This window comes from Carcharodon carcharias, chromosome 22 (genome assembly GCF_017639515.1).
Source record: "Carcharodon carcharias isolate sCarCar2 chromosome 22, sCarCar2.pri, whole genome shotgun sequence".
NCBI lineage: Eukaryota > Metazoa > Chordata > Chondrichthyes > Lamniformes > Lamnidae > Carcharodon > Carcharodon carcharias.
Window position 1 is genome coordinate 37,247,864 of NC_054488.1, and position 288,358 is coordinate 37,536,221.

At 40.9% G+C, this 288,358-nt stretch overlaps 6 protein-coding genes across 16 annotated transcripts; 3 read left to right on the forward strand and 3 right to left on the reverse strand.

The window, feature by feature from the left end:
- Positions 1–1,062: 1,062 nt before the first annotated feature.
- Positions 1,063–36,126, reverse strand: mfsd11 (major facilitator superfamily domain containing 11). Of its 3 annotated transcripts, none has more exons than XM_041216575.1 (13): positions 35,989–36,126; positions 29,865–29,920; positions 29,470–29,577; positions 15,621–15,700; positions 10,893–10,989; positions 9,227–9,285; positions 7,848–7,992; positions 6,859–6,896; positions 4,317–4,382; positions 3,571–3,696; positions 3,287–3,473; positions 1,877–2,012; positions 1,063–1,686 (listed from the first exon to the last, which is right to left on the reverse strand). In XM_041216575.1, the coding sequence occupies exons 3-13, from the start codon at positions 29,493–29,495 to the stop codon at positions 1,525–1,527; spliced, it is 1,122 nt and encodes a 373-aa protein (XP_041072509.1). In that variant the 5' UTR covers positions 29,496–29,577; positions 29,865–29,920; positions 35,989–36,126; the 3' UTR covers positions 1,063–1,524. The 3 variants fall into 3 exon arrangements, with proteins under 3 accessions (XP_041072509.1, XP_041072506.1, XP_041072507.1); XM_041216572.1 differs by lacking the exon at positions 35,989–36,126 and adding an exon at positions 34,605–34,909; XM_041216573.1 differs by lacking the exon at positions 35,989–36,126 and adding an exon at positions 34,605–34,909 and having other exon boundaries at positions 1,521–1,686; positions 1,821–2,012.
- Positions 36,127–36,339: 213 nt separating this feature from the next.
- On the forward strand, positions 36,340–44,066 carry LOC121293835 (serine/arginine-rich splicing factor 2-like). 2 transcript variants are annotated; one of them, XM_041217215.1, is made up of 5 exons: positions 36,340–36,846; positions 38,417–38,733; positions 39,382–39,606; positions 43,236–43,352; positions 43,680–44,066. In XM_041217215.1, exons 1-2 carry the CDS (start codon positions 36,494–36,496, stop codon positions 38,709–38,711), a joined length of 648 nt encoding a protein of 215 aa, XP_041073149.1. In that variant the 5' UTR covers positions 36,340–36,493; the 3' UTR covers positions 38,712–38,733; positions 39,382–39,606; positions 43,236–43,352; positions 43,680–44,066. The 2 variants fall into 2 exon arrangements, with proteins under 2 accessions (XP_041073149.1, XP_041073148.1); XM_041217214.1 differs by lacking the exon at positions 39,382–39,606 and having other exon boundaries at positions 36,352–36,846.
- Positions 44,067–48,857: 4,791 nt separating this feature from the next.
- On the reverse strand, positions 48,858–62,001 carry LOC121293718 (methyltransferase-like protein 23). Of its 4 annotated transcripts, none has more exons than XM_041216930.1 (5): positions 61,635–62,001; positions 55,869–55,973; positions 55,027–55,264; positions 51,548–51,632; positions 48,858–49,863 (listed from the first exon to the last, which is right to left on the reverse strand). In XM_041216930.1, the coding sequence occupies exons 1-5, from the start codon at positions 61,722–61,724 to the stop codon at positions 49,665–49,667; spliced, it is 717 nt and encodes a 238-aa protein (XP_041072864.1). In that variant the 5' UTR covers positions 61,725–62,001; the 3' UTR covers positions 48,858–49,664. The 4 variants fall into 4 exon arrangements, with proteins under 4 accessions (XP_041072864.1, XP_041072862.1, XP_041072863.1 ...); XM_041216928.1 differs by having other exon boundaries at positions 55,955–55,973; positions 61,635–61,786; XM_041216929.1 differs by lacking the exon at positions 61,635–62,001 and adding an exon at positions 61,594–61,619 and having other exon boundaries at positions 55,955–55,973.
- A 119-nt stretch (positions 62,002–62,120) lies between these two features.
- Positions 62,121–102,135, forward strand: jmjd6 (jumonji domain containing 6, arginine demethylase and lysine hydroxylase). 3 transcript variants are annotated; one of them, XM_041216923.1, is made up of 7 exons: positions 62,121–62,350; positions 71,090–71,296; positions 73,083–73,471; positions 75,289–75,575; positions 81,601–81,736; positions 87,028–87,166; positions 101,585–102,135. In XM_041216923.1, the coding sequence occupies exons 1-7, from the start codon at positions 62,222–62,224 to the stop codon at positions 101,714–101,716; spliced, it is 1,419 nt and encodes a 472-aa protein (XP_041072857.1). In that variant the 5' UTR covers positions 62,121–62,221; the 3' UTR covers positions 101,717–102,135. The 3 variants fall into 3 exon arrangements, with proteins under 3 accessions (XP_041072857.1, XP_041072859.1, XP_041072860.1); XM_041216925.1 differs by lacking the exon at positions 71,090–71,296; XM_041216926.1 differs by lacking the exons at positions 62,121–62,350; positions 71,090–71,296 and adding an exon at positions 70,574–70,609.
- Positions 102,136–112,282: 10,147 nt separating this feature from the next.
- On the forward strand, positions 112,283–242,642 carry LOC121293918 (matrix-remodeling-associated protein 7-like). 3 transcript variants are annotated; one of them, XM_041217389.1, is made up of 5 exons: positions 112,283–112,820; positions 181,637–181,691; positions 206,626–206,716; positions 226,709–226,782; positions 240,877–242,642. In XM_041217389.1, the coding sequence occupies exons 1-4, from the start codon at positions 112,410–112,412 to the stop codon at positions 226,740–226,742; spliced, it is 591 nt and encodes a 196-aa protein (XP_041073323.1). In that variant the 5' UTR covers positions 112,283–112,409; the 3' UTR covers positions 226,743–226,782; positions 240,877–242,642. The 3 variants fall into 3 exon arrangements, with proteins under 3 accessions (XP_041073323.1, XP_041073322.1, XP_041073324.1); XM_041217388.1 differs by lacking the exon at positions 240,877–242,642 and adding an exon at positions 237,748–238,269 and having other exon boundaries at positions 112,284–112,820; XM_041217390.1 differs by lacking the exons at positions 226,709–226,782; positions 240,877–242,642 and adding an exon at positions 237,748–238,269 and having other exon boundaries at positions 112,285–112,820.
- A 3,601-nt stretch (positions 242,643–246,243) lies between these two features.
- On the reverse strand, positions 246,244–272,594 carry LOC121293661 (ectonucleotide pyrophosphatase/phosphodiesterase family member 7-like). Its single transcript, XM_041216829.1, has 6 exons — positions 272,345–272,594; positions 268,145–268,290; positions 265,331–265,960; positions 250,732–250,972; positions 248,981–249,116; positions 246,244–246,334 (listed from the first exon to the last, which is right to left on the reverse strand). Exons 1-6 carry the CDS (start codon positions 272,592–272,594, stop codon positions 246,244–246,246), a joined length of 1,494 nt encoding a protein of 497 aa, XP_041072763.1.
- Between the last annotated feature and the right edge of the window lie 15,764 nt (positions 272,595–288,358).

Below are 288,358 nucleotides of genomic sequence, written 5' to 3' on the forward strand. Positions count from 1 at the left end.
CCATCAATTCAATAAGAGTGCTTAAAAAGTAAACAGCAGGAAAACTCAAAATTTAAACTCTTGTTCACTTCCTGATTCAACCTTAGTTCAAAGCAAAGCTTCTTTGTTGATCTCTACCTAACTATTCAGCAGTATGTAATCAGGAAAAAGAAACATTCCTTCCAGACGGATAAAATAACTGGGGGTTGCTGACAACTTGCGCCTACGTCAAATCCTGAACATTTGAACATCATCACAAACGCACTAGAACATTGATCATTTTGTTGTTAAATCATTTCAGTTCTAGTCACAATTATTACTAACCATGAAATGGTTATATTACCACTTAAGCCCATCACAGTGGAATTACTCATGCAAAACATGCTTTTACATGAGAGAACATAATAATCACAATTGGAAATAATTGCCATAAAAATATTTAGTCTTACAGAATGTAAAATATTAACAATACAAAGAAGAATGTCTAGTCAACAAATTTTACAGTAGCTGTCATTAGTGTTGCAATGATTTGAAACATTATGCTTCAGTTAGTTAGTTGGTAATTCTGATGTAGTACCAACTGTTAAAAAAGAGAAACTATAAGGTCACCAACTTGAAGCAGGGCAAAATAAGAACTTCCTAACAACGATTCTCTTCCATTTCATAAATAAGTCTCATCCAAAAGCATGAGAAGTTTCTTAAAGTCTGTGAGTCACAAACAAAATTGGGGGAGGCGGTGGCATTGTCACTAGATCAGTATTCCAGGGTAATGCTCTGGGGGCCCAGGTTCGAAGCCCACCACGGCAGATGGTGAAATTTGAATTCAATAAAAATCTGGAATTAAAAGTCTAATGATGACCATGAAACCATTGCCAATTGTTGTAAAAACCCATCTGGTTCACTAACGTCCTTTAGGGAAGGAAATCTGCTGTCCTTACCTGGTCTAGCCTACATATGACTCCAGACCTACAGCAATGTGGTTGACTCTTAAAAAGTGCCCTCTGAACAAGGGCAATTAGGGATGGGCAATAAATGCTGACCTAGCCAGCATTGCCCAGTTCCCATGAATGAATGAATAAAAAATAGCATGTTCTACTTTAATGAAATCTAATTGTAATGGGTCAATAAGATTTGGCAATTAATGATAACTTGGATCTGAAATAACACTCTGCAATATTACCAGGAAAATGCTGAAAACAGTATTTCAATTCCGAGTAGTTCAATATTTTAGAGCATTCAGATTTAGTTGGTGCAGCAGATTTCTAGAAGTTCAGAATTTTAATGTTGTGCAGCAAAAATATTCAGCAAAAAATTCCACTAGCCCTCCAGTGGCTGGCTTCAGGTTAGCTTATTTTATTGGCTCCATTACAATCCCTCCAGCTATAACTTTCTGCTACATTATTCTGTCTGAACAATGTTTTTCGGAAAATTTTCACACAGCAAAATTAAAATTCTCAAAAAATGTTAGCAAAATTGGTATTTAAGAATAAATCTAAGATTTAAAAAATTACATTCAATTGCATCTTATAAAAGCTGGTTTCTTGATTAAATGCGTTCATAACTGAAACCACGAGAATGCAGTTCTGCCTTCCACTCCACTAGGACGAAAGAGATTGCGCCAAAGAATCCAGCCACACCAAGGATAAGCAGCTGCCACTCGAGCAGTAGATAATTACTGTAGCCAAATGCTATTGCTGCACTGATAGACTGGTGGAGGGGGAAAAATAACATTCAGTGACTGAATTGCTAAATAGATTCTTCAATGTATAGAATAAACAAAATTTTTAAAAACATTGAATATGAAATCATTCTTTATACTACTAAAATTCATATTACATAACTGTTTATGAGTTGCCTTTGCGTCATGCACATGCACGAGAAAGCTCTTCATTCTTACTTGCACAAACTTGAAGACAGCAAATGCAGGGGCACTTTCTTCAGAATGCATAAATCCCACAATACTGAGGAGCTGCGTGTTAAAACAGCTGTCACCTAGTCCCAGAAGGAAACTACAAACCATAGCGATGATTTTGCTGTGGAACAAAATGACAAATTATGAGCTGGGAAATTCATGAATGAAACACAAAAACTTTAGTATATATCTATCACTTTAATTCTGTAGAAATTTTAACTGCTGTTTGGTCAATGAGAGAAATAAGATAAAACTAATTGTTTTTCAACTAGTTTAGTCCCATGCATACAAGCAAGCTTTGAAAAAGGTAAAAAGCCAACCTATTTCTGGTAAACAGTCAGGAAAAGGAAGCCAAAAAGCAGGTTCTCAGCATATTCTTTATATTAGAACAGGAGACCTGTTCCAAAGAGTAGTCAGTGAAAATCACATCCAACTGGTTATATTCTGGCCAGATTCAGTTTAATGTTTATCTCTGGTCATGAAGAGATATTAATGTGTATAATGTTATTGGAAATTATTTTTAAATTGGACTTGTAGTAGGGTCTGTGTCTATGTGTGGTAATTGGATCAAAGCCAGCTAGTCTGGGTGCTTTGATGTATAGTAATTTGAGATGTTAATTAGATAAACAGAAGGCTAGAAAAAGTACACTTGCATTTGTTGAATAAACCATTCAAAAGAAGGGAGTAAAACCTTGCACCCAGCTAAGAGATGCCAAGCAATGCGTTTATATTACTAATAAAATTGGTGCTATGCAAGGGGTTTTATTGTTAAAAGAGGTAGGGTTCAAGACCTAGTGATACAATGAGAATTTACATTCAAAGGGAAGGCTAGGTCTAAGCAGAAAGGAGTTTTGTATATGCAGGTCAGAGGCATCCAAGATCTAATCAGCCTGTAAGCCAACAACTGTCTGCAAAGGAACCAAATTGCAAGGGACCTCATTTTGAATTCATAAGGTTAAATGTGCTTTGCCTGGTGTCTGTTTAAAGTCTATGGGTTATTGTTGCCTTAATGAAGCTTTGTCTGGGAGTGATTAATTCGGGGACTAGTTTAAAAGTTATTGTGGTAGTAATTTTTAGACATATGTATGTGTTTAATTTCTTGTTAAATTAATAAATGTTTAATTTAGTTTATATAAAAAAAACCTCTTGAGGCTTGGTGATTTCATTCCTGAATTCAGAGCTGCATCTCAAAAATGCCAATTGAAAATATAGGTTAAGGCATTTGTTCAAGTTTCCCTCTGGGATTTAAACAACTCAGCCTTTACCAACCGCTGTGTCATAACAATCCATGTTCTCTTAATTGTAGGTTTAGTAGCATTTCTCAAATAATCAGTTCCCTAAACAAATTAATTCCCTAGTGACAAGCAGAAGCACAAATCAAAATATATGACTAACCTTGGAATTAAATAAGAAACTCTATTTGTCCCTTCATCAGGAACAATTGGTGCATCCCCTGGTACATTTAAGAATATCAGATAGAAGGCTATCATGTGAGTTAATAAACCCAGAAGAACTACAGGGTTCCTGCCAATGCCGAGATACTTGCTGAGGAATTTGTTCAATAAACCAAAAGTTGCACCACCTAGAAATAAAAATTTACAAACCAAAGTCAATGTAATTGTTTAATATAAGCAGATTTCAATATTTAATAATTAATGCAACTGCAAATGATCACAAACCTATGATTTCTCCAACACCAATGAAGATGCCAGATAAACCAATCAGGCTTTTGGCTTCATTCCCAAAGCGATTTGTTGCCCCCAAACAGGTTCCATAGACCCCACTGAAAAAGGTTAGCTCAAAACCTAGAAAAGAAACAATTCAACATTTTCACTGACTCAATCTCTGCCTTAGCTCTTGCTTAAACTCTGAAGCATAAGTAATTTTATCATTTAGCTTCCTCGCATTAACTAACTAGTCTTTTTGCTGTACCACCAGTCAACCAGCTAGCAAATTAACAACACTTGTATGGTGCAGGATAGATCCACGTCATTTCACATCATAGCATTACCAAGCATTAGAAGTGCACAGCTGAGCACATGCATCCTCCAGAGGTTGGTTATGCAACACGATTGTAGGCCCAAGATGTTTGCTCTAGCCTCCCTCTTGCTGGGAATACGGTGATGTTTTAAATTGAACAGGAACTAAACGTTTGTAATCGATAAAATTGTAACAGAATCATCCTTAAAGTCTTTATTTTTAATGGATATAACTTCTTCACAATATTAATGATTGAAAAAATGTTGTTCACTCTGTATAAAAGAACATTTTGAAAAATGTAACTAGGGAATTAATTTGATTTACAACATGCAAAAATAATTGAACTGAAGCAATCAAAACTTAAAAAAAGAATTTTTGACAAGCAAAATCTCATATCTACACAAACTCCTTTATTAGATTTATCTGACTTCTGGGAGTATCTTACCAGTGTAAGCAATAGTAATACTTAGTAGCAGCATATCTTTGGTGAAGAATATACGGATTGCACTTCCTATTATAGAAAGAAAATTCTCATTAACACAATAAAAGATTTTAAGAAAGTTCTAGTAATTTACTAAAAAACTGGCTACTTACACATGTACATCTAGGGCAGAATTGTAATGAAACTGACCAACTTGCAATGGGGAGGCCTGAAGCAGGTCAGGTACTCGTTTCTCAAAGAAGTGGGCTTTGCCTTGGTTGTTAAACCCAGCTATATATTCCATTTTTCACATACATGAATTTCTGCTTTCTCTCCTTGCAGGAGAAGAGAGCCCACAACTCCAGGGAGAGGCAGAGGACTGGGGGTGGTCAATCATGGCCACATTAGCCACTGCAGTGCAACAGGCCTTGGAGATCAAATGGTGGGCTTCATAGCTGTTGGTGATAGAGACAGGAGTCTCACAGACATAGGGTGACAAAATTAAATATCACACGGTCACTTAGCGCACAATGGGGAGGCGGTGGCATAGTGTAATGTCACTGAATGAGTGATCCAGAGGTCCAAGTTAGTGCTCTGGGGAACAGGATTTCAAATCCCACAATGGCAGCTGGTGGAATTTAGATTCAATTAGTAAATCTGGAATTACCACCTGCCTTCACCACCCTGCCTCAACTGATGAATCAATACCCCTCCATGTTGAACAATAATTGGAAGAAGCACTAAGGTCAAGTGCACAGAATGTACTTTGGGTGGGGGACTTCAATGTCCGTCATCAAGAGTGGTTCAGTTGCAACAATAGTGACCAAGCTAGCTGGGTCCTGAAACTGATAGCCGCTAGACTAGGTCTGTGGCAGGTGGTGAGGGAACCAGAGGGAAATCCTACTTGGCCTTGTCCTCAGCCTTCTACCTGTCATAGATGCATCTGTCCACGACAATACTAGTAGGAATGACCACCTCACAGTCCTTGCGGAAATGAAGTCTCATCTTCATATTGAAGATACTCTTCATGTTGTATGGCACTTCCGCCATGCAAAAAGGAATAGGTTTAGAACAGATTTAGCAATTCAAAACTGGGCATCCATGAGACACTGTAGGCCATCAGCAGCAGAATGGTACTCACCCACAACCTATAACCTCATGGCCCATCATATCCCGCACTCTACCTTTGGCATCAAGCCAGGGGATCAATGAAAAGTGCAGGAGGGCATGGCAGGAGTAGCACCAGGCATACCTAAAAATGAGGTGTCAACTTGGTGAAGTTACAACACAGGACTATCTGCACGCCAAACAGAGTGAGCAGCAAGTGATAAACAGGGCTAAGCAATCCCACAACCAATGGATCCAATCTAAGCTCTTCAGCCCTGCCATATCTAGTTGTGAACGGTGGTGATCAATTAAACAATTAGCTGAAGAAGGTGATTCCACAAACATTGCCATCTTCAATGATGAGAGAGCCCAGCACATCGCTGCAAAAGACAGGGCTAAAGCATTTACAATCATTTTTGGCCAGATGTGCTGAGTAGATGATCCAGCTCAGCCACCTCCTTCAGCTAGTTTGATTCACTCCATGCACTATCAAGGAACAGCTGAAAGCACTGGGCTACTAAAAAGGCTATGGGCATTGACAACATTTCAGCAATAACGCTGAAGACTTGTGCTTCAGAATGAGCGGTGACTCTATCCAAGCTGTTCCAGTACAGCTACAACACTGGCATCTATCCAGCAACATGGAAAATTTCCCAGGTTTGTCCTGTCCACAAAAAGCAGGATAAATTCAACCTGGTCAATTACCAGGATCTGAGTGGCCCTGGCAAAACCCAAAATGTGCAGCAGTAAGCAGGTTATTGCTGAGCAAGTGCTGCTTGATAGCACTGTTGAATTTCTCTTCCAAGTACCTTGAAGCATACTAATTGATAGCAGGGATATTGGCTGATAGCTTGATGGCAATTTTGGATCTTTGCCTGGTTTGGGGAGACCGATGATTTTAGACATGTGCCAGGATTTTGGCAGTCTTCCCTCACATATGACCCTTGTAAACAATTGGGCCAACCAGCAGCAGGTTCGTGGACCCAGGCTTTTTAGGAAATCAGTGCAGAACTAAGTCATAAAGTCCAAGATGGATGAAATGACTTCCAAAAAGCTGGAAATCACCTTTAGAGCAGTGAAACACAGTCTTGGAAAAGCAGCTATACAGTTTTGCTCTTTAAAGTCTTTCCAGCCTGTCATTTTCAGAAAACAATCATTTTCTATGATCCTACCTTCTTGACCCTGGCAAGTTTCACACAGCTTGGGGGACCTGTGCACACACTGTTAAAGCCAGAATGTTAGGTAGCAGAATTAACTGGCTCCTAATATATTACAGAGTCGACATCTCCACAGGGTGATTTCAGTGCCCCTCCAAATGCACCACAGTGAAAGCCAGAAGTGAGTGAAGCATGTTAGGTTTCTGATAAGCCAGCATATTTTTTGGATTTAACTGCCCGCCTGTACCTGTGACCACACCGCCCCTTGCCAGTTAAAAATTTGTCCATAAAAACATGCTTACGAAATGCATCTATTGCTTGTGATCGTTGTTCTTGAGGTCTGTAAACAATGCGAAACAATTTGTTAATCACCAGAGAAATCTAACTACTACTGAGCCCCACAGAATTAGTTAAATGGTTAATATTTAATATTCAGATTGATAGGCATTTCCAATTGGATCGGTTCAACTTAAGCAGGACTCTCATCTTGTGCATAGCACAAGGCTGCATTGGTTACAAAATGTCACCCTTACTTGCTGTTTAATATGGATAAATTATCAAGAGGTGAAAGTTATTGAATTTCTTTTAATCTACTTTTGACACAAATTCAAGCTAACCCAACCTTAACCTATAACATGCCACACAAATTGAAATGTTGGTGAATGCGGAAAAAGAAATTAAAACTAGAGATTAGTTCATTGCTATGCAAGAAGAAATTAGTTTCAACAAATACATTAATTTGTGTTCATGAATGTGCTGAAGCTAAATAAATTTTTGTGAAGGAATTAAACTCCTTTGCTCATGCATAAAGTAACCAACTTGGCTTATCCTGAACTGTTACTTAAATGACAAACCGATTCAGATAAAGATAACGTCAGAAGCACTGAACAACAATATTGGATCGGTGATAGAAAGGGAGGTGGTGATTTACTGCAGGGGTGCTGAAAGGCCAGTAAATGTCATTCTGGTTCTTATGCCCTGGCAATCCAGCTCTACACATGAGTGCTTTTCTTGCCCACCTGAAGTTTTGGAAAGGTTTGTATGTATATTAAGGGGAATGTGGTGGTTTTCAACATTGCATCATATGCACTTGATGCCTATTAAGTAAATAAATTAAAATAAACTTGCACATTCCCAATTTACAGCCTCAAGTTCAATGCATCTCTACAGAATCTCTCCAGTACATGCACACACAAATAAAAAGGAAAAATTAAACCTATGAATTTCCCAATATAACAAATAGTAGAATTGCTCATCATAGCCTCTATTTAAAAAACAAAAACAAACTCACTGAAGTACAGTATCAGACTCATCATCACATCTGTCTTCTTCTGCAGCCAAAACCTCTGAAGCAGGTTTCCTTATAAGTAAAAATAGGACACTTCCCACTCCACTAATTACAGTTAGTGCAGTAAAAACGGTCCTCCGGTTATGATCTGAAAAGACCAAAAAAGAAAGATTAGTATGAAATTATTAAACTGCTAAAACAGAGAAATAGGGGAAGAGTGCATTTATGAACTTAGGGGAAACGAACAAGACAACAAGATGGCTCTACAAAGTAGGGAGGGATGGGTGAAGATGGGATACAGTAATTCCATAAAGAGACACGGGGGAAGAATATTGCACGATTGTGGGAGGAGGATGGCAAAGGCAAATAAAGTGCAGCTAAGAAAGAAGAGGGAGAAGATAGATAGACTGCCTCTGTGAAGGAGGAATGGAACTAGGAAGGGGGAGAACTCAGTGCTAACATAGTTATAGAGACAAAGTTAAGATCATAGAATTTAATAATTTTACAAAAGGAAATATGAATATTAAAAAGGTTGAAAATCACCACGCATTGTACTAGAGGGCATTGTGTAAAAGATTAATAGATACTAAGCAAACAGTACTGCAAACCTTTAGAAGATATTTGCTAACCAATAGCCACCAGCTGGTGAGATAATGGATTTGATGCATTAAAGATTATAAATACAGAAGCAGTGTCAATCTGCACAGCCCGCAGCCATTTGGCCCATCTAGTCCATGCCTACATAGTATATGCAGCACCATTTTGAAGCAGCACTACATTTATAAATTTTTAGCCCCATATTACTTAAAACATCCCCAAACAGTTACTGCATTCTGGTTGCATCCCATACTCCAATAATGTCATGCTCCTGTAAGGATGTACAAAAACTTGTGCTTCAACATAAAAATGGGGTTAATCCATTAGTATGTGTCAGGGTCAACACTGGAGAAGCTAATAGTGCCAGTGTCCGGGCAAAAATATATTTTTAAAAAAGTAAGCACAGCAAGTACCGAGAATTGTGGAGAGTAGACAGTGCGACATAGCACAATGCTAACAAAAATTCAGTTTTACATCAATGTGATAGATGAAGATAGTCAATAATGAATGGATGACCTTTCATTAGTTCCCAAGAGTGTTCCTTTAATATCTATTGTGAAATGTTACAGGTGGTGCATGGAACAGCATTTGTGCAATGAAGTTTGTCTCTCGTTATTAATTGAGAAAGTAATTTTTAATATTCATAATCAATAAAAAGGCAAAGCACCAAAACAAGCAAAACTCTAAATCTGTTGGTTATTAAGTACCAATACTCTGCAATAAGATACTTTCTTTGGCTCAGTTCTACTTGCATATGCTCAGTAGAGGTTTTGGATGAAACTGACCTGAGATATGCTTTTCTCCTTTCCAGGCAAGATATATATAAAGATTTCCAAACAAAAGACTAGAGAAAGAAAAGGGATGATTATATTTCCACTGAATAAAAACAGGCCACTTATTGTAACTGAACTAATGATTATTATAATAATAGTTAAAATAGATGAATTAATTGAAACTAGATGTGACTAAAACACAGGCAAATTCAAATAACATTTTAGGTAATTTTATTGTACCAGAAGCAGCATTATTTTACCGTTCTAACTTAGAGGGTACAGTTCCAAATGCAGCAACTGCTCTCTAGAACTTCACCCAAAGGACAAAACTTAGGAACAAAAAAAGAAATTAGCTTGCTGAGCAAGACATCGGTGTGTGTGTGTGTGTGTGTGTGTGTCAGAGATTTGTTTGCGTCACGCTGTTCCGTTGATTTCCTGAGGGCAGGCAGCACCATGGGTTGCTCCCTGCCTGGCATACTTCAATTATATCAAGGGAGAACATAGCGCTCACTGTGCCACTGCTTGCCTGGGGAATCAATATAAGTCACACAAACATTTCTTCCCCCACTGTATAAGACAAGGTTTGATAATAAACCTTGAAACTTTATTATTTAGTATTGAAACATTAGGAAAGGAAAACAGAACTGATTTAGAAATATATTTTAAACTACACAAGAATGCATATCCCAGTGTTTGATCAGATCACAATATGGATATGCTAGCATCTATTTGAACATATTGCATCTAGCTAAGTCCAACACTGTATATGGGTACAAGTAGTCTGCAAAATAGTTCACCATTTGAATTGTTTAGGTCAAACTCAGTTTTATGAAATATATCAAGATGACAACAAAAGGCATCACAGTTGAGCATCAAGTGTATGCCATGAGAAGCTGAATTTAGAAGGATACCAAATCACAAGTATTTTAAGATTAAGAAATTATCTAAAAAGCTTATTCTGTAAGGTTTGCTGGGTCATCATTAGCAAATATAGATACAAATTACAATAGGAATCTACAATTCTGTTGAGTTCAGATTTTGGAATTCTATAATCATCTTTCCCCATACCATCAACTTCATATACCCGCTCCCAAAAAAATCTTGTTTTACAAAACAACATGAGGAACATTTTTAAAAGAAAGGACACTGCGTTTTAAATGCTTCAGTTTCTGTAACTTTTAAATACTTATGAGCTATTTGAACTTAAACATTCAACTTTCAGTATGGAAATGTAATGGCTGTCAATGTTTGTTGGAAAATACTATTCCCAAGTCTGTACAGCCCATTAAAAACATTACAAATCTCACTAATTAGCAAAGATCAGTCAGAAAGCAAATTGGAGTGCTATGTTCATATAATATATTCAAGTTTTAAAACTTAAAAATGGTTGAAACAGGGAAGGAGGGCTGGGGGAAAAAATGTCCAAAAAGAGCAGCAAGAAGTATTAGTAAGTTCACAGATTTATATGTATTACAACATAAACCAATAAGTATACATTAAAAGTTTCACCTCCACATGATTGGCACTTGGATGCATAATCCCATATTTAAATAGAAAACATGAGGAGAAGTGAAAAGCTCCCAGCCTTGAAATATCTCTACAATGCACACATTTATTCCTCTAAGTAGAGTTCAGAAATGCTGTGCTCTAGTTTGTAAAGTTAATTTTTAGTAAATACCTAAATTGTAAGAGAGCCCAAAATATACCACTGTTTCTTCCAATAGTGTTTTCATCGGAGTTCACTGTCAAACAGTTGCCTTGTGCCGTCCATATCACTGAAAAGAAATAAGGATCAGAAATGTTCAAGCATTGGAACAATCATCTCTATCACACAATACCCCTTTCCCCTTCTTGAGCAAGCAAAGGAGATGCTACATCTTCACTTTTACCTCCTTCCTTCTCACTGACCTAGGCCTCAATCACTGCTTCCAGGTGAAACAGCAATTTATTTGTACTCCTTTCAATTTAATATACTGTATTCTCTGCTCATGATGCAATCTTCTCTACGTTAGAGACACTAAACACAGATTGGGTGATCACTTTACGAAGCATGCCCATTCAGTTCGCAAGCGTGGCCCTGAGCTTCCAGTCACCTATCATTTTGATTCTCAGCTCCATTCCCACTCTGACCTTGCTGTCGTTGGCCTTGGCCTCCTAGATTGCTCCAAGCTCAATGTAACAGTGAGGAACAGTGTTTCGATTAGGCACTTTACAATCTGCTAGACATAATACAGAGTTGAACAAGTTGAGATCATAACTTCTGCTCCCTTTTTTTGTGTTTCTTTTTCATCCCCATCATGGATCAGAAGTCCCCTCTGTGCATGGGCATGGTTTACAGGGCAGCAGGGATCCCCGTGCTTCGAGATGCTTTGGAGACTTGGACAAGCTATAGCAGACACCTCAAAGCACTGGAGAATAACCATCAGTGGTGCCTTTGCAAGATCCTCCAAATTCAGGGGCAAGAAAGACGGTCTAAAAATAGTGCCCTCTCCCAAGCCAACTTGTCCAGCAGCGAGGCACTAATCACTTAAGACCATTTCCAATGGACAGATATGTTGGCCACATGCCTGCCACCAAACTTCCAAATCAACTGCTCTACTCGGAACTTGGTCACGGCAGGAGACTCCCAGGAAGACAGTGAAAACGCTTTAGGGATGTCCTCAAAGCATCCCTAAAGAGGTCAAAGATACCCATTGACTCATGGCTTGTGAGCAACCAAAATGGAGAAGACATGTTCAGGAAGGCATCAAATGCATTGAGGTTCTTTGTTGGGAACGTGAAGTGAAGATGAGGGGTTGGAGAGAGCGCACAAACCTCCAAACAACCTATCTACCCAACACTTCAAGTACTACCTGTCCTATGGCAGAATCTGCAGATTGCATGTTGGACCTATAAGCCATCTCAGAATCCATCAAATATGAGTTTGAGCAAGTCATCCCTGATCCCAAGGGACTGCCTAAGAAAGAGAAGAATAGCCATGGGGAGAGTTTAACAATATCAAAACAGCAATTACACACTGTGCCACTGAAGCCAAACAGTCACTGGCTTCGATGTCACAGACACTAACTGTCCATGGGCGGGAAGTTCACTCCCTGCAGCTGCAGCATCAACAAGTGTAGCCTTGTTTGTTTTGGGATGGCAGCTGTTGGTAATGATCCTGCATTTCTCCATTAACAACTTCTGCAGACATCTTTTGTTTCTATATTTGTCTCAGTACTATCCCACTTCTATCATGCACTCTCTCTTGTCATTTAATTTCTGTCCTCACAGACCTTTCTCTTTTCTTCTTTGCCTCTCCTCCCCACAACCAGTGCCTCCTTTCCCTACCTCTGTACTTGCTTAATACAGAAAAGACTGGAAGCACCCTATGGGCAGAGAAACAGAGTTAACATTTCAGGTCAATGACCTTTCATCAGAACTGGGGAAAGTTAGAAATGTAGTAGATTTTAAGCAGATGAAATGGCAGGGGGGTGCGCAAAGAACAAAAGGGAAGGTCTGTGATAGGATGAAGGACAGAAAAGATTAAATGACAAAGGAGTTGGTGGGTCAGGGCCAAAGTAAGTGATAATGGGACAAACAAAGAAACAAATTATGTGTCTAGAGGAGGTATGAATGGCAGAATGAAGAATGGCTGCTGTTGAAGAGCAAAAACAGGGGAAAAACAAGAGTAAAACCAAAACGTGCAAAGAAAATGGGGGCCAGGGGTTAGACTGAAATTGTTGAACTTGTTGAGCTTGGAAAGCTGTAAAGTGTCTAATCTAGAAAATGAGGTGCTGTTCCTCGAACTTATATTGAACTTCATTTGAAATTTGCATTAAGCCGAGGACAGAGGTCAGAGTGACAGCAAGGTAGGGACTTAAAATGACAGGTGACCTGAAGCTCGGGGTTATGCTTGCTGACTGAAAAAAGGCGCTCCACAAAGCGGTCACCCAATCTGTATTTAGCTTACCCAATGAAATAGAAATGGGTTGGCAGAAATACACATGCTGACTCCAAAGTACACTTTTCTTTGTATGTTTTGGTTTTGCTCGTATTTTCCTGCTATTCTGCAGCTGTTCACCATTCACATCTCCTCAAGACACTTCTCCCATTAACATTCCCTTTGGAACTGTACCATCAACTCTTTTGACATTTAATCTCTCCTGTCACCCAAACCTTCCCTTTTGTTCGTGAAAACCCTTCCCCATTTCACCTGCTTAAAAACCGAATACATTTCGAACTATTTCCAGTTCTGATGAAAGGTAATCAACTGCAATGCCAATTCTGTTTCTCTGTTCACAGATGCTGCCAGACTTGCTGTGTATTTTCAGGATATTGTTTTTATCATTGTAACAAACATCTTAGGCCAGTTTAGTAAAATATTCCAGTGATCATAGTTTATGGGTTACTGAAATGTATGTATTAACTAATTGTTGAAGATCTTAAGAGGAAATCTTACAAAATGTTGTTCAGGTATTTCTGCAAATTAACATAGAGCACTTTCAGATTGACATACATGTGGAACACTCATGGGTTAGGGGGTCAAGATTCAGCAATCTGCGTTTATAATTAGCTTTATATTGCAACAGTTGACATTTATTAATCAGGACTGAGTGTCTGCAATCTGAACATTTAAGAGAATTAGGTGGTGGGAGTCCAGTACAGGGGTACATGTCAATGCACTCAGAGTAACTTTGAATTTTTTTTTTTAATTCATTCAAGATTTGAATTACAAATATATTTCATACAAACTTCAGATCAATATTGTAGTAATTGTGGGGAAGATTTCCTCTGTGACCGACAGAGCAAACTCTTAACCCAGTAATGAAGAGCTGGTTGACAATTATTCCATTGGTACAGAGAGGAAATCTTCCACTTCTGCATTTAGTTTCCTTTTATCAAAGAAAAACATTGCACTTTTTTTTTCAGGCCACATGGGTCAGGCAAATCAAGATCCACTGCTTCAAGGCTCTAAAGTATATGGCTCAAGTCAACTGCTGGAAGCTGAGAGAGAACAGTCCAGTAACCACTCCCTCAGAATTTCCTTCGCTTTCAAAAACTGCTCAACCTTTGTGGGGAAATTAAACCAACGTCCAACCAAATCAATTGTACCAAACATAGATTCCATGTATTGTACCACTGATATGTTTTGAAATATTACATTTGGTTTTACTTTCATCATCTTTGTTATGATTACCATTTCTCAGTTGAAAAGTCAAATGCACGTGACATCTTCATCCTTGGACAATTAAGTTTTCCAGAGTCACCCGAGTAATCCATTTTGTCCTCCCCAAAAGTAGGGCTGCAATAGGAACTTTGATACTGGGGCATTCAGCAATTCAACAGCAAAAGTACAGTTGCAAGCAATGAAGTCTCCAGATATCCACGAATTAAGTTGTAAGGAAAGAATAAGAAAACTGGTAAAATTTGCTGTTGAATTAAAAACTAACTACAAAAAGTGAGTGATCCAACTAAGGTTAAGGTTACAAATGGAACTGACCAGGCAAATTGCTCTTAATGGTGAAGACTTCAAATACCAAGGGACACAAATAAAAATTTGGAAGTTAAGGAGTTCAAAAAAGAAATAGGTGAAACGTTTCACCCAACAGACTTAATTTGAGGAAGCTGCCAAAAATATGAAAGCAAAATGAACAATTTGTTCAGGAATAAAATATCAAAATTCACAGGAAAGACAACTGTCAATCAAAGGGGATCAAAGGTTACGGGGAGAAGGCGGGAGAATGGGGTTGAGAAACTTATCAGCCATGATTGAATGGCGGAGCAGACTTAATGAGCCGAATGGCCTAATTTCTGCTCCTATGTCTTATGGTCAATGAAGGAAGAGAAAATAACAGATTTACCTGTAGCTGCAGTAACTTCAAAGTGTGAGAACAGGGAGGATCATGTGGCTTTAATGAGGATACTTAGAACAAAGCATTTAAAACAAAAACAAAATTTGATTGTTTTGCCCCTCTGAAAGATGATCAATGAGCACTGTGGATAGATACCTGAAGCTTGTTACTGCCTATTGAACCATGAATCACCATCTCTAGAGTGAAAGGAAAAAATAACTCAACAGAAGGAGGAAAAATGTCACATCCACATCAGTTGAAAACAACTACTAAGATGATTGTCAAATCAACCCAATCCAAACGGAATCTCTACTTAGCTTTCGTCCATCATGAGGCAAAATGCTCATGCCCGACTTAGTTCACAGTTTGGATGAAACTAATTTAAGAATGTAATACAAATACTATGACTAGAAAACTTCTCATATGTTATGGAATTTTAATCATCATTTTCTCATCCTAAAAAGAAAACATTTGGTTAACAAGTCAAATTTCATTAGTATAGATCAGAACCTCACTAAAAGCTTTTCTCCTCAGGTCTTATGCATGTTGCTTAGCACAGCAGAACGAAAACTCACCTGCAGCTGCTATTCCAATGACGACAGAAGACAAGTAAAATGACCAAGTGAATGGCTCAATGAAAACTGCAGCATAGGCGCTGAAAAAAAAAGACAATTTTGACTAAATATAAATGTACCCCAATTTAACTCAGTAAATTATAATCCCTCTATTATAGTCAAGATTTTGTGAAAAATACAAGGACTCCTCCATGGAGCATTGAAATAGGAAACTATCCTTTCACTGAGTACTCATGAACTCAGTGTATTTCATACAAAAACTGAAAATAAGCTGTTTTTTAAAAAAAATTATATTTATCATTTTCTGTTAAATTATGCAAAGGAATGAAATGCATTTAATTTCTTGGTGAATAATGCCAAGTAATCTGGACAATATTCAGTTTGGGGAAACTTCTCATACCACAAGTGTTCACATACAGATACTGCAAATGATAGAAACAGAAAATGCTCGACATACAATGTAACATCTTGCTAATCTTCATAGATTTCTTTTCCCTTTGATCAGTTTTGTTACAATCCCCACAGAGACAGATAACTTTTTAAAAGAGATGAATTTCCAAAATGACCATCGGAAATAACCAAAGGACAAGATTTCATGCTTTAAGACTTCTATTGCAACAAATAAACCTAAATCAAACTTACTTAACAGGCAACTAATACATTGAACAAAAGAAGAGGTGCTTTTGCATTAACTATCTAAAGCAATTGAGATGAGTCTTACAACCCCTTTCTGTGCAATGAACTTCTAGCAGATGAGTAACTTTACAAGAAGAAGTCTAATGTTACTCCCAACTCTCCAGCTGGCTCACTTCTCCCTGCCACGCTAGGCTGCAATTCCAGTATTCTTTTAACATCAGCCCGAGATTTCCGGGCCCAATTTCTACCAGCAATGCCCATCTCAGGGACTCCTTGTTCCTAAATCTCCAAAAGTCCCCTCTGTTCTGTTCCCTTCCTTTCAAACAGGAAATGGATTCTTACAAGTATTCTGCTCCTCTATAGTGGGTAGTTGCTTTCTCTCTCTCTCACCAAGCAGCTATCCCTTTGTACTGTGAGCCACTGCAGAAACATGTGAAGACTGTTTCCTGATTTTGACAGATTTCTACATACAAACATAGGAACATACGAATTAGGAGCAGGGGTAGGCCACTTGGCCCTTCAAGCCTGCTCCACCATTCAATAAGATCATGGCTGATATGATTTTAACTTCAACTACGCATACTTGCCTACCCCCGATAACCTTTCATCCCCGTGCTCATTAAGAATCTATCTACCTCTGCCTTTAAATTATTCAGATTCTGCCTCCACTACCTTTTTAGGAAGAGAATTCCAAAGACTTACAAACCTCATAATTTTTTTTCCCATCTGTCTTAAATGAGCAACCCTCTATTTTTAAACAGTGAGCCCTAGTTCTAGATTTTCCCACAAGAGGAAACATCCTATCCACATCTACCCTGTCAAGACCCCTCAAGATCTTGTATGTTTCAATCAAGTCTTACTCTTTTAACCTGCAGCATATACAAATCCTAGCCTGTCCAACGTTTCCTCATAAGACAATCTGCCCATTCCTGGTATTAGTCTAGCAAACCTTCTTTGAACTGTTTCTAACACATTCACATCCTTCCTTAAATAAAGGAGGCCAATACTGCACATAGTACTCTAGATGTGGTCTCACCAATGCCCCGTGTAACTGAAGCATAACCGGCTACTCTTGTATTCAATTTCCCTCACAATAAACAATAACATTCTATTAGCTTTCCTAATTACTTGCTGTACCCGCATTCTATGCATCTGTTCGAGTTCATCCCCATAACAACCAGACCACGTAGGTGTGTCTTGGAGTGGAGGTCTTTAGTAAAATTCAATTGCCCTTTTCAGAATATTGTTTCACCTTAAATTAAAGGAGACATTTTAAAACATAACCATCTTGTAAAGTCCAGTGTTCGTAACAGTGAATACCAAACTAATTTTCCCTTTTGTTCTTTCCTCCCACATTTCCCTGCCTTAGTTATAAACCGTTATACCGCTAAGTACTTCCGCTCTGACAAAGGATCATTAAACCGAAACACTAACTCCACTTTTCTCTCCGCAGATGCTGCCAGACCTGCTGTGCATTTCCATCATTTTCCATTTCTCTCTTAGATTTCCAGTATTCACAGTATGGTGTTGACCTAATAAGTTTTAAAATTGTTCTTATGTTGTACAATGCAGGTTTTAGGTTTATCATTCCCTTACTGGAAACAGTCATTTCCCAGACAACTACACTATGCCTGCCATCCAAAAAGTCCTCTTAGGAGAACGTAAGAAATAGGAGCAGGAGTAGAGAAGGTCATATGACCCCTTGAGCCTGCTCTGCCTTTCGATAAGATAATGGCTTAAGTTCCACATCAACTGCATTTTCAGACTACCACTCTTGGTGCCAAAAAACAATCAATCAGTCTCAAATGTACTCATCTACTGAGCATCCACAGCCCTCTGCGGCAGAGAATTCCAAAGGTTCATAAACCTCTGAGTGAAGAATTTTTTCATCTCAGGCCTAAATGGACAACGCCTCACCCTGAGGCTATGTCCCAATTCTAGTCTCTGCAGCCAAGGGAAGCAGCCTCTGAGTACCTGTGCTGTAATGCTCTCAATGTTGCCGGAGATGCTATATTTTGGTTGAGACTTTAAACTGAGGCCCCATCTGTTAACTCAGCTGAATGAAAAAGATCCCATGGCACCAGTTGAAGAAGAGCAAGGGAGTAGTCACCAATGTCCTGTCCTGGCCAACATTTATCCCTCAATCAACATCACAAAAAAAAAGACCCTCTGTTCATTATCATATTGCTGTTTGTGGGCACTGTGATTCATGTACAATATTTAGTAACCCTTTGAAAAAATTTTTGCTTTTCCATTCTTCCTACCAAAGTGGATAATTTTACACTTCCCACCTCCTTATCCAAATCATTCAACCAGTCTTTATCCTCTTGCTGTCTCTTTGTGCCCTCCTCATAGCTTACATTCCCTTGTGGCTTTGTTGTGGTGTACCTAAAGGACACTCAACAAAGAGTCAACTGTAGGTAGTTCTTCATTTAGTACAAGCGTGTACACATGGCCCTTTCAGAATGCTCTAAAAGGCAATTCGAAGTTACAAAATTTCTGTTGGTTAGATATACCATCTTTGGGATAACCCATTATTAATTCACAATGTTCTCATCTTGTATGTCGAATCGTTAGATCCTTAATTACAAATGAGTTTACAACATAAACAGGCGGAATGACCTGTTCATCACCTCCGCAATTCCGGAGGAATTCATAAAACAGTCACGGAATGACCTGACCTTTAGCACAAATGACGTTCACAGTTCATTCCAAAACAAACTTTGCTTATCTATCCAGATATTTTGCTGCTGTGCCAAGTCATCTGCATATCTCAACTTGACCCCGAGGTTAAGCAATCCAGTTTATTGCAGTAAAATTCGTGACCATTCATCAACTTACTTTATCCTGATCCAAAGGTCATATTCCTTTAGCTTTATCATGAACTGACCCCATAGGTTGGCATTAGTTTCCGGGCGTGGCCAAAAGGCAATATTCATTCTATTTTTTTTAAACTGCAGACACTTTTAAGATTTATCCAAGCAACTTGTCCAAGCCTAGGTAATCCCATGATGCATCCTGATATGCCTCTTCAGCTTTATATTGGCAATAAACTTGGATGTGTTACACTTGGTTCCCTCATCTAAGTCATTGACATAGATGGCAAATAGTTGAGGTCTAAGCAATGATCTCCCTTAGTTACACCCTGCCAACCTGAAAATTACTTTTTTATTCTTGCGTTGCATTCTGTCCATTCGCCAATCTTCAGTCACTGCTGATATATGATAGTTTTTCACATAGATAACACTGTAGTAACTCGCCAAGCCTCCTTCAACAGGACTTTCCAGCATGGGAGTGTTTTAGAAATCAAAGGGCTCCCAAAAAGTTAATAAAAAAGGGAAAACATAGAATATAAGAGCAAACTAGCCAGAAATATAAAAGCTCTTACAATCTGTTTTCATAAGTTATTAAAAAGGAAGAGAGTAGCTAAAATAAATGTCGGTCCCTTAGAAGCAGAGACTGGAGAAATTATCATGGGGAATGAGGAAATGGCCTAGGTGTTGAACAAATAATTTGTCTGTCTTCACAGTAGAAGAGACAAGTTCCATACCAGAAATAAACGGTAACCTTGGGGCAAAAAACGAGTGAGTAAATTAGGGAAGTTCATATCAGCAGAGATAAATTACTCAAGAAACTTGAAGGGCTAAAATCCAACCTGATGGCCTATACCCTGGGGTTCTAAAAGGGAGTTGCAGAGATAGTGAATGTACTAGCTATGATTTTCCAAAATTCCTTAGATTCGGCAATGGTTTCCCTAGATTGTAAGTTGGCAAACGTCACATCACTTTTCAAGGAAGGAGGGTGAGAGAAAACAGTGAACTGCAGGCCAGTTAGTCGAACATCAGTTGTTGGGAAAATGCTGAAATTTATCGGTAAGGAAGTCTTAACAATGCACTTAGAAAAGCATAGTATAATTAGAACAAGTCAACGTGGTTTTACTTAAGGGAAATCCTGTTTGACAGATTTAAGAGTTTTTTGAGGATGTAACTTGTAGAATAGATAAGTAGTATACCTGGATTTCCAAAAGGCATTCAATAAGGTGCCATACAAAAGATTAATAGGCAAAATGAGGGCTCATGGAGTTGGGGATAATATATTAGCATGGGTAGAGGACTGGTTAAAGGACGGAAAACAGAGAGTGGGCATAAATGGGGCTTTTTCAAGTTGGTAGGCAGTGAATAGTGGAGTGCCGCAAGGATCAGTGCTGGGGCCTCAGCTATTTATAATCTATATTACTGAATTAGATGAAGACACAGAGAGTAAAGTACCTAAGTCTGCTGATGATACCAAGCTAGGTAGAAAGGTAAGCTGTGTGACAGAGAAACTGCAAAGAGATATAGACAGGTTAAGTGAGTGAGCAACAAGATGGCAGATATAGGGAAGTGTGAAGATATTCACTTGGTACTAGGAATAGAATAAAAAAACCAGAATATTTGGTGGTGGTGTTCCCATGTGTCTGCTGCCCCTGTCCCTCTATTGATAGAGGTCCTGGGTTTGGAGCAAAAGATCACAAGAAATAGGAGCAGGAGTAAATGAATGATGCAGCAGGCTCAATGGGTCATGTGGTTTACTCCTATTCCTATTTCTTGTGTTCTTTTGCTCCAAACCCAGGACCTCTACCAATAGAAGGACAGGGGCAGCAGACACATGGGAACACCACCATCATTTCTTTTACAAGATGTGGGCATCGGGGTAGTCCAGCATTTATTGCCCATCCCTAATTCCCCTTGAGGTGGTGGTGAACCTATTGCTGCAGTCCATTTGGTATAGGTACAGCTACAGTGCCGTTGGGAAGGGAGTTCCAGGATTTTGAAGTTCAGCAACAGTGAAGTTCTTGGGAGATAGATCAATGATGCACTTAAGCTATAGCAGGACAGAAAGCCAATATCTCCTTCTAACAGATGACCTGACAATGAACAATGAAAATAGCACACCAAGGGAAGAATGAATGCTAACACCAAGCAAGACTGGCAAGCCTCAATTCCATAAATTAGAAGCTGTTTTATTATTAGGCTGGAACTGCTGCAGTGGATGTGGTGTAGGTACACCCACAGTGCTTTTGGGAAGGGGGTTCCCGGATTTTGACCCAGTGAGTGAAGGAACGACAATATAGTTCCAGGTCAGGATGGCGTGTGGCTTGGGTGGGGAGCTTGCAGGTGGTGATGTTCCCATGTGTCTGCTGCCCTTGTCCTTCTAGGTGGTAGAGGTTGTGGGTTTGGAATGTGTTGTCAAAGCCGCTTTGGTGAGTTGCTCCAGTGCATCTTGTAGATGGCACACACTGCTGACACTGTGCGTCAGTGGTGGAGGGAGTGAATATTTAAGGTGGTGGATGGGGTGCTAATCAAGCAAGCTTCTTAAGTGTTGTTGGAGCTGCCCTCATCCATTCGTGGCTTGTCAGATACTGAAGCAGTCTGTACACTCATCCAGGCAAGTGGAGAGTATTTCATCCTGACTTGTGCCTTGTAGACGTTGCAGTCTTTGGGGAGTCAGGAGGCAAGTTACTCACTGCAGAATTCCCAATCTCTGACCTGCTCTTGTAGCCATAGTATTTATATGGCTGGACCAGTTTCTGGTCAATGGTAACCCCCAGGATGTTGATAAAGGGGAATTCAGTGATGATAATGCCATTGGATGTCATGGGAAGATGGTGAGATTCTCCCATGTTGGAGATGATCATTGCCTGGTACTTGTGTGGCATGAATGTCACTTGCCACTTATCAGCCCAAGCCTGAATGTTGTCCAGGTCTTGCTGCATATTGACAGACTGCTTCAGTATCTGAGGAGTCACGAATGGTGCTGAACATGGTGCAATCACCATCAAACATCCCCACTTTTGGACCTTATGATGAACGAAAGGTCATTACTGAAGCAGATGATGATGATTGGGTCAAAAATACTACACTGAAGAACTTCTGCAGCAATTCCCTGGGACTGAGAGGACTGACCTCCAACAATCACAACCATCTTCCTTTGTGCTTGGTATAACTCCAACCAGTAGGAGCTTTTCCCTCCAATTTCCATTGACTTCAGTATTGCTAGGGCTCTTTGATGCCACGCTCAGTCAAATGCTGCCTTGATATCACATCCCCACATCCCATGAAACAATATATATAAAAAAAACTACCCCCAATTTTATAAGGAAAGATTTCCTGGCATTGGAGGTAGTCCAGAGAAAGTTGATTCCGGGTATGGAGGGATTTTCTTATGAGGAGAGGTTGAGTAGGTTGGGCTTGTACTCATTGGAGTTTAGAAGAATGAGAAGCGACCTTATTGAAACATATAAGATTCTTAGGGGGCTTGACAGAGTAGATGCTGAGTGGTTGTTTCTCCTTGTGGGACAGTCTAGGTCCAGAGGGCATAATCTCAGAGTAAGGGGGCACCCATTTAAAACAGAGATAAGGAGGAATTTCTTCTCTCAGAGGATGGTCAATCTGTGGAATTCTTTACTGCAGAGGGCTGTGGAACCTTGGTCATTGAGTATATTCAAGACAGAGATAGACAGATTTTTAATCAGTAAGGGAATCAAGGGTTATGGGGAAAAGGCAGGAAAGTGCAGTTGAGGATTATCAGATCAGCCATGATCTCATTGAATGGCAGAGCAGACTCGATGGGCCAAATGGCCTACTTTTGCTCTTACGTTTTATGGTCTTAATCCCATGAGTCCTAATCTTGTGTAACAATCGTGTGGCACTTAGAATCACTTCTGCAAATCCAAGTATACTACATTCACTGGCTCTCCCTTAATCATCCTGCTAGTTACATCCACAAAAATACTAACATATTTGTCCCACTTTAGCTTTCATAAATCCACATTGATTCCGTTTAATCATTTTGTGACTCTGCTTAATCATAGAAGCAATATTTTATAATATGAAGTTTGGAAATCTGCAAACTGTGTTTAGGTTCTTTCAGTTACAGGGGAATGGTATTATACTCCTGGGCTAAACCAGCAGCAAATGCCTGCTTTAGAACCAGTGCAGCTTGAAAAAAACATATATGCACTTGGATTGTGCATGAAATAGAAAATTGTTGTAACTTTATATACAAATACACATTAAGAACAAAATAAATTCCTCCACTTAACTGATTGTGGCAAGTGCTGATCAACAAATCCAATGTTTGTTTTGCCAATATTCAAGATTAAAAATGGGGAAATAAAAACAGCAAATAGAAATATAGGAAGACTAAGTAGATCTGTGTCTTAGTTGATCAAACTCATGAGCAATATTAATGGTGCAGAGCTCCTATCTAAAAGAGGAAGCAAGAAACCTTAATTTCTCTTGAATATTCTGCCCTCCAAAATCCCTTCCCAAACCCGGAGTCTACTACTGTACAGAGGTCTAACTGCAATTGCACAGGATTTTGCTGAGACGTTCAGTAGTAAGAATAGAAAAGCAGAATGTTTTTCAATAAAACATGAAACTTCAACACACTGATGTTCCGAGAAACCTGGGTGTACTCATACAAGGAACACAAAGTTAGCATGCAGTGTAGCAAGCAATTAGGGAGACAAATAGCAAGTTGGCCTTTATTGCAAGACGACTGAAGTGCAAGGATAAAGGAGTCTTGCTATAATTTCATAGTGCTTTAGCGAGGCTTGAACTGGAGTACTGTGTGCAGTTTTGGTCTCATTATCTAAGGAAGGGGATGCTTGCTTTAGAGATGGTACAATGAAGGTTCATTAGATTGGTTCCTGGGATGAAAGGGTTGTCCTTTGAAGAGAGGCTAAGTGGAATGGGCTTAAACTCTCAGGAGTCTAGATCCCATTGAAACATACAAGATTCTGAAGGGCTCAATAAGGTAAACACTCAGATTATTTCAGAGATAAAAACAAAAAAACTGCGGATGCTGGAAGTCCAAAACAAAAACAGAATTACCTGGAAAAACTCAGCAGGTCTGGCAGCATCGGCGGAGAAGAAAAGAGTTGACGTTTCGAGTCCTCATGACCCTTCGACAGAACTTGAGTTCGAGTCCAGGAAAGAGCTGAAATATAAGCTGGTTTAAGGTGTGTGTGTGGGGGGCGGAGAGATAGAGAGACAGAGAGGTGGAGGGGGTTGGTGTGGTTGTAGGGACAAACAAGCAGTGATAGAAGCAGATCATCAAAAGATGTCAACCACAATAGTACAATAGAACACAAAGGTGTTAAAGTTAAAGTGGGTGATATTATCTAAACGAATGTGCTAATTAAGAATGGATGGTAGGGCACTCAAGGTATAGCTCTAGTGGGTTTTTTTTTTTATTTTTTTTTATATTTTTTTTTTATATAATGGAAATAGGTGGGAAAAGGAAAATCTTTATAATTTATTGGGAAAAAAAAAGAGGAAGGGGGAAACAGAAAGGGGGTGGGGATGGGGGAGGGAGCTCACGACCTAAAGTTGTTGAATTCAATATTCAGTCCGGAAGGCTGTAAAGTCCCTAGTCGGAAGATGAGGTGTTGTTCCTCCAGTTTGCGTTGGGCTTCACTGGAACAATGCAGCAAGCCAAGGACAGACATGTGGGCAAGAGAGCAGGGTGGAGTGTTAAAATGGCAAGCGACAGGGAGGTTTGGGTCATTCTTGCGGACAGACCGCAGGTGTTCTGCAAAGCGGTCGCCCAGTTTACGTTTGGTCTCTCCAATGTAGAGGAGACCACATTGGGAGCAACGAATGCAGTAGACTAAGTTGGGGGAAATGCAAGTGAAATGCTGCTTCACTTGAAAGGAGTGTTTGGGTCCTTGGACGGTGAGGAGAGAGGAAGTGAAGGGGCAGGTGTTGCATCTTTTGCGTGGGCAAGGGGTTGTGCCATAGGAGGGGGTTGAGGAGTAGGGGGTGATGGAGGAGTGGACCAGGTGTCCCGGAGGGAGCGATCCCTACGGAATGCCGATAAGGGGGGTGAAGGGAAGATGTGTTTGGTAGTGGCATCATGCTGAAGTTGGCGGAAATGGCGGAGGATGATCCTTTGAATGCGGAGGCTGGTGGGGTGATAAGTGAGGACAAGGGGGACCCTATCATTTATATAAAAAAAAAATAAAAAAAAAATAAAAAAAATAACCCACTAGAGCTATACCTTGAGTGCCCTACCATCCATTCTTAATTAGCACATTCGTTTAGATAATATCACCAACTTTAACTTTAACACCTATGTGTTCTATTGTACTATTGTGGTTGACATCTTTTGATGATCTGCTTCTATCACTGCTTGTTTGTCCCTACAACCACACCAACCCCCTCCACCTCTCTGTCTCTCTATCTCTCCGCCCCCCACACACACACCTTAAACCAGCTTATATTTCAGCTCTTTCCTGGACTCGAACTCAAGTTCTGTCGAAGGGTCATGAGGACTCGAAACGTCAACTCTTTTCTTCTCCGCCGATGCTGCCAGACCTGCTGAGTTTTTCCAGGTAATTCTGTTTTTGTTTTGGACTTCCAGCATCCGCAGTTTTTTTGTTTTTATCTCTGTGTTTAATTGACTGCCACTGCTCTTCAAGAAATGCCTACCTCCTTGAAGAAATTCTGTTCCTCTCTGCGACAAGATTTCCGGATCTCTCTGTTGCCTTGTTCACCTTCATTGCTTTCCATTTCTCTCCTAGTGTTTGACAAGGTGTTTACTAAAACCCGCTTTCACAGCCATATCTCCTTTCTCAGTGACTGTCTCCGTCTCCGACTTACCCCACATGGATTTCAACTGAAATTCCACCCCTCATGTTTCGAACCCACCCAGGATTACAGGTATCTCCGGGACATAAAACGTTTCTCGGACTGCTGTTCCCGTCACATTCTGAAATCCACTCTCAGTGCCATGCGCCGCCATATGAACACACTCGACCTCTCCCTCCAGCAGCACCGCCGTACCCTTTTTCAAAGCTGCGCGTGCCCCCAGTTTCATTTTATCCTTCGGCTCATCCGACGCCTCAACAAGAAACTTTTTCTCTTTCTCTCAAGTGCTAAGGAACGCAAGCTCCAACAACTCATCGACACCAACACCCATCTAGGACCCTCCACCCCTGCCTGTCCCTCCGTCCCCACCCTTTCTTCCAGTCCCAACCCCAGCCGCGTATTCACTATACCCCCTGACCTTCCCCTCTCCGATGCTGAACGTTCAGTGCTCAGCAAAGGACTTAGTTTCATACCCTTACGCCCTCACCTCAATGAATTTCGGGCTCGGCATGATACTGAACTCTTCTTCCGCCGTCTTCGTCTCCGGGCTCACTTCTTTGGGCAGGAGTCCTCTCCCAGTTCAACGGATCCTTTTACCCATCTTCAATATTCTCCCTCCACCTGGACCCCTCCCTCTGGATTCTTACCTTCTCTCGATCTTTTCATTGAGAACTGTCGGCGCGACATTAGTCGTCTCAATTTCTCTGCTCCTCTCACCCATTCTAACCTGTCTCTCTCTGAACTTACTGCACTCCATTCTCTCAGGTCCAACCCTGACATTGTCATCAAACCCGCTGACAAGGGTGGTGCTGTTGTTGTCTGGCGCACTGACCTCTACCACGCGGAGGCTGAGCGTCAACTCGCAGACACTTCCTCCTACCTCTCCCTGGACCATGACCCCACCACTGAACATCAAGCCACTGTTTCCAGGACTGTCACTGACCTCATCTCCTCTGGGGATCTCCCTCCCACAGCTTCCAACCTGATAGTCGCCCAACCTCGGACGGCCCGCTTCTATCTCCTACCCAAAATCCACAAACAGAACAGCCCCGGTAGACCGATCGTCTCAGCTTGCTCCTGCCCCACAGAACTCATTTCTCGTTATCTTGACTCCCTTCTCTCTCCCCTTGTCCAGTCCCTTCCCACCTACATCCGTGATTCCTCTGACACCTTACGTCACATCAACAATTTCCAGTTCCCTGGCCCCTACCGCTTCCTCTTCACCATGGACGTACAATCCCTCTACACCTCCATCCCCCACCAGGATGGTCTGAGGGCCCTTAGCTTCTTCCTCGAACAGAGGCCCGAACAATCCCCATCCACCACTACTCTCCTCCGTCTGGCTGAACTTGTTCTCACGCTGAACAATTTCTCCTTCAACTCCTCTCACTTCCTCCAAATAAAAGGTGTGGCTATGGGTACCCGCATGGGCCCCAGCTATGCCTGTCTCTTTATGGGGTATGTGGAACATTCCTTGTTGCAGTCCTACTCCGGCCCCCTTCCACAACTCTTTCTCCGGTACATCGATGATTACTTTGGTGCTGCTTCATGCTCTCGTCAGGACTTGGGAAAATTTATTAATTTTGCTTCCAATCTCCACCCCTCCATCATTTTCACGTGGTCCATCTCTGACACTTCCCTTCCCTTCCTTGACCTCTCTGTCTCAATCTCTGGTGATAGACTGTCCACCAATATCCATTACAAACCCACCGACTCCCACAGCTATCTCGACTACAGCTCCTCACACCCCACTTCCTGTAAGGACTCCATCCCATTCTCTCAGTTCCTTCGCCTCCGTCGCATCTGTTCCGATGATGCTACATTCAAAAACAGTTCCTCTGACATGTCCTCCTTCTTCCTTAACCGAGGTTTTCCACCCACGGTCGTTGACAGGGCCCTCAACCGTGTCCGGCCCATCTCCCGCGCATCCGCCCTCACTCCTTCTCCTCCCTCCCAGAAACATGATAGGGTCCCCCTTGTCCTCACTTATCACCCCACCAGCCTCCGCATTCAAAGGATCATCCTCCGCCATTTCCGCCAACTTCAGCATGATGCCACTACCAAACACATCTTCCCTTCACCCCCCTTATCGGCATTCCGTAGGGATCGCTCCCTCCGGGACACCCTGGTCCACTCCTCCATCACCCCCTACTCCTCAACCCCCTCCTATGGCACAACCCCTTGCCCACGCAAAAGATGCAACACCTGCCCCTTCACTTCCTCTCTCCTCACCGTCCAAGGACCCAAACACTCCTTTCAAGTGAAGCAGCATTTCACTTGCATTTCCCCCAACTTAGTCTACTGCATTCGTTGCTCCCAATGTGGTCTCCTCTACATTGGAGAGACCAAACGTAAACTGGGCGACCGCTTTGCAGAACACCTGCGGTCTGTCCGCAAGAATGACCCAAACCTCCCTGTCGCTTGCCATTTTAACACTCCACCCTGCTCTCTTGCCCACATGTCTGTCCTTGGCTTGCTGCATTGTTCCAGTGAAGCCCAACGCAAACTGGAGGAACAACACCTCATCTTCCGACTAGGGACTTTACAGCCTTCCGGACTGAATATTGAATTCAACAACTTTAGGTCGTGAGCTCCCTCCCCCATCCCCACCCCCTTTCTGTTTCCCCCTTCCTCTTTTTTTTTCCCAATAAATTATAAAGATTTTCCTTTTCCCACCTATTTCCATTATATAAAAAAAATATAAAAAAAAAATAAAAAAAAAAACCCACTAGAGCTATACCTTGAGTGCCCTACCATCCATTCTTAATTAGCACATTCGTTTAGATAATATCACCAACTTTAACTTTAACACCTATGTGTTCTATTGTACTATTGTGGTTGACATCTTTTGATGATCTGCAAGGGTCATGAGGACTCGAAACGTCAACTCTTTTCTTCTCCGCCGATGCTGCCAGACCTGCTGAGTTTTTCCAGGTAATTCTGTTTTTGTTTTGGATTTCCAGCATCCGCAGTTTTTTTGTTTTTTTTTTTGTTTTTTTTTTGCTTCTATCACTGCTTGTTTGTCCCTACAACCACACCAACCCCCTCCACCTCTCTGTCTCTCTATCTCTCCGCCCCCCACACACACACCTTAAACCAGCTTATATTTCAGCTCTTTCCTGGACTCGAACTCAAGTTCTGTCGAAGGGTCATGAGGACTCGAAACGTCAACTCAGATTATTTCACCTGGTTGGGAAAGCTAGAACATGGGGTCACAGTCTGAGAATGAAGGGTCAACCATTTAGGCCTGAAATGGGCTTTACTCAGTGAGCTGTGAATCTTTGGGATTTTCTACCCCAGAGGACAGTGAGATAGATAACTTTGGGTTCTAGGGGATTAAGGGATATGGAAAGCAGATGGGAAAATGGAGCTGAGGTAGAAAATCAACCATGGTTTTACTGAATGGCAGAACAAGCTCAAAGAGCTGTATGGTCAATTCATGTTCTTATTTCTAAGATGAAAATATTCTTAACTTGTTTACTTGTGTTAGATACAAATGGTACATAGGAAAATAATTTCTGAAAATGCAGGAGAAAATAACAATACAAGAAAGTGAACTTGTTACTTGTTTATCTTACCTGTAAACTAATCCAGAAATGAACATAGAAAGTCGAGCTCCCAAAAGAGCAACAATTGATGGAGTCAAAAGATTCGAGGCAGAAAATACAGTATAGATTATAGCCAAGCTACAAGAGAAATAAAAGCAGTGTTAGCACAACAAAATGCTGGATATAACTATATCCTAATCTACATCAGTTGGAATAATAATATGTATAAAAAAATTTAAATTATACACAAATTATGAACTTTTTCTGGCCTCTTAACTGCAGATAAATGGTTATGTGTAAACATATTGTGTTATATTACAAAACTGTGTAGCTCTATTAAGGCATTTGCAAGACATGACATTTCAGCATAATATTGCAGTCTCCATACAATATCATTACACAGAGGAAGATAAACAAAGAAACACCTGGTATATCCACTTCCTTGAAACCGGGTACTGTTGATGCTCTTGATGACTGTTTGCTGTCAAATAAAAATCAATGTTACTTTAATAGAAGAACAAGATATTCTACACAATCAATCTTCAGCATATGCTCATCTTTTACAAGTTACTGCGGTGACTCAGAGCAACCGTGTTAGAGATGAACATGACAAAGCAGAGACTTTGAGGACTTAAGCTTCTCAAACAAGGACAGTGGCCAATGTAACCATGGATAAACACTTTGGTGACATAATGATACCTGAAGTTGGCTGGTTACATCAGTCTACACATAATTAGATGTATTTTTCAAGTTGTTCTGTTGGAGATTGGTTATTTGCTTGAAATGGGATTTTACCCAGCCTCATTTGACCAGTTGCTGAAATCAGTCTCAAATTGCAAATAATGACCTCCATGGCCATGCATTAATTCATTCAGTTCAGGGGTATAACCTGACATATACCAATGCAGGTTTGAATTTAGTCTCGACACTCAGAGTTTTCAATCAAATTACAAGTTCAATCCACTCAATAAATTCAAAAGTCATGAATTAAAAGTGTTTTTCAAATCTATAAGACCATAAGGCGTAGGAGCATAAGTAGGCTGACCTGATAATCCTCAACTCCACTTTCCTGCCTTTTCCCCAGAACCCTCAATTCCCTTATTGATTAGAAATTTCAGCCTTGAATATACTTAACAACCCAGCCTCTACAGCCCTCTGCAGTAAAGAATTCCACAGATTCATTCACCCTCAGAGAAGAAATTCCTCCTCATTGGTCTTAAATGGATGATACCTTACTCTGAGATTATGCCCTCTGGTCCTAAACTCTCCCACAAGGGTAAACAAACTCTCAGCATCTACCCTGTCAAGCCCCCTAAGAATCTTATATGTTTCAATAAGGTCGCCTCTCATTCTTCTAAACTCCAATGAGAACAGGCCCAACTGACTCAACTCTCCTCATAATAAAATCCCTCTATACCTGGGATCAACCTAGTGAACCTTCTCTGGACTACCTCCAGTGCCAGTATATCTTTCCTTAGATAAGGAGACCAAAACTGCTTACAGTATTCTCAGTGCAGTCTAACTAATGCCTTGTATAGTTTTAGCAAGAATTCACTATTTTCATACTCCATTCCATTTGCCATCCCTATTACCTGAACTTGTATGTTAGCTTTTTGGGATTCATGCATGAGAACTCCCAATCCCTCTGTGCTGCAGCCTTCTCCAGTCTTTCTCCATTGAAATAATATCCAGCTCCTCTATTCTTCCTACCAAAGTGCATAACCTCTCATTTTCCCACATTATATTCCATCAGCCAAGTTTTTGTCTACTCACTTAACCTGTCTATATCCCTCTATAGACTCTTTGTGTCATCCTCACCACTTGCCTTCCCATCTATTTTTGTGTCACCCGCAAACTTGACAATAGTACATTCACTTCCCTCATCCAAGTCATTAATATATATTATAAATAATTGTGGCCCGAGCACTGATCCCTGTGGCACTCCACTAATTACAGGCTGCCATCCTGAAAATGCCTACGTTACCCCAACGCTCTGTCTTCTATTAGTTAGCCAAACCTCTATCCATGCTAATATACTACCCCCAACACCATAAGGCTACTTAATAAGATAAGAGCCCATGTGCAATACCTTATCAAACGCCTTTTGGAAATCCAAATATATTACATCCACGGGTTCCCCTTTATCTATCCTGCTTATTACCTCCTCAAACAATTCTAATAAATTTGCCAGGCATGATTTCCCATTCATGAAGCCATATCTTTGTTGTGAGTCATGAACTATTTTCTTAAACGTCTGCCATCGTCCACCACCGTCTTTTCTGCTAAACTCCTTTCCCAGTAGGTGAAGGGTGCCAGTGCTCAACTGGTGAACACTTCATTTTTGGCACACAAAGAAGCACTTACAAGTCAGATACACTATAAGACATATAATCAGACCAGTTTTTCCTATTTCTCAAACCAGCTGCCCTTACGGTCAAACTTGATAAGCATCATGGTATGGACTTGCACGAGAGCCTGAATTGAGACGATCAAGTTTATTTCATACAGGGTCCTCACAACATACACACACCTATACATATTTTTTAAAATGTCACTTCTATTGCTTAATTTTGCCAACAACTTTGTGAAAGTTAACACAACTGTATGATCCAGCCCATGTTTATCACGAATTTTATCCCTCAACAATCTTAATGATGCTTAACCTTCACTTTCCAGTAACAGAAACTTATCACATACTTTAAATTTGAGAAGAATCACTGATACAATTTACATTTATATGGTACCTTTAAAGTTGGAAAAAGTTCCCAGGCACTTCACAAGACCATAAATTAGACAAAAATTGACACCAAGTCAAAGGAGGATACACCAATGAGTGACTAAAACCTTGGGTAAAGGGGAAAGTTTCAATGAACACCCTTATAAGGAGAGAAAAGTAGAAAGGTTGAGGGATGGAATTCGAGAACTTGGTCTCATATAGCTGAAGGCACAGCTACAAATGTTGGTGTGAATGGAGTTGGCGGATGCAGAAGAGGCTAGAGTTGGAGTTCTTGAAAGGTTGTAAGGCTGGAGGAGGTCACAAAGAGTGAGAAGGGCAAGGTCATGGAGGAATTTGAACACATGGCTAAGGTTTTAAAAATCAAGGCATTGGTGGAGCGAAAGTCACTGCAGACCAGAGAGGATACAGTAATGAAGTTGTGGGTTAGGATATAGGCAGTAGTTTTGGATGAGCTTTGAACAGCAGGGGCACATTAGCTATCATGCGGAACAGAGACGGGAGCTAGGTGTTTGGCAATTTAGTGGGGGTAGGATCACGAGAACAGGAGGTGGACTTCAAGATGCTGAAGAGCTTGGAGAGGGTATGAGGAGAGATATGAAGAAGATGCAAATTCAGAGCTAGATCGGTGGGGGAGAAACCTTGGCTTGGTAAGCAAGATTACAGCTGAAAGGTTGGTCTCAATTTTAGTGGCAATGAAATCTATGAGCTCCTCACAGTTGTTGTTAGAAGGCATGTTGGAAGAAGAGGGGTTTAAGGAGACAGACAGTGGCGGAGAAAAGAAGCCCAGGGGTTCTCTTTGAATTCCAGGATAGTCATAGAGTAGTGAGCAGTTTGGCAGAAATGCATAGGGCCAAATAGTGCTTAATGTGGTCCAGCCAGGTCTAGTGTCTGCCATATGCTTTCAAGTGTGCACCTATAAGGTTCTTGGATTTGACACTAATTTTTGGTTGCAAATAATCTTCATCAAGTTTGACCAAGTCTTGACACATACAAAGTCTAAAGCAATAGTCAAACAGAGAAATCAACATTATTATCTGCTTCTGCTCTGGGTAGAGAATGTAATCTTTGTCGAATTTTTCCACTTACGTTGCTCTCTAAGAATTGTGAAAGAAGGCTCAAGATCTTTACGAACCTCTAGTCACTCACAGACATCCCTTAAAATTGTGTTGCATTTCAGTTTTCTAACTTAACTGTAATCGGCTTCATCATTGACTTGTTTATTTGTGACATAGGCTACCCTATCATCTAGAACACCATTGACACCTTGTTAACCATTCCATGCTGACAAAAAAACTCTCCTTGCTGACAAAGCTTGATTGTTAAATGTCACCCATAACTTGAAGAATGCTGGGAATGAACAATTTCAACCATTTAATTTCTAGCTTTAATACAAGTCTGCAAGCTATTTATAAATGAAAACCTATCATACAACATTAATCAAATCCTATGTTTAAATGCATACAAAGTATTTTACATACTGCTTGGATTTAGTGAAACAAAGGATGGGAGAGAGTAAAGGTTTTACTGGGGTTAATGGTATCACAGGCCAAGGTGAGGAGTGACTGAGTATGTCAGCTGCTGCATAAGTATAGTAGTGATCAGAGCGTTAAAGGCAGGACAATAGGGAGTTTGAAAGTACTGTTGTAAATAACTTAAAGCAGTTCTTTTCCGGGGACGGACACTGGGTTTGAGCTTATCTGGGGGGAACCACAAGCTCTGAGGGATATAAACACACACACTTTCCATTCAACTGCAGTGCCTTTACTGGTTAACTTATTAAAATATATTTCTGAAACTATACTTGAACCATTCATTGTACAAGGACAGAATGAAGACTCCACAATTGCCCTCAACATGTCTGTAGTGACGAGGAGGAAATGAGTGGTTTTGTTTCTGATCACAATCTAGTCACCCCTGCTGGAACCTGCTGATGTGTGGATATCAGCTTGATAAGCTGAGCAATCTACTAATAGTGTGTCAAAGTTCACACAAGAACATGGACTTTGATGGAATCATGTGCTAAATTGGGTAAACTCAGATGTAATTAGAAGGCTTCATTTTTAAAAAAAACTTGAATTACAATTTTACTCTTAACTCTTCCCAACCTGAAAATACAACAGATAATTTTACACAAAGAAAATACTGATCTTACAAACTTCAGATTGGGGCCACACAATCTGCATTTAGCCTACTTTCTCAGTTCTAAACCTACAGAGGAATTTTCACTGTTGAACTCATTTAAACATCGTATAAACTACCTATTTCCACACAAAGATTTTTAAGGACAATGAGATATTAAGTTTGTATTGAAAGTTTCTATCATATTACAACAAAATACTTTCAGAAAATGTAAAGTCTACTAATCCCTTCCACCATTAAATAAAATTATGGAAGCACCCTGGATTCAGGCACAGGAACAAGCACTTACTTCAATGTTGCCACAGGTTTGAAAGGCGCTGAAAACTAACATAAAGCTGAAGCCCAAAATTATGACATTCATGAGTTTTGTTCCTTTTGCCATCATTGTTCAATGTCCAGCTTGTCAGGCTGCTTTTCTAGGTAATAATGTATCTTAAGTCTCACTTTTGTCACTAACAATCTTCAAAACAATACTCATCCTAATTCCAGGCGTTGGATTGCTATAAGGACTCTCCCTCCCTCTTTCTCTCACCCCTCTCCCCACACTCACTCTCTCAACCCCCTCCTCCTCCTCGCACTCTCTCTCACCCCCTCCTCCTCGCACTCTCTCTCACCCCCTCCTCCTCTCACTCTCTCTCACCCCCTCCTCCTCTCACTCTCTCACCCCCTCCTCCTCTCACTCTCTCTCACCCCCTCCTCCTCTCACTCTCTCTCACCCCCTCCTCCTCTCACTCTCTCTCACCCCCTCCTCCTCTCACTCTCTCTCACCCCCTCCTCCTCTCACTCTCTCTCACCCCCTCCTCCTCTCACTCTCTCTCACCCCCTCCTCCTCTCACTCTCTCTCACCCCCTCCTCCTCTCACTCTCTCTCACCCCCTCCTCCTCTCACTCTCTCTCACCCCCTCCTCCTCTCACTCTCTCTCACCCCCTCCTCCTCTCACTCTCTCTCTCACTCACCCCCTCCTCTCACTCTCTCTCTCACTCACCCCCTCCTCTCACTCTCTCTCTCACTCACTCACCCCCTCCTCTCACTCTCTCTCTCACTCACTCACCCCCTCCTCTCACTCTCTCTCTCACTCACTCACCCCCTCCTCTCACTCTCTCTCTCTCTCACTCACTCACCCCCTCCTCTCACTCTCTCTCTCACTCACTCAACCCCCTCCTCTCTCTCTCTCTCACTCACTCACCCCCTCCTCTCACTCTCTCTCTCACCCCACTCCTCTCAATCTCTCTCTCACTCACTCACCCCCTCCTCTCACTCTCTCTCTCACTCACTCACCCCTCTCCTCACTCTCTCTCACTCACTCACCCCCTCCTCTCACTCTCTCTCTCACTCACTCACCCCCCTCCTCTCACTCTCTCTCTCACTCACTCACCCCCCTCCTCTCACTCTCTCTCACTCACTCACTCCCTCCTCTCACTCTCTCTCACTCACTCACCCCCTCCTCTTACTCTCTCTCACTCACTCACCCCCCTCCTCTCACTCTCACTCACTCACCCCCCTCCTCTCACTCTCTCTCAACTCTCACTCTCTCTCATCCCCCTCCTCACTCACTCACACTGTCTCCAGTCACTCTCCCCCTCAGCCTCTCCCTCCCCTCACTCTATGTTCTGACATAGGTTCACAACCACAAACAGCCGCCTCCCACCGGAAAGGGCATAATTCAAATGAACCTTAGCATTCGAAATTTTCCGGTCAAGCCGATTTCGATCAGTGTGCAAAAGTCGTATGTAACGCTATGGCGAGCGATTTCCCGCTCGACAATGAACGCCATGTTTTACGTGGTTGACACGAAGAAACGTGTTTTCGAGAATAACTAGCAGTTTGACCTGAAGATAAAGACAAAATACTGTTTTAGTTTGCCCTGAAGCGGGGAGAACTACAATTCCCAGGAGGCGCCGCGGCTTGAAGGATTTATTTCCTGAGTCGACTATGAAAAAATATTTACAGAAATTAAGGGGGTGGATAGTAAAATGAGGGGTGTACGGTACAGATTCTTTATAGTTGATATAAATGTAATTTGTTCAGTTTTTTCTCCAAGTGAGGGTGTGTTTCCGGGTCAGGCGGGCGCCATCTTGTGATTGTCACTGGATTAGGCGGTGGTTTGTGGCGGGTTTCACACCGATCCAGTGTCGACATATTTCCCCTTTAACCTGCCGAAACCAAGGCCGATTAGCGATGAGTTACGGTCGAATGCCGCCCGATATCGAGGGGATGACTTCGCTGAAGGTGGACAACCTGACTTACCGCACGTCGCCTGAGACGCTGAAGCGCGTGTTTGAGAAGTACGGCAAAGTGGGCGACGTTTACATCCCCCGGGACCGCTTCACCCGGGAGAGCCGCGGCTTCGCCTTCGTCCGCTTCCACGACAAGCGGGACGCCGAGGATGCCATCGACGCCATGGACGGCGCAGTGCTGGACGGCAGGGAACTGAGGGTGCAGATGGCGCGCTACGGCCGCCCGGCCGAATCCCACCGGAGAGGAGGCTCGTCCCGCCGGTATGGCGGCGCTTACGGCAGGAGAAGCCGCAGGTTAGTGAAGGGGAGGAAGAGGGGGGAAGCACCTTTATTTTCCCGAATTTTCTGAGACAAACTGAATATTTACTAAAGCCCCTGCATCGGCTTTCACTCCTCAATAAAGTTTTTTTAAGGTCGGCCATTAGCTAAAAATCTAGGGGTGGTCAGTGTTTGCTTCAGGCTGAGGGCAGAGATCGACTTCAACTTAGTGCACATTCAGCGAGTCCAAATAAATTTACCTACAAAAGACAATCATTTTGGTTTAACTTGAAACCAAAAGGCTGGTAGGGTTTTTTTTTTACGTAACTATAGTTTTTTTTTCTCTCTTGTCTCTAGTAAATACACATTTTCCTTTTAACCTTTTTTTTTGTAGTGCCAGCTAATAGATATCGCACTGAGGGAGGCTCTGTTTTCACAGGCTCTAGACGGTTATTAGAAGTTGACTCTTTTGTTGCAGTTCTCACGATAAGGATGTGCTCATTGAGCCTGGCCGTAAAAGGATTTTGTGGTATCTGTGAACGAACAGTGCATTTGGACTTCGTGGTTAAAAGTGTTTTTTCGTTTACTCATGGTTTAGCAATTACAACATTTGAAAAGAGGAGTTATGGCAGACAGCAGGTGGCACTTTTTTTTGTCTTTATTGAATATTATAGAGACAATTGAGGTTAATTGCAAATAGATGTAATGGATATTTTTCGGAGATTGAGCTTGACCCTTAAAAAACCTATGATACAATAATGGCGATTTCTTTTGAGTTTCTAATGGGATTTATAGACATGTTTTCTGAAGCATATCTTGTGTTTTTGCTGTAATTCCGTTTGTTTGGTTACATAAAATTTTTTTGGAAAAATGCTCATCACGTTTCCACAGAACAATGTACTTCTTCAATCTGTGCAAGTCCCTGGTGCAGGGGTGGTTTATTTCCAGGCCATTTCAGCCCTTGTTTAGTGTATGAATGACCGTGTTTGTCTGAGTGTGCTATATTCTTTTCCTTTTTGGGAGATTATTTGGCTTGACTATTCAGTTTGCTGGCATCTGCGAATTACAGGCATGATGTTGCATTCAATAATTAAATCGTAGTCAAATGGGAAAAGTCTATGACTAGACTACCTGATTGCGACTTATTAGCTTTCCTGTCTCAATTTCCTTGTGTGCCTTGATTTACTGGTCAGGTGGAGTGGAAAGCTTTGTATTATGTTGAGTTTCATGAGTTCAGCTGAAGTCAAGCTGGAAAGATGCTGATAAATAACTTGCAGTGGCTGTTGGAAAGTGCGCACATGTGGATTTCAGTCGAAGGTTTGTCCTCATCTGCATTGCCCCATGGTTACGTTTCTTAACCAATACTTGTGAACCATGTACACAAGTTAAAGATGACAGTTTAAGGCAACTGTTCCCTTTGGAAATAGAGCTCCAAAGGGAACAGTTGCCTTAAACTGTCATCTTTAACTTGTGTACAATGTAAGCGGCGTAAGGAGAGTGAAATTTGCAAAACAATAGTTTTGTGCCTACTTATCAGTGGGTTTTATATGCCTTTTGCTTGTTTTTTCCACTTAATTGGCTCGTTAAAAGTATCTTTTTCTCTTAGTCCTAGAAGACGACGTCGATCTCGTACAAGATCCAGAAGCCGAACTAGATCAAGATCTCGCTACAGCAGGTCCAGGTCTCGATCATATTCTCGATCTAGAACCCGTTCAAAATCTAGATCTGTTGAAAGATCAAGGTCCAAGTCAAAGTCTAAATCAAAGTCAAGATCTCGGTCCAGATCGAGGACAAGGTCTAGAAGCGGATCTCAGATGTCTCAAGGGTCAAAGTCGAAATCCAGGTCTAGAACCCCCATTTATTCAAGATCTCCACAGAAAGATGGAATTGAATCACCATAAAAAAGCGGTAAATTGCACCAAAGTAAGTAAATACACAAAAGTGGTGGAATTATTTTTAGTATCTTTTATATTGGATAATAAAACACACTTATGGTTTTTTGGAAAACATAGAACTGGCATATCTAGATAATTTGTTTTAAGAGTTGCATTAAACTACTGTGTAACCGATGGGAAAAGTCTCAATGCAGACTCCTTTAGTCCTTAACTTGCAGTGGAATTTGTCATTGGAAGACATTTTCCCCCAACTACCAGTTTTATGCGGTTAAAACCTTTGCATTGTTTATCTGTTTGCTACTGTTCATGCAACTAAAACTTTCATCCCTGAATGCCAATTCAACACGGGCAGTTAGTAAATAATACTGCAAATTGACTAGTCCTGTGTATGCCATCATTTGAGAGTTGATGACTTCACTTTGGATCAGCAACCAGGAACAAAAATTGTGTAATTGCCTCTTGAGACTGGAGGTATTGACTGAATTTGCAAGGAGCTCCAGCTGGAAAATATTGGGTCCAGAGGCAGTGTGATGCTGGTAATTGCCTCATTATTCAAACCTCCCCTCCCTCAATGTGCATCAATAAGAAAGAAAAAAATCTCGAGAGAAAATCCTTGCTTTTATGAAAATTGTTTACGAGGAATTGTTTACCTTAACTTGCATTTTTTCCTATTTAGCAGGGGTACTGGCCTGGAGGAGTTGCTGTGCCCAGCAGTGTGAGAGCTGAATGAACAAACAGTTGAAATTGCAGAGTTGCTGAAGTCATGATGCCAAGATGCTGCCTCTTCTGATAATTTGGCTCCTTCACACTTCAGGCACAGTAACTTTTTCAAACCATTTCCTTAGTTTATCATCCACATTCGTGTTTGCACAGCAGCAGAAATAGGAAGTCAGGAAATATGGTAATTAATTCTATTTCTTTAAAGAGGTAATGATATAAACACTGAGAATGTGGTGGTTGAACCAAAAAACGATATATGCTGCTGGTTCCTCTATGCTTTAGGGACTTTGGAGAATTTGAGAGTCCTGTGCACTCAATTTCATCTCGCGAAGAGCCTTGCTGTTTGAAGCTTAATGGTTGGTAAATGCTGTTCCGGAGATAAGTATGATTCTCAAAAAAGCTCAAGCAAAGCCAGAAAATATTAGAATTGCATAGCAAAGCTGTTAGCATCTGAAGAGAGAAAACAATGGTTCATGTTTGAGACTGAGGTCATTAGTTGCATTGAACAGAATGAGAATTTGACCACTTCCTCCAATTTTTTTAACCTGTGCTATCCAATTTGTTGAAGCCACTATAAAACGGACACTTCAAGTGATTCAAGTAGATCTTGATCATGTGGGAGTTTTATTTTTCTAATTGCAGTATTATTTTCAAATTATGCATCTGGCCTTGGGGGAAAAATAACTTGATGTAATATTACAATGGATTGTTTTTTTGGCACCCATCTGCAGAGTAAAACTAGGCTATGCCAGTATGTGCCTTGTCTTCAACTTTGCTTTTCCACCCGTTTCCTTTTTCCAAGAGTCGTCGTTAACTTCTATGAATAAGACTTCTCTGCTGCCTACTAACTTAGTTGTACCTGCATAAGTACAGAGGGCAGCAAGCAAAGATCAATTTCGTTAGAATGATGTGTCCTCCAGTCTCCGTTAAGTTTAACTTTTTGCCTATTACATCGTGTATGTCTTTGAACCCTTCATTCTTGTACATTATTGTCCTGAGTTTCCATAACTGGATAGGTATGAAAACAATCGTTGTAAGTGGACCTTTCCATCCTTCTAACTTAAAAATATCTCTTGTTTTGCATTTTTAAAATTAGCTTGTCTTCATTTGTAGAAATCTGATTGGCCTTGTTAAAGTGATTACTGTGTCACTGGGCCTAGTCTCTTAATGCTAGGGATAGCAAATATGGCGATGTCATTTCATTGAATGCAACTCCTGTGCTCCAGCGGCATATTTGATCTCACAGTCGGGCGACAGCTGCTCTGAGCACCTTGTGTATTTTTTTACCCCTCCACTCTTTCTTTGCTCCATTTCTTGCACTGTCAGACCTTCACTTACAGTCTGCACTTTCTCCTCATGTTCTCCACCCCCACCCATCCTTTTTTTGCATCTAGCTTCAGCCTGCAACCACGATCCAATCGATCCTCAAATACTCTAATCCAGCAGTGGAACTTTAGTGCATATTGCCAACAAAGTTCTCTGATAGTTGAATGCTAAGCAAGAGTAATCTGCAGTTTAATGACACTCATGAAGCCCCAAAATCACGAGATGAGATATTTCCATGCACATTTTCTTGATCTATCAGTTTTCAGTTCATTTGTTTGGTCCAATATACCCATCAATATTTTGCAAATTTAAACGCTGCTTTTAATGACCAAATGGTAAAGTTCAAGCTTTCTCAATCTTTCATGATAAAGTAGACTATCTTATTTCAGTTACATAATTCCTTTTGGAAATAAAATGCCCAGGGTTGAAAAATGAGCCTCTTTCAGAAGTGAAGTAGTTTGGTTCTCATTTTTAACTAACATTTTTGTTTGCAGTTCATCTATTCAAATTTTAAATGTTTGGAAAATGGAAAATTTGTTGGTTGACGTTGCAAGTTTTTTTTTGTTGTTGCATTTCTACATTGCCGGCTGCTTCAGATGTCATAAAATTAATGGTAAAGTTGCATCTTGCTACCGTGATAACAACAGATTCCACATCATTATGATCATCTAAACATTTTCTATCCAAAATAAGATTTGAAATTGTCATTAGATGTGAGTTAATTTCTCAGAACAATTTTATGTAAGGTGGGACGTAAAATTTTTCTTTGGGCAGAGTCAGCTAATTTCCATCACCTGTAATGGTTTCAAAGCTTGCCATATAGTGTGTGGCATAAAGATTTTGATATCTAAAATTTGAGAATCAAAGATTTAATATACCCTTGCGTTAATTTTGGCAAGGCTGCAATTATTTACCCCCAAGTTGCACTGAGAAAGTGGCGGTGAACCACCTTCAGCTGCTACAGTCCTTGTTGAATGACAGAATAGTAGCAGTGATGCTCCAGTGATGTTGGGTGGGGAATTCAGACTTTCACCCAACAGTGATGAAGGAACAGCTATTTTTAGTTCCAGTTCAGAATCCATTTGTGTCTTGGGGATCATGATGATGTATCCATGATTTTGCTTCTCGTGTTCTTCAGGGTGGTAGAGGTCATGTGGCAGGTAGGTGCTGTTGGAGTAAGCTTGGTGAGTTGATGTACTGCATCCTGTGGATTATATGTACTGCAGTCGCAATACACTGATGGTGGAGGGATGGATATTGAGTTCACTGGCAAGGGTGCTGAGCAAGAGGATTGCTTTGTCTTGGATAGTGCCACTTTTCTTCAGTTTTGTTGTGGCTGCATCCATCCAGGCAACTGGTGAGTATTTCGTCAAGCTCCTGAATTTCAAGTGTGGGATTAATATAAATGTTGAGGTCTTGGATTAATATTACTATTAAAATGCAGTCAAGTATAGATTATATAAAATCAACTCTGCTTTATATAGCATTTAAATGTTAGCAGCTACAATTGTAAAATTTTGTCCTGAAAGTAAAATAACCAGGAACTACACCTGCACTACAGACTAACATTTCATTGAACCTGGTGATAAAACCATTGGGGCATTCCAAGATTTGGACCAGCATCCATTTCATTTTCTCTGCTTGAGAAAGTACGTTGATGTGATTTAACTTCAAGATTTGTTTTGAGATTTAACATTAATCTTGTGATCTGTGTAAAATAAAACAAATTATTTGCAGTGAAATATTACTGAAATTGCAGTAAAATATCTAACTCCCTGTGTTGTCTTTTAGAATTTTAGGCTTCATAGGTAATACTGTAGCACTTTGATAGTGAAGGTGGGGCTATGAAGAATTGTTTTCTGGCACTTATTTGGGAGGTGCACAGAACCAAAATTGAAAAATGTACTTTCTGAAGAATTCATGTTGGATTGTGTTCTTAAATTGCATTGTGCTCCAGAAATGAGAACTAAAATATTTATATTTTTATGTAGAATTTTATTCATGTTGAATCCCAAACTTTCTAGTACTGTTTTAATCTGTTTTCCATTTAGCATTTGCAAAATTTTTAGCACCAGCTGCTTTTCTGTTTCTTGTCCTAACATCTTGACATTAAGGCAAATTTAATTTCTGTTTTAGAGGTGACCTTGTATCTTCAGTCAGGTATACAATCAAGCTTTGAGAGTTTAAATGGTGTGGGATCTTTTAATATTTTTTCATTAACTATTCAGATCCAATACCATGTGACCCCAAAATTCTATAAACATCAATTTAATGGAATGTGCTCTTTGGGGAAAGTGCACTTTCATTATTTAATTATCCTGTTTTTAAAAGCAGAGGGAAAGGTTGTGGTGTTTATCAGGTGAGCCACCTATGTGGACTAAATGTACCTTTTACAGTTCTAGTAAACAAGGTTATTTTGGATACTTTCTACAGTTGTCAAATAGAATATACATTTTTAACTTTTAACTTCTCTTTTTGTTCCAGATATTCTGGATGGCTGGAAGATTTACGTGGTAGATGCCTTGCAAGAAATATCATCTCTTGCCTTCTGTTTAGGTGATGGAGACACCTTCCTAAAATAAGCAGTGATCTACTTAAAAGGTTATTATAACATCATTGTTTATAATAGGTTTTGTCAGTTTAAGTCTTCAATTAAAATTAGTGTCTGAGAAGGCTCATTATATGTTATGTGCCATCTGTGTTGCTATTACTTAAACTTCTTACAATTTAGTGAAATGTTCGACTTCAGATGCATTTTGGCTTGGATTTGTACATAAGGTAAAAAGCATGGAACGTATTTCCAGGTTTTGTAATTTTTTTTCTGTACGCTGAAGTAATTATCTTTTAAATTTCAACTTTGCATATGTCTTTTTGTTTTTTTTTCAGTCCAATACTAATCTTATTGTCTCATGTATTTTTGTGCACTAGGCGCAGTTGTGTAGCAGTTCTGTAAAGCGGGTTAGCTGTAAGGTGGCGTGTTGCAGTGCAGTGCAGAGTGCTTGGCTGTGTCCTGTATTCTCCTGATTGCTCCTGTAATGATGCCTTGACGTGCAGAAAATATGGCTGTCCAGTAAAATGCCTGTCAGCTGCACCTCCAGAGACGTGGCTGCGTGTAAATTATGGAGCAGGCAGTAAGCACCTTTAGCTACCTTGTTTTTGTACTTGGTAATGTGGTTTATCCATTTACACTTGGAATACACTGTTTAGAATGCTGTTAATTTTGAAATTGATTGTAATTAACAGTTTTATTTGTTTCAGTACATAAAATCCTGTACAACTTGTATTTCTGTAATTAATTAAAGATTTTTTTCTTGGTGTTAATTGTTCTATTTATGACTATTGATACTCCATATAGAAAGCATTTTTTAAGCATGATCATGGGATATTGACATGATATGGTGGTTGCTTTATTGAACCACTGTAGATCTTTAGTGTGGGTGTATTCTTAAGTTTTATACGTTCCGTAACTAATAGCTTAATCTGTGCTTTATCTTAAGATCTCTAAATTTAAAAAATATCTGTTTGCCTGCCCTGAAAATAATTAGATCTCTGGTAAAGCTTAAGTTTACATAAGATTGTCAAATTTATCTTGTAGTAGCTGTATGAATGGATCCAGTGTTCGTGTGCTGGAAACTTGGTCCAAAGCCCTCCCATTAATAATTCTTTTCCATTTATAAAAACACAGCTTTATCTCTTGCATAATTGTTTGTTGTTGATTTTTGCTGCACTGGGAAATTCTGTTTTATTTTAATTTAAAAAATATATATATATCTAGTTTTCCTTGGAATTGTGCTTGGACCACAAAATACAGGTGTCTGAAGTAGATCCCTTCCCGATTTCAGTCAGAAATCAAAATTTGCCACCTTGCTCAGCAGATCATTTAATGCATTCTGGAAATGTAGCTTTGTCTAGAGCCTGGATCAATTATATTTGATTCTGTTTCCCACAGAAGGAAAAATGCAGATCGAGTGATGCTGCATTGCAAATGATGCATAGGGTTCTTTGTGCTGTGGATCTCATAGTGCTTGTATTGCCAAGTGACTGCCATAGCACAACTGGGAATAAAACAATTGGCAAAAATAGCACCATCAGAGGTGTGAAAATATCTTGCAACCCTGGAATTCATGCCAGCTGAAGGTGTTAAACAAACCACCTCTTTAGGCCTTGCTACTTTTGGAGATAACAACAGTAGCTCATTGACCTTGTAATATTGGACATTCGTAATTTTTTTAAAAGTATGATTACATAGAAAATGCTCCACATTCTGGATGGGGCTGGCAACCACTTTGTACATTTTATAATGGAATTAGATGTTTTTATCATTGTCTTTTGGACACAATTGCTTTAAGGATTTTACAATAACAGCGGTGCACTGTGTTGGCAATACCTCTGGACAAAAAGAATATTAAAACCAGGAGTTTTAAGAGTTTAAAGAATAGTGCATAGGTTGGAATTTTTCACTTGGTTAGGTGGAAATTGGTGATTCATGCTTCCCACACCATGGTAGGTATTTTAGCAGGGGTCCTAATATGTACGATCTCATTGATTAGTGTTATCAGATATACTGAATGATAATTCAGGGTGATATTCTTGTTTGTGACTGAGAAATGATTGGCCTGAAAATTACTCATAATTTCTAATTGTCTTATTTGTTCAAGTTGTGACTGTTGTGCTTATAGCACGTTTGTTAGAAATTGAGTACATACATGTATAGTTTCATTGAAATGTCATATGTATTGTGCAGTAATATTTACATCTTAACATTGTAAAAGCTGAAACCCAAGTCTTCTAGTTCTGCTTCTTAACTGGGAAAAGTGTTTATAATCTCCTTCAACTTGCTACTGTGATAACAGTATATTGATATTAAAGTCCTGATTTTAACTAGGAGTGCAAATCAAGGAGTGGGTGGAGTTTCACAAAAACATCAAACCCTCTTTCCAGACATTAGCAGTGTGAGGTCCAGGGACTGTTATACCTGGGGCCTCACCTGCCTGCAACTAGCTGGAAGTGTCAAATGGGCAGGAGCAGAAATTTGGGTTGATGCAGACAGATGTATGTCATGGGGATTGGATTTCGGGACAGAATGTAGAGCCTTGAGCAGAGATAGTTTGTGGGGTCTGGGGAACATTGCTGCTAGTCTTGGCTCCACAATGAAAACATTAAACCGAAATTGTTTCTCTACTGGCCTCAGGTATTCTTGCTGTCTTAAATTGGTGGGAAAAGCACAATGGCTTCCCTTCTTGGGCTATAGTTAAATTTGGAGTTGTAGGCCTGTGATATTGGGCATATATAGAGGGGCATCCAGTTGGCTTCAGGTGGGCTTCATGGCAGTTAAAATGGTAGGTGGCAGGATCAGTGTAGTATGTTGACATGTAAATCATTTAATTGCCCACTCATCTGTTTTCCATTTAAATGGACAGGCTTAAAATCATTCTTAACATTGTTAGAGCAGTTGAAGCATTAGGGATTGCATGTGTTTTGTTTAGCCTGAGTCAGTTCCAAATAAAATGCTTCATTTTTGATAATTGAATCCTGCATTTTTACAGCTGCATTGTAACTTCAAATATCATTACTCAGTAGTGGTTCATATTGGGAATAGTGTAGGACAGAGTAGTTGAGGTAGAAGATTAGCTGAATGATAGAGTAGGCTTGAATGGCCTACTCCTATTCATTATGAATCTTAAAAGAGGAAAGTAAGTTCTTTGAACAATAGAATAATTTGTCTTTGACCACCTTGGACATTGTTAAATCCAAAGTATATTGTACTTGTTACTTATGTTGGGTGACAAGCAAAATTGCCTGTGCACAGTAGCAGCCTGTAGCTTTGTAGCACTTCAAACCTGCATGAGCTTACGTATGTAGTCTGAATTTCATGCAAAGTTTATTTAGTAATTGATGGCTGTAGAACTCTATAAAGCTGAGACATCTTAGCTCATTCATAAAGGGGCCACACTTAATGCAGCCAGAGGATATCTCCATAAATTGTTCTGTGAACTACTTAGATTGACAGGAGAATGCTGTTCCAGCCAAATTATTGCTAAGCAGATTGCAAAGACTGGACTTAATTGAGGCTGTGATTCAGTGACATAAATAAATTGAGTGACTTATAACCTGGGTGGAAGAAGCAACTAAAGTATCCAGTTGAAGGAAGAGTATAAATTTTCTGCATAGAACATTGTGTTTTGAATGCAAACTAATTTTTTTCAATCTGTACTGTTGTTGTGACTATTTAATATTGTGAAACATTGTTAAAACTTAGTACTATAGGGAAGGTTGCCGGGGGTGGGGGGGACAACGACACGTTAAGAGGTTGTATATGCTTTTTTTTCTGCAGTTAAAGTATAGTCTAACTTTTTTGTTTGAGCAGTGGTTTCCATTTTGAGCAAATATTTTGACATGCCCTAACAATGTGAAACTTAACTGTCAAAATAAAGTTGCACAAGACAAACAGAATAAAAACAGAAACTGCTGGAAATGCAGTCTGGCAGCATCTGTGGAGAGAGATACAGTTAATGTTTCAGGTCTGTGACAGTTCATCAGAACTGAAAAAAGTTAGACATGTACATTTTTGAGCAAGTGAAAGTGCTATTCCAGGATGCATTGTATAAATTTGGGTACTGGAAGATTAACAAAAGAAATGGGGGGGAAATTACTGAGTTTCCAAGTTTATCCAAGATTCTTATTAATTTTGACTACTTTTTAATGATGATTACTGGATCAGAGTACGAAAGCCTCTCCAAAAACTCCCAAAGTGGAGTTTGGAATGACTGAAGTTCAATTATAGCTACATTTAGTACTGTAAAAAGGATGCTTCTAAAATTCTTAGTGCATTGTTAAATGTCTGGACATTAACTAGCTACTTTTAAATTGTATTTGTTAAAAGCGTTCATGAAACAATCTTCAGACAAGAAATTATCAAATTGATAATTGCAATCACAATGCAATGATCCATAATTCACTTCTACTGATCATCACTAGACCAGGGACAAGCTGATCCTTGAAGAAGTATTGTTCTTCTCTCCGACAGGATTTCCGTACCTCTCTTTTGCCTTGTTCACCTTCATTGCTTTCCATTTCTCTTCTGGTGTTTGACAAGGTGTTTACTCCTTAGATAATATCAACACCTTTGTCCTTTTGTCTATGACATCTTTTGGCTATCTCCATCTGTCACTGGCCCTCTATCCAGGTCTACCTGTCCCACCACCACCCCCAAAACCAGGTATATTTCACCTCTTTTCTATTTTTACTTAGTTCTGTTGAAGAGTCATACAGACTTGAAACGTTGACTGTGTTCCTCTTCGCAGATGCTGCCAGACACCCTGAGTTTTTCCAGGTATTTTTATTTTTGTTTTGGATTTCCAGCATCCGCAGTTCTTTTGCTTTTATCTTGATTCTTATGCCCTTGTTCAAAGAGCCTGTATTAATCCTTGTTTCCCCTGGTGAACTGGGCACTCTGTCCACTTTCAGGGGAAGTTATTTTTACTTTGGCTGTGTTTTCAATTGATACTGTGCATTGACAATACACTTGCAGTAATTTCCTTACAACACAGAAGATGAGGCGGTGTCCAACAGAGTAATGAAAGCACAATCGTGAGATAAGGAATTACACATCAAATGTGCACAGTTCCTCGTAAGTCTAGATAATGTTAGAAAGAGTGGAAGTACCAGCATAACCAATATAAACCTTGAATCCGTGTCCATGGTTAATGCTTTTCTGTCTCCTAACCGGCATTGAGGTAAACTACACTTTACAATCAATTAAGTAAAATTTTTTTTAATCAAAACAAGGTACCTAATATCTAGGTGCTTCAGAAACAGTTGTCCAGAAATGCAAAATTTGCAGCACTTTTGGAAACGGTTACTTACGTGTTAACTCATTATGCATGATGTGTGCCGTGGTGTTATCTAATGCACTGATTCCTAGGCAACTTTCCTGGGAATGTGTTTAGAACAATGTGTAACTGATTCCATACTGACCTCAGAACTCCCAAGCTGCAGAAGTTACTCTTTCGAATGGAACAAGTGACAAGACTGATGACAAACTGCAACCAATTCAAAATGAGCACCTATTGGCCACTTTTGTTAAATATAGGGAGAAGCACATTGTACTTTGGGAATATGTCCGTTTATTTCAATGAGACACTGTAGTTGCATAATTTAAGCATTTAGCATGCTCTCTTTTAAGAACCGAGAATACGTGGGGAAATGCTTTTTACATGCATTATTTTGTTGTCTTCAAGTGAAAATTTCATTGTTCCTAATTTGAGGGTAATAAAGTATCTCAGTTAAAGCACACACTGAGTAGGTAGACCTTTAAATCAATCAAAGATAAATAAGATTGTTTCTTGTAACTGGACATTGAGATTACAGTCTGTTGCATCAGGAAAAAAGAGCACTTCATATGCTTGAATTCAGAGATAAGGTAGGAAAGGAGCAGGGATTTGGAAGCCGCTACCATCCTATAAAGGCATTTTTTTTAATTGTTTATGATCTTTAAACTGAGTTAAGACTAGGCTGTAGTATCAATACCCAATAGCACTAGTCATCAAGAAATAAATATGAAGCACTTGTTTTGGATCATATCCTCTCCACTGGTTTGACAGGAGAATAATAGGGATAATCAGGAAATATTGGTTTAAAAGCTAATTAATGTATTTTATAAAAGATTTTAAGCCAAACAATTCTACATTTTTATTCCTATATCTTCCATGCCCCCCACACTTTCAACAGCAGAGCTATACTTCAACTAAATGTTTCTACAGTAGATTTTCTACATATGGTGTCTAACTGGAATATTTACAAGGTTTCCTTCGGTATAACCCTGTGCATGTAATTAATTCTGAATGGAAAAATGATAGCACCAACGGAGATTGCAGTCTTTCTAAAATGGTACTTCCAATGAGAAAAACATTGTTATATTTTGCCACTGAACTGGCTGTAGGTTACTGAAGGAATACCAGTCCTTCTGGTGATAATCATCATGTGAACAGTGTGACTTCCAGGCAAACTGGATCCAGCAAGGCATTCTTCATCTGCATTAAATGTTTCTAGTTGAATGTGAACACACTCCATATTCCACTTGTATAGCAATGCTTCGATTGACCAGTCAGCACTGGAAGAGAAATTTAGAAGTTACACTAAAGGAAAATTCTTACAGCAAGGCAATACATATTTCTTATAAACCCAAGTTTTTTTTTTCCACACTTGTTTGAATATAATTAAGTTAAAAGGGATAGTAAAAGTTTGTGTAATATATTGGATAGAGTTCACGATCAGAATAGTGAAGATCAGGCATAATATCCAATTGGTCTGTGTTATGATAGGAATAGTGGAAGTTGATCCTGATAAGAGTTTAGGGTATGGTCCTTGGGCAATAGACCAAGTGCAATAAAAGATATTTAAGATTTGAGTGCAGTTCTAATACAGCTAAAAATTGTTTTATCAGCAAAAATGAGCATTTAAAGTGTTGTGTATTCCACATGAGTAACCGGTTACTAGCTTAAATACAAGTTTTTTAGTAAATAAAATTAAGAAAAACTTTCTGGCATGTCAACAAGCAATTCACCCTATTCTCCAATTCAATACCTCAGCTGAAAAAGCACTGCCTTGACTGAGCAGTACCATGGTAGATTCAACTAGTTCTGTTAAAATATAAATGCAGTCATCTATGAAAAATTTCAGCCTGTTGTGACAAACCATTTATTGTCTTACATTTACAATATCATCTAGGAGTTCAACATAATTAATCAGCATCTAACACAATTGTCTTACTGAATCTTGTTATTTGTTTTAGATGGACAAATTGAGAATTACAAATAAATAGATCTAAGGGGGGAATATCACAAAATTACAATATTTTGGTTTGGTCACACATCTGTAATAAAAACACTTATTTGTGCAAACTGGCTACTATTATTGCCTACCTTACTACAGTGAGCAAGTACCATACTTAAAAAGTACTTGATTTCTTGTTAAATGTTATGATGATATGGAAAGCAGCGTAAAAATAAAAGTTCAGATCTCCAATAGAGTTGATGAGTGATAAGTTATGAAGCTTATTGCATTTAAGCCACAGCTAGACAGCCAATATTTCCTTATAACAGATGAGCTGACAATGAATGTTGGAATTAGCACATGAAGGGAAGAATGAATGCTGATGCCAGGCAAGACTGGCAGGCCTCAATTCCATAAATCTTGAAGCTGCTTTATTAGGTTGGAATAATCAACTCAAAATTATACTTGGCAATAGTGTTTCAGTCAAACATACAGAAAGTTCCTTTTAATTTATTCATTCACGAGATGTGGGTATCGCTGGTGATTGCCCATCCCTAATTGCCCTTGAGTGGGTGATGGGAAGCCACCTTGAACCACTGCAGTCCATGTGGTGTAGATATACCCACAGTGCTGTTAGGGAGTTCCAGGACTGACCAAGCAATAGTGAAGCAACAGCGATATAGTTCCAAGTCCGGATGATGTGCGGCTTGGAGGGGAACTTCAAGGTGGTGGTGTTCCAGTGCATCTGCTGCCCTTGTCCTTCTAGGTGGTAGAGGTCACGGGTTTGGAAGATGCTGTCAAGAGGAGCCTTGGTGACTTGCTGCAGTGCATTTTGTAGATGGTATGTACTGCTACCGCTGCATGTTGGTGGTGGAAGGAGTGACAGTTTAAGGAGGCTGATGGGGTACCAATCAAGCAGGCTGCTTTATCCTGGATGGTGTTGAACTTTGAGTGTTGTTGGAGTTGCACTCATCCAGGCATTAAAAATATTGTTCAGGTGCTTACAGTAATTAAAAACTCACCTGCGTTCCTGATAAGTGGTCCAGAAAAGCATATGTGGATTTTTTTGCATGAGGTAAAAAACAGTTGTTAATATATCCTCGAAGTCTATAAAAAAAATTAATTAAAGACACTTAAAAGGGGTGCTGAATGACATACAGTAATAAGTCATCACAAGGTGCAGTTTCACATTGGATTTTATGGCAAATTTAATTACATTTCAGGAAAAAAAAAGACACAAAAGCAAAAATACTAAAGGTAATAATGCTCATCACTCAAATCTACTCATTATTCAGCCGGTCTGGCAGCATCTATGGAAAGTTTCAGGTCGATGATCTTTCATCTGATATACACAGATGCTGCCAAACCTACTGAGTATTACCAGCATTTTCAGTTTTTATATCAGATTTGAAGTATCCACAGTATTTTAATTTTGTGCTCCAGCTATTCAGCTTGTTGACATGAGTATCTGTGCCTTGGAGGCTAAGAATGTCACTGGTTCAATCACCAGTTTCTGCTGAATGAGCTTATTCCAATTTTCACATCTTTAGGACAAAAAAGCATTGATACTATATTATGAGAGTTTTGTATGTCTATTTGTAAGGACTCAAATGCCCTCTTAGTGTCCATGACCTGCATCCAATTAAACACTTCTATATAATTAACACAGATTTGGTCCTCTTTGAATTTCATTGGTTCATTAAATATTTCTCCTCTTAATTTATATCATTTCTAATCTCATCTTCCATTCTCATGCGAACCAGATCCACCTTCCTGATAAATACTGAAGCAAAATAACTTGAATATTTCTGCCATTTCATTATTGCTGTCTGTGATTTTCATTGAGCATGCTTTAGTGACCTAATTCTCATCCCAACATACTTTTTAGTTGTGTGCCTGTAGAATATTTTTACTATTTTGTTTTGTAATTCTTGATAATTGAATTTCATTGTTCCTCTACCTTACTAACTGTATTTTTTTTATTTCTCTGCTTGTCTCTTCATATTCTCCCTGTCTCCCTTTCCATACCATCATTTTTTCCCTCATATCTTTATTAACTTATGGTGACTCATTAGTGTTTATTTATTGCTTTTTGGAAAAATATATTGTGCAAGACTCTTGGACACCATTTTAAATGTCTCCTATTACTGTATTGAACGATGGTTTGCCAATATGGTCCATTTTGAGAGAGGTTAGAAAACAAACTCCTTTTCAATGTTCAAATCTCGCAATGGCTGTTTCCTTGCCACCTTTTCCTTCAAACACCTTCAGTCATCTCTCCTAACTGTCCTAACGTAACTTGGCATGTTTCTTTTCATCCTTCCCTCGGTAAAGCACAAGGAATGTTTTTGCGTGTTAAAGGCACAGCATAAATGCACATTATTCTTTGTCTTTGTAGGGACTCATTTGAGATGAGGATGACTGACTTCCATTCTGGTTCAATGGGTTCTGAAATGGCTGATAAGTCCAATGTGCCATCTGCAGACTCTACCATGTGTGGGGCAGGTGGTGCTTGGGTAGCTGAGGTTGTGCACGCCGCCATCACAGCTTCCCAGCATGTGCTCCTCTTACCAAATGAGGGATATGAGGTTGTGAAGAACCTGCCAGGAATGTATCTGTGTTTCAGAATTTCAGCAGGAATTCCATCTGTTCCAGGGACTTTGCTGTTTTTCAGTTTTCTAATGGCTTTTTCAACTTCGCTCCAGATGCACGTTCCCAACCAAATCTCTCACTGTGTTTGGTGCCTTCCCAAATGAGCAATGGTCACAAGCTGGGGTCTCCCATGAGTTGACGGGTATGATTGACCTCTTCATGGAGGATTTGAGAACATTCTTAAAATGTTTCTGCTGTTCTCAGGGAATCTCTTGCTACGATCAAGTTCCGAGAAGAGCAGTTGCTTCAGGATTCTGGTGTAAGGCATATGAATGACATGTCTTGCCCAGCAGAATTGGTTTTGAGTAATTAATGCCTTGATGCTGGGCAAGTTGGCTTTGGAGAGAGCTACTGTCCACCTTTCTTGGATGATCTTGCGAAGACACAACCAGTGATAGTTTTCTGGTGCTTTGAGGTGCCTGCTGTAGGTTGTCCATGTCTCCAAAGCATAAAGGAGCTTAGGGATCATTGCTGCCCGATAAACCATGACCTTAACCTCGGGTTTGAGATACTAGTCCTCAAATACTCTCTTCCTCAATTAGCTGAAAACTGAGCTGACCATTGGAGGCAATGACAAATTTTGTCTGCCTTTGTTGATAGGAGGCTCCCAAGATATGGAAAATGGTTCAACTTTACCAGGATCTTGCCATTGAACTTAATCGATGGGATGGGGGAGAAGTGTTTTGCTGTGGGTGCTGGTTGGAAGAGGATCTTAGTTTTCCAAGCATTATGCTTCGAAAAAAGAGTCAATAATGACCTGGAGCTCAGTTTCTGAGTGAGCACCAATACCAGCACCATCTGCATATTGAAGTTCTATGACTGAGGTTGGAGTGATTTTGGTTTTTGATTGATGGCAACGTAGGTCGAAACAGTTTCCTGTCCTGTAGATTATCTTCACAGCTATGGATAATTTGCTGGAGGTGGGATGCAGTGTTTCAGTAAGAAAAATGGAGGAGAAAGTTGGTGTAATGATACAGCCTTGTTTGACCCCAGTTTTCTATAGGCTATGGGCCTAGTGCTGGAAAATGGGATTAGAATAGTTAGGTACTTGTTTGACCGGCACTGACTCAATGGGCCAAAGGGCCTTTTTCTGTGTTGTAGATCTCTTTGACTCTACACAGGGTTTGTGGCGGTTTCATTGGTGATGATCATAGCTTGTACGTCATGGCAGCGTAGACGGAGAATAGTGACAAATTTCAGAGGGCAGGCAAATTTGAGGAGGATACTCCTTAAGCCTTCGTGGTTGACACAGTCGAAGGCTTTTGTGAGATCAAAAAAATTGGTGCTTTTTCTTGCATTTTTCTTGAATTTGCCATGCAGTGAGGATCTTGTCCATCATGTCTTTCAAAGCACAAAAAATTATACTGTGACTTTGGAAGGAGTTCCTTGGCACTGGGAGGAGGCATTTAAGCAGGATGCTTGCAGGTTGACCGAGATGGTACATTGGATAAAGCGGTGATTGGTCCAGCAGTCATCAGTACCTGTCATGGTGCAGGTGCATGTTGTTAAAGTCAATGCAGTTATAAGGGGCAGACAGGAAAGTGGAGTTGAGACCACAACCATATATATCAGCCGTGATCTTACTGAATGTTGGAGCAGGCTCGAAGGGTCAAATGGCCTACTCCTGCTCCTAAGAATATGTTCCAGTTAACCATGAAGAGAAGCGTAACTTCCTATTGAAATTAATAATGCTCCTTCATCTTACTGAACACCCAAGTTATAGACAGTGAAATCCTTTGTGTCTTTTGCCTCCAGGACAAATATATCAGTAGTTAAAATTATTCAGTCAGTAGAAAATATAAAGACAAGCAGAAATACAGGACTGGTTTTGCAAAATTTAAATCTTTACCTTTAGGCTCATAAAACACATCAGAACCCAGAATGATGTCTATCTGTGGTAACAGCACTAGATCAGGAGATATTTGCCCCCAGGTTAAACCGATGACAGACACATCCTCAAGGTTATTAATCTGGCAACTCAGGCGGCAGTTATCCAAGCAATTCTGAATCTCCGCACCATCCGATAAAATCACTCTCCCACCACATTTTGCTGCCACTATCCCAGGTAGGCTTGCACCAGCACCAATCTGAAAACAGAAAATTAATTCCTGCACCATTCCTTATTGATATATATGTAATGATTTGAAAACAATAAGATTCAATTTTCTGTGATTTAAAAGTATTGCAGCTTTTTATTTACAACTGAATCAAATCTTTCGCAAATGTCAATTAACCTAACGGTGCGCAAGAGTTGACAAAAAACGCAAGAGTAATAGGACTAATCTTTACACAATATCAATACTTCAATAAAAGGTAAAATTGTACTTTCAATTTTAAAAATTCTGATGTAATCTTGCTTGAATGTTGGATAAAGATGTTTCAAAAATTCAACTGGCACACTTTTAAAAAAAATGCCAACAGGTTATACTTATTTTTATTCTTTTTGCGAGACTGGCTTAGAATTTGTCAGGTTTGATAACTTTTTAGTAGAAACTTAATTTTTCTTCTGTAGTTGTCAATTTTAAAAGGGATTTCAGTCTTGATCAGCAGCGAGCACACTTATCCTCTTATGAAGCAAAATGACATGGAATTCTCTAACAAAAGTATCTTAATTTATCCCAGATGTTTCCACCTATTTTCTATCTGTTTTTGAAATACTTTTATTATCAAAATCAAATTAATTTATTTTACCTCTAAAATGGCCTTTCCTCTTACTGTATTTCTGTAAAACCATATGTATTGTGCTAGAACCACAGCACATGGCCAAATGTACATACCATATTGGGGATCCAGTACCTGAGGAAGCAACAACAACTTGCATTTAAATAGCACCTTCAACATGGTAAAACATCCCAAGACACTTCACAGGAACTTAATCAGACAAAAATTGATGAACCATAAAGAAAAACATTTGATGACAGGTTATCAACTTGAAATGCTAACTCTCTCTCTTCACAGGTACTGCCTAACTTGCTGAATATTTGCAGGTTGGAGACCAGATGTACCCCGGAAAATGCACTACAAGACCCCTTGGAAGTTTCATTGCTAGGACTTTGTGGGAATTGCCCAGGAAGTTTGAACTCCCTGCTCTCTGGGACACTCCGAAAAACTGGGTTAGAGTTGGGAACTTCAGACAGTTCCGACTTACTTATCTGGGTCGTTGCCCAAGAAATGTTAGACAGAATAAAACCTAGTCTCAATCACCTGGGTAACATACAACTGACCCTCCCCAGTCACTCACACTGAAGCCCCTGATCAGGCCTGGGTAGACCCACCCCCCTTGACCCCTCCTGACCCAACTCCACAGTCACCCACCTGCCATCCTACCCCCAACCCAACTACCACCCTACCTAGTTGCCCACCTGCTACCCTATCACCTTTGCCATCCTACCTATCTGCACCTTATCACCCCTGTCATCCTACCCCCTAATTTACCTTCTCTCCTTAGCTTTTCAAAGAAGCTTTGGGACATTTAAACACTTTACTTACAGAATATGACAGCTAGTGCCATAAAAAGGGTGCGTGGTTTCTGCACTGATTCTCAAAGGTGACTGTATTTTTTTGTCTGATCTGGGTCAGAAATAGGGGTTCAGACCCTAGACGCAAGATTCAGGCCTAGGACTGGTGATCAAACATTTGGTCAAAGACCTAGTATTTAAACAGCATCTTAGAGAGGTGGTGAGGTACAGATGTTTGTATAGGGAGCTCCAGAGCTTAGGGCCTGGACAGTTGAAGCAACAGCTGCCAACGGGGGCCAGAAAATTGGGGATGCATGAGGCCAGATTTGGAGAAGGGAGTTTTTGGAGAATTTTGGGAAGTTACAGAAATACTGATGGAATCGATGGCTAGGCAATGGAGTCAGTGATCTCCAGAAATAACTGTAGGGACACGAAATAAAGCCATTGCAGGAGATTCTCTGGATAGGTAAGCTCCAACTAGACTGGTAAGCTAGGAACCAGGCGAGAGTAGTTCCACTTCACTGGGCAATGAAGGAGAGACATTAAAGGAGAAACAGTGTGGTCAACCATGTCAAAGACTGAAGATAGGTCAAGAGAAATTGTGCATCAGTTGCTGTGGATGTAATTTGTGGCTTTAGTTAGAGACATTTCAGTAGAGAATCAGGTGATGGGGTCTACTCGGGCTTCAGTGAGAGTGATTGGGGAATGTCAGCTGTATAGTTACCCAAGTGATATAGAGTAGGTTTTATTCTGTTTAACATTTCCTGGGCAGCCATTAGAGCTGTGGCAATGTCAGAAACTAGATTGGAGAGATTCAAACATGACGTTATGGGAGGTGCCATCATGTTCAAGAGCTTTGAAAAGAGAGGTTGGAGATAGGGAAGAAGACAAAGGATCATTCTTCTCAATTCTGTTTATGGGATCTTGTATGAAAATTGTCTTTACTTACACAAACAGTGCTTACGCTTCAAAACAAATGAACTATCTTGATCAGCCGTGATTTAATATTAACATTCTCACCTGAGTCAGAAAATTATTGGATTCAAACCCAACTCCAGAAACTTGACAATATTGACAGTACTGAGGAGGTGCTGCATTATCTCTGACGCAGTCTTTCAGGTGAGATGTTAAAACCAAATCCCCATCTACCCTCTCAGGGCATAGAAGATCCCACAGCACTCTTTAACGAGGAGGGGAGAGGACAGAATATTAAGTTCAAGCAGGTTGGTTCAGAAAGTCACGTTACTGTATCCTTCACTTGTTTTTCTTCATTGATCTATATTGCACATGTAGCAACAAGTTTTATAGTACGTCCATCAATGAATAGCAGCAATTCATAATTATTCCAGGATTCAGTGGTGACTTTCAAAAGGAAATTGGATAAAATCTTGAAGGAAGAAAAATTGCAGGAACATGGGGAAAGAGCAAGGGAGTGGGACTAACTGAAATGCTCTTCAAAAGAGTTGGTGCAGATCCAATGGGTTGAATGACCTTCTGTGGGGTAGTATTCCATGATTCATTCCCCAGTTCTTGTTTATTATACAGATTGCTTAACTTTAAAAAAAAAATTCATGGAATTAATTATACAAAATCACAAAATGTAGATGATATCTAGGTGGGATTGTATTACCTTTTTGGAACAATATGTAACCTAAATTAGGAATTAACACATTTTAAATAATAATACAGGAATGCTAAATGATTCAATAAGCAATACAGTACAATTTTATTTTCATTTGTGAAGCTGACTGGAATGTACTTAAGGAAACGAAAATCAGATTACATGGCCAGACATTTGGTTTCCTTCGTATGTATTGCTGATAGAAATGACGTGGGAATAGCCTCATGATTTGATCTGTTGCAGGACTATGTTATTCAGTAACGTTATAACATTGCATCTTTCAGGAAATTCTGTTGTCAAAATAAAATTATTTTATTTATCCAATTGCCAGTTTTGATGTTGCACTCACATAAATCAACAAAAAAAACAGCATTCACTCAGAGGAACAATATGTCGTACAATGATTCTAAAATGGGAAAGCTACGTAATGGGCTCCTTTGATGGATCAGTGGTAACTGCATCCTATGATACAAAACCAGTAAAATATGTTCAGGTACAGTGCTGAAGCTTCCTCAGCACAAGCAAAAATACTTCATTGGGGTGCATATTATCAGCAGCTGCTCCTTTTGTTAGGGTCATTGGAAATTGCAGATTATAGCAAAAACTGACTTTTCATAATTTCACAAAATTGGAATATTAATGTGAATATTGTATTAGCAATCTCCATTGCTAAATTTCATTAACAGCCAACTTTATCAATTCACACAGTAACATTCTTCTCCTTCAACCTTCTCCGCTAACAGACATTTACCTCTCCTCCTTCCCTACAGTATAAGCCTCCCTATCCCCCGAATTTGTACACAGTAACTAGTCAGTGCTGCTCTGGGGGTCTGCTGCAAAAACTGCTGGGATTAAGAATTCTCACTTTCAGCACTGCTGTCTCAGGGAAATGCAATGCAACATGTTCATCACCAAGTCCCATCCGACTTACACGACATCCTGATTTGGAAATATATAATGGTTCCTTCATTACACTGAGTCAAAACCCTGAAACTTCTTACCTAATGGTATTATGGGAACACTTACACCATATAGACTACAGCACTTAAGGGGGTAGCTCACCGACCACCTTCTCAGTGGCAATAAATGCCAACCTTGCCAGAACCCAAGAATTATTAAGGAAATGGCGGAAGCCAGAAATAGCAGTAGTGAATAAGTCCAGAAGCAAAGCAAGAACTCAACAGCAATTAAGTTGCAATATTGAACTGAATTGCATTATTGGTCATAGGAATATACTTTAAACGAATTTGAAACTTTTATTTACAAGGAGGAAACAACTTGTATTTATATATCACCTTTCATAACTTCAAGATGTTCCAAAGTACTTCACAGCCGGAGAAGTATATTTGAACATACGAATTAGGAGCACAAGTAGACCACTTGGCACTTTGAAACTGTTCTGCCATTCAATAAGATCATAGCTGATTCGATTGTAACCTCAACACCACATTCCCGCCATCCCCGATAACTTTTCACCTCCTGCTCATTAACAATCTATCTAGTTCTAGGTATCTAGCTTAGATACCATGCTAGTCAAAATTCAGGCAGCAAGGTGTCACAAACAGCAATGAAATAAATGGCTGAAAATCTATTTAACTGAGTTGGTTGAGAGATAAATTTTGGCCAGAACTCCCTTGCTCTTCTTCAAATAGTGCTATACAATCTTTCACCTCCTCCTGAGAGGGCAAATAGGGCTTTGACTTATTATTGCATACCAAAAATTAGATCTCTGGCAATGCAGCTTTTGCTCAGTTTGAAATGCAGCCTAGATTAGGTGTTCAAATCTAGAATCGGGCTTGAACTTATGCCTTCCAATTTTTAAAAATTACTTTTGTGGCACGTGGGTGCCACTGGCTAGGCCAGAATTTTTATTGCCCATGCCTTAGATTTAAAGGTAATAGTGCTAACACTCAGCCAAGATTAATATCTTGTCACATCTAAAAATATCAAACATGCAAGTGCAGCAAACAATTAAGGTGGGAAATGGTATTTTGGCCTTTATTAGAAGAGAATTTGAGTATTGGAGTAAAGATATCTTACTGCAATCTTATAGAGACTTGGTGAGACAACACTTGAGTAATGAGTGGAGTTTTGTTCTCCTTACCAAAGGAAAGATATACTTGCGATAGTAGTAATAGAACAAAGATTCACCAGACTAATTCCTTAGATGGATGGACATTCCTATGAGGAAAAATTAAATAGGCTGGGCTTTTATTGTTGAGAGTTTAGAAGAATGGGAGGCGATTTCATTCGAACATACAAAATTCTTACAGGGCTCGATAGGGTAGATGAAAGAAGGATGTTTCCCCTGGCTAAGGGCTTTACAGCCAGGGGGCCACAGTCTCAGAATAAGGGGCAGGCCATTTAGGACTGAGAAGAGGAGAAAGTTCTTCACTCAGAGGATGGTGAATCTTTGGAATACTGTCTCAAAGGGCTGTGGAGGTTCAATTGTTGAGTATGTTCAAGACTGGTTTTGATAGATTTCTCCAAATTAAAAACATCAAGGGATGTGGGGATTGTGTGAGAAAATGGTTTTGAAGTAGAAAAATCGCGATCTCATTGAATGGTAGAGCAGGCTCAAAGGTCTACTCCTGCCCCTATTTCTTATGTAAAACATTCAATGTAACAAAACACCGATGGCAGTGACAGTTCAGGGAGGAAAATCTACTTTTGTATAGTATCTTTCACAGGACATTCTAAAGCATTTTATAACCAACGAATTGTTTTTCTAACACGAGTAGAATGTCAGTTCTTTCTGTTGACAAGTGCAGACGTCAAATTGCACCAAGTTACACAAACGGCATGAGATATATGTCCAATTGGCCCGTTTTGGGGGAACTTAAACTAGGAGACCACGCCTGTCTTCAAAAATGGATCATTTTACATCCATTAAAACAGGAGGGGACACCGTGGTGCCTTGGCTTAACATCTCATCTGAGAGAGTCTCAACGATGCAGCAACTTCCCCGGGACAACATTGAAGTGTGAGACTTATAGCAGCTTCACAGAGAAGGGGAGAGAATTCACCCTCGGTCCCTCGACTGTGTCTACACACACTGCAGCTCTCAACACTCTCCCTGCTCAACCAGAAAGGTCAGTGCCAACATTTCCCAGCTCCAAAACAAGCCCAGTCCCACTGGAGGGGTTTGGGGGAAACACAGGTGGTGAACGGCACATGCCGAGAGGTAGCTTGAATTGGCGCTGACAGCAGCGGGCAGCCCTTCCATTGGCTTATTCTCCCAAAGGCTGGCTCAAGGCCTCCAATGAGGGGAAAAGGCACTCAATTAACCGATAAAACCACGATTTGAACTCGTCTTTCTCTTATCTAAGCTACCGACACAGCGCTCTAATCTCCTTCTACAAGAAGTCAGTCAGCCACCTCGGGGACGGAGACCTCCAGCCGCTCAGCACCATCGCTGGGCCGCTCGTCCACAAACACGAAACGTTTCACCGGCGGCAGGCCGCTCATGACGTCGGCGGCATGAACTCTGACCTCACAGACGTCGGCTGACAAGGGGAGGGGGCGTGGCCGCGGCGCTGTAAAAAGTGACTCGGACCCAGATTCACCACATAAAGATTTAAAAAAAGCAAAACACTGCGGATACCGGGAATCTGAAAACGAAAACAAAAGCTGCTGCAAAAACTCAAGCAGGTCGGTGGAGGGGAAAGACAAGAGCCCAAAGCTCTCCGAGTCCGCATGACTCTTCTTCAGAGCATTCAGATTCACCAATCGGGCGCAGCTTCCGCCGCGGGCGGGCCGGACTTCCCCCTCTGCGGTTTGATTGACAGGTCGGTGCGGGGAGAGGGTGAAGATTCTGGAAAGCTTTCCCTCCTCCCCCCAACCCCCCTCCCACCCCCCCACCTCCCGACTCCTCGACAGCCTGTACCTAGACCCCGGGGTGGGGGCAGCGGCTGGCGGAGCCGGCTTTTTAGTAGCGTAGGAGTCAGTGGTTCCGAGTTTAGGAAATGAATCACAAAGCTAAGAAACGAATAAAAGAAGCAAAGCGCAGTGCTCGCCCCGAGTTAAGGGATTCTTACGACTGGACTAAACACAACTACCATGAAAGTTTCTCTTTATCCTTGAGCACTGTCAAGGTAAGGAGCGGCAGGGACCGGGGCCGCCTCACAGCCCCGGGGTCCCGCACACACACACTCTCACCCAGCACGTCCCGCACGTACACACTCTCGGCACGGCGCCATCGAGCTGTCCCTCAGCCCCGAGGAGGTGGCTGCCCTAGTCAGAGAGCGGGATGGGTCACTCCAGTGGAGTGGGGACCTACACAAGGTGGCCTGCTGGTAGCTTTGACTCTCCAATCCCTCCCCTCCCGGCATTGGGAAGAGGTGTTGCTTTGTAGGGAACGGCCGGGTTGGGATCACTTGGTGAGGGAGTGGGGAGAAGGCAGTCCTGTAAGAGAGATTTGATCTGGCGGGCACTGAGGGTGTAAATCTGGGGCTGGAAGCAGGCCTGTGGGGAGGAGGGGGAGAGGATGTGAGGGAGGGAGAGGTGGGGGTGTGGGGGTCACTTTGGACAGGGCAGTTCTGGAGGATGAGATGGGCTGCGGTTACTCGGCAGTCGGTCCAACGCAGAATTCCCGTTGTGGTCAGCAGGGAGCCGCAGTGGTTATTATTGAAGACAGCCCTTGTGGAGAAAGAGTTTTTGAGATGTGGGACTTAGGCTGTATCACCTGGGAAGAAACATAAAATAAGAGCAAAATGCTACGGTTGTTAGAAATCTGAAATCGAGTGCTGGAAATACCCAGCGGGTCTTGAGTCATATTGGACTCAAAACGTGGACTCATTTCTCCACACACGCTGCCAGACCTGCTGAGTATTTCCAGCACTTTCTGTTGTTCTTAGAGAAGAAATAAAGTTTGGGTTCTTTCTGGGGTAACAAAGGAAAAACTGGAGTTGGTTGGGCCCAGGTCTTGTAGAGAAAATGAGTCTAGAAAAATAACCTTAAATGGAAGGCAGTTTCAGTAGAGAAGCAAAGGAATCAGGGTTGTGGCCTCACCAGGGATACAGTAGCATCCAATCCCTAGTGACAAACTTGAGTGTTCAATTACAACATGATTACTTTTGTGAGTGAGTTTATGATTTTTACATTAATGGCTGCAGACTACGTGGGTTAACCCTCCATTTTCAAAATCAGTGATTTCTCTTGTAGCACTGAGTCTGATACTACCTTATAATTTGTTACATAGATGTAGACATTTGCTGTAAGGGAGCATTGTTTGTTTGTGTTACTGCAAGTCAAAAGTCAACACACTGAACTGCCTTGTGTGTAATATGGCAGCAGTAATAACCTGCTTATTCAGTGTCTATTTTGATGCTTATTTTAATCTATCCAATAAAAGAGCTGACTTATTGGCTAGTGTCGTTTTACACCATGTGACTTTTCAGCCATACTTAAAAATAGTCATGACTGACAAGAACCTTGGGATGGATGGAATTAATTCAGTATCACAGAGTCATGCTTTCTAAACTGTCAGGTTGTCCAAATGTACACAAAATCTTTAAACTGGAGAACTAGTTTGGCAATGAGTATTAGAATAAAGCTCAACAGTGTTCAGTTCAAATTCCATTCTTAAGACTCGAGACTGTTACTTCTGCCTTCTGCGATTACAGCCCCCTTCTTGCCTTGTTCGTGCTTCCCAATGTTGACTGCTTCAGCTTTGCTGATTATAACCACTCTCCACACCTCTGTTCACTTGCGAACAAGGCCCTTGCTAGCTGTGACCATACTGTGAATAATGGCCTTGAAAGGAACTTGATGTCAATGCCTTGTCCCTTACTGAAGCCTTCCCAGGTCGCTATGCCTTCCACCACCACCCCTGCTGAAATTGTCATCATTCTGATCAATTTCCTCTTTGCTCTGTCCCATTATTCCCTTGGCACCTTCTCTTCCTTTTGAGCACTTTACTTTATTCTGTCTTTCTTGCCGGTGTTTTTAAATCTTCATTAGCTGCTGCCCACCAAAGCCTCCTTGTGAGTTTCACACTCACACTCCCTTTTCCTTGATCCTTGCATTGAACAACTTCTCAGTCTTTGTGATTTGAACATCCATCTAAACTCACCTTGCCCTCTCTTCTCTGACCTCAGTGCCATCCTGCACTCCTTAAATATCTCAACTCAAATTTGAATCTTCAGATTTGTTAGAGGGATTCATCAGATTTTCTGAGATTGACTTCAGAATTGTTCTGAACGTAGCGGATCTCACTGTCCTACCCGTGGCCCCCCTCATACTTGCCATTTCACATGTCTACTTTTCCCATTGGCTTGATCACAAGTAGGGTCATCTTTGAACTCTTCCTTGTGTCCTGCACCACTCACGTCCCCCTTCCAGTCCCACTTTCTTCTGCATGCATACCTGGAAAAATCTCCCCCCAACTCACTTTTTACAGAACTTTCAAATAATTCTACAAAGGCTATAGATCTCTAAGATTCAGAGGAATCTGGGTGTCCTAGTTCATGAATTGCAAAAATTTAGTATGCAGGTACATCAAATTAGGAAAGCTGATAGAATGTTGTCATTTATTGTGAGAGGGTTGAATACAAAAGAAGGGAGGTTATGCTTCAGTTGTACAAGGCATAGGTGAGACCACATCTGGAGTACTGTGTATAGTATTGGTCTCTTATTTAAGGAAGGATGTAAATGAGTCAGAAGTAGTTCAGAGAAGGTTTGCTAGACTAATATCAGGAATGGGCAGGTTGTCTTATGAGGAAAGGTTGAACAGTCTAGGTTCAAATCCACTGCAGTTCAGAAGAGTAAGAGGCAACTCGATTGAAACATACAAGATCCTGAGGGTCATACGAATTAGGAGTAGGAGTAGGCCCCGGAGCCTGCTCTGCTGTTCAATAAGATCATGGCTGATCCGAATGTAACCTCAACCCCACATTCCTGCCTACTCCAATAACCTTTCACCCCCTTGTTAATCAAGAATCTATCTAGCTCTGCCTCAAAACTATTCAAAGATTCTGCTTCCACCGCCTTTTGAGGGAGAGTGTTCCAAAGATACTCAGCCCTCAGAGAAAAGATTTCTCCTCATCTCTGTCTTAAATGAGCGACCCCTTATTTTTAAACAGTGGCCCCTAGTTCTAGATTCTCCCACAGGAGAAAACATCCTCTCCACATCCACTCTGTCAAGACCCCTCAGGATGGCAGATAATTTAAACCAATATTTTGCATCGGTCTTCATGGTGGAGGACACAATAAACATCCCAAAGATATCAGATAAGCAAGGAGTTAATGGGAGGAAAGATCTTGTAACAGTCTGTATCACGAGGGACAAAGTAATTGACAAACTAATAGGACTAAAGGCAAACGAGTCGTCAGGACCTGATGGCCTGCATCCAAGGGTTTTAAAGGAAGTGGCTGCAGAGATAGTAGAGGCCATGGTCGAAATATTTTAGAACTCATTGGATTCTAGGAGAGTCGAGGCGGATTTGAAAACCGCTAATGTGACGTCCTTGTTCAAGAAGGGAGGGAAACAAAAAGCAGGAAACTAAAGGCCAGTCAGCCTAACATCTGTCATTGGGAAAATGCTAGAGTCCATTATTAAGGAAGAAATAGCAGGACATTTAGAAAAGCTTGACACAATCAAACAGAGTCAACATGGTTTTGTGAAAGGGAAATCATGTTTGACAAATTTGCAAGAGTTCTTCGAGGATATAACAAGCAGAGTTGATAAAGGGGAACTGGTAGATGTAGTGTATTTGGATTTCTAGAAGGGACTCAATAAGGTGCCACATAAAAGGTTATTGCACAAAATAGGAGCTTACAGCATGGGGGTAATGTATCAGCATGGATTGAGGATTGGTTAACATACAGAAGACAGAGAGTCGAGATTAATGGGTCTTTTTCAGGTTGGAAAAATGTAACTAATGGAATGCCACAAGGATCAGTCCTAGGGCCTCAATTAATTACTATCTATATTAATGACTTGGACAAGGGGGCAGTGTAATGTATCCAAATTTGCTGATGATATAAAAATAGGTGGGTGGGCATGTTGTGATGAGGACATGAGGAATTTGCAAGGGGATATAGATAGGTTGATTGAGTGGGCAAAAACTTAGCAGATGCAGTTTAATGTAGGAAAGTGTGAGTCATGCACTTTGGTAGGAAGAATCAAAAGGCAGACTATTATTTAAATGGAGAGAGACTCCAAAAAAGTGCAGCACAGAGGGATCTGGGTGTTCTTGTGCATGAAACACAAAAAGTTAGTATGCAGGTGCAGCAAGTAATTAAGAAGGCAAATGGAATTTTGGCCTGTATTGCTAGGAGGTTGGAGTTTAAAAATAGGGAAGTCTTGTTACAACTGTTTTGGTGAGGCCACACCTGGAGTACTGTTAACAGTTGTGGTCCCCTTATTTAATAAAGGACATACTGGCATTGGACGCAGTTCAAAAGAGATTCACTAGGCTGATTCCTGGGATGAAGGGGTTGACTTATCAAGAATGGCTAAACAGGTTAGGTCTTTATTCATTAGAGTTTAGAAGAATGAGGGGTGATCTTATTGAAACGTATAAGGTTCTGAGGAGGCTTAACAAGGTAGATGTTGAGAAGGTGTTTCCTCTAGGAGGGAAATTTCGAGCTAGGGGACATAGTTACAGAATAAGGCGACACTCATTTAAAACAGATGCGAAGGAATTTCCTCTCTGAAGGTAGTGAATGTCTAGAATTCTCTACCCCAGAGAGTTGTGGAGGTTAGATCACTGAAAGTATTTAAAGAGGAGGTACATAGATCTTTGAAATATTGGGGAGTTGAGGGCTTTGAGGAGCTGACACGAAAGAGGAGTTGAGGCCTGGGGTAGATCAGCCACGATCTTATTGAATGGTCGGGCAGGCTTGAGGGGCCAAATGGTCTACTCCTATTTCTTCTGTTCTTATATTCTAAGGTTTCAATTAAGTCACCCCTTACTCTTCTAAATTCCTGTGGATACAAGCCTGACCTGTCCAGCCTTTCCTGGTATTAGACTAGTAAACCTTCTCTGAACTGCCTCTAATGCATTTACATTTTTTCTTAAATAAGGAGACTGTACACAATACTCCAAATGTGGTCTCACCAATGCCCTGTACAACTGAAGCATAACCTCCCTACGTTTGTAATCAATTCCCCTGTCAATAAATGATAACATTCTGTTAGCTTTCCTAAGTACCTGCTGTAACTACATACTAACCTTTTGTGATTCATGTACTGGGACACCCAGACCCCACAGAGCACTGCAATCTCTCACCATTTAGATAATAAGCTTCCTTTTTATTCTTCTTGCCAAAACGAACAATTTCACATTTGCCCACCTTATACTCCATTTGCCAGATCTTTGCCAATCACTTAACCTATCGATGACACTTTGTAGCCTCCATATGTTTTCTTCTCAATTTCCTTTCCTACCTATCTTTGTGTCATCAGCAAGTTTAGCAACCATTCCTTCCGTCCCTTCATCCAAGTCATTTATATAAATTGTAAAAACTTGAGTCCTCAGCACTGATCCCTTTTGGGACACCACTCGTCACATCCTGCCAACCAGAAAAAAAAACATTTATGCTAACTCTTTGCTTCCTGTGATCTAGCCAATCTTCTACCCATGCCAATATGTTATCCCTTTCAATTTCTGTGATAATCTTTGATGTGGCACTTTATCAAATGCCTTCTAGAAATCTAAATACAGTGCATCCACTGGTTCCCCTTTTATCCACAGCACATGTGATTCCTTCAAAGAACTCCAATAAATTGCTTAAACATGATTTCCCTTTTACAAAACCATGTTGACTCTGTCTGATTGCCTTGAATTTTTCTAGGTGCCCTGCTATAACATCTTTAACAAAAGCTTCTAACATTCTTCCCTATGACAATCTAATGGAACCTTCCCTGAATCTAGGAAATTGTGGAAAATTAAAACCAGTGCATCAACTATCTCACTTGCCACTTATTTTAAGACCTTAGGGTGAAGTCCATTGCAGCCCCAACAATTTGCTCAATACCCCATCCCTTGTGATTGTAATTTTCCTGAGTTTCTCCCTCCCTTCTGTTTCCTAATTTACGGCTAATTTCGGTATGTTACTTGTGTCCTCTATAGTGAAGACCGAAGTAAAATACCTGTTTAATTCGTCCGCTGTCTCCCTGCTTTCCATTATCAATTCCCCAGATGCACTCTGTGGGACCAACGCTCACTTTGCTAACTCTTTTCTTATTTAAATATCTATAGAAAATCTTGCTATCTGCCTTTATGTTACTAGTTAGCTTTCTCTCATGCTCTAATTTTTCTCTCCTTATTAATCTTTTTGTCATTCTTTGCTGTCCTTTATATTCTTTACAATCTTCTGACCTGCCACCCATCTTTGTGTAATTATATGCTTTTTCTTTAAGTTTGATACCTTCTTTAACTTTTTTAGTTAATCAAGGATGGCGGGCCCTCCCCCTGGAATTTCGCTTTCTCATTGGAATGTATATATTCTGTGTATTCTGAAATGTCTCTAAATGTCTGCCACTGAACATATCCCTTGACATATTCCTCAATCTCATCTGCCAGTTCATGTTAGCTAGCTCTACTCTCATGCCCTCATAATTGCCCTTATTTAAGTTTAAAATACCAGTCTTGGATGCACTCGTTTTTCCCTCAAAATGGCTGTAAAATTCAATCATATTATGACCTTCACAGAATAGATGTGGAAAGGATGTTTCCTTTTATGGGGGAATCCCAAACTAGGGATCACTGTTTAAAAATAAAGGGTTGCCCATTTAAGACAGATAAGAAAATGTTTCTCTCAGAGGGTCATGAGTCTTTGGAGCTCTTTTCCTCGAAAGACAATGGAAGCAGGGTTTTTGAATATTTTTAAGGCAGAGGTAGATAGATTCTTGATAATCAAGGGGCTGAAAGGTAATCGGAGGCAGGTAGGAATGTGGAGTTGTGGTTACAAGCAGATCAGCCATGATCTTATTGAATGGCGGAGTAGGCTTATGGGGCCGAGTGGCCTACTCTTGCTCCTAATTCGTATGTTCATATGATCTGATTGAAAGTGCTATAACACCACTACTACCAGGAGGCGGTAATTATGCCTGAATCAATATCTCTGTAGTTTCTCATCCATTGCCCTTCAAATGCTGTGTGAACTTCAATTGTCAATGGACTCTTTGTGCTGAGGACCCTATTTCCACTAATTTCCTTTACTAGCCCCCAAGCTACAATACCTCTCTTCCAGCTAAGTGGGGTGTCCCTTGTATGGTTCTACTCTTTCCTATCCAGCTGTAGCCAGGGAATCTTCAGCAATGTCTCCTCTTCCTGCTTATGCATTGTTGGCTCTGGAGCCCCACAGGGATCTATCTTTGGCCTATTCTTATCCATCATCTACATCCTTCCGCTTGGGAACAACATTCAAAGACTTGATGTCCAGTTCCACTAGTATGCTGATGACACCCAGCTCTATCTCACCACCACTTCTCTCGACCCTGCCACTGCCTCTGTTGCCAGCCTTCTTGTTTGACATCCAGTCCTAAATGAGCCGCAATTTCAAACCATAAACTCCATTTCTTTGCCATTGATTCCATTGCCTTCCCAGGCCATTGTCTTGTGTTGAACCAGACTGTTTGTCACCTCAATGTCCATTTTAACCCTAACCTGAGCTCCAAACCTATATATTCTTCATAAAGACTAGCTAGTTACATGCTCATTCCATTGCCTGTTTCCGCCCTACCATAGCCTGTCAGCTGCTTAATACTTCATCCTGACGATTATTCACATCCTCCACCCTTCATAAACTTGAATTCATCAAAAATTCTGCTGCCAATACCTCAAGCAACATCAAATCCCATTCACCCATCACATTTGCTGACCTGCATGGTTCTCTGTCCAGCAACACCACCAATTTAAAGTTCTCATTCTTTCATTCATATCCTTCCATGGCCTTCCTATCTCTGATCTCCAACCATCTGAGAACTGCATGTTTCTCCAACTCTGGTCTGTTATTCATCCCCTACTACTTTTGTAACATCATTCTCAACTGTGCACTCCCCTGCCTCGGCCCTAATCTCTGAATTTCCCCTCCGTACACATCTCTCTCATCATTTAAGACCCTCCTTAAACCTGTCTCTTGGTCCAAGGTTTTAGTCACCATTCCTAATATCTTCTATGACTCTGCAAATTTTGACTCGGTTGAAACACTGTACATTAAAGTTGCTATATAAATGCAAATTGTTGTGAAGTTGGATGATGGATAGAAATGGGTTCTAAATGTGGGAGCCTCATTTGGACAACTAACATTTTACATCTTGCCCCATCTGTGCCCTCCCTCTTTCCTTGGTTCAGTGACACAAGTTGATAAGCCTTCTCGGAACAATGAATTCCTTTGGGAATCTGGTATGTTTGTATTTGGGTGGGGTGATACAACTTTAGTTTCCTCTGTTGCAGTGATCTCCATGATAGGGCCCAGCTGGGTGTGTCCAACTGCTGTCGATTTCAAAATTCATATTTTCTTAGTCTTTAGCAACTCTATCACCATTCTTTAGCTTAGAGATCACTTGCATTAGAAAATTATAATAGTTAAATTTCTGTATCTTTCTTTTTCCTCACCAATGTTTCATTCCATTATTTTCCGTTTGAGGGGTTTCACTGCTTTCTGGAGTACACCTTGATAAGCATTAGTTGTCCTCAAGAATTTTACAGCTCAGCAATTGGCCATTCAGCCAAACAGCTTAATGCCAGTGTTGATGCTGTATACCAATCTCCCAGGTAAAGCTTATTATCATGAACCAGCCCCTGCCCCAGCAAAAAATGGCTAATCCGGCACTGACTGGGGCTTAGTCCTGGCATGAACTTCTATACTTCTCATTGAACCAGGGTTGGTCATCAGGCTTGCTGGAGATGTGGAGGATATGCTGGGCCTTGAGGTTACAGATTGTGGTGTATGCAATTATAGTTATTGAGGTCCATGACACAATGGAGGGTGTTCTCAGTGTAAAGATAGTTGGCCTTCCAAAGGAATTGTGCAGTGGTCTCTCCTCCAAAGCTGCTATGGACAAATCTGCAACAGATAGACTAGTAAAGGTGAGGCCATGTAGGTTATTCCCATATGTAGGTTCTCTAACCACTTTTTGCAATCCTAATCTGGCAGCTACGTACTTCAAGATCCAGTCAGTGTTGATACTATGGAGCCACTCTTCTTGATGGACATTCAATTTAATCACCCAGAGTATGTGATGTGCCCTTGCCAACCTTTTTTAAATAGGGAGGAGTAGCGATTCATCAAGTGAAAGAGGATGGTAGCTGGTAATTTGCAGGAGGTTTCCTTCCCCCGTTTGATCTAAAATGTTGAGGACTCCCACGGACACTCCCCTGACTGCATATCACTGCCACCATTTCTATGGGTCTGTCCTGCCGGTGGGAAAGAACCATTGTTTCCTCTAAGCTGCATGGCCATGCCGTGGTCCCTTTATGATGTGTGGCCACATGGCAGTCTTAAAGCGACTGTGCAGTGGAACAAACTGGCTACGCACAGCAAAGGAAAATTAGAGGGAATATTGGACAGTGTATATTTCCAAATTTTTGTAATCTGAATTTAAATTCTCAAACTTCTATAATTTGAACTATCATTCTCTGAATTATTTGTCTAGGCCTCTGGTTTACTAGCTTAGTAGCATAATCACTTCACTACTTTATCCAATTGATTAAGCATTTTCCATAAATTAACTGGAAACTTTTTAAAAGCTCACCTGTTATAATGTGCAAAAACAAATGCGGTAAACTCAAAATATAATAATTTTTATTCACTGCTTTCATTTGGTAGTAACCCAGTAGACAAGCTAACGAACCTGGGATCTTCCTTATCTATATGACTCACCATATCTGGTAGTGTACTTACCTGCCATGCCATTAAAAGAGACATGAATTTCAATCTTAATTTTACATTACCAATTATGCACAGTGTCACAAACTATTAGAGCAGTTAATACAAACGAAAGCATTTAACTTAGGTTCTATGACTATCTGTAGGTTGAAAAAGATTCTTTAATCTATTGATCTATTTTAATACAGATTTGCACATTAATATATTCTAGTGAGTAGTTTTAATAAATTGGTAACAATCTATACTGGTGATTGTTGAAAACAATGTTGCAGTGTCTTTATACTTTTAATTAGATCCCCTAGCTTTTGCATGATTTGAAAACTGAATTAACAAGCTGGTGATTTGTAATGTCATTAAAGGCCAGCTAAAAGGGTTTTTGTGCAAAGTTAAAATCAACAAAACAGTTGGTTGGAAAGAGGATGCTGCAGTTGGGTGTTTTGGTGTAATTGCGCCCACTCTCCATGCAGAGCAAGATTGGAAGAGGCTTTGGCAACTCAATCCCTGTCTTAGGAGATATCAAGTGGAAAAATTATGTATCTTAAAAAATTAAACTCATGCAAGATAATTTTTGAACAATAGCCAAATTGTATATTAACCTATGAGCGGTAATAAATTGATCACAAGCACTGCAATCCAATATTATTAGCTTGGTGCAGTAATGAATTGCAGGAGATGGGAGGAAAATATATGCATTAAAATATGCATATAAAAATTGCATGGAAATTGCAGGAAACAATATAACAACATTTTTTTAAATGCTTGGAGGATAAATGATAATTCCAAGGTCCCTGTTGTTTTCATTGAGAGATATATATCAAAAGTGTAAGAAATCCATCATTTCCAACTAGAAATCAGTATTGTACTTTTAAACAAGTGGAAGATATTTTTATGTTGCCTGAGCTACCTCACTGCAATGGCTCAATCTGGATTTCCAAGTTGCCAAAGTCAACCTGATTTATGTTGAATATATTTTTCCTGTTGTTGCAGGACAATGTAGAAAGGATAGATGCCCTCCATACATCGGTTGAAGAATTCATTGAGAAATATGAAAAACCATATAAGCCTGTGGTGGTGTTAAATGCTGAACATGGGTGGGCAGCACATGAAAAGTGGACGCTGGAGCGATTAAAGCGCAAGTATAGAAATCAGAAATTTAAATGTGGGGAAGACAATGATGGCTACTCTGTTAAAATGAAAATGAAGTATTATGCCGACTACATGGAAACGACGAAAGATGATAGCCCTCTTTACATTTTTGATAGCAGCTACGGGGAACACCCTAAAAGGAAGAAACTGTTAGAGGATTATGAAGTGCCAAAATATTTTAAGGATGATTTATTCCAGTTTGCAGGGGAAAAGCGGAGACCTCCATACAGGTAACAGCACTTAAAATGATTAATTGTTGGAAAGCTATAATGTAGATCAGTGTGTACAGAGTGATTCCTCTTGTATCCCACAGCTTTCATGGTGAATTTCTAGTATGACAGAGCGAGCCTTAGTTGGAGAGTTCGTTTGGAGCCCTGGAGATCGACATTGCATTCAACCAAAAGTAAAATAATGAGCTGTGTTAAATGTAGGACAGTAGATGCTTGTGTAGCACGTCATCCACCCAGCTGAGTAGTTAATAAATCTTCCCTTTTATCAGACAAATCAGAAAACTGTCTCTTTCTTTTTAGCACTATCCTTAGCGAGTTATGCAACATGTGCTGGATTGTGCCAGAAATGTTTTAAAAAACGGTCACGATGATGGAACTATTCAAAAGAATGCCATTCTAGTATCTTGATCAAAGTAATCAATAAAATTGATGCATTTAGAAAACGTACAAAGAATCAAGCTGATTTTAGTAAAGGGGTCAAGAATTTGTAGATCATCTTCCAAATCTCTTTTTTCAAGCGTCCCATTATATTTCTGTTCATCCCACTTGAATCAGCTTAGCGGCCCTGATACAACAGTATAAAACATATTGGATCATTCATTGTGATCTTATAAACAGGTTTGTCTTAAGAAATGTTTTCTTGCTGGGGTTGTTTTTTTGTAAATTTTGTGTTCAGCAAGCTGAGAGATGCTAGAGAAAGGAATTCTTCAATTTCAAACATGCCATGCCAATATCAAGAGTTTCAAGGCTAGGTTATCATGTGGTTAAATGCAGAGAACCTTTCCTCTACTCTGTCCCAAAAATATGCCTAAAACCTCAGCCCAAGAAGATCATCTTTTTCTGAATCTTTGCGACAATTTCATTTCCCTCACCAGCTATTCTGTTGTGCGTTGGCGCTTGTTTTGAAATTTGATCAAGAGTAGTCTAACCCATTTCACAAAGGATCCTTATAGTAGTTAAGTCTTTTTTTGAACCGAGGTTGCAAAAGAATGTAACGTACTGCCACCCAGTCCCGGATAATTCACGTGATTGAACTCTAAGTACTTTATGGAATTGTTCAGAATTATTTTCATAAGAACAGAAAACAACTTGGATTTACATAGAACCTTCAGGAAAGAATCCCAGAGCATTTCACATAAGAGAGAACGTGAGTTTAGAGAGATCTGAATGAACCAATTGTTTGAAAGCCTCCTCAAAACTTATCTTTTTGAGAAAGAGAGAAAAGTAGGAGCAAATGGATTTAAAGAGTGAGCTCCAGAGAGAAAGGTAGTGAAATTTGAAGGCTTTAGTACTGAAAGCAGAATGACAGGCAAATGTGGAAGGAATGAGTTAAAAAACTGTAGGACACAGAGTGGTGAGGTAGAGGAGTACAAGGCCATTCTGGGATTTATGAACAGGACAAGCAATTTGGGCTTCATGTATAAGGACAAGGAGCATGTGGATGTTGACAGGGTTGATGAGCAAGTGGGATTTAGTGCAGGATGGGATGTGAACAGTAAAGGTTCAAATACTTAAGATGTCCTGGTTAAGATGAGTTAATTTTCTCTCCACATTCTTATATGATTTTAAAATTTTCAGCAATTTTCACAGTGGGGATGCATATGTTTGATTGGGTGCAGAGAGTAAAGGGATTTAAATTATTTTCTGAATCACTGCTTAGGTTTTTATTTGAAGCGGAAAACAAGGGCATTGTGCCTGAATAGGAAGCATATTACTAACAAGTGTGTTGTATATAGCAGATCAGCACTGAAGAAAGTTTAGTATTTAATTGGGAATTATTTTCACATTTATTCTTCTACAATGTTTTATCTTTTTAGATGGTTTGTCATGGGCCCACCAAGATCTGGGACTGGAGTCCATATTGATCCTTTAGGAACAAGTGCGTGGAATGCTCTAGTTCAAGGCCACAAGCGTTGGTGTTTGTTTCCTACAAATACACCTCGTGAACTTATCAAGATTACCAGGGAAGAAGGTGGAAATCAACAAGATGAGGCCATCACATGGTTTGTCATTGTCTACCCTCGCACACAACATCCAACCTGGCCTCAGGAGTTTAAACCCTTAGAAATCCTTCAGAAGCCCGGAGAGACTGTCTTTGTGCCAGGTGATTTTTTAAAAAGTAGAAAAAGTTTACTTACACAGGACTTTGTTAAAGGGGATCATTGCTGTTGGAAAGTCATTGACAATATTCTAGTATTGCTCAGCATTTGACACGAAGGTATAATTTCTGTTTGAAAACTGATATCGTTGCTTATAGATGACACAAAATGACAAACCTCTGCACTTCTCTAATCCAAAGGTGACAATTTTCTCATTTTTAAAAATTACCTCAGAGTTCTACATTTATTAAATCATTCTGATGGTCGGCTTCTCGCTGTATATACTGTCACCCAAAATCTGCAAGGCTCTACATATTTTGATCGCGCTTCCTATTGAAGGATTTAGGCTAATTTGTTTACAGTTAGAAGCCTCTGATATTGTTCTTTGATGGGTTGTCAGCAGTCATCTGTCTTTTAATAGGGGTCAGAGGAACCCTTATATTTCAAAAAATGGGTCTCAACACTCATTCATTACACAGTTTTTTTTCCTTGCAAATATTCCTTCTACTCCATTGGAGCCAGTTGCCTTCTGGTATCTGACTCAAATGCTTATTGTTAAATGTGATCTTTGTGCAAGAACGGACAAGTCTCATCCAATTTTTGCCTGCTACCCAAATACAGCCAGTTTTTCTGTAAGTAATCTAGAGCTATAGGCCAGAATTTTTCCATTGGTGAGTTGGGGGCGGGGCCCGCTCGCTGACGCGGGATGACGTTGGGGGGTTCCCCCTGACGTCATCCCGCCCTATTTAAATATTCAGGAAGGCGTTCGGACAGCAAAATCAGCTGTCCGCCTGCCGGCCTGTCAATGGTCAATTGAGGCCATTGACAGGGTAATTCACCCAATTAAAGGCCCTGCCCATCCAGTCTTAAGGTTGGCGGGCAGACCAGGAGCCCCAGTGGGCTTCTGAAAAAACATGAAACCTCATCCACTGGCGAGTCGAGGTTTCATGTCTGTTTTTAAAAAGTTTAATAAAGTTTTAGTCATATTTGTTAACATGTCCCATCTCGTGTGTCATTGTCACATGAGGGGGACATGTTAATAATTTTTTTATTTTTCTATTTTTAATGTTTATAAAGCTTTCACTGATCTCCCTGAGACAGCACTTAGTCGCAGGGAGATGTGTGCTCTTTTGCGCAAAAAAGCACACTTTGACAGTTGGGGAATCCCTCCCCCCTTCTGCACAGGAAGCGCATAGTGCTTCCTGTCAGGCAGCCTGCCATTGAGATTCTGCCGTAGGCAGAACTGATAGACGCTGGATGTGTTGTTGCAACTGAGATTACTCATGGGTCTCATATGGTTGAAAGTGGGGGATTCGTCAGAATGTGCATAAAAGTGTACAATTATGGCCACAGGGGAACACATGGCGCAAATACTAGTGTGGGAGACGTGGGTTCGGTTTGTGGGGCACTGGCACCAATACTGGGGAAAGTGGGAGTTGTACCATTGGGACAGTCTACAACTGAACTGTGCTAGGACCAGTGTTCTTGCAAAACCACATAACTAGAGAAGTTGAAAGGGTTTTAAACTAAATAGTGGGGGCAACGGATCAAATGCGGAAAGATGTAATATATCACAGAGTCGAGACAAGGTAAGAGAGGAAAATAGTAATATTGGAAATGAGGGCTGGAGAATGGTGGGAAAGGCTAGAGAGAAAGAAACCTAAGAATGCACCAAGAATCAAGACTAGATGTCACAAAGATAATAAAAAGACAAAACCAAAGGCTCTGTATCTGAATGCACATAGCATTCATAACAAAGTAAGTGAATTGATAGCGCACATTCAAGTAAATAACCATGATCTGATAGCCGTTACTGAGACCTGGCTGCAGGATGACAAGGATTGAGTCCTGAATATTGAAGGGTATATGACCTTCAAGAAGGGTAGGAAGCTAGGTAAAGGTGGAGGGGTAGCATTGTTAATCAAGGATGGCATTTGTGCAATAGTTAGAGATTACCCTGATTCAGGACATCAGGATGTAGAATCGGTTTGACTGGAGATGAGATGTAGTAGAGGAAAGAAGTCACTGATGGGAGTGGTCTACAGGCCCCCTAACAGTAACCACAATGTAGGACAAAGTATACAAGAAGAAATATTTGGTGCTTGTGATAAAGGGATGGCAATAATCATGGGTGACTTTAATCTACATATAAACTGGAAAAATCAGATTGGCAGTCGTAGCCTGGATGAGGAGTTAACATAAGAACTAGGAACAGGAGTAGGCAATTCAGCCCCTCAAGCCTGCCCCGCCATTCAATACGATCATGGCTGATCTCATTTCGTCCTCAACTCCAATTTCCCGCCCTCTCGCCATAGCCTTTCAGCCCATTACTAATTAAAAATCTGCCTATCGCCTCCTTAAATTTACTCAGCGTCCCGGCATCCACTGCATTCTGAGGTAGTGAATTCCACAGATTCACGACCCTTTGAGAAAAGTAATTCCTCCTCATCTCTGATTTAAATCTACCACCCCTTAGCTTAAAACTATGGCCTCTTGTTCTAGAATGCCCCACAAAGGGAAATATCCGCTCCACGTTTACTTTGTCTATCCCCTTTAGCATCTTCTATACTTCAATTAGATCTCCTCTCATCCTTCTAAACTCTAGCGAGTATAGGCCTAAACTGTTCAATCTCTCCTCATAAGACAAGCCCCGCATCTCTGGAATCAATCTACAGTTCATAGAATGATTTCAAGATGGTTTCTGAGAGCTAGTTATATTAGACTTGGGATTGTGCAATGTGACAAGATTAATTAAAGGCACTCCTAGGTAGCAGTGACTACAATATGATTGAATTTTACATCCGGTATGAAAGGGAGAAGAGTAGTATTGGGTCTAAGACTAGTATTTTAAACTTAAAGGCAACTAAGTGGGCATGAAAGCTGAGCTAGCTGATTTTAACTGGGATACTAGGCTAAGGGATAGATCAATAGAGAAGCAGTGGCAGGCATTTAAGAGGATCTTTCAGGATACTCAGAATAAGTATATTCCTACCATAAAGAAAAATCCTAAAGGGAGGACCTGCCATCCGTCGTTAACTGAAGAAATTAGGGAAAGCATCAAACTTAAGGAAAAAGCATATAACTGCGCAGAGGCGAGTGGCAAGTTAGACGATTGGTCAGAATATAAAGAACAGCAGAGAATGTCTAAAAGGTTAATCAGGATAAAGAAATTAGAGTATGAAAAGGAGCTAACTAGAAATGTAAAAATGGATAGCAAGAGTTTCTACAGGTATTTAAACAAAAGGAGTAGGTAAAGTGAGTGTCGGTCCTTTAGAGAGTGAGAATGGGGAGTTAATAGTAGATAATAAGGAAATGGTGGATGAAGTTAACAAATATTTTGCCGCTGTCTTCACTACAGAGGATTTAAAAAATATTCCAGTAATACCTATAAATCAGGAGGTGGAGGGGAGAGAGGAATTTGGTAAAATTACAATCACTAGGGAAGCAGAACTGAGCAAACTGATGAGCTGCCAGCTGACAAGTCTCCGGGCACAGATGGACTTTACCCTAGGATCTTAAAAGAAGTGGCTAATGAGGTAGTCGATGCGTTGGGTTAATCTTCCAAAGCTCCCTAGATTCAGGAAAGGCTGCTTCAGACTGGAAAGTAACAAATATAACCCCTCTATTCAAGAAAGGGGAGAGGCAGGAAACAGGAAACTCTAGGCCAGTTAGCATGACATCTGTCATGCAGAAGGTGTTGGAGTCGATATTAAAGAGCTTATAGCTGGGCCGTTAGAGAAACACAAGGTAATCGGGAAGAGTCAGCATGTTTTTGTGAAATGGTTAACCAATTAATTAGAGTTCTTTGAAGTAGTAACATGTGCTGTGGATAAAGGGGAACCTGTTGACGTACTGTACTTAGATTACCAGAAGGTATTTGATAAGGTGCCACATCAAAGGTTATTGTGGAAGATAAACACTCATGGTGTAAGGGGTAACATATTAGGATAGAGGATTAACTGGCTGGCAGAAAACAGTGTGTGCATTAATGGGTATTTGTCTGATTGGCAGGATGTGCCGAGTGGATTCCCACAGGGGTCTGTGCTAGGGCCTCAACTTTTTACAATTTACCTCAATGACTTAGATGAGGGGAGTGAAGGCATGGTAGCTAAATTTGCAGACGACACAAAGATCGGTAGGAAAGTATGTTGTGAAGAAGACATAAGGAGTTTGATATAGATGAGTGAGTGGGCAAAAATCTGGCAGATGGAATATAATGTGGGAAAATGTGATAATGTTCACTTTGGTAGGAAGAATAAAAAAGCAGAGTATTACTTAAATAGAGAACGACTGCAGAATTCAGAGGTGCAGAGGGATCTAGGTGTTCTCATGCATGAGTCACAAAAAGTTAATTTTCAGGTACAGCATGTAATCAAGAAGACTATGGAATACTATCCTTTATTACAAGAGGAATTGAACATAAAAGTAAGGATGTTATACTTCAGTTATAAGGGGCATTGGTAAGACCGCAATTCGAATACTGTGTGCAGTTTTCGTCTCCTTATATAAGGAAGGATGTAAATGTGTTGAGGCAGGAGGTTTACTAGACTGCTACCTGGAATGAGTGGGTTGTCTTGTGAGGATAGGTTGAATAGGCTGGGCTTGTTTCCACTGGAGCTTAGAAGAGTGAGGAGTGACTTGATTGAGATATATAAGATTGTAAATTATCTTAACAAGCTATACATGGAAGGATGGAATAATCTTGACAAGCTGTACGTGGGATGGATGTTTCCTCTTGTGGGTGAGTCAGGAACTAGGGGTCACTTTTAAAATTAGGGGTTGCCCTTGTAGGACAGAGATGAGGAGAAATTTTTTTCTCAGAGGGTTGTGTGACTTTGGAACTCCCTGCCTTAGAAGGCAGTGGAAATGGGGTCACTGAATATTTTTAAGGCAGAGGTTGATAGATTCTTGTTAGGAAAGGGAATCAAAAGTTATTGGGGGTAGATGGGAATGTGGAATTCGAAACACAAACAGATCAGCCATGATCATATTGAATAGCAGAGCAGGCTTGATGGGCTGAATGGCCTACTCCTGCTCCTATTTCGTATGTTTCTATGTTCTTCTGGGAAGGTGAAATACTTCTGCAGTATATTTGAAGAAGAATTTAAAATTAATCTTTGTGCTCTCCACTGCATTGAATGCACAACCTGGATGCTTCTTATTCCTCATCTTTAGGTTTGGGCTTTCACTATTGACGTGAACAAGTTGCATATGGCTGTGATATGTGAATTTTCATACCAAGGATTTAATAGCCTTCAGGATATTTGCTTGCTTTGATTTTTAGATGTTACAGGCTCTTGAGGTTAGAAGATTTGGATTCTTCATTTGAAGCTAAATTGTGTTGAGAAAGCTAACATTTTTCAACATGCTTTAGCAACAGCATGATTTGATTATGTGCATGTTTTACAAGTAGGGATTTAACATGTGGATTTCACACCTGACAAAGGAAAAGTCCCACAAGGAAAGGTGATGGCCCTTTAAGTGATGATTAACCACTTTGTTAGTGGTAATATCCTGTATATCTATGAGAACATTATTATAAAATATCACATATAAAATATTGGAAAGCTAGTGAATGCTTTGAAATAGTAAAACAGTAATTATTCATGACTCTAAGTGCTGTCCAATAGCAAGTCAATAAATTCCATGGTGAAATGATTGGCCAGCTTTCTCTGTGTAAATTAGGATGGATAATGTTGCTGCTAGGGAATTGTGCTGACACTTGAAATCTATTGTATTTTTATACTTTGCAAAGCCTTGCGGAGCAAGAAGTATAGTGAAATTAGGCTAGATGGTTTTAGTGGAGAAAAACATTTAACAGCTTTGATGGGCTGAATGATCTGTGAATCACAAAAGATGGAACTATTTTTGCCTAGTTACGCTTGCACTTAGGAGCATGGGTCAGAATTGGGTTCCGTCTTTCTTCAATCCAGTTCTCTGTCAGTCAATAATTAAAGTTGTTTAAATGTATGTTAAATTGATTGAGATTTAGAAATGGATTCCTTACATAGAATTCTTCTTGTCTTTCAGGTGGATGGTGGCATGTAGTACTCAATATGGATCACACTATTGCTGTTACTCAGAACTTTGCCAGTGCAACCAACTTTCCTGTTGTATGGCATAAAACGGTTAGGGGACGTCCTAAACTATCCAGAAAGTGGTACAGGTAATCTCAACATGAGATAATTATTTTCTGGGTATGAGATATAGTTTACAGCAGGTCAGTGATTGTGCATTTATATGAGCTAAGACATAGTAGATGGGGAAATAGCCTTTCCTTTGTTTATATTTCAGCTTCGATGTGATGCATGTTGCTTGAAGGCAGTAAGTAGTTGAATCATACAGACCAGACGAATTCTGTCTTGATTTTATGCTGAGTTACTTGATTTCAACCAGGGAGCTGTGGTTGGTCTTGGTAACTATGAATCAGGGATTGCCCTTTGTAGGAAGCACACATGTGGACATTGGGTAAGACCAAGATTAGGTTTGATTCTGATCCCCCATTGCTGATAGTCTTTTGTCAGTGTTCATGTATAATGAATAGCCACTTGGACAAAGCGCCTTATTTCCTGCGAAAGAAACAGAGGAGAAAGGGAGCAGAGAGAATTAAAAAACAGGAGAATGTGAATTTTTTGGGACAGGAAATCATTTTACCAAAAAAACTAATTCCTTGTTCAGACCATTAGCACCTACCCACTTTCATATTATGTCTATTCTGTTCAAAAATTCATCCAAGTGCCTCATCTACCATTTATTCCGTCTACTTCCATGGCTTTTCATGGTAAATTATTCCACAGTTCTGTTAGCCTTTAGGCGACAAATTTTGCCAAACTTCCCTTCTTACCCTTAACTTTCTCTCCCTTCTGAAATGCTACACTAATTGTGCACCTTTGAGGCACGTTTTAAGGACAATTTATGGAAGCTTTGCAGTTCTTGTTGACGTGTCAAACCTCACCAAATTGCCTTTGATACTGTCACTGAATACAGAGTGAAAACATGATTTTTCAGTTTATGGGAAATTTACAGGATTAATATCCCTGCTGAGTTCCACCTTTCCTAACTGGATACGGTTTTACAGGTACCTTGTGCTCCACTATAATTTGCTGAAATGACCATCCACCATGTGTGAATGTACATAGTGATTGTCAGCAGTGCTGCTCCATTATACAGGGAGAAGGAGAACCACCTTCTCGCGTGACTTACACACATGCAGTTCTTGCAGAGTCCTCAGCAATTTTTCTCTTCCTAACCTTGGGATGCCAAGATTGATTAGTGCTTTAGCTGTTGCAGAGCTGAGATTGCCTAACTGAGTAAAGACTGGGATTTAGCTTGCAATTTTTCTGTTCCATATGGCTGTTACTCACTGCTTCAGTCAGCTAAGTCACTGGGAGAGCCTAATTGTTAATGTGTTTCCTGATATTTGCACCCCATCGGCATGGTGAACAAGTTGCAAAAATTAAATCTGTCAACTCTTCTAATAAACTGGAAATTTTGTAACTAAATATCTTGAAGTTCTTTCAAAAAGAAAATACCCCCAACTTCATTAACCTATCCTTTTAAATTCAGTTCCAAATATATAGAATTAATAATTTTTGCTCCTCCCCACCTTCTCAGGGGCAACATTATCCTTCCTACAATCGGGTGACAGTACACTAGATGAGTGTAGCAAACTTGTTACAAAATTACGAAACCTTGTGAATTGTACTCTGCACCTCAGATAATGTAACCAAGTACCTTAATCACCTTTTTAATTGCTGCTAAGTCTTGGATATCTCACCATGATCACATTCAAATCACTGTACCACTTAGTGCACACACCCGATTTTAGTTCTTTTTTCTCACACTAATTATTTTATTTGCCCACATTGATATAATCTGCCACTCTTTGGCCTTGTTATCCAAAAGATTTAGATCTTTCTGAATCTGGCTAAATTTTTCCTCATTATCCGTGCTGCTTCCTTTTTAGTCTCATCTCCAACCTTAATAAAATCATAAAAGTAAAACCCTATACAAATCTTTTTTTGGCTTGAAAAGTTCCTATTTATGGCTATCCCCTGTTGCCTACTTTCAAAACACTTTTAGAACAAGGAATAGATTATTTTTTCCCTCTTGGATCAAGAAACAGAAATAAGATAATTATATAGCAGTACTGGAAGAGGTTTGGGGTCAAGCTGTTCACCTGTCATCTCAGTTGGAAAACACATAGCTCATTCTATTGTTACCCTTTGCATGAGTTGTATATGTGACTTGGCCCTTGAAAGTTGTGTAATTCTTTTGCTGTATTTTGTGGTCAGACCCTCCAAATTGAAGAGAACTAAAAATCAGTGGCTAAGTCAAAGCATATATTGTGGCTTTTTCATAGTATGTCAGGTGAAAACTGATTTTCTCATATTTCGTCAGCTTATACACATTGTACTTTTGTAAATGGAATAATTTCTGCATTCAACGTCTGAATAATCTGTTTACAGTGCAAAGAATATGTTTTTAAATAAAGTTTTTATATTAACTTCTAATGAGTATTGATATGAAAATTGAAAGATACTTGAATACCCTTTGGTACTTTGCGTTATGAAGTTTCCTGTACATACAGAGATCTTTGTCTGGTTCAGATAATCTAGAAATTGACAAATATTCTTCTCAATCAGCTACATTTAAACTGATAACTTGCATCTTGTTCCACTTAAAGATCTCTACTAGTGCCCTTGTTGAACCTGCTTTAAAATACAAAAACAATTCTAGAGAGCCTAATACCTCCAAATTTTTGTCCCTTTGCTTGATACTTTTTTTCCTTTGATAGTACAGCTGACATCAAGAGCTGAGCATTTGGGATATTGAGAGGACCATTTCAATGAACCCTAAAGACTAAGCTTTAAGAAGAAATGTAATTAAATGGAAAAATACCACCCCTCATAAATACTTATCATAGAGTTTGTCCCCGAGGTGTTTTTGGCTTTTAATCACTTGGCATTTCTTCATTGATCCCTGGAAAAGGGTGCCATGTGGATTAATTATGCTGTGGATGGTATCAGTTGTAGACGTAGAGAAGTCAATCCCTGTTCTCAGATTCTGTGAGTAAGGGTGATGTTGAATACCTTAACTTATTGCATCATATACATGAGTTCTTTTGTTTGAACTGGGGTATAATATGGATTCACATCAAAATGAAATCTTTAGTTTATATGGGATTTAATGGCTTTAAATGAAACTAAACATAAATAAGTACATTGTGATAACACTAGTTTCAGCTGTGAAATACAGAATGTGCAGTTTTAAAGTTATAGGTTACTTAAGTTCAAATATTATGTCGGCCCAGATTTTCCAATTAAAATGCAGTGAAACTGTCAGGGTTTGTTATCATTACTGTTTGAAACTGATAGCAAATTCTGGCATTCAAACGTACAAGTAAACATGGAAATCTAGAAGTTGTTGTCAGTGATTCTTTGCTCCACAGGTTGCGCTGTTGGAAACCCTCAAAGATGGAAATCAATTAGAAATTTCTAATCTGATTGACACTTGGTATGCTAATAGCTTCACTGTAAAAGAAAACCCTTCAAGAAGTTATGTCTTTACAAATAGTCATTTGGTAGTACAGAACTTGAGTATTGCTGAAAAAAGAGACATTTTGTCTTGAACTCACCAGGACAATTCTCAAGAATACCAAATGCAAAGGGAACAATATTTTATACTGCCTGAGAAGAGACTCTGATTGGTAGAGATGTTGCCTTGGAGAATGCACTGGTTGATGGTGACTAACAGTTTACCAAGCATTATTTGAAATTTAAACAAAGCAGCTTGACTCTGGTCAAGGCATTGTCCTGAGGAATGAACCAGGTGTCACTTATTTTGTTTAGCTGAAACAGGCGCAATGTGTGTACATGTTCTTTCTGTCTGCAAAGAAAAGAGCCCTGTGTATCAATATATGTAGCTCCAGCACACGCAAATAAATCGCACTATGAACCCAACTAACAATCTTAATTTGGTTATCAGCGGTACCCAACCAATGCAAAACATTGAAAACACACTGTCTAACATTAAATGTGATTCCTCAATTGGACAACATCTGCAATTGCATGACATTTGCTAAATAATCCTCAGTTTGCTAAGAATTATGCTCACAGCCAATTTAAGTGCTGGTTCATTCCTCAAGGCAATGCCTTGACCAATCAGAGTCAAGCTGCCTCGTTTAAATTTCAAACAATGCTTGACAGTTAACTGATAGTCACCATCAACCGGTACATTCTCCGTGGCAACGCCCCACCAATCAAAGTCCACTTGCCAACCAATCAGCACTTTCTTCTCATGCAGTATAAATTGTTGTTCCCTTTACATTTGGTATTCTTGCAAATTGTCCTGATAACAGAATCTTAATGGCACAGAAGGAGGCCATTTGGCCTATCGTGTCTCCATCGGCTCTCAAAATGAGCATTATGTCCTCGTGCCATTGCCCTGCCTTTTCCCCGTACTGCTCCTTGTTTCTATTCAAATAATCATCTAATGACCTCTTGAATGCCTCAATTGAACCTGCCTCCACCACATTTCAAGGCATTCCAGCCCCGAAGCACTTGTGTGAAAAAGCTTTTTCTCACATCACGTTTTCTCCTTTTGCAAATCATGTTAAATCTGCACCCTCTCATTCTTGATCCTTTTACGAGTGAGAACAGCTTCTCTCTATCTACTCTGTCCAGCACCCCTCATGATTTTGAAAACTTCTATCAGGTCTCCTCTAAGCTTTCTCCTCTCCAAGAAAAACAGTCCCAACTTCTCCAATCTATCCTCATAGTTGAAGTTTTTCATTCCTGGGACCATTCTTGTAAACCACTTCTGCACTCTCTCCAATGTGTTCACATCCTTCCTATAATATGGTGCCCAGAATTGTACACAAGTGCAAGACAAAAAGCTTTTTTTTCCAGCAGTACTCAAGTTATACCTTGTTAAATGATGTGTAATTGGGTTTCTAGTGGCATACGAAGTCCATATTTACTGTTGAACAGGTTCTCTGGCCTTGAAGAACTAGTTTTATATTTGTGAAACGTCTAATTACTCCATTCCATGCAAAAAATTCCATAACCTTTAAAAGTTTTTTTTAAGTTTGATATTTCATCTTTTAATCCATGTGTATAGCCTAATCTTTATTTCGCTTTGTGTAAAATTATTAGAAGTAAATGATAAAACCTATTTGTCGCTTCCTGGTTTGCGGTCTGCTAAAATTCTTCAATGTGATTGGCTGTTTAGCTAGCCTGATGAAATCACTGCTGGTGGATGCCAAAAATCCCCTGCAGCTGGCAACAGAATTAAATTAACACTGGGGAAGGTGAAATTCACTCCAAAAGGGTCACTAGGTCTTTATTGTCAGTTTTCAACATGGTCCCTTTGCCACTGACTATAAACTCTGGGCCTTTGTGCCTAGTTTGCTTCACTGAGAAGAACCAAACATTTTCTGCTTTTGTATTCTTGCAGGATTTTGAAGCAAGAACGCCCAGAGCTTGCTGTAGCAGCAGATTTGGTTGACCTGCAAGAGTCCACGGGTATTGCCTCAGACAGTTCAAGTGATTCCTCCAGTTCGTCTAGTTCTAGTTCCTCAGACTCTGATTCAGAGGTGGGAACTTACTTTCTTTTCCTGCAAATAATTGGGTTAAATGTCTTCTGCTTATTTTCATTTATGGTACCATCAGTAAAATTGTAAGAATTTGTAGAAACTGTAAATCTATTTTGAATCATGAATAAAGTTGGAAATGGAAAAGCCAAAAGCAAAACTTAGGAGATAAAGAAAATTTGGTTTTGATAACTTGGAAGAATTATAATGCTATGTAAAGGTGCATTATATTGTACAATCCTGTATATCTCACTTGAGGATGTAGTGATATATCCTTGCTCCAATCCTATGATTGAGAATTGTACTTGTCCACATTAATAAGTAGCAAAATGCATCTGATCATCAAAATAACCTTTCTACAGGGGAGCAAATTAATATTTACAAAGAATTGAAGACTTTTGTTTCAAATGCAGAGTGAATTTTCTGCTATAATCTGAACTAAACAGTAATATTGCCATGAGCTGTGCTTGGTCTTGATAGAAAATTTTTAACAAGAAAATTGCCTGAAAAATGACCCCTAAAGATGAAAACAAAATGTCTCTATCCAGATGTGTGGCAAATTCTAGAAAAGGTGTACAACCAAGAATGAAGAAAGGGAAATAATTGCTGACAAAACAAACTCGAATGGTTGAGAAGGCCAAAACATATTAACCTAAGTTTACGGAGGTAATAAGAGAGAATAATGGTATAAATCATACTAGAGAGTTTGGAGCTGATAGAACAATGTTCATTTATTAAAACTATAGTGGGTGAATGCCTACTTGATGGAGCAAGAATAAAGTAAGAACCTAGATGGCCTCAATTTATCAAACTGGAGAGGTCTCTCCAGTTCCAAAGAAGAGTCATATTGGACTTGAAATGTTAACTCTGTTCTTCTCTCCCCTGCTGCTGCCAGACCTGCTGAGCTTATCCAGCATTTTCTGTTCATATTTCAGATTTCAAGCATCTGCAGTATTTCGCTTTCAATTTATTAACAGTATTAAGGTCTTAGATATAACAGGGTATCTAAGAAATCGGGCTGTTGCTTTTATTTTAAATAAATTAGTAGAGGAATATATCTTCACATTGACGAGACCACAATACATAGTCTTCAAATTTTTATAGCAATTAAAAGAAAATTCAAGACAAAAGGAATAGACTGTTTGAGGCCACTAAAGACCGGTGTCATTTTGGCTGGCGTGATTTCTGTAGCATCATCGTGTTAAATATCTTCACATGCTAAACAAATGGGAGGATCTGAATGAAATATAAACTGTGGGAGGTTCTGCATTATGTTTTACCAACAATCTCAGACCCTTGCTCAAACATTTGAGAGACCTGCTACTGGCACTAAAAGATGTTTCAGAGATTAGAATAAATCAGCCACATTCAGCCAAAGTTGAAGTAAGTAGATGTAGAAACCTTCTCAAACTAGCAGTAAAAAGGAGTAAGAGGAATGGGAGACTAATATATTGTAAAATATTAAAATATAAAATTCATTCTGAACAGGATAGGGAAACCAATATCTTAGAGGAGCTTATGGTGAGGATGGAGAATGATTTGCAGACAAATAAGGAAAATCAACAATGATACAACTAAACCATAATTAATTTTTCAGTGTTTATGGATTTTAACAGACTGAATCAGGGCAAATTGTTAACAGTCTTTATTTTGCATTTGATAAACACAGTACTTGATTTTGAAGTGCTTGATGCTTGCACTCTCCAACATTGACATAATTCACTTTGATCGTTAATAGAAGTCACCTTCTACCAAAAATATTTAAGGCACTGAAAATAGTTACACAGTTGTTGTATTGTGTAAAGATGGATGGGATAAAGATAACCTAATATACAATTATATTTAAGAAAGCGAAGGTGGCAAATGGATGTAAGATGTCCACTTATTTTGCACTAAGAGATACATAACATAAGAAATAGGGGTAGGAGTAGACTGTATGGCTGGTTGAGTCTGCTGCACCATTCAATACAATCATGACTTATCTTCAGCCTCAAATCCACTTTCCCGCCTGCTCTCTGTATTCCTTGAATCCCTGAGAGGCAAAAATCTATCTGTCTCAGCCTTAAATATATCCAAGGATAGAGATAAAAGCAAAATAGTAGTATAGGAGGAATAAAATCAAGGACACCTATCTAAAATGGGACCCAGGAAGGTGAATGATAGTATTGCACAGGGTGAGCAAGTGATTTTAGTTCATTCGAATTGGAGTTATGGAGTTATAGGCATTGGGATCAGAAGGACATTTCACTCGTAGAAAAGCAAAATATTGCAGATGCTTGAAATCAGAAATAAAAACAGAAAATACTCAGCAGGGCAGGCACTGTCTGTGGAGAGAGGGGGAAATAGAGCTTCTCCCCCTTTTTACTTGTTTCATACCCATCACTTTCTAACTTTCCCCACATGTGATGGAAGATCATTGACCTGAAACATTGCCTCTGTTTCACTCTCCACAGATGTTATCTGACCTGCTGTAGTATTTCCAGCATTTCTGTTTTTATTTGATATTTCATTTGTATTTTATTCTGATTTAGATTTTTCCACATTTTTTTCTTTTACTTCCTTTTCATAAAATTTGTTCTGAACCATAGAGAAAAGGAGAGAAGAGACCAGAAAAATGAATAAAGACACAGGGAGATTTCTAGAAAGAATAAAATGAAGCACAGTGGAAAATATAAATGAAGCAACAGTACATAGGGGGAAGGTCAAGAAAATGATTACAGGAAATGCAAATCATCTGCAAGACAAACAGCTGAGACACACTTTAAGACTGAAACAGTTGTTCATCTCATCTCAAAAAAGAGCTGTAGCCAGATCTGATCAGATAAAGCTTCATCCAAGATAGCAGCTAGGATGGAAAACAATTTTTTTTAAAGCTGCAGTTTAGTTTTGGGGGAAGGCAATAGCTTACTGGTATTGTCGCTGCACTAGTAATCCAGAGACCCAGGGTAATGCTCTGGGGAGGCGGGTTCGAATCCCATCATGACAGATGGTGGAACTTGAATTCGATAAAAAATCTGGAATTCAAAGTTTAATAATGACCATGAAACCATTGCCGATTGTCAGAAAAACCCATCTGGCTCACTAATGTCTGGTTCACGAATAAAGGTCTAATGTCCTTTAGGGAAGGAAATCTGCTGTCCTTACCTGGTCTGGCCTACATGTGACTTCAAACCCACAGCAATGTGGTTGACTCTTAAATGCCCTCTGAGCAAGGGCACTTAGGGATGGGCAATAAATGCTGGCCTAGCCAGTGACGCCCACATCCCATAAATGAATTTTTTAAAAGTTTAGCAACTTAGTGGTTATATATAATTCATTTGGAAATAAACAATTTTTTTAAACAGTAACTGTTTATAGGAAATCAACTTAATCATCCTAAATTTTGTGCGCAACCAACAATGAGAGAAAGTAATACCTGATCGTCTTTGACAGCCTCCAGTTCCATTTTCTAACTTGTGATTTCATAAACAAATTATTGATTTAATTGTTTAATATCATTAACCTCTAATCCTAGTAAAAGAATGATTTTTGTTTTCTGAAATGCTAAAAAGCTGCTTCATGGATTGGAAAGCTGACTGAGCTTAGTGCATGAGCCATGAATGTGTCTTCAACTTCATTCTTTCCCAGAACTATAGAGCTCTTCACCACACCCACACCACCCACCCCCCACCTCCCATCGATAAGTAGACCTTTAGACAGCTAACCTGTATAACTCACTCATGAGTAATTACCTCTAGATTTCATGATTTAGCTAACTCTAGACCTCCCAAGGAAAACTTTTCTGCACAAATTGTAACAGACATCTATTCTATCTCATGTTTTATCTCTGTTTATATTTGTAACACAAATCACTAAAGTTACATATGTTCAGTGTTGTCCAAGTCACACATTTCCTTCAACAGGCGTTCCTTGCAGATGATAAGACATCTGGAACAGAACATAATTCATCTCTGCCAACCCCCACCTCTCACTCATATACAGTCTACTGTTCTATCTGTCCTGTATTTCTGAGCAGCCAACACTCCGAGATCCCTCTGCATTTCAGAGCTCTGCAACCTCTCACCATTTAGACAATATGTTCCTTTTTTATTTTTCCTGTCAAAATGGACAACTTCATACTTTCCCACATTATACTCCATTTGCCAGGTCTTTGCCCAACTCACTTAACCTATCTATATCCCTTTGTAGCTTTCTTGTGTCCTCTTCGCATTTACTATCCTACCTATCTTTGTGTCATCAGTAAATTTAGCAACCATACCTTCGATCTCTTCATCCAAGTCATTTATATAAATTGTACACAGGCCCGAGCCCTGATCCCTGTGGCACACCACTTGTTACATCTTGCCAACCAGTAGAAGACTCATTTATGCCTACCCTCTGCTTCCTGTTAGCTAGCCAATTGTCTATACATACCAATATGTTACCCCATATACCATGAGCTTCTATTTTTCGCAATAACCTTTGATATGGCACCTTATCAAATGCCTTCGGGAAATCTAAATACAGCACATCCACCAGTTCCCCTTTATCAACAGTTTTTCAAAGAACTCCAATAAATTGGTTAAATATGATTTCCCTTTCACAAAACCATGTTGACTTTGTCTGATTACCCTGATTTTTTCCAAATGCCCTGCTATAATATATTTAATAATAACTTCTAACATTTTCCTTGTGACAGATGTTAAGCCTACTGGCCTGTAGTTTCCTGCTTTCTGTCTCCTTCCCTTTTTGAATAAAGAGGTTACATTTGTTATTAACAGGGATTTTGCAAAATTAAAACCAACACTTTAATTATCTCACTAGCCACTTCTTTTAAGACCCTAGGATGAAGTCCAGCAGGACCTCGTGGCTTGTCGGCCCGCAACCCCAACAATTTGCTCAGTACCACTTCCCTGGTGATTGTACTTTTCCCGAGTCACTCCCTCCCTTCCATTTCCTGATTTACAACTATTTCTGGGATGTTACTTGAATCCTCTCTAGTGAATTTATGGACAGAAGAATCTGCAACAGGTTGATTGATAAGGACGAGGCCAAATTGTTTTTTCCACCTTATTGGTTCCCTCACCACCTCCAGCAGGCCCAGTCTAGCAGCTGTGTCCTTTAGGACTCAGCCAGTAATGGTACCACCGTGCCACTCTTAGTGATGGACCTTGAAGTCCCCTACCCAGAGTACATTCTGCGCCCTTGCCATCCTCAGTGCTTCTTCCAAATGGTGTTTGACATGGAGGAGTACTGATTCATTAGATGAGGAGGGAGAGGTAGGTGGTTATCTGCAGGAGGTTTCCTTGTCCATCTCTGACCTGATGCCATGAGATTTCATGGGGTCCAGAGCTGATGTTGAGGATTCCTAGGGCAACTCCCTCCTGACTGAATAACACTGTGCTGCCACCTCAGTCCTGTCGGTGGGACAAGAAAACCCAGGGATGGTGATGGGGTGCCTGGGGCATTACATGGTATGATTCCATGAGTATGACTGTGTCAGGCTGTTGCTTGTCTAATCTGTGGGACAGCTCTCCAAGATTGGTACAGGCCCCCAGATGTTACTAAGGAGGACTTTGCAGGATCAAAAGGGCTCAGTGTGCTGTTGTCGTTTCCAGTGCCTAGGTCAGATGGTCTGTCCAGTTTCATTCTTTTTAGACTCAGAATTGGCTTGTTAGACCATTCCAGAGAGCATTTAAGAGTCATTCACATTGCTATGGGTCTGGAGTCACATGTGGGCCAAACCAGATAAGGACAGCAGATTTCCTTCCCGATAGGACATTAATGAACCAGATGGATTTTAATGACAATCAACAATGGTTTCGTGGTCACGATTGCTGAGATTAGCTTTCAATTTCACATTTATTAATTGAATTTAAATTCCACCACCTGCCATGGATTTGAACCCATGTCCTCAGAGCATTAGCCTGGACCTCTGGATTGCTAGTCTAGTGACATTACCACTATGTCACCGTCTCCTCCTGTAAGACATGGTATATAGATTTCCAAACTGTGGTCCATGGGATAACTTCGAGACTTGAGGTCATCAGATCTTTGTCAGGAGATTTGTGCATTTTTCTGCGTGTGTTTTCTTTCTATCATGCTGTATATTGCTGAATGCAAATAAGTTTTCTCTGTGTCAGCACTGTTTTTGCTTTGGGTTGCTGACAGGAAGTCCCTGGGAGCGCGTACTTATTTACAGGGCATCCCACACATAGTACAAATTAAAAATCATGTTTTGGTGCTATTGGTAGTGTCTCTATCCACATAGTTTTTTTTTACAAATATTGTAAACAGCTTAAATCTTAGGATTGACCTCTATTTATCAGCTGTTAAGCTAGAACCAAAACCTATCACAGACTAATCAATGCATTACCGTTTCTGCATGTCTAACATTTGATGTTATATTCAAATGGAGAGATTGAGACAATAAGCTGTGGAGTTGCAAAGGTAAAAGTATTTTGTAATTAATGGACAAACTATTATTTTTTCAGTGCATTGGATTTAGACATGATTTTTCTAGTTTACATAATTATCTATTTGCAACAGCAACAACTTTTATGTATATAATTAAACCAGATCTACCATGACTGCAGTGCAGCCCAATGTATTGTCCACTTTTTCCTTCTATTTAGACAATTTATAATTCAAATAACCACATTCTGCTGTATCTCATGAACAGTTAATTTAGCCACGGGTCTTATTAGGCATCTGGAGGTGGGATATATAATTTCTACCACAGTACTTTGATTTAACAGTTGTCTTGTGTATTTATGGAATTCTGCTTTTTTTCATAACCATGTGAGAAAAAGGAGCAGGATTAGGCCAGAGGGCCTCTCAAGGACACTGGGACATTTAAAGAGATCATGGCTGATGCTTGGCCTCAACTCCTCTTTGCTTGATTCCCTTAGCATCCAAAATCTATCCATCTCACCCTTAAATGTGCTCAATCACTAAGCAACCACAACTTTATGGGATAGTCCATTTCAAAAAGTCACAACTATCTGCATACAAGGCAAAGATGTCTAGGAAGAAATACCAAAAGAGGTCTTGTGATCCTTGCATCAACATTGTGGTTTAGTCAAGCGGCAACAATTTGTGTAGCGCTATTCTATTATAGAATCATAGAATGGGTACAGCACAGAAGGAGGCTATTAAGAATCTTACAATGTTGCAAAAACATAAGCAAGTCTGAGGACTGGGTGTGTTTTAGAAATCACCACAGAGAGACACCAAAAAGTTGATTTAAAAAAAAGGGAAACATAGAATATGAGAGTAAACTAGCCAGGAATATAAAACCAGATTGTAGGACCTTTTATGAGTACGTAAAGGGGAAGACAGTAGCTAAAATAAACATTGGCCACTTAGAAGCAGAAACAGGAGAAATGTTTATGGGGAATAAAGAAATGGTAGGGACATTGAACTAATAATTTGTGTCTGTCTTCACAGTAGAAGACACAAGTTTTATACCAGAAATAGATGGTAACCTAGGGGCTAAATAGAGTGAGGAAATTAATATCAGCAGAGAAAAAGTATTGGTAAAACTTGAGGGACTAAAATCTGACAAATCTCCAGGACCCAATGGCCTACATCCTAGGGTTCTAAAAGAGATATCTGCAGAGATAGTGGTTGTGCTGGCTATGATTTTTCAAGATTCCTTAGATTCAGGAATGTTTCCATTAGATTGAAGTTGGCAAATGTTACACCACTTTTCAAGAAAGGAGGGAGAGAGAAAACAGTGAACTACAGGCCAGTTAGCCTAACATCAATTGTTGGGAAAATGCTAGAATCTATTATATACAAACATATGAATTAGGAGCTGGAGTGGGCCACTCGGCCCCTCTAGTCTGCTCTGCCATTCAATAAGAACATGGCTGATTTGATTAATAAGGAAGTCTTAACAATGTGCTTAGAAAAGCAATGTACGATTAGAACGAGTCAATATGGTTTTACTAAGGGGAAATCTTGTTTGAGAAATTTATTCGAGTTTTTTGAGGATGTAACTAGCCAGGAAGATAAAGTAGAACCAGTAGCTATAGTATACTTGGATTTCCAAAAGGCATTTGATTAGATGCCATACAAAAGTTAATAGGCAAGCTAAGGGCTCATGGAGTTGAGGGTAGTATTTTAGCATGGGTAGAGGATTGGCTAAAGGATAGAAAACAGAGTGTGGGCATAAATCTGGCTTTTTCAAGTTGGCAGGCTGTGAATAGTGGAGTGCCACAAGGATAAGTGCTGGGGCCTCTGCTATTTGCAATTTAATGAATTAGATGAAGAGACAGAGAGTAATGTATCAAGGTTTGCTGATGATATGCTGGGTGGGAAGGTAAGCTCTGCAGAGGACACAGCGAGACTACAAAGATATATAGACAGGTTAAGTGAGTGAGCAACAAGATGGCGGATGGAGTATAATGTAGGGAAGTGCTAAGTTCACTTTGGTCGTAAGAATAGAAAAGCAGAATATATTTTAAAAGGTGTGAAAGTTTTAAGCGTTGATGTTCAAAGAGACTTGGGTGTGCTTGTACAAGGAATGCAGAAAGTTAGCAAGCTGGTGCAGCGAGCAATTAGGAAGGAAAATAGCATGTTGACCTTTATTGCAAGGGGATTGGAGTACAAGAATAAAGAAGTCTTGTTACAGTTGTACAGGGTGATGCCACATCTGGGATACTGTGTGCAGTTTTGGTCTCCACGTTTAAGAAAGGACATACTTGCATTGGAGGCGGTACAGCGAAGGTTCACAAGATTGGTCCCTGGGTTAAGGGGTTGTCCTATGACAAGAAGCTAAATAAATTGGACTTATATTTTCTGGAGTTTAGAAGAAAGAGAGGCAATCTCATTGAAACCTACTAAATTCTGAGGGGGCTTAATAAGGTAAACACTGAGAGATTGTTTCTGCCAGTTGGAGAGTCAAAAACATGGGGGCACAGTTTCAGGATAAGGGGCCAATCGTTTAGGACAGAGATGAGGAGAAATTAGTTTACTCAAAGGGTTGTGAATCTTTGAAATTCTCTATCCCAACGGGTTGTGGATGCTCTATCATTGAATACGTTTAAGGATGGGATAGACAGATTTTTGGTGTCTCAGGGAATTAAGAGATATGGGGAGCGGGTGAGAAATGGAGTTGAAGCCCAAGATCAGTCATGGTCGTATTGAATGATGGAGCAGCCTTGATGGTCCATTTAATCTACTCCTGCTCCTATTTCTTGTATTCAGCCCATCATGTCTTGCTCTCTACAATAGCAATTCAGCTAGTCCCACTCCCCCATCCTTTCCTAACAGCCCTACAAGTTTTATCTCTTCAGATAATTATCCAATACCCTTTTAAAAGCTATCATTGAATCTCCTTCCACCACACCCTCAGGCAGTGCATTCCAGATCCTAAACACTTGCTGCATAAAAAAGCTTTTCCTCATGCCATCTCTGATTCTTTTGCCATTCACCTTAAATCGATGCCCTGTGATTCATGATCCTTTTACCAATGGGAACTGTTTCTCTCTGTCTACACTGTCTACAACCCTCTTGATTTTCACCGCCTCGAGAGATCCCGAACCTTGCCTGAAGGGCAGCAACCTACGTAATGTGCACTGGTATTCTAGACCTTGGGCTCTATGTAGTCTGCATCAACAACAATTTGTATTTACATAGTACCTTTAACATCCCAAGGCATTTTACAAAAGTGTTACTAAACAAAAGTGGACACTGAGCCACAAAAAGGGAAAATAGGTGGAAGTAGGTTTTAAGGAGCATCTTAAAAGAAAAAAATTCTCCTTACCTCAGCCCAAATTAAACATCCACTTACTCTCAGACTATACCCCCTAATTCTATACTCCCCAGCCAGGGGAAACGGCATCTCAGTCCAACCTGTCAAGCCCTCACAGAATCTTACACAGCTGTCCCTTGTTAGCACATTAGCTCCTGAAAGATGGTGTACTAAATGAAAATCACTTTTCCCATATGAAAACATGTAATAAGGATGAGTTATGTTCCTGACCTTTAATTTTTACATTAAAAATCCTCTTATTACTCTATATAACTTTTAACTCTTAATAACTTAATTCGTGCTTCCCTACTTTCCTGCTTGCTGCCTCTACTGACCTTCCCACTTCCCTTCACCAACCATCCCGCTCCCCGCTTCCCACCCCGACCTTCCCATTTGCTGCTTCCCTCCCTCCCATCCTCCCACTTGCTGCTTTCCTCTCTTTCCCTCCCACTCCCTCCCCTAGCTTGCTGCTTCCTTTCCTTCACCCAATTCTTCACTTCCCTCTCCCAAACACCTCCTGCCTCCCCTTGCTGACGCTCCCTTCAGGCCCTTCAGCTCCCTTCTCACTTGCCGCCTCTCTTGCTCATTCCCTCCCTTTCACCGCCCCTCTCCCAATCCCTCACTTGCAATGAGGGCTCAGGAGAGGGGCAGCGAGCGATGTGGCGAGCGGAAAGCACTGGATTCGGAAGAGGGAAGTGACGAGCGTGGTCACAGGTGAGGGGGAAGTAGCAAAGTTCAGGGGAGGGAAGCGACAAGCAGGAAGAAGTGAGCGGGTCAGAGGGAAGCAGAAGGTTTGGGAGAGACAGCGAGCAAAGTGGCGGTTTGTTTGAAAAAAAAGACCAAGCATGCACACTAACCTCACTAAAACAAAAATAGCAGCAGCACTATTCAGGGAACCTATCTAATTTATAAGCTAAAACAAAAGCATATGTTTTAAATAGGGGACCTATAGTTGAGGCTCCAGTACTGATCTTGCATCACCCCACTGGTAACAGCTTGCCAACCTGAAAATGACCCACTTATTCCTACTCCTGTTCTTTAACCAATTTGCTTTCCATTCCAGTGTATTACCCCAAAATTCATGAGTCCTTAGCTTGTGCAGCAACCATTTATGTGGCACCTTATCAAATGAAAAGCCAAATATACAACATTCACTGGTTTCTCTTTATCTCTCTTATTAGTTCAAAAATCTCAAATAGATTTGTCAAAAATGGTTTTCCTATCATAAAACCATGTTGGCTCTGTCTACTTGCATCTTGATTCCTTAAGAGCCCTGTTAGCACTTCCTGAATAATAGATTCCAGCATTTTCTGAACAACTGATGTCAAGCTAAATGGGCTGTAGCTCTTTGTTTCTTCTATCCTCTCTTTCTTGAATAACTTACATTGCTGCCTTCCAATCCACTATCTCGGGAATTTTAGATCACAATCAATGCATTCACTATCTCTGCAGCTGTCTTTTTTGGAATCCTTGGATGTAAGCCATCAAGTCCAGGGGATTTGTTGGCTTCCATTAATTTCTCCAGTTGCTTTTATTTAATAATGTGAATTACTTTAAGTTCCTCACTTTCATTGAAACGCAAGATCCCCACTGTTTCTGGTTTGTTTTTGTGTCCTTTAATTTGAAGACAGATACAAAATATTTGCTTAAGGTCTCTGTCATTTCCTCATCCCTATTATAATTTCTCCTGCCTCAGCCTGTAAGGATACCACCTTCATTCTCACTATTCTCTTCCTTTATACATACTTTTTATGATCTGTTTTTATATTTCTACCCAGTTTGCTTTCATTCTATTTTCACCCTCTGTCATTGTTTTTCATCATCCTTTCCTGGTATCTAAAACTCTTCCAATCCTCAGGCTTGCTACTCTTGGAAATATTATAAGCCTCTTCTTTTACTTCAGTACTATCGTTAACCACATTAGTTAGCTACAGATAGGTCACTTTTTCATATGAGTGTTTATTTCCCAGCGGATGTAGATTCATTGAGAATTATGAAATATTTCTTTAAATGTTCACCATTGCTCATCTACTGTCTACCTTTTAATCTAATTTCCCAATCTATCTTAACCAACTCATACCTACTTGGCTTTCTTTGAGTTCAGTACCCTAGTTTCAGACTTAGTACATCACTCAAACTTAATGTGAAATTATATGATCTAATCTTTCCCAGTCTGAGATTACTGATTAATTCTGCTCAATGCTGTCCTTAAGTCACCTTTATTGGGGCTACTCCCTCCTCCTTTACCATTTCATTTTGCCTTGCTAAAACATCTAAGTACCCTGACACATTTAGTTTCTAACCTTGGCCACCATGCAACCACATTTATAAACTTAAATTAACCCATAAATTGCTGCCTTTATGAGTTAAGTGTTCCAAGAACACTGGCTACTTTTAAACCTCATTTCCTTAAATACAGTTAGATAAACCCTGCATGGACCCGTTGCCATTTGAATAATTGAGTGATCCAGTTTTTGTTTTCTTTTTGCAATTTCTGCAAAATTTTATGAACTCTGATGTATCACTTACTTCTGCAGAAATGATAAATGATTTGCTAACAAATATGTAAGAAAATAAATTAGCCACATTTTCTTTTCGGTATCTCAGTTCTCATTTTGAACTTCCATGCCTACGTAAACCTATATTTAACAATTCTCTTTTTTAATAGTTTGCATATTTTCACAATCCCCCTTCTTTCTCAGATCCTTAAGTTTTTTAAAACATTTGTTTGTTTCTAAAGTATTGCCATTCTTACTTCTTCACTTTGGTCTGATTTTGTTTTTAGCAACCTGCTTTTATAGAGTTTGTTTTTAATTTGTGTCATTTCTAGTATGCCCTTAAGGTTTACATTTTTATCCCAGTTTTTCCTTTCCATTTCAATCTTCCTGAATTTAAATTAGTTTCCTGAAGTTTTTTTTAAGTGCTATCTTCTGGTAATACTTCAGGAATGCTTTTCAAATCTTAGTGCAGTCCTTAAAACAGCAATTTTTTTCCAAGACTTCACACAAAGCTTTGTCTAACATTACCTAAAGTACCATCATACTACCCCACCTGGCGTATAACAATACATGTATCCATATCATTTGCATATGTATATATACACTTGGCCAAAGCAGCTACATGAATATTTGAATGTAGAAGCCCACCTGGGATTCCTGCTAATTCTTACATCCAAATAAATTGTAATGGCCCAAACTTTGCTGGAGTTGGGGCATCTCATGATTTGCCACATTTATTTGATACTTTTCCTCACCCTTCGGGGCAAAAACTTTTGGCAACATATTTCTGGAAGTGTGAGTTGATAACAGTGGATAGGACATTGCTGAGTTTTTTTTTACGCATTTGTAAAGGCAAAAATTCAACTTACTGTTATTTTCCCTGAAAATTATGGATCACTGTAATATAGATCAAAGAAGAATGCCTACATACAAATATTTCCTTCAAAATGCAGAAGAATCTTGTGTAGAAATGTTGTATAGCTAAATTGCATCTCACTCCTACTGTACAAGATCTATCAAAACGTTTCCAGAAATAGAATTAAGATTTTTTCAACATATCCTTTAGCAGGTGTTCTGTCCGTATTGACAGCACTGTGATGGATAATAAAACTATATAGAATTGGAAAGAGCTCAAATAAGGTGATTTATACATTTTGCATATTTCGTGAATATTGCTTCTTGTGTATATATGTCATTGAAAATGTTATTTCGTAGGATATTTCAACCAAAAACACATCAGTTTCCATTTCTACACTGATGATATCTAGCTAGATCTTGCCTTGACCTCTCTTGATATCTTCATTTTCTCTAAACTGTCAGATTGCTTGTCTGACATCCAGTACTGAATGAGCAGAAATTTCCTCCAACTAAATATTTGGAAGGCAGGAAGCATTACCTTTGGTTCCCTGCACAAACTCTGTTCCATCTCTCTAGCAACTGTCTGAGGATGAAACAGGCTGTTCGCAGCCTTGATGTTGATCCCAAAATGAGCTTCGTATCACATATTACCATGATTACCTACTTCCAGCTCTGTAACATCATTCAGCTCAACCCTTGCCTCAGCTTTTCTGCTGCTGAAATCCTCATTCATGACTTTGTTACCTTTAAACTTGACTATTCCAACCCACTTCTGGCTCCCTAGTTCTATCCTCTGCAAACTCAATGTAATTCAAGACTCTGCAGGCTGTATCCTAACTAGCACCTGGTCCCATTCACCATCTCTGCTTTGCTTGCTGAGCTGCATTGGCTCCCAGTTAAGAAATGCCTCAATTTTAAAATTCTCATTGTTGTTTTCAAATGTCTCCATGGCCTCACCCCTCTTTATCTCTGTGATATCCTCCAAACTTACACCAGTTCTGACCTCTTGAGCATTTCTGATTTTCGTCGCTCCACAATTCGTGGCTGGTGCCTTCAGCTGCCATAACCCTAAGTTCTGGAATTCCCTCCAGAAACCTCTCCACCTCTCTTTCTTCCTTTAAGATACTCATTGAAAACATACCTACTTGACCAAGCTTGGTCACCTGTCCTAATAGTTTATTATATGTCTAGATGTCAAAATTTATTTGATAGTGCTTTTAAAGCATTTTATTATGTTAAAGATGCTTTATTAATTGCAAGTTATTGTTCATTTACCTTTTATGATCTCTTTTTCATTTATTTTCATTTTATTTGTTTGAACATTAGTGTGACTCTGGTGCTGAAGGAGATGGAATGACGCACAGAAGGAAGAAAAGAAGAACCTGCAGTATGATGGAAGATGGCAGTTCTCAATCTCGTGATGATTGTGTGAGCAAAGAACGCAGCTCATCCAGGTGACAAGAAGCACTGGAAGATACCGGCATTGCATCGTAAAATAAATTAAAAATAAAGCTGCAGTAGAAGATGAAAAATAATTGCCAGTTTAAGACTCCATTTTAAGTTCTGAAATATTTCAGTTGTCAGTAGATATCCTTTATTTGCCTCCTTAGTAGTAATTGTAAATCCAGACAGAAGTCTGTCATGGATAGCCATTTAAGAACACACAATGTTAAGTAATTAATTTTTTTTAGTTCAAATTACCTGGTGTTGGAAAGATATTTTTATAAATTCCTCCCTAAATTAACAATAATACTGAGCTGAACACAAGTTATTAGTCAGTGTTGATGGTCCAGATATATTCGATACTCTTTATAACTGTTGATCAATATTTCTGTTCAGGTCCTGCTTGAACTAAATAAAGCTGAACACTGAATAAATCTGTTTTGCGCTGATGTTCTCAATTTATGAAACACCATTGCTACATTTTACATATAACTTGATTCAAAGGCCAGATTTACACACAACTTCAACCTTTGCTGCAACTGTGTGTCTTATCATGGCTCAGTTGGTAGCATTCTCACCTCTGAGTCATAAGGTTTGGGTTCAAGTTCCACTACAGAACTTGAGCACAAAGTCAAGGCTGACACTTTAGTGCAGAGCTGAGGGAGTGCTGCACTGTGGATTGGCTGTCTTTCAGATGAGACATTAAACCAAGGCCCCATCTGCTTTCAGGTGAATGTGAAAAATCCAATGGCACAATTTTGAAGAGCAGAGGAGCTATACCTGATGTCCTGGCCAATATTTATGCCCCAATCAACATAACAAAAACAAATTATCTGGTCCTTATCACATTGTTTGTGGAAGTTTGCTGTGAAATTGGCTGCCAACAATGTCTATTCTTCAAAATAATTAGTTGTAAAGCGTTTTGGGATGTCCATGTCTGCTTGTTATGAAAGCACTATATAAATGTAAGTCTTGTTTTTTTCACTTTTAACTGAGTCAATTCAGGATTCAAACTAAAGTTATTCTTGATCCTTGTTTATTATTCTGTTAGCTAATATTCAAATTATGTTTTTTTTTTATCTAATGTTTGCTCCTGGTGATGTTTTCTAACCAGAAGAGGTATGCACATTATATACAAATGGTGTAATTTGTTGCCGTAGAGAAATTAGTTATCTCTTCTCCTTAAATTTTATTAAGTTAAAAAAGACATTGGTTTTTAGTGCTTCTTAAAAATAATGAGTAACTGATGAATGGAAATGCCTTATCAAATACAATTGGGAATTATATTTAAATTTTATTTTGGTAGCTTCTATTATGATCTGTTAGAATAGTCTTGATGAGTTGCTCTCCTCCTTTAGAGTGGAATGTACATGTTCCCAAACAGAACTTAAGTGTTAAATTGGGGGCGATTCTAGATTTTCCAATGGCCATGGCCATTAAGGCAGACAATAGACATAAGGTAGCATAATAGTTATCTTACTGAACTCATGGTTCAGAGGCCTTGACTAATGAGATGGCATATGAGTCAATTCCCACCGTAGAAGTTGGAGAATTTAAAGTCAGTTGAATAAAAAGTTAGTATCAACAATAGTGACTAAGAAACTACTGAGTTCTATTCAAATCCATTTAGTTCACTCCTAGCCTTTGGGGAAGGAAATTTTCCATACTTAGCTGATCTGGCCTACCAAGTGTCTCCAAATCCACTGCAATATGATTGACTCTTAACTGCCCTCTGAAATGATCTAGCAAGCCACTCGGTTGTGTCAAGCCACAATGAAAAAGTCTAATAAGAATAAAAACAATAAAGCACCTGCTTTTGACATAGGCACTGGGAAATGACAAAGGCACACCAAGCCCCGTCAACTTGCTGAGTCCTCCTCACTAACATTTATGTTGGGCGAACTATCCCAGCAACTAGTCAAGCAACAGCTATATGTAGTCAACCTCACAGAATCATACCTTTCAGCCAACATCCCAGACTGCTCTATCACTATCCAGGAATGTCCTGCCTTACTGACTGGACAGACCCCTAAGAGGTGGTAGGCATAGTGGATGCAGTCTGGAGGGAGTAGCTCTGAGAGTCCTCAATGTTGTCTCCAAGCCCAATAAGGTTGCATAGCATCAGGTCAATCATGATTTACGCTAATGAACCACATACAATTAAGCAACACTCCTGAGATTAAGAACTTTTCTGAAATGCAGGTCCTCAGGGGTCCTCTGAACTGTCCACAGTTCCAAAGCAGGTAACAAAAACCACAACACCCAAAACTCTTGGTAGTCAAGACACCAATCACTGATTGCAGATTTCAGAATGACAATCTTTACAGTGCAGAAGGAGGCCATTCGGCCCATCAAATCTGCACTGGCTACTGGCAAAGGTTACAGGGAGAAGGCAGGAGAATGGGGTTGAGAAACTTATCAGACATGATTGAATGGCGGAGCAGACTCAATGGGCCAAATGGCCTAATTTCTGCTCCTATGTCTTATGGTCTTATGGCTCTATGAAAGAGCATGCTACCTAGTTCCATTCCCTTGCCTTATCCCTGTAACCTTGCACATTCTTTTCAGATAGCAATCTAATTCCCTTCTGAATACCTCAATCAAACCTGCCTCCTCCACACTCTCAGGAAGTTCGTTCCAGACTCCAACCACCCTCTAGGTGAAAAAAATTTTCCTCACATCACTATAACTCCTTTTACCAATTTTTGAATCTGTGCCCTCTGGTTCTTGATGCTCTCTTGAGTGGGAACAGTTTCTCAATATTTACCGTGTCCATACCCCTCAGGATCTTGAAGGCTTCAATCAAGCCCTTTTCTCTCCAAGGAAAACAGCCCCAATGTCTCCAATCTATCTTTATAGGTACAGTCCTTTATCCCTTGTGAATCTTGTGAATCTCTCTTCGATGCCTTCAAATCCTTCCTTAAGTATGGCACCCAGAACTGGATGCAGTACTCCTAGTGAGACCTAACTAGTGCCTTATACAAATTTAACATGACCTCTTGTACTCAGTGCCCCTGTTAATAAAACATTAGATACTATATGCTTTATTAACTGCTCTCTCAACATATCCTGCTATCTTCAATGACTTATGTACATATACACCAATGTCCCTCTGTTCCTGCAACTCCTTCAGAGTTTCTCCCTTTATTTTATACTGACTCTCCATATTCTTCCTGCCAAAATGAATCACCTCACAATTCTCTGCATTGAACTTCATCTGCCACTTGTCTGCCCAATCCGCCAACATGTCTATGTCCTTTTGAAGTTCAAGACTATCCACATGACAGTTGACAATGTTTCCAATCTTTGTATCATCTGCAAATTTTGAAATCACAGTCTAGGTCATTAATTTTTATCAGGAAGAGCCAAGGGACCCAACACTGAGCCCTGGGGGACTCCACTACAAACATTCCTCCAATCTGTAAAACATCCATTAACCACTAGTCTTTTTCCTGTCACTCAGCTAATTTCTTATCCAAGTGCCTACTTTTCCTTTTATTCCATGGGCTAGAGTTTTACTCACAAGTCTGTTGTGAGGCACTGTATCAAATGCCTTTTGAAAATCCATATACACATCAACAGCGTTGCCCTTATCAACCTTCTCTGTTACCTCCTCAAAAAACTCCAGCAAGCTTGTTAAACATGATTTTCCTTTAATGAATCCATGCTGGCTTTCCTTAATTATCTTGCACTTGTCTAAGGGACTATTGATTTTGTCCCAGACTAGTTTCCAGAGGTTTCCCCACCATTGAAGTCAAACTGACTAGTCTGTAGTTGCCAGCTTTAAACTTGCACCCCTTTTTGAATAATTTGCATTTGCAATTCTCCAGTCCTCTGGCAGCATCCTTGTGTCCGAAGAAGATTGGAAGAATATCACTAGTGCCTCTGCAATTTTCACTCTCACTTCCCTTAGTACACTTGGATGCATCTCATCTGGTCCTGGTACCTTATCTATTTAAAGTAAAGATAGCCTTTCTAACACCTCCTCCTCCTCAATTGTAAACTCTTCTAGTTTACCAGTTACCTATTCTCTTACCTCGGCCTGGGTAACATCTTTTTCCTTTGTAAAGGCAAATGCAAAGTACTCGTTTAATACCTCTGCTATTTCTCATGCCTCCACGTGCAAGTCCCCTTTTTGTAACCCCAATTGGCCCTACTCTTTCTTTTATCACCCTGTTATTATTCATGTGCTTATAGAAGACCTTGGGATTCCCTTTTATATTAGATGCCAGTCTCTTTTCATGCTCTCTCTTTGTTTTTCTTACTAGTTTTTTCATTTCCTCTTTGGTCCTCCTTTATTCAGTCTGATTCTCCATGGTATTTTCTGCCTGACATCTTGTACTTGCACTTCTTCCTTTACATCTTCACCTCTATCTCTGTCATCATCCAGGGCGCTCTGGATTTAGTTATCCTATCTTTCCCCTCAATGAAATATACCTTGACATTGCCTGCAATACTGTTTCTATGAAAAAAAAACCCTTGTCCCTTTCCGATCCCCTTTTTTTCTAATAATTTATATATTTTTAAAATATATTTTTATTTTTGCACCTATTTCTATTATTTTAAAATTTATTTCCATCCATTATTTTATCTCCACCTTTTAGCCGATTTCGATCCCTTCCCCCTACCCCACCCCCATTAGGGCCATCTGTCACTTACTTGTCCTGCTTTCTACCCTTAATGTCACCATTAGCACATCCTTTAGCTAATATCATCACCGTCAATACCCCTTTGTCCTTTTGTCTATGACATCTTTGGCAATCTCTTCTTTGCCTCCACCTATCACTGGCCCTCTATCCAGCTCTACTTGTCCCACCCCCCTCAAACAGCTTACATTTCACCTCATTTCTATTTTTCTTTAGTTCTGATGAAGAGTCATATGGACTCGAAACATTAACTGTCTTCCTCTCTGCAGATGCTGTCAGAACTGCTGAGTTTTTCCAGCTTTTTTTTTTGTTTCAGATTTCCAGCATCCGCAGTATTTTGCTTTTATCCTGCTGTTTCTTTGAAGGCCCGTTGTTCAGCCACCATCTTTTCTGCCAACATTTGATTCCAGTTCACTCGACTCAGATGCATTCTCATCCAAAGTTGGCTTTCCCCCATTTAATTATCCCTGCTCTGGATTGTTCCTTGTCCTTTTCCATGGCCAACTAAACCAATGGTCACTGTTCCCTAATTGCTGTCCTACTGATACTTGATCCACTTGGGCTAACTCATTCCCCAGAAGCAGGTCAACAATCCTTGCCCTCTCGTTGGATCGGAAACATACTGCTGCAGAAAATAATCTTGAACACATTCCAGGAACTCTGGCCCCACTTGTCCCTTTGCACAATCCCAGTCTATATTTGGATAATTGAAATCGCCCATTATAATTACTCTATAATTCTTGCACCTCTCTGTAATTTCTTTGCAACTTTATTTCTCTACATCCCTTCCACTAGTTGGTGGTCTATATACTGATCAATGTTGTTGCACCTTTTCCATTCCTTGCCTCTAGCCAGAGATTCTGCCCTTGACCCCTCTGGAACATCTTCTCTCTCCGGTACTGTAATGCCATATTTAATCAATACTGCCACTAGCCCCTTCTCCCCCACCCCACCCCATGACCCTCCTTTTCTTCCTTTCCTGTGAACACCACTGAAGCCTCCATCTCAATTGAAAGGCTGTTTCTGTAGCGTCTTCTGGTGATTGTGTTGTAGTCGGGGGGGGGAGGGTGCAGTTCTCATTGGTTAAAGTTCAGTGTTCCTGCATGTTTTCCTTTAATTCTGAAATAGATTATATGTCTTTCTTGTTGAGGGGAAAGATATGATGCAGGGCATGTAATTGCTTTACGAGCTTGGTGTCTGAGTCATCATCATGTAATTTGTCATCCCTTGCAATTGTCTGACACTAAACCAGACTGCTCACAGCCTTAGTGTCATATTTGATCACGAGATGAGCTTCTGACCACGTAAATACACTATCACTGAGACGGCCAATTTTTACCTCTGTAACAACTTTTACCTCTAGCTCATGTGTTGCTGAAACCTTCATCCATGCTTTTGTTCCCTGACTATTATTTGACTATTCCAACATACTCCTGGCTAGACTCTTACATTCTACCTTCCTTACACCTGAGGTCATCAGAAACTCTGTTGTCCGTGTCCTAGCTCGCACCAAGTCCCATTCACCCATCAACCCCAGTGTTCACTGAAATATATAGGAACAGAATTAAGTCAAAGGTTCGATTCCCACACTAGGGCTTGATGGCCAGGGAAATGTGTTCATAACATGGCCAAACAGGTTCATTATCAACCTGTATATCCTTCCAATATGCCTATGGCAGGCGGTAAGAGCGGGAGAGCTTCCTGCTCAGCCAGAACCATGTGATGGATACAGTGCAACAGCCTCCCTATTTTAAAACACTCCACATGCAAGCTATTGCCATGGGTTCCATGGCCCGTGTCCATCTCATTTTGAGGGACTGCTAGAGAGAATGCCTTTGGTTAAAAAAAGTATCATTTTTAGATATAAAATTAACAGTTGATCTAGCATCAATTGCCTTTTGTGGACGAGAGTTCCAAATTTCAACAACCCTTTGTGTGTAGAAGTATTTCTTAATTTCACTCCTGAAGAGACTGGCTCTAATTTTTACACTACATCCTAGTCACAGTCTCCCCAAACAGCAGAGATATTTTCTCTATATCTAACCTATTATTATCCCTTATTATCTTCCAACCTTGGATCAAATGACCTCTTACCCTGTACCCTATACAATCCTAGTTTGTGTAATCCCCCCTCATATAACCTTTTTTGAGTCCAGATGTCATTCTGGTAAATCCAGATGAGTGCAAGACAAAAAGCTTCAACAAAAAATCTCCTTTTTTCAGCAATACTGAAGTTCTGTACGATTAAATGACTACTTCTTTAATACAAACCAATGATAACAGGTTTAAAATCAAATATTTAAAAGAGGTAATTAGTGGCCCCCTTTTAAAGGGAGACCACTAATAAACTGTAACAAAAAGGACATCTTTAAAGGGAACTTAACAATCAAATTATAATGACATTCCTAGGGGTGGTAATACACATTTACCCCTAAGTGTGGTATAACCAGGGCTGTGTATAACCAAAGTAAGACATCTATCCCCTTGTATTCTTATCCTTGGGTAGATGCTAGTGTTGTAGTTGTACTGGAACAGCTTTGCTAGGGTCCTGTTTCTTACTTACACAAGTGTTCAGCTCGACCAACTTGTGTGTTATTAGGGCCCAAAGCCTTTTCCGTATCCAGTGCACTCAGCGTTTCTTGATATCATATGGAATAAATTGAATTGGCTGAACAATTGGGATCTATGGTGCTGGGAACCTCAGAAGGAGGCCGAGATGGATCATCCACTCGGTAGTTCTGGCTGAAGATGGGTGCAAATGTTTCAGCTGTCTTTGGCGCTGATGAAGTGGGGGCTGCCATGATTAAAGATGAGGATGTTTGTGGAGCCACCTCCTCCCACTAGTTATCGAATTATCCACCACCATTCACAACTGGATAAGCCAGAACAGCAAAACTTTGTTCTGATCTGTTGGTTATGGAATCACTTAGCTTTGTCTATATCACATTGCTTCCACTGTTTAACATTTATGTAGTTGTGTTTTATCTTCAGGAGGTTGGCACCTCCTTTTTAGGAATATCTGGTTCTGTGCCTGGCATGCTCTCCCCTCTCCTGGCTTGATGAAAATGGTAGAATGAAGAATTTACCAGATCATGTGACTACAGATTATGTGAAATACAATTCTGCTGCTACTGATGGCCCACAGCATTTCATGGATGCCCAGTATTGAGCTGCTCCATCTATGATGAATCTATCCCACTTAGCTTGATGTAGTACCACATAACACAATGAGAGTATTTTCAGTGTGAAAATGGGTCTTTGTCAGCACAAGGACTATGCACTCCTATCGATACTGTCCTGGAGAGATGCATCTGCAGCAGGTAGATTGGTGAGGACGAGGTCAAGTAAGTTTTTCCGTTGTGTTGGTTGTCTCATAGCACACTGCAGGCTTTATTTGGCAGCTATGTCCTTCAGGACTCAGCTCGATCAGTGGTGGTTCTACTGACCCACTCTTGGTGATGAACTTTGAAGTTCCCTGCCCAGAGGACATTCAGTACTTCTACTAACTGGTGTTCAACATGGAGGAGTACTAATTCATCAGCTAACGGAGGGCGGTAGGTGGTAATCAGCAGCAGGGTTCCTTGCCCATGTTTGACCAAATACATGAGACTTCATGGGGTCTGAGGTCAATATTAAGTACTGCCATGGCTACTCCTCCTCAACTGTGTTTCCTGGCAACCATTGTTAGACTGGCTACTCTATAATTCCTTGGTTTTCCCTCTGCTACTTTTCTTAAATGATAGAATGACAAGCACAGTGTTTCAATCTAAAGAAACTGTTCTTGAATTGAGAGAAATTCAGAAGATTGCTTCGAAAGATTACGTTGGTTCCAGTCAAGTGATGTCGCAACTTTAAAAATCTCATTCTTGTTTTCAAATCCTCCATGATCTTGCCCCTTCCTATCTCTGTAATCTTTGCCAACCCTACAACGTTCTAAGATATTCTTGCTTCTCTAGTTCTGGTCTCTTGAATAAACCCAATTTTAATCTGCACCATTGATGGCTGTGCTCTCAGCTGCCAAAGTTCTAAACCTTATAACTCCCTCCCCCTTTCCTCACAAACATCTCCATCTCACTTTCTTTCCTTCTTTAAGATGCTTCTTAAAATCTATCTACATAACCAAGCTTTTGGTCATCTGCCCTAATACCTCCTTATGTGGCTTGGCTCCTGCAAAGTGTCTTGGGATATTTTACAACATTAAAGGTGCTACATAAATACAAGCTGTTATTGTTGATTCCTTTGTTCTCTTTCTGTTTGCTGGCAATAAGTGACCCAGTGAAGCAGCAGTCTTTTAGAGGTCATGCAGCTCCTCTAAATTAACTTAATTTATATGCTTTATAAAAGATTTATACTTTTTCTAACAACTCATAGCTATACTGACTATTTAAAGAGGTATCAACACAGTATGCTTACAATTATTGCAGACTTTACTGTTGCCCTTAGAATAACAAAAATGACGTTCAACATAAAAATGCCTATTTTAATTTGGTCCTATATGCCAGTTCACTACCATGGAGTCTGTGCTTTATCCTATTGTTGCTGCCATAAATGTTGAGGACCTTTGCTGACAGTGGCAGTGCCATTCCTTTAGTGGAGCTTGTCTGCATGTTTCTTTGCAGCAGATGGCACTGCTATGTGCTGAACTGTTGCCAACTTGCTGTGCTTGAGATTGTAGATATGATTGCTAGGACAAGGGCAGGTGTAGACATCTGGCTCTCCTGCCATCTGTTCTTCATCTTTGTTCTTCATCCCCTTGTTTGGTCCCTCATCACAAGATTTTATTGAAAGCAACCCATAACTTTCAAAGTATTTAGCAGGTACAAAATAACTGTCTACCTTTAAGAGATAACATGGTGGAAAATATGAAACAAATGCAGGGAAAGTTGGAAACATACAGCATGTCAGGAAATACATATGAAGAAAGCAGTTAACATTTCTTCATAACCGAACAGTATTAAATGAATGAGTATATTAATAGAAGAGCAAAGGAAGAGAAAATAAAAACATTAGTGGAATCATAGTTGGATGATGTAAGAGATTAATTCCATCAAGTAGGTGAAAGAAGCATCAGATAAATTTTTAAAAACCATTAAATAAATAAGTGTACTGTCTGGCTTGCTTGATATGATTTCCACTTTAATCGAACCGACTGCCAAAAGCTGTATTCAATCACTCCGTGAGAGTCTCACGACTAACTAGAAACAAGTAACAAACCCTGTTAATTGAGCTTAATTGTTAATTGTTTTCCCATCTCTTCCTACTCCATTAAGGAGTTTTTCTTTTACTCTTTCATGGGATGTGGACAGCATCTGTTGCTTAATTGTTCTTGAGAAAGTGAACCACCTTCCTGAACCACTGCAGCCCATCTAGTATTTGTAGCAATTGGTACAACTGAGTGGCTTGCTAGGCCATTTTGGAGGGCAATTAAGAGTTAACCACATTGCTGTGGATCTGGAGTCATATGTAAGCCAGACCAAGTAAGGATGGCAGTGTTTCTTCCCTAAAGGACACTAGTGAACCAGATGGGTTTTTATGACAATCAATCACGGTACCATAACTGAGACTTGCTTCAGATTTATTAATTGATTGAATTTAAATTCCACCAGCTGCCATGGTAGGATTTGAACCCATATTTGAGAGTATTAGTCCATGGGCCTCTGGATTACTAGACCAGTAATATACCACTGCACCCCAGACCAAGCAGGTTACTCGCTACAATGGAAAATATGTTTTGGAATATAAAATATGGAAACATTTTAAAATTAAAAAGACCTTAATTGACGGAGCATCAGACAGAGACAAGCTTTTGGCGTTAGAGCAATCAATTCAATGAGAGGGTCTGGGTGGCCAATTATGTTGGCCGTTTTTTGAGGTAGCGGAGCCTTTAAATACCAGAGTGGAGGGCGGGATGAAGGAAATGACGATCTGTTTAAAATCCGATTCATCTTTACATGCCATCTGTGATTTAGAACAGCGGCGTTATCCGTCGGCAGAGCTACTTAAACGCAGTGGCAGACGAAATTCGCTCACTTTAGCGCTCTCACATTTGAAGGGGGAGAAAAATGGACGTGGCAGTGGATGTTTATGTGGCTGTTCCGCTCCTCTTTACCGTGCTGGCCGTTATCATTGCTTCTCTATATTTGAGATTCAGACCTTCCGATGCAAGTGTTAAAGACCAGGCGACGAGTTCGAAAGTTGACGAGAGCAAAGCCGAAGAGGAGCCAAGGAGGAACGCCGAGGAAGCGAAGACGCCCGACGATGTGAGCGAAGAGCAGCCAGAGAAGAGCGCCGACGAGTCGGAGAAAACTAAAGGCAAGATGCCGGTGGAGGAGATCGGAGCTGGAGAGGGGAATCTCCAAAACCAAGAGACGACTAAAAACTCCGAGAAGGAACCCGTGCCCACCGAGGAGAAGAGCCCCCAAACTAACGAATCAAAGCAAGAGCCCAGTCACCCCGAGGAGAAGCTTAAAAAGGTAAAAAGTGGGGCAAATCTGGAAGGGAATTCACTTTTCTTTTGTTGTTGTTGTGGTGGTGAATGGTCTTTGGGCTGCAGTTTTTTTTTTCTTTCTGTGTTGCGCACAGAATATTACTTTTCGCGTGTGTGCATCATTCTGCAGTTAGTAATCCAGGTGACGTGGAACAGAGATACAGCTGTGGCCAAGCTCTGTGGAGAAGAGTTAATTTTAATATCCAGCTGTTTGTGTTGAGGAGAGTCGGAAGGCGTTTCCCCCCCCGCTCGGGGTAAGGGAGGGAGGAGGATGAGGAGGGGGGTGGTGGTGTTGGGAGAGCTGGGCTGCGCCACTGCTGCATTGGAGACACGTCTGGTACCAGAGCCAATACTCGATCAATAGCCCTTCACTGCCGCACTAACACAGCTTGACACTCCTTATCGTCCAGATTCAGACTTAATTGTTTTCCTTCGAGGACGGCCGTTACTCAACCTGCCAGCATTGTCTCGATCGTTGATCACCTATCGATAGTGTTAATCGGTACCACTTGAATACATAGATTAATTTGTGCTGGGCATTTTAACTACACGCGATGACTTTTTTTGCGGGGGTGGGTAAACTCCATATTTTAAGCTTGAATTCTGGATGCAGATTCCCAAGTTTGCCACACTGCACTGAGACAATGGTTATGAGTTCACAGTCTGCCGCTCCCAATGCCAGTCCTGGCCAGGCAGCAGGTGGAACTGGACCAAGTGCGCCACATGTGACTCCGGCCGCAATCTTTCGGAACTGAGGGTCAGTTCACTTACCGTGTTCAGTACAGCTTGAAGCGTCGGTCCAGATTGTGGTTTCTGACTTTCTTCTTACCTGATCTAACGAGTAAATTCCCCATAACACAGGCATGTAAATTCTCCATAACACAGATAACATCACGTTGGGTAAAACTGTGCTGTGATATAACCCTTTTCAAAGGTGTTCAAGGACCTTCTTAATCCTTAACAATTGGAAAGCAAGCTTTTTACATCCAGATTTGTAGAGAGATCTGGACAAGAAGATTCCAGATACAGCAGCTGCTGGTCAGATAAGCCTGAAGTCTTGGGGCAGTATTCACATGAGTGAAAACCTTATCAAGAGAACACCCCTGTTTTGGGATATAAACATTTTGAATCCAAATTCACATCTTTAAACAAGTGTTGTGAAAAACAATGGCATCCCATTCAATGTATTCTTTGTTGTCTGCCATATAATTTCCTAGTTCTGTTTAATTTTAATCAACTGGGTTGGGAATGGAGATTATACTACTGATAGGTGGAGGAAATAATTTGTCAGATTTTTATTTAAATCTTATGACCTTCTATCTTTTACTACCATAAGATGTAGGAGCAGAAGAAGGCCATTCAGCCCATCGAGTCTGCTCTGCCATTCAGTGAGATCATGGCTGATCTGATAATCCTCACTCCACTTTCCTGCCTTTTTCCCCATAACCCTTGATTCCCAGATAGATTAAAAATCTGTCTCAGCCTTGAATATACTTAATGGCCCAGCCTCTACAGCCCTTTGGAGTAAAGAATTCCACAAATTCACTACCCCCTGAGAAGAAATTCCTCCATCTGTTTAAGTGGGTGCCACCCTACTCTGAGATTATGCCCTCTGGTCTGAGAATTTCCCACAAGGGGAAACAACCTCTCAGCATCTACCCTGTCAAGCCCCCTAAGAATTTTATGTTTTAATAAGGTCTCCTCTCATTCTTAACTCTAATGAGAACAGGCCCAACCAACTCGACCTCTCCTCATAAGAAAATCCCTCCATCCCCAGGATCAACCTAGTGAACCTTCTCTGGACTGTCTCCAATGCCAGTATATCTTTCCTTAGAGTAGGGGAACCAAAGCTGTTCAGTGTTCTAGGTGTGATCTAACTAGTGCCTTGTATAGTTTTAGCAAGTCTTCCCTATTTTTATACTCCATTCCCTTTGAAATAAAGGCCAACATTCCATTTGCCTTTCCTATTACCTGCTGAACTTGTATGCTAGCTTTTTGGGATTCATGCATGAGGACCTCCAAATCCCTCTGTGCTGCAGCTTTCTGCAGCCTTTCTCCATTTCCACTTCTCTACTTTTCCTGCAGTGCATAACTTGCACTTCCCCACATTATATTCCATCTGCCATGTTTTTACCCACTCACTTAACCTGTCTATATCCCTCTGTAGACTGTCATCCTCACCATTTGCCTTCCCACCTACTTTTGTGTCTTCTGCAAACTTGGCGATGTACATTAATTTCCCTCATCCAAGTCATTAATATATATGGTAAATAATTGTGGCCTCATTATTGATCCCTGCAGCACTCCACTAGTTACAAGTTGCCATCCTGAAAATGCTCCCCTGTATCCCAACTTTTAAGGAAGGGGGGAAGAAATTGGAGGATAAGAAACTTTTTTTTGTTGGAGTGGGCTCTTTTGATAATGTGGTCTGCTCATTTTTTCAGATGCCTAAAGTTTACAAATTGAAGTGTGCTTCTCATCTTTGGACAGAATACAGTAGCAAAAAAAATGTATGAAAGATGATGGCTCAGGATCAACCCCTGCACAAATTTTTGATATCTGGTATCGAGCAATAATTAGTGAAATTTTGCTTCAGCCATTGGCATGCTGCCTGTGCCTCTGAGCTTGTTCTTTCTGGAGTGATCATGTACATTTGGTTCTGCTCCTACATTAGATAGACATAATGTACTCAACATTCTGAAACAAATGCTCCCAAGATGACTCTCTTCACTTATTTAGTGAATAGTTAACTTGAACAGACAAGATGGTCCCCTGTCTGATTCTGATTTGTGCTGAACGACCTGCCCGGGGAATAGCTTTTACAGCTGATCTGAATGCTGCTGTGTTAAACAAGAAAAACTTGGCTCGGGTTTCTGATCACTATCCATTGATCCCAGCTCAATTTGCATGTGAATTTTTGATGGGTTTAAGTATGATTTCCACCCCCACCCTTTGTGAAAGGTACTGGAGGACTCCTGACTCCTATGGGAAAAGGAGTCAATGCCATGAGTAAAATGGGGAAGAAAGTGAAGAAACTTCCTTTTTAGTAATTAAAATATTTCATATACAGTATTGGAGAAGACGGTGCATTCTTTCATGCTTCCACTTCTTGAGGGAAGTTGGTGATTATGTCCAAACCTACAGAATTAGAATGACTCAACAGTTGCAAATGTGCTCTTAGTGAGAATCCAGATGTTCAAAGCTGCAGAAATACTTACAAACGTGCCATGCTTCTACAAAGAGTTGCAGGTGTGCTGTTGGTTGAGTTCTGCACATTGCATTTTTCGGTTTGTTTCAAGTGAATTTTATCAATAACATTTAACTGAATTCAAACTGTGGAACATGAAAAATTGCTTAGTTTTGCCTCTTGGGCACTTAAACTTACAGAGCTTAATACTTTTATGTGAAGTAAATTATATGCCAAAGTAATTGGAAATACTAATTGTTCAGTACAAAACTCCATGTAAGTTAGTTGGATCTCTCTTGAACGCCTGAACTATAATCCTTTGTTTGAAGCATTTATAAATCCTGCCTAGTCAGCACAATTTCTACACGTTACCTGTGGCAGAAAGAAAGTCATTGGCCAATTTATCCAAATTTGTGTAAGAAGACCAACACTAGTGACTCTAAATGAGGGTTAGTTGAAAAAACAATTCAAGATTTTGCCATGTACAAATCATTTAACTATCCCAAGAAATTGGAATTGAGTAAAGATGTACTGCAGCACATTTGCCACATCTTGCTCACATTGATTACAGTAGGAATGGTTGCTAGAAATTTTACAACACCAGAATGAAGCAAGAGTTTTAAGAAAAATCAATTGCCGGCAATTCTGCCCCTTAAGTGTTTCACTGTACTTGATTCCATTCTGATACTGACCATATAGCTCAAATTCAATTATTAGGGCCCTTATTCTTAGAACCTCAGTTCTTGCTATCATTCTAGTGATATATCCCTAGAGGCCCAGAATTGCAACTTAACAATATCATGCAAAATTTGTGTATAATCAGCTGTTTCATATGATTTACCCCTTACAAATTTTTGACTTGCAAAAGGAAACCTATTTATATAGTGCCTTCATGACCTCAGCATGTCCCAAATGCTTTACAACCAAAGAAGTAATTTTGAGCTGTAGTCACCTTTTATTGTAATACATAAAATCATCCAATGCTATTCAATTATTTACTTTTTTAAAACCAAGTTTTTGGCCCAAGGGCAAATTGTGCTTTGTGTGAGGCCTTGCAAGCTGAGCACCTGCTGGGAATTCTGTACAACCTATGATTTTTCACTCACTAAGATTTTGTAAAAAAAAAAGTAATGAGTTTAAACAGTGGAAATATACTTGGTACTGTAATCTAAAATGAACATGGTCATACTAAAACTTTATACTAACTGTATTAATGTGCACCACACACCACTTATGTGATTTGTTGTGGTTTCCTTCCCAAAATGAGACTTTGATTTGTAGAGTGCCTTTCATGACTTAAATGCAAGTTTTTATTTTTAAACAGCTTGTCATGGCCACCAGATGAGTCAGTGCTTTACAGCCACTGAAATGCAGTGATTATTGCAATATAGTGTAGGAAATGTGGCAGCCAGTTTACACACAACAATGTGATGATCACCAGTTAGTTTTAGTTTGCTGAAGGATATTGGCCAAGACACCAGAGCAGATGCCCCTGTTGAAGAGTGGTGGTAACCCTTAACCAATGTCAAGTGGAGTTGAGGAAAGTACTTTTTTAACCAGAATAGCAGTACCATAGTTAACACCAAGGTCTTTGAGAACAGGAAGTTTTTTGAAACATTTTGTCCTAAATGGTTTATTTTGGGTCATCTTGGCAGGAAACAATTTTTTCGTGAGTGTTTTCTGTACTAGGCCCATTACAAACAACTTGCTGATCTGCAAAGCCTTACTCATGTGGAGTAGGATTCATTTGTTTTGTTTTCAAAACTCCAGTAATCTATATTGCTCCGGGGAAAAGAAAAACTGCTTGAAATATTTTAATGGAATTTGGAGTTAGTCTCCCCTCTCTAAATCTATCCTCCAGCATTTTCCCAATGCTGATTGCTCTACACGAGTGATAGGCAGCTAGCATTGCCTGCTCTGGTTGGACGTATTCCTGGAGCTTTCATCATACAGGTCATTTTAAATTGTCACATGTTTGTTTCCCTGGGTTGTTTGTAGCAGAGTCCTGAAGATGAATTGTTTAATTTCTGGAGACTGCAGGGCAGGTTTGGCAACCCTATAGGCAGATAGGAATCCCAAAATTCAATGAAACTGGAGGGTGTTCTCCTATATTTCTCACCCCCCACCCCCCCCCCCAAAATCTGTAGAACAAATCTAGTAATTCAAAAGGCTTGATGGCAAATTCAGTTGGAAAGGTCTTAACAGCTGATGCCTTAATGTACATCATTACTAGCTTTAACTTTGCAATCAAATAGCACCATCCAGCCCATTGTAAGAAACAATTGGTCTTCACACAAGTGACATTTAGATGACAATTAGATTTTTTTCTGGCTTGGATGTTAGTTATAAATCTTCTTGTAAAATCTCATTTATGGATGGGAGTTTTGGCAGGAGTTTTTTTTAGGGCAGATGTTTTTAGTGCCATGCCCTCTTTTCAAGGGTACAGCGTCAACCATTGAAACATAACTGGAAATAAGCCCTGACTAATAATCTCCAGGCTATGTAAGAATTTATCCATTAACCTTCCTAATCCTTTTTGCATTGCCAAATAGTATTCTTATCGTAAAGGTCAGAAATTTGTTCTCTGCTTAAAAACTGGTGTAGTTGATACTTTTGCATATGAATAAGGGGCAGGCCACTTAAGACTGAGATGAAGAGAAATTTCTTCATACTGGATGGTGAATCTTTGGAGTTCACTACCATAGAAGGATATGGAAGGTCACTCATTGACTGTTGGAAAGTGGTAGATTTCTGGATAATATTGACACCAAGGGATATGGGGGGGAAAATGGCACAGAGGAAGTTGATCAGCCATGACCTCTTTGAAGGGCAGTGCAGGCTCAACAGATCCAGTGGCCTCCTACTCCTATTTTCACATTCCTATCTATGGCCTAACATCAATATTTTCTCTTATTGAGGTTGACCTTATTTGTACTATTAATTCCAGTGCAATGTTGGACTGGCATGAGGTGCCATTATTTAAAAGCTGCAAACAAAAACTTGTATTTGTATAGTGGTTTTCATAACTACTGGCTATTTCAGTGCTTTGCAGAAAATAAGTACTTGTCATCGTTGTACTGTTGGAAATATGGCAACCAATTTGCAAGCTCCTGAAACAGCAGTGTGATGACCAGTCAGTCTATTTTGATGGAGATATTGTCTAAGGGATAAATATTGACCAGGACACCAGGTATAACTTCCCTGCTCTTCAAAATAGTCCCATGGGATATTTTGCATCCACTTGAGAGTAGGCAGGAACTCATTTAGTGTTTCATTCCAAAGGTGGCACCTTCAATGCTGAAGCACTCACTGGATACTGCACTCGAGTGTCAGCCCTGGATTTTTGTGCTCTTGTATATGCTGCAAGTTCTAGACAGGCAGATATTTGCATAACTTCTCAAAATATATGCCACTGAATTGCAATCCTGTCACTAAAACCAAGGCCTTTTGAAGGTTTTTTCCCTATTAACTTTCATTTTTTAAAACAAAATTGTTGAGTTTGATTCTGGTCACAATGTGGTCAGTCACCACGCTCCTTGTCATTGCTGATCAATCTCAAAGTTGAAGGGAACTCTAATGTGCAAATTTAAAAAAAAAAATAGCAACCTTGATCTTGAATTCAGTAAAAGGGTGTTATTTTTGGAATGGGGGAAAAAATGAGTTTGTCACATGAAGACTGTGACCATACCATGTATTTATAAAATGTAGGAGAGGATTTACTCAGCCTGTGCCCCCTGCATTTCCCTATCAGCTTTGGTAATTTGGGGGGTGTGGCATGGTGTGAATATACAAAAGGCAGTTTGATGTTAAAATGCTGCCTTTTAAGCACCTGAGTCATATTTGCGATACAGTCCAATTGAAAATTACTGATTGCGTTTACACAAGTCTCTGGCTGTAAGTTGTACATTTTAAAGATCCTGGCAGTCTTGACCCAAATTCCAACTCTGAATGTGCTCTCTGTATGAAGTGGTCTTCTCAGTGCAGAAACAAAGCTAATGGGAGGGGGCAAAAAAGTTCAAGGTGCTGAAAATATGCTGTGCTAACTGGAGTTTGGGCACAAGTACAGTACAGAAGGAATTTCATTTTCTAGCTGCCCAGATTATTTTCAGTAACTAAAGTTGTCAACTGTTGCATTGAACTCTTGCCTCTACCAACACTACAGTTAGTCATGGATGAATATTGGTGGGAATGTTTTTGGGGGTGGGGGCAAGGGATGTAATGTATAGGTGTCAGAAACTGACTTTTTGTGATGCTGCATCTGATCCTATTGGGCAGTTTTGAGAGCTCTTGTATGCTTGCATTGAAGACAGATTCCCCCTCCCCAAAACCACCACTTCAGGATTAGTTACTATGATATAGTTTGCAAGTGGGGTGAAGAAGCTTGGGAAGCTTCTCCTCTTAATTTTTGCCCTCCAGTTACACTACCATTACATGTCCTTTTGAGGCAAAGATTACCATGTTTGTCATCTGGAGTGTTTAGTAGGGTTTTGGTGCCTATGTGAATGACTGCTAAGGCTGATCTGTGCCCTGAAAGTTCTGCTGTAAGTAGGACAAGATGCTGCAGCTGAGTGAATTTTGCTGGCCCTGGGTTTCCTTTGCTTGTGTTTTCTTTGTCCCTGATATGCATTTGCTTTCAAAGCAGGCTGTGTCATTTATTTGGTTGCACCAGGTGCAATGACCCTGGGTGAACTTCTCCAGGATCAAGTTGATATTGCAGCTCTTGAATGAAGCCTTCAGTATCCTTGCAGGACTTTCTTTGACCACCATGAAGGCGCATTCCAGACTTGAACTCTCCAGAAAAGATTTGCTTTGATAAGCAAGTGTCACATTCTGCCTATGTGACCGGCTGACCTCAGTTTGACTCTCCCATATGATGTGAATGCTTGGACATACCAGGTCAGATGATCACCTTGCTGTCTGGTATTTTGTCCTGCTATCTGATCCTCAGAAGCTTCCAAAGGCAACTCAAGTAAAGTGGTTGAGCTTCTTGGTATTATGCTGTTTCAGTCCATGGGTCATGTGTAGAGTAGAATAGCCAGGACTATTGCTCTATAGACTGTTTGTTTGTTTGGTAGGCAGACTTACTCCCCTTTATTCTCAGACTGGTGATTTGAAGCCTGAAAGGCTACACTTGCATTAGCAATTCTTACATGTGTTTCATTGTTGATAGAGCTCAAATTCACTTACCACAGCAGCATGTTTATCTGCTGCTGGCAGGTTCTGGTGATGGACTGAAATCTTGTGGTCAAGATGGGGCTTTACTTGCAGCAGGCTGGTACATTACTTCAGTTTTTTGTAAGACCAAAGTTGTTCCATGCAATGGAACAAGTCCATGCTATGTTGCAGGTCCAGCTCTGAGCCAGCAACTGATGCATAGTCATTGGCAAACAGGAAATCATGAATTATGTCCTTAGAAACCTTGGTCTTTACCTGGAGCTGTCTCAGGTTGAGCAGCTTTCCATCTATAAGATATTTGATTTTGATGCCATGGTCACCATCCATGGAGCATCAAGGAGCATGGTGGAGAAAAACTGTTCAAACTGGTTGGCACTAACACTCCATCTAACCCAATTAGTGAGTGGGAATGGGTCAGAAGACTCCCCATCATCCAGGACACATCATGTGATCATGGAACTGACAAACCATTGTGGTAAATTTTTTTGGGGGGCAGCAGAATTTCTGCATTATGTTCCAAAAGCCTTTGGCAGACTGTCAGAGGTCTTGACCAGGTCAACAAGAGTCCCTGTTCTGTTCCTGGCATTTTGTTGCAATTTAGAGAGGTGGAAAACTGATAATTTAAGAGCTCATACTCAGTGCACTCCAAGTGGAGACCATTGCTGTTACAACTGCCAACCTTGTTTTTTTCTCAATCCCTTCCCATGCTTGGTAATCTGCATCAACTTTTGTTTGCGTCACTGATTTGATGGACTGACCAGCATAATGCTAAGAAGCTCAACCACTTTTATTTGAGTTGCCTTTGGAAGCTTCTTGAGGATCAGATAGGACAAAATACCAGACACCAAGGTGATCATCTGAGCTGGTATGTCCAAGCATTCACATCATATGGGAGAGTCACACTGAGGTCAGCTGGTCACATAGGCAGAATGTGACACTTACCTGACTTTGGCACAGTAGCAATCAGAGTGGAGGTCTAAGCAGAATTTATCCTTTCCTTCAGGGTTGGTCATGGTAGGGGCATACAGTTGCTTGTTTGCTGTCCTGTCTAGGAGTTGAAGCACAACCAGACAATCATTAACACCCTTGAAGAAAAATCCACTTACTGACAAGTTTAGAGGGCAAAGCCTACACCAGTTTTCCACAGCCACTCCAAAAGCATGCATAACCTGCACAATTTTTTCCTTCAGCTGATCCTCTGCTAGACTTGTCTTGCTGAGGGTGATGAGCTAGATGTTGTACCAAGCCAGCTGTCCACTGACGAGCAGTTCTTCCAGCTCAGTCAACTATGGCATTGTCCGAGGGGTGCACATGTGCCAATGTCACCTTTTTACTTTGAAATTGGTTTATGACCCCATTGAGATCCCTGCTAGTTGTAGCTGGCCAGGGAAAGAAACAATGTTTAGGGCACCATTTCTAGCCTCTCCTTCAATCTAGGGAGGTTAAGCAATATGGTCCTGAAAAGGGCAGCTCAGTTGTGCCAGGGTTGCCAAGTTCTTCAAACAGACCTATAGCCTGAGCCACCTGTGTACTGGTTCACTGGTACTGCTCCCAGTGACCTCTCCTGCTATGTTGCTTGCCCATTGCCACAGGACTTGAGACAGATGATGGATGACAGCTGAATTGGATTATAGTGAGGGAAAGTTGCACATCATTAGCCTTGCTCTCCATCCTGACATATCTTGGTCCAGTAGTAAGAGGAGTCTCTAGGCAGCTGGAGATGGGTGCAGCAGGTGACCAGGGTATCTCTCTTGTCAAGCTGTGTTTCACAATGGTCTACTGGCCTGTGATTGGTCTTATCCACCCAGTCTGCAGGAATCGGACTTCTGGGATGGACAAACTCCCAAGTTGCTGAGGGTAGGAGATGATGGATGTCCATGCCTAGCTTGACCTGGCCATTGAAGTGGTTTACTGGGTGTGGCCACTGTTGCGTACTAACAACTACTTGGAGCAACAGGTGAGAGCTGGATGAAGGTGAGGACCAATACAGGATAAGCCACTTGAGTGCGGTGAATGCCTGTGAGGTGCTACCCCTCTCTCCAGCCTTGGTTTCTGTGACTGTACATGCATTGCAGCTATTGATTTATCTTTTTACTATGATAAAACAATTAGACGATGGGTACCAATTACCATCAATGTTTCCAAAAATCTTTCCTTCTTTTCCGAAGAAAAGATGGACTATCTTAATGGGACAATTTGTCGACTGGTGAGCTTCATGTCCCAATTTAGACTCTGGCTTTGGATCGGGTGCTAACAAATATCAAAATAGAGCTTAAACATCCAAAAAAATGTGAGATGCCATTAAATGTTGAGAAGAAATGTAAGCAGACTGTCTTTTTAGTATTTGCAGATATTCATATCTGTTAACTTGCAAGAAGCTTGTGTACTAATAGTTAAAACTATGGATAAATCTTCCAAGGAATGGCAGTCACTGTTAGATCATCAATTTCCTCCTATTTTACTTGTGCCAGAGCTCCCCATTTATCGTCCAAGCATCAGTCAAAATTTGCCCGAGTTGGAACTAGTGTTAATCTTCCTAACTTTTCCTGAGTAATGATTCTGGTAAGCGAGCCAGAACCATCTAAAGACTCAACTCTAACTCTGTTTCAGAGGACTCCAGGTGCAGGGTAAATTGCCCTTTGGTCCAAGCTTCCTGAGCAATTCCCATGTGGTCAGTGCATCTTGGTGGGGATGGGGTTTACATCTGGGTTATAACCATATGGACATCAGAAATTCTGGGCCTAGCTTAAAATAAGAATCATCTAGGTTTAATTAATGGGATTATCACATTTAAATAGGAGTATTTACTGTTTAGAAATATCCAGAGTGCCTTCTGGCAGAATTGGTTTCATTTTCAATTGATGACGAGAGCTCTAAGCAATCTGAGGGTTGCTATTATACAGTTACAACTCTAAAACTTTCTTAAAAACCTAATCTTTTCCTAAAATGCTGAACAGTGTATTCTTTGTTTAGAGATGACGTACAGAACTAACTGATTAAGGAATGACTGTAATGTCTGACTCATGATGCTGAGGGGTGAGTCACATGTTAATGATTTCAGTGTTTGAAAATGGTTATCAGTTATGACTGAATAGAGGTTACAAAACCTGTTTCTTGCACTAAACACTTTTTTTGCTCTCTGGAGATTTTCAATAAATTTACTTGATTTCATGTTTCTGGAATGCCATCTGAAAGGATAACGCTTTGGGACATGATTTTAATTTTTTTCCCTCTAGCCTGCTTCTAAGGTACCTTGAATTTATTTGACTGTGAACCCCAACACATTTGAACTCTGCATCTAAAATAATTAAGAGTAAACTCTTATTGAAATGTTTTTAATCACCTGTCAATTCTCATCTGTTACAAAGTTAGACAAGATGTGGGTGGCAAAATTTCTGGATTAGTTGAAACTGGCAAGGTATTGGGCCAGTCCATTCTCTGGTGATGGTGTGGGCAATACTTCAGAACTGGAAGATTAAGGTTGTGATTCTCGAGACAGACTGCATATTGATGACCTCAGTATCTTGTCCGATGGCCTGATGAATCTGAGTACTGCTGAATTTAGCTTGAGGGGGAAGGTTGGGCCAGAGGCATTTGTAGGTATTAATAAGTGGATTTTTAATTTTTGACTGATCCAAGAGCTGACTATTCAGTTGAAAAGGATACCAGCCTTCGTGTTGAAGCAGAAGTAGGTGGAATTGGCAGATTTGAGGAAACCTACCCCTAACATGAGGTGACAGCATATCACTTGTATTCTAATATAGTGGCTCTTTTTGTTAACACTGCACTATTCCCTGTTCAAGAATGAATGCAGTGATTGGGATGTAAGGTTTTTTTTTAAGGTAGATTCGTAATTACAAGATATTTACTATCAAGTAAGAGAGATCTGGACAAAAGCACCAAGCTCAACTTTTCTCTTCATTATGAAGAGACTGCCACAGGAAAAACCAGTAACTGAGCAAAGTTTAAACCCTCACCAAAGTAACTGACCAGGAGAGAGATTTTAAAGTTTGTATTTTGTTCTGGAACAATGCCAGGAAGATTATTTCCATTTCTTCAACTATATACAGATGTTTTGAATTTGTGTGATGAGCATTATTGCAGGTTTTGATATTTTCAGTGGCAGTGGTCTCTTGTGTGGCCTGATGGTCTTGCATTCAAATGTGTGCCTACAGTGGTCAGTATCTAAGGATGCAATAGCACAACCCAAACAGAGAGCCCTTTGTGATTTGAACTGGATATTGTCTTTCAGACAATATATGCTCTAATCTTTCTGGAGGTGGAGTGCAATATTTATTGAGATGATAGAGGATCTCAGCTGCTTTATTTGGCAGCAAGTGAACAATTAGAATGATAGATGTTGCCTTGTTGGAACTAACTACAGAACCTTTTCTTGAACAAGAAAAATAAATAATTAAAGCATTCCACTCTGTCCTTGTTAACAGGCTTGCCTAGCTTTGGGAACCTTTGATTCTGACCAAATCTAGGCTGGAAATGGGTGAGCGTCCCATTACCAGGCAAGGGTTCTCTAAACCTAGTTGACTAATTTCCATGTACTCAGCCAGTGGAAGGGCTGTAATTTATTCCTCACTCAATCAATCCAATCTTTCTTCTAGTAAAGATTGGAAGAAAACAGTTCTTGCTTTGCTGAACATGATGATAGGCTTAATGGGCTTGAGTTGGGTGGGAAAAACTTGTATTTCGGTGCTTTTCATGACCTCAAAGCATCCCACCTAGCATTTATCCCAATTAGTATTTATCCTCCAATGTGGAATGTCACTTATTTCAAACTGATACAAGCTGGTTTGTCTAGCTTTAATCCATATTTTCAATGCCTATGACTTTTTAAAAAAAAACTCGATGCTATCTATTTTTAAAAGCACTTCAGCATATCAGTCTCTTCCCTTGAAAACAGGAGCTTGAAATGCAACAAGTGCAATATCAAAATTTGCAACTGAGTAACATTGAGGAAGACTGCAGAATACTTAAGATGTCATCTGACACGATGCATGCAGTTTAATGTGGGATAAGTTTGAAGTGACCTATTTTGGGAACAGGAGTAAGGAATGGGAATTTACACTTTATGGAAGAATCAAAGTATGAATGAACGAGGGATCTAAGAGTTGGATTGGTCATTTTCTGCAGAGTACTATTTGTAACTAAAAATGATTCCTTCTAGCCTGTTTGTCCCTATCCACTGCTGTGTTTAATTTGCTCACTGTTTCTCCTCTTGCTTGAACTTTTAGCCTGCCCTTTAAATTACCAGCAGAAGGGAATAGGCTCTTGTTTCTCTTCCTCACCCCTGCAGCCCTTGTTTGATTTCCTTATAAGTTAAAATGTTCGTAAAGTGATTCAACATTTCTTAAATTAATGACTTGTTCAAATGTTGAGACATACTTGATACAGGGCTGCCTTCCAAGCCCCTGTAAAACACAGCTTAACATTTTCAAAATTTAGCTTGTGGATGAACTTGCCATTTGTATGGCAGATTTTTACCAAAAATGCTTATTCATAGAATTTGTAAAAGTACATTATGGTTAATTTTGAACTGTTATGAAGTGCCATACAAATTTGGTTTCTTGTCCAATTCTCAGTTGCAAAAGTTCAGTCACTTTCATTTTGTAACAGGCTGAAACTATTTTTTTCTCTCTACTTAGCCACCCTGTCTCCAGGCCACCTGTTAATAGTTATTCTGCTCCTGCAGTCTGCTGTTTTTATAACCTTAATCCTTTGACTTTTTTCCCCATTCTATTGCAAATCCTGCCCTTGCTAATGAATGTAACTTTTTTTCAAATATTTCTGCAACTAAAATTACAAGTGTGGTTTACTTGTAAGCAAAACTGAGGGCTCTGCTCCTGTGTGAGTACTAAATAAGTTATTTGCTCAGGTTCACTATAGGCAAACAGAACATTTACTGTTTTGAGGGGGGGAATAATATAATGTGTTAAATGAAGATTGAGGGATGTTTTTGATGTATATATTTACCACAAGGCAAGTTTTTGTGCTTTGCTTTGATGGACCAGAGTTCCTTTTAAATTTTGGCAGCTATCCATTTCAATCCTTGTTTTGCAAAGATTTTTAAGCTTGGTGTAGGCAGTTAGTTTAGTGATGCTGCTTTATTGCACTTTCAAATTGGTTTGCATTTTACATGGATTTAAACATGGGGTGGTGGGACCTCAGATGATGTGGGGGTCTTCCCCTGCCACCTCTTCCTCTTCCCCGCACCCCCACCTCAGATGTCCCCATACAAGAACTGTGCAGGAATTGCCTGGGAAATTTAAACTTCCAGTGGGCATTCACCCTGTACCTGGAACTATCCAATATGTCTTATGTTGTCTTGTGGTCTTATAGAATTATAGAATGGGGTTGAGAAACTTATCAGCCATGATTGAATGATGGAGCAGACTCGATGGGCAGAATCGCCTAATTTCTGCTCCTATGTCTTATGGTCTAATATTTCATTTCCTTTTTTAGATTGGAAACTACTTCGGATGGTTCCAGTACCCTTAGCAGAATAGTTACCCAGGAAATGGTTAGAAGGATTTAAAACCACTTCTAACTCCTGGGTAACTATGTTCCTAACCTGACAGTGCACCTAACACCAACCAACCCACCACCCCACACACACACACACACACACACACACACACACACACACACACACACACACACACACACACACACACACACACACACACACACACACACACACACACACACACCCCCAAACCCCGGATACCAGGGAGAAGTTGAGTGGCCGCGACCTTTTTAAACTTACCTGCTGTACGGCAGCTGGTGCTGTAAAAGGGTGTGGCTTCACTTCCCCTGATGCTGCCCTGCACTGGAAGGACTCGAGTTGCAGTGTTGCAATTCCTCACCAGGCTTGGGTCAGAAGATGGGGTGAGAAATGTGCAGCTCTCACCTGCGTTAAGTTTAAAAAGGAGCACAGTGGCAGCCTGATGGTGATTGCCATGCCACAGAAGTTCTGGCCCAAGATTAATTTCTAAAAGGGAGCAGCTTGCTCATTAAAGTGAAATGCTCTGTACTCAAGGTAGTTCATCACTACTGTGCCATGATGCTGGCAATATATCCTGGGCAAGATAGCATTTGGTTTGGTTACTAGACCCAAAATGTCTGGTTTCACTTTTTAATGGTGTTTTAGGTACACGCTTAATCTAATTTACCAAGCAGGTGGTTTCCTGAAATAGCACTTTGTTCTGTGTTCCTTCCAAAATTGTTGTTTTTCTATATACAGGACTGGCCAGCACACTAATATTAAATGTTAAATATTTTTACTAAACCCTACTCCTCCACTCCAGCCAAATGTAATTTTGAAATGGAAACTGAAGAAAAATGATATGCTGAAACCCACGTTAAGGTTGAGAACTTTTGATGTGGGCCACAGCAAATCAAAGATGGTGGTAGGATAGGACATTGTGTTCTTTTTTTTCAGTTTGCACCTGTAGTACCTGCCTGCTAGAAAAGGTCAGATGGTAAATACATGTTTTTTTAAAGTGGGAACTGATGGTGATGTTCTTTCTGACTGGGACTCAGCAAGAATGGTAAATTCCAGGAAAAGCATAACTGAACATTTTTTTTGAAGGTACAGCATTCGGCCACTACCTTTTTTTCATTCATTCATGGGATGTGGGCTTTGCTGGCTGGGCCATCCCTAGTTATGCTTGAGAAGGTGGTGAGCTGCTGCCTTGAACTGCTATAGTCCACGTGGTGTGGGTACACCCATAGTGCTGTTGGGGAGTTTCAGGATTTTGACCCAGTTACAGTGAAGGAACGGCGATATATTTCCAAGTCAGAATGCTAAGTGACTTGGGGAACTTCCAGGTGGTGGTGCTCTCATCTATCTGCATCCCTTGTCCTTCTAGGTGATAGTGGTTGTGGGTTTGGAAGGTGCTGTCCAAGAAGGCTTGGTGAGTTCCTGTAGTGCATCTTGTAGATGGTACACACTGCTGCTGTTGAGTCAGTGGTGGAGGGAGTGAATGTTTTTGGGTGTGGTGCCAGTCAAGCAGACTGCTTTGTCCTGATGGTGTCCAGCTGCTTCAGTGTTGTAGGAGCTGCACTGATCCAGGTGAGTGGGCAGTATTCCAAAGCATTCCTGACTTTTGCCTTGTAGATGGTGGACAGGATTTGGGAGTCAGGAGGTGAGTTACTCATCGCATGATTCCTAGCCTCTGACCTGCTCTTGTAACCACCATATCTATATGGCTAGTCTAGTTCAGTTTCTGGCCTACCCCCAGGATGTTAGTGGGGGATTCAGTGATGGTAATGCCATTGAACATCAAGGGGCGATGGTTGGATTCTCTCTTGTTGAGATGGTCATTGTCTGACACTTGTGTGGTGCAATTGTTACTTCCACTTGTCAGCCCAAGCCTGGATATTGTCCAGGTCTTGCTACATTTGGACATGGACTGCTTCAGTATCTGAGGAGTCGCAAATGGTGCTGAACATTATGCAATCATCAGTGAACATCCTGACTTATGATGGAAGGAAGGTCATAATGAAGCAGCTGAAGATGGTTGGGTTGAGGACACTACCTTTGAACTCCTGCACTATGTCCTGGCTGAGATGACTGACCTCCAACAACTAAAGCCATCTTCCTTTGTGCTAGGTATGACTCAAACCAGTGGAGAATTTCCCCCGATTCCCATTGATGCCAGTTTTGCTAGGGCTCCTTGCTGCAACAGTCAAATGCTGCCTTGATGTCAAGGGTTGTCCCTCTCTCCTCACCTGGGCAGTTCAGCTCTTTTGCCCATGTTTGAACCAAGGGTGTAATGAGGTCAGGAGCTGCATGGCTCTGGTGGAACCCAAATTGGGCATCAGTGAGCAGGTTATTGCTAAGTAAGTGTTGCTTGATAGCATTGTTAATGACCCCTTCCATTATTTCTCTGATGTTGGAGAGTAGACCGATGGGGTGGTAATTGGCCAGTTTAGATTTGTCCTGCTTTTTGTGTACAGGACCTACCTGACCAGACAATTTTCCACCTGGCTGGTTAGATGCCAGTGTCGTAACTGTACTGGAACAGCTTGGCTAGGGGCACAGCAAGTTCTGGAGCATAAGTCTTCAGTACTTTTGCTGGAATGTTGTCAGGGTCAATAGCCTTTGCAGAGTGAATCGAATTGGCTGAAGACTGGCATCTGTGATGCTGGGGACCTCCAGTGGAGGACGAGATGGATCATCCACTTGGCATCTTCTGGCTGAAGATTGTTGCGAATGCTTCAGCCTTGTCTTTGGCACTGCTGTGCTGGGCTCCCCTATCATTGAGGATGGGGATATTTGTGGAGCCGCCACCTCCAGTGAATTGTTTTAATTGTCCACCATTCATGACTGGATGTGATAGGGTTTAGATCTGACCTGTTGGTTGTAGTATTGCTTAGCTCTCTCCATTACTTGCTGCTTATGCTGTTTGGCATGCAAGTAGTCCTGTGTTGTAGCTTCACCAGGTTGACACCACATTTTTAGGTATGCCAGTGCTTCTCCTGGAATGCCCTCCTGCACTCTTCATTGAACCAGAGTTGGGCCCCTGGCTTGATGGTAGAGTGTGGGATATGCCAGGCCATGAGGTTACAGATTGTGTTCGAGTACAATTCTGCTGATGGCCCACAGTGCCTCATGAATGCCCAGTCTTGAGTTGCAAGACCTGTTTGAAATCTCGCATTTAGCATGGTGATAGTGTCTCACAACATGATGGAGGATATTCTCAATGTGAAGGTGAGACTTCATCTCTACAATGTGCAGCAGTCACTCCTACTGATACTGTCATGGACGGATGCATCTGCAGCAGGCAGGTTGGTGAGGATGAGGCTAAGTGTGTTTTTCCATCGTTGGTTCCCTCACCACCTGCTGCAGACCCAGTGTAGCAGCTATGTCACTTTAGAACTTGGCCAGCTTAGTCAGTAGTGGTGCTACTGAGCCACTCTTGGTGATGGAATTGAAATTCCCCCCCCCCTCCCCACCCAGAGAACATTCTGTGCCTTTGCCACCCTCCAGTGCTTCCTCCCAAGTGATGTTCAACATGGAGGGATACTGATTCATCAGCTGAGGGAGGGCAGTACATGGTAACCAGCAGGAGGTTTCCTTGCCCAAGTTTGACCAGATGCCATGAGACTTCATGGGGTCCAAAGACAATGTTGAGGACTCCCAGGGCACCTCCTCCCAACTGTATACACTGTGCTGCCACCTCTGCTGGGTCTGCCCTGCTGGTGGGACAGGACATACCCAGGGATGGTGATGGTGGAGTCTGGGACATTGTCTGTAAGGTCTGATTCCATGAGGATGACTGTCAGGCTGTTGCTTGACAGTCTGAGACAGCTCTACTAATTTTGACACTAGCCTCTAGATGTTAATAATGAGGACCTTGCAGGGTTGACAGGGCTGCAATTTGCCGTTGTTGTTTCCAGGTTGATGCCAGGTGGTCTGTCCCACTTCATTCCTTTTTTTTTTTTGAAGTACTTTAGCTGAGAAATCAAATTTACAACACCACTGCTTTTTTTTACTTGCCCTTTTCCTGCAAGTGTTTGGGTTAATACTTCACTGAACATTTCCCTCTTTTTTTCCCCCTTTCCTCACCTTTCCCTGCCACCTCACCACAGTGCCTTTTGCTACTTGTATTATACAGTGAACTTGAATTTTGTTCTTGTCATTTTTGGATAGTTAGGCTAAATTTCATCATTACCCCATTGTGTCTCCGGAAGGTCCTTGTTCCTCTTTGACCTTGATCAATACATAAAAATGGCTCCATGAAGTTAGAAGGATCTGTCCTCAATGACGCTGAAATCAACTTGCATCAATTTATTTGAAATGCTCTATGCATTTAATGTGGTTGTACCCAGTTTGAATGCTGAGCCATTAAGGCAGATAAATGGAAGATGTGAACATCCCAAGTTTAACATCAGTTTCTGAGAGTACTAGATTTGGCTTTTTTTGGCTTTTGTCTATGCACAACATTGCATCTGGACGCTAATCTACTAGACAAACTTGACTTCATCCAAAAGTCTTGTGCTTGAACTTTGACAATGTTATAAAAAGTAACATTAGAACTCATGTGAACTGATGCCTTTTTTCCAAGTTTTGCACTGACTTCAGTATTTTGCTTCTACATGTTGACCTATAGTTAAGCCCATAGACATTAGTCTATTAGTTCAATTAATTTCTGCCTTCCAGAGGTTAGGAATATGGTGACCATCTTGTGTTTGCCAATGATCAGCATTCCTTAATTTTAAGGGTTAATAGTTAAATCTGGGCACTTGAATACATACAAGGCATGTGTGTGGAGACTTAATCTGCATATGGAAACCACATTTTTGGCCTGAACTTAAGTTCCCCTTGAAGTAATTCTACAGCATTTTAATTGCAAATCCCTTTAAATTTGTTTTATTCACTTTTATTTTGTTTTTTAGCAGTAGACTACTTTTCTCTCCTTGTAACTTTTGTATAATAAAACCAGTGTGGAGAAACAAGTTGTAGTTAAAAAGCACTGTTGGTGTAATAAAATCATTTCCCTAGTCATATCACAAGAATGTTATCCAACTAACTGAGCCACATAAGTTTGGCCAGAAGTAGGTTTTAAGTGTTTTGAAGGAGGGAGCAAGGGCATGTGAGCTTGGGGCCTAGGTAGCAGAATGTCTGGCTGTTATGGTGGAGCAAATAAAAGTCCATGCACAAGAAGGCATAATTGGAGTGCAGATATCTGTTGTAGGAAATAGAGGAATCTGAAAACTCAGATGGGAACCTTAAAATTAAAACTAGTGCTGGACTGGGAGCCAGTGGGACTTAGTGCAAGTTGATACAGGCAGCAGAGTTTTGGATAAGCTCCATTTTATGGCAGTTGGCAGGTGGGAAGCCAATCAAACCTGGAGGTAACAAAGGCATGCATGAGGGTTTCCTTTAGTTAATTTTCAGACAAATGCTGCTTTTTTTTTAAAATACATTTTCCTCCTGTCTTTTCAGATCTGTTATTTCAACTGTGTAATCTTGTGACATGTCATCCAGCCCAATTTGTGAGAATACATGAGCTCGTATGAAGGGGGCCTACAGCTTTTGCAATGCTGTTCTCAATCACTTTATATTTAAGTAGCTTTAGGTATTCTGGCATGAAATGAATCAGTGTGGTACAGAATTTTCACAACTTCACTACTGGAGACCCTTCAGCTGTGGGTAAAAACAGTGAGTAGGAATGATTAAATTGTAGTTTTGGACATTAACAACCTACACCAGTCTTGCTTTTGCTTGCTATTGATGGTCAGTCATTGTCACTATAATACATATAGTTAATCTGCAGTTTATCTAAATTGATTTCTGACCCACATTTCCGAAAGTAAATATGCTGAGAGTTTCCACTTTGGTTCTAATTGCCAATCTGGCTGCAAATTGTGCTAGTTTTCCAGGTGGATTTTTCTCATTATTTATCAGCATAAAATCTCACATGATTCAGTACAATAGTGTTTCAATGTAATTTTTTATTGTATTTAAAAATTCCTTTTCTCAGTTTTGCTAATACAGCTGAAAATGAGCATCACCAAAATAATTTTCATATTGGTATGCAGGTGAAATGTTGCCTCAATTTCAGTAGATTAGTAAGATAAACTGCTGAATTTTATATTCAATAAAGTTGCATAAGGTTACCAAGCATTTACAGCAATAAAACAAAAGTACCTGGAAAAACTCAGCAGGTCTGACAGCATCTGCGGAAAGGGATATAGTTAATGTTTCGAGTCCGAATACTCTTCCAGACTCAACGTTGACTATATCCCTCTCAGCAGATGCCGTCAGACCTGCTGAGTTTTTCCAGATGTTTTTCTACATTTCCAGCATCCGCAGTATTTTGCTTTTATTTACAGCAATGAATCTGCTCTGTTATAATGGAATAGAGGCAAACATAGAAAGCAATACTATTGTAACAGCAGGAACTTCGAACATTATATGCTATTTGAAGAAAGCCAGACAGTCTCTGATGCCTTGCATTAATTAGAGGCAGCTCCTATGAAAAAGAACTAATTCTTATTTGCTTGCTGCTTCTAGTTTCTCCATTTGTCACATTGGAGTAGTATCAGTTGCAGCTAGGCTTTTTTAAGGAAAACAAGGGTAGATTGATTGCTGGAATATTTGGTGGCCCAGCTGATTCCTCCCTTCAAGGGAGGAATGCTGGTTATGTTGCCCACTGATGGGGGTTCCAGTTATGAGGTTAAAATACTTTTTTGGTCTGGAGGTGTTGGAAATAACCTCACTGACTAGTTTTAGCCTAATCAGATTTTGTGTTGTTTATTTGTGGCTCAGAAAAGAGCTATTTCTAACAAATGTTAAAATAATCTGCAAGAGGGTTCAAAGCACTAGATTCCATGCTGGGATTTCTCACCAAGAAAGCTGGTTCATTTTTTTTTTTCAGGCAGGCACTACTACAAACTATATAAGATTGGAAGAAATGAGTAGTCAGTATTCTGTATGTAACTTAATTTTGAGGGGCTTATCTAGACTGTAATTTTAAGAACTGCTGGTGCCTTTTAGCTGAAAACAATTTAACTGTCTGATCAACTGAGTTGACAATACAACCATGGTACGGTTTTGGCAGATGTATGGTGGAAGTGATGTAGTTCAGAGAATTGGGAGTCTTTGCTGATGAATGTGGAGGAATATTGTTAGATTGCATTGTCTGCCAGACACTCACTGGGTCTGTGGCTGTACACCCCCCTCCACTGCTGCTGCCACCTGCTTATAAATGACTAATGCTGAGTCTTCTGGCAAATGATGCTTTTGTTAATGATAAAAAGAACAGTCAGTTTTAAAAATGAACATTAACCTTAATTTTACTGTACATTTAGAAAATTGTCTACTCTTTTTGTATGTCTGGACATATGCAGTGCTGACCCAGCTGCTGTCAGTGTTCTAGATACTGGCTTACTTTGTAATCTGCTGCTATCAATAGACAATCTAATATTGAACCTGGCACTGTTACTCAGTCATACATTTTAAATGAATGCTTTCCTTAAGTTGCAAATATATCTTGGGTTTTCTATGGGGACAGCAAATTAAATATTTTTTTGTTCTGTATGTAAATAGTGATATTTTCACTTGGAAAGGGAGGCCTGTACATTTAGACCTGAATTAGTGAGCTGAAATGTTCAAGAAAGTAAACTGGGGGTTGGGAGGCACACTTGTTCATCAATTTGTTAAACTCTATTGACTTGCAAAAGGCCTGTGAAATAAATGAGCTCAACTCTGACCCAGTTGTTTTTAAGCACATTGCAGCTTCTCACAGCTGCATTTGCCATGAGTTGGCTATTTCTAGCTAATTCATCAAACATCTGGTATGCATTGTGTAATGTGAAACTTTTTTTGTAAATATAAGCTACTTCTAAATAGTTCTAAAATACTACTTAAATATCTGGAGCATTAATCTTTCTGTAGATATTAATGTCTGGGACAAACTTGTCCAAGGACTTTTTGGTAAAAGTGTCCAGATGAAGTTGGGAAACAAATGAGCTGTTTCAGCTATTCTCCTTTTGAATCTTTATGCTACAGGCAAAATAGATGGTTAGAAGCCAGATGTTCTGTATATCTTCAGAATAAGCATTTTTATATTGGTCAAACCTTTCTAACTGATATCTTAGTAATGGTGTAGTGTGTAGTCCAAGTGTCTCTATTGCTGCCTTTGATTAGAATTTCTGAATTAATTTAAGGTCTAAAGTCTAACATTCTCTCGATCAATTTATTAACTGCAGCCAGGAAACTGCCGAAAATGAATTTCAACTTGATTTTTAAAAATCAATAACCTACATTTCTCCTGTCCTGGGTGTTCAATCTTGATAACTACAATTAATGGGAGACTGTTAACTGACAAAATGAGTTCCTCATTGAAAGGGGGAGGCAAGGAAGGTAATTGCAATATGAGTAAGTCACAAAAGCAATTTAAGTTGTACTTGATCTGAGCATTTTTCTAAGTATCCAAGGAAAACTCAAGTACTAGGTGGGACTTTTATTAAATCTTCCTTGCACTTAATTTCTCCTTTGCACGTGGTGGTTTCTTGGCTCTGACTGCTCTGGTGCTATTCCTGTGGCTCCAACTATCTTGTCAAATTATTTTGTTTTCTTGTTTGTGGCTTTTTAAGTTATGGAAGATGTTCAGGAAAATTTTTCTACCTTTTTTTAATGTAGAAATTGCTATCTTGGACTGCAAAACCTGTTAGCAAATCAAGTGTCTTGGAAAGTGGAGGAGACTTGAAATGGATGATCAGAAATCTGAGTGGCTAAAGTATGACTAAACTGGTCCTAGTTGGAATACAGCTTGTAGAATTTATATTTCTATTCTGGCTGTGCACCATACCATACATTTTCCCATTGCTCCATTGTGGTCTAGTCCCATACTTCCTATCCTCAATCTTACCCTGAATCTTGCTATCTATTTTATGTTTCCAAACATAATATTTTGGTGAAAATTTCTTGTCTTTATCAGCTTCCATAAGGATTGGTGCACTGACTCTCCCTCTTCAAAGCTCTAGTACCATGCACTTTGGAACAGGCAGCTAACATCTAGCCACCTATCGGAGCTCTGTTCATGTCAATCTCAGCCTTAATTTCAATGGGAATTACCTATGTTTCCCCCACTACCAAAGCTACTCCTGAAATACTTTTGTCTTGGCACTAAACATTTTCTCCTTTCTCTTTCCTTTGGTGGTCTTAACTCTACAAGCCCAGACTTTCAGCATCTGCTTTTTTTTTTCTGTTGGTAAACTCAAACTCTTAGAGCTGAAAGCTTGGTCTCTTCTGGTTATACCCTTCACTTTTTTTGCTTTGTCAATTTCTTGTGCAGTATTGAGTCTATTCCAAATTTCATAAGTGAGAATAAAAGTCACTGATTTTTCTCCCGATGAGTATAATTTTCCCCCATGGTCTTCACCTGACCGATTGCTATATTGAGCTCAAGTTATCAGTCACTCTACACTGAAAGCATGTTCAATTACAGATAAAAACTAAATATACTAGCTACACTTCTTGCTGTTGACTTGGATATCTGACCCCTGTTTTTCCCTTTTGAACCAGTTCAGTAGGTGCACTGCTGCACAAGGGTGAAAAACAGTTGATCTCTGCAGCATTGAGTACTGGAAAAGGCTCTGCCACGCATGGGGAAGCAGCTTGTCTGGTATATATTTGAGTGGCTCTGTGGATGTCAGGAGGTGCACAAGTGTACTTCATTGTTCTATTTGTCACAATTTGTTTTATTATTGTCTGCGATCAGTGTTTTTGAGGTTAGTGTTTTCTACCTTAGCTTGCTGCTGGAAGCATCTGTGAATTTAAAAATAGGCTTAAAAGTGGTGTGTCTTGCACATTATCATAGACTAAAAGATTAGGTACAGATAAAGGGGAATAAAATCTAGAATTATTTGTGTTTTATAGCAGGCCTGTAGTCCTTAGATGAATTGATGCTTCAGCTTAAATGGAGGTCCTTTTTTAAAAGCAGAGGATTGAGTTGCAAGATTTATTGTGATTGCCAGGAGGTCAGCACTAGGTTGAGGGGAAGAGCCTTTTTCCCCACTTGAAAGGTAAAGCTGTATATTACCTTGGCTGTGTAGCTGTCTTGCAGCTGATTTGATGGCTTAGATGTTTCTACTGGCATCTGGCCCAGAACAGCTCCAGCTCTTTAAAGCAGGTAACAAATATGGCTTGCCCATATGACCTGTTAAGATGTCTACAGTCCTTAGGGTGGTGTGTTAGATGGGTAAACATCCTGTGCTATGGCTTTTCAGTTTCAGGCAGAAAAGGTCTTTGTTTTGGTGATGGCTTTTCATACACGATGGAAGGTTGAGATCCATTTCATTTGCCAAATTTCAATGTCTCCTTTTGTCCATGGTGGAGCAAAAACTCAAGTCAGCTAGTATGTTATAGTCCTTTCTGACAGTTCATCCTTAAAATGTGTACATTTCGCAAGTGGCTGTGATCGTCCATATTTAATTGGGTACTGGCTTGAGTTTCAGGACTGTCTGGAGCTGAACACTGAGCACCTGACAAGCTACAGCCATCTTGAACAGTTTTGGGATCCACTTTTTTAACATGTAGCTTGGGTGTGACAATTTTCTTCCCCTTCATTTTTCTTTCTCCTCTTTTGCCCTCTAATCATAGGATGTTCCTCAGCCAATGCCTCACCTTGGCAAGATTATCAAGTAATTGAGATTCTTCATCTAATGTGGAATAACATGGTTGAAGATATGCTGCACTGGACGTAGTATCTTGAATGAAATCTTATTTTCTGTACCCTTCTGCCTGATGAACCTAACCAGCATAACACTCCACACAATGTTAGAATGTGTGAATATTCTAAACTTGACGGGCCTCAGGCATCCTATTTCAGAGGCTGGCTTGCTTTGTGTTGGACATGTGGATGATAAAGAATGGTTTGGTTTGTTTAGGTAGTTAGTGGTTCCTCACGATTTGGCAGGAGTAATTTGTTCAGTGATGATGAGCATCTGCTGTAAAACTGAAGCACAACCATAAATGGCAATATGCTTTTGAGTAGCAGCAGTTGCTCTCTGAATCATGACTAAACAATTATTCCTTTACTGTGATTTCATTTTTTTATTCACTTGTTTGCCAGAAATGCTTTAAGGTGAGCACTTAAAGGAGAGAGTCATTTTGTCTTCTGCCTTTTTTTTAAAAAAAAGAGGGGTTGTGCAAGGTCTACAAGAGAAGCTCTTTCGGTAAGAAGTGTACTTAGGGACACCATCAAAGGAATTTATTTCTTCTATTAACCTATTAAGGGTTTTAAACAAAAGTTTCTGAACTTCAGAATAGTAATGCTGAGTATGCATACTCCATCTTGCTTTTGTTACAATGCCCAAGAGATCCCATTTTAAAATAGGAAGTGGCTTGCAAGGGTATAAACTGATCTTTGCAATTCTGATTTATTGAACCATACTAAAAACTATATTGTGCATGTTTTGGAATTAATTTTAACTTTGCATCATTCATTTTTCAGACTTTAATTTGTGTTCAAGCCCCACTTCAAGAAACTTGAGCACAGAACCTAAACTTCACTACATCATTTGCACATCAAACACTTCAATGCTATCTTTTGGATGAGACATTAAACCAAAACTCCATTTCCCTTTAGATGATGTAAGATCCTTTTGGTACTATGAAGTATAGCAATATGCCTTGGTCAATAGTTATACCTTGATAACCATGAGACAAATCTTTAGTGATGCTGATCATGTTGCTATTTGTAGGGCTTGCTGTACACAAGTTACTGCATTACCACACTGACAATGCTTCAAAAGCACTTTATTGACTGTAAAGCACTTTGAGGCATCATGAGGTCATGAAAGGCACTTTTTAAAAGATTGTTGTTGTGCTCTTGGAACAGGCCAACCAGTTTTGGAGCAGCATAGTTGAGTATGATATGGGATGGGGAAAGGCTAGTCAGTGGAGATGGAGCAGGGTTTGTATCAAGAGCCAATGTACAACTGTAGGAATTTGAGACAGTTTCACAGGTGGATTGACTTGCAGGCACGTATATTCATTGGATGAGTAGTGGAACAGTTAGGCTTGGTGTCATCAGCAAATGTTTTTAGATCAGTGTTAAATATGCTTGCCATGTGGTGAATTGGCCCCACATGTGTGGCAATTTGGATGCTGTTCATTTTTTTTATAACACCACACTACTGTGCTATTAACTTAGCGGTGGCCAAGTGTGGGTGTTGTATGCTGGACCTCTTACTTGTCATCTGACGCCAAATGTGAGCAAGAAAGAATAATCCTGTTCCTGTTAGACAGGAGTTGGATTGGTCAGACTGTGTTTATTAGAATATAGTTGTCTAGTCTGCTGACTACTTAGTGAATCAAGCAAAATAGTGTGCATTTTTGTTACTACTTTGTTCCTGTTTTCTCTAGTGCCTCAAAATAAGGATGGATCTGCAGGACTGGCTTTTGGAAGATTTGCAGTCTAATTTTCTTAATCTAGTGACATGGAATGCTAACAATTTTTTTATTTGAAACTGGTAGTTTTCTCACTAGATGTGTGGGAGGCAGATAATGCTGCCAGTAAGGGTTGAGATGTGCATTTTTTGGTAAGCTGGACAGTGCAAGAACACCCAAATATGGCCTTCATGGTATTGCTGTTGAAAGGAATGGGGCACCATGGCAGTGGCCATGAAGCAAACATTTTTATTAAATGTCTGAATGCTGTGTTTGGAAATGACAGGCAGCAACATGAACAAGGCAAGAGTTGAGCATAGAAGCCAATATAGAGATCTGGTTCTTCCCCTCCCTGAATCTCCTAATATCAATATGCTGCAATCGACTGGTTTACTCTTGAAGAAATTTGTTTTGTTTGTGGAAATAAACTAGAGCACAGTCAAAAATGGAACACTACAATTAACACATTTGTCACCACCCAGCAGACTTGCCTTGCCACACATTTGGATTACAAAACTTTTTTTTCCTCCTGGCTCTGATGTGAGTGAATTAGTCTTGATTGCTGGCTGTTTAAAACCACGTTTATTTTCTAAAGTTTGTGCATTTTCATTTTATTAGTATTGCATATATTGTATCATATGGCAGATATGGTGGCATGATTAACACAAGTACTGTGAGCACTGAAATCCTATTGGGGACACTTTTTTTTTAAGATGGAAGGGGCCAAGAACCCTGAGTGGCAGGAGAAAAATCCTGAGGTGATGGTGTTGGGATGAGATCCCCTTGCTGGGGATGTTTTGACTCTAATTGGGCAGATGTGATCAGAACTAAGTGAGGGCAGTCAGCCTGAGCTGACCTTTGGAAATGACTATTCAGCAAACTTGGTTGAAAGCTGGAGAAGTTGAATTTCTTTGTTTTGACATGCTCGGAAAGGACCAGGGGATAAAGGGTTCTAGCTCATAAGGACAGGAACTGCAATGCTTCTGAGGGAAGTGATGGTGATCTTAAAGGTGGCAGTGCCTGAGGTGGTAATGGTTCATGTCAATGTGCATAGGGGCCAAGATAGGAAGTTATGTGATCCAGGGTTTTAATAGAATGTGGTTGATTGTATAGGTGATATGAGCTGGAGGAGGTGCGGGGGGGGGGCACAAAAATGGATAAATGGAGAAACTAGAGACTTTGCTACAGTGGGAGGGGGGCTAGCAGGTGTGGTTTAGTGTACAGATGAGTGAAAGTGTCTGGATAATTGAAATAAATATTTGTGATCTTAATAAACTTATGGAATCTAACTTCACCAGTAGAAGCAAAGATGAATGAGCATGGGAGATGGAGGTGCCCTGTGTTTTTGTGCAAGGTATTGGGGAATAAGCATGGATAACTTGAGTCACATCTTTTATCAAAAGGAGCTTGTATGTCACCAAACCAGATCTGAAGGTGGATGGCTAAATTTCAAACTTGGTGTCCTCTCTTCTTGGCCTTAAACTGGGCTGTTGCTGTTTGTGAATGAGAAGCAAAAGTTCTTTGTGTGAAAATCTAGCAAATGAGCAACTGGTGAATTTTGTTTTCTTGGTCTGTATGTTCTTTGGTTTTTTCCCGTTCCTGCTGTTCTTTCAATGATCGACGACCTGTGATTTGTACCTTTGCTCCTTGTATTTTTTTCCTAGGCAGAGTAAGACCTATTGCCTTAGTTAAGTCTCCAACTCACTTCCAATCTGCCCCACTCCACTAAATAAAAGCTAAATGAATTATATATAAACTGTCAATCATCACTTAAAGTGGGTGCAGCATTTGCTGGATTCTGAGATCTGAGAACTGGGCAATGGGTGGGGGTGGTGGTGGATAGGGAGTGGTTTAGTTCTAGATGGAGAGGAAACTAATTTGTTAATGGGAATTGAGACTTAAGAGCTGTGAATTATTTTTATTGTAGTGATGTCGTACACAACTGTCATTTGTCATTAGGAAAATAGGCTTGCCAACACTGCTCTTCAAAATGTCAGTGTTCAGCCAGGAATTCCAAACTGTTTAACATGAGAAATATCTGAACAGGAATTTGCAAATGTGAATCAATAGATAACTGGACAAAGCCTGACTTTATACTTTCGGGGTGATCCTGAATACATAGTAATACAACTTGCATCCTACACAAGTTTTCTAGCAAAAGTTGCAACATTCAGAATGTAAACTGTGAAGAACCACTATTAATCCAGTAATAATGCATTTTTGCCAACTAAGTTTCATAAGTCAATCTATTGGAGTTTTTCCAGCATTTTTTTGTTTTTTGAATCTATATCGGAAAGTACTATTTTTTGCATTGACTTATCAATGTTACTACAGTCCAAGCAGTATTTAAAATCTTGTTGACTTTATACATATCAAAATCTGCCTATGCTTAAACCTGTCTAATTTAGTCCTTTAGTGAATATCAGTAGTATGTACTATTTTTAAAAGGGCAGGAATTTGAAATATTTACATAGTCATTCTGAATTTGGGGCTTACCTTCAAAATGTCTCAAGCTTCAAATGCTGGTGCAGCACAATTTTTCTCCAGTCCGCTATTAGCTGATCCAGTTGAGTTCTGGTCACTGGTGACTGAGGATGTTAATGAAAAATCCGGTGGTAGTGATGGTACTGCCAGAAGTGAATAAGCAGGCTCTCGTTGAGGATAATTAGGGCACTTGAGACACAAGTCTTTAACCTGCCTTATCCCAGGTCTCTCTTGACATTGCATGCAGGCATTATCTGAGGAATTGTGAATAGTTAATGTGGAAGAAAAATTCTTATGCTTTGTTCCAACATGTGTCTCAATCCTCTGAAGAATACTCCATGCCCTCTTGTTGCATTCCTCTGACATGGAACAGAAACCAACCCTGTATATATTTAAAAACTTTATCCTAGTAATTTTTAAACTGGACTTTTCTGCTGAACAGACAATTAAACTGGTTTACCCCCTGGAAATTATCCCCAGCAGTTACCAGAACAAAAGAATATGATTTTCCAGTTCAGGAATGTCACACCTTATCATGCTTAAGGAGCCTCTAACAAACCATCTGGGACAGTACAGACCAATTTCAAAAGGAGCTACAGGAGTGTCAGTTGGATTTGATAAGCCAACCTTGCTAATGGAGAACAAAAAACAAAAAAATACCTGGAAAAACTCAGGTCTGACAGCATCTGCGGAGAGGGATACAGTTGATGTTTCGAGTCCGTATGACCCTTCATCAGAACTAAGACATATAGAAATGAGATGAAGTATAAGCTGGTAGAAGGGGGTGGGACAGGAAAGCTCGATAGAGGGCCAGTGATTGATGGAAGCCAAGAAGTAACTGCCAAAGATGTCATCGACAAAAGGACAAAGGGGGGTTGACAGTGGTGATATTATCTAAAGGATGTGCTAATGAGGACGTTAAGGGAAGTAAGCAGAATAAGCTAGTGGCAGATGGCCCTAGGGGTGGGGTGGGGGGAAGGATCGAAATGGGCTAAAAGGTAGAGATGAAACAATAGATTGAAATAAATTTAAAAAGAGCAATACTTCAAGGTAGACATTCCTTGAAGAGAGATGGCAGTCAAATCAAACACTAAGATAAAAACAAAATACTGTGGATGCTGGAAATCTAGAACAAAAATACCTGGAAAAACTCAGCAGGTCTGACAGCATCTGTGGAGAGGGATACAGTTAACGTCTAACTTGAAGTATTGCTCTTCCTCCTAATTTTTAAATTTGTTTCGATCTATTGTTTCATCTCCACCTTTAGCCCATTTTGACGCCCCCCCCCCCCCCCCCCCCCCCCCCCCCCCCCCCCCCCCACCCACCCACTCGTGTGCTTCCCTTAATGTCCCCATTAGCACATCCTTTAGATAAAGGGGACAACACCCCTTTGTCCTCTTGTCTGTCATCTTTGGCAGTCTTTTCTTGGCTTCCCCCTATCGAGCTCTCCTGTCCCACCCACTTCTACCAGTTATTTTTAATCTCATTTCTCTGTCTTAGTTCTGATGAAGGGTCATACGGACTCAAAACGTCAACTGCATCCCTCTCTGCAGATGCTGTCAGACCTGCTGAGTTTTTCCAGGTATTTTTGTTTTTGTTCTAGATTTCCAGCATCTGCAGTATTGTACTTTTTATTTTTGCTAATGGAGTCTGTGGGTCTAAGACAATGACTTCCCAAATACCAGACCTTCAACACGAATAGCACCCCTTTCAACCTAATAATGGTTCAGACATTGTTCTAAAAACAAAGCTAAATTCCAGATGCTGGATCTACATTTTGTTGAAGTCACTCTTGAGGGAAGATCACATGACCCAATACTCCAGCTTTTTGAGCAGTTTAATATTACCTTTTGAGCTGAGCAACCAGTTTGTTATTTAACATCCAACTGGCTGGCCACATAGAAGTGAGCTCCGTCTGGGATGGACCATCGGCCATCTAACTTGACTCTACTGGCAGATGTTGTATCATTGCCTACAGAACTGATAACATCTCCATGTGCCTACTTCATTTTGCAATAGCAATGGCACCTGGAAAAAGCCAGTCATACAGCATCAGTCTTCAGCCAACTGACCATCAAATGCTTATGTGAAAGACTTCCTCATTGGACTCTGACTTTGGTATTCTGGAACTCATATGAACCAATATTCAGTTATTTTGTTGTCCTTGTACTGTACAACTCCCTTCCTCTCCCTCCCTTTACTCTGAATGTGGAGTGGGAAGCTGCAAACACTCCTGTGTTTTGAATATGTACAATAAGCTAACCCATTGAGTTAATCCTAACATGTTTGCTATGTGCTTACACATGGGTTAGGAAAATAAACCTCTATAAAATTAATTTAAAACCTGTTTTACAGACAGGTAGTAAGAGAAACTGCTTTTTGAACTGATTAGACTTTAAAAAAAAATTCTCACACAGCAACCACTTTTTTTTAATTGACCATTGGTTTATGTCCACTATTTTGTGCTGCAGATCATGTTTGGAAATTTGAATTGTTTTAGTGGATTTTAACAATTTTTTGTGAATATTTTCATCAGAAGTAGTGCAAGGGAGTTGTTTCTTTTGAGACAATGTTCAAGCTCAGCTGGAAATGTAGGACTTGAGCTGAGTAGATATCCAGGTAGTGTCATTTTGACTGTCTAAGGTGGAAGATTGAAAATTGAGCTGTCAAACTCGACTGACTTCCATCAGTTGCTCATTGTTAAATAGTGTGATAGGAGAGATTTGTAAGTACAGTATGGTGGGGGTAAATATTGATCCCTCTTAATGACAATTTTGCACATGTTCCCTGTGCTAATCTTTGAATTTGGATGATGAGTGCAAAGGATACTGATCAGCCTCCCTGATGTAAAATGATGAATCAGGAGATTAAATCCAACTTTTTATCAGCATTTCAGTGTTGCACATGGCTAGTTCATGGTTCATATTAATATTTGAGGTGATTTTTAGTTCTGGGAAGATTTAAAGTTGTAATGGATAAGGTAATTAAAATGCTGGGCCTTATTTCCAAAATATTTCAATGGCAGTTCCAAAAATGGCCCATGTTTGTTTGAGTCAGACTTGAGTTATAAAACAGTAGGTGGGCTTACTCCAGCTAAGAGCTGGAGATGTGGTATTTCCATGCTTGCAATAGTGACGTTCCAGATTTTTTTTTGTTTTGACTAAGCCCTGAAAGGCATTTACCTCCATCAGATCAAATAAAGAAATTGTAAATGAGCAATAATTAACTTAAGGTCAGTTTGAGGACAGCCACAGCAGGTTGTTGGAAATGGCTGGAATTTAAGGTGCTCTGATTTCAAATTTCTTGATATTTGCTGGGAGTGGTTTTTAGCTGCAAAGTGGACCTCATATGGTTTGTAGCTCAAAAGTCAAAATAAATGACAGTTGGACCTGCACTGTAAACAGTGAAGCATTAACTGACTGCATGGAAGGTGCACAAGGCTTAATCTTAGTTTGAATCCTGTTAAAGACAGAAGCTGGAAGATTCACTAGCTTGAAGCTAGTGGAAGAATCTACAGCCAGCTTCAGTTATTGCAAAAGAAAGTAACCAGAATAAATTGGAAGTATTGAAGGGACTAAAGCCTTCAGTCATGAGGGTAAATGAAATTTTTTGCCCCTGAGAATAATTGGGAGCTGAGAAATTCTCCAGTGGATTGTGGGATATTTATGGGTGGTCTCTACAGAAGTAAATAACTTGAGCCTTAGGTTTGTTTATTCCCAAGAACTGAGTGCATAATGTACGTAGCTATAAGCTATAGTGTTAACTGATTTTTATTTACCTTGTATCTGGAACAAATTAAACAAGTTTGTTTTTGTGCTGCTGTTCTAGTGGCTATAAGGTATTCGGATTTCTTCCATCCCTAACTGGATTGTAGCAGTTTGTATCCTTTCTTTAACCGTTTAGCTGTTAAACAATTTAGTTTCTTTCTCTGTTCATTCTTGCCTTCTCTTTCCTCTACACCCCCCTCCAAAATGAAACCTTAGCTTCCCAAGTTTCCTCATGGGTGACAGGTATACCACCTGATTATCTCTTAAGAAGCAACTTTTGAGGTTGATCAATTGCTCCTTTCTTCTGACAGTTGGTACCCATTAGTGTGGGAGTGCCTGTGCAAAGTATTGAACATCCTGAGGTATGAAAGTAACTTTAGTGATATTGTGCTGCTGATGTGATTTTTTTTTTATATATAGAACTTGGCTACAGAGAATTGAATTTTTAACTGATTTAAATGGGTCTCCAAACATTTCATAAAGCTTGAGGCTTAGACATTTGAAAAGATAACTTATTTATTTCATTAGTAATATATCGTCAGCTCTTGATGCCGTAGATGTTGGCAAGTTCCCAACAAAGTTGCTAATGCCATATTCACACTGTGCTTTAGTTGCATTCTTGCACTTGTTAGTTAGGTCATAATTCCTTTCGATTTAAATATTAACAAGTTAATGACATTTCTGCAATAAAAGGGCACCACAGAATGATATTGAAAATCCCCCTCCATAATGTGAAGTGTAGTAGTTTTCAGATACCATAACAGACTATGGAATCATTCCAACAAAAGACAAAGCAAGTTCCCATGTATAACCCAAAACTTCAACATTAGTGGTTGTAAAATCAACAATGCAGGACTGGATTGCTTTTCTGCACTATCTCTGTCTAAACAGTTGGTAGAGTGGTGTAAAGTCACTTGGAATGTTTTGGTTTAGTGTTCCTATCATATCGCACTGTTAGGTAGAATGTGTTTCCATAGTTCTCATTTCTTGTCTTCCAGCCAACTGAGAGCTTGCCCATAAATTTGTGCTTTGCCAATTTTACCCCTCCCCACCTTCAAACTAAAGACAGATGATGGCGATTGACCTTCTCCTTTTGTAGCTGAGGTTTTCACTTTGCTATGTTTATCTGGAATAATGAATTATTGTCTTTGTTGAATGGAGGAGTAAAGATTTCTGCTCTTGAATGCTGTCAAACTATAACTTCATTATAACTCCCGGTGAACTGGATGGTCTCAAAATCATTTGAACTCGATCCTATCCCTTTAATTTCTGCAATGCATGAATCTGGCAATGAGATAACTTCCAAGTTCAAATTTTGCTAAGTTTAGACTTCAGTGATGTTGGGATGTATTTTACTACCAAACCCATGATCTAATAACCTCAGCATGCTTTGAGACTCCAATTCTGTGCTGTTGTAAAGTGCTCTAATCTAAGGTCTAGAAGTTAACAGTTGGTTTAAATTACTGAGTAATGCCATTCCTCCACACAGCTTTACAGTGCCTATGTTTAAATGCCTAGAATTGCATGTCTTAATCTAGTGATCTAGACTCGCAAATAAAATGTGTTCTTAAAGCTGTTTCTGGAAGTAGGTTAGCAGAGAATGACTGCCCTAGAGTAATTCACTTAAGGATCGGTTGTGTTATTGAGCAGCGTATTCCTTCTTCTGTCTGCTAGGAGCTCTTGGTCAGGTGCCATTTTTGGTGTTCTTTTGTTGCATTCCTTTTGGGTTTGGGTTTCCACAAGTTTCCCTAACGATATTTTCAGAGCTAACCTGATGCAATTTCAAGGCATAGCACTGTCTGCTCCTTACTTCCCATCCTACATCTTCTCTCCACGCATCCCCCCACCCCCGCCCCCCCCTGCTATTTGGATGTGATAGATGGGAGTGGGATTCCAGCAATTGCTCACCGAGTCGATTGGCACTTCATAACATGAAGCAAACATTTTGTTTTGTTCTGCCTATAAGTATGTTTCTGAGAATTTGTTCCATTTTTTTTCTTGACTACAAAGTCCATAATATCTATTTGATTACTTGCCTTTGACTTTCAAATTAACTGTTTCAAAAATCCATTGCAAATGCTTGAACTGAACCCAAATCCACCTACAAATTTGTAGTGTCATTGATCAAAGATTAGTGTCACTGTTATTGGTTAAAATTCACATACAAAATGGTTTGTTTTCAACTATGCTGGTGAGTAGGAGGGACATTCCATTTCAATGTGTGAAGCAAGTTTATGTAGTAGTTTTAATGTATGAGTAGAGGGGAGCAGAAAAAATGGATGTTGTAGAGAGGAATTTGAGAACTAGTTGAATTAAGCATGTCGAATAATTGCAACATTGTGCAAGTATGTGCTATAAGTATACCTCAAGTGGACCGCTCTGCTCAGGAACGCTGGTGTGGTCTTTTTTTCTCTGTAGGAATGTTGTATAGGCAAATTCCAGAAAGTTTGTTTGTAGATGTTAATTCAACAACTAACTTTTGGTTTCTACTTGGACCTGTAATCTTTTACTCATGTGACTCCTTTTGATCACAGACCAAGTTTAAAAAAAAAATTGGTAATTGGGAGGTGAAAGATTAGGCTAAAGGAAATATACTGTGGTGTATAACAAGTGCTGTTGCCAATAATCTGTACTAGTATGATTGCTTTTCACCATGTATATCAATGACTTGGATTTAAGGAATAGAATTACTGTTAGCAAACTTGCACATCCCAAGTTAGAAGGCATAGAGAAAGCTGGGTAGATGAGAGCAAAGGGGAAAACTGATTGTGGGCAAAACTGGCAGATCAAGTTCATACGTGGGCAGTATGAGGTCACCCATTTGCAATCCAGTTTTTGATGTGAGAAACTTGCTGTGATTTGTGAATTCATGTGCATCACTTGAAGCTGGTGCACAGATACAAAAATAATTCAAACAGCAAATGAGATTTTTTGCCTTTTTTTGGTCTGGCTGGAATTGGAATGGGGAAGAAATGATGCTTCAGTTGGACAGAACTGTGTTCAGCCCCCCATCTTGAGTTGAGTTTTTGACAAACCATACTACACTTCCATTGTATTTCAAATAAGAAATGTTACACTAGAAAACTTAAATACTGCAACTATAGAAGATTCTCCTGAAGGTTTCAAGATATATTTATGATCACATGCTATTCTTTAAATGATTCCAGAAACTTAAGTCATGCAATCATCATTATTTTATGCGTACAGTATATGAAAAGTTAGTTCTTCATGCACTTAACCACAGCAGATGTTGGACTCAAATGCATTACACTTCTGAACCTCTTAAAATTGAAGTACTCATTAGTCTGTCATTTGATGCATTTATCTCCTCAACTATGAATTAATCATTTAACACGAGTGTACAAATTAGTTTTTTTCTTTTAAGGGATGTTGGGCTGTGGGCATTTCAGCATTGTTGCCCATCCCTAATTGCCCTTGAAACTGATTCGCCAGGCCATTAGAGGACAGTTAAGAGTCAACCCATTGCTGTGGGTTTGGAGTTGCAGATAGGCCAGACCAAGTAAGGATGGCAAATTTCCTTCCCTAAAAGACATTTGTGAACAAGATTGAAACCACTGTTGTAAAAAAAAACATTGTCACCATTTACTGAGACAAGATTTATATTCTAGACTTAATAAATGGATTTAAATTCCACCAGCTGCCATAATGGGATTTGAACCTTGCCCCCTCCCCCACCCCCAAGTTGAAGCACCGCTCCAAATACGAAACAAGTAACTGGCCAGCAACTAGATTTATAGTCCTTTTTAACATAGGGAAATTACATGGTGCTGGCATTTGATGCTTCAGAATAGTGTGCTAAATATTATGCTTTCACAATTATTTCAGCCAATCTGGTTTCTTTTACAAACGTGCATTTTTTTCCATTTGAGTAAGATCAGTATAACTTTATCAATTCCACTGTTACACGAGTGCTTGATTCTTTGATTATCAATTAAGTCACCAAGAGATTCTAATTAAAACCTAATTACCCAGATGCGTTCCTTTTGCAAGACTAATTTTTCTGTTGTACCCATTTATCAGTGCATTTATCAGTGGTATCTGAAACCTTGGTTCCAAATAATGGGACATCCCAACACTTCCATTACTGGACAAAATCCCGTCTGTGGAATAGTGAGACACTCCCCTCAGCTTTCAAAATAATTGTAAAGCTGACTTTATGACTTGGTATGGAAATCTTGTAGCTTTTGAGGCAAAAAACTTGTGGCAAGAATCAAATCCATTTTCAGTTTGTGATTGCAGTTCTCTTGGCTGGTCTCCATGTCACTGTAGGACAGCCAATCTTTTTCTGAGGTAATTCGTGAGTTTAAAGCATTTTGACAGGTCAACAAGGGTCTAACTTTAATTGAGTGTTAGTGGCTGTCATTGCTACTACAACAAAAATATTGGGCACTGGGCAGCAAAAGCTTTATTATCGAGGACTTGAATAACAGTGATTTGAGTTCATTTGGAGTTCATGGTACCTGGTATTGCCCAAGGCAACCCAACTAATGAAGGGCTTGTGTATTATACTCTCAAATTAAAACTTTTCACCCTCTACTTTTTTTTTTAAAGTGTATACACAATTTTTGTTTAATATGCTGGGTGTGTTTAGGAAACATTGGGAAGTTAATCAAGATGGTGAGCATTGTGGGGTGGGGGGATTATTTTAGAATTACTAGATTTAAGATTTTTACAATCCTGTACTTTTCCAAGTTCCTGTTTACTATTATAAAATGTAATTGCCTACCACAGCTCCCCTCCCAAATAACTTGCAAAGATGATGGCAGGAGTTGGGGATGTAGTAGCGGTGCTGTCCATCAAAAGACTGACCAGGTAGGGTGGAATGTTAGTTTTGCACACACCCTTACAACAGCAGCCCCCCACCCCCCTGCCAGCAATATTACATTTATTGACATGGCTGCAGAGTTTCAGGCAGGATGCCAATCCAGCACCTTATGCCCCAATGTGTTTGGTTAATTAACATCACCTGGAGACAACTACATATCTTGCAAAACTAAGCAAGATTATATTTTCACTGTTTAGGTGCTTTATGGGGGTTTGTTACTGGCATGATTAAAGTAACACTAAAATTAACTTCGCCTGATCAAAACTGCTCTGGGATTTTGAGCATGATTGCTATTAAAACTGATTTTTTTTAAACCCCTATGTAATTAAATCTAGACTAAAGGATGCATTTTTAGCACCATTGTGCATGTGGAAGCTGTTAGTCCTCAACACCATGATGTTAGTAGGAATGAATATGTAATACTGCACATGTTACTGATGGGAATTAAACTTGGTTTGAAGAGTACCCTGCATCTGAGCATTTAAGCTCCTGTAAAATTCCTTGGAGTGTTTTCTTCCTGTTTTTTTAGTTGCTGTTGGAAACTTAACCAAATGTTTGACTCCAGTGTCAAAACAAAATGGGAGAAAAATCTAAGTACGGGGAGTGTAACTTGCCAAGTTTAATGACATTAAAATTGCTTCTATTTAAGGCAGCACATTCTTTCCATTCATGCCTTTCTTATCATCCATTAGCAATCCTTCCTAGAGAAGGAAGTGGAAAAAGATGAATGGAAAAGCTGGTGCAGCTTTCCAATTTTGGTGCTGTGTAACTTTGGATAAAAGATGAGGGGCAGGAAGAAGGGAGCACTTCTGCCCTGTCAGAATGTCCACAATGATAACTATGCTCATGTAATAGTTGCATCTAATTTAAACCTTGCACCTGTTGTATGCCTTGAGGTAATCCAATGTATAGTGTCATCATAACCCTCTTTGTAGATTCAAAATCTTGGATCCAAATCAATGTATACACCTATTGCCATTCTATGCCTTTCAATTGCAAGGCACCTGACTTAATAGCCAATTGTGTGGCTTGATAATTTTTTTCTTTGTTTGGCACTCCTCTGCTGTGCTCTGGTAGGTTTTAATGACATTAAAGGTACTATGTAAATACAAGCTGTCCTTGCTATGAAAAATGTAAAATTAAGGGGAAACAAGGTTGCAACACCTCTGTCTTCTCCTGAAATTTTGATCTATGGTTCAGTAACATTCAACTTTACAAAATCGTACAACTGGACTAGAATGATGCTTTCACTTGCTTTCTAGTGAAAGTAAGGTACATCCATCCAGTACTCCAATTACAGGTACACGTTCACTAATTGTTTTCCACAATTTTAGAAAGTGGTGCCGTTGTCGTCTTAAATTGTAAAATGCATTTGGTTTCCAGTCAAGTACTCAGCTGGGAATGCGCCACATTATAATGGTCAAACTTAGTCCAATATTTAGCTGGCTGCTGGAGACATTTCAGTCACAGCCTTTACAATAAAGAACTTTGCTATTCAAGACCATGCACAGCACTGATGATCACAAACTAGAATTATGCTTGGTGTCTAACAGTTCTCATTTTAAAGCTTTCAGCGCACATGGCATTGAGTCTGAGCAACTTCCTGCATCGGTTTAATACACACTTGTTGTAATGTCAAGTTTCAAATTTATCGTGCCTACGTGCTCTTATGTTGGTCCCTTGAAATATTTCTCAGATGATTTGTAAAAGCAACTTGCTTCCAGAAATGTGATCATGTGACCAAACTGCTGGGAGATGAACAATGGTTTTAAAGGTAAACTAGTTAATTACAGGAGTAATGGATTCCAGGGTGTGGTTCTGTTTTCAAGCAGTTTAGTTCAGAACAAGTCGGTTGCGGACCATATTTTTAAGCTGAATGCAGTTGAAATTGTGTGCTGCCTAAATGGGTTTTACACCCCTTCGATAACTGAAGGACACTGAGTTTGACTTCTGGGATAGCCTAGCTGAAAGGCTCCAGTGCTAAATTATCTTAGAACCAAGTAAGCCTTGACTCTAGGGTGCCTACTTTGCTAGTGATGCGTATGTTGAACTGGAAGTCTACAACCATATAACTATTAGAGGAAATTTGAAGGGACAAACTTGTCAGAAGTAAGCGAAGGCCCAAGAAATCTCAGTCCTATGCAAATCTTTGAAATAACAGTATTCACACAAAAGATCTTCCAATTTCTGATAAGTATCTGGCTTAAGTTATTGGCAGTGTAAGTCAAATGGGTGTGAATGAATTTGAGTTAACTTGTGTTTGTTGTATTTTTGATGGCTTTAACATGACTGAGTGTAGGTAGTGGTATTCATGTTGTTTGACTTTTGTCATGGATGGAATTTGATTATTGTCTGTGGTCCAAGTGCTTTTGAGATCTTTTTCCCCCCTCAATTTAAATGATTCCAGCAGCAAGCTTTTGTGAATTTAATTAAACTTATTATCAGCACACCTTCCCTAAAGGTTTAAAAATGAGTCTCAATTAGCTACAGATAAAGGAAAAAAAGTCCAATTATTTCTGCCCCTCTTTATAGCAGGTTTGTAGTTCCTCAGTTGAATTGATGCTTCAGTTGGAGGGGGTTGTTGTAAAAGTGGGATTCTGTAAGGCTTCTTGTAATTGAATTGTCAGTTCTCAAGTGAACTTGATATTTTGAACAGGTTTGGGGGCTGGTGGGTGGCGGAGGGGGAGAATGTCTTCTCCCACTTCAAGGTTATAGCTGTATATTACCTTGACTGCTTAATTGTCTTGCAGCTGGCTGATGGCTCAGATGGCAATTCTGATATCTGTTTCAGAAAAGCTTCTGTTAGTTTTAAAACTCGGCTGTTGGACCAGTAAACCATCCTGTGTTGTGACTTTTCACACCAGTTTCGGACGGCCAGGATCGTTTGTGATTGAGCTACCACAATACAATATAATGAAAGGTCAGTGAGATCATTTCACATTCATCTTACACCCATTGAGTTTTGAGTCTCTCGTCCATGGTGAAGCAGAAAGTCAGCTGGTATGCTGGTCCTTCTGTTGATAGTCTATCCCTTAACAAAAGGATAATTGGCTGTAATTGCCCTTATTTAATTGGGTACCAGCTTGAGTTTCAGGACTCTAAGCTGAGTGCTACCAAGTCACACATGCTGCAGTTGTCTAAAACAGCTTTTGGTGCCAGCTTCTTAAAATATAGCTTTAAAATTTTGTAATATCTTCATGCCTATACTGGGCATGATTTCCAAATGTTACTGGTCTCCACCAAGATCATAAATATTAACCAAAATGGTGCTGATAGTTTGAATTATGATGGTACTAGATGGTAGTCACTAAGCCGATAACTCTCGCCTACTTGGCTCAGTAAGAATGCAAGTTTTTTTTTTTTAGTTTTTCCATATTACAACTTGTGGCTAAAGTCAGAGGATTAATGCTGCAATTCTTTGAGCATTGCAAACAGAAGGATAGATCACGTCACTTGTCATTTCCAACTGTCCTAAAGCTTATTTTTTTCAAGCCTCCCTACTGTTCTTGGATTGTCAGAGGCAGGCTGTGAATGAAGTGTTCTTTCAAAAGGATTATCATCCTGCTGTTCAATATCTGTATACCAGTTGTGATATGCACTGAGATACACCCATTGCTTCATAGAAGTCCTAGTACTCTCTTTTTTGACAGTACATTCTTTAAAAAGGAAACCGATTTGCATCAAGGATAACAAATCTGACACTTAACCTGTTATGCAACACTTTATTCAAATAATTCTGCCAATTTCTGGAGTTGCTGAGCCAGATTTAGTGACTAGTTTATTCATGTCACAACTACCACATTTTTGAGCCTATTGTATCTAATGTGGTGTCTACCTTTTTTTGTAGATTGTCAGTTTTGATTCTGAACCTGAACTGCACAGGGCCTGGCTCCTCTTCCATTTATATAATTGTGGAATGGTGCACTTTGGTTGCCCTTCAGTGAGATGTGAACCTGCCTATTGATACATCCATACCTTCTCTGAATATGGCACTGCTGACAAAGTTGGTATTTTTGCCTTTGAGAAACTGGTTGTATCCTTGAACCACCACAGCCTATAGTGAAGTTACACGCACAATGCCATAAGACAGAGCAGAAGTCAGCCATTTGGCCTATCGAGTGCGCCCCACTATTCAATGAGATGGCTGATCTGATAATCCTCAACACCACTTTCCTACCTTTTCCCCATAACCCTTGATTCCCTTACTGATTAAAAATCTGTCTATCGCCCTGAGTATACTTAACAACCCAGCTTCTACAGCCCTCGCAGTAAAGAATTCCACAGATTCACTACCCTCAGGGAAGAAATTTTTTTGTCCTCATCTGTCTTAAAAAGGCAACCTCTTATCATAATCTGAGATCATGCCCTATGGTCCTAGAATCTCCCACAAGGGGAAACAACCTCTGCGTCTACCCTGTCAAGCCCCATAAGAATCTTATATTTCAATAAGGTCACCTCTCATTTTTCTGAACTCCAATGAATACAGGCCCAACCTACTCAACCTCTCCTCATAAGAAAATCCCTCCGTAACCAGGATAAACTTAGAGAACCTTCTCTGGACTGCCTCTGATGCCAGTATATCTTTCCTTAGATAAGGGGACCAAAACTGTTCACAGTATTCTAGGTGTGGTCTAACTAGTGCTTTGAATAGTTTTAGCAAGATTTCCCTATTTTTATACTCCATTCCCTTTGAAATAAAGGGCAGGATTTTCCAGTCCTGCCGCAAGTCAATGGATTTCTGGCTGAGGTGCCACCTTGCCTGTGGCGGGTCCTGCCTGTGACGGTGCAGGAAAATCCCAGCCAAAAGCCAACATTCCATTTGCCTTCCCTATTACCTGCTGAACTTGTATGCTAGCTTTTTGGGATTCATGCACGAGGATTCCTAAATCCCTCTGTGCTGTAGCTTTCTATTAGCAACATAAGTGGCATTTGCAGTCAAATTTTGCTAGTTAAAATCAAAATGCCACATCTGCAGCTGCAGAGGCAAAATGGGCTTTGATTTATAAAATGCAGAATTTAAGACACATGGCCTATTTATCACTTTACAATAAAAGGTTTTGTAAACTGCACCATACTTGAGAATTTGCAGCTAGCGTACAATTTATTTTGTTTCACTCCCTTGCAACGAGTCTTCATGCAAGTTCTTAACTCTTTCACTTCTGCTTTCACCTGTACAAGTCATCAAGACATGTATGCCTCTGTGCTGCCAAGGTGCGGATTCACTCCCAGCTTTGAATGAGTTGTTCTTGTTTCACCTGAATCTGGGCTCCATTCTGTGGGTGTGACATTCTGTAGGCGATCTGCCTCAGAACTCATTGCTTTCACCTTATCCTCCAGAGCTGCCATTTGGTAGGGTGTTGCAGGGCTCTTAACCTAGTGACAGTAAAGAAATGCTGATTGTCTATAGATGGTGTGGGGGAGGGAAATGTAGATGTGTTAGTGTTCTGATGCCTTTGCCCTTCTAGGTGTTCATAATCACAGAGGAGGTTTGTTACAACCTAGAGTCTTGCTAGGTTACTTCAGAGAACTGCTAAGATCAGAACAGGAACTATTCTATCCAATAGGAATAAATGCTGACAGTTGTATCAGGTGCCTCCATTCTAAATTGCAGTCCTGGTGGATTTCTAGAGGATGGTTTTTCCTGTTTTGAATTTGAGCAGCTTATGTTGACATTGCACAATATAAATTGTACCACTGATTTCTGTTAATCTGAAGAACAGTCTGTGCCAGAAATGATGAGCTGTTTGCTTTCAATAGACCCTGATAGACCTACTATGTATTTACTGCATTTTTTTTGTTTACCCCATGATAGTAGAAAAATGGTAAACAAATGACACAACCAATACTAATGCAGAATAATACTTTAGTTCTAATACCAAGAAGACTTTCATAGTGCTTCTGCATGCCCCAAGTGCCTTACGCTGACACCTGCAGTACTTTGTTGACTATATGTAGACCTATGAGACCTCAACTTGGGATGGAAATAGGGAGAAAACATTTACTTGTAGCTAATTATGAAAAGAGGGGAGAAACATTTCAGCTAAGAAATGAGGTAGAGAAGCTGTATATTGCAATGAAAGAAAAGATAGGCACACATCTCATGAATGAATGTCACTGGCAAGCCAGCATGTATCACTCATCCCTAATTGAGTCAGTGCTGTTAAGGACAGTTCTAGGAATTTGAACAATTGACACACACTGGCAATATAGTTCCAAGCCAGGATGGTATGACTTGAGGGAATATGCAAGTGTTGTTCCTGTGCCTCTGCTGCCCTTGTCCTTCTAGGTGGTAGAGGCTGTTGGTTATGAAGGTAATGTTGATACAGTCTTGGCTGGTTGCTGCAGTGCATCTTGTGGATGGTATTTTTTGCCACTAGTGATAGAGATGAATGTTGTAGGGAGTCCTGTTGTAGCAGAATGATTTGTCCTGCACTCATCTAGGCAAATGGGAGTATTGCATGTCATTCCTGACTTGTACCTTGTACCTGGGCTTGAGAGTCAGGAGATGAGCTACATGTCTCTGCTCAACCTTTGGCCTGCCCTTGTAGCCACAATATTTATGTGGCTGAGTCATTTCAAATTCTTGTCAATGATGATCCCTAGGATGTTGGAAATTCAGCAATGGTACTGCTGTTTGAATGTCGATATGGCTAGATCCTCTAGTTGGAGATGGTCATTGCTCAGCATTTGTGTGGCAAGTATTACTTCAAGCCTAAATGTTGCCCGGTCTTGCTATACACCGCATATAAATTACTTCAGTATCGGAGTTGCAAATGGCACTGAACACTCCTACTTCTGATTTTTTATGATGGGAAGGTCACTGAAGCAGCTAAAGGTGTTTGTACTTAGGACACTAACCAGATACCTGCAGTGGGGTCTTGGGACTGAGATTGCCATCAAATGCAACCATCTTCCTTTTGTGCTAAGTATGGCTCCAAGCAACAGTCTTCCCACTGATTCCCATTTTGTGTCAATTTTTGCAAGGGTTCCTTGATGCCACATTTAGCCAAATGCTGCTTTTGTTGAGGGTAGTCATTCCTGCCTCACCTCTGGAATTCAGCTTTTTTGGTTCATGTTTGGTAAGGTTGCAATAAGTTCAGAGTCAAATTGGTGTGGCAGAACACAAATTGGTTGCGAGCAGGTTATTGGTGAAGATATTTAGGCTGCAGCCTTGCTAATAGCATATGTGCTACCAGTTGAACTTGCTAAATGTGAAGGAGTTTAACCAGGTTGCACGTTAAGCACAAACTACTGTACAGAGTGCAAGTTGTACCTTTTTAAAGCAATATAAAGATTAAAGATGTCCTTTAGCATTCTCAAGAAGTTCCTGCAGATTGTTCTAGTCACATGTCTATTTGCTTTTCTGGTTATTCATCTTAATGTTTAAATGATTGCTACCTTGTATAGCTGAGGGAAGTACCTTTTTTCTTGAGCCATTTTAGTTTTAAAAGTTGAAATATTAAATTTAGCCTTGAGCTGTTACCCCTTCTGCTTGAATGTTTTAATTTGCTGTTCTCTAGTCACCTGCTGGCAATTGTGGCTAAGTCAACTTTGGTCTGTTGGGAAATTTCACTGCATGCTGACAGCACTCTGTGTCTTTGCCAAAAGCCCAATGAGGTAGAATGCGAAAGGGCGGGGACAGAAAAACCTAGGTCCAATCATTCTAAACATTTCATCTTCCAAAGCCCAGGCAAGGCATTAGACCTGCAAAAAAAAAAGTATCAAGTCACAGTTTAGATGGTGGTGGGAATTGTTCCTGTGTTTGCCTTACAATAGGTTAACACTGTCCTTTTTTATGTGCAGTAGAATGCATGACTTTGCTTTTATATTTGCAACAGGCTTGAGGATTTGATTTGAATTTCTCTAAAAGAAAAATCAAGTGCTGGAAATACTCACAGGCCAGCAGCACCTGCGGGGGAAGAAACAGGTAACTTGGAGTCAGATATAACTTTTCAGAACTTTGCTTTTAACTTCTAAGTTGCTTTTGTGTATACTGTCCAGAACTTTGCTTAATTTCTACAGAGAGCCATTGACAAAAAGCATTGTTATTCACAGCAATCTGCTTCATTGCTTCTCTGTTCTGACATGACATCCTCTTCCTTTTGCACTAATTCATTTGGCAGTACTAGCTGTATAAAAGGATGGGATGCTTGAGGCACTGCTGTCAAACTGATTTGAGGTAGCAGGAAGAATAGGGCTCTGGATTTGGATAACCTATTGTGTAAAATGTTTTTGAGCTGCAGCTTTTGACCACAGCAGCCGCCCATCCTGCCATAAGTAGTTGAGTTTGTAACCCAGGTGAGACCTTATTCTTTGCTGTTAATGGGGTTAAGAGCAATGGAGTGAGTATGTTCATGTAGATTTTACTCAAAGGTGCCTGAGTGAAGAATAGAACAGCCTAGCAAGCTTTCTAGAAAGTTCAAAATTGGTCTAATATGGGGGCCTCCCTTGAATGAATATGCCTAAAGAGCACTCTTCTGTGGAATTTCATACCTCCTATCATCAAGGCTTAATCAAACATTTACAGTAAACTCTGGGTCTGTCATACAAAAAAGGAGGCTTTTGAGAACAAGTGCTAAAGACCATGATCAAAAGCCATTGATATACAGTAGCAGGTAGATAATGTGACAAACTCTTCCTTCACTATAACAGATCATCATTTGCCTTCCATTGTCTATCAATGGCCATTCTTCATGTGATCAAAACTACCATCTGATTTTGAAATCCTTTTTATCCAAAAAGTGAGACAAGGCAATCTGCAGAACAGCAGCTTTTTGGTAGCTGTTGTTGTTTTTGGTGTCATTTTGCCTTTTTCAAGACTTCATTCGCAGGACATGGGCTTCACTGGCTGGGCCAGCATTTATTGCCCATCCCTAGTTGCCCTTGAAGGTGGTGGTGAGCTGTCGTCTTGAACTGCTGCAGTCCATGGTGTAGGTACACCCGCAATGCTGTTAGGAAGGGTGTTCTAGAATTTTGACCCAGTTAGTGAAGGAATGGCGATATATTTCCAAGTCAAGATGGTGAGTGACTTGGAGGGGAACTTCCAGGTGGTGGTGTTCCCATCCATCTGCTGCCCTTGTCCTTCTAGATGATAGTGGTCACGGGTTTGGAAGGTGCTGTTGAAGGAGCCTTGGTGAATTCCTACAGTGCATCGAATAGATGACACATGCTGCTGTGCACTGGTAGTGGAGGGAGTGGATGTTTGTGTATATGGTGCCAATCAAGCAGGCTGCTCTGTCCTGGATGGTGTCAAGCTTCCTAAGTGTTGTGGGAGCTACACTCATCCAGGCGAGTGGGGAGTATTCCATCACACTCCTGATGTGCCTTGTAGATGGTCAATAGACTTTGGGGAGTCAGGAGGTGGGTTACTCATTGCACTATTCCTAGCCTCTGACCTGCTCTTGTAGCCACAGTATTTATATGGCTAGTCCAATTCCGTTTCTGGCCAATGAATGTTGATAGTGAGGTATTCAGTGATGGTAATACCATTGAACATGAAAGGGGCGATGGTTGGATTCTCTTGTTGGAGATGGTCACTGTCTGACACTTGTGTGGCATGAATGTTACTTGCTACTTATCAGCTCAAGCCTGGATTTTGTCCAGGTTTTGCTGCATTTGGACGTGGATTGCGTCAGCATCTGAGGAGTCACAAATGAACATTATGCAATCATCAGTGAACATCCCCACTTATGATGGAAGGAAGGTCATTGATGAAGCAACTGAAGATGGTTGGGCTGAGAACATTACCTTTTGAACTCCTGCACTGATGTCCTGGAGCTGAGATGACTGACCTCCAACAATCAAAGCCATCTTCCTTTGTGCTAGGTTTGACTCAAACCAGTGGAGAATTTCCCCCTGATTCCCATTGACTCCAATTTTGCTAGGGCTCCTTGATGCAACACTCTGTCAAATGCAGCCTTGATGCCAAGGGCAGTCACTCTCACCTCACCTCACAAGTTCAGCTCTTGCCCATGTTTGAACCAAGGATGTAATGAGGTCAGGAACTGAGTGGTCCTGGTGGAACCCAAACTGGGCATCAGTGAACAGATTATTACAAAGCAAGTGTTTGATAGCATTGTTGATGACCCCTTCCATTACTTCGCTGATGTTGGAGAGTAGACCGATGGGGTGGTAATTGGCCAGGTCAGATTTGTCCTGCTTTTTGTGTACAGGACCTACCTGGGCAATTTTCCATAACCTGGTAGATGCCAGTGTTGTAGCTGTACTGGAACAGCTTGGCTAGGGGCACAGCAAGTTCTGGAGCACAAGTCTTCAGTACTGTTGCTGGAATGTTGTCAGGGTCAATAACCTTTGCAGAGTGAATCGAATTGGCTGAAGACTGGCATTGGAGATGCTGGGGACCTCCAGAGGAGGCAGAGATGGATCATCCACTCGGCAACTTCTGGCTGAAGATTGTTGCGAATGCTTCAGCCTTGTCTTTGGCACTGCTGTGCTGGGCTTCCCTATCATTGAGGATGGGGATATTTGTGGAGCCGCTGCCTCCAGTGAATTGTTTTAATTGTCCACCATTCATGACTGGATGTGATAGGGTTTAGATCTGACCTGTTGGTTGTAGTATTGCTTAGCTCTCTCCATTACTTGCTGCTTATGCTGTTTGGCATGCAAGTAGTCCTGTGTTGTAGCTTCATTAGGTTGACACCATATTTTTAGGTATGCCAGTGCTTATCCTGGAATGCCCTCCTGCACTCTTCATTGAACCAGGGTTGAGCCCCTCTGTGGTAGAGTGGGGCACATGCCAGGCTGAGGTTACAGCTTGTGTTCGAGTACAATGCTGCTGATGGCCCACAGCGCCCCATGGATGCCCAGTTTTGAGTTGCTAGGTATGTTTGAAATCTCCCATTTTAGCACTGTAGTAGTGCCACATAACATGCTGTAAGGTATCCTCAATGTGAAGGCAGGACTTCATCTCTACAAGGGGTGTGTGCAGTGGTCACTTCCGCCAATACTGTCATGGGCTAATGCATCTGTGGGAGGTAGGTTGGTGAGGATGAGGTAATGTATGTTTTTCCCCCTTGTTGGTTCTCTCCACCTGCTGCAGACCCAGTCTAGCAGCTATGTCACTTAGGGCTCAGTCAGTAATGGTGCTACCAAGCCACTCATGGTGATGGACTTAGAAGTCCCCCACTCAGAGCACATTCTGAACCTTTGCCATCCTCAGTGCTTCCTCCCAAGTGATGTTCAACATGGAGCACTGATTCATCAGCTGAGGGAGGGTGGTATGTGGCAATCAGCAAGAGGTTTCCTTGCCCATGTTTGACCTGATGCCATGAGATGTCATGGGGTTCAGAGCCTATGTTGAGGACTCCCAGGGCAACTCCCTTCTGACTGTATACCACTGTGCTGCCACTTCTGCTGGGTCTGCCTTGCTGGTGGGACAGGACATACCCAGGGCTGGTGATGGTGGTGTCTGGGGCATTATCTGTAAAGTATGATTCAGTGAGGAGGACTGTCAGGCTGTTGCTTGACTAGTCTGAGACAGCTCTCCCAATTTTGGCACTTGGCCCCCGATGTTAGTAAGGAGGACTTTGCAGGGTTGACAGAGCTGTTGCTCCTGGCCCCTAGGCTGATGCCAAGTGGTCTGTTTGGTTTTGTTCCTTTTTTTTTGACTTTGTAGCAGTTTGTTACAACTGAGTAGCTTGCTAGGCCATTTCAGAAGGAGTTATGTGTCAACCACATTAACTGATGGGCCTGGAGTCATGTGTAAGGAGGACAGATTTCCTTCCCTTAAGGACATTAGTGAACCAGATGGGTTTTTACAACAATTGACAATGGTCATAGTTAGACTTTTAATTCAAATTCCACTGCATGCTGTGGTGGGATTTGAATTCTGGTCCCCAGAGCATTACCCTGGGTCTCTGGATTAGTAGTTCAGTAACAATACCACTGCCATCACCTCCCCCTCACAAGCCTGAGGCTTAAAACCTTTCTGCAACCTTTTTTGAACAGCTCCAAATTCACCTATAAGAAATTGGATCTTTGGTTACAACAGCCTGTCTACATGACTTGCTGAACAGCCTTTTAGTTTGAAGAAATCCTGAGGTTAATCTGGGTTTGACCCCAGCCATCTCAATCTACCTGAACTTTCCAGAGTGGGGAACTCTCCCTGCAAACTGTTCACAATTGTTTGGTTTTAATTGTAGGAGTGCACTACTATCCTTTAATTGTATTTTTCTTGGGAATGTGTCATGGAGCAATAGACCTTTTTATGGGATGAATGCGTGAATAAATAATACTCTAAATCCATGGAAGCCTGCTGGTGACTTAAATTGACTGCATGTTAATGGTGGGTGTGGGGGAGGATTTTGGAACACCTGCCTTATAAAAATTAAATTACGCTGATGATGGACGGAAGGGAATTAAGGACTTCAGGCTCTTGGCTCTTATGTAAAAGATGCATCTTGAGAGGAAAACTGAGGTGATGTGAACCAAAAGATACAATTTTATAGGAGATGTGGAGTGTACATACTTGTTTGGACAAGTTTAGAAAGCTTTTTTCGCAGTTATGTGCATTCCTTGACTGGGGCGTAAGAGTTCAAAAGCAAGGGAGTTTGCTAAACCTTAGAAATTATTCAGTTGGGTGAGCATCTGAGCCTGAAGGTACAGAAGAGGCTTGCTAGAAGCCAGGGATGCATAACTTGAGAGAGAGATTGGAGAAACTGATGGTTTTGCAGCAAAGTTGAGGGGAGACTTGATACAAATATCAAACCCAGAAGGGTCTGTAACCAGAGGACGCTGGAGGTGCAATTTAGTGACTTGCCAAGATCTGCAATGTACTGCAAGAACTAGCATCCATACCATGGGCTGAATGGCCTGTCATTCTGCAACCTTCTGAAATTGAGCTTAATGGATATTTAACAATGGAACGTGCTGATGAATGCCTAATCAAAAACAACTTACTATAAGCAACTGGCTTTTTATGATTTTAACAATGGACCAAATGCCCTTGAGATATCTTGCTTTTATTTGTGGAAAATCAGGTTTGTGCTTTACTGCTTGTGGGATGTCATTTTTCTCAAAACTGGTGAAGAGGGAGGTATGCCTTGGGTTTGGTTGTCAAGTGTGTGCTGAAGATCACAGATTGAGGCTGTCTTTGTTTTCACAATGGTGGCAATTGTAAGGAAATGAGTAACTATTTCTTGTGCATAAGATGAGGCTGAGCATCATGAAGTGGAAATGTATTAGTCTGAGTCCAGGAGAAATGATGGGACCAGTGTGATTTTTTTTTTTTTTGTTGAAGCACTGGAATGCATATGGGCCTGAATGAGGGGCAATTGTCACAAATGATACTTTGAGTAATTCTGGACAGCATCTATAATTTTAAATCTGAAGAAAAAATTGAACTCATGGTGTAGCATGCCCGAAAATGCTATGATAAAAGCAAAAAACTGTGGATGCTGGAAATCTGAAACAAAAATAAAAAACCTGGAAAAACTCCACAGGTCTGACACCATCTGCGGAGAGGAACACCGTTAACGTTTCGAGTCTGTATGACTCTTCAACAGAACTATGGAAAAATAGTCATATGGACTCAACGTTAACTGTGTTCCTCTCAACAGATGCTGTCAGACCTGAGTTTTTCCAGGTATTTTTATTTTTGTCCTGAAAACGCTATCTTTGCAATTTAATTTAATCTCCCCTAGGCAAGAGATACCTCAAACAAACATAGTGTGAATGAAAAGTCCTCTTACTTTAGGCTAACCTTTGAGCAACTGCTGCAACCGTGCACTTAAGCTCCCAGCATCTGGGTACTGGGGCTTGTTGGTCTGTCAGTGTGTCCCTGTGAGCACACTCCTGGACTGCACCAGGATACTGTTAATGCATAGATCTACCTTTTTTTGTAGATTTGTGATGTCATATCAGTCCTCTACAAGCCATTGAAGGGATTGTGCCTTGCTTGTCATGTAAAACATTTTAAAAAAAAAAAAATCCAGGTCTGGTAAGTTTTGTTTTTATCCCTTTTACATATATGATCCATTCTCGAATGTTTTCACATTTGAATAGATGCATATGCCATTTTATTTTCTCCTGGGGCCCATTATTTTGGATATGCTAGCACTTCAACCCAGATGCATGTGGTGGGATTAAAAAATAAATGACACAGGTTTAGCAATTTAATTACAACAGCAAGCAAGATGTTGGTAATTTGATCAATTATGTTATGAAAATCTGTAGTAAAATCACCTGTGTAGCATCCAGGTTAATTCAAATACCTTGAACTTTCATTAGTGCAGCTTTTTAGGATACTCTTGGAATCTTTGGAAAAGTTGGGTTGGTTTTGTTTCTATTTCTAAGACTTGTATTTTCCTAGGCCCATCATCTTCTGTATTTCTGTCTCCTCATTCTCCCCTTTTGTCTTTCGTTTTAATGAATCCTGCCTCTTCCACCTCCAGATCCTTTTGTCTCCCCCTCCTTTCTGGCTCTGTGTTTGCTTTTTAAAATATGTTCATCAATATATTTAATTTATATAATTTAGTGTTCATCCAACTCTGAAAGGTGATTTTAATGCTCTTTGGAGATCCTGAGTGCTCCTAGCATTTTCTTTGTTATTTTACTGAAGTCCATTTATAAATGTGGTGGCAGGCTGAAGGACAGATGTAATTTTCAAATATTGGGCAGATCAATCTTAATTGTTCTGCCCTCTATCTTGCCTATCCCCATTCTAACACAGTAATTCATGTGGAAACAGTGTGCCATTTTCACTCCCTCCCCCCATCCGTGATAATAAGAATTAGGAAAGAGTGGCATGGATTGAAATGTGCTGCATCTCTGTCTGGCTGATGGCCCGGCAAAGATCAGGAATGTGTTGTGTAGGGATTTGCAAGCATGAACCTACATCCTGTAACCATAGGCAACTCTGGATTTACTAACAATGAAAGTGACCTTATTTCAGAAAGATCAAAACAAAATTTCAAATAGTTCAGTCCTTTTGAAGATAAACTTCATAAATCTTAATTACAGCTTGACTCATCCCACTTCATTTAATCACTATAAGCCAAAGCGAATGAACAAGACCATGGACTTTGTACACAAGCCTAATAGTAAAGTATGCAAAATGGATCAGATTAGATGTAGCAGTGTCTACTATTTAGACTTCTGAAAGAATGATGCAGATGGATGTTCTTTTATTTGGAACAAGGAATGGACATAATAACTCTGCAGTCATGAATTTCTGTCAGCCTCATGCCAAGCATATTAAAGGGTGCAATTTCTTTTTCTAGCCATAGATGCACTGTATTGTTGTCAACTTTTCTAGTTAAAGCTGTTCCTTGTGTTAGAAATCTACAAAATTTGTTTCCTTTTTTTTTAAAATTGGGATGCTGCGGGGAATTCTTTCCTATTCAAATTTTCACCCTTATCATCCTCCCATGTTCTGTCTCCTCCCTCCTCTTTTCCACCCCTTGCCCCTGCCCCACCCTATCCAAAAATCTTGAAGCCCAGAAGAAAAAACCGTCCAGATCAAGGTTCTTAATTCCCAGTTTTTACTGTTAACTCTCCTTCTGGGAGGCATTTAAATTTTTTGGTATATCATTTCCAGTTGCTCTCAACCATGATGGCTGTTGCCCCTATAAATGTTGCCTATCTTTATCCTCTACACAGCCAGAGGTATTGAGGCAAATAGTTCTATTCCCACTGCAGTGACTGAGATCTGTTAACTCTATACTGACTCGTGATTTGAATGTGGGCCTTTCATGGTATGCCTGAGTCAGCTTCTTCCTGCCCTAATTGTTAAACTGCATTCTGCAGAGATCTGAAGTGGTGGCAAGTTGCTGTAATACAACTACATTTCTTAGTTGAGTAGTGTTTGCCTTTTCCTGTCAGCAGCTTTAACTGAACTTCACAAGTAATGCTAACTAGCACTTGCGGTATTTCCAGGACATGTTTTCAAGGAACAGATTTATTTGTGCTAGAATGTATTCTGTGTTTTGGGAATGTATTATAACATGCCAATGGTACCTTTATATGGTAAAGGGCGTGTGATTGGTGTAGTGGTATTGTTGCTAGACTAGTAATCTAGAGGGTAATGCTCTGGGGACCAGGGTTCAAATCCCACCACAGCAGATGGTGGAATTTGAATTCAATAAAAATCTAGAATTAAAAGTCTGACCATGAAACCATTTTTTTAAAAAAAATTTGGTTGACTAATTCTCTTTTGGGGAAGGAAATCTGCTGTCATTATCTGGTCTGGCCTTCATGTGACTCCAGATCCACAGGTTGACTCTTAAATGCCCTCTGAAATGGCCTGTCAAGCCACTCAGTTGTATCAAACTGCTACGAAGTCACAAAAGGAATAAAATCAGACAGACCACCTGTCATCGACCTAGGCACCAGAAATGACAATGGCAGTCTTTGCTCTGTCAGCCCTGCAAAGTCCTCCTTGCTAACATCTGAGGGCTATTGCCAAAATTGGGAGAGCTGTCTCAGATTAGTCATGCAACAACCTGATGTAGTCATCCTCATGGAATCACATCTTACAATGTCCCATCATCAGGGAGAACCCAGCAAAGGTGGCAGCACAGTGATGTACATTTGGGAGCTGCCCTGGGAGTCCTGAGTGTTGACTCCAGACCCCATGAAGTCTCATGGCATCAGGTCAAACGTGGGCAACAAAACCATCTGCTTATTACTACATACTACCCTTCATCAGGTGTTAAGGGAACCAACTAGAGGGCAAAACATACTTGAACTCATCCTTACCAACCTGCCTGCTGCAGATGCATCTCCTGACAGTATTGGTAGGAGTGACCACCACATAGGTGACTCTCTTCACATTGAGGATGCCCTCCATTTGTGGTGTGTTGCATTACCACTCTGCTAAATGGGATAGATTTTGAACAGATCTAGCAACTCAGACTCGGCATCCATGAGGTGCTGTGGGCCATCAGCAGCAGCGGAAACACTATGTATAATCTCATGGCCTGGCATATCCCCAACCCTACCGTTGCCATCAAGCCAGGGGATCAACCCTTCAATGAAAGAGTGCAGGCATGCCAGGAGCAGCACCAGTCATAACTAAAAATGCAGTGTCAGCCTGGTGAAGCCATTACACAAGACTAATTGCATGCCAAGCAGCAAGTGAGAACTAAGCAATCTCACAACCAACAAATCCAATCTCAGCTCTGCAGTCCTACCACATCTAGCTGTGAATGGTGGACAATTAAACAACTCTCTGGAGGCGGTGGCTCCATAAATATCCCCATCCTCAATGAAGGAGCCCAGCACATCAGTGCAAAAGTTAAGGCTGATGCATTTGCTACAATCTTCAGTCAGAAGTGCTGAGTGGATGATCCATCTCTGCCTCCTCTGGAGGTCCCCAGCATCACAGATGCCAGTCTTCAGCCAATTCGATTCAGTCCACGTGATATCAAGAAATAAACTGAAGGCACTGGATACTCAAGGCTATGGCCTGTGACAATATTCCAACAATAGCACTGAAGACTTATGCTCCAGAACTTGCCATGCCCCTAGCCAAGTTATTCCAGTACAGCTACAAAACTGGCACCTACCTGGTTATGTGGAAAATTGCCCAGGTATGCCCTGTACACAGGACAAATCCAACCCAGCCAATTACTGCCCCATCAGTCTACTCTTGGTCATCAAAGTAATGGAAGGGGTCATCGACAGTGCTATCCAGCGGCACTTGCTTGTCAATAACCTGCTCAATGACGCTCAGTTTGGGTTCCACCAGGGCCACACAGCTCCCGACCTCGTTACAGCCATGGTTCAAATGTGGACAAAAAAGCTGAACTCCTGAGGTGAGTGAGAGTGACTGCCCTTGACATCAACGCTGCATTTGACAGTGTGGCATCAGGGAGCTCTAGCAGAACCGGAGTCAAAGGGATTCGGGGGTGAAATTCTGGTTGGAGTCATACCTAGCAGAAAAGAAGATCGTTATGGTTGTGGGTCAGTCATCTCGGCTCCAGGACATTACACCGAAGAACTCCTGCAGTGGTGTCCTCGGCCCAACCATCTTCAACCGTTTCATCGATGAACTTAAGGTCAGAAGTGGAGATGTTCACTGGTGCTAAACAGAACATTCATGATGACACAGATACTGAAGCAGTCCATGTCCAAATGCAGCAAGACCTGGATAATATCCAGGCTTGGGCTGATGAGTGGCAATTAACATTTGTGCTACTCAAGTGCCAAGCAATGACCATCTCTAGCAAGAGAGCAGTCATTTGCCTGATTTTTCAGTGGCATTACCATCAGTGAATCCCCCCACTATCAATACCCTGGGGGCTACCATTGACCAGAAACTGAACTGGCATAGCCGCAGGTCAGAGGCTAGGAATCATGTGATTAGTAACTCACCACCTGACTCCCCAAAGCCTGTCCACCATCTACAAGGCAGAAGTCAGGAGTGTGATGGAATACTCCCCACTTGCCTGGATGAGTGCAGCTCCCACAACACTCAGGAAACTTGACACCATCCAGGATAGAGCAGCCCACTTGATTGGCACCCCACCCACAAACACTCACTTCCTCCTCCACCGATACACAGTAGCAGCAGTGTGTACCATCTACAAAAAATGCACTGCAGGAATTCACCAAGGCTCCTTTTGACAGCATCTCCCTAACCTACAACCCCTACCATCTAGAAGGACAAGGGCAGCAGATAGATGGGAACACCATCTGGACGTTCCCCTCCAAGTCACTTACCATCCTGACTTGGAAATATACATCTGTTCCTTCACTGTCACTAGGTCAAAAATCCTAGAACTCTCTCTATAACAGCACTGGGTATAACTACAACACATGGACTGCAGCAGTTCAAGAAGGCAGCTTGCCACCACCTCAAGGGCAACTGGCTCAGCCAGCAAAGCCCACATTCTATGAATAAAATAAAGCATAATTGCTGGACTGTAATTCTAATCTCCACCTACTGTAACACCTCTAGTCTATGACCCTGTATACACTTTTGAATGCTCAGTAAATTGCCGTAATGGACACCATGCTTGAATCCTGCAGAATCCTGAATTTTTTTTTTTACATGCTGTCATACAGAAAAAGATTGAGGATGGGAGCTGTTGAAAGAGCTGGATAAATTTCCTGGGGCTGTGAACAAACCAAATACATGTCCTGACGAGCTAGTTTTCTGACAACATTGTAATTGCTTTTCATGATATTGGGAAAGAAAATGGATGGGATTGAATTGGCCAAGCATATAGGGAATCACCAAAGACTACATTTTCCTCTGGTTTAAAAAAGATAAAAACAAAATTGCAGATGCTGGAAATCCAAAACAAAAACAAAATTACCTGGAAAAACTCAGCAGGTCTGGCAGCATCAGCGGAGAAGAAAAGAGTTGACGTTTCGAGTCCTCATGACCCTTCAACAGAACTTGAGTTCGAGTCCAAAAAAGAGCTGAAATATATATTTCAACTCTTGGACATTTTCCTCTGGTTTCCTGCTCTAGAATATATGTGACCAATACAGCTTCAGTTCTACATTGTAGCCAGTTTCCCAGAGGGAGTATGCATAAGTGGATCTGGGTGTCTGGCTTCAAAGCTAATCAAATTGGTGCAACTGAGTTTGAATCATGATGCTGAATATTGGAAGCATTTCTGAGATGGGATTGAAGGGTGGAGTTGCTGTTCAACAGACAGTTGAAAAATTGACTTCTACCACCAGCTGAATGGGTGAGATAAGTATCTGGTTTGTGCTTATTGACTTTGCCCTGAGCGTTGCTCAGGTTGAGTTCTGAACCTGGGGAAATGCAGAATCACATCTTACTACACAATGTAATGTTAAGGCTTTTTGCAAATCTGTTCTTTTAACGAAGCAAACATTTTAGCCTACACAACTCCCAAGTTTGCTTTCTAATCTTCAAATATCACAATGAAAAATGTAGGAGAAGATGGTGGCTCGCACTTGTGCAGAACACTCCACGTGGCATAATACATTATTCTCAGGCATGGAACAATACTGATTACTGTAACTCCCCTGTTATGGGGCTTTATTTTAAAACCAGCTACATTTCAATGACATGTGAAAATTTTTTCTTCTATGCCTAACGTAATTAGTGACAATGTCAATGTTACCAGTATTTCAGTGAAGTGACATTTTGTAGCACTCTTCACTTAAGAGAATGGTAATTAAGTGTACAAATAGTCATTTGGTAGTACAGAACGTTGGGGGGAAAACAAAACATTTAGTCAAAGCTTTTCATATCTGACTCATGGCAATCGCAAGAATACCAATGTCAGGGGAAGCAATAACTTTATACTGTTCCACCTGACATTGGTATCTTGCAATTTTTTAAAAATTTGTTTTTGTCCTGATTAGTTGAAGACTAAACTTCAAAATGTCTTTTTTTCAGCAATACTCAAGAATGGTCCATTTTATGTTGTCAGTAACCATGTGCTGCTGCTTTAAATACTGTCTGGAAAAGTTTTGAAGCCTTCTCAATGGTGAAATACCCCCATTTGTCATCTTGGACTCCTTTTGGCTGTGGTTGGTATCTTTCAATTGTGTTCTGGTCTTGATGTGATGTCATCTTTTACAGTTACTTTTGGGAGGGAGTCAGCAGTTCAAACTATGCAACATAAACTGAAGTTTGGAATGCAGATGCTGAGCGCCAGCTCACAGACACTTCCTCCTACCTCCCCCTGGACCATGATCCCACCACTGAACATCAAGCCATTGTTTCCAGGACTGTCACTGACCTCATCTCCTCTGGAGATCTTCCCTCCACAGCTTCCAACCTCGTACGGCCCACTTCTACCTCCTATCCAAAATCCACAAACAGGGCTGTCCTGGCAGACTGATCATGTCAGCCTGTTCCTGCCCCACAGAACTCATATTTCTTGCGATCTTGACTCTATTTCTCTCTCCCCTTGTCCAGTCTCTTCCCACCGACGAATCTTCCCACGATTCCTCTGACATCCTACATCATATCAACAATTTCCAGTTCCCTGGCCCCAACCACTTCCTCTTCACCATGGACGTCCAATCCCTCTACACGTCCACCCCCCACTGGGATGGACTGAGGGCTCTCTGCTTCTTCCTGGAACAGAGGCCTGAACAATCCCCATCCACCACCACACTCCTCCATCTGGCTGCACTTGTTCTCTCTGAACATTTTCTCAAACTCATCTCACTTCCTCCAAATAAAAGGTGTGGCTATGGGTACCCGCATGGGCCCCAGTTACGCCTGTCTCTTTATGGGGTATGTGGAACATTCCTTGTTCCAATCCTACTCAGGCCCGCTCCCACAACTCTCTCCGGTACATCGATGACTGACTGCTTCGGTGCTGCTTCATGCTCTCATCAGGACCTGGAAAAGTTTATTAATTTTGCTTCCAATTTCCACCCCTCCAATTTCACATAGTCCATTCTGACACTTCCCTCCCTTGACATCTGTCTCAAGTTCTGGTGATAGACTGTCCACCAATATTCATTACAAGCCCACCAACTCCCACAGCTACCTCAACTACAGCTCCTCACACCCTGCTTCCTGTAAGGACTTCATCCTGTTTTCTCAGTTCCTTTACTTTGGTAATATCTGTTCTGATGTCACTTTCCAAAACAGTTCTTCTGACATGTCTTCCTTAACCGAGGTTTTCCATGTACGGTGGTTGACGGGGTCCTCAACTTTGTCCGGCCCATCTCCTGTGCATCCGCCCCCACATCTTCCTCCCCTCTTCCAGAACCATGATAGGGTCCCACTTGTCTTCACATATTGCCCCACCAGCCTCTGCATTCAAAGGATCATCCTCTGCCATTTCCACCAACTCCAGCATGATGCCGCCACCAAATACATCTTCCCTTCACCACACTGTCAGCATTCTATAGGTACGGTTCCCTCTGGGACGCCCTAGTCCACTCCTCCATCACCCCCAGCACCTCAACCCCCTCCCACAGCATCTTCCCATGCCACTGCAGAAGGTGCAACACCTGCCCCTTTACTCCCCCATCTCACCACCCAAGGGCCCAAACACTCCTTTCAAGTGAAGCAGAACTTCACTTGTACTTACCTCAATTTAGTCTGCTGCATTTGTCGCTTCCAATGCAGTCTCCTCTACATTGTAGAGACCAAACGCAGACTGGGTGACCACTTTGCGGAACACCTCTAGTCTGTCTGCTGGCATGACCCAGACCTCCCTGTCCCCTGTCACTTGCCATTTCAACACACCACCCTGCTCTCATGCCCACATGTCCTTGGCCTGCTGCAATGTTCCAGTGAAGCTCAATGCAAACTGGAGGAACAGCACCTCATCTTCCGATTTGGCACTTTTACAGCCTTCCAGACTTAACATTGAGTTCAACAATTTCAGATCATGAACTCTCTCCTCCATCCCCACCCCTTTTCCGATTCCACTTTTTTCTAATAATTTATATATTTTAATTTTTCCCACCTATTTCTATATTTTTAAATTTTATTTCCATCCATTGTTTTATCTCCAACTTTTAGCCTATTTCGATCCCTTCCACCTACCCCACCCCCACTAGGGCCACCTGTCACTTGCTCATCCTGCTTTCTGCACTTAATGTCACCGTTAGCACATCCTCTAGCTAATATCACCACCATCAACATCCCTTTGTCCTTTTTGTCTATGACATCTTTGGCAATCTCTTCTTTGCCTCCATCTACCTTATGTGTGCTTGTGTTTATTCTCCAAAGCTTGAAGGGAAAATCATTCCTAACCCAAATTAGCTGCAATTTAAAGAACTTCCATCCTTAGGATGAGCTCAGAACAAGGCCAACCAGACAAAAATATAGATTTAAGGTGGTGGCTCATGAAATTTGTTCTTCAAATGCAATATTTCCATGTAGCTTGTGTGCTGAACGTAGGAAACAGGAGCCAAAGTAGGCCATTCAGATCCTCAAGTCTGCTCCACCATTCTAAGATCATGGCTGATCTGTTTATTTCAAATTCCACATTCCCATCTGCCCCCATAACCTTTGATTCCCTTGACTAACAAGAATCTATCTACCACTGCCTTAAAAATATTGTGTCACTGCTTCTGGAGGCAGTGTTCCAAAGTCTCTCAATCCTTGATGCTGTCTCCTCTCTGCTAGAAGGGTGCCCCCAATTCTGAACTCCCCTACAAGTGGAAACATCCTTTCCACATGTCTGCAATCAAGTCACCCCTCACTCTTCTAAACTCCAGTGAAAACGAGCTCAACCTATCCTAACAATAACCTTATTCGGGTATCAATTTAGTAAACCTCCTTTGAACCTCCAATGCATTTACACCTTTAAGACCAAAACTGCACACTGTTTGAGATGTGGTCTCCAGTGCCCTGTATAACTGAAGCTTTTATGTTCAGTTCCTCTCAATAAAGGATTGAATTCTATTAGCTGCCTTGATTCACTTGCTGTACCTGGATATTAACTTTGACTCATGCATGAGATCACCTAGGTTCCTCTGCAACTCTGAATTCTGCAGTCATTCTGTTTTAAGTAATACTTTAATTCCTGCCAACATAATCGTGTTTTCCCACATTGTACTCCATCTGCCAGATTTTTGCCCACTCCGTCTGCAAACTCCTAATGTCTTCAACATTACTTTCTTACCCTTCTTTGTGTCTGTCTCCTGCAAATTTAGCCACCATGCCTTTGCTCACCTCATCTAAGTCATTGATGTAAATTGTAAAAAGTTGAGGCCCCAGCCCAGAGCCCTGTGGGACTCCTAGTCACGTCCTGCCAAAGACCCATTTATGCATACTGTTTTCTGCCATCCAGCCAATCTTCTATCTAGGCCCCCTATGCCATGAGCTCTTATTTTCCACAATTTTTTGTGGCACCTTATCCAGTGCCTTCTGGAAACCCCTAAGTGTACAGTGTGTCTAGAGGCTCCCCCTCTATCCACTGCACATGATACTCCTTCAAAGAATGCTAATAAAATTCTGTTAAACATGATTTTACAAAAGGGAAATCATGCTGACACTTCCTGATTACCTTGAACGTTAAATGCCCAGCTTTAACTTCTTTTTAATTGATTCAAACACCTTCCCCATGACAGACATCACGCTAACTGGCCTATAGTTTCCTGTTTTCTGCCTCCCTCCCCTTCTTGAGAGGTTATATTTGCTACTGTCCAGTCTGATGGAACCTTTCCTGAATCTAGGGAATTTTGGAAAATTAATAGCAGCGCATCTATCTCATTAGCCATTTCTTTCAAAATGCTAGGGTGAAGTCCATCTGGACCTGGAGTCTTGTCAGCTGAAAGCTCATCAGTTTGCTCTGTAGTGCTTCCCTAGTGATTTGTAATTTCACCAAGCGCCTGATGAATTGGGTATTATATTGTATTATGTGTAACATGAGCACAGCTAATTCTATATAATGCTGTACCCTACAGTGTAGAAATGCATCTTGGCTTGAGCATTTGCAAATACCTTTTTAAAAGTAGTGGTTTGTGCCAACTTTCTAGAAGATCACACTACTGTCTTTAATGGATTATATACTATCAAAAAAGTTAGATATTCCTGGCTGGCCTATATTGTACCTCCAAATCTGTCCTGCCTTCTACCTATCTTGTTTCCTCTCCTGCCTCCTACACCAGCCTTTGTTTCTTAATATGACTCTCAAGAACTCTTTGCAGCACTTGCACACTCCTTTCATTGCAATTATCTGACTTGCAATGGTTTGGATAATGCACTAAACCAAATTCCATCTGTTCAAGCAGATGCAGAAGATCCCATGGTATTTTGGAAAGGGGAATTCTTCCTTCTGGTGTCTGTTTAACAACTTTTCCACAACCGTTGGGTTAGAAATTGGACTTGTTGGGAATTGTGTGCACTGAATATGGATGTGGTGATGAAATATGCAGTTGGATCCAATTGCTCTACTCCAATCAGTAGTGTGGTTTGTCAGTCGGTGGGAATCAAGCTTTCTGATCAAATTTGGAGTCGGGTAGGGCTCTGTCTCCCCTTTTTTGTGTTGGACCTTTTGCCAAATCCCTCAAGAAGGATGTGGGCAGGAGGAGTGACATCCAGGCAGATGAGGTATTTTGGTCAAAGTCTCACCATACATGGACAGTGTCCCTCTACTGCTTGGACCTGTGACTCATGAATGGCTGTCCTTGGCAGGTCCAGGAGCAACTTCAGCACCTCTGACCTGCCCTTACTTTTAGCACCAGGTGATCAAAATCAAGAGTCCAGGACTAAAATTTAGTGTCACTTTTTTTAAACTTTGAAGTGGGGACTACTGCTGACACCACACTGCATTTAAAAAAAATCTATGCTGTTGATATCCTGTTTAGTTTTTCATGTAGGAAAATGTCAACTTGATAAGCCACAAGGAAGCATTAAGCCAAAAGTCTGCTCAAGAGCTCCCTTTGGGAGTAGGAGGAGGGAGGGGGGGCAAGGTTCAAGGAGGGAATTGTGGAGCTTGGACACAAGACAACCAAAGGCCTGGCTGCCTACGGTGGAACAATGAAAATTGTGAAGAGTGCAGAGATTGTGGGGGGTTATGGCTGGAGCTGGGAGTGGCAGGGCCATGGAGTAATTTGAACACCAGGAGTAGCGTATTAAAATACACTTCGCTGGAGTGGATGTAGGTTGATGAACAGGGGAGTGATTTAGGGTGCGGGCAATACAAGTTTTTGTGAAGGATGCAAGGTGTAGGCTGGCCAGATGATCATTTGAAATAGTTTACTTTCAACAGAAATTAGTGTGGGAAATTGTCTTATGGCGTTGGGTGTTCTATCCGAGCCTTGTCTGAGCTAATATCCTAACCATCAGTTAATACATTAATAATACTCTAAACAAAAGTGGGAAAATTGAGACATCCTTCACCACCTTCTGGTTAAGGTGATGCCAGGAGCTTGTATATCAAGGAAGCTGGTCTGAGTTGAGCTGTCTCCGGCTCCAAGCATCTGTTCCCTGCTTGGCACTGTCTGTCTGTCAGCCCACCCATCTCCATCTCCAGAACTGTTAGTGTAGAAGCAGGCTTTTTGGCCCACTGTTTGCACTGGCTGAGTATGTTAACTTAGTGCCAATCTCCTGTCTTTTCCTTGTAACCCTGCATATTGGATAATTATTTAATTTAGAAGCAATGCCCTCTTGAATGCCTCTATTGAACCTGCCTCTGTCACCACAATTCCAGGTAGTGCATTCCAGACCCTAACTACTTGCTGTGTGGAAAAAGTATTCTCTTTCCTTTTTGCAAAACACTTTAAAACTGTGCCCTCTGATTCTTGATCCATTTGAGTGGGAACAGCTTCTCCCTATCTACTCTGTTCAGACCCCTCATGATTTTGAAAACTTCTATCAAGTCTCTTCTTAGCCTCCTCCCCTCCAAGGAAAACAGTCATTAAACCCCTCCAATCTATCTACATAGCTGAAGTGTCTGATCCCTGGAACCATTATTGTAGAGCTCTTCTGTGCACTCTCTCCAATGCATTCACATCCTTCCTATTGTGTGGTACCCAGAACTTACAGAATACTCCAGCTGAGGTCTAACCAGTGTCTTATGTAAGTTCTTCATAACCTCCCTAGTTCTTGAACTCTATGCACCTATTAATGAAACCTAGAATACTGGTATGCTGTAGAAACAGCTCTCTACTTGTCCTGCCACCTTTAATGACTGATGTACACAAAACCCAGGTCTCTCTGCTCCTGTGTGCCCTTTAGAATAGTATTTTTTTAATATACTGTCTCTCCATGTTCTTTGTGCCAAACATCTCTGCATTGAACTTTATCTGCCCACTCCAATGTGTCAAATGTCCTTTTGCCGTAAGTGTGGCACTTCATAAAACTTTTTTTTGAGGTCCATATACACTACCAACAGCTTTGCCCTCATCAACCATCTGTGTTCTCTTCAAAAAAAACCCCTCCAAATTTAGTTAGATACAATTTTCCTTTAACATATCCATGCTGACTTTTCCGAATCAATCCACATTTTCTATGTGACTATTAAACTATTATTCAGGATATAATTGACTTCGGTGGTAGGGAAACTTCTAGAGACAGACTGGTCTGTAATTGCAGGGCAGATCTTTACATCCTTTTTCAAAAAGAAAGTTGTAATGTTTGCAATTCTCCAGTCCTCTGGCAACTCTTATCAAATCCAGGGAACATTGAAAGATTCAGTGCCTCTGCAATTTCCATTCACTTTCCCTTCAATATTCTTTGATGCATCTGGTCTGTCCCTGGTGTCTTATCCAACACCACCTCAAGTTTAAACCCTTCTAGTGACTGAGTTTCCTCTTCTGTCACCATGGGCTGGGCAGCATCTCATGCGTAAAGATAGATGCAAAATATTCATTTAACACCTCAGACATGCCTCTGTGTAAATCCCCTTTTTGGTCCCTAATTGGCCCTACTCCTCTTGCCACCCTTTTTTACTGTTGATGTGCTTATAGAATACTTTGGGACTTCCTTTTATGTTCGCTGCCAGTCTTTTTTCATAATCTCTTTGCTTTTTCACATCCTGACAACTGTTGTAAGCACTTTTTTTTTTTCTTTAACTTAATTTTTATCTCCTTTGTCATCCAGGGAGCTCTGGATTTGTTTGTCCTACCCTTCCCTTTTGAGGGAACATACCTTGACTGTGTCTAAGCCATCTCCTTTTTGAAGGTAGCCCATTGTTCAGCTACTGTTTTTCCTGCCAACCTGTGGTTCCAGTCTATCTGGCTCAGCTCTGTTTGTGCCCCATTGAAGCCTGCTCTTTCAGTTGATTGGTCACCTAGACTAAGTCAATTTTCTGCCATCATCCTAAACTTTATGATGCCCTCAGTCTGCATTTAGAGTTGAAACTGTAGCCTCTTCTATTGAGTAATATTATAAGTCAATTCCTTTTCTTTCTCCATTTAATGATTAAGTATTTTAACATTTTATGACCACAGGTAAAAATTGAATTCCCTAACTTTAACAACTACAAGTCTGGCTGTAGCAGGATTTTTTGAATTTAGCAAGGATGTGCTTTGCTAATTCTGCAGGAGTCCCACTGTGTATGCTTTCAGATTATTGTAATGGAAACTGTAACCCTCATTCATATCTCCCTCTTCCTTGGGCTGCGCACACTGCAGAATGAGGGTAGACTTTGTTTATTTTCTTTGATCTGTATAGGCAAATTAAAAACCCTATATGGTTAACTATCCTTTGACTGGTCTCTGCAAGTGATTCAATGTTGTGGTTGTTTTGTTCAGTTATCTTCCTGGGTGTAGCTGTAAAGAGCGGATTTCCACATTTTATCCCCAAAAGATCTTGGTTTGCAGTAGATTTTCTCTTCAGGATGGTTTCTCTGCAATATCTGTGCACAATACTTCTGAGAGATGGCCCTTTGCAGCTGTTCATTATATCCTTCTGGTCTCCGTTCTCGGTAAACAGCTCTTTTATATTTTAAAAGAACAACCTTTCTGGCTGTATATTCCAGAGGAATTTGATTACTATATCTGCTGTAGCCAGTGTTGTAGAACAGGTAATTACATTTTGATTTCTCATTTCAAATCTTTGAGTAATAGTATAAAATTCAACAGGAAATGGTGTTTTTCACACTCCTTTAGGGTGGCTTTTGTGGTGCATTCCCTTTTACTTCCTACTTTTATTAATTATGCTGGCTGGCAGGCAGCCTCTCCATTATCTTAATGGGAATACAGTTTATTAAAATTCAGCTGGGGTGTGAAGGCATTAGAAATGATATCGTTTCCTTAAAAATCTTAACACTGGCTTTTTTGGTGTGCATTTTTACATGTTGGAAAATAACCCTTCAAACTAAGGATAGTTTGGTTACTAACGTACTGCTGTTTGTTCTTTGAAGCCTCAGTGGCATTTTAAAAATTTGAAACATCTTGCAGAAGAATGCAATAAAAGAATGCCACTTTTGGTGTGAAAGGTTGTTTGAGACCATTTTAAACATACCCCAGGTGGTATTCTGAAATCTTGGGCAGTGGGTTCATAGGACAGATGGAAAACTTTCTTGGAAAGTTTTTGGAAAACGTAGTTAGGAATGTCAGATGGCTGTGGTTGAGCTCTTTGCCACTGAAGCTTGATGTTTTTTTTAATAATCTGTGGGCCGCAACTTGCCTTGACTTTTGGGCTGTTATCCTGAGCTGCACTTTTCAATTGCATATGCTAACTTACCACAAAGGGAATAGAATGTAGGTGTGAAGAAGCCTTATTGCAATTATATAGGGCCTTGGTGATGCTGCTGCTTGAGTGGTATACTATTTGGGACTCTTTCACTTAGAAGATAAACTTGCCCTGCAGGAAGTTCATGCAGTCAAGGTTCACTCTATTGATAGCTGACATGAGGGGATTGTGCCAAGAGGAGAGATTAAGTAAACCAGAGTATATGCCCTTGAGTTCAGCAGAAATGATCTCATTTGAACATAAGTTAAGGGCATTGGTAAGTTAGATGCTGAGAATGCACTCTTGGCTGGGAGTCTAGAATTACCTTAGCCTTGCAATAAAGGGTCAGCCATTTTGAACTGATGAGAAATTTCTCCATTCAGGGTTGTAGATTTTTCGCATTATCTACCTTAACAGCTTTGGATGCATGTTCGATAGATTTTTGAATATTAAGGAATAGTGCAGGAATGTTGAGCCTTTTTCTTTCTTTTGAATTTCTCCCCAACTTGGCTTGAGTAGAAATCCTCCCAAAGCATCAATATCAAATAATTTAGTATACATATTGAAAAATGTTGGGAGGTAACGGTTTCTTTCTAATTCCATTGCTTGGATTGTATTCCTATACATTACCAGCTTTCACTCTTAATATTCAGTTAATTTGTTATTTAACAGCTGTATTGAATTTTGCTTCCAAAGTGTAATTCAACACTAACCTAGTCTGCCTTCCTAGTGATTAGAAACCACCTCCCAAGTGACGACAGCAAGTAACTCAGAACAGATCTCTGGAAACTTCAACTAGTCACTGTCCTTGAGGTAGACTTGTCCTTGAACTTGAGGCTGGATCTTTCAAATAAGGGTTTGTGATAAGTTAAGTTCTGCATAAGGCTTGGGGCTATACACTTAATGAACTGTAAGTCCCAAACCAAAAACATATTACGTGGGAGAAATTTATGGCAGTCTAACATTTTAGATTTCTTGGATTTCTTGAGGCAGCATTTGGTTTGAAACAATTTATTCAATAAACTTATTGTGCTGTTGAAATGGAATTTTAACATGCATTCTTCAATAAATTTAAATGGCTGACTACTTTCTACATCCTTGTTTTGATCCAATTAAATGTAAAATGGTTGCTTTTTCAGTTTAGTGATATTAATTCTAGCTCTGATGATAATTAACACAATTTATGGTTTTGAGTGCAGACAAAATCTAGTCATGAATAAACTGTGACTACTTGTATTGCTCCTGCTTGGTGTAACTCCCATCAATGGCATTTTCTCAACCATGCAAATTTTTTAAAGCTACAATTTTAAACGAAATGTCAGCAGAGTTTTAATTAATATAGCTAACTATTCTAACTTAAATTTCCCTTTTTTTTAAAATCAGGAAGAAGATGAAGCAGAGATTGGAAGTACTAAATCCCTTCCTGATGAAGGCACTGGTAAGTTATTGCATAATATCTGTTTTTCTTCAAATCCCTCCATTTAAATGCATCTTGTGTTTTTTAAAGTGAGCGAAAAGATCACCTGGAGTGTTCATATGGGCAGTGCAGAGTAAGGCTATGTTCTCAACCGATTTTGCGGAGCATGCAATACCATTCTGCAATTTAAGTAGACGGAGCTATGATGAGCACCGACTTTGAAAAGACCAAATTTTTGAGTTGCTTTGGATTCCATGTTGAAATGCAGGTCACCTAGAAGATTGCATGTGGAGGATATGTTTTAATGAGGGCTTTAAAATGTCATCAAATTGAAGGATAATGAAAATTTAAAATTCTGGTCTTGTGTGAATCATGCACTCATTTGAGTGCAAATACTATTTAGTACACAATGAAGGGTCATTCTGAGATGGTGCTTCTTTGTTCCTCTTTGGTAATGTGTGTGGCATCATTTATTGCCCATCTCTAGATTCAGTCAAGGTTTCAGCTATTGATTTGCTTCTCATCCCTGCTCATAAGGAATTATATGTAAAAGCCAGATGCACAGTTGCCATGGACATGGTCTATTTTGTGCTTTTGTAATCTTGTATTTTGGGGAAATCTTTGGGAATCTCTTACCATCTTCTTGCTTTAATTTTAAAATTGTGCACTCTTTGTAGTCTTGATTTAGTTTGTTCTTTTTAGGACGTGCTAAGGTGATTCTCGTAGGAGCTTGTCCATTGTGTGTATGATGCTGATATCTGTGGGAGCTGTCTGATCATTCTTCAAATGCGCTTAAATGTGTTCACTGATTCCATTACCTCATTTGTTAATGGACACATTCTCGGGTGGATCTTAATCTCTGATATTCCAAAAAGCAGATGCTCAAATTGATGAGTGGCCAGAACAACCTTTATACAGAAAGCAAAAATCTTAATCAAAGATGTGCCTTCACAATGATGACCAGGTTGTGTTACTTGACTACTTTAGCAGTTGGTATGATTGCTAAGTTGGCTCCAAGCTTTTCCTTTCTGTATGTTTCTCTTTCCATCCCTTTTCCCAGGGATTGTATAACTGGGTGTAATAGGTAAGTTAGTGCATGTAGCTGCCTCTCATCTGCTGTGGCTTCCTTCTGTGCTGGAAACTCTAACATCTGGATGGGGCAAACATAATAGACAGATGGCCTTTTCCTTCTGTTGCTGTAAAGCTGTGCTTTATATAACATCTTTTGTAGCTGTGTCCCAAGGTGACTCTCGGGAGTAGTGTTGGACAAAATGACCAGAACAACCTTTTGAGGTAGAGTTGCATAATGAGCCATTAGGGCAGGTAACCAGTATGATTTAATTTTTAGCAATTGTATTTTGAAGTTGAATGGTGGAAATAAATTCCAGAGCTTAAACTAACCAGATCAAGGCAAGGCCCCTAATAGTGCAAGCACGAGTGGTGAGAGAAAGGGACTTGTGCAAGTAAGAGTATGGGCAGCAGAATGAAAATTGGAAAGTTAGTCTGGAGGGTAGCAAGCAAGTTGAGGATTTCAACAGTGTGGCAGGAGGGACCTCAACCATGATCTACATCAATGACTTAGATGAAGGGACCAACTCTATTGTAGCCAAATTTGCTGACAATATAAAAGCAAGCTGTGAGGAGGATACAAGGAGTATGCAAAGGGTTTAGATAGCTTAAGTGAGTGGACAAAAATTTGGCAGGAGTATAATGTGGGAGAAGTAGGTTGTCCATTTTAGAATAGAAAAGCGAAATATTAGTTAAGTAGAGACTGCAGAATGCTGCAGAACCTGGGTGTCCTTGTACCAGCATGCTGATTTTTTGATTCATCTACAGCTAGTAATTAAGACAAATGGAATGTTGTCCTTTATTGCAAGGTGGATGGACAATAAAAGTAGGCAAATATTGCTACAACTGTACAGAGCATTGTTGAGACCACACCTAGAGTACTGAGTGTGGTTTTGGTCACCTTGAGAAGGGACATAATTTCATTAGAAGCACCCCAAGATTCAGTTGGTTGATTCTTGGGATAGAGGGCTTTCTTATGAGGAAAGGTTGAGCAGGTTGGGCCTATACTCATTGGAGTTTAGAAGAATGGTGATCTTATTGAAACAATATCTGAGGCAGCTTGACAGGGTAGATGCTGAAGATGCTTCCCCTTGGTGGGGAATCTAGAACCAGGGGGCACAGTTTACAAATGAGGGGTCTCCCATTTAAGATTGTGATTAGGAAGAATTTGTTGTTGATGTTGGAAATTCTCTCTCCCAGTGAGGAGTGGAGGCTGAGTCATTGAATATATTTGAGGCTGAGTTAGATTTTCGATTGACAATGGAGTTGAGGGTTAAGGAGGGCAAGAAGAAAGTGACTTAAGACTACATCTGATCAGCCATGATTTTATTGACTGATGGAGCAGGCTAGAAGGTTTGAATGGTCTTCTGCTCCTATTTTTGTTCTTGGAGCCGAGACAGGAAATATCAAGTTGTAAGCTGAGCTGGGATTGAGGAGAATGCTATGTTCTCCAACTGACTGTCAATTGCCACATTTAATTGGAGAGTATTTCTGTTTTTTTTCAACACGGCCTGAGGAACAGCATGACAAATCAGAGGAGGGGTTGGAAGAGGTAGTGAGAGGTAGAGCTGGGACCATCAATGTGCATGATATTACCTAGGGGCAGCAAATAGCAGCATGAATCCTTAGACTCCAGAAGTAATGCTAGGGGAGCACAAAAGAAGCCAAAGTAAGAATGGAACAGGGCAAAAGCAATCCCAGTTGGCCAAATGTTGGATGGTGCAGTGCAGCAGTGTCAGACTGCAGTCGTTATGACAAATTCTTTTGGAGATGCTGCATACTTTTCAATTTTTGTAATGTACAGATGTAACAATACAAATTTAAGTTGCTTGATTTGATTTTTAAAAAAAAAATCTTTGCACTGTTTTCCTGGAGTATATCTTGCCCCAGATGATATTTGATCTAGCATCACCTGATTTTTTTCCCCCCCACCCCATCCCAACACCAGAGCCCAGCTAAAACAGCAATGAGAATTATTTCCATTTTCAGTCAATACTGAAAATGAAAAATCATGCAAAATAAATGAAATGTGCTCAAATTTTGCTTCCTTTTCACCCTTCCAGTCCTGCACTCAAACCTCCCACAGCATACTAATAAATGTGAGATTATGTTGAAGATCCAGGAGGCCAGTTTAAATTTGAAATCTGTAATAGCTTCATACATACTGATTTTCAGTCATTTATCCTTCTCATTATACCTTATCTCTAATCTCAATGCATGGCAGTCTCCATCTTTCAAAGTTAAATAACACTCTGTACTGGTCCCCTGGGTGACTGTCTGTAAAACTTGCCTTGTCTGCAGTCCCTCTTTAATTATTTCCTAACAGATGACTAAGTAACTTAATACCATTCTAGCCCAGTTTAACAAAATTGTTTCCCTTCTCTCCTTTGCCCATTGCTGAGTAATTATTGCATTACTGCCTTGATTTGTATAATCAATTATACAAATTAATTCATTACGGAATATGCAAGCATATTTTAAAACTTCTAGAATAAATTCATCTGATTTTGTACACTTCAGCCTAATGTATATTAGAATGAAGAATTACTTTCTGGTTAAGCTCTCTTGTACTATTAAAGGAAAGATTCATTAACATTTTTGGATACCTCCTTGGAAAGTCACTTATAACCCCTCCCTCTGGGCTGGCAAATATTTGAGACCAGTGGAGAATTTACATTGGCTATAGTATCTAGATTTTATTTTAATAATTGTGGCAAAATGAATTTCAATCTGTTTTTTTTCTGTTTAAAACGAGTGTTATTTCTCCATTGTTTCCCCACAGTTTAGGGAGAGTGCAAAAGAGCATTGAGTATGAATGTTGTTGCTGTTCAGAATTACATTCTTGAGTGACTAGTGCACCATTTACCAGAGACCCATTTCTACCACCATTGTTGACTGGAATGTTAGTTATTGCTTTCGCGTGTTGAGAATTAAATATCATCTCATTTCTCACAACCTGCCCTGCCACACCTTTACTGCAACCAAAACAGGGCCTCCCTGCATTAAGTGGTTGATACATTCAACAGTAGTCCAATGTGCTTGTGAGAACAAAGTGAAAAGTGTATTATCTGTCGCGCATTGTTCCAATTGTCATGGGTAGAAAACAAAAACAGAATTACCTGGAAAAACTCAGGTCTGGCAGCATCGGCGGAGAAGAACAAAGTTGATGTTTCGAGTCCTCATGACCCTTCAACAGAACAGTTCTGTTGAAGGGTCATGAGGACTCGAAACGTCAACTTTGTTCTTCTCCGCCGATGCTGCCAGACCTGAGTTTTTCCAGGTAATTCTGTTTTTGTTTTGGATTTCCAGCATCTGCAGTTTTTTGTTTTTATGTCATGGGTGCAATTTGTCTTAATGTCTGTGATCAGTGTGTTTTGAGAGGTGTCTATTCTTGGTTGTTCAATTTAAATAATCCCAGCAGCAAGCTGTTTGAGTTAAAATAAAGGTTATTTATTATCTCTCTCTTGCCCTGGAGGTTTAAAACATCTCTCGCACACCCTCTCCCTCACCTAAAGATTAGGTACAGGTGAAGAAAAGAAAACATTTATAACTGGAAATTATTTCAAGCTTCTTGTAGCAGGCCTGTAGGTTTTTGGATGATTTGATGGTCTGGCTGGGGTGAAGGCCTCAAACAGGATTCTCAATAAGCTGAGAGGCTTTTTGTAGTTGAATTGCCAGGAGGATTGTTCTTGGAAGAGAGTCCTTCTCTGACTTAAGGTATGGCTGCTTAGTTGACTGCAACTGGTTTGATGGCTTCCTGATGGGGAGTCTCTGCAGGGCTGATTTCTTACAGGCAATAAACATGTAACAGGTCACATGGGTGAGAGCCAAGTCCAAAGTCCTTTTCCAAATAAGGTGTGTTAGGCTGATCAACATCCTGTGTCATTCAAGGCCTTTGTATTGTGATTGCCCCTCATTTTGAGCACAATGAAATGGATCCCACTGACCTTCCACATTCATCTAACAGTTTTGCTTTCACTGGGGACAGGTGAAACATGGCGATGAGTTTTCTGTAGGTTTTGACTCATCCTTTTAAACAATGAGATGTGTGAATCTCTGGCTGAGGTTCCTTCATCCAAGTCCATACTTAATTAAGTATTGGCTGCAGACCCGACTGTTTACAGTTCAAATGCCAAAATTCATATGGGATGATGCAGCCATCTTAACTTTGTTCACTTTTAAAATGTAACATTAACATTTGTAATATCATGCCCAGTACAGGTATGAAGATACCAGTAATTCAGAATTTAGCTTGATTGAATGTTCCCAGATTAAATAGTCGTTTGGCAGTACAGACTTTAGTATTGCCTGAAAGCAACATGCTATCAAGCTTTTCATCTGCACTGATCAGAATAGCTCGCAAGAATTTTCCAACTGTAACTGGCAACAACAATTTTTATACTGCATGAGGAGTGCTGATTGGACTCTCTCTCTTGCCTTGGTGAATGAAGCATGGAACAGTGAACTGCCCAGCTTTGTTCAAATTCAGACCAGGCAGGTCAGCCCTGGTCAAGGCTTAGCCCTGGGGAATGACTTGGTTTAAGCTTCTGCACCTTTTTTAAACTAAGTGTGGATATGTTCCTTATGACTGCAAAGGAGAGGGCTTGTATGTGAATATGTGGCTTCTAATATGTGTAGGTGAGGCACACTACAAGCTTGAATGATCATAAATTGCTTTTCACTGTAATTCTTAGTGCAATCAGGATTGTTCAGGCCTTGTCCAATTGTGGAATCACATCTAATGTTGGACACTGTTTTGAGTCTCACAAGCGCAGGCTGGTTGGGCACAGTTAGCACTTGATTTGATGTCTGGCTTATATACTTGGCATCACATTGCTGAAATTCATACGCTGCATTGCTCATTTGTGATAGGCAGAACATTTCCAGATTATGAATGTACTACATCATGGAATCTCAATCTTGAAGCAAAGCAGGTGGCCATTTGGCCTGTGTGCCCATGCTGGCTCTTTGTAAAAAGCTGTCCACTTTCTGGCCACAGCCAGTTTTTTCCCCTATATAACTTCAATGTTGTCTGAGGAACTTTCAAGAAGGTGTACTATGAAATTCAATTGTCGCCCTTTTGGGTAGTGTTCTCACCCTCAACAAATCTGTACCCCCCCCCCCCCCCCCCCCCCCCCCCCCCGCCTCTTGCCAGTTAGCTCTGATCACTGGTTACTGGCCCATTTTGTCAGAAAACTGTCTGTCTTGCTTCATGATGCCCCCTTTAACTTTGAATACCTCTTGAATGTCCCTCAGACCACCTCCCTGCTCTAAATCTCGGCTTCTGAAATTTCTTCATACTTGGCCATTGTCCTGGTGAACATTCAGTGTATCCTGTCCGAGGTGTAGTGCCCAGTGTGTTACACAGCACTTCAGTTGAGGCCTAACTAATGATTTTTATGACTGTTTGGCATGGCTTCCTTTGATTTTGTATGTAATGCTGCTATTTATAAAACCAAGTATTCCATATACTTTAACTGCCATATTAACTTGCCCTGTTACCTTTATTTTAGGATTTGTGAATATGTACCCCCATCCCTCAGATCTTTCTGCCATTTGTGTCCCCTTTAAAATAGTACCATCTAGATTATGCTGCACCTCCTATGTTGCTCATGAAATGTCACATCAGTTAGCAACATTAAGTTGCATCTGCCATGTGCCTTTCCATATGGCCAATTTATGGCCTCTTATAGTCTGCCACCATTTAATATTTAATACATTGCGAATGACATTTGAGCATAAACATTTTCCTTTCTCAGTTAGCTCTGGATATGGTTTTATGGGAATATGCTTGGCATGTACTTGGAACTATCCTTGCCTTGAAGCCCTGTTTATTGCCCATTTTTCCTGGCCAATCTGTTTCTATTTCATCTTTGCTAGATTCCTGCTCAAACCATGAAATTGGCTTTCTTGCAGTGAGTAATTGTGCATTTTTTTTCTTTCTGCCATTTTCATAACTTTCAACCGCATTATATTATAGTCACCTATAAATTAGATGTTCTCACAGGAACTTTCCCATTTGACTGACTTCATTTCCCCCAGAAGTAAATTCACACTGCTTCCTTTCTCCTTGGACTAGGTTAAAAGCTCTCCTGTATACATTGAGTTCTTCATCCTCTTTTTTTCCTTTTTCTTTTGTCTGCAATAGGTTAACTATTGCACTAGTTGAAGGTACTTATCTGTTAGTTAAGTATCCTAGCGTCTGCTAATTCCTGTAGTCATAGAAATGATACTATCATTCTGAATATTTTAATAGTATTACAGAGCTGAGTAAAGCTTTAACCTTAGATCTGGAGTCCAACTAATTTGTCTTCCATGTAGTTCCTGTAATTGCAATGAACCTCTATGCAATATTTTTGATTATAGTCATGCACATGTGTCTATTTGGCTAGGGGAGGGGAAAAGAGATGAAATTTCACTGCCTATAGAAAATGCATATGGCACTCATTGTACAGCAGGAAAAATGCTAGGTGTGAATTTATTTATCCAGATTTGGAGCTGCAGTGTGGTGCAGCATTGCTCCTGGCTGGCAATGTTCCACCAGCCTTGTGGGTGGTGTTTTTGTATTTTAGAAAATGAATAAATATTTTGGTTAAAGTATGATGCTTTCTTGCTGCTTCCAACCTCCTGATGGTCAAATTCCTGCTCTGATATGGATTCTAGGTGGTAGAAGCTATGTAGTATTTTGTCTCGTGTTTGTTGGGTTTTGAGTTTTGGGAGGTTGGCTCGATGCGTTCAGAGGTAGAACTACGAAATTACCTCTGGGCTTGGACATAGGGCCTCTTTTCTTGCCCCATCCGTCCATCGTGGTAGTGGGGTAACTTTGTTCCCCCTTTTCCCTTGCCTCTTGGTTGTTCGCAACCTGAGGTGTATATATTTTAGAAGGAGTATTTATAAATTAGAGTGTTGACACTTTAAAGGATAGACATGCAACTGTCTTTTTGGCATCTTTAAATCAAAAGATCAACATTAATTCTCTCAACACTTGGAATGTAAACTCAATGGAACAAACATACAGACACACAAGATGGCTCATGACATGTTATCCTGTTAATAACCTAAACACAAGAAAACAATGTGCTATAAGCCTTTTAAAATGTAAGTGTTGCAGGCCTCAGTTTTCTCACGTGGTTTTTCTGAAGATAACTTCCCTATGAAGTTGTGGCCAAGCTTTGTACAGACAATCTTGCAGGCGAAGACAAATTAATCTCCCTCCCTCTCTCTCGGAAGACTGTTTTGTATTAAGCAGGGTTCTGTTGTCTTTTTGGCGTAGTCTCTCGTGTCCTGTTTGGTCTCCAGACTGCCCCTGAAGTAAAATTATCGCTAGGTGGTTTTGAGCATGTGACCACATTAACGCACTTCTCTGTATGGATCATAGGAGCCATGGTTACACCATGGAGAATGAACAGTGGCTGTTCAGACCTGCTTGTGATAAACCTGGCTTCTCCATAACTTAGACTTGGTTTGAGAGCTCAAACCCTGTGGGGCATCATTGAATTTGACTTGCTGTAAATATCCAGACGATGGAGCTATAAATTCATAAGTGACTTGATATCCAGAATGCCTTTTCAAAGGTTGGGTACTCCATCTGTGACCTTTACATTTTTAATGACTTTCCAGAGACATGAGTTGGTTTTGTGTGGAAATCTCAAGGTCTCCTGACTCCCTGGATTCCATCTTGGGTTGAGAAGGAAATTGTCCGTATGCCATTCTTTATTAAAAGCAAAAATACCCATTGTCTCCTAATAGGCATATGATGTGAGCATGATCATCTTCTAAGATTTGCTAAAGTAGCAGAGATTGAAGTTGTCATTTCATTGAGTATGTTGCTTGTTAGATTTAGTGAACTGAGCCATTGGGGCATCCTTTTCTGGCATTGTTCTATCTACAAAAGGTAATGAATGTGCAGCAAGAATCTATTTTGGATGAGATGTCTTCATATGACACACCTTTGGCTGAAGAGGCCAGTCCTTCAGAGGCAGATTCTGAAATGGAATGGTGTTTTGGGTTGTTCTTGGCATTGATGTCTGCCTAGTTACTGGGGGTGCACACAAGCCCACAGGTGTTGCCATTTTCCTCTATCGTAACTGGGAGTCACTGGACAATTAATGTCTAGGCCTCATCATGCTTGCTAGCATCCTTGAAACAGAGCTTTGGGTGTTCCACTGGTCATTCAGCTCTGGCTACCTCACCACCATATAAAAATACGCCATCCTTAGTTACATGATAGTCTTCCATCTTGCAGATGTGCTCAAGCCTTCGGAGCCACCTTTTAAGTACTTACAAACTTAGGAGCCCTGCCTTTGAGGAGACTGCTATATGGATGGGCACCTGCCAGGATCTACTTGTAATGTATCAGACATTGTTCATCTTGATCGCTTTAAGTTGTCTATCTTTCACAGCCATACAGCAAGTACTGAACATGGGTATTAGGGTCAACTTGATGATGTTCCATGCACATTTGAGTTTGCCTAAGGCGGTAGCTACTTTCCCTGTGCCTGTCAAGTTCTGGGTTGAGACAGTTTGCCTGTCATCATGGACTCAGGGTAACAATTTGTTAACCACCCCCAGTTGTTAGTGGGGTGGTGGAGGGGAGGTGTGTTTAGTGTGACCAGGGGCAGAGATGTGACACCTTGTCCCAGGGCCACAATTGTTTATGCTTCTGAGTTACAGGCATGGGAGAGACGGTCTGAGTTTTTATAGTTCAATTTCCACGTGCTTGACTAGTATAGCATTAGCGTGGTGTCCTCTGATCAGGACACAAATGTGTCTTTGAATTTCAATCTGGATTGTAGAGCTTGCTATCTGACCTAGTGTTCAAGTAGACTCCTTCCATATCTGCAGGGAAGGCAAAGATCAGCATGGTGAAGATAAAGGGGGGAGGGGGGATTGTTGCTAGAACACAGCTGTCACTCCATTCTTCACTCTCAGTTGGAAGTGGAGCTATCAAATGATAGTGTGCAGTAAACATTGTCATGGAAGGAGAGGATGAGAATGAGCTTTGGATAGCCAATTTCCCCCAAAATCTTGACCTGCTCTGCTGACTATGTCAAATGAAATCTATGAAAATAAGGTAAAGATATACCCTGAAGCACAATAGGGTTTCTGTGTTGGCACATCTATGGATATTATATTCTCCACATGTCAGCTACAAGCAATATTGGGAATCCTCAGCCCAGTAATTTTGGATACAAATGTCTAGTACATTACTGCCACAAATTTTTGAGCAATAAAAAACCACATTCTCCAGCAAACTGAAGCAATAAACTGAATCAAAAGACATTGTCTATTATCACAGACAAATTGTACATCAGTGAATAACTTTGAACTAAAATAATCGGAAAGCAAATCCAATTAAATTGCTGGCGATGCTAACTCAATTTGATTTTGATTTTCCTTGCGTCATGAAGTTGAAACGAGCCCTGTTCTCCAACAATTCTTTCCCCATCTTTTTTCATTCCCACTTCCCACACTGGTCATCCTGTATTCTTGAATGAGCTCCTCCAGTAAGCTCCTACTAAGACCTGTTTATCAATTTCATTTCAATTCCTATTGCACCACATTTCATTCGCAACAGATTTCACCTCATCAATCTTTAGTCCGATTTGAATTCTGGCTCCTGGGGTGAAAGCCAGAAAAAGCCCAGACCCTGAAAACAGTCGTTCCCAAACTGTGGTTTGAGTGAAATGTTTCAGGGGGGTTCTTGAGGAAAGATTCTGTAATGGCTGAAGCAAAAGTGTCTGCAGACATGGTGGAATCAATTAATTTGACACATGTACAAATAAATGAATGTAATAATTGACCACCTCCAGAGGTTCCCCAGCATCACAGATGCCAGTCTTCGGCCAATTCAGTTCACTCCATGATATCAAATGGCTGAAAGCACTGGCCTACTGCAAAGGCTATGGGACCTGACAGGATTCTGCAATATGTTTGAAGGCTTGTGCTCCATAATTTGGTGTCCCTAGCCAAGCTGTTCCAGTACAGCTACAACACTGGCAGCTATCCAATGTGGAAAATTGCTTAGGTATGTCCTGTACACAAAGCAGGACAAATCCAACACAGCCAATTACCACCCCATCAGTTTACTCAATCGTCAGTAAAGTGATGGAAGTGGTCATCAACGGTGCAATCGGGTGGTACTTGCTCTGCAATAACCTGCTCACTGTCACTGTTTGGGCTCCACCCAGGGTCACTCTGCTCCTGACCTCGTTGGCGTTCAACTTTTTCCATGTTTGAACCAAGGCTGGTGAGTTGAGAGTGACTGCTCTTGACATCAAGGCAGCTTTTGACTATGGCATCAAGGAGCCCTGGCCAAAACTGGAACACTCACTCCATCCTCCTCCTCCAACTCAAGTGGCAGCAGGACTATCTGCAAGAAATCACCACCTGACTTGGAACTATATTGCCATTCCTTCAGTTATCACTGGGTCAAAATCCTGAAAGTCCTTTAACAGCACTGCGTGCACCAAGACCACATGGACTGCAGTGGTTCAAGAAAGCAGCTCCCCCTCGAGGGCAATTAGAGAATGGGAAATAAATGTTGGCCTGGCCAGTGATGCCCACATCCCATGAATGAAGTAAAGAAAATTTACACATGTAAGCCGGATAAAAGCAACACAGCACAACTAAGCTACTTGATTTTTATTTGCATTATTCAAACAGCTGTCGGTTTGGTGCCCACCAAATGAGCGAATACGTTCCATAACAACTGTATAATGCCTTGAGGACCAGAGCCAAGGCCTTTGTAGCTGCTGTGCAGTCCTTCAGTTGGTCAGTACTCTGTCACTGTTGCTAGTGTTGTTTTGCTGTAGTGGGATGGGTGAAATGTTCCATTTATTTGCTTGTTTGCATTGTTTTTTCTTTTAATTATGGTGTAAATAATAGATAAGCAGCTGAAAACCAGAAATGTAAGGACATGAGTTGAAGCTTAATCAGTGAGTTACAAAAGTGAAATCCTGGAACAGTGTTGCTGTTTTCACAATGTAATTAAATGTAACAGTGTAGTACAGTTATTTACATTAATTCTAAGAAGTGTCATTAAAAACTTTATTTCCAAGGTCATTGCTTTTATAACATAATCTAAGGGAGAAAATCCCTGGAAAATTGCGGGGGTGGGGGGGTGGTTGAGATTTGGCATTTTCATGAAAGACATTTGAGATGTTGTTTCGGAACCACTGCCCTAAAGCAATATTATATATTTGCAAAATATGACATCATTTCCTCATTACGGTTTGGTCAGGATTGTGGTTGTGGCAGGCATGTGAGTAGTTAATAAAACATACATGTATAATATTCCACAGATATTTTTGGTTCTTGTGTTGGAATGGTGTTTGTAAAATGCAAATGCTGCTGTTTTTAAGAATTGTTTTGAATAAATTAATGGAAGCATGTCCTCCTCCCTCACAGATTAAAAAGATTGCAATGTTTTTTAGACTAAAACACAGGAAGTTCTAATCTATTCATTTTTTTTCTCTGCTGAAACAGCTATTGTTGGCTCCTCGTGCACCCGGCATCTTTTTTTCTGGTTAATGGTTTCTAATAACTTTTGAATAGTATAATATCACCTGTTCCTGTGGTAATCTTCTCCCCTATACCGTTCATGCCAATCTTTTAAGAGGCAAGTAAATTTCTGCTGCTAATGGCCTTTTAAGCTTATTAAGTCTTTTGTGAGGGGAGGGAAAGGTGAAACATGATTAATTCCAATGGAGATCCTATTTTAAAAAGCTGACCTGTTGGTCTTTGTTTTTACACGTGCATGGTAACACAAGATTTGCTCTCCTATCTAGTTATTTTTATGGCTTTTGTAGCAAAATAACAAATATACTATTTTTAGCCCCTTAAGTATGTTTATTCCTCCTTTTTTGAGTTTGTAGCTGATCTCTGGCCAAACTCCTCATACCCACCCTTTGACCCATATCGAATTAACAAAACTCTATCTCAAATTCAAAATTAACAAGCGATCTAGCATTAGTTGCAGTTGGCAGAGATCTAAATCTCTAATGCTTTTTTTTTATAGTGTTTCCTAATTTAATTTGTGTAGCCCCACTTTTTAGACTGCCTCCTAGTCCCATACTGTTTCCCCACCCCTGCATTGAGGAAAGGGTAGATACAGCTTTGATTCAAACATGGACAAAACAGCTCAACTCCAGAGGTGAGAGAGGCTGCTTTTGACCGAGTGTGGCACCAAGGAGCCCTAGCAAAATGGAGTCAATGGGAATTGGCAGGGGGAATCTCTCCATTGGTTGGAGTCATATGTAGCACAAAGGAAGATGGTTGTGGTTGTTGGAGGTCAGTTATCTCAGCTCCAGGACATCACTGCAGGCATTCCTCAGGGTAGTCTCCTAGGCCCAGCATCTTCAGCTGCTTCATCAATGGCCTTCCTTCCATCATAAGGTCAGAAGTGGGGATGTTCACTGTACAAGGTTCAGCATCATTCACAACCCCTTGGATACTGAAGCAGTCCATGTCCAAATCCAGCTAGACTTTGACAAACCCAGGCTTGGGCTGACGATGGCAAGTAACATTCATGTCACAAGTATCAGGCAATGACTATCTCCAAGGGAGAATCTAACTATTGCCCCTTGATGTCCAATGGCATTACCATCACTGAAACCTCCACTATCAACATTTGGGGGTTACCATTGGCCAGAAACTGAACCGGACTGTCCATACAAGTACAATGGCTACAAGAGCAGGTCAAAGACTAGGAACCCTGTAGTGAGTAAATCACCACCTGACTCTCAAACTTGTTCTCCATCTACCAAGTGCAAGTCAGACGTGTGATGGAATACTCTCCACTTGCCACTCCAACCATGCAAGATACTTGACACCATCCAGGACTCAGCAGCCTGCTGGATTGGCATCCTATCCACAAACATTTGCTCCCTCCACCACTGATGCACAGTAGCAGCAGTGTGTACCATCTGCAAGAGGCACTGCAGGAATTCACCAAGATTCCTCCTTTTTAACACGACTGCTACCATCTAGAAGGACAAGGGCAGCAGATCCATGGGAGCACTACCACCTGGAAATTCCCCTGCAAGCCACACGTCATCCTGACTTGAATACATTGCCATGCCTTTACTGTTGGCGGGTCAGAATCCTGGAAGCCCCTTCCTGACCACACCTCTGGGTGTACCTACACCACAGACTGCAGCGGTTCAAGAAAGCAGCTCACCACTTCCTCTTTGAGGGCAATTTGGGGATGGGCAATAAATGCTGTCCTTTCCAGCAACACCACCATCATCATTATTTTGAATATGGTGTTCCTACAGTTCTCAATGGGTTAAATAAGATTTGGTCACCTGATGTCTGATTTTTATTTAACTGCCAGTTGAACCCAAGCATTGAATGCAGTATACGTAATAAAAGTATGCAAAATCAGTGTTAAATAAATTTATAATGCTATAATAATGTGAGGTACACATTTGTCGAAGCTTTAATACTGAATGATTTGGGCTAAGCATAATATAATTGGGTTACTGCTACAGATGGGTTTTGCCTTGCATCATCTAATCACAGTACTGTGCATTACCTTCCGGATGTCTTCCGGACCATGACGAAAAGCTTTCTGGTTTGTTGTGAGTGGTCAGCAATTCGAGCTGCTCCCTTTTTTAATTAATTAAGGCCATGTAACTGCTGGTCATTTGGTGATTGGCTGCAATTCAACAGGAAATGCAATTTGAATGTTGCTTTTGTTTGGTTTTCAAATTAAATTGAATCCTTTTTGATATAACTTGTACGAGGGAATTTGTACATGCAGTAGTTCAGTAACAATTCTTGTACAAAAGAGCTTTTGTGAATGTAACATTAAAAATGAGCTGGTGTAGGCCATTCAACCCCTCAAGCCTGCTCTGTCATTCAGCAAGATCATGGCTGACCTGATCTTGGTCTGCTTTCCTGCCAGCATGGCAGAATTGCTCCAGGGTCTAATATATGCTGCAGTGTTCATGGTTTCAGTGGTTGAGGATCCTTCTAAAATGATTTTGTTAATACTCCTCCCCAGTTGTGTAGTTTTTGCAGAACTTCAAAAACACTGAAAGATAGAATTCCATCTTTTTCATTGTCTTATCCCACCTCCGTTGAACATTTTGGGTGTCTTTACTGTCGCAAATGGACATTTTGGCTCTTACACCCTGGGCTTACCTACAAGCATGAGGCTAATTTCCAATGTGCTTTTTTGAATATTTTTATTACTGAAGTCTTATCTCTTCTACACATTAGCCTCTATATATAGATAATGAATAGAGCAACCTTTCCTAACTCTAGTAGACAAGTGCAATTTATGCTGAGCCTCCCTTGGGTCTTTTGAGCCAATGTAAATTTTTGTTTTGATGTGCCCCATATTTCTTGTATTCCTGGGTGCAATTTTCCAAGCTAACTCTGACTCTGAACTGACCTTTATCCTGTTCTACTCTTCTCTTCCCTTCAGCTAACACTGGACAGTCAGAGGTTTCAGCTGATAACTAGGCTCAAACAATTAACTTTCCTAAATATAATGAACACGTTATGCATTTTGTTACAGATACGGGGGATTAATTTAATTTATACAGCCCTAATTTCTCCATTCACTGCCTGTCTGTAAGCAGGTAATTTTGGTTTTTGATTTCCCCTGTTTTATAGGTGGTGTATTTTCCCCAAAGCTTCAGTTTTGGAGCTATCCAATTCTCTACTACTAACCCCACAACAAATTCTAAGGTAAAATAAGAGGGTTGGTATATTTTGCATGCATGGTTTTGCAACATCCACCCTTTCTTACTCTCACACAATAAGAGGGATAAAGGAAAGAAAGGGGTACAGGGCAAGACCACAATAAAAATAAGTTTTATGGTTTCACATTGAGTCCAGAATTAAAGTCCACTGGCATATTCCTTCAGAGGCTACTAGGTTGAAACTTTTGCAGGGTCCTCTGTCATTCCAGAAACAAGGGCCTCCATGATGGAAGAAAGCACATAAATGAATAAGCCTTAAAGGCACAGATACAGAAGTTCCAATGTTGCCGTAGTTCAGTGTAGATGAGGACCAGGCACTTGCCCTGGACAGAGCACACTCTGCTGCTACCTATTAGGCAGAGTACCATTTTAGCATCTGGGTTCAGTTCCACACAGCAATATTACAGGTTCAGTTGGCCTGGGAAGTCATGTGACATAACTCTCTCCACTACTACTACTGAAACTAGAAAGTGGGGGGGGGGAGGGGAAGGGTAAAACTCCAAGAAGTATGACTAATGGGAAACTGTGTGTGTGTGCGCATGTAGAGCCCAGGAGAGGCTATTAAAGTCTCCAGAACACAAAATAGGACAGAGTGTTTGGAAAGGGCTAGGAATCTAACTTCAAGCACATCAGATAAAGGGACGACAATGAGAACGAGGACAGGAAATACAGGACTGAAGGTGTTGTATCTGAATGCACGCAGTATACGAAATGAGCTTGTGGCGTAGATTGAAATTGGCAGGTATGATGTGGTGGGCATTACAGAGACATGGCTGCAAGGAGATCAGGACTGGGAGCTAAATATCCAAGGATATACATCCTATAAAAAAGATAGGCAGGTTGGCAGAGGGGGTGGGGTTGCTTTGTTAGTAAGAAATGAAAATAAATCAATAGCAAGAAACGATGTAGGCTCAGATGATGTAGAATTTGTGTGGGTAGAGTTGAGGAGCCGCAAAGGTTAAAACAAATGGGAGTTATGTACAGGCCTCTGAATAGTAGTCAGGATGTGGGGCACAAGATACACCAGGAGATAGAAAAGGCGTGTAAGAAAGGCAAGGTTACAGTGATCATGGGGGATTTCAATATGCAAGTAGACTGGGAAAATCAGGTTGGTAGTGGATCCCAAGAAAAGGAATTTGTGGAATGTCTACGAGATGCTTTTTTTTTTTTTTGGAGCAGCTTGTGGTGGAGCCCACTAGGGAACAGGCAATTCTAGATTTAGTGATATGTAATGAGGCAGATTTGATAAGGGAGCTTAAGGTGAAGGAACCCTTAGGAGGAAGTGACCATAATATGATAGAATTTACCCTGCAATTTGAGAGGAAAAAGCTGGAATCAGATGTAACGGTATTACAGTTGAATAAAGGCAGCTACAGAGGCATGAGGGAGGAGCTGGCCAGAATTGACTGGGAGATGAACCCAGCAGGAAAGACAGTGGAACAGCAATGGCAGGAGTTTTTGGGAGTACTTTGGGAGACACAGCAAAAATTCATCCCTAGGAAAAAGAAGCATACTAAAGGGAGGACGAGGCAACCATGGCTGACAAGGGAAGTCAGGGACAGCATAAAAGCTAAAGAGAAAGCATACAAGGCGGCGAAGAGCAGTGGGAAACCAGGGGATAGAGGCAAAAGTGGACATTGGGCCACTGGAAAATGATGCTGGAGAAGTAGTAGTGGGGAACAAAGAAATGGCGGAGGAACTGAATAGGTACTTTGCGTCAGTCTTCACGGTGGAAGACATGAGTAACATCCCCAAAGTTCAAGAGAGTCGGGGCAGAGGTGAGTATGGTGGCCATTACCACGGAGAAGGTGCTAGGAAAACTGAAAGGTCTGAAGGTGGATAAATCACCTGGACCAGATGGATTACACCCCAGGGTTCTGAAGGAGATAGCTGAAGAGATAGTGGAGGCATTAGTGGTGATCTTTCAGGAATCACTGGAGTCAGGGAGGGTCCCAGAGGACTGGAAAATCACTAATGTAACTCCTCCTCCTCCCCCCCCGCCCCCCCAATTTAAGAAGGGAGTGAGGCAAAAGACAGGAAATTACAGGCCAATTAGCCTGATCTTGGTCGTTGGTAAGATTTTCGAGTCCATTATTAAGGATGAGATTTCAGAATACTTGGAAGTGCATGATAAAATAGGGCAAAGTCAGCATGGTTTCATCAAGGGAAGGTCATGCCTGACAAAGTTAGAATTCTTTGAGGAGGTAATGCGCAGGTTAGACAAAGGAGAGCCAATGGATGTTATCTACTTGGACTTTGACAAGGTGCCGCACAGGAGGCTGCTCAGTAAGATAAGAGCCCATGGTGTTAGAAGCAAGGTATTAGCATGGATAGAAGATCGGCTGTCTGGCAGGAGGCAGAGAGTGGGGATAAGGGGATAAGAGGGTCCTTCTCAGGATGGCGGCCGATGACTAGTGGAGTTCCACAGGGGTCAGTGTCGGGACCACAACTTTTCACTTTATACATGAATGATCTAGATGAAGGAACTGAGTTTGCAGATGATACAAAGATAGGTGGAGGAACAGGTAGTATTGAGGAGGCTATGAGGCAGCAGAAGGAATAGGACAGGTTAGGAGAATGGGCAAAGGAGAGGCAGATGGAATACAACGTGGGGAAGTGTGAGGTCATGCACTTTGGTAGGAATAATAGAGGCACAGACTATTTTCTAAATGGGGAGAGAATTCAGAAATCTGGAGTGCAAAGGGACTTGGGAGTCCTAATCCAGGATTCCCTTAAGGTTAACTTGCAGGTTCAGTCGGTAGTTAGGAAGGCAAATGCAATGTTGGCATTTATTTTGAGAGGACTAGAATATAAAAGCAGAGATGTGCTGCTGAGGCTTTATAAGGCTCTGGTCAGAACACATTTAGAATATTGTGAGCAATTTTGGGCCCCGTATCTCAGGAAGGATGTGCTGGCCCTGGAGAGGGTCCAGAGGAGGTTCATGAGAATGATCCCAGGAATGAAAGGCTTAACATATGAGGAACGTTTGAGGACTCTGGGTCTATACTTGATGGAGTTTAGAAGGATGAGGGGGGATCTGATTGAAACTTACAGAAAACTGAAAGGCCTGGATAGAGTGGACGTGGGGAAGGTGTTTCCATTAGTAGGAGAGACTAGGACCTGAGGGCACAGCCTCAGAGTAAAGGGAAGACCTTTTAGAACAGAGATGAGGAGAAACTTCTTTAGCCAGAGTGGTGAATCTATGGAATTCATTGCCACAGAAGGCTATGGAGGCCAGGTCATTGAGTGTATTTAAGATCGAGATAGATAGGTTCTTGATTGGTAAGGGGATCAAAGGTTACGGGGAGAAGGCGGGAGAATGGGGTTGAGAAACTTATCAGCCATGATTGAATGGCGGAGCAGACTCGATGGGCCGAATGGCCTAATTTCTGCTCCTGTGTCTTACGGTCTTACTGGGTATTGGTCAAAGGATGTATTTTCCCAGGTCTGGAATCTTGAGGTATTTAATCCTTTGCAGATATGCTGTCTCCATTGGCCAGAGCTCTGCCTTTAGAAATGTCAAAGGGGGTGTTGGTGCATTTCTTTGGAATTTGATTCAGTCACAGAGGGTATTAGCATCTCTTTAAAGATAACAAGGCCCCTGCTGGTTTCTGAAGGTTAGAAATTCCTGAGTCATGGCTAGTCAAGGCAAAATAATTTTAAGTAGCCAGATTGGCATAAATATTGTGATGAAGCTATTAATGTGTATAATATTATTGGAAATTATTTTTAAAAGTAGAGGGTTATGGTCATGAGGTAAGGGGACCACTAAAATTGATTCATGAGAAATCGAGTCAAAATTCAAATGATTCTCCCCGGTTACATATCAAATTTCAGGGAAAGATTGAACAGAGCACGAGTTGTCTAAGGAACGTTTAAATATATCATGGCAAGTAATGAAAATGCAAGCAGACAAAGTAACAGCTCAGTTTGTTTCTGGAGAGAGAGTTCTTGCTGTACTAGGTGATTCATTAAATGCAAGGTTTAGTGGACCTTACAGAATTGAAAAATTGAGTGAAGTGAATTATTTAATACTCCAGATAGAAGAAAGAAGCAAAGGGTGTGTCATATGAATATGCTTAAGTATTTTAAGGAAAAAGAGAGGTGTTGGTGGATGATGAGAAACAAGTGCAGGACTCAAATTGATTTTTTCCGCTAATCAAATTGGATAATGAGAGAGTGTTTGAAAATTTGAATGAAATAGTTACCTTCCAAGCAAGTGTAAAATTGCAGTCACACAAACCTATTTGTGGAAATAAGTTGGGAAAGACACATTTAACTATACATGATGCATGTATAGAAATACTATCTTCAATAAGGCAACATCCTTATGGATTAAATCCAGCAAAGTTATCACAAGTACAAAAAATGATATCTTGCTTCAAAATGATATCATTGAGCCTAGTTGCAGTAACTGGAGTTCACCTATTCTACTGGTACTTATTGGAACACAGACTATGTGGACTATCAAAAGGCGAATGCAGTGACTAAAACAGATTCTTATCCCATACCACAGTTGGAAGACTGCTTTGAGAAAGTGGGACAATCAAAATTTATCTCAGATCGACTTGCTAAAAGGATATTAGCAGGTACCATTATCAGAGATCAAAGGAGATATCAGCACTTGTTATGCCAAGTGGATTGTGTCAGTTTAAAGTCATGCCATTTGATATGAAGAATGCACCTGTGACACTTCAAAAGACTGAAAGTAATTGCAAGTTTAAGCAATTGTGCTGTTTATATTGATGAACTAATAGTTTTCAGTCTTCTGTGGGAGGAGCATTTACAGCATCTGGAAGGACTATTCTCTGGATTACAAGAAGCTAATTTGATGAACTTGGCTAAAAGTGAATTTGCAAAAGTGCAAGTTGCATATCTAGGCCATACCATTGGGTATGGCAAGGTGGCTCCAAGAGATGCTAAAGCCAAGGCTATCATGGATTTCCCAGTGCCTACAACAAAGTGTGAAGTTTTGAGATTTTCTGGGCATGAGTGTTTTTTACCAGAGGTTTGTACCAAATTTTAGCTAAGTGGTTGCTCCACTGACTGAACTATCAAAGAGCCAGAAGTTTCAACGGACATGTCAGAAGTCATTCAATAGTTTGAAAACTCTTAATTACGACACAAGTTTTGGCAGTACTCAATTATGCCAAGCAATTCAAGGTGGTCGTTGACGCAATTGATATAGGCACTGGGGCTCCACCTTTATAAGATGATGACACTGGAATTGAAAAACCGATGGGGTATTTTTCATGGAAGCTGAATGTACAAAAAAGATATTCAATGATTTCAAAAGAGGCTTTGGATTTGGTGTTAGCATTGCAGCATTTTGAAGTTTGTTACAAACAATTCATCAGAAACCATTGTTTTTGCAGACCATAACCCTTGGAAGATTTTGGACAAATTGAGACAAGTGCAAGGCTTTTCAGATGGAGTCTTTTACAAATGTTTTAATCTACAGGTTATACATATTGCTCGAAGAGAAAATCTGTTCGCAGATGTGTTACCAAGAGCTTGAAGCTTAAAGGAAAATTGGACATTTTTAAAATAAAAACCTGGACATTGATTTCTGATACTAACGACGCGTGTGTATATTATGTTAATACATGCATCTGGTAATAGTGTAATAAGTATGACATAAGTCAATCAGATCGGTTATTAAAATGAAGCAGTCTTTTAGAATTATGACAGTTCATTTTTTGATAGGGAGAGGAAGTCATGAAGCTTTTACTACATTTAGTATTATTGGAAGTTATTTTTTAAAACTGTTTAGTCTATGGGTGTCTTAATTGGATTAAAGCCAGCTAGCCTGAGTGCTTTGTATACTAGTTTTGAGATGGTAGAGTGCATTTGCATTTTCTTGAACAGACATTCAAGAAGGGGAATGAAATCTGACACCTAGCTAGCAGAGACCAAGCAATGTTTATATTACTAATAAAATTTGGTACTATGGAAGGGGTTTTATTGTTCGAGTTGGAGCTCAAAGGGGCTGGTGATACAATGAGAATTTACATTCAATGAGATGTGCTGCATATAACCAATAGCTTTTTGGCGTGCAGGGCTGAGGCAATGTAAGATCAAAGCCTGTAAGCCTACCAATGTCGGCAAAGGAACCAAAGTGAAAGGAACCTCATTTTGAATTTAACGTGAAAATGCTTTTGCCTGGTGTCTGCTTAATCTATAGGTCGTTGTTGCCTTAATGGGGATTAGTTTGGGAATTTAACTTTTGATAGTAATTTGTAGCTATGTTTATGTTTAACGTGTGTAAATTAATAAATGTCTCATGTAAGTTTGATATAAAAACTCCTTGAACTGGTGGTCTGATTCCTGAATTTAGAGCTGCATCTCAAACATACCATTTTAAAATATAGGTTATGACAGTTGTTTAAGTTTCCCCTCCAGGATTTTTAAATGACTCACTCAGCTTTACCAGCTGCTGGGGCATAACAACATACATGTACTTTCCTCTGTCATCTGGCTTGTACAATTTTGCTGAAAATTAGTTTTACTCCTCCCCTTAAGCATGTAATTTGAAAACCAGTTTGAACTTGCTTTGCAACATTCATGAAATTTGGGTGGTTTGTTCGTCTGTCCTTGCCCACCGCTGGGTTTGCCTATTGGGATTAAGTAGACAGCCAACAAGCCAAAATTTATATTGACCAATACTTTGGCTTTGTCAAACTACTTTTTTTTACTTTTACTTCCCTGCTTTGTTGGGGTGGTGGAGGAAGGAACAGAGGAATAAAATTGGCTTCAGGTGTGTTTTTTTTTGAAGAGTTGATCCAATAAAGAAAATTTCAGACCATTATTCTCCATCTTTTCATGCCAAACTGACCCAATTCTTCCTACTGTTTGCCTAATTTTAGGAAATATCTGCAACTTGGCAAATAATTTAGAAATTGTATTCCTGGATGTTGAGTGGCAGCATTTTCTGTTTGTTTTTTGTTCGCTGCAGGTTGTAGCAAAGGACTGAACTAGGGGGAAAAAAAATGACCTTTTCTCATTCCCAACAGTTTCAGGTTCTTATTAAATTTCAAGTTTAGAACTTGACTAGTTTGCTCTGAGGAAGGGTCATACAGACTCAAATGTTAACTCTGTTTCTATCTCTCTACAGATGCTGTCAGACCTGAGTTTTTCCAGCATTTTCGGTTTTCACTTCAGATTTCCAGCATCAGCAGTATTTTGCTTTTGACTAATTTGTGCATCGTCTTCCCCAATTGTACCATTAAACTTAATCAAAATCAAACACTAAATTACGTTGCAAATACCATGTTACAGTCCAGAAATTTCTAGGATTCTCATCTACAAACCTTAAACATTGAAAAGCAAAATCGTCCCACAGAAATTATTAGAAGTAAGAACCACAACAAGAATAGTGATGTGCTGCCAACTGCCAAGACCTTCAGGTTAATAAAACTTCAGTTAAGGAAACACAAACATTTAAGCCTGCGGTTCCCAAACTATTTTCCAATACGAACCAATTTTAATACTTGAATTAGTGTGAACTTAGACATCAACAAAATGAAGCATATAATTATTGAAGTTTGCATGTTCTAGATTGTTTTTGGATTTAGTGACAGTCGCGGGCCCTCAGTGACCAGTCTGCATTTGCCTCCCTTGTGCTGCTGTGGGAAACCTGACTTTTCTTATGTAAACATGTACTGATGTAACAGCATTCCTTATCAGAGCTTCCATAGCCAATCAAATTGTTCAAAGCTGAAAGTTCACTTTGTGGTCGGTTATTTCCCACTGCCAGAATAATACGAGGAGATGGGAGATTAACGTGACTTTATTTCTTGCAACCCCATTTGTGCTTGTGACTTTATTTTGGGGTCATGACACATGGTTTGGGAGTCAGTGGTTTTAAGCCAGAGGTGCTCCACCAGCATTAAAGTCCTATTGATTGAAAAACCATCACTGAAGTGTTTATAACATTTTGGTTGTACTAAAATAATGAGACAAGGGCAATATCTGCACCAATAATTTCAGTTGCTAATGCATGTATGCATTTCTATGAAGTAAAGGAGATGGTAGCATAGTGGCTGTTATTGGACTAGTAATCCAGAGCCTGGACTAGTGACATGGGTATAAAAGTTCAAATCCCACCATGGCTAGGGAGTCCCAATCAATTAATTCAAACTTGAAATAAAAAGCTAGTTTTTAGTTATGCTGACCATGAATGAAAGTATTGAATTGCTGCTTAAAAGTTAGGGAACGAAGTCTGGCTTTGTGACTCCAGATCCCCAGCAATGTGCTTGGCTGTTAACTGCCCTCTGAAATAGCAAGCTGCTCCAGTTGTATACAAGATGATGGCCCTCCCTCACCTTGAGGGCAATTAGTGATCAGCGATAAATGCTGGCCTTGTCAGTGCTGCTATGGTTTGTGAATGGATTTTAAAGTGCTGAGGTTAAAATGTCACTAATGCACAATTTAAATCCTAAATATGTCAGGATACTTCAGTACGTCAGGAGACATTTTGTTTAAACAAAAATCTTGTGCTAATTATGGTGTACTTAATATCGGATGGTTTGGTAAATGTGCCTGTAGTTTAGTCAATCAAGCAGTTTCAAATTTTGGAAGATTTTTCTAACAGGCAAGATTCAAGATGATTTGGAGACATAGTAGTTCAGCAATTTTACCACCTAATCCAGAGGCCCAGGGTAAAGCCTTGGTTTCAAATCCCACCAAGGCAGCTGGTGGAAGTTAAATTCAATTAACAAAATCTGGAGTTGAAAACTAGTCGCAGTGGTGGTGACCATGAAACTATCATCGTCATAAAAACCGATCTAGTTTACTAATGACAGTTAGGGAAGCAAATTATACCATCCGTACCTGGTCTGATCCACATGTGACTCCAGACCTATAGCAAATGGTTGACCCTTAACTGCCCTCTGAAAAGGCCTAGCAAGCCTCTAGGTTCAAGGGTAACTGGGGATGGGGCAACAAATGCTGGATTTGTCAGTGATGCCCACATTCCATGACAAATAGAATATTAATAAATGAAAATTACTATCGTCTTTATTTCCATTTTATTTACTGTTAAAAGACTGTGCTATTTGCATTAATATGTAGTTGCCTGACCAGCCGTAAAGGCCTGCATTAACTTGGCTACATTGACTTTCAGTACATGTAATCCTTGCACCATTAATTTTATTAATCTAATTTTTTTTCAGATGACCTAGTTGATGAGTACCGTCCAGGCAAGATTCGAGGCAGCAACTACGAAAAAACACTGACCAGAGAAGAGCTGGAGGCAGAACAACGGTATGTTGATCAAACCAAATTGCAACTTGAGCTCAATCAAATTTTAAGTTGTGCATGGTTTTTCCTCACTTGCCTTGCTCCCTTCCCCAACCACCTTAGTTAAAATACCGGGAGTTTATTTGTTTGATCTTTCCTTTCAGTGAAACTTTTACAGTGGAGGTGAGTATTTGAAGTTGCCTTTCAGTATGGAACTAATAAATGTTTATTAAGTTGGCCCATGATAGACCAAGTTTCTTGCTGCATTACTTTGCACCAGGGTGATACCAAGTTGTGAAGTAGATATTTAGGGAACACTTTTTTGTCAGGACCCATAGCTCTTGGATGTAACATAACCCATGTAAAGACTTCAATAGTGAGTAATCCGAGACACATGCAGGCAAAGTTTTTTTTTCTAAAATGCTATCCGTGGGCTATTGATGGGTGTGTAGCCTGTTCAGCAAGAGGACTCCCAAAACGGGTATGTGGAAAAACTTGTAGATACAAAGCTGGATTTGTTAATAACTATCCATTCCAGCTAATGTTTTTGCCTACCTTTTTTGTACTTGATCAAGAAAGCAGTACAAGTTGGAGGATAGGAAATGTAAAATAAATCGAGTTGCAATCAGTTATGCTGGGATAAAAATTGACAAAAAACTGAATTTCTTTTTTGTGTGATCTGCAAGTTGATTTATTAGCAGCTTCCAATTTGAAACTTTATTGTTTTAACCACCTAAACTGAATAGATCTTAACAAGCTTGGTTACCTGTCTTTTTTTTACGGTTGGGTTTTTCACAAATAACTGACTAAATCATGACCTTTTTAAGTTTGCAATGACCCTAGCTATAATTGGCATTCAGATTTCGCTAGTTGCGTATGCACAATGCTTTTAATGGGAAGCTGAAGGGCACCAATATATATTGTAAGGTGAGGAATGAGTACTCTTGCCGATTTTAGTTCTCATGTTCACCATGCTGGAGGTGTTTTAGGTTGACGTGTGCTTAATGGAACTTCAGATTTTCCCCTTTATCTAAAAAGAGGGAAAGGAAATTGACAAGATGAAACTACAGAAGAGAATTACTAACAGGAGTGACTTAATTTATGAAGCAGCAAAGTCGGAGTACTGAGGAGTGCCCATTTTTTCCCTTATTGTACTCTTGCTCTCCTTGCACACCTTGCACAATTGCTCCTTCATGTAATCTTTTGCCTTTTCACTTTCATTCATGAAGGGAATGTGGTCAAACTCCTTATTTTAAAATTGGCATTCCAGCAAAATTAATTTTACCACATTTGTGCTGAATAGATGAAATTTGTTTTTTTTTGTAGTTCAGTTGTAGATTAAATTACACCTCCTGCAGATCTAATAATGCAGCATAATATAGAAGTCACTCAAAGTTCCATTGCACCAAATCCACTTATTCAAATCTCAAGATACGCCCATTCTGTATGCACATAGATTGAGTGCTGAACTAACAAGAGCAAGTATGTAGCATGCTGCATGGGGCCTCAGGTGTCAGTCATTTGTGTTTTTTGCTCTCTGTGATCGTTGTGGATGAGGAAGACTTTCGCATGTTTTCATTTGTGCCATAAGCTTCCAGAATTGATTATCAATTGTTTCTTGAATTATCCAAGGATTTTTTACCTTCACTGCTCTATCTGGAAGATTTCTTCTTTATTCTTGGGATATGGGTGTCACTGGCAAAGTCGGCATTTGTTGCTTGTCCCTAATTGCCCCTGAATGGAGCATTTGAGGGCAGTTAAGGGTCAATGACATTGTTGTGGGCCTGGAGTCCCATGTAGGCCATACTGGGTAAGGATGGCAGATTTCCTTCCTCAAAGGGTATTAGTGAACTAGATGGGTCTTTACAACAATTGAGTTTCATGGTCACCATGAAGCAGCTGTATATTCCAGATTTATTAACTGAATCTAAATTCCACTAGGTGCCGTGGTGGGATTTGAGCCCATGTGTCCAGGACTTAGCCTGGGCCTTCAGATTAATAGTTAAGTGACATGATCATTATGCCACCATCTCCCCCTTGACCTTGGTGACCCAGAATTGGACATATTATGGAAGGTGTACAGTAATCTGAACAGAACACTAGCTTTAGCACAACTTTGACTTGTACTCCCAAATGTATTTGCTTTATTGATTGCTGTGCCACAATGGCTAGGTAGATTCAATGTTTAACAGAAAACCCTTAAATCTTTCAACTCAGTTCATTAGTTGTGTTGAAATGTCTGCGATGCATTTGTGCGTGCAACTATGAACTAAATTTGAATGAGTTTAATCTGCTATTGCTCTGCTTACAAACATGTCCAATACAATTTTTGTAGTTCCCAAGATGTGTCTTCAGAGCTAACTGTTCCTAATTTTGTAGTGGCTGCAGATTTGACCAAGTTGCATTGTGTTTTGGGTGACTGACCCTTGAGGCATTCATCTTATTACATTATGGCAAGTGGGGAAATTAGGTAACATCCCTAAAAATGTCTTGATGTTCAGTGGCATTACCATTGTTGAATCCCCCACTATCAACACCATCTTTGGGATCGGTGGGGGTGTACCATTGACCATAAACTGAACTGGACTAGCCATATATGCTATAGTTACAAGAGCAGGTCAGGCTGGGAATTTTGTGGTGAATTACTCACCACCTGACTCCCTAAAGCCTGTCCACCATCTACAAGGCACAAGTCAGGAGTGTGATGCAATACTCTCCACTTGCCTGGATGTGTGCAGCTCCAACAACACTTCAGCTTGCTTGATTGGCACCCCATCCATCACCTTCAGTATTCACCACTGACTCAGTGGCAGTAGTGTGTGCCATCTATAAAATGCTGTGCAGCAGCTCACCAAGGTACCTTTGACACCACTGTTCAAACCTGTGGCTTCTACCACCCAGAAGGACAAGGGCAGCAGATGCATGGGAACACCACCACCTGCAAGTTCTCCAAGCTGCACACCTTCCTGACTTGGAACAATCTTGCCAATTCTTCATAGTCACTGGGTCAAAATCCTGCAAATCCCTTAACAGCACTGAGATAAAAGCAAAGAACTGTCGATGCTGGAAATCCAAAAAAAAAACAAACACCTGGAAAAACTCAGTAGGTCTGGCAGCATCGGTGGAGAAGAGCACAATTGACGTTTGGAGTCCTCATGACCCTTCAACAGAATTAAGTAAAAATAGGAAAGGGGTGAAATATAAGCTGGTTTAAGGGGATGGGGGGGGTGGTGGTGGTTGGGACAAGAAGAGCTAGGTAAAGGGCCAGTGATAGGTGGAGATAACCAAAAGATGTCACAGACAAAAGGACAAAGGTGTTGAAGGTGGTGATATTATCTAAAAGAATGTGCTAATTAAGGCTAGAAAGCAGGACAAACAAGGAACAGATAGCTCTAGTGGGGGTGGGGTGGGGTGAAGGAATCTAAAAAGGCTAAAAGGTAGAGATAAAACAATGGATGGAAATGCATTTAAAAATAATGGAAATGGGTGGGAAAATAAAAATCTATATAAATTATTGGAAAAAACAAAAAGGGGGGAAAAACAGACAAGGAGTGGGGATGGAAGAGCAAGTTCATGATCTAAAATTGTTGGACTCTGTTCAGTCTGGAAGGCTGTCAAGTGCCTAGTGGGAAGATGAGGTGCTGTTCTTTCAGTTTGCGTTGAGCTTCACTGGAACAATACAGCAAGCCAAGGACAGACATGTGGGCATGAGAGCAGGGTGGAGTGTTGAAATAGCAAGCGACAGGGAGGTCTGGGTAATGCTTCTGTCGCTTGCCATTTCAACACTCCACCCTGCTCTCATGCCCACATGTCCGTCCTTGGCTTGCTGTATTGTTCTAGTGAAGCTCAATGCAAACTGGAGGAACAGCACCTCATCTTCCCACTAGGCACTTTACAGCCTTCCGGACTGAACAGAGTCCAACAATTTTAGATCATGAACTTGCTCCTCCATCCCCACCCCCTGTCCGTTTTTTCCCCCCTTTTTGTTTTTTCCAATAATTTATATAGATTTTTCTTTTCCCACCTATTTCCATTATTTTTAAATGCATTTCCATCCATTGTTTTATCTCTTTTAGCCTTTTTTGATTCCTTGACCCCACCCCACCCCCACTAGGGCTATCTGTATCTTGTTTGTCCTGCTTTCTACCCTTAATTAGCACATTCCTTTAGATAATATCACCACCTTCAACACCTCTTTTTGTCCTTTTTGTCTGTGACATCTTTTGGTTATCTCCACCTATCACTGGCCCTTTACCTAATTCTTCTTGTCCCACCCCCCACCCCCCGCCCAACTTAAACCAGCTTATATGTCACCCCTTTCCTACTTTTACTTAGTTCTGCTGAAGGGGCATGAGGATTCGAAACGTCAGCTGTGCTCTTTTCCACTGATGCTGCCAGACCTGCTGAGGTTCTCCAGGTGTTTTTGTTTTTGTTTTGGATTTCCAGCATCCGCAGTTCTTTGCTTTTATCTGTGTTTAATTGCCACTTCTCTTCAAGCAACGCTTACCTTGAAGAAGTTTTGCTCTTCTCTCCGTCAGGATTTTCGTATCTCTCTTTTGCCTTGTTCACCTTCATTGCTTTCCATTTCTCTCCTGGTTTGACAACAAGGTGTTTACTAAAACCCGCTTTCACAGTCATATTTCCTTTCTCAGTGACCGTCTCCGACTTACCCCACATGGATTTCAACTGAAATCCCATCCCTCTTGTTTCAAACCCACCCAGGATTACAGGTATCTCCAGGACATACAACGCTCCTCGGACTGCTGTTCCCGTCACATTCTGAGATCCACACTCAGTGCCATGCGCCACCATATGAACACACTCGACCTCTCTGGTAGCACCGCCGCACCCTTTTTCAAAGCTGCGCGTGCCCCCAGTTTCATTTTATTATCTCATCCGGCGCCTCAACAAGAAACTTTTTCTCTCAAGTGCTAAGGAACACTAGCTCCAACAACTCATCGACACCAACACCCATCCAGGACCCTCCACCCCTGCCTGTCCCTCTGTCCCCAACCCGTCTTACAATCCCAGCCCCGGCCATGTATTCACTATACCCCCTGACCTTCCCCTCTCCGACGCTGAACATTCAGTGCTCAGCAAAGGACTTAGTTTCATACCCTTACGCCCTCAGCTCAATGAATTTCAGGCTCGGCACGATGCTGAACTCTTCTTCCGCCGCCTTCGTCTCCGTGCTCGCTTCTTTTGGGCAGGAGTCCTCTCCCCATTCAATGAATGCTTTTACCCACTTCCAATATTCTCCCTCCACCTGGATCCCTCCCTCTGGATTCTTACCTTCTCTTGATCTTTTCATTGTGAACTGTTGGCGTGACATTAGTTGTCTCAATTTCTCTGCTCCTCTCACCCATTCTAACCTGTCTCTCTCTGAACTTGCCGCACTCCATTTTCTCAGGTCCAACCCTGACATTGTCAACAAACCCACTGACAAGGGTGGTGCTGTTGTTGTCTGGCGCACTGACCTCTACCTTGCGGAGAATTAGCGTCAACTCGCAGACACTTCCTCCTACCTTTCCCTGGACCATGACCCCACCACTGAACATCAAGCCATTGTTTCCAGGACTGTCACTGACCTCATCTCCTCTGGGGATCTTCCTTCCACAGCTTCCAACCTCATAGTCGCCCAACCTTGAATGGCCCACTTCTACCTCCTACCCAAAATCCACAAACAGGACTGTCCCGGCAGACCGATCGTGTCAGCCTGTTCCTACCCAACAGAACTCATTTCTCAGTATCTTGACTCCCTTCTCCCTCCGCTTGTCCAGTCCCTTCCCACCTATATCCATGATTCCTCTGACACCCTACATCATATCAACAATTTCCAGTTCCCTGGCCCCAACCACCTCCTCTTCACCATGGATGTCCAATCCCTCTACACCTCCATCCCCCACCAGGATGGTCTGGTTCCTCTCCGCTTCTTCCTTGAACAGAGGCCCGAACAATCCCCATCCACCACTACTCTCCTCCGTCTGGCTGAACTTGTTCTCACACTGAACAATTTCTCCTTAAACTCGTCTCACTTCCTCCAAATAAAAGGTGTGGCTATGGGTACCCGCATGGGCCCCAGTTATGCCTGTCTCTTTTATGGGGTATGTGGAACATTCCTATGCTGGCCCCCTCCCACAACTTTCTCCGGTACATTGATGATTACTTCGGTGCTGCTTCATGCTCTCGTCAGGACCTGGAAAAACTTATTAATTTTGCTTCCAATTTCCACCCCTCTATCATTTTCACGTGGTCCATCTCTGACACTACCCTTCCCTTCCTTGACCTCTCTATCTCAATTTCTGGTGATAGACTGTCCACCAACATCTATTACAAGCCTACCGACTCCCACAGCTACCTCGACTACAGCTCCTCACACCCCGCTTCCTGTAAGGACTCCATCCCATTCTCTCAGTTCTTTCGCCTCCATCGCATCTGTTTTGATGATGCCACTTTCAAAAACAGTTCCTTTGACATGTCCTCCTTCCTCCTTAACCGAGGTTTTCCACCCACAGTCGTTGACAGGGCCCTCAACCGTGTCCGGTCCATCTCCCGCGCATCCGCCCTCACACCTTCTCCTCACTCCCAGAAACATGGTAGGGTCCCCCTCATCCACACTTATCACCCCATCAGCCTCTGCATTCAAAGGATCATCCTCCGCCATTTCCGCCAACTCCAGCATGATGCCACTACCAAACACATCTTCCCTTCACACACACCCCCCCCCTCCCCCCCCCCCCCCCCCGGCGGCTTTCCATAAGGAGCATTCCCTCCGTGACACCCTGGTCCACTCCTCCATCACCCACTACACCTCAACCCCCTCCCACGGCACCTTTCCATGCACCCGCAGAAGATGCAACACCTGCCCCTTCACTTCCTCTCTCCTCACCGTCCAAGGGCCCCAAAAGCTCTTTTCGGTGAAGCAGCATTTCACTTGCACTTCCCTCAACTTAGTCTACTGCATTCATTGCTCCCCATGCGGTCTCCTCTACATCGGAGAGACCAAACGCAGACTGGGTGCCTGCTTTGCAGAACACCTTGGTCTGTCCGCAAGCATTACCCAGACCTCCCTGTCGCTTGCCATTTCAACACACCACCCTGCTCTCATGCCCACATGTCCGTCCTTGGCTTGCTGCAGTGTTCCTGTAAAGCTCAACACAAACTGGAGGAACAGCACCTCATCTTCCGACTAGGCACTTTACAGCCTTCCGGACTGAATATTGAGTTCAGCAATTTTAGATCATGAACTCTCTTCTCCATCCCCACCCCCTTACCGTTTTATCCCCCTCCTTTTTGTTTTTTTTCCAATAATTTAGATAGATTTTTCTTTTCCCACCTATTTCCATTATTTTTAAATGTATTTCCATCCATTGTTTTATCTCTACCTTTTAGCCTTTTTTTAGATTCCTTCATCCCACCCCACCCCCACTAGAGCTAACAGTTCCTTGCTTGTCCTGCTTTCTACCCTTAATTAGCACATTTTTCTGGATAATATCACCACCTTCAACACCTTTTTTGTCCTTTTTGTCTCTGACATCTTTTGGTTATCTCCATCTATCACTGGCTCTTTACCTAGCTCTTCTTGTCCCAACCCACCCCCTTAAACCAGCTTATGTTTCACCCCTTTCCTATTTTTACTTCTGTTGAAGGGTCATGAGGACTCGAAACGTCAATTATGCTCTTCTCCACCGATGCTGCCAGACCTGCTGAGTTTTTCCAGGTGTTTTTGTTTTTGCCCTAACAGCACTGGGTGTTCCAACAATACACAGACTGCAGTGGTTCAAGAAGGTAGCTCACCTTCACCAACTCAAGTAAAGTAAATGCTGGCCTAGCCAGCAACGCCCACAGTCTCATGAACAAATATAAAAAATAATGCAAATACATGTCAGCGGTTCCCACTTCCTGATGCTTTCCATCTTTGAATCTATTGCGATCCATCCTCTAGTTTTACCCTCAAGCTCTACCACTTGTCGGCTTAATTGCCTGACTAATCATGTGGAACTATGTCAGGTACTTTTTGAAAATTTGGGTAAGTCACATTTTCAAACTTTTTCCACAGTGCATTCTGATTTTTGGCTGTCTAGCCGAATTGTCATACCGGTTAACTCTCTTGATTATCCTGGGACTGAAGTAAAGCAAATAGGTTTGCAGCTGCTTGTCCGCTTTGATACCCCTCATGAAAATTTGTAACATGTTTGCTTCCTTGGTATTTGGTACCTGACCCTAAAATGTTCTTTTATTCACTTATGTACCTTTTTTGTTCTTTATTGAGTTACTACTTTCCAATGTTTCCAATTTAATTTGTTAATCTAATTGTGGCCACAGTTTTGTGCTTTGCTGATCCTTAGTATGTACCTAACAAACTTGTTCAGTATGATGCCTTTTACAGGGGTTCCACTTGTCTTCAAGTGGACTAGTGAGCAAACTCTGGCCATTTGCTTAAGTTCACTCATCTTTCAAGTTAACTTTTTGAAATAATATACTTGGCTGTTTGGTATTTCTGAATTATAAATCGCCTCCATTTCTATCCATTCTGCAGTTGCTACCTCACAAAGATGCATGTCTTCCATTTTCCCTTCTGTCTATGTCACTTTTTGCTCCCCAATCTACTGCAAGTGAAACCAGTCAAGCAATCAACTTCATTAATTCCAGCTTCTGACTATTTGGGTATTCCTATTTTAGATCCGAAATGCTGGTGGAGCAACTTCTTTGTGAAAAGATCTGCCACAGAAATTGTGGCAGTGCAAAGTTGGGCATCAGCCAGCTCTTGGCTTCCCCAGGATCAACATAAGAGCTGCACAACCTGAAGACCATTCTGATTTAAATTTGGGGCACAACGTAAAATTCTGGGATTTCCTGAGTTAATCCCCAATCTTGTAGTTAGTCTTCACTTTAGAATCCCATAGCTTTACCCTCTTAGTGACCCAAATTAATTTGACAATCTAAACTTATTTGCCAGAGAATAATTGGGTATATGTGCACCTGGAAGCTACAGTTGATATTCAGTAATTTCTAAAACTCCTAAAAGCGGTCTTAATTTTATTCTGTTATTTAAAATTAGCAGGAATGTTACTTGGGTGCTAGTAAAAGCGCAATTTATTAAAAGCCGGTGTGAAATGACATTTTAACCAACATGCATAATTTTGTAAAGAGCAGTAGTAGGCCTGCCATCACGCACTGGGAGCGTGGTTTATTTGACCAAAGTGCAATGGGATATCCCAAGTCAGAAGTGCAAAAAAAAAAGAACTTTTTTCTTTAGAGACAGATGCAGCTCTGAAAAATAGTTATCTATTTAGTTTGCTGAATAGATTAGGTTGTGTTAATGAAAGAAGGCTTTAAACATTAATTTTCTACTACTGACACTGACAGTACAGCAGTTGTGCAATTTTCAAGGATGACTTGCAAGAGCTTCATGTTGAGATTTATGGGATTTGCCTTTATTCATTAAGGACCTTTTTGTAAATTCCCTTTTTGAAAGATTACTAAACCTCAATTAGCACCAAGGCAATTAACCACATTTTTAAATAAATAAATAAATAATTTGGACATTTTAGCCAGATTTCAAATTAAAGCTGAAAATGGGCTGATTTCTGCATGTTTTTTAAAACTGGATTCAATAATTACTTCAGGTTCTGCTGTTTTCAAATGTATTTAGTTCAAATTAACTTATTGCTGTAGTGTAGGTATATTAATACTGAGTCCATGATTTCAACAAAAAATTAAACCATTAAACATCCAAAGTAAATACCCTGAACAAGTATCCTGCATGTATCTAGCTGTAAAACCTTGAACAGCAGAAGGACAGGTTAGAAAATTGTGAAATAATAGACATAGTAAAAACAAGGTATAGAAATGCTAACAGTGGAACTTCTGCCTGCCCATCTGGAATTATGATCCTATCTGAGGATCATTTAAGTATTCAGGTAATGCCTGTCCAAGGGGTGGTGACGCCCATCCATCAGGCTAGTAGAGTGAGAGCAGTCAAAGATCTGCAGGCCCTATAATGTCTTTCTAGATGCTCCATGTTGATTTGTCTCCTATTTAAATAGAAGTTCATCTCTAGAATCAATGGTCCTTTCAGTAAGGAATTGTAGGGTTCATGGTGTGCAGCATAATTGCTACTGGTCATGCAGGAGGACTAGGGAAGCCTGGGGATTCCTCTGGACATGCCCTCAAAAATATTGTCCAGAGGGAGGGAAAGAATGGTTGGAAGTACTGAATCTATTGAATTTCTCTTGACAACCCAGTTCCATTCTCGGAAATCCTAATCTCTGTACCCATGAGCTTGAACCTACCTCTGAACCTTTCACATCTTCCATGGATTTCTTCCTTTTTTAAATTCTGTTTTGAGGCCAGTGGAAGCTGCATCCATCAAATTTGACAATTGCAGCTTTGCTTGCTGTTCCAAAATGTTACTCTTACCACATTGCTCCAAAAAAATGGATAAGCTAATCCAAATCTGAAATGTCTTAATTGAGTAAAATTCAGATATTCATCTGGCCAAATGCTATCGAGTCACTTTGGGTAACCAATTTGGCTTTATGCAAACCTGTATTTGTATTGGCTGGCTGGTTTTACAATCTGAGCAATTGTAAGTAACTTTTTGAGTCTGAAACGTATTTATTTATCAAAACCTTTATCTAGCTTGAACTATTATTTAGTGTTCCTGTTCCTATAATTGGAATTCCCACGTCAGTGAGTTTTAATGCCAGCAAAGTCAATTGGCATCTGCCTTGTCATCTGGTTGCAAATCTAATGGTTCACATGTTATTAGAGATACTTATTCAGTCCAAAGACCAAGATTTTAAATTGTATAGAAACAGTATTCAAAGCACTGTGACATTAAATAACTTAATGCAACACAAAAATTGCTTTAAACAAATTTTCCACATTAATACAGCTCCAATATGAGGATTTGGCTTTGGAATAAACAAATGCGTATGTGCTGTTTATTCCTTCTGAAGATCTGAAGGAAGTCTTTTGTACAATTTATTCATTATTTGGGTGGTTCAAGTTGCTAATTACAGCAGGGAATGGATCACTTTAAAACTACTGACGTTCTTTGTGCATTTTGCTAGTTGTTTAATCAGATCATTCCTCTGTATTTTTTTTAAATCCCTGTTCTGTACGTGACTATGACCTTGTTCATTTGTATATTAATTTGCTTTATTTTTAAACTAAACAGTTGTGCTTAAACTAATTAAGCGAATTATTTTATTTGAGGTCACTTGGTCAGTCCCTATTGGAATTTCAACCTGTAACTTTAAATTAGCAGTCTTACCTTGGTCATTTCATAAACATTTTACTTCAGCTGGATTGGGGTTCACAACTGTCCTATTTTTGTATGTCTGGGTACAAAAAGCCAACTAGTTAACCAATGCTTTTTTTTAAAAAAAAAGTAAACATTGAACTAATTGCCTAACTAGTTCAGTGTTGGTGTTTGTCCTTGCTCTGTGAAAATTCTTTTAAAATGTCCAATATGAGCCCCAGTGATGATGCCTTTGGTCAGAATTCCTCTACCCTTTTGTCCTAATATCCTCACTCCAATGTTCCTACCCGTTGGTGAGCTCCGCATGCTGGTCCACACCACAACTGGGTTGCATTTTACTTACGATCAGAAATACAAACGATATTAATGCTTTGCAGCATTACTACAAATATAAGAAATATCAATCTCTTACCACAACTACCCTTAAGTATATAATTTTGCTTATGAACATTACTATACTTGCAAATCTAATCCATTCCCCTTATTCTGCCCCTTCAGTAATATTCACCCATCCATGAGCACAAACATTGGATAATGCCTGCATACCCAGCCTAAAGCAAAACATTCCATCCTACATAGGACAGAAAAGATCCTCATACTGGTATTCCTGCTGTGGTTGTAATACAATATCTCCCCCCCCCCCCCCCCCCCCCCCCCCCCTTTCTTTTATATGCCATGTGTTGGGAACTTTTTCCCTGCCATCACTATGACCATGCAATTGGAGCCCTTCCTGATCCCAAGTGAACCTGATCCCAAGTGAACTGGGATGTCCATGCTGCATTTTGTCACCTCATACAGGCAAATAAAAGTATCTTTTTATCCCTTTCCAAGTACACCCAGACAAATCCAGGGCTATGCAAGTGATCCCATCCACTCGTCCTGTGTACCTAAGGGCATTGGTTATAATACAACACGTGACCTTGATTCCCTGCAACAATGTTTTCAACTCTTAAAAAGATCATTAGGCTTCTCTTCCTTTAAGCCAGGATAATACATAACCAACCCTAATATGCCTGTGCTGCAGTTCCCCAGCTGGCACTCATATTTCACTGGGTATACCTGCTTGAGTCCTCTTATTTTATAGACATCAATGGTCATTTGGTAAGTTGCTATAGCCCTAAGATGCTTCAGTAACCCAGGAGGGCAACCTTCCTTCCACAATGCTCTGGATGTTCTCATGGGCCTGTTCCACCAACCAAGAGCTATAAATTGTGCAAGTATCACCTTCAGCCTCTACAGAGGCATTTTTATCCTCCTCTAATTTCATTTCATGCTGTAGGATAGGCATGTTTTCCAATTCCACCCCCGGCCCCTACCAAATCCCACCACATCTTGCAAATGAACAGTGATGATTTGATCTTCCTCTAATTTATTCTGTTGCACATCATTCATCCCATTTAATATTTTCCTTTATTTCTAACAGTATTTACCACTTTGTCTAAAATCACTAAATCTGAACTATTTGTGTTGTCCCAGTGTCAAATATATTTTGTCATTAATTATGTTATGTCGTACCTGCCCACGAATGAGATTTCATTCGATTCCCTGAACCCTCATCAGACAAGCCTGTTCATCCTCTCACTGTGCTGGTTCATTCCCTGAAACTTGATGCAGCATTCAATTTTGCGGTGCTTGGGTTTTATTTACACCATGGGGGTAGTCCCATTCCTGCTAAATTAATCATCACTGGCACTACCTCATGGTGCACATCATGTTTATAGTACCATTCATGTGGGTATAAGATCTAGTCAGTTCTTTGGGCCTGGAGTATTTCTGGAGCATTGCTCATTATTATTTGAGAGGAAAAACTGAGAGCTTCCTTGGTGGTGTTATCTGGATGCCCTGCACACTCTTGTTCAAGTAGCAGGATGAACATGCAGTTCCTGATCTTTATCCTTGCACACATAGATGGATGCCTGCCCTTGAGTTGCAAATTGCTTCCAACAAAATGCCTTAGTGACTCCCCTGGTGTTGCCAATAATACTCACCCTTTCATAATCTAGCAGTCTCCATATCCCTTATTCTCCTTACTTGCAGCCTTGGATGTTTTTCCCTCCCCAGAATATTATCTTGGATGTAAACCTTTCTTCTGTATATGAGTAGCACCGTATGCGAAATGGTTTTCCCCATTCTACATTGATTAGACATACATTCTTGGGGCAAATGTTTATTATTCCCCTCTTAACCACAACTTCATGACAATCACTTGTGATTCTCACTTCCCCTCTCCTGTATATGCAAGAGATCTTATGCCCAAAAGGACCAGGTTTTGAGGCTGACTTGCTCTCTGCAAAGGCATTTGATTAAAAATGCTGGTTTCTTCCCTCCAGTGGTTGTTCTGGCCATCTGTTTGCCACCTTATGCTGCAAGAGACCTGTTTACCAGTGACTGGTTTTGCATTTGCATCATTTACACGGTCACCACCATTTTCACCCTCAGCACTCCTAGATTTGTAGGGGCTCCTCACATTCTTGCACTATTGACCCCATTTGACCCACCATGCACAAGTTTCCTGTTGGTGCACTGCCTTGTTTTAAATGTTGCTAACTGCATCTGGTTAGTGTGGAATAGGCTTACCTGCTTGGGCAACTGTACTCCATGCACCATATGGCTAGCCTTGTCCACTATGCTATAGGGTCCTTTTGTACGGTGGTTCAAACACACCCACCCTTGCATTCTTATCACCTGGTCACCTATGCACCATTCCTGCTACTTTTAAAGAGTGGGATGAATGCCCTTTTACGGTTGAGTGTTTTCACCACTATCCCCACTCTCTTAAAGAGCCAATCAAAGACATTGCTGTATGCTGTGGTTAGAGTTTGAACAGTTTTTTTCCTAACGCACAAAATACTGGAATCTCTCTTTAGTCCTTATTTGTTTCAAACGCTTGTGATATATTTTTCCCTACAACTTTTTCAGATTTGAGTCTCAGAATTTTAACAGCACAGAAGGTGGCCATTTGGCTCCTGTCTGCACTGGCTCTCCAAATGAGCCTTATGACCTAGTGCCATTGCCCTGCCTTCTCCCTGTACCCCTGCACATTGTTTCTATTCAAGTAATCATCTAATGCCCTCTTGAATGCCTCAATTGAATCTGTCTACACCACACTTCTTCTAGGCCTAAACCACTCGCTGTGAAAGTTTTTTTTCTCATGTTACATTTGCTGCTTTTTGTAAATCACTTTTGAAATCTGCACCCTCTCCTTTTTGATTCTTTTATTTGTGGGAACAGCTTCTCCCTATCTACTCTGCCCAACCTGTTCCACATTTTGAGCATCTCTATCAAATCTTGTCCTTGGCCACCTTCTCTCCGAGGGCTACAGTGCCAACCCCTCTAATCTATGTAACTGAAGTTTCTCATCCCTGAAACTATTCTGCTCCGTATTTTAAATAATTCCTTCAAATGCTTCAAAATTCCAATGAATTTCCCCCCCGCCCCACCAAATCTTTTTTTAATATCAAGAAACAAATACATCCCACAAATACTGATGAAGCAGTTCAACCTGTTCTGTCCTGAACAAAGAGGCTTTAACCAAATTCCTTTTTCCCAGCTAATTTCAGAGCAAGAACTCTAATGGTTCCCAAACAAAAATTTTAACTCTTGTAAAAACCTCTAAACTCAATTTCAATTTGTACTATCAAACTTTTTAAAAAAAAAACCACCCCATTCTCATGTGTGAATTCATACCTGGATTAAAATTCACATGCATTTATCAAAATATCCTGGAATCATGATTCTGGCCAGTAACCATGACTGCAGGTTCATAATGTGAAAATTTACTTTATTTATTACATTTCTCTTTTGTTGGCTTTAAACCTTGAAATACTGAAACTACTCCAGCAAAATTACAAATTCAGGAAGAAAAACATCAAAAGCTTGAAGTGCACAAACATCGGCATTGCTTTTGGAATAAAGCAGAATGAACAGAGGTCGCGCAGAGCAGGACAAGATGCTGGAAGAGGAAGGGGCAAGAACAGCTCTCAACAGGAGGTCCTATCCACCCAGGGTGTTCAGGGAGCAATTTCCTTCCTGGAACCTCCAGCAAGGAAAAAATGTGCAAGAGGTCTGTGTTTCGCTAAGGACACCCTCATTGAAAACAGCCACAACTGCAACCTCAGAGCAGGGCATGGACGGCATTGCCAGTGGCTACAAAGGTTACCGTGACCATGAACTTTTGGCTCCTTCCGGGCTGGAGCTGGGGTAATTGGCAGCATCCCCCAGTTCCCCATCCATTGTCACTTCAGGGAGGTCACCGAGCTGTTCGATTCGAAGTGGGATGAGAACCTTTCATTCTCTCCGGCCAGCGGGCAGGGTGAGCAGGGGGCTTCAGAGTTTCAGGCATTCCCCTGGGTGCAGGGCGCTATTGAATGCAAGAACTTCATGTTGTGGACCATGCGTGTCAACTCAGATCCACCAGAATCATATGCAATGAATCGTGCAGTGCGTCCTGCCAGCAGTTGCAATGCCTTCAATCCTGCGGGCAGTCTGCTGTGCCAGCTACATCTGAGCCACCACAGCAAACCAGAGGGCGGTTGCTAGGCAACAAGGGCTAGCCGCTGACCATGTGGCTCACTATTCCGATGCAGAACCCACACGTACGTGGGCAATGTGTGTGGCAGCACTTTCACTGCCTCGACCTATCTAAAGGATTCTTATAACACTGAGTGGACCGTGTGCTAAGATTCGTGCTGGTCTTCTACATACTTGCACAGCCTGCCCCCCATGAGGGCACAGCCCTTGCCACCAGCCACAGCTGAACAGCTGAGGGGCACGAAGAGGAAGCAAGGATGCAACCTAGACCACCCCGTTCTGTCTCTGTTCAACGCCTCCAACTCTGACACTGCAGTCCCACTTCGCGATGCCCATGCCCGTTTTTGGGGCTTATCAAATATTAACCTCAATATCTAAATCACATTGAATTTCCCAGCACAGAAACAGGCCATTCGACCACTCCCTATGGGAACGAGTCCCACATTCTCCCTGCTCTTTAGGTAAAACAGTTTCCCCTGAATTCCTGAGTGAGTTTATTAGTGACTCTTATATTGATGACCTCCCCCTTAGTTCTGGTCTTGCCCTCCCCGCCGCTCAGGTGGAAACATCTTCTCTACGTCTACCTATCAAACAAGTCAGTTCCTGAGCTGGTTTCTGCCCTTCTTTATATGAACTTTTTAACAGGAGTTTTATGTATGGATGGTTAGAACTCACTGATTATCCTAAGGCTTTGGAATCGTTATTAATACATATTTAATTAAAGTTAGATCTCTGTAGATGAAATAATACCCAGCTTCATAAATTTAAAAGTCTGATATCATTTGGCCCATCCGTACACACCAAGTGTCTCCTCCAGTTTGCTAAATCATTCCAGATTCTTGTCCTCACTGCTGCATCTCTTATTGGCCTGTCTCCCTTACTCACTCAGCAGGTACGATAGTGGTGTTTGAGGCAGCTTGACAAATACACGAATAGGATGGGAATAGAGGGATACGGACCTCGGAAGTGCAAAATGTTTTAGTTGACAGGCAGTATGATCGGCGTAGGCTTGGAGGGCCGAAGGGCCTGTTCTTGTGCTGTACTTTTCTTTGTTCATCCACGTAAGAAGAAAAAAATCCACTTCTTCCCCACACAAGCAGAGAAAAATATCATGTGCTTTAAAAAGTATTACATGTTTGTCTTTAAACTTTTGAAGTGCCTACAATTAAAACTTGAAATAAGATTAATTCACAAGAGAAAACTTAGCCCAAAAAGGAAGCCTGTAAGGTTTTGTACAAAAAAGTGCAATCAGTGTTTTGTCTTTGCACTTCGTAAAATCTCAAACAGCAATCTCTGCAGCCATCGTCTGAGACAGAACGCTACAACTTGGTTTACTTTCCCACAACTCTTATCTAGCAGAGATGTAATAACATGAGAAAACCTCAACACTAATTTGCTCCTCACAGATCCACAACTTAACTTTCCATAATATTAAATTGACACAGGTGTGTAGCAAAATGCCTCGCAACAGATTTGCCCAGTATCTGTGTCTTCCTCTTGGCTTGCTACATGGAATCCAGAGGAAGAGCAGGAGCCCCTAAGTCTGGCACTTGGTTGCAGGAATTGCTGGAAGGAGCTCAATTAAACAAACCACCAACTGCCTCCAGTGCCTTTGACTCTCCTGACTCAGCCCCACAAGGTGGTGGGTAGTATTTGGCCCACAGCTGGGACAGACCTGTTTTGGATGTCAGGGGTGTCTCCACACACAGTGAGCATATATATCACATCCCTGGGGGCCAATATGACTCTAGCCTAGGGCCAGAGGGTGCCTAGTCATTCTGATGAAGAGTCATACGGAGTCGAAACGTCAACTGTATTCCTCTCAGCAGATGCTGTCAGACCTGAGGTTTTTCCAGGTATTTTTGTTTTTGTTTCAGACTTCCAGCATCTGCATTATATTGCTTTTGCCTAGTTTGTGTTGCTGCAAGGAGGCACTACAGGAGGTCTTGGTGATGAAGAGGCTGTGTACTGGCAGAACATAATTTTGTGCTCAGCTCCTTACTAACCAACAGCATTCAGTATGCACTCCACAGTTAACCTAGTGTCTGCTAATAATGCCGAATACCAGACTTGACAGGTAAACTGATTCAATCCCTTTAATATATCTGATCTCTGGTGACTCCCTTGATGGTTTAGCCAAAATCTGAGTTTTAGTCCCTGGATATTAAGCCCTGTCCTATCTTTCTGCAATCTTAGCTTTCAACATGTTTGAATGGCCTCAAAATGGTATGATATTAGGTGGGTTAAGGATTATGCTGCACGAAAAGGTGCTTGACGCTGAACGTCTTTGTGTTAATACATGTGTCAAGATCTTGACTCTAGTAATATGAAAGAAGCTAGAATTGGCTCAGTTTGAAGGTTTAAATACTTGTAGATGTTGCTGATGGATTCAGAAGTCCAGTAATGTAGTTGGTATGTACTGTTGAGTGGCATTTTGTGTAGTTTAAGACTGTACTTTGTGTGAAATGCCTTGGTTAGATTAAACCTATAAATGTATGCTAACTTGAGTTTCCTGTTACCACTGACTTTTTAGTGAATTTCATTTTGGCTTCCTAAGTAGATTCGGACAGATTTGGAGTTCCCATGCAGACCCAGTGAGTCAAGACAATACTATGGAAGCTATTCAGATTCTTTTATTTGGGTAACTGTTGTACTGAAAGTAAAAAAAAAACAACTTTAATCATTGGAATGAACAGCCGTTTGGTTGTGATTTTGACCCTAATTTTCCACTCTGGCCAGGTAGTGGGTAGATAAGATGGAAATTTTACCCGCTGTTGTATTCATCAGGCCCAGGCTATTTTAAGTCCTGGGACTTTAATACAGGGAGGAAGTGGATGGGGTGCAGCTGACAGCCTCTAGAAAATTGGGCTCCCACCCTCCACCACTTGTAAGTACAGGGAGTGGGGTTCCAGGAAGGCAGGGATATCAAAGTTTTTGTGGAACCAGAAAGAACTGGCCATCTCCTCTCCCAACAAGTCCTTGCTTATCTTGGCCTTGGAGGAAAGCCACAGCAGCCACCCTGCTAGGACTTGAGTTATTGGTTAATTTTAATTCAGTTGGACTCTGAGCTGTATGCCTAAAGAAGGTCTTTAGCTATTTTGGATAAGCAGCTTAGCCATCTGTCCAGAAGACTAAAATTGCAGTTGGTATTTGCATTCCATTAAGCTCAGTGGTAACATACCTCTGAGTCATGAAGTCATGGATTCATGTCCTGCTATGAAACTTTGAGCATACAAACTAGGCAACTGTACTCTGAATTGTGCCCTGTTGAACTGAAGTTCCAGCTAACCAGGTGGTCATAAGATCTCTGCACCAAGAGGGAACTCCTCAGCACTCTAGCTAACATTCTATCCCTTGACCTACATCATCAAAAACGGGTTAACTAGTTGCTTTTCTTGGCACCTTGCTATGGGCAAGCTGGCTGCCATGTTTGGCTACAAGGCACCTTTGTGAACAGCATGATAAAGGATTAAATAAATATAGGTAGTTCATTCATTATTCTGGAAAGAAGATATTGGTTCCTTGCATTGAGAGCTTGACTTTGAGCTCAGTCACTACACTTGTCATTTGACTTCTTGATATCCAAATGAGTTTGGTGCTTGTTTCATTTGGTAGCCCCACCTTATGTGGGCACACAAGCTATCCTGCCGTATGGTGCCGTTGGTGCTCCAGAAATGTTCCACCCTGGCTGAGCTAACATGGTGTGGTATCCAATATTGTGCTGTACATAATTGGATGATACTCTGTGAACTAGTTTAAATCTGTAATCTATGACTGCTTGTAATGTATCTTCACTTTTTGTTTCAGTGAGGCTCAAATTAACATTTGGTGATATCAGCAGATGCACACTTATTGCCTTCATTGAACCTATTTCAGTGAGGACTGGCTCAACACCTCCAGTAAAATCAGGGCCGTACAAACACTAAGCATCTGAATATTAGTAGTAATAATTTTTGGGCTTACATCTTTTAATCAAAAGACAACAACAATTAAAATGTTACACCATTTGCTGAATAAAAAACTCCCACATTACTGTGAAAACAACCTTTTGTTCATCAGGACCATATTTGTGCACTCTTCATAATGACTTCATTGGTTTTTAATTTTTTTATTTTGAACGTTAGCAAAATGCCTAGATCAATTTTTTGTTACAATATTTAATATTGCTGTTTTTTTTTGAGCTTTGCAAACCTTTTTCCTGACCTTTTTTATTGCAGGGTTGAATTAACCCCTGACTTCACCTCCGTGTAGGTTCTAGGCCTGGTGAGACTATTTCTGTAACAATATATTGGTAAGGTTCTTTACTTTCAGTATGCCCCATGCATGTCAATCTATCACATTGTAACACAATTTCCATCTGTCATTCTTGAAGCATTGCCTGCCTGATAAATTAACCCATTTTTACCTGAAACTACTGCAAACCTGTATTAATTGGTCAATCGGGTAAAGTTCCAGCATTTTATAAATGGAATGGAGTATTTAAACAGGAATCACTTGGCTGTTAATACAGGCTTCATAAGCTCATATCCAGTGTGACCGTATGGATACTTAATGGGAAGTAAATTCCACTTATCAGTACAGCTTAGTTAACTGAAGTATAATGATACAAACACAGGGATTGCACTAATGGCAGGGATGGTGTTCTTTCTCTCCTTGCCCACCCCAAACCACCACAGTACCTCTTGAGGTCTGTGTGTCTTGCCCTTTTGCTCACCACCATCACCGGTCCCTTTTCTCTCTCTCTGGCTCCATTCTCTACTTTTATTAGCATGATCTGGTACAGTTGTGATTTTTTTCTACTGTAATTACCATAGATAGATGTTTCCTCAAATGCATAATTTATCATACTAAAATCAACAGGCTTTGTAACTTATTTTGCTAATGTTACTTTCCACCAGTCCCCCAAAGACCGTCTGTCCTGGCATGTATTCTTGAGTAGAAAGTGATTTGTTCCCTATCCTCTCCTCCAATCTCATTTTGGTTATACTTGTACCAGCGTGTCACTGGTTGATTTTGCTGACATTTTTATACTTGTGGCCTACAAATTGAGCTGGGTTTAAAGGCACTGGTGAGTATTTTTAAGGGATGCATGAATCTTACTTCAGAGACTGACTTTTTTGGTTGCCTTTGGCCCCCTTCTTGTGATGCCATTAATGAAGACCAAGATAATTCTGAACATGAACCTACTATCCACACTCTTCAACCCAGTGTATTTTTAAACTCTAAATCAAGAGTGTTGACCTATAACTTGGAGTCAATTTATAATGAAGGGATATGTTGTGCTACACAAGTGTAATCTGTGTCCCCTCAGACTAGTGGAGTGATTGAATGCCCCTCTAGATTAGAGGTGGAGTAGTTGTTAGGTTTCCTTTTAAGTGGGAGGGCAAGAAATCAATCTTTAGTAAAATGTCCTAAGGTGCCTCATGGGAGCATCATCAAAAACTTTACATGAAGCCACATATGGAGATATTGGGGGAAATGGCCAAAATATTAATCAGTAGGTTTTAAAGAACAGATTGAAGGAGAAAAGGGAGCTAGGGGAAGTTTGACGTGAATCAAGCACTCGGGGCCTTTACAGCTGCAGACTTGGCCACCAGTGGTTGAACAATTAATGGATGCACGAGCGCCCAGAATTGTAGGTGTGCAGATATAATGCCTGGAGGAGGTTAGTGTTAGAGAGAGCTGAGGACATGGAAAGATTTTAAAAAGAGGATGAGAATTTTAAAATGGAGGCAAGAATTATTGGTGTGATAGAGGTCATTGATCTTTTCCCCCCCTGGGCAATATACCTGCTGGTGGCTGATGTCAAAGGTGTCCTCTGAGCTACACTGCCACTGATCCAGGACAATTGCTTTGTTTATCTATAGAACCACCTTCCACTGGATAAGCAATCTAAAATATTTTTCAATTTAGTGTTGGGGTTTCATTGCACTTGGTTGTAAGCAGTTGTGCATTAAGGTGGCTGTTACTAAATTGCATTTGCTGAAATGGAAAATGTGGCATTCGGTGCATAAACATAACAGATCCAGGCTGGTTGTAACCCCATTTTGCCCCCGTTTTGCAGTCACTCATTTTGGGGCATTCTAAGGATCTGCAATTAATTCATTTTTGAGCCATAATTGTACTTTTCTAGTTATTGTATTTCAAAGCTTATTGGACACATGGGCATTAAAATCTTCAGTGACCAATGTGGTTTGTTGTCTGGGTCCTGTTGGATTTTACAGTAGTGTTCCCTTAAACAGATCTATTAACCATTCTAAGTGGCTTGCTCCCTTGTGAAAAAGCAGAACTTATAAACACAGCAATATGAAAATATTTGTTTATCCCATCTGGCCTGTACTAAATTAATGAGCTAAATCGCATTAATCTCCTGGTCATACAACTTGTGTTGTATTTTCCATTTTCATGCAGAAATTAAATTGCAGCCTCCAAGTTTGAAGTATTTGTAAATGATCCTGTGTGGTGTTTTAGCTGTGAAATTGCTTTGTTTTGTATCTTTTGCACAATGCATCATGTAATGGATAGTGTGTAGAATATTCCCAGGTACATGTGCTGTACAAATGGGCCTCTTTGGGACTGGCTATAAATACTTGTGATCTGAGGTGCACTGCACTGCATGACTTGAGGCCACGCAAGAAAATGTATAATTGTGCAGGATCAAATGATCTGTATGCTTCTAGCTGTGTCATTTACATGTGCAAGTGGAGGATGAAGTGGACAAATTGAAGAATAAAATATGAATGTATTTTAGGTTTGTGTTGATGTTCATAACTGCAGGTGAATGTTAGAAATTGTTTATTTAAATGAAGCCTCTTCAGGACCCTAATCAAACTTTTAGAACATCTAATCTCTGCAATGTGTTTCCTGATCAGAAGACATCACCCAGAGATTAAAAGCAGCTTGGTTTAAGACATTGGCTGTCAGATAACTGAGCAGTGATGGGAAGCATTTGGAAGTTTGCTCTCTGGGCAAAAGTCAGCTCAAAATAGATCACCACACCCCTCGCATACTTCACCCCTCTGTGCAAGCCGCCAGAATAACTGTGGCTTTGCAACCATTCTAATTCTAGTCAGACTTGCAGAACAGAAGCCATTTGGACAGCAGTCCTGTGGTTGTGGAATGCATGTGGGGGACTGCTGATTGCTGCAGATCCAGCCTCTGCCCACATGCAATTCATGCCTAGTAAATGAGCTCCCTTGCAGGTTGATACATGTGGGTGATCTGTTCCATCACAGGAACATGCATGGAACATCAAAGGGCCAAATGCTAGACAGAACTACTCCTGGAAAGGGCACTCTGGAGCTTGTTCCTTGTGGCAGCAAAAACAAATAGCATCTATAGACAGCCTTCAATGCAAAATAAAATTGTTTGCAGAAGTATGATCAGAAATAATGTAAAGGGGCATTGGGTCTGATGATCAAAAGCCTGGTCAGATGTGTTTTTAAAGAGGGCCTTAAAGAAAAGGAGGATGGGATGGGTTTAGCCAAAGAATTCCAGATTACAGGGTTCGTGTGGTTGGAAGCAGACCTGCTAATGGTAAACTAGTTGTGGAGGGTGGATGTGTGGGAGCACCCAGTGGTGGAGTGGAGTTCTGGGTATAAGTATTGGTGTTTTACATGCCAACCAGTTGTTTGTGTCTCCTCTTTTCTGCCCTCTAGCATTCATAACAGCAATGGATACAGTGTAATTATTGCATCAGTTAAGGATAGCTCGAGCTGTCATTTGGATAAAGAAACATTCTGCAGTCATTGTTTTGTTGCTGGATAAATGAGTTATCAATTTGGTAAACAGTTTCAAGAAACTACTGCAAAACTGGTTCCCTGCCCAATTCCAAATCTTCAAGGGTTTTTTAAATTAATTTTCCATTACAGGCGATTTCTGTCTTTCCACTTGATGGCACTAATTAGTTGCAAAGATACTCTGAAACATCACCAGGAGGAAGGCAGCACACTAGGAAAGCACTAGAGGGCACCCTATACTGTTCTGCAATGGAGATGAATTAATAAGTTTTAAGTATGCAAAACTGATTTCTCTCAATTGAGTTTAAAACCAATTAAAATTCTTCCCATTGTTTTTAAATTGCCTTAAATTCAGGAAAAAAGTTATAGGTTTTTTTATTTGGTCAAAATCTGAAAATGATTGCTTTATTCTGACCATTGCCACAAGACCATAGCAAGTCAATTTTTAAAACAAAACAATTTGTTTTGTTATTGGAATATCGCCAAATATGTAATGAATTGCTTTGAGTACAGTGTAATGTAGGCAACAATTCATAATTGCATTAAACTGCCATTTGTTTATTTTAAATGGATTGATATATTGTATAAAATCCTAATATATGCTTGCTGCTTTTGAGCATGGTAGCCCTTTCCCTGTTTCCTTCTAATGTACTCTTACAAGATGACCAGAGAATGCGTGTAATTTGATCTCAACAAAAGTCCAAATGTTGTTTATCAGGCTGTTGCAGCCTTTCTAACTAAGTAAAAATGAGAGCTGTCTTTTAATATTCCATAAATACAATGAAAAATTGGGGAGATTATGATCCTGTTACATTTTCCTGCCATTATCACCCTGTTTTATGCTGAGAAACAGAAGTGTTACGTGATGGGAGTTTTTGATGCAGCTGGAATATTCAGTGTGGACGCAACGGGAAAGATAGTTATTCTGACAGCTTGTTGTAAACATTATGAAATATTGGCATTAAGGAAGTTTGCTGAAATAATGCAATATGTGCAACGATTGCATGCTTTCAGGATGTTAAGTAACTTGTAATTTGCCGGCAAGTAGAAATTTGGACTACGCTTATGAAAGAATCTACTGCGGGCACTCTTTTTAAAAAGTGTTGGCTTTCAATTAGGTTAACTTAAGGATCTTCTAATTACTTATCTTGGAAACAGATCTTGCAGCATCACCAATATGTAATGTGGCAAGAGTAACTTTATAGAAATGACTCCTTTTTTAAAGCTAATTTGGTTTTGCTTGAAGTGATGGATAGGGCACGTGGCTGTTGTGGAGGTATGTCATTATTAGTCATCGACTTGCATGTGATTAGCAGGCAGGTGCTAACTAGTTGACATTTGGCTTGACTAAACTATTAATATTGGGCCTGTTCGCATGTGATTGAACAAGCAACAATTGAACAGAAATGGTAGGAACTAGTGTGATGGTCAGGGGAAATATCTGAATAATTTTTCCTCCTTCACATCACCATCTTCTGGGATAAAATTCCACGATGAATGGCTAACTGACTCCCAAGCAGCCATTGCCAGTCGTGAGATCTAGCAGGCTCTTAGCCAACGGTGCCTCACGATTGACCCAGTCATTTTTTACACTTGCAACAAGGTCGTCATTGAATTTGAAAGCATATTGATCTAAAACTATTGTGATAGTTTTACTGTCATATGTGGCAGTTTACTTCATTTAACTGGATGAACTGGTGGAAAACACTCAAATCCATTACTTAAACAATGAATTCTCATGGAACAACACTTTATCTGATGCACTGTTCCTTTTTAGAACCCTCAAGTTGGGTTGGACTGCAAGGTAAGATGACCAATCACTTCCTCCATTTGTGGTGCATTGAGGATAAGGTAATTAGAGCAGAGAAAAAGGCAAATAACATGGATTGAGTTGACCAGGGACATATTGGCGCATCTTCTGGCAGTTCAAGTGTTTCTCGGCTCTTAACCTGAGGGTATTATATGGCCTAGCAAATGCTACACCACTAATTTTGAAATTGTCCAAATAAAAGAAATTCTACCCACAGTAGTTTAAATCTATATTTCTACATTGGCTCAAGGAATGTCAGAGCCAGTGTGAGAGATATCAGAAATCCAATTGTGCACCACCTTCCAATTTTTAATTGCATGTTCTTGGACACTGAGCACAGCCAGCATGGCAATATCATTTCTTTAAAAACAAAATTTTGACTTCGTTACCAAGAAGGGTAGTTTCTCTTAACTGTTCCCATGTAATGGTATTGATACAGGAGGGCCTGGGTACTAGTGACTGAAGGCAGCTGTTTATTGCGTCCTTTAGAAATTAGTTTTGGCAGGTTAAAGAGTGTATTTAAACTCTTAACAGTTGCTTGAATTGTTGACCTGTTTCCTTTTCCAACTTTTCTTTTAAATATTTTAGGCAATCATCTGCACTAAAGTTGAATGACTTGTGCTTTCTTGCACCTTCCCCCTCTGTTTGGATAACATGAAAATAACATGCAGATTGCAGGTCCCTAATAAAGGTATCTTGGTTTAAGTTGAGTTCAGTGTTAAGTGCTGCTACATGTGCACTGTGCTCAGCATGTGTTGAGCTATTCTTGAACTGTCTTGGGAGCCGACAAGTTTGCAGTGCTAGAAGGTCTTTAACTTGGAAATTAAACTTCAGCTTGTTTCCTAAGTAACACGATGATGTGAAGTGTGGGGCCTGGGTCTGCATGTTTAATTTTTCACTGCATAGTTATGAGCCTGGCTGCTAAAATATTGGGAGATACATTGTCGGAGTGGGAATTTGAAGGGAGGACTATATTCCTCTGGATACTTTGCACACCTGAGGTGAAAGGAAAGACTGGTATAACAAAACAAAGAAAAGCTTGTGGAGGGAACAAGAGTATAAGTTCTCTTTCAGGCTGGTCAGATATCCTGGACTTTTTTTATTGACTCTAATGTGAATGTTTTGTGGAAATGTTATTGGTGAGTATGAGAGAGCTGTAAGAGCTTTGGACGCATGGAATTTGACATGTGTTCATGGTTCAAATGTTTTTGCTGCAGTTCATTACCTCTGATCTAATTTCGAAAGGCACAGTGCTTGTTGAACTTGTAAAACTTTCCTCTGGTGTGGTTCCAGAACTTTTTTATAAAACTGATGTTTTGACTGCTGAGGTTATAGCTGTGTACAGAATTGTTATATTTTCCACCACTTTCGAAAGTGGGATGTGTATATTTAAATTTGTATGAAAGAAAGTACTTTTTATTGGGACTGCTATCTGGCGAATGACAAATCCCTGACTGTTAGACTCATGAGCTAGCCAGTCATGTCTGAAGAGATGCTGTTACTAACTATCAGTATTTTGATATTCTAGGCCTGAAGCTGCTGATTCTGCAGGAAGTGTCCTGCTCATCTTTAATTACTGCAGTTTGGTCAGGGGTTTTGTTAGACCTGCCCAAGTACCACTGGGATTGGATTGAACATAAGTGAAGCACATCCCACTTCCCTTTTTCTGTGCGCATATTTTGCAGTTCATGGGCACAGATTCAAGAATGTCATCCTTCAGATACCAGTCCTAGTAAAAGGCCAGCACTTATAACACCAACACCCTTTTTCCTTTAAGCAAGTTTGAATAAGTGCAACTGTTTCCAAAGATGTTAAGTGTAATTTGTGAAAACCTGAATTATTTGAGAGCAGTTAGTCCAGTTTGTAATTCCACATTACATCAGTAGTTCCTGGAGTAATAGAGTTTGAGTTGCATTTAAGCTGAGTTTTAAAGAAAAAATCACTGCTGATTTTTAATAGCTATTTTTACAAAATTGTTCAGTTTACTGTAACCAGAACTTTCAAATTAAGTATTTTTCCCTGCGATTGGCTCTCAATTCATTCAGAGCTAACTGTTTGGCTTTCTTTTTGCTGCCTACCTCCTGGTTCCCCTTCAGAAGGGAGTGGCTAAGGAGAAATTTCTCTTTTGGCAAGTAAACTTTGACTACTGCAGCTGAAAATCTTCCCTTCCCTTAGACCCCCAGCACCAACTCGAAAGAGCTTTTCTGACCTGCCTGCACCTGGTAAAACCACTTCCAGTCCAGCATTCAGAAACATCTCGTGGAGAGGATCATTATAACGAGGAGTTTTCTTTCACTGCTTCAACACATCAGTTCTGTATCCAAATTGATAATTCTCTGAAATGACTATCCACCCATTAACGACAACTTGGGTTTGTAAAAGGAAGAAAACTTGCATTAGTATAGCACGTTCCATGACTTCAGGACATCCTGAAGCACTTTATAACTGATGAAGTACTTTTGAAGTGATTATTGGTCTGGTTCAGTACAACTTCATGGGATTATGAGGAATGTATTGGTGTATATAAATGTATATATTCACATTTTCTATTTAAAGCCTGAGTGACTAGATTTGTGAAGAAACATTTCTATTTACTGCTAACTGCAATGACTACTGGGGCACAGTTAATTTGAAGATAATGCTCCACATTCTTGCTTCTTTCTCTTATCCCTGTTGCGCACTGTCAACATCTTCCTGCATGTATTTGTCAACATTATTTTGCTGCACTTACCTTTCCTTGGCACGATGGTGCATACTCTAGGATACAACGAATCGCCGGTAAGTCCAGGTTTTAATTTATAATGTACTGTTTGTGTGCTGCAGTTTTCTTGTGGAGCACTGTGTAAAATTTCAACCCAACACTTACACAAAGGGAAAACAGCTACAAATAATTTCAATGCAAAATATTTCCTCCCTTTTTTGTTTCAATCTGAAGTAATAATCAATCCATTGAGGGATTCCTCTAGAAAGCTTGGAAGATTGATCTTTTGTACATGTGGAAGCATTTCACAAATGTTAAGCTTGCTCATTAGCCAGTAACCAGTTTTAAAAATAAATTGCAGAATGGTAATGGTCTTTTTCTCTAGTGTAGTTAGAAAAGGTTTTGCTGTATTCATCAAATGAAAGTACTCGGGGGACCATGGAAATAATAAAGGCCTCTTGGTCCTGATATGGGCATCCATGAGGGAGGTAGTGTCAGGTAGTGGTCTTGTTTAGGATTCTGTGCCTGCATTTCCTCTATTGAAGAGATCCCTATTCTGAGAGAGGAATTATCAAAAGTTGGCAGCTACTAACTGGTGCACCACTAATTAAAATAGGATAGTGATTCAATATTTCAATATGGGCACTTTGGTGTTGGAAATAGTGGTTGGTTGGGATAAAGTCCTTCCCCTAGGAGGTAGCTTTGAATCAAGCCAAGAAAGCCTTTATACTTGAGGTAGCTGCAGGAATAGTTGGTGACAACTGGAGGACTTGTTACAGCTGATGTGCTTTTCTGGAGGTTAGTATATGCTAGTTTTGCTGTTTAGCTAACTCATGATGTACTTGTTCTGATTGTCATCTTGAGTGCTTGATGTTAATGGGTATAATGAAGGTCCATTTTCTAGTCTGAACATCTCTTGTATGCCTATTTTGGAATGTGGTGGTATAACTTGGTATTCTCCATTTAAACACTACAGTGGTCAGAAGAGTTGAAATGCTTGAAGGCAAGGCTAGAGCGGAATTTTTTTCTGTACAAAACATTTCCTAATTTTAAACAGAAGATATATGATATGCCTTGACTTTTTGTTTTACCTTCCTATCTGGAGTTTCTGTAATGGTTGTGATTTTATTGGGTGGCATTTGGTACTTTGATCGTAGCACATCAATCTCAGTATTTTCAAAACTGGTTTTAAATAATTTTTGGTTTTGTTAGGAGATATTTTGCTGTCTGTCGATCAACTTACTTTGAGGTACTTGTGAAACTTCCCATGACTTGTCTAAGAAAAATGTTACTTTCTCAATGTAGTGAGAACTTTAGGATTATTTTGCTGCAATGAGTTTCATGTTATATTTTGCAATACTATAACCTGGCAAAACAATATATTGCCCAGGAAATCAATTAAATGCAAGCTCCCTTCACTCCATGTTTTGGCTTTTTTTAAAAAAAAAAAATGAACTATCAACCCAAAGAACAATTCCTGATCTTAAACTGAGTAGCATATTTCTGCAGAGGGTCTTTTATACCAATTTAACATGGGTGACTTGTGCAGTGAGCTGCTCCTGATGCAAACATCAATGAAGAGATTTTTGGATCAGGTGAAAACCTAAACATTCTACTGTCTTTGATAAAATATGCTACCTCAGTTTAGTCTTAAAACTACTCACTATCAAACCAATCCATTTTCAATTGGTACTTTCAAATGTATAACTTATCCAGTCTGCATGGGTAAAATGACCTTGCACAAAGTGTAAAGAAAAAAGGTCAGTCTCCATTGTAAATCCAATTTGTATAAATGAAATAGGTGTAGTTGTATGTAGTAATTCAGCAACCTATCAGTTTGAAGATAATTGGCCTGCAAAACAATTTGTATGATTACCCAAAATTGCACTGGCAAATCTCTAATGAAGAGGGTAACATCTCCATGCAGCAAGAGAATGTGAGAACCTAGTTATTGTTGTCTAGAGGGAACACATATCTATATAATGTCTTTATGACATTTCCTGTAATTTCTTAGAAATTTGAAAAGTAGTTTCCAAAAGGGGAAACTAGACATGTTAAGAACATAATATAGAAATGCATTTCCTTTATTTAAAATGGTGGTAACATGGGTTTTGTAGCATTATTTCTGAAACGCAGCTCTAGCTGAGACTGGTTTTGGGCCTGTTTACAGTGAAGTTAGCATTTTAATTGTTTTCCTCTTTTTGGTTGCAAATAAATGACTGAATTGAATTAATTTATAATGATGGTGAATTTGGGCAGTCTGTTCTCTCTGTGCTAGTTTAGCCAAAATGTTAAAATATTACAGTTTAGCCCTGGAATCTTTAAAACCTTGAAATGCAAAAACTGTTTGAAGGTTAGGGGTTGTTGAGGAGAAATGTGAGTACTTGAATTTCAGCAGTGGTTTTAGCTATTGCAATGCTTTCCAATTCTGGTTAGAAAATAACAAATTTGTGTGGTCATGGAATTAGGGGTGTATATAGCAGCCTAACCATACACCAAAATTCATCTAAACTGAGATCACAAGATTACCAGTGAGCAGTTCCACACCATCTGGGTAAAGCACAGGGTGAAGCTGCATTTGGGTTCAATGGCTGCCAGACAGAGGGAGAATTATCCAAGATTTCCATTCCAACTTGTAAGAGTGCCTTGTACACACTTGGACATTGGCCAAAGATAGGATTGGGTTTCAGCTTGATGACTTATGCATTTGAGTGACTTGGCAACATTCAGCCTGTAGTCATTGGGTAAGGTACCAGAGGGCTGCTGATGCCTGTGGAACCACATGCCTTATTCAGTTAAGTATTCTGACCTGTTGCAGCATAGAGTACATATGTTGAGTCTTTACTTTGGATTCCCCCTGTTCAATGGATTAGTAACTTTCTGAAAATTCATCAGGCAATAACTTTGCAGTTAATAAGAAGTGCAGTTTATCTGTGTATATCTTGCTGTCTCCATGTATATTTGATCATTTGTGGTGATTTAATAAAGGAACTTTTTTCTTTACAGAGCGGAAGAGTAGAACCAATCTGGAGTCTTTCTTGCACGTGACGGAATTAGGAGTGGCTGGGGGCTTGAATTTTCGGATGTCAAGCCAAAAATCCCATGAGAAGCTTATCCTCAGTAGGGAGGTGCTGTTAAAGATTCTGTAATAGATGTTGCAGTAGAGTCTAAAACAATAGTATGCATTTTCTTTATAGTCATTTATAATTCAGTGCTTTCAGTTATGAGCTACATTATAACACAGATTATCCAATACAGACAATGTTAATGTTTTGTGCACAGCAAGCCTTATATCTTTGTGTAACTAATGCCGGACATCCATTTTGTTTCTCACACCAATGCAGAATTGTTTGGTTTGTTTAAGCCTTAAAGGAGAATTTGTTACAGGGTTGTAGTGTATTAACTATTTTGGGGATGTTTTAGTTTGTAAACATGGATTTGTAATTCTGAAACAAACAACAACATTTGCTTTATCTATTACATGTGTCACTACCTTTTGACAATGTTCAATAAAGTCTCAAGAGGTTACTATAATGTGGTGGCTCACTTATTTTTAAAGTCAACATGATGGGATCTTCTCCCTTTCTAATAAGATATGCACATCATACCTTGCAACTGAAGTGTTTCAGTGCTTCAGTTAGAATATATTTATCCGAGCCTGGATGGTATGTGACTCGAAGGGAAATTTAGAGGAGACAAAGGCATTCCTAATCTGGGGGGAGGAAGTGCTCTTGAAGTAACCTTAGTGAATTGCTGCAGCGTATCCTGTACACACTTAACTGCACAATGCAGTTAAGTGTGTACAGTGCTGCAGGGAGTGCTTGTGGAGTCCAGAGATGCATTCCAATCAATGAACTACTGTCTGAATGGTGTCAAGCGTAACACTGGGCAGAGAAAATTAACTGGTGCTCCTGATCACGATCCACTAAGTCCTGTTGTAGGTTGGGGTGGGTATGAGGGACACAAAGACAGAATCAGGTTCAACTATGGTAGTTCCAGACAGTCTCTACCCTACTTCAGGTGAAGAATGGCTGGTTGCACACCTGTGGAATCAATTCCAGTGTGTAGCCTTGTTCATCCTCCTCTTCCCTGGGATTATTGGTTCCATGTTGTAGGTACATTGACACAAGGGTAAAGTAAAACTGTTTAATCAAAATGACTGCAAAACAAAAGTTTAGCACTGAGCATCACAGCCTGTTTCAGCAACTTTTTTTTTGTATTCAATGGAAAATTCAGAATCCATTAATTGAACTGCTGTCCAATTATTTGACCTGAAATTGGTGAAAGCTGTTTGCCAGATAATATTACAAGACCAAATGTAAGTTTAAATTTGACTTTCATTTTGTCTAAAATTACATCCTATATCCTAGTTACTGTGCATTAGGATTAGTCTTCAGTCACTATAGTCCCAGGGAATGAATGATTTACCCAAGGTGATAAAATTGAAGCCAATACTGAAGGTGATCATTTAAAGACCATTGAATTATGAAATCTTACAGTGCATGAGGCTACACAGCATGTGGAAGCTGCCTTTGTTTCTGCCATTTACCTCACTTCCAGGAAACCATGTAATCTGTTTCAAAATTTTCTCAGTCTGCTTCAACAATGGTTTGTGACTGACCATTCCACATTCTAACCACCAGATTCACTATACGATAATCCTTCCTCAATGTGATCTTTTTGCTGGACCCTTTATTTTTCCTGCCACTTCAAGACCCGAATTCAAGGGAGGACTAATTTGGGTGTGATTTGATTTTGTTTGGTTACAGTAATAGGAATCAAGGCTGAACTCTTTGAATTGTGGAGGAACTGAGAAATTTGAGATTTCCCAGAAGGAAGGTTTCATCTAAATTTTGATGGGTGGTAACTCTCTCGGAAGCCTTGTCATATTGCATGAATTGCAGCTGAGCTCTTGGTGTTTCCTAATGATGTAAAGCTTCAAGTGGCAGCTTTCACCTTTTTCATATAACCACTGAAGCTTGAGTGATGCTTTCATCATGATTTTTGCACTGTTGGCTGTAAGTATGATGGGGACTAAGCCAAGGGAAAATCTGAACCAAATAGTTTGTTTTGGTCCAGTATATTGCCATTGCTGTTGACGTGGTAGTGGTTTGTAATTTGGTCACTGCCATTGCATTAAGCAGGACAACAAAGGGTGGAGTTCTAATCTTCTTTAAGAATATTCAATTGATGAACCTATTGGGATGGTATTTAATCTCCGGTGTGTTTATAGATAATGAATTTAGCGTGCCAAAATTACCCTGTGCTATTGGTGACTGGGGATGTCACGTTCTGCATCCTCAACCTATTCAGAGATGAGATAAAGGCCCACTCCAGGGGTTTGAGGACAAAATCTAAGCTGACACTTATGGTGCAGCACTGGGAGTTTGTGGAACCTTCACTCAAATTGGTTGTGCTTCCTCCATTAGAACAATGACCACACTTCAGAAGTACTTCAATGGCTGTAAAGTGCTTTGGCAAGCCTGGAAAGATGCTATATAAATGCAAGTTCTTTGAGAAATCATTGAAAATAACCATAATCTGTTATGCTGCAAAATGTTGCTCCAAGCCCTGTACAAATTGAAGATTGGAGGCCAGAGTGCATAATTACCACATCACGGAAATATAAAATACATTTATGAAAAGGTCACCGATCACCTGAGAAATATGTTGAAATGCACAAATATAACCAAAGCCTCTTGCAATTAAATGCTGAATCAGATTGGCCTGCCTTTAAGATTGACACCCCAAATTTACTTTATTTCACTACAGATACTGCAATGCAGTTTTTTCACATGCCTGTTGTCAGCAAATTTTGTTGTAGAGCAAGGATTCCTGCTGGTAAAGTGACCGATATGTCAGCATTGCAATCTTTATAATTTGTAAAAGAGTTTGAAAATCCATATGAAGCTTATTCTTTTTAAAAGATTCTGGGATACCCCAGTTTCTCATGTCAGTTCATTGCAGGCCTATTTTGTGGTAGTAGGCAGTTGAGGTAGAAACTTTAAGAACCATTCAGACTGCTTCAGAGGCAAATATGAACCATTTCATCATAGATCACTCATGCATCTTAGTTAGCATCATTCTTCAAGTACTGATATCTCTCTGAATTGTGCATTCTGCTTTCCATCCTAGGATCCAACAAGAGCAACTGGCTGCCATCTTCAAGTTAATGAAAGAAAAAAAGGAAACTTTTGGTGACATGTCAGAAAAAGACATGGAAGAACAGCTCAAACTTTATTCGCTTTAGATTGTAGCTGTTTACTCTTTTAAGGTTACTTAATTGAATGTAGGGCTATCATTGCAAGGCAGGCAAAGGTTTGTTACTTGAATTTATGGTAAATAGCTTTAGATATAGTAACCATCATTAGTTACTAATGTCCTTTTTTTATTGTGATTATTTTCCATTTGAAGTAATGAAAAGCTTTCCCAAATGCAACCAAAGGCCTTGTAAAAGAATGCAAGTCTAAATGGACTTAAAATAATTAAATTTAATGTGTGGATGCCTACACACCATAGTAAAATTATTCACATATATTCTTCCAGTCATTTTTATTTCCTTAATGTATAGATTATAACAGTTCAGTAAAGAGTATTGACAATTAAGCATCGCTATGAATGGGTTTAAGTACACAGATACCATTTTCTTTTACAGCTCACAGTCAATATCTTTGGGTAGATCACCCAAGGTCAATATGCATCTGACATTTATTCAACTTGAAGTGTTCTTCATTTGTGGAATTTATATGGACTGGCCTAGTAGAACTCCCATCACTATCTTCACAGTCTAGGATGGAAGTGTTTTGCGCTTTAAATCAATCCTAATGCATCAGCAGTTCTTCCATTATTGTAATGATGTTCAGTAAATGACAGGAGACAATTTTACAAACCTTACTAACATTGAAAGATTACAATCCTCTCGGGCTAGATGTTTGTAATACAATTTCCGGGCCACTTTACCAAAACTTGCATAAGTTGCAATCATCCTTTTTCTTTCCCCATCCAAACCTTTATTCTCAGTTCTTTACATTATTTTTAGACCCTCTTAACAATTTCCTGATTTATTTAAAACAGTTGAGTTATGAATTCCTTAATCATGGCATGGTTACAGCACAAGAGATGGCCGTATGGCCTGTTATGTCCATGCCACCTCTCCAAGGCTAAATCTGCTAATCCCACACCCACCCCCTCGTCCTCTCCCTATGGTCCTGCAACGTTTCTCTTTGGGTGCTTGTACAATCCCCATTTGAAAGCTTGATTTATATCTGCCTCCACCACACTGGCAGTGCATTCCAGATCCCGACCACCTTGTGTACAAAAAAAAAAGTTTTTCCTCTTTTTTAGTTCTTTTGCCAACCACTAAATCAGTGTCCTCTTTGTTCTTGGCCTTTCCTCCAATGAGAACAGTTTCTTTCGGTCTACTCTTGTCTTGACTCCTGATTTTGAACACATCTATCAAATGCTATCCTTTTAAGGAGGATAGCCCCAGCTGCTCCAATCTGTCCACATAACTAAAGACCCTTGTCTTAGCTGTTCACTATTAAAACTTTCTCCTGTGAAGCAGAAATCCCAACACGTTCATTGTTTCCTGTGTTCCGGGCGTGGGCTAGGAGGTGAGGGTGGTAGGTCTTTTTTTTTTTTAAAAAAGTGCAAGCATTTTTGTAAAATTAAGAACTTTTGAACCATTAGCATTGTGCTGTTGTAGTGGTTGCAATAATTTCATTAATGAAAACTGCTCCTATTCAGAAATTGCAACCCAAATTTTGAATGAGTGTTTGTTTTCTTTTGATTTTTTTTAAAGGCTTGGAAGTTTTGAAATTTTGTGCAGCAATAAAAATTGAAAATAAAATGCACTTTAATTACTCTGGTCTTTTGTTGCTAAAGCTAAGAGGCAAACCTAAGCTCTGGGACTTTGTCATTTGTCTGTCTTGTAATTTTCTTTTAGGTTGGATTGGTAGAATAGATAAATTTATTTAACTGAGAATATACTAACCCATAACATTTTATTTCGTTCCTGCAAATCATTATTATACATAACCAACCTATCTTTTCATATTTAAATATATATTCAAGTGGCTATTAAAAAGTATTTTTAAAAAACCTATTTGGAGTAAAGGCAAAATGCTGGAACCACAAGCCTGGTAACATCTGTGGAAAGAGAAACAACATTAATGTTTTGGGGTTGATCTTTCATCTGAACTGGGAAAAAGTTCGAAGAGCAGGCTTTAAGCAAATACAGGGAAAGAACAAAAGGAAAGATCTGTGATTAGACTGGAATGCAGGAAAGACTGGATGACAAAGGACAATGGTGCAAAGCAGAAATAGGGACAAACAAAAACACGGTGAGTCTAAAGGAGGTGTAAACACGGAATAGCAGAAGCATTACCAACAACTTTTGCCCGGCTTTCAGGCAGCAACTATGATTCGAAGCTGTTGAAATGAAGGTAGAGTCTGGAAGGCTGTAAAATGCCAAATTGAAAGATGTGCTGTTCCTCAAGCTTGTGTTTGAAATTCATTGGAATAGTTTAGGAGGTTGCAGACAGAGATCAGAATTTTGAGTGGGGTGAGTAATTAAAAAGACGAGTGACCAGAAGGTCAGGATCATGCTTTCAGGCTAAATACAAGTGTTCTGCAAAGCAATCGCTCAATCTGTTTGGTCTCCCCATTGTAGAAACTGTATTTGGTGCTCGTGATGCAGTATGCTAAATTGAAAGAAGTACAAGTAGATGGTTGTAGCACCTGGAAGAATTGTTTGTGGTCCTGAATAGAAGGTGAAAGGGTAGGTGTTGCACCTCTTGTGTTTGCATAGCAAGTTATTGTAGGAAGGGTCAAGGGGGTGGGGATGGGTGAGGGTGGTGATGGAGTTGACCAGGGTCTCATGGTGGGATGGTTGGGAAGGGTCCCTTCAGAATGCTGGGAGGAGGAAGGGCAAGATAGGTTTGATGATATGCTGGAAGTCGTGGAAATGGAGGATGATTCATTGAAAGTGGAGGCTGACTGACACATGAAAAGCAACACATTTGATGGTGAGAATTGCTTTCTTAAAAATATAGGCTTTATTTGTAGATTTTAGCATTTGTGGTATTCCATTAACATAAGCATTTATATGTTCTGCTGGAATAAGTATGGTAGTTTGAAAGATGAAATGTGTACTTAGATGAACTTTAACACTGGAGAATAAACCAGATGACTGACAGTTAACTGCCAAGCTTTATTTGGATTCAAGCCAAGGAGGTTGACCTCTGATCAAGGCAATACTTTGGGGAATGAAGCAGAAAATGGCTGTTACCTGTTTTAGTTGCCTGCAAAGAACAGGGTCCTGTGTCTTAGTATATGTAGCTTCTGCACACTAAGTGTGCCACACTGCAAGCCCAACTAATAATAAATTGGTTGTCAGTTTAATACTTTGCACACGTAAGGATTGTTTAGATCTGATTCTGTGATTGGACAACATTTGCTAATGTTGGGCACTGTTGAGTTTTGCAAGTACGGGCTGGTTGGGTATGGTCAGTACCTTGCCTGTTGCAAACAGCCGAAGGGGCTTGCTGCTTGATTACGATCACTCTGTCTTTAGACTGTACGGCCTGTATACCTAACATCACACCAACACTGAAATTCATATGCCACATTAATCATTTGTGTTGGGCAGTGTCTTTTTGACGTGACAGCATCCTGTTGGTGGCAGATGCCCCTTATGCTGCTAATGTGCAGTAGCAACATGAAATGGCTAGCTTCACCTGTTGCTCAAACTTTTGAGATCTTGCTCTTCCAGGGTGATCTGAGGTAAACTGGGAACTTTTTAGGACACGGTCGTGGCTTTAGGCCCATTCATGAGTGTGCACGATATGGAGAGAGATCTGTTCAGGGTAGCCATTATCTTGCAGGATGGCTTTGATGTGCCCTATTTCAGCATCAAGCTTGCACAGTTAGCTGGGGCCCTATTTACTAAGTTGCTGAAAAGGTCAATCTTATTGGACATGGAGCTGTAGGAATTCCAATATGTATATTGACCAGCGAAAGTAGGCATGTGGTGGACAGAAGAAAACCCTGGCAGATTTCTTAACTAGCATGTCAAGGGAAGGGAGTTCATTTGACTGCTCCATTTCAAAAGGTGAATTTGAGTGCAGGATGGAGCACATTGAGGGGTGTAAGAAAATGTGTAGCTGCATATTCAAGTATAGCAAATGTATCTACATGTTGGAAATATGTAAGGAACAGGAGGTTACGTGTCATTTCTTGTGCTAAGTGAAATGTGTGCTAAGAATTACACTGGCATCAATCAAGCTTGCAGTGTGGCACACTTGCATGTGCCAGAAGCTACGTATTTTAATAGACAGGGCCCTGTTCTTTGCAGATACCACGTGTACGCATTTGCGTCTGTTTCAACTAAAAGTAAGTGATAGCCATTCTCTGGTTCATTCCCCAGGGCAATGCCTTGATCAATCAGTCAATCTGTCTGGTTTGAATTTAGACAAAGCTTGCAGTTACCAGTTAACTATTGACAATTGCATCCTCCATGGCAGTGCCTTTACAGATCAGTCTGCTTGAGTTCTGTATTATCAAAAGACTACATGTTACTCTTGTGAAGTTTAATTCTGATAGTGTAATATCTCTGGTAGGTAAGACAAGCGAATAACCAGTATTTATTGACAATGGGTTTAGAAGTACAATTAAAACATGGTTTAGTACAGAGATAAAAACAAAAAAACTGCGGATGCTGGAAATCCTAGTTCTGTTGAAGGGTCATGAGGACTCGAAACGTCAACTCTTTTCTTCTCCGCCGATGCTGCCAGACCTGCTGAGTTTTTCCAGGTAATTCTGTTATGGTTTAGTACAATTTGTCATATGCATATTTTAACAATACTCCATTGAAGGGAAGAAATTATCCAATTTGATTTGTAATAACTATTTTCTGAATTATTTTTGGCTGACTTCTCACCATCTCTGCTTCAACCAGAGTAGGATGGGGAGGTGATTAGTCTGCACCACATGCTTCAGGATAAGCCGCTTCAGTCGTGCCATTTCAAAAGGGTCCAATATCCAGGGTGTGATTGGAGGCCTGGCTAAGAGTTGGCAAAAAAAGAATCAATCGTGGAATTGAAACTTAAATTTGGTTCCAAGTTGGAGAACAATAGTTTGCTGCTGGAGTTCCAAGCCATCCATTCTTGGCAGCTTTTGAACACTCAGTGATGGTGAAAGAAAAAAAGTAAATATGTGACAATGAATAATCAGATAATATTTAGTATCGCTGATAGACAAGTCTCAAGCACAATGACAAAAATGGTCTGGAAATATGTTCAAATGCTGAACATAGTACTTTTGAAGAGTTATTGCATTTATGTTTTATAATTGTGAATCAGCAATAAATAGGTACATGGAAAGAACTTCTGCCAATAAGTAATCCTATACACTAAACTTAAATTCATATTTAATTTGCAAATGCTATAAATTGTATCAGTCATTATCTTTAATCATTGAGCAACAACATATTTAAGGCACGTGTCATTCACTGAGCACAGGCTGAGGGTTATCTATTGGGACTTTGACTGACGAAGATAATTTCAGGTCATGACTCTGTTTTTCATCTTGTGTTCTGTTAAGAAATGAAATTTCTGTATTATAAACAACTCTAATTTGTTTCCCAATTAATGTTTGTTTTATAGCCCCCTTTTCTGTAATCCTCAATTTAAACATTTAGGTAACCAGGATTTGGATTTCACTGCAAATATTTTTTCTTCTATGATTGACTTCTGTGCAAAGCACTGCCATATACATTGTACCAGGTTCTCCTTCCTTTTCCTTCCCCTTCCACAATGAACTGTGTAGCTAGCTTGAGATATTCCACAAACTGTGATTCTTTTACTGGAGGCTGCACTGCACAACCGTGCTGAGCTACTAGATTACAGTGGGATTCTAAAGTAGTTCAGTAGAGGCAGAGAACCCATGTCTGAATATAATTGGTGCACAGTCCTGGTACTTGAGAACTCTCCACAAGTTGGACTGGTAGGGAGACTGATGATAAACGTCCACACGTTGAATCTCCTGATTTTAGACAGATGTTAACGTGTACACCACCGCCTCCCACCACCCCAGGTTCCAGGGTGGGGCGAAGGCTTGCAGGTGATCTTCCTGCCAGATGCTTGTATTCAACCAATGGTGGGCAGGGGACTCCATGTGAGGGAACCACACAGCAACCCTATTGGTTTTGTTTGAGGCCTAGTTGAATCCCATGTTCAAAGGCACTTAATGTTGGGTGGTGGTGGAGGTAGGGTGGGGTGGGGGGGGGGGGGGGGGTGGCTGCTGCTGAGAGCCAGCTCCCCAGCCCTTTCCTCCAACCCTACTCCCACACCCCTGCAGAAGACCACTGCTTTCAGGGGTAGGATTTCTCCCCCACTGGGAAAAGTCCTGCAATTAAATGTCCCTGATGAACCTGGGAGCCGTGGTGGCAGTGTTCCTGCTGCCCATTAGGGACTTATTCTCTCGGGCCTCCTGGAGATCAGTGCTGCCAATTTTGGTGGTAGACATCAGGCTCCTTGCTGCCCTCATTAAATCCTACCCCTTGTATAGTTAAGAATGATGCAATCTGGTCAGACTGAATAAATCTTGGTTTTGGCCTATGATTTTCACATTGAATTTATACCCATTGTGACTTTCATTCAGGACAAAAATATAACATATAGTAACTGAACAGCTCTTGACCTGGTTGCGCTCTACTGGAAATTAACAAAGTAGGTATTGTATTAAATTATAGCAGTCAGAGCTGATGGAGTGTTTCAGAAAGGAATGACATTGAAATTGCTCCATATACACCTACAACTGCAATTGTTAACTTCCATGTGGACTAACTCATACTAAGTAGTAAATAGATTCTACATCATAGTAATCATTCATTTGGTGAGTAAATTGGACTCTACACTAATTGCTCTTGTTTCCACTGAGACATAGCATTGTTGTGCACCAACACACTGCATGTTCCTGTAAACAAGAAATCAGTTAAATGATGCTGGACCATCTCATTATGTGACCAGTGTGACTGGATCAGGGTGAGTAATGGGCAGAATGTCAGTAACAATGTGGTTATTAGTCTAGGGTATGTATTCTATCAGAGTCTCACCTCAACTGAGTGCCAACATCAACTGTAGGAATTAAGCAAAAAATATCCATTTTAAAAACACATCAGTAACAGGCAGGGGTCACTAATCATGAGCATTTCATCCTATTTATCACAAGTACACAATTTTCACAACCTGGTCAAAATGGACATGTCACTGTTTGGTCAAAGTTAGGCCTGTGCACAGTTCAAACCTCCTGTCTTGCATCTTATGTTTATTCCATCTAAATGACCTGCATGAAATGTGAAGCAGCCATTAACCACTTTCCTAAGAGAAACTTTAAGCTCAGATCTGATCACCATGGCAGAGAAAGCACCAGCATCAAAGAAAATTTCACTTGCCCTATGAGAGAGGCTGCTTCAGCTGGCAGTACACAGACATCCCTTTGCATGGAAATGTGACAAATCTATTTTAGTTAGGGAAGTAGTCTCATTTCCATCATGTAACTTGCAAGGGACATGGTGTATTTCAGTACCATTTACATCATGTTGTGTATTTGCAACCAGAAAAATATTTATGCAATCTTTTTTTCCAGGCAAAAGGTGTTTTTTTTTTAAAACCTTGGAGCAGCTGATTAAAGTCCAAGAAAATGAACCAAATATTCTGAAGTAATAACGGCGTAATACTGAAGATGAGGAAAATTGGCTACACCCATTTCGAGGACTGTTTGTTTTTTGCCTTTTAACTTCCTATGTGCTGAATGACACTGCATGAGATCTCTGAACCCTCAAATGAACTTATCACACAGGCAGATGAGATCTGAAAAGAAAGGTTCCATTGAGAAAATGCAAGTAAAGTAAATGGGGATACACAAGGATGGCGAATTTAACTTCATCTATCAGCTGATAAATTAGCCATAATAACTTTTGCATAAAGGAGTAGTCTGGATTCCACTCCTGTTTTATCATGGTGCTTTGCGAAAGATGCAGCAGACTAGGAGAAATAGGTTTTTAGAAAAATAAACAACTGCTATTGTGCCAGGAGGGAGGAGTGTTTGGGAACAATGCTGTAGTGAAAGTACCTGGGTCTTGGGGACAAGCTTGAACAACTAACCATACTCTTTGTGGCTGTTTTAAAAGTATTATCTCAATTCCTGGTTTTTCTTTCATGAGCACTGAGATACTTACTGTCTGTTGCTCGCTCTTCGCTTGCACAAGGAATGAGATACAGCAATAACAGCAACCAAAACCAGCAAACCAACAACTGCTGTTAAACCTACAGCCACCTGAAATAATGTTGACTTAGAGCTTGTATCCTCGGAATCTGGAAGGACAGAACAGGATATTAAAAAGAACTGAAGCATTTGAAAAATGCATAAGGCATCAGGGAATTTTAAAATACTGGTTTAAAATGCTTAATAAAATAAGGCTGGAAGCATCTTGTGAAAGGAATTTTGCACACCTCATTGAATAAAAGTGTGTGGCAAAAGAATACAAAATATGGAGTGCTAATTAATGAAAGGTCACTCAACCTGAAATGTTAACTCTTTCCCTCCCATATGCTGCCTGAGCTGCTGAGCTTTTCCAGTGTTTTTTGTTTCTATGAATAGAAAGTATGTTCCAATTGAACAGCTTGGTTTGATTACAGAAGAAAAGTATAAAAGAAGAACTTAAGAGACATTTAATAGAAACAAATGCAATAATTCCAAGCCAGAGGTTTATGGAAGGCAGATAGATTATGTTGAATTTTTTTTTCTTTTGAATTCTCTCTGGATGTGACTTCATAGAATTGATGCTAATACTTCAGACACAGATATACCAGTGCTGGTGCAACCATGAGGCAAATGGGCTTCAGCCTGAAATAAAAGGTCTTGATCTACTTCCACATATGACATAAATATAGATTTTCCTTGTATTTACAGTGGAGTCATTCCCAAAATTTCATATGTTCCTCATTCTGTTTGACAGTCTTACAAATTTGTACATTGACATGACTATTCTAAAGCTGCAAATGAATAAATAACAGAACATAATTTAATCTAGCCTACTCATTATTATTGATTTGTGAAAATTGTGTATAAAATCATCCTGTACCTATTGTGGGAAGACTGTTACATCATATGAACATATTTTACCCTGAATTTCTTGTACATATTCTGTGAAAAGTGTACATTCTCGATGTTCTACAATCAGTATCATTCTCCTTTTTGTATGTACAAATCCAATAAATGCAGATTTATGCACAATATTCACATTCAAAGTAAATTAGGGGTGGGGGGAGGTGTAGGGAGAGGCACAAGGCTGAAGGTTTGCCTTGGGCCCCAGTACCCTTGCACTGGCCCTGAGTGATACTGTGTGAATCTGGATGTGTAAAACTTAAACCTTGCAGAAAGCGTTTGCTGGCCACAAGAAACTTAAACTGGTGAAATCTCTAGGTGGGGGAAGAAGGAATTAACAAGTTGGATAATTTATTCAATAATAAACAAAGGAAGTGACCAATGATAGTTGATCTAACTAAATCTAATGTGTACCCTCGGTATAACAGGGATGCTACTTTTGATAGTGTTTAATGAATTAAATGAATTTAATGAATCGTGAGTGAATTAAAATGGAATATTTGAATTTGCAGAAAGCACCTGGTTGTATGGGAAGAATGTTTTAGGAATAACACCTATAAAATCTTGTAAATGGGAGAAGTAGGATTTAATACTTAAATATTAAATCCCACCTTTCCCCCACTTAAGTGGGGGAAAGGTGAAACATATTGCAGCTAAAGGTGGGAATAAAATAGCAAAATTAACTGCATTTTAAATTGATCTGCAGAATGCAATGTTGTCCTACACTAACATCTTCGTATTTATATTTTTTTGCCCTTATTTCATTGTTCTGTGATGTTCATTATCAAAATTTAGATTGTTCTTTTGGGAGTTGTTCCTTACCATTATTGCTGTTCTGATGATAGTAGTTCAACATTCCTTTGGTATGTTCCAATGATCCATTGTTTAGCTCAGGCTGGATCTTGAGAAGTTCACACATTAATGAATAAATGTGCACGCTATCGAATGGCTCGGCCAGATAATTCTTTTTGAAATCTGGGCCAAATGCACGAAAAATCGTTTTCATATCCATGAGGTTATTATCAAACCCATGCTCACCTTTGTTAAACTGGAGTTTGAGTCTCTGATGGAAGAAAAAGGGAGCACAAATATCAATATGACGTGAGAATGTAACATGCCATGGAGTTCAGATACCATAAACCTCTGAGCATTAAATTTGTGGTCTATCAGTATCTCTTAAACCCAAGATATGTTTCAAGAAGTAACAGTATCTTATATTGTTTGGATTCTAATTACAAAATAAATATCAGATAAGGAAGCTTAGCAGCACTGAAGGAAAATGTGTCAAATATCAAACAAAATGGAATCAGACATTGTGGCTCAAGCTAAAATGACATGAAGTTTGAGTTGATGTAAAGGAACATCATTGTTCATTGCATTTTCCAATATTTGATCTTTAAAAGTAGCCTAAAATTTGTGGAGTGATCATTTGGTAATACAGAACATGAGTATTGCAGAAAAAGATGTGTCTAAGGTTTTTGTCGTGGATTCATCAGGACACTCGCAAGGATCCCAATATAAGGGGGAAAACATCAATTCATACTGTATGTAAAGAGTGCTGATTGACTGGGAAGTGGCGTTGCCATGGATAATGCACCAGTGATGGTGACTGACAGTTAACTGCCAAACAGTGTTTGAAATTTAAATCAAGAAGCTTGACCCTGATTGGTCAAGGCTTTGCCCCGAGGATTGAGTCAGCAAATGGCTGTCACTTATTTTGTTTAGCTGAAACTAGCACAATTTGTGTACATGTTGTTTCTGTCTGCAAAGAACAGGGCCCTGTGTATTAATATATGTAGCTTCCAGTACACGCAAATGCGCTGCATTGAGCCCAGCTGACTATCTTAAATCAGTTGTCAGTGTAATTCTTAGCACATTGGACAATACTTGCTAAATAAGCCTCAATTGTGGAATCACACCTAATGTTGGGCACTATTGTTTTGCAAACACGGGCTGATTGGGTACGGTCTTGTGAACGGTGGCTGGGACATGCTGTTTGATATGATCCGCCAGTCTTTGGGACGTTAAGGCCTACATACCTAGCATCACACTGGTACCATAATTCATATATCACATTTTTCGTTATCTGTGATAGGCTGAATGTCTTTTTGGCTTGACGGCAGCATCCTGTTAGTGACAAATGCCACTCGTTGTTACTGCACTACTATCCATTGCTCAAATTTGTGATCCCTTGCTCTTCCAGGGTAGTCTGAGGTAGACTGGGCACTTTTCAGGACCAAAAGTGATGGCCTTAGGCCCGTTCATGAGTTTGCGCACTATACAGTGCGAAATGATCTGATCAGGGTAGCCACTGTCTTGCAGGATACCTTTGCACCCTACTTCAGCATTGATCTTGCATGGTGAACGAATGGCTCGGGGCCATGTATACAGGGTTGCTGAGGAGACTAATCTTATAGCGTGTGGAACTGTAATAATCCCAGCGCGTATATTGACCAATGAAGGTAGGCTTGTGGTAGATCATGGTAGAGAATGCCCTGGCAAATTTCTCAACTAGCACATCAAGGAAGATGAGTTCATTTGCCTGCTCCATTTCATTGGTGAATTTAACTGCAAAATGGAGCATATTAAGACATGTAAGGAAGTTGTTACACACAGCTGCGGATTTAAATGCAGCAAACGTATCATCCATGTATCGGGAATATGTGAGGGGTAGCATGTAGCAGCATGTAACAATTTCCTTAGATGTCCTAATGGGCTCCATCCTGTGCTCATATTCACCTTATCAGCAACCTTGTAAACAGCATGAATGGCTCTGACCCTATCTGCAGGAGAATGCCAGGTATCTTGCTCAGAGTGCCAGGTCCACTGATCATAGGACTGAGTGGCTCTGATCCAGCTTAGCTCCTCCCTGTCCACCTTGGTAACCTGTGGGTTCAGTTGTTCAAACCCTGGGATTGTGGTTAGGCTGATTGTTAGGAGATTGGGGTGTTTTAATGGGTCTTTGGCCTCTTTTGGAGATTCTGGTTTAGTGTCTGGCTTGGGTGTTGGCATCACTGGGGTGTTCCAGTTAGTGGTCTAGGTGCTATGGATTGGCACATCAACAGGTGGGCGATCTGCTCCTGAACCTGATCCAGCCTTTCTGGGCCCGGATGAATGTAAAGGGGCCTCTCCTGTATCCACAGGTAGGGGTACAGTGCTGTAGCCTGGTGGTTGTTATGGATCATTTGAAATGCAGTGGGCAGCCCTGTTAACTTGCCTTATGAATCTACAATAAGGTGGGTGGCTGTGGGATCTGATCTTGTTTGAATCTCTCTGTTGGTCAGAGTGCTAGGCTGAGGTAAGCTTCTGCAGCGAGATTCTCTGCCTGCTTGCCACACTACCCATTGGGACATCCATTTGGGGGGGGAGGGCTATTCTTCAAGTGGGGCCCTATTAGACCTACCGGCTTTTCTTGCAATTCCCAGCTACTTGTGTTTCAAAATTTGTCCCAGCCACCGAGTTATTCCTCTCTTTCCAATTGACTTTTTTTATATCAGGTTTAGCTCATGTCCTATCTGGGACTGTGGTCAAATTGAAATCAGTGATCCTGGATTTGAGCTCCCAATTTCAGTAACGGACAGGAGGGGGGGTTAATTTAAACAACACTAATTTCTCATCTCACCATAGGTCCCTAAACAGGTGTTATGATTTGTTTCCCTCTTGATAAGTGGTGGCATATTTCCCAACCCCTTGGTTTTGGTATGATCCAACTTTCTATTTAACCCCACAGCAAATTAACTCAGAGGGTTAGTTTATTTGCACGCACAATGCAAAGAGGGTTCACAACATCTCTATTCAGATAGTAAAGAGTGGGATTGAGAAAAGAGACACAGTACAGAAACCACAGAAAAGAAATATTTTTTCACGTGAGATCCAGAGTCCAAAATCAAAGTCCAATGAGGTATTCCTTCATGGAGGTTGGTGGGTTGAAAACTGATGCTGTATAATTCACTTTTCACAATGAGAGGCACACAAGATGAATCAATGGTACAGAATTTCCAGCAGAAGCTGTGAAAATGGGGCCAGGTATTCAACCTGGGCAGAGCTCTTTTTTTTGTGAGGCTGCCAGTTAGATGGTAAACAGCAGACTGAGACTATGCAGTTTAAGATGATATTACTTGTTCCACAAGTCAGCAGTCCATGTCACATGACTCCCACTCTTCCACCTTTGACAAAGGATGTGTATCCATCGTCTGGATTCCAATGACTGTTAAATGTCTCAGCCATTAGAAATTGAAAGAAAGGTCTGTGCAGGGCCTTTGTCTTAACAGACAATCCAGCTCCACTGGCCAGCCTGGGTTATTAAATGCAGATGGTCTTTGAAGTTGGCTGTACAGTCCATAGGGAATTGTTAGTGGTTCCTCAGAGATGAGGTGTGAGTTTTCCTAAAACTGACAATGTGGCTTCTTTTATTCAGGGGTCACAGACAGACAAAGGTTCAGCCATTTTAAGGATTTTTGTTGAGTCTTTAAAATTTTAGAACTAGCAATAAAGATAATTTTATAAATAAGTACAGTGTGAGGTCTTTAGTCCCTCACACTAATCTCTTTGTGTATTACTCGCCCATTCTGTCTCACTGCAGCCTGGGCCTCTGGTGACCACAGCAGCAAATGTCCTAGAGTGCAGTGCAGTGCACAAGCATGTGATGCTAGAGTGCAGACAATGTAAAACCGAAAATGGCTACACAAATTGAGAGAAAAAAAGGCCCTAGAGAAGACATGACATTAAAGTGAAATGACATTAAGCAGGGTGAGTTAAATGGGGACTTACTGTAAAGAGCCTTTTTAGTTTCTATGTGGTTTCATTGTGCCCCTGCTAGTTTGTGATAGAAAAAGTTACAATCCCAGTTGGGTGTACTTCTGACCTTGTAGTGGATTCTAATGATATTTACAAGGCAAGTTTTGCAACAGATCCCAGGAACTATTTTAATTTCTATTTAATGTGAAGATGGATTCAATTGAAGTCACAATATGGGGAGGATTTTGGAAAATGAGTGAAGTGCTCATTAATTTATTCAAACCATTTTCAGTTTTGCTGGCGATTTTGGTTTCTAACTGATACTTTAACATTTGTACACATCCAACCTTGATATTAATTACTAATAGCACAGGAAACTATTCAGTAGAACTGATCTTTGCTGGTGTTAATGCTTCCCACAAACCCTCTCGCACCCTACCTCCATCTAACCTTATCTTCATATTTTTCTGTTCCTTCCTTCCTTTTGGACTCAACCAGCATCCACTTAAATGCATATGTGGTATTCACCTTAAATACTTTGTGGTAGCGAGTTGCGCATTCACCACTCTAACAGATATTATGATTCCTGTGGACGCTGATATTCGGACTTGCAGTTAATAACTGAATGGATAACACTGCAAGATTTTGCGTTTTAAGACATACTGTAACAACAGGCTAAAAGCACTATTGATGAAAAACCTCTTTTTTTTGAAGGCAACTTGTACTTTAAGCTACAGAATAGAGCTTTTAACACTGTTACGCTGTTCTTTAAGTGGACATTCAATTCTTCCAGACCATTCCAGAATGATTTTTAGCCCTTGAGGGTTTACCGCCTTTCCCTGCTTGGAAACCTCTAACTCTAGAACTCATGGTAAGAGTTTACCTAGAGACTTCTCCCTCTAGTTAAGGTTAGGCAATTCTTCCAACTTCATATGAACTTCCCATGAATTTGGTCTTTCCAATTGGAGTGCCAGTTCCCATCTGCATTCCTAAATGGTGAACAACAGTTGTCCATAGCTGGTACTCCCTCTCCTGGATCCTGGAAGACTGATATTCAGGCAAGCCTGTCACCTGATTTTTACAATAGTTTCCTCTATATCCTTCCCTGTGGCAATATGAATCACATGGGCCTTGTATGCAGGTAGAAATGCTGATTAACTATTTTTTAGACCCCAGCTTTACCCGAAAAGCTTACACGTGACATAGTCAAACTGCTATTCCACAACATTGTTGTAGCTTTGTACTTACACAGGATCTTAAAAAATATCTGACAGAACAGATGGCACCAAATCTCAAACAGGGTTTCAAGGACCCCATCTTCTCAAGATTCATCAAGTTCACTTTGTTTGGTACCTACATGAGGATTTCAGAGTTATGGTCCAATTGTGTATGATTGAATTATAACCACAAAGCAAAGCACAGTGGAGTGTATGCCAACTGCTTTTCACCTTAGAATCTTATCTGCACATAAAGTCTCCCCAGTGTTGCAGCGCCATCACTGGTAGGAGGATGCAATTATAGTCAACAACAACAATTTGTATCTATAAAGCGCCTTTAATGTTCCAAGGTACTTCATGGGAAAGTTATCCAACAAAGTTTGACACTGAACCACAAGGAAATTTTTGGACAGATAACTGAAAGCTTGGTCAAAGAGGTAGGTTTTAAATAGCGCCTTGGAGGGCGATAGAGGCAGAGAGGTGGGGATACTTAGGGAGGGAATTCCACAGCTTAAGGCCTTCCAGCTGAAGGAAGGAATGCCAACGGTGGAGCAACTAAAATCAGTGATGCGCAAGAGGCCAGAGTTAGAGAAATCTTGAGGGGTTATGGGGCAGGAGGAAGTTACGGAGATAGGGAGGGGAGAGGCCATGGAGGGGATATGAAAACCAGGATGTGAATTTTAAAATTGAGATTGCTTAACCTGGAGCCACTGTAGGTCAGTGATCACAGCGATGACGGGTAAACATGACTTGATGTAAGTTAGGACTGATGTTTAATTAGGGTTTTACTTATTGGGGAGCTATATTTGAAGTTATACATCCATTATCAGTTTGTGGTGAATTCACACTTTTGAGTATGAAGGATCAGTAAAGCATTTATTGATCATCTCTACTTGCAGAAATGGGACTGAATGTGGAAATTACACATATATTGGTGCATGGTAACTATCTGACAAATGGAGTTTAACTTATCCAGCTCATTAACAACAGCATATTGATTTGTACTCAGTTTTAAATTCTGATGCTCAAAGCTATGCTGATAAGACTAGAATTGAATACAATATTTGAAGTGTAATTCAGAATTTTTACTTTTTGATTCCTTCCCTGCTATTTTGACTAACCACCACCCCCCCCCCCCCCCCCCCCCTCCAACTTGAAAGGCAGGCAACTGAGCAGAGACTTGAGGCCAAATTTTAGGTGGTGTACAGGAGTTACATGGGATGCTGCCTTATGTCTTCAGCATTGTCTCTTCAAATAATAAAAATAAGGAAACAGTATGCAGAGCTGGGTTTGATAACTTTACAATCTTTGGCTGAATATAATTGTTATGACTTGATCTGTGAAGCCAAAGTGTGAAGCGAAAGCACTGTGGACAATCACAGAATGCATAGTTTTCCCGTTAGAGCATTGCTAACTCACCTTTACCAGCATTACCAGAAGTTGAATTTAGATGCCTCTCCCCAGCCCCAGTACAACTCCGTCACCACTGAGACAAGCAAATGCCGCCTGTTATAAGAACAGAATAAATAGGAGCAGGAGTAGACCATTTGGCTCTTTAAGCTTGCTCCATCATTCAATACAATCATCACTGATCCTCGGCCTCAGTTTCACTCTCCTGCCTGCTCTCCATATCCCTTGATTACCTAAGAAACCAAAAATTTTTCTATATCTCAGTCTTAAATATATTCAATGATGGCACATTCACAACTCTCTTGGGTAGAGGGGTAGAGAATTCTGAAGATTCACAACCCTTTGAAGAAATTAGACAGAGAAGCTTTTTTTTAATCTATCTAGTCTTTAGTCTCCCTGGAACTTCAAGAATTTTTCACAACCCCAGTAATAACCACTGGCGAGAGTGTCAGAAATGAAAAAAAAACTGATTTTAGCTGCAGAATAGCCAGATAGCAGCTAAAGCAAATTAACAAGTTGCAGTGAGAATTCTCAAACTTTTAATGTGATTTAAATAATCCAATGTGTTCCATAATGTCAATATTACTTAAGAGTATAGCATTATATTTCTGCCTATATCCTCAAACACTTCCCCCAACAATTGCTTTCACACCTTGGAAACTGTGTCAATGATTATTTCCATTCATTTCCCAAACTATTTTCATTCATCTTTCTGCAAGGTTTTGTATTTTGCTGCATAGCTGTCCTAATAGTGTAGTACTAGTACCTAAGGTCATACATGCATTAACATAGACATACCATTTGTCAATAAATTACAAACTACTTCTATAAGGGGTTTTTCAGAAGGCTTTTACACTTTAAGTCATCTGTTTAAATGCTTACAATTTAGCTGGGTGGTAGTATAGTGGTAATGTTACTGGACTAGTAATCCAGAGTCAAACAGACTCGAAGCCTTAATTTTGACCTAAGATTTTCCAGCATTTTTTGCCTTTATTTCTGATTTCCACCATCCACAGTATTTTGCTTTTATTCTATATATGGACTAGTAATCCAGAGACCCAGGGTAATGTTCTGGGGACCAGAGTTCGAATCCCACTGTAGCAGATGGTGGAATTTGAATCCAGTAAATCTCTGGAATTAAAAATCTAATGCTGACCATAAAACCATTGTTGATTGTCGTAAAAACTCATCAGGTTCACTAAAGTAGTTTAGGGAAGGAAATCTGTCATCCTTACCTGGTCTGGCCCACATGTGACTCCAGATCCACAGCAATGCGTTTGACTTTTAAATGCCCTCTGAAATGGCCTAGCAAGCCACTCAGTTGTATCAAACCACCACGAAGTCTATAGGGAATGAAACCAAACAAACCACTCCACATCGGCTGAGGCACCGGAAACGATAATGGCAAACTCAGCCCTGTCAACCCTGCAAAGTTCTCCTTACGAACATCTGGGGGCTTGTGCCAGAATTGGGAGGGCTGTCCCACAGACTAGTCAAACAACAGCCTGACAGTCATACTCATGGAATCAGACCTTATGGATAATGTCCCAGATACCTCCTCCATCCCTGGGTATGTCCTGTCGCATCAGCAGGACAGACCCAGCAGATGTGGCGACACAGTGATGTACGGTCGGGAGGGAATTGACCTTGGAGTCCTCAACCTCAACACCGGACCCATGTAGTCTCATGGCACCAGGTCCAATATGGGCAAGGAAGCCTCCTGCTGATTACCACGTACCTCCCTCCCTCAACTGACGAATCAGTGCTCCTCCATGTTGATCACCACTTGGAGGAACCACTGAGGGTGGCAAAGGTACAGAATGTATTCTGGGTGGGGGACTTCAATGTCCATCACTAAGAATGGCTCAGTAGCACCACTACTGAGCTGGTTAAGTGCTAAAGGACATAGCTGCTAGACTGGGTCTGCAGCAAGCGGTAAGGGAACCAACAAGAGGGAAAACATACTTGACCTCATGCACGCCAATCTACCTGCTGCAGATGCATCTGTCCATGGCAGTATTGGTAGGAGTAACCACCACACAGTCCTTGTGGAGATGAAGTCCCATCTTCACATTGAGGATACTCTTCATCGTGTTGTGTGGCACTACCACCGTGTTAAATGGGATAGATTTCGTACAGATTTAGCAGCTCAAGACTGGTCAACCATGAGGCGCTGTGGGCCATCAGCAGCAGCGGAATGGTATTCCACCACTCTCTGTAACCTTGAGGCCCGGCATATCTCTTACTGTACTATTACAGAGCCAGAGGATCAACCCTGGTTCAATGAAGAGTGCAGGAGGTCATGCCAGGAGCAGCAACAGGCATACCTAAAAAAAAATGTCAACCTGGCAAAGCTACAACACAGGACCAACAACATAAGCAGCATTCGACAGAGCTAAGTGATTCCATAACTAATGAGTTAGATCTAAGTTCTGCAGTTCTGCCACATCCAGTCGTGAATGGTGGTGGACAATTAAGCAACTCACTGGAGGAGGAGGCTCCACAAATAGCCCCATCCTCAGTGATGGAGGAGCCCAGCACATCAGTGCAAAAGATAAGGCTGAAGCATTTGCAACAATCTTCAGCCAGAAGTGCCAAATGGATGATCCATTTCAGCGTACTCCGGAAGTCCCCAGCATCACAGATGCCAGTCTTCAGTCAATTTGATTCACTCCACGTGATATCAAGAAATGGCTGAAGGCACTGGATACTGCAAAGGCTATGGGCGCTGACAATATTCTGGCAATAGTACTGAAGACTTTTGCTCCAGAACTTGTTGTGCCCTTAGCCAAACTGTTCCAGTACGGCTACAACACTGGCATTTACCCAGCAATGTGGAAAATTGCCCAGGCATACCCTGTGCATACAAAGCAGGACAAATCCACTCAGGTAATTACATCAGTCTACTCTCAATCATTAGTAAAGTAATGGAAGGGGTCATCAACAGTGCTGTCAAACAGCGTAAAAGCAGAAAATGCTGGAAAAACTCAGCAGGCTGGCAGCGCCAGTGGAGAAAAAAACAGAGTTAATGCTTCGAGTCCATATAACTCTTCAGAACTGAAGAGAAGTAGAAATGTGATGGATTTTATACTGTTTAAGAGGGGGTGGAGGAGGTGGAATGAGATAGAAGGTCAAGACAGGTGACAGCTAAGGACAGTCTGACAAAGATGTCATGGACATAAGGCAAAGGGAGTGTAAATGGTAGTGGTAAAGAGTAAAGAAGATGCTGATAGTGGCATAAAGGTAAGATAGCGGAAGATGTTAATAACAGAACAAGGGTCAACGCTCAGTGAAAGCACAACATAAAAACAAGTGTCAAATGGCCCTGCGGGGGGAGGGAGGTTTTGGGGAAAAAGGATTTTAAAAAATGAACAAATAAATAAGAGTAAAATAAAATTAGAAAAAATAAATAAATAAAAATTGGATTATAAAAGGCATCAAGAGGGAGGAAGGAGTGCATGGTCTGAAGTTGTTGAACTCAATGTTAAGTCCAGAGGGCTGTAAAGTGCCTAGTTGGAAGATGAGGTGCTGTTTCTCCAGTTTGCGTTGGGCTTCACTGGAACGTTGCAGCAGGCCAAGGATGGACATGTGGGCATGAGAGCAGGATGGTATGTTGAAATGGCAAGTGGCAGGAAGTTATGCTTATGGACTGAGTGAAGATGTTACGCAAAATGGTCACCCAGCCTGCATTTGGTCACCCCAATGTAGAGGAGACCGCATTGGGAGCAGCGAGTGCAGTAGACTAAATTGAAGGAGGTACAAGTGAGGCGCTGCTTCACCTGAAAGGAGTGTTTGGAGTCATGGACGATGAGGGGGAAGGCCGTAAACGGGCAGGTATTGCACCCTCTGCGATTGCATGGGAAGGTGCTGTGGGAAGGGGATGAGGTGTTGGGGGCGATGGAGGAGTGGACCAGGGTGTCACAGAGGGAATGGTCCCTACACAATGCTGACAGGGGGGCAAGGGGAAGATGTGTTTAGTAGTATCAAGCAGTACTTGCTTAGAAATAACCTGCTCACTGATGCTCAGTTTGGGTTCTGCCAGGACCACTGAGCTCCTGACCTCATTACAGTCTTAGTTCAAACATGGACAGAAGAGCTGAACTCCCAAGGTGAGGTGGGAGTGACTGCCCACATTTGATAGAGTGTGGCATCAAGGAACCCTAGCAAAACTGGAGTCAGTGGGAATCAGGGGGAAAACTCTCCGCTGCTTGGAGTCATACCTAGCACAAAGGAAGATGGCTGTGGTTGTTGGAGGTCAGTCATCTCAGCTCCAGGACATCACTGCAGGAGTTTCTCAGGGTATCATCCTAGGCCCAGCCATCTTCAACTGCTTCATCAATGACCTTTTCTCCATCATTCAGTCAGAAGTGGGGATGTTCGCTGATGATTGCACAATGCACAGCACCATTTGCGACTCCTCAGATACTGAAGCAGTATATGTCCAAATGCAGCAAGACCTGGACAATATCCAGGCTTGGGCTGAGAAGTGGCAAGTAACATTCGCACCACAAAAGTGTCAGGCAGTGACCATCTCCAACAAGAGAGAATCTAACCATTGGTCCTCGACATTCAATGACATTGCCATCACTGAATCCTCCACTATAAACATCCTGGGGGTTACCATTGACCAGAAACTGAACGGGACTAGCCATCTGTATACTGTGGTTACAAGAGCAAGTCAAAAGCTAGGAATCCTGCAGGGTGTAATTCATCTCCTGACTCCCCAAAGCCTGTCTATCATTTACAAGGCACAAGTCAGGAGTGTGTTGGAATACTCTCCACTTGCCTGGATGAGTGCAGCTCCAACAATACTCAAAGCTTGACACCATTCAGGACAAAGCAGCCCGTTTGATTGGCATCACATCCACAAACATTCACTCCCTCCACCACCGACAAACAGTGGTAGCTGTGAGTACCATATACTAGATGCACTGCAGGAACTCACCCAGGCTCCTTAGATAGTACCTTCCAAACCCACGACTGCTACAATCTAGAACAACAAGGGCAGCAGATGCATGGGAACACCACCACTTGGAAGTTCCCCTCCAAGCCACATACCACCCTGACTTGGAACTATATTGCGCTTCCTTCACTGTCGCTGGGTCAAAATCCTGGAACTCTGCACCCAACTAACTGTGGGTGTTCTTACAGCACATGGACTGCAGCAGTTGAAGAAGGGAACTTGCCACCACCTTCTCAAGGACCATCAGGGGAGGAAATCTGCCATCCTTTCCCTGTCTAGTCTACATGTGGCTTCAGATCGGTGGATAGTGGTTGACTCTAACTGCCCTCTTAGATGGCTTGGCAGGCTACTCAGTTGCATCAAATTGTTGAACCTGTATACATGGACTGCAGGTGTGCAAGAAGGCAGCTCACCACAAGTTTTTCAAAGGCCAAAAAGGCTGTGCAATAAATGATGCCAATGATGCGCACATCTCAAGAATGAATAAAACATATATAATTATTTTCCTCACAGCTGTTAAAATGTCACTGCCACTCAAAAATTTTCTGACTTATAGCTCTTCTCCCAAACACAAGATATGTCATTTTTTGTGACTATAACATCATGCTAAAGTGATGTAACTTGCATCAGCATGTGGCTTGTTTGTAATCAAATGATGAAATGTTTGCCAAACACTCTGTGAAGATAATGTCCCTTTAACTGAGTAAAATATAAAACTCTGTGCAGAGTAATAACCATCAGGGGTGATGTGACATGTGGTACTGATATTCAGGTTTAATTATGGGCTAGAATACCAAGTTCAGTCATACTGTGGGAAATCCCTGGATCTTGAGCAGGAAGGCAAAGGCTATGTGACTATCCACCCTTCCTCCCAGTCAGAACATGTTGCCAGTTGTAGAACCCCACTGACATACTGAAGAAACAACGTCGTTGTCTGGTTTAGTTTTCTCTGTGAGAGGTAGTATTAATATATGTGGTGCTTAACCCATTAGCTTATGTTTGGGGCTACTGGTTTATAGTGATTGACCTTTTAAAATTTAGTTTTGATTACATGTGATTCTGGCAATTTTACTATTGTTTTGGGAATTACATGAGCAGATTCCACTATTATTTCCTGTGAAAACTCCACACAAGTGACCTTGATTGCATTGCTCTTTATTTCCGGCTGGACATGAGTTGAATCCAATTGCAGGGTTTGCAGCTGGCTTTTACTGTTTGAACTGGCCTGTTGTAGGCAGCTATATCGAGGGGAAAATCTGAGCATGTTTTGACCCATGCCTGCTGGCCCCCCTCATCGATTGCCCTACCTTGTTGAAATAAGATCAGTAATTTATATAAAAAAAACACTCCATATGTCTATGCATAATTGAAGGCTTGAGATAAGTGAGGAACATGTGGGTGAGGATTCAAAACAAGTCCATTGGTACGTTGCCTAGGCAAACGTCTGGATCAGTCTTAACTGAGATTCATCACCTCTGCCCTCTTATCTTTGCTCACACCCATCCCACCTAAGTGTACCTCATTGGTCCAGAGCCTATTTTGGAGAGACAAACCTGTTTAGTGGGTTTATAATGAAGATAGACCTGGATCTTAGCCTCTTTTTGTCAAGCAAGACAGATATTAGTGATTTTTGTTTTGGCCAAATCTCCTCTGCTTCTTTGGGTATTTTAGAATATCTCCACCTGCTACTGCATTAATTCACTACACTCAATTTACATGTTATATAAAAGTTTGTTAAATAATTGCTATTCAGTGAGGTTATTGCTGTCTGTTCTGCTTGACTGTATGAGCTTCATTCAAGTGCCAGCTTTATATACCAAAAATAGCTGCACTGTTTACATTAGTAACGGTATTATGTTCAGGTGCATTTTGGATAGATTTAGTGTGGGATTTGGTATTGGAAAGCTACTTATTCTGCCTAAATGGGTTTGTAATTGGCATTAATGAGATTCCATTTAAATTTTGGTTTAAAAAGGCTTGCAGAGTTGATGGTTAGTCAAGTACAGAAGATAGTCTTCATTTATAAATATTTTATGAAAATAATTCTATTTTACTGATGGTGTTAAATGAGGTACTTGGGTTTGCACGAAGTAACCTCCACTTATATGGCAGTTTTAACATAAAACTTGACCCACTTTGTTTTCAAGATGCCTCTGTGAAGCAATCACAAATCAGGGAAAGAGATTTTTAGGGGATTGAGCCAAAATACAGTCAAAGAAAGTTTTGTGGAGGTCTGCAATAGAGGAGAAAGCAGTGGCAGACAGAGGAGTTTCGAGAAGGAACAAGTACATAAATAAAAATAGGGATTATTGCACTACTTCACCTGATATACCTGGATGTGTCATTTTTGGGACGAATCTGATCACCAACATGTTTTAATGTTTTTTCAGTTAAATGAAATGCATCAAAGACATGGCTTGACAGGACGTGTGCTGTAGGTAAACAGTCGTGTTGTATCGTAAATACCAACCTGTTGTGCAGTTCCTTTTTCCATGACTGATAATCATCATAATCATATAACTTATCAAATATCTCATTGCCTCACAACCCTAAATAGAGGTAACAAAATGACTGCCACTGATTGATGTGTCTGTAAACAACATAACTCAAAAACTAATGGATGGAGTTCAATAAAATGTGGTACCTAGATAATGCATGGCCCAAGGAAGAACTGGTCATTTTTGGCAAAGATGCAGATCCTGGAATTTTTTATAGGATTGATTAACATTTGGAGATGCGGTGAATTGACTTTTAAAAAAAAATTATGGGTTGTTTTATAATTTTGTTGTTTTAGAATGTTGTGGATTGGCTCAGCTGCTGTAGTGGAATTTGTCACAGTTGGCAAAATGTGAGCAGAATTTTCAGAGCAGGTTGTTGGATGTGGATTAGGCTGAAGCCTCCTCAGTGAGATGGAAGATCTTAATAAAAAGATTTTTTTTCTGCTTTGTGATTATAGAGCATCAGCCAGGCAGGTAAAAGCCTCCACAAGGAAGAATTGTGTGATTGTAATAATGTTGAGTTAACGTGGCGTGGTGGAGGTATGTATTTTACTGAGCGTCCTCTTCATTTGTACTAGTTCTATTCATGTACTCACCCCATGAATAACATAGCCAAGATCACCATACATGATAATAGGGAGAATTCTTTCGCTGTTGGAATATCGAAGTCTTTCTGGAAAATCTTCTTTTTTAAAAACATTGAGATGAGGATGGGCACCTTTTAGAGCCTGGTACACTTTTTCTAACCTTCCTTCTTTAGGTAATAGCATGGCAGTGGGTCCATAATCGAGTAATTCAAAATCATTGTCTTTGAATAAGAAATTGGTGAACCTTGACAGCACAATTTCATTCACTGCTGGCTCTTTCAGCACTGTAGTCATTCCATGATCAGCAGTGATGATAACATTGAGTTTGGATTTCAAGCCATACCTTTCTATATTTTGCAGTAAATAACCTACTGTTCTATCCACCTGACGGACCATGTCTTTTCTCTGTTTTGATTCAGGCCCATGTTTGTGGCCAGCACCGTCTGGTTCACCAAAGTAGAGTGAAACAAAATCCAGATCTTCCACAGTGAACCATACCATTACCATGTCGATGTTTTCTTTCCAGGCTGTTTCATTGTTGTACTTGTACATCGAAGGCTCTACTACTTTCAGGAAAACACTCTCTCCATCATAGGTGGGTTTGGTCCCAGGGAAGTGGACAGAACCTGTTTTTAAACCCTTTAGAAATAAAAAAAGGGGTAAAGTGTTCTATTAATAATGACTCATTTATATATCTCTACAGTAATGCTGTTTCTCAGAACATATTCATCTGCTGAACTTGCAGTGCAAAGCTGAACTTGAGACCTGGCCTTTGTGTAGGCAGAATAGCATTGTGAGATCTCTTGGAGAAAAGAACTTTGCTGTGTTTTGGGTTGATGCTACCAGGAGTGTATCTTCATTGTGGTGTCGAATTTGGTTTACAAAGTGCTCATAGGATCTTCTGGAATTTTTAAACATACCTGACCTTAATTTAAATGTTTCGAGAGCAGGGGCTGGATTTTTGTTGGTGGATCCTGAACCTGCCATCAAGAGGAAATATGTAGTTGGGAACCCACACATGCCAGAACCAGGACCCAGAGGGTGATTTTGGGGATGCAGCCAATTAAGTGATCTCCCCTGAGAGCCCTGTCCAATTAAAGATGGAGGGTGAGCTTCAGAGCCTGGAGGACTAATAGAAGGCCCTCCAGCACTGACACATCAGCAGTCCCATGGTCAGAGGTGGGAGCTGCCAATGTAGGTAAGAGAAACAAAGGGCACCTCAAGATGCAGGGCACCCTCTGAAGAGCTTTTACTAATTTTTAAAAAACAAAGAGGAGATAGCTGCCTGGCCTTTTTATGGAGGAGCCACCCCCATCCACTGGATGGCCAGTGGCCATAGCTCTATGGTTATGGTGTGGTTGGGGATAAGGGACTTGGGGGTCTGTTCCTTAGGCACTCCCTTCCCTGGCTTGCCACTGGGCGGCCTCCATCCATTGACCATGTTTTGACCTCAGTGGGGGGCTGGCATGCCAACTGGGAAGTTCTAGTTGGCATCTGCAGCGTGGCCTTAAAAGTCCTTTTAATTGGCCTAATGGTCTACCTGCCACTTGTGGGCATGTAGGCTTCACCCCCTCTGATCCTGGCTCTACGAAAGTTGCTGGGAGGTGAGACAATGGTGGGAGACGAGCACACCGACTGGTAGAGAAAATATACAGGCCTGTCTGTCTCTAGTCCCGCCTCTACAGCCGTGTGAAAATTCTGTCCATGGTACTTCTCCCATTCCCCCAACCCTCTCTAAGCAGTTAAACTTTACCATCTGGGAGAAGAGTTCTGCATACCTATGGCTACTTTTTTTTACATTCTTCTGGATCTGGCATTTGGAGTGTCAGTCAAGCAGCAGCCAGGCAATGTAAGCTGGATTTTCCAGTTTTGGATTTCCAGCATCCGCAGTTTTTTTGTTTTTATATTAATGTAAGCTGGATCCCATTCTGGAGCTTCTGGTCTTTCACCAGTAGTTGAAATATAAAATCAGCTTCATTCAAGGGAAGCTATTTAAAACATTGCCAGAAATATCCAGTTTCACAACGAAAACATTTTCATATATTAAGGAGCCATTTCCCTTCCGCATATTCGACTTTTATGCCTTTAAAGCCATTCTCCACATAAACAGAAATAAACCATACATTTTAACCCTGCTCTGTCTGTAAAACTTTTCTCCATGAAAAAAAATTGGTGCCATAGAAATTGGATTGCACTATGGCCATTTTAGAATGGGGAATAAGTGTGGTGGGTCACTTATGTAAATATTTTTGTTCCACAGGAGATATGCACTACCCACCATATTGGTAACAGCTCCTGGAAAAGTCACCAGTGCACCTGCCTGAAACAAGGGTTAGGCCCCTTGCATAGGTTTGCAGATGCCTGTTTCAGGCCCCCTTTGCAAAATTTGTTTGTAATTGTCCACAGCCCGTGACATGCAGGCTGAAGTCAGTATTCACAGGAGCTTGGCAGCCAAACTAGCAATTCTTAAAGGCACAGCTGGAGATTGCCACCAGGACATCGTATTTTAGTTGTTTTTACTTACCTTATTGTGCAGCCAGGAGACATAGGACCATGCCTCATGGCTCCATGCTAAAGTTGCTGCTGACTATCATTTGTACCCCTCCTTCTCCCATAGATTCAAAATCTTGGAACCCTCTCCCTAACACTGCTGTGGGTGTACCTACAGCACAAGGGTGGCAGCAATTCAAGGAGGCAGCTCACTACCACCTTCTCAAGTACAATGGGGATGGGCAATAAATCCTGACCCAGCCAGCGACACTCACGTCCCATGAATGAATAAAAAAAATGCTTTAGGTGAAATATTCTAATGTTCTGGTTTACCTGTCGCTGGGCAGTGATCCAGAGGGGCAAACTTCCATTGTCCCAATAGTCATTAACACCCTGTGTCTGGTAATATGACTTTTTCTGTCCAGATGTTGTATTAAACCACATGTTGTGGATCACGCCATGAGCCTCTATATGCTTTCCTTTAGAGAAAATACATGTTTAGTTTCTTATTTTGTAATTCTGATAGATGTGCCAATCAAGATTCATCATCACTGAGTCAATGTAATGAATATTACCTGTTAGGATCGCAATACAGTTCTGATACTTACACAGTGATTAACAACATTTACTTTATTTATTTAATAGTGAACCGACATACTTTATTCAAGTTTTCACAGAAGACCTTTAGATGAAAGATTACTTTCATATTTGCACTATTTTTGTGCAAGGAGAAACATTTTTTTACTGAATTGATATGTTCCTGAACATTGTAAAGAGAAATACCTGAGCAACTACTAGTGTTACTCAATCATCCTCTGTGATTTACACTTTCAACTGTTGCCCAGAAGCAGTGTGCAAATTACACTTTGTGCTGCAGTTCCCAACCAGAGCCACTTTGAAGAGACAGTTCTGTGTACATGTCATTTAGTATATCAGTAAAGAAAGAAATTTACACAAAATATCTGGTCCAATGTTGTCACAGACTAGCAGTTTGACAGAATTTTACACAAGAGATAATTGAGCGGCACGGCTTGATTGGCACCCCATCCACAAACATTCACTTCCTCCACCATCAATGCACATTGGAAACAGTGTGTACCATCTACATGGTGCACTGTAGAAACTCACCAAGGCTGCTAAGACAGCACCTTCCAAACAAACGACGACCGCCATCTAAAAGGACAAAGGCAGCAGACCGATGGGAACACCACCGCCTGGAAGTTCCCCAACAAGCCACTCACCATCCTGACTTGGAAATATATTGTCGTTCCTTCACTGTTGCTGGGTCAAAATCCTGGAACTCTCTCCCTAACAGCACTGTGGGTGTACCTACACCACATGGACTGCAATGGTTCAAGAAGGCAGCTCACCATCACCTTCACAAGGGCAATTAGGGATGGGCAATAATTGCTGGCCTAGCCAGCGAGGACCACAGCTTATGAATGAATTATAAAAAAGTACCTTTTTAAGATTATGGAGAATTGTATTAAAAAGCCCTCCCCCTTCAATTGCAATGCTGTTATGGTCTGTGATGGTACTGTGAGTTTTTTTTGGTACAGTTATGCATAGATGGCATTGAATGCCATTGAGTTCTGTGTCATAAATTTTCTATGTTTCAATAACCACCAATTAAACTTAACAGGTAACAATGTCCTGGAAACTAGAACTTTTTTTTAAAAGAAAGGATTTTACAGGGAATTTCGAAAGAGTTTACCAAAGGTAAAAAAGGGATAAGTGGGAATCTGAATTAATGTATTAAAACAGATGATCAATATTCATCTAGTCTATACTGGTATTCTTCAGGATGAACCCAATATTGGTAATGTGTTATGCTGTATTCTTCTCTTTCTTTGCCTAACATTTGCCTGACATTGAAAAACACAGGTTTCAGGGAAGAAGAAACTTCCTCTCTATGCTTTTTACAGTGGAATTGTTAAATCTATTTTTTATGCTCGCAGGTGTAAAGGAATTCCTCCCTGCGCTGTCAAAACCATGTGAAGCTTTTAGCAATTCAGTAGGAATGATTAAGAAAGAAAATTGATCCTGAGTAACTCTAAGGCTGAAGTTATGGTTTATAAATATGCATTTTGATCCTTTACAATTGGTAACATGGACAATAAATTTACAGAAAATGGGAATGATTTTACATTTGGGCAGTGGGGTTGGGGAGTCAATTACGCTAAATTAGAGTTTATTTTATTCAAGTTGATTTTAAATGTTTCCCTACTATTTTAAATGAACAAAATTATCTGTATTACCACAGCAGTCTGCTCTTTGATTGTGGTTGTGGTAATACAAGTTACATTGAAGAGGAGTTCATAAGAAGGCCGTCTGTGAGGTAAAGGAAATAAGGAATTGGATTTACCGATTTGATGCTGAGTAGGTAATGAAGGACAATATACACGAGTGCTAAAATTACTATGATTGCCCAGTGAGCAGAATGTAGTGTCAAAGGCATATTTAGGTGTTACTTGACTAGTCACAGAAAGCATAATTGGAAAGGGAAACAGAATTAGATGATAGATATTCAGTATAAGTAAAGAGAAATGTTGTACTTAAGTAATAACTTGTTATGGCACAGCTGATGGTAAATGCTGAGTTGTTCAAATCCCAATGGGAAACTTGAGACAACTGCCAAAACTTGTTTTGCAATTTGTATAAATTTCAAAATGTGTGCCTTGAATTCAGTAGTAATAAGACCACCAAGTCTTATAGGTTTTAACAAAACTAGATTAAACATTTATTAACAAGAAAAATGATTTTTAAGCATAAACGTAGGTCTACAAATTACAGCTATAATAACTTTTAAATCCCCTTCTTAATCTGACTCCCTGTTACACTTTGGTTAAGGCAACAGTAAGATGCATGGATTTTAAAAGACCCAGGCAAGGTGACACACAATGCCCTGAACCAGTTGAATTCAAGGTGAATATTCTTAACTTCAGTTCTGTGAAAACAACAGCTTGAGGCATTGATGCTGAAGGCTTTTCACGCTTGTTAGATTTTAAAAATGCCTACCTTTTACACATTGTCTTCACCCCCTTACACATATTTTCCCCTTTGAATGCAAATACCCATTGTTTCACTTTGTCTTTGGACTTTACCTTTCTGATAATAAAAATCTCTCAAAGCAGTAAGTTTTACCAGTAATCTTTGGAAAAAATAAACACACTGTTTCTAAACGTCACCTGGCTAGGTGACATATTTCACTCCTTTGAAAACAATCCAGTCTGATTTATTTAAGAATGCAAATTACCTTTTGCACCTTACATTCTAAACGTCCCCTGTGTTTACCTTGTTTACGTCAAAGCCTTCAGACCAGTTGCCTTTAATCCAATTAAGTCTCTCTCTCTCTCTCTCTCTCACACACACACACACGCACACACACATACACACATATGGGGCAGAATTTTGCCCTTGATGGTGGTGCTCGGCAGGGGTGGTCAGGAAGCCGACTGCCGCCCGAGATCACCACCGCACCGTGATTTTATGCAAGCTGGCCAAATAAGGCTTGCCCATATTGGAGCAGCAGCGCTGAGCTGCCTCAGGGAGATGAAGCGCTGTTTAAAAAAAACTAACGAAGAAAATAAAAATGTCATAAAACATATTCCCCTTATGCCCATAAACACAGATACAACTATTTTATAATAAAATCCAATAGCAGTATTATATCTTCCTAACAACTAACAAATGTTAGATAGAAGTCACAGGAAATATCTAATGATATATATAATTAAAATCTAATTATGTGCAAGATTTTTTTTGCTCGGCATGTGGGTGTGGCCCGACACGCCCGAGTGTAAAATAGCGTGCGAAGAAGTCGGGTGAGTGTCCCAATGTCATTGTGCACTCGCGCAATATTTCAGTTGGTGGGTGCATGCGAGAGTGCGCAGTGTGCCCGCTGACAGTTAAGAGGCTTATTAAGGCCATTAATGTATTAATCAACCTCGATTTTTTCACTGCCCGTCCAACGGGTGAATCAGCCAGGTGGCCTTTGGACTTTTGAGGAAACTTCATCCAAGGGCAGGATGAGGTTCCTGATATTAATCAAAAAAATAAAAATGTTTGGGCAGAATCTTTATAATCTATATGTTTAGGTGAGTGAGTACGATATGTAGACATTTTTTCCTGCATTTTAAAATCATTATTTGATGGTCTTAAGTTCTTCAGTTCCCCTCGCTCCCACGCTGACTTTAGCGCTCACCCTCCTCCTGCCTCCACCCCAGCACCACTGAGCCTTTCAGTGCGTGTTTCAAAGTGGCTGGCAGTTAATTGGCCAGACAGTGTGAAATCGCGGTCAGGGGCAGGTCGCAGACCGTGGTCTGTTTCCCGGTCGCTCCTGGGCCAGCCCATTGCACCCACCCAGCGACCTCAAAATTCTGCCCCATATATAGTTAACATATTAATGTTGGTCCTTTTGCTGCATAACAATTAGATAATTTCAGTACTATTCATCAATAAATACACCAACCTAGTTAGTCATTTAACAGGTGTAGATACACTGGAATGAAACTGATTCAAAAGAGGACTTACCTGTTAGCAGTGTGAAATGAGATGGAGAGGTTATTGTAACGAAGGGGGGTGTAATATATTTTGCTTTTACGCCTTCTTTGACTAAATTTTGCAAATTTGGGGTTTCAACATCTTGGTCATAATCCCAACGAAAACCATCAAAAGAAATGAGTAGCAATTTGTTATGACTCTTCCTTCCACCTCCAAAGAGAGGAAGACTGTGTGTTAGCGATAACAAAAGACTCAAGAATAGGAGAGAATACATTCTCATGGTTTCTACCAGTTACTGCAGCAACGAGGAAGAAAAGATGCATAAGTTGACCTATCAGCAAGTAGAGTTTATATAGCTTTAGCTTATCTCAGAATAAATCTTTATAATAGAAAAAGATTTCAAAAAAAGCCAGCTTACAGTTTTCACTTAGGGCTCGCTCCACTGGATATCAGAGCTCTGTAATCTATGCTACGTGATATTTATTCCCTGCGAAGGGGAGTCTGATATCTTAGCCCTTCATAACAGGAAAATTATCTGAGAAATAATAAAGGCTAGAGCTACTTGAGCAAACTTACAAGCCATTTAGTAATATTCTGGAACAAGACTTAAATATTTATAAACGGCAGGTTGGACAGCTTCAAAACAAACTAGAATGTAAGCATTTCATAGGATTCTCACCCCTCACCAGGTGCAATTTGCTTTAGGTCTGTTCTCATACTCTAGGATACTGGTATGTGCCACAGATGTGGCTATGTAAATGAATAAGGCAGGAAATGGTTAGGTGGGAGCAATATTTGCTCCAATGTATATTCGCTTTAGAATGAAAGAAATTCTCCAGATTGTAATAGGAGCATCTCATTCCTAGGGCAGGGTTTTCCGTTTTGTTGGTTGGGGCGGGGGGGTGGGGGGAAACAGCGGTTGCGGGCGGGCGGGGACCCCCGGGTGGGCGGCGACCCCCAATCAGCGCACGTGATCCGGTCCGCGCTGCCATTTTACGTGGACGGGCCAATTAAGGCCCGCCCAGCGTATTCGCCGACTCCCGTGGAAGGCGGGAGTGTTCGGGCGGCGGCGGGAATGCTTGGCAGCCTTTTGTAGGCTGGTGACAATGGCCAGTTCGAGGGCTCACTACAGGGGGTCGGTTGGGCAGACCAGGCTGGAGGGAAAGGCAGAGGAGAAGGGCAGGCCGCAGGGTAGTGCCAATTCGCCCCTCGCTTTTCAGATGAATGCCTTGCTGCCCTCCTCAAGGAGTTGGCAGCATGGTGGGAAGTGTTGGCCCCCCAGGATGGGAGGAGGAGGCCCCCCCACATGACAAAGCTTGCCTGGGAGGAGGTGGCAGAGGTGGTGAGCTCCCGCGACATGGTGCGGCGCATTTGGATCCAGTGCCGTAAGCACGTCAACGACTTGTTGCACTCTGGCAGGGTGAGTACCATGTTGGCGTTGGGCATTTAACCCAGCAGGTAGCCTTACCCTCTGAGGACCCCCCCGACCAAATCTTGCTGTTGTGACTGCATTGATTCATGTAGGGGATTTTTCCTATGCTGGTTGGGCAAGCAGATAGTGCCCATGCTTAGATCAGCCTGAATGGTTCATGAGGAGATGAGTTCTCCACTGCACCATGTGTTGCTCTTAGTCACACATGACTAGTCTGGTGGCAACCTGCAGGAGATGCAGCTCGGCGCATACTCAGAACTCCAGCACATGTCCTATTCAGAGTGATGAGATGGCGGAAGGGGAACCTCAAGGTGTCGTGGCCAAGAGCCATCTGCTGCCCTCGATGCTGCACGTAGTTGTGCCTCCTTGTAATGGGAGCAAAGACCATGTGGTTCCTAAAGTGATGTATGCAGAATGTGTCCAAGGTGGCCGTTGGGGGGGTTGGGAGCAGGCATACTATCTTAGTGTGACTGATCAGCATTAGCAGGGAGAGGAGGCACTGGAGACCACTGTGGCTGGGGTGTGGCATGCGTGTGCAGAGTCCATGTGCAAATTGCTGCACTGAATGGTGTTCTCTCTTTCTCAGGGAAAGAATGCTCATAATGTGCCGGAGCATTCGAGGACTGGAGGCGGCCAGGCTCACCTCCTCATGTTAAGGCGCTTCGAACAGGAGGCCCTTGAGCTTGAGGGGTGCCATGCACCCAGGTCAACTGGTGTTGGTGAGGCTGGGGTGGAACGACCAAGTATTTGAGGCCAACAGTGAGATCCGCAATGTCCTCCCAACATCCATAGCACTGATGATTGTTTAATTTGTTATTGTTGCAACATTGCTCAGTCACAGAGTGATAGAGCCAGAGGTGTGGAGCACAGAGAAAGGCCCTTCAGCCCATCGTGCCTGTGCCGGTCAAACATGTATCTAACTATTCTAATCCCATTTCCCAGCACTAAGTCCATGGTCTTGTATGCTATGGCATCGCAAGAGCACATCCAAATACTTATTACATGTTAGGAGGGTGTCTGCATTTACCACCCTTTCAGGCAGTGCGTTCCACGTTCCCAACACACTCTGTGTGCAAAAGTTGCTCATCACATTCCCTGTAAACCTCCTGCCCCTTACCTTAAATCTATGCCATCTGGTTACTAATCCCTCCGCCAAGGGGAAAAGTTCCTTTCTGTCAACCCTATCTATGTCTCTCATAAGTTTATACACCTCAATCATGTTACCCCTCAATCTCCTCTGCTCCAAGGGAAATAACCCCAGTCTATGCAATCTCTCCTTATAAGTTAAACTCTCCAGGCCAGGCAACATCCTGGTAAATCTCCTCTGCACTCTCTCCACTACAATCACATCCCTCCCATAATGCGCATTTCAGAACTGCAAGCAGAACTATAGCTGTGGCCTAAGCAGCATTTTCTGCAATTGGAACATTACCTCCCTGCTCCTATAATCTATGCCTTGGCTAATAAAGACAAGTATGCCATATGCCTTCTTAAACACTTTATGTATCTGTCCCGCTACCTTAAGGGACCAGTCAACACGCACACAAATGTCCCTCTGATCCTCATTACTTCCCATAGTCCTACCATTCATCATGTATTCCCGTACCTTGTTCCTCCTACCCAAGTGCATCACCTCACACTTATCCACATTAAATTCCATTTGGTATTCATCAGCCCATCTGACCAGCCCGTCTGTATCTGCCTGTATTGTTTGGGCCTTCTCCTCACTATTTGCCACCCCACCAATGTTCGTGTCCATTGGTTCTGGAAGGTTGAGCGCATAATGAGCCAGGGGGAAAGGGATGAAGTGTGTCACTGTGTGCATGCTAACTGATCCACTGTCCTTGTTGTTCATTTCAGCATCATCAGAGCATGGCTGGCAGGAGGAACTGCAGAATCCCCCTCTCACACCTGAGGGGCCTCGACTGTCACCTGCGTCACACCATTTCAGCGAGGCAGGCACCAGCGCAGATACTAGCACCTCGATGGGCATTGGAACATCGGCTAGTGTCCCGGGGCACAGTGGAGATGGCACTTCACAATCGCTGGAGGAGCTGGCAGAGACAGAGAGAGCCGATGGCGCCAGCAGCCAGAGGACTGCAGGGGATCAGGGACATGCTGAGTCAGGCCGTGATGATGTGCCCCTGGAGTCGTCTGTGACGCAGCGGCTGCAAGAAATGCGGCCAAGTGTGCGGGAACATCTGGGAGTGATACATGAGATGATGCTTCGCTTGGTGTCCGTGGTGGAGGAGTCCACGTGGAGCATCACTGATGCAATGAGCCTCATGGCAGAATGTTGTGCTTCCTCCATGGGGAGAGTGGCGACTCTCCTGGAGAGGGGCTTCCAGGAGAACAAGCAGCTTCTCCTGGGGTTACGCTCAGACCTGCAAGCCCTCACAACACCAGTGGCCACAGCTGGTCAGTGCCAATGTGGGAGTTGGTCTGGGCACCAAGTTTCCCGGCTTGCTGCCCATCCATCGACAGTGAGCAGGGAGGTCTGAGGCGACCTCACGTCGGCGCAGCAGCTGCCTGCCGTATCTGTGGGCTCCTCCCACAGTGCTCTGGATGAGGGCACCAGCTGCTCTGCCCCTCTCCCAGTGACTGCTTCATCGGGTGAGGCAGCGACGACTGGGGAGATGCCAGCTGTGCACATTACAGGCTCCACAGGCCAGAGGACGACCGCCAAAGTAATCGAGGCCAACAGGACAGCAGAATCAGCAGGCTGGCTCAGATGCCACTCCGAGCGATGGGGCAGCACCAAGACATAGCACCTGGAAACGAATGTGTAAGGCACCTTAGGCACACCACGGGTTTTTCACTGGTGCTTTGTGTTGGCCCGAGATTAGGTCCTTATAATTTATTTTTGCTTGCTTACAGTATTGTTTTGCAATTGGGAGAACATCTGATGTTAAAATTAAAATCAGATGAGTGACTGTGACTGCGGGTGGCTCATTTGTTCTGCGATTGTATGTTTAAAAGAGTGTTTGTTTGGACATTCAAATTTATGTCCAAAGCCCTTAGTTCCTGCTGATGACCTGGCAGATTTTGCACTTAGGTGCCGAGTATGGATGTGCCAGGCAAGGCTGGTTCTGCTGATCCGTTAATGTTGTGCTAGCTGAAGGTTCATTGGATTAAAGCCTCCCGGGTGTCCCTGCCTCCCTGGAGTATGCCCGGTTCAGCATCTACCCCCTCAGCATTTCCCTGTGCGTGCTCAACCTCGGACTCACTGCTGGACTCATCGTGTGCAACCGCATCCACTGCGTCAACGTCTTCATCGTCCACTGTGTCCCCCCTTTCCAGCACAAGATTGTGGAGAGCGCAGCATGCAACCGCTATTACCAAGACATGATCTGGGGGCTTTGGGAGTGCGCCCCCTGAGCGGTCCAGGCATCGGAAGTGCATCTTGAGAAGACCGATGGTTCTCTCCACCACATCCCTTGTGGTGCACTGGCTCCTATTGTCCCGCTGCTTAGCTTCCGATATTGGATGGCGGAGAGGCATCATGAGCCACCTTCTGAGGGGATAGCCCTTGTCACCCAGCAGCCATCCATCCAGCTGAGCTGGAGCACTGAAGAGCCCCGGCACCTGGGAGTGTCTGAGGATGTAGGTGTCGTGGGAGCTGCCTGGGTACCTTGCACAGATTTGCAGAATCTGCATCCTGTGGTCACACACTATCTGCACGTTCATGGAGTGGAAGCCCTTCCTGTTGACGAAAGCACCGGGCTCACCTGCTGGCATCTTGATGGCCACACGTGTGCAGTCTATTGCACCCTGGACACGGGGGGGGGAAGCCAGCAATGGCCGCGAAGCCTGTGGCTCGCTGTGCCTGGCTTGTCTGGTCCCAATGGAAGTGGATGAAGGTCAATGCCCATCTGAACAGAGCATCTGTGACCTGCTTGATGCAAGTGTGGACAGCTGATTGGGAGAAACCGCAAAGATCACCTACCGAGACCTGGAAGGAGCCCGAGGCATAGAATTGGAGGGCAACTGTGACCTTCAGAGCCACTGGCATTGGGTGTCCATCCACACAGTTAGAGGAGGTCTCAGGACCAATCATCTGACTGATGTAGTTGACTGTCTCCTTTGACAGTCGGAGCCTCCTTTGGCGCTGCACCTCAGACATATTGCGCTGGCTGCTTTGCCACCTGTATACCCTGGGCCTACCACCTGCACGTCAAACTGAAAATTCTGATCCTAATTTGCTATAGACGAGGAATAACATGAAAGTAGTGTCTAAAATATCATTCTCGTCTTTCCTTTTCCATTTACTTCTTGGAATCTTCCAGGAATATATAGAGGCAACCTTGGAAAGAAAATGATTTTCGTACAAAAATGGATTACTAAGTAGCAAGCAATAGGGTTAAGGGGCATTTACATCAGAAAATCTATCTATCCTACTATTTTCCGACTCTTGTTCCCCGCGACCACCACCCCCCTCGCCCCAAAATCCTGATCTCCCAACTCCTTCCTCCTGAGTCCTGCTTCCTTTTTTCAGTGATGCTGGGGAATCTCTAACCTCCACCATCCAGGTCCCATTCAGTCGTCTCTTCGAAAACCTGCTGGCAGTTATCCCTCAGGACTGCTCTGATCTGGGACTCTAAAGTCATCAATGGAATGCTTTAAACAAAAGGCATTAGTCCCTTCCACTTTCTGATACCTTAGTGCTTCTGCACTTCATCTGTTGTTTCTCCATTTCCCCTGTCTCATGAAAACGCACCTTTGTGTCAGTCGCCCACCCCTTAGTGTGCTACCAGTCCTAACTCAGCCTATCACCCCCCCTTTATCAACTGGTTCTGTTCCTGGTCTTTCCCTGGGCAGCGGCCAGTTCCCTGTGGCGAGGGAAACGTTTCAGGTCAATGACCTCTCATCGGAACAGGAAGATGTTAAAAATTAACAGCCGTTATGCAAATACAGTGCCAGAGAAAATTGCAACAGGAAGAGGACAAAGGGAAGAGATCTGCGATAGGGAGAGGACAGAAGTGGTTACATAATCAAAGGCATGTGATGCAAAATATGATGGTAATATGGCAAGTATAAAAAGAAAAGACCAAGTGTAAGTGGGAGAGGTGTAAGTGTTTACAGCAGAGGCGGGGGTGGTGGGGCAAGGTGGATGAATGGAAAATGTGGCAAAGAGAAAACCTGCACAAGAATGTGGCAGAAGAGAGGTAGAGGTAGATCCCAGAAGTGCAGGACACCCCATCAGCCATGCACCAACAAATGACCCAATGTGCCAATCCATGCCACCTCCACTTCCAGTGGCACTAGTGCAGCTCTTCTCCTTGGGTAGGTACTTGTTTAAAAGTGTGGATGGTGGTGGGGGGGCGGGGAACATGGAGAGGAAATGTTCCGCTCAACAAATTTGGCCCATGGATTGTGCATTTGACACCTTTTACTAGTGCTAGTGCAAGGACTTCCCAAAATGCCAGTGGGTTTCCATTTTCATCGTGCTGTCATATATCTGGCTTGTTTATTGTTATCATTAATAGGACTGGCTGATTTGTTTCCACTTCTTTGTTGTGTGGGTGTAAGAATTCCCCAAAAGCAGCAGCAACAACACTTGGCCACCTGGAAATGAAAATCTCACTACTATTGTAATTATTCACAATCAGCTCAGTTGGACCTTTACCTAAAGCTGTGTTAAAGGCTTTGTCTGAGCACCCAGCACTTTCATTACAATATCAATGTATGCTTATGTTTCACGTGTACTTTCTGAAGACAATGGGCAGAATTTTCCCCTCAACGGGCACATGTCCCACCCGAATGGGAGAAAAATAGTGCGTGATGATGTCAGGCGAGCGCCTGACGTCATTGCGCACTCTCACAATATTTCATTTGGTAGGCATGCGCAAGAGGCAGCAGCGCGCCCACCAACAATTAAGAGGCCCATTAAGGCCCTTAAACAATTAATTAAATGGAATCTTTTGCTGCCCGTCCAACTGTTCAGCTGGCAGGTGGGCGAATAGGCCAAGCGGCCTTTGTGTTTTTTGCGAAACTTCATCCACGGGCGGGATGAGGTTTCCACTAGTGATTTAAAAAATAAGACTTTCGAAACTCATTTTTAACATGTCCCTGCTCATGTGTCAGACTCACATGATGGGACATGCTTTCTTTATTTTTCAATTGTTTATTTTTCATGTTAAAAACCTTCAGCTCCCTGAGGCAGCTCTGTGCCTGCATGGAGCTTTCTCCGAGCGCACTCATGCACATGCGTTGACTTCAGCGCTTGCCCTCCTCCTGCCCCCACCCCGGCAGCGCTGAGCGTTGTAGCGCGCGTGATTCACACAGGCTGGTCGTTAATTGGCCAGCCAGCGTGAAATTGCAGTCGGGGCCTGATCGCAGGCAGCGGGAGGCTTTGCAGCCACTCCCGGGCCTATCTGCCACAGTAAAAATCCTGCCCAGTGTGTGTCCTCCATGCAGTATCGTGCATTGGATAAGCTTGGTCTAGATCACTTGGTCTGATTTATATTCACTATTCCACAAGCAGTTCCACCCATTCTCAAATTTGAATGCCCAAATCTCCCTTCATCTCAGATAAAGGAGGTCACTGTTCCTCTTTGAATCTGATACCTCTTTATGTTCTGAGAGCTGTAGGATTTTTACCAACCAATTCTCCTTTCTAGAGTGGGGATCTTGGGCAGCTGTCTTCCATGAAAGAGATTTGTTACTGTGTGTTTGCAGATATTTAAAGAAGTTTGATAACAATTCTGCAAATGACTAGAAGAGAAAGCTTGCTCCCCAAAATCATTTTGAGAGTGACACCATTCTCTTTCTAGGTTTTAAAATAGAAGGACATCCCCAAGAACCCAGAGAGCCTCAGCAGGTTATTTTGTTTTTGTTTCAGATTTCCAGCATCTGCAACATTTTGCCTTTATTTTAACCCAGAGAGCCTAATTGTTCCACAGTGAGGTTTGGTTTATTCTATCCTCCCTCCGCTCTTTAACCTCGGTGATATACTGCACTATGGATTTTCATGTTGTCATTTAAGTATCTCACATTTAAAAAAGCAATCTACTGAGCCAGCTTCTGTATAGGGATTAATGCAGCACTGCTGAACCTTCTCCATTACAACACGTGAAAAGAGAAGAGACTTGTGTTAATCGACTATATTACCAACCTATACTGGAAAGCTACTTAGCAACGTGTTACCAGACAGAGAGGTTGTTTTGAGTATATCAGCTCTGCTCAGCTGTGTAATCTTGTCCCTGGGTCAGAAGATCCTGGTCTGGAGCCCAACTCTAGGCTTTGAGCACTTAATCTGGTACAGTACAGAGAACGTTTTTGCATTGTCGGAGGTGCTATCCTTTGAAAGAGACATTAAATTGCGGTCCTGTCCGCCTGTTCTTATTCTTGAGGCAGACAGTGAAGACTCGTGCTTCTTAAAGATGAATAGGAAAAGCTGAACTCCTGGGGCTGAATTTTTAGTCCCTGAGGAGGGTGGGCATGCACGCGGGTGGGTGGGCACAGAATTATGCTTCACCAGCCAGCATCCCAGTTCATCGGCTCCATCCCACCTGGAACCATTTTCCTAGACATTGTGCAGGGTTGGCAGGGCTGACTGCCTGCAAGCAGCAGGTAGCCAAGTCAACTGATTCATGGCCTATTAAGGTCTATTGTTGGAGGCCGATGGAAAAGCGGCAATGAACAGTATAGCAGCAAACTGGGGGCCTGCACTTCAGGCAGGCATGGAGGCCCTCCCTGCCTGCTAGGTCCCCCTATGAAGGGGTTTTCCCCTGTTCTGACCCCCACCCCAACACAATGGTGATTTAGCTGCTTGATCTACTTTTTAATTTAAATTTGAAAAAGTTGTAGAGGGGGCACCTCCATCTTGGCACACCCTCTTCCTTACTTACTTTTAATGGCACCCAGTTGCTGCGTTCAGGCTGGAGGAATTCCAATTGACCCTCCAGCTTCGAGAGCCCACCTGCCGTCCCTAATTGGGCAACAAGTCTATTATTATTAATTGGCCACTTTGGGCAAAATCACAGGTGAGTGACTTTTCCCAACGTAGCGCAGCCTTCTGACTCCAGTTTCAGCCTAACAACAGGGTGCTGGAGCCCACAGAGAAAATCCTACTGTCTGCCTGGTGTTCCACTCTCAACCGATTGACACTATTTGTGGGCCATTGCTGGTGCTGAATAGATACTATTCTTGACTCATATCGTGTTCCAAATTGATTCACTGAATGAAATACTGAGATCTTTTGACATAAGCTGGAGTGTAAATCCCAGTATTATTAGTGACCTGAAATGGTGAGACATGACTTACCTTTTTCTTAGTTTTTATTGGCCTTTTCTTGCCTCCCATGAATACCCTGAATAAACTAAATGCTGCAACAAAATAATATGAAGGATTCATCAGGATCCTGCTCAATGCATATTCAACTCTGAGAAGAGGTCATTTTGGTGCATTTGCTGCATTTAAAGTTAGCATTAATTGGAATCGCTTGTCTTATCCTTTCAGTCACGGAGGGGGCTAAATTGGACAATTCCAGAAAACGGACGCTGGTATCGCAATGCATCATTAACCTGCACCCACTGCTTCTGATGCAAGCACCATGGCATCTTTGTGCTGCCTGCTTTTTTGTGTGATTGCTGCAAGCAGCCAGTGCTATACATGCTATAGAATGGCTGCAGTAGGGGGTGCATGTTGTGCAAGGTAGGCACCACTTAATTCTAGCCTGCATCTCTTAAAGGTGAGGTACCTTCGGCTGGAGTGGGTACTGGAACTATTTGTGGAGGAGAATCTGAGCAGGAAGGAGAATGAACTAGGAGATAGCGGACAATGCATGCTCCAGGGTTCTCTGATGCTGCGCTGGATGCTTTGGGGGAACAGGTGGGGAGGAGAGGAGATGTGGTCAATCACAGACAAACTTTGCAAAGGCAGTAGGACCAGAGAGCCAGGGAGGTCAATGCAAGGACTCCAGTCTCGAGAACCTGGATGCAATGACATAAGACACTCAATGACCTCACACAAATGGTCAAGGTCAGTCAACTTATCTTCAAAAACCATGGGTGGAATTGTCCCGGGTTTGCACTAAGTAACAGGAGTGAAAAACGAAGTTTTACCCGCTGGTCGCAATATCGGGTTTTCGTGCTATGTTGACCACTCCCAGCCTCATTAATTATGCAGCCACAGGAAATGCGCTGTCTCGCTGGCAGACAGCCTCTGAATCGCCTCACCATTTCCTCACTCCAGGTACCATTTCTAAACAGCAGCTGTGCACAGTTCTCAGTGCTTGCAGCCCAGGTCTGCACCAGTGAAGACGTGGTGCTGAAAGCCAAGAAGAGTTCAGTGACCCATCACTGGAATGCCATTGGAGGCCCGCTGTGATGTCCTCCATCCCCGCTCTGGCCACAGGAGGTTCTGCAATCTCACCACTCTGACTTGGGAGGTGATGGCAGTGGTACTCAGTGCCAATGCTGCACAGAAGAGGTTGTCCATCCAGTGCAGAAAGAGGATGAATGACCTAATCCATGCCATCAGGGTAAGTCAACAATCTCATCACTCTAACCTCACACACTCACAAGGTCATCATACATTCACTAGCATCTTACTCACTGCCAGCTCAAGGGACATCACCACTCACTCTCTCACACACACCCTCACATCTCCATCTGGCCTTATCTCTTCTGGAGACTGCCTCCTCAGTCCTCACCCTCTTGAAGCCACTTGCACAGATCAACTTGTGCCCCACACACACCCTGGGATACCCCCTTCCCCAGTACAGCCCTCGCCCTGCAGCCTCTTCCCCTTGCCTGAGGCCATTTCTTCCCCTTCGCCAAGCAAGCCCCAGCCCTGCAGCCATTGAAAAGCCACCCCTGCCTTACGGCTGGTCTGGTAGGTAGAGACCTGCCCGTGTGCCCTCCTAACAGTGACGTGGAGCTGCTTGCGCAGCCTGGCACTGATAAGTGTGAGTGTTGCCCGAAGCAAGGGAGGCAAACAAACTGAGTGAAGTGCAGCTTGCCAGGTGCATGTCACTTAGTACAGTTGTGAAGCATGTTGGTGTGCAGTTGCATGGTCGTGCCCAGAAGATCCAGCGTGGGGGGAATGATTCCGGTGAGAAGGGCTTCTAATGAGATGCTAAAGTGTTGAAATTAGATTCCTGACGTGTGGTGGTGGGAAATGTGCCCCCCCACCCCACCCCCCATATCTAACCCTCCTTCTCCCATCCCCCTTCCCCCTTATCCTACACTCCTTTCTGATTAACAAACGATAGATGGTATAAGCATGCACCTCTTACTGACCCCCTCCCCTCTGCATAATCCTACCCTTGGGTCATTCTCCTTTCAGATCCCAAAAGCTGCAACCTGGCCAGATGGTGGTAGCAGAGCAGGAAGGCAGTGCTGCGCATATTGTCACTTGCAGCCACCAGCTCTGATAGGGACACTGAATATACATTCGAGACTAACAACATCTGAATCTGTAATCGGGGAGGGGACTTGAGCTGCATAGATGCCAGCTCACTGAAGGGGGAGGTAATAATGGGGCTCTGCTGTAAAGGACGCAGATGACGAAGTCAGTGAGTCGACCTATATAACGGGTATGCTCAATGAAATGCTTGGCGCATTGGGAAGCCTCCCAGAAAGCCTGCAGTCTATGTCAAGAGCATGGTGAATTCTGCTGCCAACTTGGCACGGGTCTTTGTGCAGAGCTTGAAGATAATTCTTTCCTGCATGGAAATGATAGACAAATCTATGAGAAAACTGCCCAGATCTGATAAAAAGATTTGAATCATTAGGTTAGTCAAGGTAATTACAATATGGCAATGTCATAAAGTATAATTTTATATCAATTTAACAGCAGGGAGGGATTAGGAATATAGATTTAAGCTTAGTTAAAAAAAGCTTTAAGGTAGTAGATCCAATTAAAGGTTGTTCCAGACTTAAGCTGCTGCACCAATGAACTAGAAGAAACTGGAGAAAATGTGAAGTATGTTGCGTAAAGGGAAAAGTTGACCACCTAAGGCATGGAGCTACTGCACCTGAAGATACATTGTACTGCCATGTTTGTTTTGAGAGAGCTAGTACATTATTAGCCTTGCAGTATCTTGCATGCGATAAGAAAATTCTGATAAAAAGAAATTGCAACCAAACCTTGCACCTCTCATAAACCAATTGATGGATGTGAACTTTACTGTAGAAAATGATAACGTCAGCAACATTAATATTTCAAATTGCTTTTGAGAAACTCGTTACTGAAAAAGGTTACACGCTGGTGATATCTTGTTAAACTGACCAATATAATTCATAGAACTAAGAAAACAAATGTGCACACGTTGCAATTACACCGATGGAGGTTAATTTTAGCCCACAATGCCTGATAGGATGCCTTTAAAAATTGAATTTAAAATTGAATTTAAAATTTGCCTTTCCATCTTCCGCTGGTCACTATTTTAAATGCTCACTGCAGTTAGATCATCTCTTGCTTAATGCAGGTGGAAGCCGCATAAGGCAACTTATTATTTAAATGGAGAGAAACTTCAGAATGCTTCAGTGCAGAGAGATCTGGGTGTCCTCATGCATGAATCGCTGAAAGCTAGTATGCAGGTACAGCAGGTAATAAGGAAGGCAAATGGAATTTTGGCATTTATTGCTAAAGGAATAGAGTATAAAAATAGGCAAGTGCTGTTGCAACTGTACAAGGCATTGGGTGAGACCATACCTGGAGTACTGTGCACAGTTTTGGTCCCCTTACTTGAGGAAGGATGTTGTTGCATTGGAGGTGGTTCAGAAGAGGTTCACTAGATTGATTCCAGAGATGCAGGGCTTGTCTTATGATGAGAGATTGAGCAGTTTAGGCCTATACTCGCTAGAGTTTAGAAGGATGAGAGGAGATCCAATTGAGGTATATAAGATGCTAAAGGGGATCGACAAAGTAGACCTGGAGCGAATGTTTCCCCTTCTGAGGCATTCTAGAACGAAAGGCCATAGTTTTAGGCTAAAGGGTGGCAGATTTAAATCAGGGATGAGGAGGAATTATTTTTGTCAAAGGGTCGTGAATCTGTGGAATTCACTACCTCAGAGTGCAGTGGATGCCGGGACGCTGAATAAATTTAAGGAGGGGGATAGACAGATTTTTAATTAGTAATGGGCTGAAAGGTTATGGGGAGAGGGCGGGAAATTGGAGTTGAGGCCGAAATGAGATCAGCCATGATTGTAATGAATGGCGGGGCAGGTTCGAGGGGCTGAATTGCCTACTCCTGCTCCTAGTTCTTATGTTCGTATGTTCTAAGTTAATTTGAATTCAGCTCCAATGACATCAATGAGCAAGAAAGGAATTTTGAGAAGTCAGAGGACCCAATGGAAGGTCACAGCAAGCAGGCAAGTGGTGGAATGAGGAGCAGGCAGATGCCATCTATCTCAAAGAATTGCTGATAAAATGCAATATGAAGATATCTTCCTTCTCCACAACTACTTTTCAAAAGTCTGCGGCTATGATTATGGGATGGAAAGCTCCTCTCTGGATGCCATTTCATGTTACTAAATATAATATATTGTAAATATCAATAGTTTAATACGACTTGATACCTATTTTTATGGCATTACTTCTGAAGTTTGTTTAAGAATATTCACATTTTAAGTTTCTTAGCTTTCAAAAATATTGGCCTGGGTGAGGTAGTCAGGTTGGGTCGCCGAGGTGGTGGGGTGTAACCGGGGGAGGTAGTCAGGTTGAGCGGGTACTTGGGTCAGATCGGTGGTGGGATGGTCGGGTTGGGTCGGGGATGGGTTAGTCGGATGGTCATGGGGTAATCGGGTTGGGTCGGGGGGATAGTGGATGGTCATGGGGTAGTTGGGTTGAGTCGGTGGGGGGGTAGTTGGGTGCTCATGGGGTAGTTAGGTGGGTGGTTGGGTCCAACAGGGGTGGTAAGTCCAGTTGGGGTGGGGGTTGGGGGTTAGTCTGTGGGTTGCGGGGATGGTTGGGGAGAAAGTTCTGGAGTTACCCAACTGTTAGACTTGGTTTTAAACTGTCTAACATTTTCTTTGTAACTACCCAACTAAATACGGCAGACTTGCTCAAAGTCTCTGACTCTAACTCAGAGTCAGAGACATTCACAGAGGGTCCCAGGGAGTGGGGAAATTACCCATCAGAAGTTGAAACTTCCTGGCAATTCCCACATAGTTCAGTGTTTTGGGATTTCCACAAGAGCCCAATGTACATCTTCAGTTGTAAATCTGGTCTCTGATGATTCAGAGACTGGGAGATTTGGCTCTCCTTTTCAAAACCAGCTTTTAGAAAGGGTACAACTGCTGTTATCTCCACATTCATTTGATTCTCAAATTGCAGCTGTAAAATTTGTAACATTGATTAGATTACTGCCCTGCATTTCTTCCCAGGTGTGACTGTACATCAGGTTTATTTGGTGTCAGCAAATATAAAGGTAACATTGGATTAGTTCCAAAGTCTGTAATGTTGCCTGTGTATCGAGCTAGCAGGTCAGTCTTTCTATCCTTGTCATTCAATTGTTGGAAGATGGCTGTTTAAAGTTACCACGTAGCATGATGTCTTCATGCAACTGCTTTTCCTTTCCTTTTGGATCACTTTTACCAAGACTGAAGGAAGCAAAGGCAGAAAATACATAATTTCCAGTTAAACTCTGATCTGAATCTCGACTGCTTTTGCTGCTGCATAATTTCCCAGTGTTACAATATTGTTGCTTGTGATCTGGTCATGCTCATCCATTAAAATAAAAAATATTATATCTCATTGGTAGTATCCGGTTCATTATTTGCAACCTGGAAATTTAGTGCACATACTGCGAATTGTCTCTTCAGATTTGGTAGTAATAGCAAAATCCATGGATTATAATCAATAGAGTAGAGTTTCCAGTGGTCATCACTTAGCTGACACCAATGGGACTGCCATTTTAATCTGATTTGTGAATGAGTCATTAATATTAAACATACAGCCTGATGGGACTCAACACCATTAACAAGTAAATGTTTGGCACTTAGTCTGACACTTGTGTCAGCTGCATTCATTAATTGAGATTTTAATCTCCTGACCTCTTAAATATGACCTACATTGTTTTGAAAACTAGTATCTGTGTCAGAAAATGGAAATATTTTGATTTAGACAAAGCTGGTGAGGCACCAGAGAATAATGTTACTGTGTGGGATAGCCTTCACTTCCAATTATAAAAAAAACTACATCAGGCAGCAAGCTCAAGATTTATTGATTCATAAACTGAAAGACCAGAGGTGTAAGTACGATAGTGGCTATAGACATTTAATGTGAATGTGGACAATAGATAACCTCAATTCTGATATGAAATGAGAGGCCCCTTCGTATAAAAGTTCAGGTTTGTGTATATAATTTGCATTCTGTTACTGTGCAGCCAACATTAACTTCATCTTTGCAACAACAACGAACATTTACATAGTGTCTTTATCATAGTAAAACATTCCAAGAGGCTTCAAAGGGGCATTATCAAACAAAATTTGACACCAAGTGGCAGAAGGAGATATTAGGCAGATGATCAAAAGCTTGGTAAAAGAAGTGTTAAGGAGTTTCTCAAAGGTGGAAAGTGAGGTATTGAAATGGAGGGGTTAAGGCAGGGAATTCCAGAGCTTAGGGCCTTTGCGGTAGAGCGATTAAACTCAGGGATGCTTGAG

Excerpts from the sequence above, each read along its gene's own strand:
- mfsd11 (XM_041216572.1), bottom strand. The coding sequence starts at position 34,700 with ATGATGGCAAAAGGAACAAAACTCATGAATGTCATAATTTTGGGCTTC. Across the intron at positions 10,990-15,620 it reads CATTGGAATAGCAGCTGCAG|TGATATGGACGGCACAAGGC; the intron begins GTGAGTTTTCGT and ends ATTTCTTTTCAG. Across the intron at positions 6,897-7,847 it reads GAGTCTGATACTGTACTTCA|ACCTCAAGAACAACGATCAC; the intron begins GTGAGTTTGTTT and ends CATTGTTTACAG.
- LOC121293718 (XM_041216930.1), bottom strand. The coding sequence starts at position 61,724 with ATGAGCGGCCTGCCGCCGGTGAAACGTTTCGTGTTTGTGGACGAGCGG. Across the intron at positions 55,265-55,868 it reads GAGGAAAGGCCATTTTAGAG|ATTGGTGCTGGTGCAAGCCT; the intron begins GTAAAATAAATT and ends TTCTGTTTTCAG. Across the intron at positions 51,633-55,026 it reads TGTGTTTTATGAGCCTAAAG|ACTTCGAGGATATATTAACA; the intron begins GTAAAGATTTAA and ends TTTTTTTTATAG.
- LOC121293918 (XM_041217389.1), top strand. The coding sequence starts at position 112,410 with ATGGACGTGGCAGTGGATGTTTATGTGGCTGTTCCGCTCCTCTTTACC. Across the intron at positions 112,821-181,636 it reads CCGAGGAGAAGCTTAAAAAG|GAAGAAGATGAAGCAGAGAT; the intron begins GTAAAAAGTGGG and ends TTTTAAAATCAG. Across the intron at positions 181,692-206,625 it reads CCTTCCTGATGAAGGCACTG|ATGACCTAGTTGATGAGTAC; the intron begins GTAAGTTATTGC and ends ATTTTTTTTCAG.
- jmjd6 (XM_041216923.1), top strand. The coding sequence starts at position 62,222 with ATGAATCACAAAGCTAAGAAACGAATAAAAGAAGCAAAGCGCAGTGCT. Across the intron at positions 71,297-73,082 it reads CAACAGATAGACTAGTAAAG|GACAATGTAGAAAGGATAGA; the intron begins GTGAGGCCATGT and ends CTGTTGTTGCAG. Across the intron at positions 73,472-75,288 it reads AAGCGGAGACCTCCATACAG|ATGGTTTGTCATGGGCCCAC; the intron begins GTAACAGCACTT and ends TTATCTTTTTAG.
- LOC121293661 (XM_041216829.1), bottom strand. The coding sequence starts at position 272,594 with ATGAGAATGTATTCTCTCCTATTCTTGAGTCTTTTGTTATCGCTAACA. Across the intron at positions 265,961-268,144 it reads GGATCACTGCCCAGCGACAG|GGTTTAAAAACAGGTTCTGT; the intron begins GTAAACCAGAAC and ends TTATTTCTAAAG. Across the intron at positions 246,335-248,980 it reads CGAAGAGCGAGCAACAGACA|AACACAAGATGAAAAACAGA; the intron begins GTAAGTATCTCA and ends ATTTCTTAACAG.
- LOC121293835 (XM_041217215.1), top strand. The coding sequence starts at position 36,494 with ATGAGTTACGGTCGAATGCCGCCCGATATCGAGGGGATGACTTCGCTG. Across the intron at positions 36,847-38,416 it reads TACGGCAGGAGAAGCCGCAG|TCCTAGAAGACGACGTCGAT; the intron begins GTTAGTGAAGGG and ends TTTTTCTCTTAG.